General features: G+C 43.1%; 24 protein-coding genes across 28 annotated transcripts; 15 read left to right on the top strand and 9 right to left on the bottom strand.

Moving 5' to 3' along the window:
• Positions 1-19,237: 19,237 nt before the first annotated feature.
• On the bottom strand, positions 19,238-22,373 carry LOC117901683 (thyrotropin-releasing hormone-degrading ectoenzyme). The gene is made up of 4 exons (XM_034812526.1): positions 21,713-22,373; positions 21,503-21,658; positions 20,075-21,437; positions 19,238-20,015 (listed from the first exon to the last, which is right to left on the bottom strand). Exons 1-4 carry the CDS (start codon positions 22,228-22,230, stop codon positions 19,905-19,907), a joined length of 2,148 nt encoding a protein of 715 aa, XP_034668417.1. The 5' UTR covers positions 22,231-22,373; the 3' UTR covers positions 19,238-19,904.
• A 6,755-nt stretch (positions 22,374-29,128) lies between these two features.
• Positions 29,129-30,321, top strand: LOC117901140 (phenoloxidase-activating factor 2-like). The gene is made up of 2 exons (XM_034811783.1): positions 29,129-29,494; positions 29,563-30,321. Exons 1-2 carry the CDS (start codon positions 29,144-29,146, stop codon positions 30,319-30,321), a joined length of 1,110 nt encoding a protein of 369 aa, XP_034667674.1. The 5' UTR covers positions 29,129-29,143.
• Positions 30,322-32,687: 2,366 nt separating this feature from the next.
• LOC117900532 lies at positions 32,688-34,119 on the top strand. The gene is made up of 5 exons (XM_034810932.1): positions 32,688-32,822; positions 32,886-32,945; positions 33,010-33,408; positions 33,469-33,776; positions 33,841-34,119. The coding sequence occupies exons 1-5, from the start codon at positions 32,755-32,757 to the stop codon at positions 34,098-34,100; spliced, it is 1,095 nt and encodes a 364-aa protein (XP_034666823.1). The 5' UTR covers positions 32,688-32,754; the 3' UTR covers positions 34,101-34,119.
• Positions 34,120-35,683: 1,564 nt separating this feature from the next.
• Positions 35,684-37,173, bottom strand: LOC117901645 (retinoid-inducible serine carboxypeptidase). The gene is made up of 3 exons (XM_034812479.1): positions 37,022-37,173; positions 36,053-36,964; positions 35,684-35,995 (listed from the first exon to the last, which is right to left on the bottom strand). The coding sequence occupies exons 1-3, from the start codon at positions 37,092-37,094 to the stop codon at positions 35,700-35,702; spliced, it is 1,281 nt and encodes a 426-aa protein (XP_034668370.1). The 5' UTR covers positions 37,095-37,173; the 3' UTR covers positions 35,684-35,699.
• A 245-nt stretch (positions 37,174-37,418) lies between these two features.
• Positions 37,419-38,845, bottom strand: LOC117901644 (retinoid-inducible serine carboxypeptidase). Its single transcript, XM_034812478.1, has 2 exons — positions 37,826-38,845; positions 37,419-37,768 (listed from the first exon to the last, which is right to left on the bottom strand). Exons 1-2 carry the CDS (start codon positions 38,805-38,807, stop codon positions 37,470-37,472), a joined length of 1,281 nt encoding a protein of 426 aa, XP_034668369.1. The 5' UTR covers positions 38,808-38,845; the 3' UTR covers positions 37,419-37,469.
• A 2,839-nt stretch (positions 38,846-41,684) lies between these two features.
• On the bottom strand, positions 41,685-96,974 carry LOC117901497. The gene is made up of 7 exons (XM_034812266.1): positions 96,384-96,974; positions 73,994-74,728; positions 45,315-45,526; positions 43,661-43,796; positions 43,337-43,593; positions 43,109-43,280; positions 41,685-42,504 (listed from the first exon to the last, which is right to left on the bottom strand). Exons 2-7 carry the CDS (start codon positions 74,061-74,063, stop codon positions 42,272-42,274), a joined length of 1,080 nt encoding a protein of 359 aa, XP_034668157.1. The 5' UTR covers positions 74,064-74,728; positions 96,384-96,974; the 3' UTR covers positions 41,685-42,271.
• Positions 50,888-52,178, bottom strand: LOC117901499 (phenoloxidase-activating factor 2-like). Its single transcript, XM_034812268.1, has 2 exons — positions 51,907-52,178; positions 50,888-51,852 (listed from the first exon to the last, which is right to left on the bottom strand). Exons 1-2 carry the CDS (start codon positions 52,099-52,101, stop codon positions 51,076-51,078), a joined length of 972 nt encoding a protein of 323 aa, XP_034668159.1. The 5' UTR covers positions 52,102-52,178; the 3' UTR covers positions 50,888-51,075.
• Positions 55,447-73,761, top strand: LOC117900994. Its single transcript, XM_034811591.1, has 3 exons — positions 55,447-55,556; positions 55,610-55,760; positions 73,623-73,761. The coding sequence occupies exons 1-3, from the start codon at positions 55,484-55,486 to the stop codon at positions 73,759-73,761; spliced, it is 363 nt and encodes a 120-aa protein (XP_034667482.1). The 5' UTR covers positions 55,447-55,483.
• Positions 76,197-80,059, top strand: LOC117901498. The gene is made up of 5 exons (XM_034812267.1): positions 76,197-76,466; positions 76,519-76,917; positions 76,985-77,298; positions 77,353-77,582; positions 80,049-80,059. The coding sequence occupies exons 1-4, from the start codon at positions 76,318-76,320 to the stop codon at positions 77,565-77,567; spliced, it is 1,077 nt and encodes a 358-aa protein (XP_034668158.1). The 5' UTR covers positions 76,197-76,317; the 3' UTR covers positions 77,568-77,582; positions 80,049-80,059.
• Positions 96,975-113,541: 16,567 nt separating the features above from the next.
• On the bottom strand, positions 113,542-114,919 carry LOC117901139 (retinoid-inducible serine carboxypeptidase-like). Its single transcript, XM_034811782.1, has 3 exons — positions 114,859-114,919; positions 113,923-114,795; positions 113,542-113,859 (listed from the first exon to the last, which is right to left on the bottom strand). The coding sequence occupies exons 1-3, from the start codon at positions 114,917-114,919 to the stop codon at positions 113,561-113,563; spliced, it is 1,233 nt and encodes a 410-aa protein (XP_034667673.1). The 3' UTR covers positions 113,542-113,560.
• Positions 114,920-117,889: 2,970 nt separating this feature from the next.
• LOC117900605 (dynein light chain 1, axonemal) lies at positions 117,890-118,514 on the top strand. The gene has a single exon (XM_034811019.1). It carries the CDS (start codon positions 117,931-117,933, stop codon positions 118,477-118,479), a length of 549 nt encoding a protein of 182 aa, XP_034666910.1. The 5' UTR covers positions 117,890-117,930; the 3' UTR covers positions 118,480-118,514.
• Positions 118,515-149,063: 30,549 nt separating this feature from the next.
• Positions 149,064-193,233, top strand: LOC117901059. Its single transcript, XM_034811670.1, is given in 9 exon segments — positions 149,064-149,209; positions 163,421-163,786; positions 183,589-183,800; positions 185,210-185,306; positions 185,309-185,344; positions 185,628-185,761; positions 188,098-188,220; positions 188,307-188,493; positions 189,842-193,233. Coding segments are annotated over 8 exon segments (1,647 nt in total). The 5' UTR covers positions 149,064-149,209; positions 163,421-163,608; the 3' UTR covers positions 190,522-193,233.
• LOC117901060 lies at positions 150,093-150,764 on the top strand. The gene is made up of 4 exons (XM_034811671.1): positions 150,093-150,124; positions 150,176-150,290; positions 150,351-150,561; positions 150,625-150,764. Exons 1-4 carry the CDS (start codon positions 150,108-150,110, stop codon positions 150,738-150,740), a joined length of 459 nt encoding a protein of 152 aa, XP_034667562.1. The 5' UTR covers positions 150,093-150,107; the 3' UTR covers positions 150,741-150,764.
• LOC117901062 (male-specific sperm protein Mst84Db) lies at positions 151,315-152,010 on the bottom strand. Its single transcript, XM_034811674.1, has one exon. The coding sequence runs from the start codon at positions 151,770-151,772 to the stop codon at positions 151,449-151,451; it is 324 nt and encodes a 107-aa protein (XP_034667565.1). The 5' UTR covers positions 151,773-152,010; the 3' UTR covers positions 151,315-151,448.
• On the top strand, positions 152,740-153,163 carry LOC117901065 (keratin-associated protein 17-1). Its single transcript, XM_034811677.1, has 2 exons — positions 152,740-153,049; positions 153,116-153,163. Exon 1 carries the CDS (start codon positions 152,847-152,849, stop codon positions 153,027-153,029), a length of 183 nt encoding a protein of 60 aa, XP_034667568.1. The 5' UTR covers positions 152,740-152,846; the 3' UTR covers positions 153,030-153,049; positions 153,116-153,163.
• On the top strand, positions 153,128-153,626 carry LOC117901063. The gene is made up of 2 exons (XM_034811675.1): positions 153,128-153,225; positions 153,288-153,626. Exon 2 carries the CDS (start codon positions 153,313-153,315, stop codon positions 153,553-153,555), a length of 243 nt encoding a protein of 80 aa, XP_034667566.1. The 5' UTR covers positions 153,128-153,225; positions 153,288-153,312; the 3' UTR covers positions 153,556-153,626.
• Positions 153,781-154,201, bottom strand: LOC117901064 (male-specific sperm protein Mst84Dc). The gene is made up of 2 exons (XM_034811676.1): positions 154,178-154,201; positions 153,781-154,117 (listed from the first exon to the last, which is right to left on the bottom strand). Exon 2 carries the CDS (start codon positions 154,101-154,103, stop codon positions 153,918-153,920), a length of 186 nt encoding a protein of 61 aa, XP_034667567.1. The 5' UTR covers positions 154,104-154,117; positions 154,178-154,201; the 3' UTR covers positions 153,781-153,917.
• Positions 182,731-183,366, bottom strand: LOC117901061. The gene is made up of 4 exons (XM_034811672.1): positions 183,347-183,366; positions 183,216-183,297; positions 182,951-183,149; positions 182,731-182,894 (listed from the first exon to the last, which is right to left on the bottom strand). Exons 1-4 carry the CDS (start codon positions 183,355-183,357, stop codon positions 182,764-182,766), a joined length of 423 nt encoding a protein of 140 aa, XP_034667563.1. The 5' UTR covers positions 183,358-183,366; the 3' UTR covers positions 182,731-182,763.
• A 1,234-nt stretch (positions 193,234-194,467) lies between the features above and the next one.
• Positions 194,468-196,799, top strand: LOC117900142. The gene is made up of 3 exons (XM_034810374.1): positions 194,468-195,003; positions 195,739-195,909; positions 196,662-196,799. Exon 2 carries the CDS (start codon positions 195,751-195,753, stop codon positions 195,883-195,885), a length of 135 nt encoding a protein of 44 aa, XP_034666265.1. The 5' UTR covers positions 194,468-195,003; positions 195,739-195,750; the 3' UTR covers positions 195,886-195,909; positions 196,662-196,799.
• A 113-nt stretch (positions 196,800-196,912) lies between these two features.
• Positions 196,913-202,450, top strand: LOC117900138 (protein bicaudal C). Of its 2 annotated transcripts, none has more exons than XM_034810365.1 (9): positions 196,913-197,276; positions 197,344-197,393; positions 198,069-198,138; positions 198,205-198,284; positions 198,354-198,680; positions 198,744-198,869; positions 198,926-199,307; positions 200,017-201,246; positions 201,664-202,450. In XM_034810365.1, the coding sequence occupies exons 1-9, from the start codon at positions 196,952-196,954 to the stop codon at positions 201,909-201,911; spliced, it is 2,838 nt and encodes a 945-aa protein (XP_034666256.1). In that variant the 5' UTR covers positions 196,913-196,951; the 3' UTR covers positions 201,912-202,450. The 2 variants fall into 2 exon arrangements, with proteins under 2 accessions (XP_034666256.1, XP_034666257.1); XM_034810366.1 differs by lacking the exon at positions 201,664-202,450 and adding an exon at positions 201,325-201,359.
• A 2,587-nt stretch (positions 202,451-205,037) lies between these two features.
• On the top strand, positions 205,038-248,489 carry LOC117900139. 3 transcript variants are annotated; one of them, XM_034810368.1, is made up of 8 exons: positions 205,038-205,058; positions 213,470-213,556; positions 237,734-237,942; positions 243,973-244,108; positions 245,270-245,403; positions 247,204-247,326; positions 247,387-247,588; positions 247,838-248,489. In XM_034810368.1, the coding sequence occupies exons 2-8, from the start codon at positions 213,493-213,495 to the stop codon at positions 248,209-248,211; spliced, it is 1,242 nt and encodes a 413-aa protein (XP_034666259.1). In that variant the 5' UTR covers positions 205,038-205,058; positions 213,470-213,492; the 3' UTR covers positions 248,212-248,489. The 3 variants fall into 3 exon arrangements, with proteins under 3 accessions (XP_034666259.1, XP_034666258.1, XP_034666260.1); XM_034810367.1 differs by having other exon boundaries at positions 247,817-248,489; XM_034810369.1 differs by lacking the exon at positions 205,038-205,058 and adding an exon at positions 205,536-206,274 and having other exon boundaries at positions 247,817-248,489.
• On the top strand, positions 233,427-234,759 carry LOC117900141. The gene is made up of 3 exons (XM_034810373.1): positions 233,427-233,562; positions 233,631-234,010; positions 234,083-234,759. The coding sequence occupies exons 1-3, from the start codon at positions 233,440-233,442 to the stop codon at positions 234,726-234,728; spliced, it is 1,149 nt and encodes a 382-aa protein (XP_034666264.1). The 5' UTR covers positions 233,427-233,439; the 3' UTR covers positions 234,729-234,759.
• Positions 234,775-241,847, top strand: LOC117900140 (antigen 5 like allergen Cul n 1-like). Of its 2 annotated transcripts, XM_034810370.1 has the most exons (4): positions 234,775-234,945; positions 235,000-235,379; positions 235,438-236,216; positions 241,838-241,847. In XM_034810370.1, the coding sequence occupies exons 1-3, from the start codon at positions 234,790-234,792 to the stop codon at positions 236,192-236,194; spliced, it is 1,293 nt and encodes a 430-aa protein (XP_034666261.1). In that variant the 5' UTR covers positions 234,775-234,789; the 3' UTR covers positions 236,195-236,216; positions 241,838-241,847. The 2 variants fall into 2 exon arrangements, with proteins under 2 accessions (XP_034666261.1, XP_034666262.1); XM_034810371.1 differs by lacking the exon at positions 241,838-241,847 and having other exon boundaries at positions 235,000-235,383; positions 235,446-235,505.
• A 13,891-nt stretch (positions 248,490-262,380) lies between the features above and the next one.
• On the top strand, positions 262,381-263,407 carry LOC117900480. The gene has a single exon (XM_034810865.1). The coding sequence runs from the start codon at positions 262,493-262,495 to the stop codon at positions 263,396-263,398; it is 906 nt and encodes a 301-aa protein (XP_034666756.1). The 5' UTR covers positions 262,381-262,492; the 3' UTR covers positions 263,399-263,407.
• The last annotated feature ends 3,260 nt before the right edge of the window (positions 263,408-266,667 follow it).

Genomic DNA, 266,667 nt, shown 5'->3' with positions numbered 1-266,667 from the left:
TTTTGCGTTGGCAACATGCGGCGACTAAGAAAAAAAATCTGTTGCATACTCTTGTGGTGGAAACGCAAACATGTTTATATTCCCCGCTGCGTGAATGAGGAAAAAAGGGTCTTTATAGAATGTTTGATGTGCGTATGGGTTTGCGTGTGTGCCAGAAAGAGCTTTATTTCGTGACTTGTTTAAAGCACGATCCGTAGGCTACTTGAGGCAAACTTTTGGAAAACTATTCGCAGTTGGAGATGTAAAGTTGAAAGCCGGTCGGAGGGTTTGGGGCTGGGGATGGGATGCCGCCGACGCCACACCTTCGACCCTGGGAGGCAATAATTTAACTTCAACGCAGCAAGACATGCAATTTAATTTTAACAAAACCTGACGTTATCACACCAGCCAACAACAGGCTCCATCTAGCTCCAGCTACAGCTCCAGCTGACACACACACACAAATGGGTTGAATGAGGGAGCGAGAGAGAGTTGGGAGGGGGCAGGAACACTGAGCGGTAGCTGCAACACAAAGTTAGTAACATAATAAGTAGCAATTTTCGGTTTCCGCTTTCCGGGCCAAGCGGCAGCAGCGTCAGTGGCTGCAACCTACCATAAAAATACATAAAATTGCGCCAGCCAAAAGAAAAAGAGTAAAACTCTCGTGCACAGGCAAAGGCAAAGGCAAAGCGAGAAATGGCAGCCCCTGGCATCAGCCTCGGGCCTGGGGATGCACAGAGCACTGGCAGAGGCAGTGGCAGCGGCAGAGTGGGGCCTGGAATTGGGATTGGGATCGGACTGAGGGGCGTGTCTGGTTGCCAAGAAAGTAACTGCATGCAGAGTAAATTGGAATTTTATAGCTGCAACTGCTGGCTGGAGCTGGCAAAGGTGCAACCAGCTGCTGGCTCGACCCAGCCCGTCTCGGTGTCTGCAGCCCATTCTGCTGAAACTGAGAAACTGACTTATTCTTATGATTCCAGAAAACGATTTCTGTTGAACAATTTCTAGCCAAGTTCGGTGGATGCACATCTAAAAAGTCTGATATCGAATCATATCATAGATGTTTTACAAAGTTCAAACTTATTCTTAATTTTGTTTTTTTATTTTAAGGATTACTTGCTAATAAATAATGAGGAGTAATTGCAGAGTTCGCATTGAGAAATCTTGTCACATTTTGCATTGAAATGTTGGCGATATCGCTTCGAGGAACAACCAACGTTGTCTTCTTGCAGCAAATGAAGATGCTGCCTGCTGAAATGGCAGCTAAATTAGTTAGAGGCCACCTTCCGTCGTCATGCCAAAGTCACTCAAAGCGGCGACATCAGCGACAACGAGCACGATGATGATGCGGAGGAGTCCAAGCAAAAGCTGGGGATGTGGCGGGAGTGAGAGTGGGACAACAAAGGTTGCTCGGACGCTCGTTAGCATTTTACAACACTGGCATCGGTTGCAGCACGTAGCACGTAGCGAAGGCCCGGCTCTGGCACCGGCACCGGCACAGGCATTCGCCGCTCCTAAGATGATTTGTGACCAGTTGCAACTTTTTGTTGCCGCCTCCGGCAGCCATTTTTGATATTATTTCTGAGCTGCCTCTGCACTTCCGCTTCCGCTTGGGCTTGCGCCGTCGACTTGCAGCACTGCATGTAAATGGAGTTTTTTTCCTGATCGCTTATCGGGTAGAGAGGGAGAGGGAAAGGGATGATGGTGTACGCGTGTGCGAAGCAGAGAATTGAAGTTAATGTGGGTGACTGTTGATTTTATCTCTGCCGTTGACTTGTTGACTTTTGCGGGTTAACTGTTGCAATGTTTATGACTTCATTATGCTAATAAAAGATATCACTTTTACTGCGGCAAAGGCACGAGGATGTGCGTGGAGAACCCCTGTTTTGTGTGTTTAGTTTTTGCTCACTTCCCGCACTCACGTGCTGCAAATGAATACAAAGTGAGTGGCCGGATGGTAACTTGGTGCATAAAAAGTTGGTTCCTTATCTGTGTGAAAGATTTCTCAACATACTTGGCACACATAAGAACTTAGCTGAGGTGATAATAAGCTTGAAGAGTTAGCCTGTTAGAGGCATTACATTTTGATCGAATAATCGAGAAGCGATTGCCAAAAATGGTAAATATTTGTTTATATTTATTGCTTCCAGTATGTATTTATTATTTATTAGGAGTTGTTTATGTGCTTGAACGAAACACACATTAATGAAAACTAAAAGGAGTTTGTGAAAAGCAAAAACGCGGAGATAATACAACTTTCCAGAGTGTACTTAAAATAACTACCGTCACACGATCCTCCACATATGACATATGGCGCTGAGGCTGTGCCACAAAAACATTTGATGCACATTCACAGCCCTGACCGACAACTCCCCTCGACCCCACCCCTAGCAAACAAGCCGATTAGCATACGTTTAGTCCACGAGCCGGCACAAGCCACCAAACTTCCGAGCCACAACTCCGCGCAAAACCCATTTTGCAGCAGCGCAGGAAGGCGGGGAAATCAGTAGATCGTGTCAAAAGCATCAACCGAGGCCGAGGCGCAGTGCACCGCAAGCTTCAAACCAAACCAAAATTCGCTGCTCTGTGTCCGGCCCGTACGGGAGGCTTGCAGGCCCGGAACGGGCTGGTCCGGCCCTGGCCCAGGTCCTGGTCAGCGCTAATGCGGCGTGAATATGCAAGGTACGATGGACGGAGTGATGTCAGGGGCCAGCCAGCCACGGCCACGTTATCATCATCAATGCACGATTTTTTGGGCCGCTGTCAGGCGCAAATGTTTGTCGAGCTCCCTCCCCCCCTGCCACACTGGGATTCCCTGTTGTGCTAATGTGCGGTTTGGCGGTTGTCGGGAGATTAGCCCAGACCCTGCACGGGACCGCTGCTCGCTGCCTGTGGGACCAGGAACGCCCTTCTTTTTCGTGTTGACGTTACCTGAAAAATCAAAATTCCAACACGCGCAGATTGTCTGGCATTTTATTACCAGGAATGTTGACGCTCAGCCTGCAGAAATGATTGAATGACATGCCCAAAGACGGACGGGTGCAGAACGAGCAGCAGAGATGCTGCCACGTTTAACACTCTTCAAAAACTCAAAGAAATGGAACAAAAAAGTTCCCTTTAAGTGTTCATGGAGTGCAGCAAAATACCTCTAGACATGAGGGTATAGAAAAGTTGGGAGCATATCGGGGAACATGCAATTAAAATGCAAGGAATATTTTCGACAGAAGCAGCACTCGTTGGTCCCACATTTCATGAGACCCTTTGTCATACACAGCCATTTGGCTGGGAATTCACTTTGTTTAGGATTGCAGGTTTATGAAGGAGTCGTTTGGGGCTTGCATGGAATTACAAGAATGGATTAAGAAATTTTGAATGAAAAAAACTCGAGAAGCTATGAAGTAGCACAGATTTAAAAAGTATTTTCTAAGGCAGAGCGGGTGTATGTGGATGGATATGGATATACTTTAGTTGGATGCATAAATGATTCCACCAAATGTCTGAGTAATCACTATAAAGCTATAAAACCCATACTAATATGATCATTTCTATTTTGATATGAATGTAGGTCCCAGTTCTAAGACCCTTCCCAGATCTAATATATTATTTTTTAGCAAGTTTTGCTAGAGCATCCGTAGACCCGTCCAGAACCTTTTCCTGACTTCCATTACTTTCCACCAAACTTCTCATTTACAACCCCTCTTTCTCACTGTCTTCCTCGCTCTTTCTCTATCTCATTGTTTATAAAAAAGAGAAGCCTAAAAAGTTAAAACTCTGACTCAGATGTCGCTCGACTTTTGAGCTGTCAGAAAAAAGTTTTCCTTCTCACGCACCCACAAACATCCCACCCTCGTCGCATCCTGCAAATTCTTTGTTTGCGCATTTGAATCTGTAAGTGTGTGGAGGGCTCGTGTTTGTGTGTGTGTGACAGCGTTTTCCCGCGTGTGTGTGAGCCGCCATTGAGCTGTTTGTCTTTTAATTGTTTGCACTTAAGTCGTTCGTTCGTTTGTTTGTTTGTTTGTTTGTCTGCGTTTGTCTGCCTCGCAGGTTATGACTTTTGTGAGAAAAGTCGTTAGGAGAGCGCTCTGCCAAATTACAGCCACAATGTATGAAACGATTTTTTTGGTGTGGTGACTCTGTGGAATGGCCATAAGATGATACATACTCCTACCATTATGTTGGAATTTTGAGGGTTTTGTGGTGACTGTGACTATTTGGCTGCTGGATGCTGAAGAAGATAAAGAAAACGAATCAAGCTGAGGAGCGGGGATAATTAAACCAATCCAGGAAGACTCCAATACATATGAAATTCATTAATGATTATAACTATTTATATTCCCCAAAAGTTCAAGGTACATTTAATCTTTTAACTGCTGCTGTAATCCATAAAACAATTTCACAAAATTAAGTAACATCGCTTCTAAAGAGTTTTATCCGGATGCGCTTAGCTGCCAAATACCTTTGACCAGAAAAAGTTTCGTAACCAAGTCGGTCAGACAGAGAATCACCCACAGATACAGATACAGGGCTGAAGCTGAAGCTGGAGCTGGAACACCTGCAATCAAATGCAATGCCAATTGACTTATCTGTGCGGTCATTCCATGAGCGTTTGCTCACCCTCTGACTGAATGCTCGGCAAACTTCTCCTTCTCTATCCTACCCATCAGATCTCATGCAATAACAAAATGTTTGCCCTGACAAACAGCGGCAGCAACAGAAGCAGAAGCATCGAGGAGCCTGAGACTGAGAGGACAGGCCGAACGAATGCAATCTGAATCCTTAACCTTAACGCTTGGGTAAATTGATACACACATCAAAGTTGCGTTGCAATAGCCTCAAATCTTTTCGTAAATCAAGCAAAATGCAAATTTCCCTCGAAAGCAGAGCAACCGAGAGAACGTCCGAGTGATCCGACGAAAGAAGAAACCGCAAACTCACTGAAAGCTGGGGGAAAACAGAAAAGGAAATGCGAAATGAAAATGGCTGTCCAGCTACAGCAGAGTACAGTTTGGCAGTTTGAAAGTTTTTGGGTGTTGGGCGTTGGGCTGCCGAAATGGCTGCCAGGTAAACGGAGTACGAGGGGTATGCCGCAAAGTATGCAGCCCCCTCTCCCCACCTGTCCCTCGCAAAAAACCTTATTTATCACACGTACTCGGATGCCCCTCTGTCCGTTCCTCCTCCTCTGTCACTTTTTGGCCTCACTGTCCTGACCCTTCCATTACCGGATTTGGTTTTTGAAATCGCATACGAATGCTGGCCAATTGGATTTGGTTAGCATGAGACTCGCCCTCTCTCTGTGGTTATCCAGACTCGGGGTTATCTTGCACCCCCTACCCGTGTTGGCATCGTGTTTCCGCCGTGGAAAGACATGCTCATGTTGCCAAACATTTTCGCACCTTCCGCCATTGGTTTCTGGCCATTTTCACGCCAGCTCCCGATCGACTTTCTCTTTTGAGCGTGTCAATGGGCTATTTGATTTGCGACCTCAGAACGCCAGCTGCCGAAAGAGCACTTCCACCTGATTGAACCCGACTAAAGGAGAAGCCTGGCCGGAGCCCGATTCCCATTTCGAGTTTGCATAATGCCATTTTCGCATGCAATTAAAACAAAATTTATAAATGCCCGAACAAGCCAGTGAGAGTCGTTGACTGAAACAACTGCGGGCCATTTTTGCCTCATTTAATTAAACAAGGAAGGGAGCATGTTTTATTTCAATTAGTAGCTCCCTCTTCCCGCTCCCAGGCAGAAAGAACAGGAACAGAGGCAGAGGCGGAGGCAGGCATGTTCGTATGGTATGCCTCAAAGGGGAAATCGTCGTGGCCAAAGTGGAAGTTGCAGTGCACACACAAAAACCTGTGCAAAATAATTAAGTGCATGCAACAATTTCCCTGCCACGCCTAACTACTGCCAACACAATGGGGCGCTGTGGGGTGTAGGCGGTGCTCGTGCCGGTGCCCCAATCGAGAGTGACAGGGTCAGAGTTGGGGGGGTCGTAAAATGTGTTGGCTGGGGGTTGGGAAGCGAGGCCATGATATTGAACTGGGGCTTGCTTCTGTGTCTGGCGCGAGTTGACGGGGAGAACACATTGCATGTACGAAAATGGAAATCTGCATTTAATTTATTGATGCAACAGCGGGCGCAGCGGCAATGGCAACTTTTGCTGAGGATTTCATTTCACTTCGCTCCGCAGTACCATTGAACCAGTCGCAGCTCCAGCTGCAGCTCCAGTAACGGGCCCGGGCCAGACCCGGCGCCTAAATGTATGCAGCGTAAAATTGTTAAATGCGCGCTTAATCTGCATATAGGCGTGGACTCCGCTGCGCTTACCTCCTGCATGTCGGGCACCGAAATTGTTTCATTTACCCATTAAAATGTGCAGGCGAAAATGTTAAACACTTTATTGGTACGTCCCGGCATCGCAGCGGAGGCGGTGTGGCAGGTCTACCTCCGATTGCTGCGGCTGTTTGCCACGTTAGCATATCTGTTTTTCATGTTCGCAATGCTAATCGCCCAATGTCCGCCTGCCTGCCTCTGTCTCCGTCCCTCTGTGCTGTAGGTACTGCATGCCTGCGCAAGGGAGGCGACGTTTTTCAGTTCTGTTTGAAATGATACCCCATAGAGCTAGATGGTTGCCATGGGTGCTAAGAAGAGCAAAGGGTTTGCAGTCGTTGCCGTTTTTAGCAATTTAATTTCAATGTGATTGCCTCAAAAGAGAGATTTTGTTATCATTTCCATAGAGACATACATATACGTAAAATCTGTCATGCGAATAGCAATTATATTCTAGAGACGACCACAAATAGGGGCACCTCTACCGGCTCAAAAAAGATTTATAAGCACGCAATAAATACTTAATGATTAATCCAGGACTTTCTTGGGATATCTCTAAGAACAATTAAAACTATCTCCATAAGCTTAAAGTAAAAAACGCATGTTTAAAATGTTTTTAATAAAGATATTTGAATCCATTCAAAGCTTAAAACTGTCAAAAAATCAAACCTATTCCTGGACACGAAACATTCATTTCATAATGTCGTCAAAGAGCCTAATTGAAAAGGGCTTTTGAAGCATTTTTGCTTCACCTTCCCCCCATTTTCAGAGCATTCCCTTTATCTGTCTTTCCCGTTCCCTCTAATGTATGCCCTGACGTCAGCCATTTACTATTTTTAGTTTTCAACATTTGAACTTTTTGGTGACTTTTTGTTTATTTTTATTTCTGCTCAGCCGCATGCCACGTTGAAGTCCTTTCCCCCTGTGCTCTATCCGTTCCCCTTGGCTGTTTTTTTTGGAAAGCAGCCAAAGATCAGGCCGGGTGCCATATAAAGCCATATACATTTGTTCACTCCGCTCGGAACTGGCTAAACCTCCTCTGCTCTACGCTCCGCACCGCTCCGAGTGGAGTGGATTGGAGTGGAGTCGCAACCTTTTTGATTAGATTACGCAACGTAAAACTGGTTTGCAAATTGAATAAATGACTTTTGCGTTGCCAATATAAAACGTGTTTGAAATTTTTGATTAGCCAAACACACTGAACGCGATGTTGGACCTTTCTGATGTACCATCGGAACAACAAAAAATGTGAAATAGAAAACAAGGACAGCGCAAAATGAACCGAAATGGCAAAGGCCCAGACATGGAGACCAAAATGTTGTAGGCCCACTCAGGACTCTGGCCCGTCCTCGTCCACATTTTAGAGTAGGGACTCCCTGAACCGAATGTAATTTGTCAATTTTGTTGGTCGCTAAAGGAGGAGTCACTGGAGCTGGGGACTACGGACAGTTTTGTGGTCTACGTGTCGTTCAGCACAGAGCCCAGAGATGGAGCGGTCAAGGAGGGTCCAATTAAAATTCATTAAACGTAAATTAACATTGAAGTTGGGCATTACAAATTAACTAGAGGCATCAATGAAATGACCTCTGAATTATCTGGCGCAGGAGGAAAAACAATTGAATAGGGATTTGGGAAGGTTTTAAAGTTCTAATCAGATCCAGGATACAATTGAGCAAATCTGAAAGAATTATATAAAATCATTAAAATGCTTTTCTTTTGTCGATTTTAAAGCTTACTTTGAGTTCTAGAGCTGCCAAAAAGTTCCTAGCTTATTTCTCAAGAGGATATAATCTAGTTGAATGCTCAAATCCAATTCAGGCTTAATGAGCTGTGTAATATTTGCATTTTGTTCACACCCTTTAGCACTAATTTCGCTGGCCTGCTCAGAGCGCCAAGAACTGAACGACATTTCATTTTTTCTTGGCAGAATGCCCCTCGAACAAAGTAGTGCTTTAGTTGCTTTAGCTTTAGTTTTTTTCCCTTGGTTTTGGCAATGGAGAAGGGCCCATAGAGAGGTAGCATAAATCCATTACAGATTGTGCATGCAAAAAAGAAATCAGAAGCCATAATTCAATATTAAATCACTCATACGCCAGGTTAAACCAATTCCACAGAGCAAAGCCAAGCCAAATGGTAAATGCATCCCGGGCACAACAAGCAGAACAATTAGTGTGTCACTCACTGAGCAGAGAAAGAAGAGAACTGAGAAATGAGAAATGGGTTTGTTTGCGTGGAGGTGCAGCAGGGCGGAGAAGGACGCAGACGGATGAAGAAGTAGAAGGAGAAGTGGAAGCCCCCTCTGCTCTTAGCCAAATGAAAACCTCAAATGTGAAACTCTGCTGTGGGAAAATTTTCTCGGGTAAAATCAACAAAATATTTCAAAATAACAAATGTGGCCATTGGTGTAAGGGCCATGAGATGGTAGCTGGTAGCTGGGACCTGGGACAGAATCTCGAATGACAAAGTGCTTGCAAACGCACAATATTTGTCTAGGTCATGCATATCACAATCTGTGAGGCTACGGGTAGCACTTGGACCCACTCAACCCATCCCTGGAAAACTCTCTGGGATGTTCTCCCATTTCACTTTACACCTTCCACCGATTCCAATTCAGTTTACCAGTTAAATGCAAACACAACACAAAGGCAAATACACAAAACGCAAGACATATTAATCAGTGTAAGACAGGGACGGATAGAACATTGCCCATATCCGTGCGAGACAGAGACAGAGAGAGATAGAGGGAGACCCAGTGCAGTGTGCGAGCGAGAGGTGGCTAGAAGCAATTTGCAGCATTGGCTTTGGTTGGCAAAACAAATAAATTGCAATTTGTGTAATCTTAGCACCTTGAGGCTAAAATCAATGGAGAACAAAGTCCAGCCAAGGCCCCCAAACCTCTATTCCATTGTACCTAATGCTTGCATGTTAGTGTGTGTGAGTGTGTGTGTGTGTGTGGTGTCAGGTGTGTGGCAAAATATTTACAATTAAACACAAAGGCTCCAAATGCATTGAGAATCACATTGTTGTCGCCTGCTGTAGAAATATCTTCAATTCCATTCATTGAAATTGAATTTTCAAGTCTTTGTTAGTAAATTTCTGTGTCTCCATTTAAGTCTCCGTATATGTGTGTGGTACAGGATTTGAGTGGACTGTAGAAAGCTTCGTTAAAGCCAAAATCATGTCATTATAAATCACAACACACCATATTTTTTTGTCTACGAAGAATGAAAGAAAGAGCTGTTTAAAAATTGTTTAAAAAAATCCAAATACAATTTCATAAAACTCTAAATAAATCAATAGAAACATTAGCTTATAGCTCACATCGGTCACTTAGTAAATCATTTGAAACTTCTTACCCATTCCCATTCAAGTCATGCACTTGCATTCCATTTTCTTGAAAGTTCTACATATTCTTTTACCTTTTACCAGCTGTGGTCGCACATTATATGTACAATGTATGTATGTCATATGTACATACATACATATGTACATATGTATGCTCATGTGCGTATGCATGTTAACCCAATTGACACACAATACATTAAGTTGCATAACGAATGGCCGTCTTTGTTTTCACTGAAAGCAGGTCAATTGAGGCAATTAGAAAACACTTGACTTGATTTCATTAAAACGTCAAAGTTTTCAGTTTACTTAAGCCATAATCAAAGCAACAAAAACAAATATAAAAGTGATATTTTGAGACAGTTGTGATTAGGCTTATTAATGTAATGGACGGGTTTAGTTTATATTTATATTTATTTTATTTATATTTCTCTAACCTCTTGCTTTCGGGGACACGGTGGACATTCGAGTGTTAACAATACATTCCTGCACTCATAAATTCTGTTTTCGCCTACTGACCGAAAACAGAATTTATGAGTGCAGGAATGTATTGTTAACACTCGGATATTAGCCATAAATAATAATTCTGCATTTATGTTACCTAAGAAATGTTCCACGAAAAAGTTTTGAAATAAAATTAAATTCTTTATCAAAACGCAAATATTTGTATTATTTTCTTCCTTTCTCCTTAGTAATATTAGATACAATTTTTCGTTTTTTGGAACTTTTAGAAGCAGTCATATCGATGGACAACGAGCACTCCAAGACGGCCTTGAGCCCATGGGGCTAACCAGAGTGCTTAAGTGCCTAAGCGTCCCATGATAAATGCAAGTGAGACTCTTCTTGGGCTTAACCCTAAAAGCGCATTTTAAGTAATTTCAGAGCCATGCCTGAGGGCTCGTACCCCTGTCCGCAGGCACCCCCCTTTCACCGGCTCCTTCTGTTGTGGCTTAAAAGCTTTAAAAGAATTTATTGCGAACACTTGAAGTATTTTTTCTGCACTCCAGCTCCTGTTTCTATGTGGATGTACGGGATACAGTTATATGTGTGTGCATGTATATAGAGGAAATTATGCGCTTGGGTGTAAAGTGAAAGCAGCTAGGATAACAACAACAACAGCAGCAGCAATACTAAGAACAAGAAGCAACAGTCGTTGCCATTAACACAGTGATGGAGCGTGGGGCGGAGGGGAGCCAGAAGGGGTTCTAAGAGCCTGCAGAGGTGTGTGCGTGTGCAGAACATTATTTTGCAATGGGAATTTCATGGTGAAAACCGGGCCTAGACCAGACTGCATCCTTGGGACCCGGCGTCAGCAATAACTACAGCATGTGGCCTGGGCTATCCTGGCCACATTTGCCGAGCTGTAACCAAAGCTTTCAATATTTCCACACTTTTGTTTTTAGTTGTAATGGTTTCTTTATATTTTTTGCAGCTACATACATATATCTATATATTGTGTATGTAGTTGTATTGTATGTGTATGTATTTCCAGGCAGGGCAAACGACAGATGCGATGAGAGTTTTGTCTCAAAAATGCAATACAATTGCACTTAATGGCCACAGACACACACACACACACACACACGCATGGCAAACTCTGGCCGAGGGGCGAGAGTGTGCGTTGAAAGTAAATTGCCTTCGAAGCTGGCTGCTCCGGCTGCCTGCCACAAGAAAAATGGCCAAACTGAATCGAAGGAGTTGCAAGGACAATACGAAACAGGACCATGACTGCTGCTGTTGTTGCTCTGACTGAAATATATGACCTCTGCTTGGTGTTTTCCCTGGAATTTATGTGGATGGTAAGCATGAAGAAAAGATTTCCACATTGGCTCGCAATATTGTTTTAAATGGAATTGCTGAAAAGTTCCTATATGCTCTGGAAAACTTTTAAATTACATTTACAAATGATATCGAAATTGTTTCGACATGTGGGATGCACCAAAAACTGGAATTTCTTTGAAAATGGTCCACTGCCAACCACTCATTCTGCCTCCAATCCAGTCCGTGTTCATACACATATTTATTTATGTATAATTAACAAATATTCAACCCAAAAACTTTCATAATCTATTTATTATTTATGCTTGCAACCACAAATTACCTTTCTCTTTTTTTAATCTCACTCTAAAAATTAATTATAAATCTTTTCACTTGGTTTCACTATAATTTTTTATCAAATAGTTTTTCACAATTTTGACAATTTGCTGAACTGTGAAAAAGAATGCGAGCAGCCACTAAAATCAATGAAAACCAAAAAATGTAACAATAAATAAATAATTAGGAATTTTCATAATGGCGAAAAAGAATTTCTTTTTTATCTGCGTAGCTTCGCAGATTAATTAATTTTCTTTTTTTTCGCTTTCACCATGATACCTTGCCAGAGGATATTGTGATAGTGATTGTTTAGCGAGGCAGACGAGCAGACTTTCTCGCTCAATAATATAGTTTGTATTGTTTTGACCTCACACAGACTAGAAAGAAATTAATGAAAATGTTGCTAAATTGATTAAGTTAGTATGGGAAAAATATTTATAAAAGTCTCTAAGAATTAACTCTTAATGCTGATAGATCAACATAATTTTAGCTTAATAATTTTAAGTATTAATCTTAAATTTTCAATTGATTTTAAATGTTATTGTAATGTAATTTTATGTACTTAAATTGTTTCTCATCATCCGGCCTTAACCAGCTCCATCTCTCTCTATCATTTGGCCTAATTAATGTCATCTGTGAGCTCATCAAGCCGTTAAGTAAACATTTTACATAACCAGGGTGCATTTAAATTGATTTATGTTAATTACTGTTTAACAAAATGCGCCTGACTGATTGCTAAATTGATTTTAAATGAAATGCAAATACGGAAAAAATAACTTGGTCGGATGAAAAAGAAATCGCTTAATGCTCAATGGCCCCCCTGGATGATAATGACAATCTATTTTATCGCACTGATTGCAGTCAAACGTCAGAAGGAGTGCCCAGAACGATACACAACGTATACCCAGAAGGATGGGATGGAAAAGTGAAAACTGTGTAAAAAAAAAGCGAAAACTAACCTCAATATTGGTTAACATTGATTCTATCAGCTCTATGCTGGGACAGAGGAGTGGTTAACAATTATAGGAAAGGAGGCCAACAAAAATTAATAAATCAATGGGAAATGTTGCGTTGAATTCTTTCAGTTATTTTATGTTAACGATACTTTTCCCCTTTTAAGCACTGCTTTTGCGATTCACTCCGTCCATGGTTTTTCGTTCGAGCTCACCTTTTAATTGATTCTCAGTTTGCATTCGCCTTTAATGTAATTTACACTTAATTATTATGCCCCGCCTCGCTCCACCCCAAGTGATTACCATTTTTTCCGTACACTTTGGTTAGTTTGCTCTGTCAAAGGACCTCCAGCTATTGATTACACTTTCCAGCGCTGAGCGTGAAGGCCGAGCAGGAAGACACACTTCAGACTTCAGCTAAAGTTTTGCACAACTCGGGGCTTCGGCATCCCTCTGCGAATACTCACAAATAATAGACTGAGATACTGAAATGCAGATGTATAGTACCTACCCGTATAAATATTTCTGTATATTTTTATGGACTCAATGAGCATTAAGTTAATGACAGTCCCTGCGGTGGCACAAAGTTGGCCGAAAAAGAAACATTTCGGGAGCATATTTATGGGCCCAAGTCACCGAGGAATTGCAGATGTAATAAAATGTGACTGGGCGATGATTCAGGAAAAGTTTCCCGCATTTGCATACACCCGTACTCGAGCTCCTAGCTCCAACCGACTGGCACTGCTAGATCTCAATGGCCCACTCTGGCATTGGCTGGGATCATGATTCGTGCGGCATTCGAATGGGTGAGAGCAATTAAGGGCTCCTTTGTCTCCGATTAGATAATGACAGAGGCAGGGAGGCATGGGCCAATCGAGATGCCTATTGACTTGTTGTCGGTGTCTCAGCTGTCAAGTGCAGCAAGACGGGAGTCGGGAGTGGGCAGATAATGTCCTGCTGCGTCGGGCAGGGGTACCTTGAGGTATGTGCATATCAATGGCCTCTATAAACGGCGGGGAGTCTCGGCATCCGGGCAGAGAAGGGAGAAAAAGAGAGGGAGAGAGAGAGAGCACTAGCTTGCAACTGACTTGGCCCCGAGATGCGTTCGTGTGTTCGTGTTTAGTGTATGTTTGTCTGTGTCTTGGGCATATGCCAACACACAAAACATGTCATAAATCCACAGGCAGCATATAATTAATAAGGATTAATTGTGCACCAGAACTTGTGCAGCGACAATGCCGGCGACAAAACACAGACACAGCCAGAGACAGAGGCAGAGGCAAAGACAAAGACATGGGAAATAGAGATGGGTAGATGGGTTTGGGGATAGAGATGGAGATAGGGCTCCCAACATAGCCATAGTCAAAATTTAATTAATTAATAGCACAACTTTAGGCGGCTTGCCGCATAGGCGGGTTGGGGTGCCTGCGCCCTTTGTGTTTGTGTGTCCCAGAATGCAAGAGAAATTTTCAAGCAAATCGATAAGCAAAAGCTCTAGCTCGGAAAATTATCTCTCGGCATGCGCTAAGGCATAAGTATTCCGGTAAAATGTGTGCCATAATTAACAGATTCTGATCATGACTCTTTATTATACAGCTAATTGCCAAAATATTCACATTCCCCATAGCAGAAACCTAATCGAATTACGAGTGTATCAGTGCACACAGCACTTTCCCAGGATTCGTTTTACGGCTGAGTAAATTGCGAGATGTGTCTTTTCATTCGCAAACACTGGGAAACCCATGAAGCTCTACCTTATCTCGGATTAAATTTAAAATTTGACCTTACAATTAATAGATTAAAAATTTCAAACTCACTTTTAATTTATAGATTCATAATTCTTTAAAAAGTTAAAGAATTTGTAGATTAATTGAATTTTAGTCCTGCTCTCACTCCCACTTGTAAGCTCTCTCTCTGTTTTCTCTTCTCTAAGTAGTTGACTGCGTTTTGCACTTGTAAAATTAGTACAAACTAAACATACTTAAGAAAACACTCAAGCTCTTTGATGTCAAGTAATGCCAATAAAGTAAGCCGGATGCATGCGTTTTAAAAAATATAAACAGACATTAACGTCTAATTGAGTTTAATTGAAATTTATTGGCGCTTTTGCCTAATGAATCAATAAACTCAATTATTTATTCATTGTTGCCAAAAATTGTGCAATTTGCACGGTGCATTTCCTTGAGGGCAGAGCCGGTAATTAAGCTGCCATTTGGCAGCTACAGAAAATTGTCCCCTTAATTCGAGAGGAAGCGAAAACTTTTTTTATTAGCTCTGCATCGCCTGCGAATTTGCCTTCGTCCTGCAATTCATTTGGCCCAACTTTTTTATCAGACCCTTTACAGTTTTCGTACTTAACTTTACATTCACTTGGCCATCTTTTCAGTCGTCTTTTTTTCACTTCGTCCCTTCTCTGTTTCAGCCGTTTGGCTGCTTTGCAGGTGAGTGCAGTGGCAAGGAGGAACTGAAAGACGGCAATTAATGTTAAGCTCTTGGCACGGCCCAAAGGATTGTTGAGCATTTGGTGGGGTGAAAAAAAAACGGCAGAGCCGAGAAGAAAGTGCACAAGCCGGCCAAAGGTGAAGGAGGAGAAGATTGGTTTTAATTAGGAAAAGTGTTTTATACTCCAATAACATTATGGTAAGCTTCACGGGATTGAGCCCCGGAGACTTTGTCGGGACACGGCCGGGCCGGCAGGGTTTGAACTCCATCGTGGAGTGGGGCAGATTCGAGTGTGGGATTAAAAATCAATATTGTCCATTAAAAATGCACACAAAAAAAAACAGTGAAAAGTCAACAGAGGGGAAAAGCGTCTCAGCGCAAAAGACCGCAAAGTACACACACAAAAGTGCTCCTACTAATATGATTCGATTTATAAAATGCTCTACACTTTGGTTTCTCCCACGCTGCAAGCTGCAAACTGATTCGCCACAAATGATATAAATAACCGAATGGAAAGAATGGAAGGAATATAATGGAATTGAATAATAATTTCCATTCTGATTGCTCTTTAATGCCGGGCTTATTTATATGTGAATACTATGCGCGTACATATGAATATTTATTATGAGTTCATAGCTGATTAATTTTCCAATATATTTGCCGCTTGACCAAATGGCATTTGGGTCCACGCATTGCATTTAAATTTTTCGGCTCCAAATCATTAGTTCATAATATTTATTGATTTCTCCGGACCATCCACATCGATGGCCATCAACTGCTGGGCTATTTATTGCTCCCGGGGCAAATAGTTTACCCAGAATCAGACAGTCGTCTGATGTGTTCACAAACAAAATCAGTTATTATTCATTTTTCGTGGTGCGCAAGGCAATCTCTGGAATTTATCTCTGTTTTTCATACTTTATGCTTGACTGATTCCCCATTACGCACGAGTATTTTCATCTTCTTGGAAATATCTTTTATTATAACAACAGAAAACAAGCAATAAAATGCCGAGAACGATACTCAGGAAGAGACTGTGGACGGGAACTACGGAACAGAGTTTTATTTATATTTTTATTTTGCACGCACTTTTCGGTCGAGTATTTCGGCCAACAACATTTTGAAATGGCCACAAAAACAGTTTTGATGTCGGCCCCACAACAGCACCACACCGAGTCTTTAGAGACTGAAAATGATTTTTGATGCGGCATAATTTTAGCTATGTATTTCCCCCGATAGTACCCCCTCTATCCCACTGGCTAGTTTGCGGGTAATTTGTTTTTGACGCGTTGCCGATAATGTGGAGCTGGATGGGGGATGGGTGGTGGTGGTGCCAATGATGATGATGTCATAATTTTATTTCTGCCAAAAGTCAAAACAAAAAGCGTTTAAATTTTCCAACCATCTATCTCATCTCCTCTTCATCCGCATTCACTGTAATTTGCATAATATTTTAATTTTGCATACTTATTGGCGCATAATTAGGTGGTTCCCCGAACTCTGGGCGCGCCCGCTCGATTAGTTGTTTGTTGTTTGATTGCCTCCTCCCCAAAGTGGGCCAAAAAACAAATCTCGATAGTAATTTGCATAGTTGAGAGCATAATGGCAGAGCTATTGATTCTAGCAGCTTATGCGATTCGTTATAGCAAAAACATCCAACCAAAATTCTAGCATTAAGAAAGATTATTGTTGCCCTGAAATAATTTCTCTGTAAATAAATCTATCGTAGTCTCAACTCCATTTTGTTATTGCTAACTAACTATTGGTATTACCTTTAATCTAAATATGTATCCCCATGCCCCATGGCCAACCAATCCGCACTCGAGAGCACTCTGCCTCTACCTCTGCCTCTGACTCTGCCTCTGCTCTTTCTTCCCGACCACTTAGTTCACTCCCCCTCCACCAGTTCTTTTTGTTTCGCATTGTATTTACCCGTTGGCCGCATCGGCAAAGGGAACGCGAATGTACATACTCGCATTTTTAATAGACTTCGCGGGAATCGCTTTTAACCACCACACCCCCACCGTCACGCTCCTGAGTGGTGCACACCAATCGCAAATCGAACGAACGTTTCGGGTGCCATGTAATGTTTGTCTAAGATTCACGTGTGCAAGGGCCAGCAACCGAGCCATCGCACCACCCACACCACAGTATTTTTCCCTAGTCAACCGGATTTTTGCCTGCCTCTGCCCTTGCTCCTTCCTCCAGGATCGAGCAGCACAAACACACTCGAACTGTGCCGGAGAGCGGTGCCGGATATTGGCTTCATACACCGCCAGCCAATTTTAAATTGCCAATATTGATTTATACGCCGCATGCGTTGCTGCCACATGGGGTATCCGTGCCCCTGCTCGGAATGGCGATGGGAATGGGGGTGGTGGTGGGGGTGGGGGTGGGGGTGGGGGTCGTGCATCGAGAGACTCTCAGAGGCATTGTTAAGTTGCAATTTTGCAGGTGGCGGTCGAGGATGCAGGCCCAAAGACGCGCAGCCGGCATGGACGTGGGGGCCAAAGTAAATGGGCAATGGGATTTCAGGCAGTTAACGCTGCCAGAATTTATTGGCCAACATGTTCTGGCCAACCTTTAATAAGTCGTATGCAATGCAAATATAATACTCACACACATACAATATACGAGTGCGAGTGTGTGTGTGATGTTGGGCAACCTCAATATAATATTACTTAACCGAAATGCAATTTGATATGCCATCAAAGCGAAAAAATTATTTGGCCAGCATTTCCCTTTGCCATCTGCCGTATCCTTTTAATTCGTCCCTCTCCTCTCCATCGCAGTTGCCTTCCTCTGGCGGAGCTTATGTGTTTGTGATTTCCCAAATCCCATTTAAGTATTCCCTTTGTGGGTAGACAGAGATACTCCGAAACACTCTCTCGCACACCCGCACCCACCCACCGCACACAGTTGAACAAACTCTTTTGCATAATTCATGCAAAAAATTCAACGCAACTCGGATTTGACTCCCAGTATTGGTTGCTTGTTTGCTTGTCCTGTGGTGCCCTGCAGAGGCAATCGACATGTGCTTTAAGTGCCGATACTGAACGACAGAAGGGAATGTGTCACATGAGAGTTAACCAAAAAATTCCTATTCATTGGATTAGAGTTTGATCGAAACATGTAGGTCTTTAGTTATAAACAAAAGAAATATTTGTACGAGTACTACTTGTGTGTCTTTTAAGCAGCGCTCGGCTCTGGCGATCTCGCTTGACTTCCTTTTGGTTCTGATTGTGAAACAGAACAATTCAAAGAAATTAATTACCGGCTGCCATATCGTGCATCATTATTGAGTTGTCAGCTGCATTCAGCAACTGCATTATGGGCGTTTCTGTCACAAAATTACCTTTTTATACTGTTGATTTTACAATAATTTTTATTTTTTACGTTTCGTAATTTTTTTTTGTGATTAAATACGGCATAAGACTTTTGTGTGTTTTTTGCGCCCACTGCGGTTGCTTTGGAGCGCTTTTTATTACAATGACAGAAAATAAATGGCAGCCTTAATGAGTTTTTCACTCAAAACAGGAGAGGGCAGGGCAGGCAGACCATCAACAAAGGGGAATTGAAAGAGACAGAGCGACCAGTCAGACCATTTAAATATGACAACAAAAAAAAGGCATTATGAAAGGATAAACCATATAAAAATGCTTTATAATAAATGCACAAATAATTGCACTCCACAGTCTAGGCCAATTATGGCGTGTTGATGGGTTAGTGAAGGACAATGGATTGATATCAGATCTGTGGCGAGCATAACCATATGACAGAGAGACCACGCTGATAAATCGGCTGTGCCCAGGCGCGGCCTACGGCAACCGCCTCGCCCTCCGACTTGTTGCAGCAAACAAAATTAATAATGCACAGGCCCCAATTTGATTTATAAATATTCGTCTTGCCCGCAGGCACCAAACGAAGTGCGGCCAAGAGCGAGGCAGTGGGTGAATGACCCACACAAAAAATGGTAATAAATTTTCCATTAAATTTAATTTGCATGGTTTTAGGCGGAATCAACTTCCGTCCGAGCGCTGGCCAAACCCACTGGCTCTGGGTTAAATTTCATAATGCGTAAAACATGATTTCCTGCCGTTCCTTTTCCTTTTCTTATATTATTCTTATTATTAAACTGGGAAGCGAACTTTTATGGGTTGGATCTTAAAGCGGCCTTAAAGCTGTCCTCGCGTTGCACTTAAGACAGTCGAGTGGCTGGCAGCTGCTGAGAGAAAGGGGCATGAAGTGTTGTGTAGTGGACTCCATTGCATCCGCATCCTGTCTGCAGTGTTAGGGGTCTGGCATTGTCTTTACCGCCTGCCGTTATGCGGAAAAGGAGCATCGATATTGTCCTTTACTTTTGCTCTCCCATCTTCGGTTCCACTCCTGCGAGCTCCACTTTTATTGTTATTTCGCCTGCATCATTATTTCAGTTGGCGCCTTGGCACTGCCAGGGCTGTAAGAGAGCTCCTTGCCTGGCTACTGTGGCGGTGTCCTTTGCCATTGTTCTGAAGCAGGAGGCAGCAAGGGCTGCCGCACTCTCCTGGCTGTTGTTTTTGTCGTTGTAGATAAAGATAAATAGTCTCAGATAACGCTCAGTTATTTGCAAACAAATACAATTGCGGTTCATTGATGGCGGTTTCATTTCGCCCCCGCTCCCCCTCCCCCGCTCCACAAAGACAGATGCGGTGGAGCAGCAGAATGGGAAGCGAATGGCTGCATGGCCCATTATTCTGCGGTTCCTGAATGGTCTCCCGTTGCCTGCGGTTAGTCTTCTTCCGAGGGTGCAGACTCCAGATTGTTCTCGACGAACACCAACTGGTCGAACGTATAATTGATGAACTCTGCATACCATTTGCCAGCATTGCTCAGCCATTTCTATAAAAATTGAGAAAGTAAAAAGAGAGAGTGAGCAAGGTTTTCGTATCAAATCTTACCGCAATGTTCATGGAACTCTCCGGAGACACGCCCCAGAAGCCGTTGGTCACTCCCACGACCAATGCCATTAGCGGTTCAAACTCATCCTCGTCGACGAGGTACTTGAGGACGTTCAGCGCGGTGGACCAACTGATCCGCTTGGTGTTCCAGAGAAACAGAGCATCGCTCACAATCTGAGCACGATTGAGTACGTGAATGCTTTGGTGATCCTTCGACAGAGCTTCAGCAATGAGATCCCAGTTCCTCTCGTCGTAGTTCACCCTGTAGTAGCCCATGGCCTGTACGTTGAAGATGATCCAGTCGTTCTCGGGCACGAAGACGTTTAGGTTGAACATCAAACTGTTGGAGGGAAAGAAGGCCTTCGGTGTGGTGTCACTGAAGTTCCGCTCACTCTGTGTAGTGTATGTCAGGGGAATCCACCAACGCTGCCTCTGTGACTCGTTGAAGGAGAAGTGGTTCTGAGTGAGCACCAAGCTGGTATTCCGTATCACATTCAGCACCGGATAACCGCTCTGCAGGATCCACGTGTCCATGATGGTCTTGACATCAGCGAACTCGGGCAGGGAGTTGGCACGATCGCAGCCCTCTTGAATGCTCGACAGAAACTGATTGGTGGTGCTGCTTGCGAATGCATACTGGTACAGATACCGATGGATGGCATTTTGGAAGGTTGTATGTCCCACCATACCCTCTGCCATGTGCAGCACGGATGTGGCCTTCTGGTAGACGTACGTCTTGGAGGCATTCAATTGTATATCCATGCTGGAAATGACAATGCCCCCGCTCTCTGTCTCGTGCATCAGGGACATCACGCGGTACTTGGCCAGAATTCTGCGACCAAGTCTTGGATACAAATGCTCAATGCCCAGAACTTCAAAGTAGCCGGTGAGGCCCTCCTTCAGCCAGACATCGGACCACCATGCGACGCTGATCAGATTGCCGAACCACATGTGAGCCATTTCATGGCAGATTATTTGCAGGGCTTGCAACCGCGGACGGGATGGCTCCAAGCCATCAGGCTCGTCGGTTTGCAGTATCAAGTCGCTGGAGTAGACCACCAGGCCCCAGTTCTCCATGGCATCGGTGTGGTAATTTTCAACCGCCAGCTGATCGATTTTGCTCAAGGGGAGCTCCATCTGTAGCAGCTCCTCAAAGTATTCAAGGAACAAAGGCGCCATTTGGGCGGCGAATGTGGTGAGTCTGAGATCGCTGGACTTGGCACAGGTGCGGAATAGAACGGGACTTGGGCCGCCAGTCTGGCTGAAAGTGCAGGTTAGATTGTTAATGGAGAAGGCCAGCAAGTAGGTTGGCATCAGTGGCGTCGTCTCGTGCACCGACCACACATAATCCTTCAGTGCCTTGCTATGGGGTTTGATAACAAGTTTGTTAGTCATTTGGGAGCACAATCAAATATTTAATTTACTTACTGCGCCAATACTGCTGTAACTTTCGTGTTGCTGAAGCTCTGGAAACGCTTGTGGTGGCCCAGGGTCACATTAAAGGTGGCCTTCAGGGCGGGCTCATCGAAACAGGGCATGGTATACCTCATGGAGTGTGGCTCAAAGTGGGTGAGGGAGTACCAGCTGGGCACAAAAAAGGAGCATTAGAATAGAGCTTTTGGTGCGTCAGCGACTTACCTCTTCTGCTGGGACTGCCAGTCCGTGGAGTGTGCCAAAAAGTAGCCTCCCCTTTTGTTCTCCGACATTGGGCGGCCGAACTCGATCGTCAGACTGTAGTACTTGCCCTGCTTCAAGTAGCTGTCCGCCTTCATTATCAGATAGTCCAACTTTCTATTGAAGTTAAACTCCAATATGGCCAACTTTTGCAGCGTGTACCATTCCTGAAGCTGAGTTTTAGCCAGCTTAATGCTAAAGTCATTGGCATGGAGCACCACCACATCTGTGGACTTGTGGACAAAGAATGAAATGTTCACAGCGCCCTCGTAGCCGAAGGGTATCGGGTGCGTGTTCTCCAGGCGGGTAAGCAAATGCAGTTCATAGTGAAAAGGCACCAACGCCGTTGGCAGTCGTGGACTGTCGTAGTACGTGGTCTTCACAGCAACAGCCGCTGGAGTGAGCGCCAGCAGGAGCATCAGGTAACAGATTGCGACATTTGGTTTGCCGATTCGGGGTACAACAGATGGCCATATCGACATTGCTGACTTCGGGTACACATCAAAACAATCGAACACAACAGCTCCAACTGTTGACTGCAACTTTGTGCGGGACGTCGCAAGAATTACACTTTTAAACAATTTTAATAACAATATTTTCGAGACATACAGAAATTTTATTAACAATTTGACAAGTTGAGAGTTAAAGAATTAAAAAGAATTTGTTCTCCATGGAATAGCGATGACAATTGGTTACAAAAGGGAATGGAATTCCATAAAACATCTTGTTGTGTGCTGGAAATCCTTCAATTATTATTTTTTAATCGAAAATTATTCCCTTTGGGGTCATGTTTTCAATGTTAGACGCACGGCAAGCCAGATTCTAACCAGATCTGCATCTGCACCCGTCTAATCATTGGAAATGCATCTAAATTGGTACAGCTATGTGAGCCTCGGAGTTTCGGTGTTATTTAATGGTCCAACCCCATTCCCAACGCGTGCCATAATCCGGGGCTTTGCCAGCCATCGGGTTGAGGGAAAGAGAGAGAAAAGTAAAAGTTACATTCCCAGATCGCCTGGCAGCGTCTTGACTTACTTTCCAGCTTTCACTTGTGGCCTGGGCTTGGCGGAAAGTTGTTCAACTTTTGCGCTACGTGCGCTTGCCGATTTGCGTATGTATCTGTGTATCTGTGTGGGGCGCAGGCTGGGTACGATTGTGCGTGGCCTCTGTGAGTGTCCTGGGCCGTGCGCCAAAAAGTATGTTAAGCACTTTGGTCTCAGTTTGCCGGCGCACTTTTGGCACACCCGTATCTGGCTTGCGATTTATACGTGCATGTAATATGTGTAATTTATGACTTGACAGGATGTGTGCGCTTAAATTATGTGCAAAATGCTCGCAAAGCCGCCACGGGCTTTTGGGGCTAAAAAATAAACTTTTTCCGAGCAAACTTTTTTCCACTTCCACTCCCGGGTTCCCGAATACTATTGACAGTCCGTTTGTTGTGGGTCTGTTGTGCTGTGCAACTGCATTTTCCACTATAATTACGCATATTTACATGTCAAATATCGATTGGCGCTTTCATATTCCCATTTGGGCAGGGATCTGGTCCGGGCTGTTGGCGGGGGAATGGAAATATTGCTATAAAATGGACTTCATGAGTAAAATACATATTTATACTTTCAATTGTGAGTACGTTAATGAAAGATGGATTCCCGTGAATATCGCGGATGGCTATTCCTATTTGCTGCTCGCACAATTTATTGTAAGATCACCCATGGAAATCCCTTCTCTTCGTAGCTAGCTCTGAGTCCACAGAGCAATGTCCATTGAGCCCCTTCTCAGAAATAACAAAGCCCAATCAGATTATGCCTTATGCCTCTTTGCATATCGCCTGCATGCTGTCCCTGTCCCTGTCCCTTTCCCTGGACACGCTCTCTCCCCCACGCATTTGTTCATCTCGATTCGGGCCCTAAATGAATTTTCATTTCCAATTACTTTACAATTTTGCTTTTGTGTGTGCCTGATGACTTGGCTCCTACCAGGAACACCCCCTTCACCCACCCCACAGTCAGTCTTTGTCTGCACTCTGCTGGCATTACAATTCGATTTCCTAATTTTCAATTTTACACGTTTGGCAAACACTCGAGTAGAACAACCCAGATCGAAAACAGGACAAGACCCGAGAGCTCAAAGCTGCCAGAGTGCTCATCCTCATCCACATTCACATCCTCATCGGTTCGGTCCGCCATCCGTATGCAGCCAGACACGGCCCAGAGAGAGTGAGAGAGAGAGAGAGAGAGAGAGAGAGAGAGAGAAAGACTTTTGAGAAATTTTAATTAAAATTGAATTTTCTTGCATTTAATTAAAAGCTTAGCTGGCGCGCATGAAAAATGAGAGAAGCCAAAGAAAAACTATTCTTGATGTGGATGCCGATGCCAAAGTGGATGCGGATGAAGGATGCGGATGTGGGCAGGACAGGGCAGGGCACCCGAGCAGAAGAGCGCCATGCACTCGTTGTTGCACCAGAGATATGAGAATCATCATCGTCAGCTGGCTAAGGCTAAGGCCAGGACATGCTGCACTCCTCCGCATCAGCAGCAGCTCCATCCTTGGCGAAAAACGGAAACGGAGCTGCAAATATTTTTGTCTGTTTGCCCAGCACCAGGCCGACCATCCTCTGTAGGTGTCCGTTCGTTCCTCACAGCCAACTGCAACACTGACAGCTCCTGTCAAAATAAGCACCTAATCTTTCTGCAGCAATATTGTTTGACAAGCAGGAGGACCAGACCCCACCCATTGTCCCATTTAAAGCTTAGGCAATTGGTTTCCACAAAAGACAATTGCTCCGAAATTTCAACCATTTTGCGGGTGGCTACGGCTACGGTCATGCCTGCCAATCGTCATGCCAATTGGGTTTTCGTCTGCGGCCGGGTAATTAAGCTCCGTACCAGAGAGCCAAAGAGTGGCCCGAAAATTGTTTATGCCGCAACATTTTCCAACATTTCCGGCCACGCATATGCACCGCAAATGCAGCACGGAAAGCCGCACGAATAGTCTCCTAGGAGGCGGCCACACGGAAAGGCATTCTCCAGGCAATTTTTGTGCAGGCTGCGATAATTTCTAATTGAACGAAATGAGCCAGACAAGAGGGAAAACGTTTCATTTAACCAACAAACAATGGAAAAATGAGATTCAATTTCTTCATGAAATTATGAGTATTATTAATTAGCTTTAGTTCTAGATGATATATTGATAGGAGGAGGGACTCGGGTATGTATTTCATTGTACCAACCATCGATCTTATGAAATCTCCTGATCCGCAACTAGTCTTAGCCCAAGAAACTTACTCCTTCAGGCTTTGCATCTGCCTTTGTGCCAGAACTCTTTGTACTTCAGCTGCCCCAAGGACTTCCCCCAATCAATGCATAGTTGATATTCCTTGGGTATTCTGTGTCTTACCCTCAACCGACACACACACACACAGAATGTTTCACAACCTCCGCTGCTGACCAGCTGGGCAACCGAGCGATCAATGGCCGCCCAACCTCCTCCGCTATGCTGTGGCTGCAGCCACATAATTGTTTTAAATTTTTCATAAATTCCTTCGCAAAATGTAGCACGATAAAAATGCTTACCGACTGGCCGGGCTGTAGGTAAATTTTCGACCCGAGACTCCTTGAGATACTGTGACCAGCTAACAGCAACCAGCTACCAGAGAGCAACTAGCTTCAGCGGTGGCATAAATAGTTTAATATAAAATGCAGACAAAGGCCTGGACCTGGGACTGGGCTGGGTGCCCATGGGATACCCATGAGATGGATAGTTTGTGGAGCCCTCGGACCCACAGCCAGCATTTCTTTTGTCTTGTGGCCAGAGGGAAAATATTTAATGCACCCACAATATTTTGCTTGGCTGGCAAGTGATAATGCAACCGCCTTGAACTGCAAAAATGGAAGCCCCCATCCATGGGACCTCGTCTTGGCCATTGGCAGGACAACAAAGGACGTACAAGGGGCGTGCCGCTAGTCGTCAAAGCAGCACAAAGTCTGCCCTGCTCCGCCCTTCTGCTGGCACTTCTGATTCGCTTTTTATATGCATATTCAACAGTGTGGAAATAATAAAGCCAACTTGTGCCGACAGTTATAGTTGCTTGTACACTTGTCTAGAGACAGTGGAGCGATGCCGGAAACAGGAAGCACTCATTGCCGGCCCAGACTACTGCAGCAGGAGGACAAGAGCCCCAGCAAAGTCGGCGACGATGGAAAAGGAGACCTTCGACATTTGACTCTTTTCCCTCCCGCCCCATTCGCTGGACTGCATCTGGCTTTCAATGCATTCTCGTAAAATGTATAGCCTGGAGTGATAATAGTACTCGATGATGTTTTTTTATCGTGGGCTTCTTTCTCGCTTGCTTTAAGTGCTATCCAGTGTTCAAGGCTTCAAGAGAACTGCTTGTCATGATAGCTAAAGTCCAACTAAACCACTCATTCCCCACCAATGGAAGGAAAAACCCAGCTAGTGGTTTTCATATTCTATTTTTCTCGTTGAATACTTTGCCATTTTTCGCACAATTCATAAATTTGAGACTGACATAATTAAATGTACATTTTCTTACAAGATGCAAACCCAAGCCAACATTTAGCTAATTTGCCATTCAAATCATGCTCCAATCGAAGCCATCAAACCCTGCATGCCTGTCAAATGAAATTGAAAGTGACATTTATGACACAGACATTGTCATCATCAGCATCATCATCATCATCATCATCATCGGCGCCAGAGTCAGAGTCAGGCTTGACGTCATTCTGCAGCAGGTCTGTCTGCCTTCTGGCATTGATTTGAATTCTGTCAACAAATCCGCAACACGAACAACTGACAACTGCTTAGGTGAGGGCGCAACTGATTTGCCAACTCATTTTGCCGGCAGACAGCAAGCAAATTTAATTGTTGTCAATCTCTGACAGACCCAAATTAGAGCTAGCTGCCTCTTGTTTTATTCTGATTTGTCTCTTGGCAAGCCGCACGTTAATTTCTGCATGTCTGGAATAAACACAAGAATTTCGAGAAGAGTAAAAATAAAAGGTTATCTGTCATCTCTGGCTGTCTCTCCTTCCACTCTCTCTCTCTCTCTTCTTGCGTTCTTTCTTTCTCTGAAGTTCTTTGTCAATGTCATGGGGAGGAAATTGCTCTCCACCTTGTCCAACATATCCTGCGGCCTATTTCCATTCTATTGACATTGCTTTGTTCTCCTCTGTGTGCACTTTCAATTTGTAGCTGCTTTCTTTTTCTGCTGCTCCTCCTCGGCATTGCCATAATTATTACTCTAGCTCCTCGTTCTGCAATTGCACTGTGAATGTCCACCCCTTCGTGCGGTGGTTCCCCGCTATGTGGCTTGTCACGCGAATGTTTCGTGTCAGATTTTCGCTGCTGCCCGGCTACTTTTCTGCAGGAAATGTATATAATGTTTAAATGTATTTCAACCCATGCAGTTTGCCATATTCTTCATTTACATTGGTGTGTGCGCGCCGCAGTCGTGTTGTAGTGGAAAGCCGCGTGGCACGTCCAAAGTCCCTTGCAGGAAGACTGCCTCGCCTGTCCACCGCCGACTGACCCATGCTACAACTCATTTTTGCCAGAGAACTCAGACGAGTTGCACAGCACAGTGGTCTGTGGGTCATTGAATGGCGAGACCTGGAAAAGTTAATAAACCCAAGCGATATTTTCATTATTTTGTAATGCTTTCAATTGGGTCCTAGATACTTTCTGTTTTCCAGATTAAATCATTAGCGAATTTATTAAGAACAGCAAAAAAGCATCCAGATAAATCAATGATTCTATCTCCCGTTTGCGAGCTTTTAAAGTAAACTCAAACATTATTTTCAGCACTTGGAAAATTTGAATGTTTCATTGATTTTTCCATGCCAAAATTTCGACAGCGTTCTCCGGAATTCTATATTTTTTTTATAGAATCCAGAGTAAAGCTTTATTTCTTTTGAAAGTTTTAAAGGAAAGTGTATTTCGAACCACAGTGTTGCCTCTGCTGCACGTTCGGTTGGTCGCATGCTATATTTTTCAATTTGTAAACATATCCTGAGGTGCAGGCGCTGAAAGCCAGGCTGAAAGGGCGGCATTAGCCAGCATCTGCCACTGCTGGGCACGCCCACGTCGGGCTCTGTATGAACTGCATTTCGCTCATTTGTTTGGCGTGTATTTCATGTCAACTTAATGTTTATTAGAAAACGTCTCCTGAAATGGTCCAGACCGAGACCTGGGCCGGGACCAAGGAGGCAGCCAGACTCCAGCGGCTGTCAACGGACACAACCCTTACCCCCGGCACAGTGAAACTCATTCATCAGGCACCGGATCCGGGATGCCAGCACCCAAAACAGTTTTTAATACACAGTTTTGTGTCCTTTTTTCTCTCGCTAAATGCAAAGCAGAGCCAAATTGAATATACAGAAGTTGCTTTTCTGTTGGAGGTAGCTGCAGGGTATTTAATCTGTCTCTAGCTCTCCGTTATGACAGTTCCGACAGCAGCTCCGGCAGGAGTTAGCTTTGACGACAGTCGTGGGCAGGCGGCAGGTGGAGTCCTTGACTTTCCTTCTCTCACTTTCAGCACTAACATTCTCCAATGAACTTTAATATACAATAAACTTGTACTATGAAATGAATGGGGAAGTATTTTCACTATGGTTGTTGGAAGACAATGATCGACAGAGAATATATTTCACATAATTGAGCCCCAACCTTTCGAAATTGTCGCTTTATGTCGTGCAATAAAAAGTATACAAATTAAGTAGAAACTTGAAAGAAAAATAAACAAAAATGGTTTAACTGAAAAATTAATAGAGAAAGCAATGAAATGTTTTTCCCATTAGACATACAAATTTTAATAATTTCGGTTTCATTTACTATAACTCTTTCTCCGGCAGATCAAACATTATTGAACCACTGCCTTCCATCTGTGATTCTCATACATTATTTATAAATATATTTATTTTTATATACGCTGAAAATAAAACCGGCTTGATAAGAATGCTTCTCACGGATCCTGAAGAGCTCAAAGCAAGATTATAATTCGAATATATATATAACTATAAACGATTTTATGTGCACTCAACGAAAAGGAGACACAGTCATAATTAGATTCAAAATTCGGTTTAAAATGCAAACATCTCAAAAAGAAAGACAAATAAATGTAATTTGTTCTAAAAAGTAGTTTGTAAAATCAATATTTTCATCCATGTCAAAATATTGAAATTGTAGTGCTGTTTTTTCTGAGTGTAGTGGTGCTTGGAGAGCTTGGAGCAGATGAGTTAAATGGTTGATTGTTATGCGGAGTTAGTACTTGTCGAACTCTGTCAACGAATCGTTGTGTGCCTCCTCGGAATTTCATATTATATTCATATTGCTTATTCTTTACTCAGTGATAACCTCACCGATTGATTAAGAATAATGAGTTCAGCTGGAAAGTTGGGGCCTGTGCTGATGCTCTTCGCGTTGATCCTGCTCAGTTCGGCATCTGCTGAGGAAGAGGATTATGAAGAGTCACTTGACATTGTATTTGGTAAAAAGGAGTCAACCCCTCTAACCACCCGAACACCAGAAACAACAACGACAACAACAACCACGACAAAGCAGCCGTTGACTCAAGTGAAGCGGTGTGGAATGTTCAAGGAAAATGTCTGCGTTAAGCGCACTGAGTGCGCGGAAACGGCCAGCAACGTTCGAAAGATAATCATCAATTTGCGAGAGTCCTCCAGTACGTGCCACTATCTGGAGGCCTGCTGTCGTCCCGAGGATAGGGTGAGGAACACAAATCAAAAGACATATTGGCCAACGTTGACTGACTGCGTTCTCCATTGCAATTGCAGCATAAAGATATCATCAATCGCGAGCCTACGACTGACAACAGTCAGTGTGGTGTGAGCAATGTGGATGGCATATACATGACCGTAAGGGGAGGAAGCCTGCAGACTAGCTTCGGGGAATACCCCTGGGTGGTGGCTCTATTTAATGACAAGCACAATTTTGTCTGCACTGCCACTTTGATCGCCTATGATGTGGTCTTGACAACGGGGACCTGCGTGGATGGCGAAGGGCAGCTGACGGTGAAAGCCGGTGACTGGGATCTGATGACAGAAAAAGAGTTTGTTGGCCATGTCAGCCTTAGGGTCAAAACTCCAATCCTGCACGAGAAATTCAATTGGGACTCAGCTCAAAACAACATTGCCCTGCTGATCCTGGAGAGTTCGTTTCCCACTCTGCGGCACATTACGCCCATTTGTTTGCACGACGGGGACACCGAAATCTTCTATGAGAAGTGCTTCATCACGGGCTGGAAATCGAGGTCCATTGGCCAATGGAGGGACATAGTCGTCAAGGTGGACATGGCCATAGACAGTGGATCCTGCTCTGTCAATTCCATCTCGACGGAAATATGCGCCATTGAAAACAGCACCGAGCCCATCTATGCACGCGGAGCACCACTGGTATGTCCAACCGACACCAGTATTCACCATCTAATTGGCGCCTGGAGTACCCGAACGAATGGCAAGACTCATTTCACTGATGTCAGGCAATATTGTCGGTGGATTCGCAATAAAGTAAAACCTTTTGGCATTTTCATTTAGAAAACTCAATCCAAAATGTATCAGCACTTTTAAGGGTAATGGAATAGAATATTTTTACCTCTAACCAATTAATTTTATTGCACAAAGGAGGACAACTCATAAAACAAACCTTTAAGCATAAAGTCAATCAAAGCGCCAAGTTGGTACACTAAATTTAGACCTAAATCAGGGATCCCTACTATGCTTTAGGTCTTTCGTTTGGCAACTTTAAATCACGGTAATTACATTAAGCGGAATTTTCTGCTCTCTGCACTTATTTTTCCTGTTTCAGGCCACATCAGAACCGCATGTGGCGAAATTAACGCCAGCGAAGCGCATTACGGTGCGGCATCCTGTACTCACCGCCTGCCTGCCCCGCTCGCAGCCTTGCGGCTGCCGGAATGTGCGACTCCTTACACAATAGCCCCCCCGCAGATAGGCACACCCGCCGAGGCATTTCGTTATTTTTTTACTCCCCTTTACTCTGCCGCCGCTGCTCACACACACAAATGTTTATACATTAGGAACATTTGTGCGAATGCCTCCTCGGCGTTGCTCGGCGCTCGACATCGTCACAGGTGCTGATTATATTGAAAATTATTAGTGAAACATTGCAGCAGCATCACAACAGCGGCAGAGGCAGAGGCAGCAGACTCCTGTGGAGCTTTTGGTGAGTCAACGGGAAACGAGTCGGCTCGGGGCTGCTGGGGCTTGGTCGCTGCATGTGGGCTATAAAAATTGATTGCATACTTTGCGGCGCGCCAAATGTACGTTGACTGGGACGACTCTTTGCCATGTGTGTGACGTGCTTGTGTGTGTATGCTAGTTATCTTAATGGGTAAAGCTCTATTCCGAGCAAGTTTATAAAGAATATTCCACAAAGATTTTCTTACTCCAGATACATAGAGGTGTACTTATGGATGTGCTCATGAGACACGAGACGGATATACATATGTAAGTAAAAATAAACATGTACGAAATCTTTTGATCTAAAAGTGATAATTATATTTCAAACTTGAATCTGAAATTTATATTTACATATGTTTAAGATGGAACTGCTTGGAACCCTGCCCAACTTGGAACTGCCTAGAACGGAACGAAGAACATTTTTTGGTGCAAATGCAAATGCTGTAAGCTAATTTTACATTGCAATTTCTAACAGAAGAATTCTTAGCAGCAGCGCCGTTAACAGCCCAGATTAACAGCCCAGATCAACAGCCAGATACCGCGCTCCGCTAACAGCCTGTTGAGCTCCGCCTCCCGTCTACAGCTCTGTTAGTGCTCTCACGATCAACACGGCTCCCCAGCGGCCTTAGCTTGTGCGCTGGAATACTCATCAGCTGGCTGTAAACGATGCATTGACTGCACGTGGATCTTACATGTATGGTAAATATGTGAGGCTGCACTGCTTTGTATACGCGCTGAATTTATTATAAACAAAAGCTCAGGACTAATCAGGACTAAAAAATGGTCCTATATTTTTTGAATAAATTACAAACCTGCAAAATGAAAATCCAATTAATTTGCCAATTTATCGTAGTCAGCATCCGTCAATAAAACTTTTCTAGCCTTTTAAAATAGATAATAAATAAGAAATCCATCTGTAGTTTCTCTATAATAAACAATTACATTTTATACATTTTCCAGTTAACATCAGAAGCGAAGCCAGCAAGCTTGCACTTGACTCCACTGCGCTGTACTTGACAATAATTTGAAAACAGATGATGTGCACACAATAAAGTGTCAAATATCAGCACACATCATCGCATCGGGAGGCCATCAACATGACTCGATGGGAATCGATGGGAACGGGGAATTCTCGTTCATAAATAAACCCAAACGTGAGCAGTGCCAAGAAGCGTACAACCGAAAAATGAAGTAAAAAATTGACAAAAATTGATTGAGCACATGAAACAGGGTTCGGGGAGACATGGGCTGTGGAATCAAGGAGCACAGATGGAATACCATGGGACAGGGACAACATTGAAAAGTTTACGCTTGTCAGCCCCTGGAGCCAACTCCATCTCCGCCTCCGACGCGACGACGACGACATTCTTCGCTTAACTTTATCAGACAATTTTTCACCTTTAAATTATTTTGGACGTTGACTTTTTATTGTCTCCCCCCCGAGACGAGGGGATGGCATTGCCGTTGACATGCCATCTAATCTATTTTAACGCTTCGAAGCAACATATTTGTATACTTTTCACGTTTGCCGCTGCAAAGTTTTGGGGCTGGAGGCAAAGCAAATACACGCATGTCGCGAAACTCTATCAAACAATTTGTAAATTGTGACAAAGAATACGTTATTCTCTCTAACTTTCACTCTCTCACTGGCTTTGTTCAACTTGTTTGAACATTTTCACACAGAAAATAAAACACAAACAAGCTACAAAGCTACACACAAAAATATTCAACAAATATTCAACAGCTAAAAACTATTCCCCACTCAACATGTTCAGCGATAATTTGCTCTACTCCTCTACTTTTGGTAGGATCAGCCAGACAGATTTCTCCGTGGAGTAAGTTCAGGCGAAACAAACATTGAGATCAATGTCTAAATGACAACAAAAACCAACCCACAGAAATGTCGGGCTGGAAGAGGATAGCGAGCTATGGTTCAGCTTGGAAGGGAAGATGTCGAGGTGAGTTTAGGCTAGAGTAATAAATAAACAATCTCATACATGGTGCCGGTTCCTCGCCTTCAAGGACATCCCTGCTCGTGCTGGACTACAAGCAGTTTATCGCTGCCCGACGCATTCAGACCCACTGGCGTGGGTATCTGGTACGAAAGTGGCAGCATCTGCGCTGGGTTGCCACCATCAACATTCAGCGCTGGTGGCGTGGGTATCGGGCGCGCTGCCACATGTCCCTGAACATCGAGAAGCGCCTGCAGGATTGCCTTGTGGAGCACTACAACCGCTCGGCCATCAAGATCCAGGCGCTCTTCCGTGGCTGGTGGATCAGGAACACAGTGCACGACTCGAACACTTTGCGCCGCATGCAGACCTCTGCCGCCGAGGATCTGCTGCACTGCGTGGCCTTCCAGCTGCACCACTTGATGCAGACACACGAGCTACCGGGTGTCTACTCGCTGCGACAGTCTGAGTGAGTAACCAAGGAAGAGTTCACCCACTATGATCTTATTGCACTGTTACCCTCTTCCAGTTGTCTATCGCAAGTCGAGAAAATAACAGCCAGCATGGTGTTCCGCTTCTGCAATGGCAGTATGCTCAGTTTGATGTCACGCCGCGCAGCCCTGGGGGAGGAGCGACGCCGATTGTTCCAGAAATCGGAATACACGACTGCCATACCCTATCGCGGGCCCAATTTCAATGCGGCTTGCCCTCCGCAGGACGACGTCCCGCAGCTGGCCAAAGCGATCGTGGACAATCGCATATTTAAGGTCATAATTGAGTTCGAGAAGTCCCTGGTGAATCCGACTGTGCATGAAATCCAGCAAAATCAAGCCGAACGTAAGGCCAAAAAGATATCTACGCCGCTTTCCATAACTAAATTCCCACTCCTGGCTTCCCTCAGGCAAACGAAGATTGTTCCTGGAGCAGGTACGCGCCAAGAGGCTGGCAACTACGCAGAACTTTTGCGAATATGTCATCAAGAATATGCGAAAATGGAAAGTGTGGAACGGACAGAAAGTCACACTCAAAAACGACTTGTTTCGAGATGCGGAAAACCTCGAGAACTTCTTCAACGAAGCGGGTCATCTGCTGGATGAATTGGTGACTTGTCGCTGCAGGCGAGACAATGCCCACAAGGGTCAGTGCTATCCCATCGAATAAATTGTGAGTGTAAGAGCTACGAGGAGCTCTCTCAGCCAAGGGAGAGACTTTAACTCTCTTGCTGTGTGGCATCTGTGGAGCATGTGCATTTGACTGTTAACTAATTAGCCCCCAATTATTCACCTTTGTTTTCCGGAATTTGCTCTTTGTTTTTCTGCACTCGCATTTTTCTCGCATCTTGGGGGTGGCAGCAAGCATTTTTCTTGTAAGAATTTTCCTTTGTTTTTAGAAGACATTTAATTTATTTTACCCTTGGCCAGAGCCACAAATACCCACATGCGACATACATCAGCAATTTGTGGGCTGCGTGGCAAATCCTGGCATGCTTTACCTTTGGTATAAATATTTGACATGGCTACAATAGCTCGATCTGGCAAACGTGGCAGTCACACAACCCATCGGAGCTGAACCCACGGGGGGGAGCTTGTGGCATACGTGCAGGCGCATTATCCACATACTTGAAGCGGTGCGGATTCGGTGCCCCAATCCTCCTGCTACGTGACTCCAGGCTCTGGCTAGAGGTCGTCTTGCCAAATTAGATTTGCCTATAATTAATATGCACGATATGTGGCGCTAAGTTGTGTGAAAATTACTTGGGCGTTGACGTGCCGGTGCGTGGTTCGTGTGGAACGCGAATAGAAAAACCATCCACAGCCACACACAAGCGGGAGCGAAGCTGCGAGCCTTGCGGCAATTGTTATTTGATTACAATTTTCTCCCCTGTAAGTATTTCGTAATTAGTTGTTGATGACAGAGTAGACGTGAGTGATAGTAGCACGAAGAGTCATGTGAAAGTATCCACAAAAAATTAATTTTATTAAATGCAATACAATAAATAATGTTTGGTTTTTTACCTACTTCGATTTGTGATTCGTTTCGTGTCTTACATAAATCATTGACAAGAAAATATCAGCTATAGATAATTATTTGTGTTCCAATAAAATTTCTAATACAAATTCCGAAGGCGTTCTTTTGCCTTTTGGTTCGTTGTCTTTTCTCCATTCTCCTGCCACTCCGCTGGGATGCTGCCATAGACGAACTTTTAAGTTTTTAATTAATTTGTTTTGCTGCGGTTCCCGGGCCGAACGCTCCTTTCTTGCTCCCTCGGCCTCGCAATTGCCGCCTTCTGCTCATTTTTCTTTCGACGGCAGGGAAAAAAAAGGTTAAGTGGTTTCATTTGGCAAACATTTACCCAGACCCAGACCCAGAGCCAGAGCCAGACCCTGCTCTCCCCCCCACAGCCACTCATCAATGCCCAAGTGTGTAAGAGTTTTAATAGGCTTTTGTGTGGAAAATAAATTGATGCGGTGCACCTGTAAAATGCCCTAACAATGGAGCAGAGAGCAGAAGGGAAAGTTGGGGCACGCCAGACGAATGTCTGTCCGTGGGGTGCGGCGAACCGCACGGCAACCAGAGATGGAATGGAGCGGCAACCGAATTTGAGTTAATTTCGAGTAAATTGTTAGAAAATTGTTTACCCCCAACTGCGGCAGGGTTGTGGCCTTGTCATAAGAATTATGCCATTTAATTAGAGTTATTCTGTGGGAGGTTAACACACGCACAAATCGATTTTACTTTAATGATTGTACAAAGAAACTTTCATCCAAAGCTGGTAAAATAACGCAGGATGTGGGCCATAGCCGCTGGGTTCTCCTGCTGCACCAGATGCCCCGCTCTATAGACCCAGAACATGCTCAGGCCACCGCCGTGCTTCTCGTAGCCCTCGAGCATGCCATCGATGCGGAACGACTTGCGGGTAGATCCGGCATACTCAGCCTTGCGGCGCCACCGCATGCGGTTGATCCAGTTGACGGTGCCCGGGGTGGCGCAGAGCAGATCCAGAATGCCAGAGTAAACGCCCACGCGGATGGATGTCTCGTCCAGCAATCGTGTGACTGCATAGAAAGTGTATTAAAGGTATTGTTATGGCTAAAGATTGAGCTGAGTTTCACCTATGTGTATCGCAGGTCGAAAGATTTCGCTGCCCAGATGCATGAAGACCGTGGCATTCTGCAGCATCCACTCGGGCATGTGGCTGAGGCCCAGCACCTCCGTCACATTGGAGCGCATAAAGTCGCTCAGCTTTGGGTCCTCGCCATACCGATAGACCTCATCCAGGTGGACCCTCCGTTGCGTGTTGTACAGAAAGACGCCGTCTGTGTACGCGCCAATCACGTCCTGAATGGTGGAACCCTTTTCCAAGGCTCCAATCCACTTCTCGGCATACACGAGGCCAGCTATCTGTGCGGCCACGCGAGATATGTTGCGATATCCATCATCGTCCACGATGCCAAGCTGCAGGAGGAAGGGCGCGTAGGCCAGAATGCTGTCCAGCGGGGAGGTCCAGGGATTCCCCACAGCCACCGACTCCAGGCGACACTTCAACTGCCCGCGCTGCCGGGCGAGATGGAGCTCGAGGGCAAACTCCGGTGCCATCTTGCCGCCGTAGCTCTCCGAGAAGATGTGCAGCGGAACGGCCTGAAACTGCGGATACTTGCGGAGAAACACCTGCATCAAGCTGACCAGATCTCGGGCGATCTGTGAGTTGTTCCTGGCGTACCGCCCGTGCGACTCCACGTAGCTGAAGCCCGTTCCCACGGGACTGTCGATGAAGAGCACATTCATGTGCTGCACCCAGTTGGTGTCGCGCGGACGTCCCTCGATGTCGATGGCCCCCAGCTGCTCGAAGACGCCGCAGCCCGAGGAGGCCACGCCGGGTCCACCCTGCAGCCAGATGACCAGTGGCCGCTCCGTAAATGCGCTGACATTGGCCGTGGTGTAGTGCAGCCAGTAGAACAGGTGAGCGCCTTTTCGCACCTCCACATAGTCCCAGTCCTGAGCGCCGGGTCCCAGCCCCACTCGTCCTAGGGCGGGTCACTGGATTACAGTTACTGGAAACACTCTCCACGTGGCAAACTCACCCTCCACCCAGGACAGGCACTGCAGGAGCAGCAGGCCACATGTCCAGACACCGATCTGACTATAGAGCTGCATTCAACGTCTTCTGGGATCTATCTGCGAGCTGTGTGTACGTTCTGCTGTGTCTACAAATGCGCACTGAAACGAGCTGCAGCTTTCGGCCAATTGCTATTTATAAAGTGGGAAATTCCGTGCTTTTTTTGGTAAACAATTGGCCATCGCTGGAGAGAGTTCGTGAACCACATACACACTTAATTCAACCTCATTTATTGGCGGGTTCTTCTGCCATAAGGTAAACATTGACCCCCGGTCGTGCCGCCTTTTTGTTTACACTCACAGACCGGACGGAGGCCGGATGGGCATCTGGCAGTCGTACCCCAAAAGAGATGCCACGCTGGCTGCAGATGGATCTACATTTATTAAGTTTACCCCAGACTATGTACTCGTAATTTATTCGCTGTACTGTGTCACAGCTTTCAGGACATACTGCATGGCTGTGGGATTGTCGGCGGGTGCCTGGTGCCCGGAGCGATTGATCCAGTACATGCCGAACCGACCGCCGATCTTCTCGTAGCCCTGCAGTCTGTCGCCGACGAAGAAGGGAGTGCGCCGAGCCTGGAGGTACTCCTCCTTGTCGCGCCAGGCCCAGTCTTTGATCACGGCCAGGGTGGCTGTGGTGGGTACCAGCGAATCCAGCTGACCCGAGAAGATGTTGATCCTGATCGAAGTTTCATTCAGCAGACGAGGAACTGAGACAAGAGAAAGGTTTACAGATGGAATGCTCCACATTATCCGATGAAACTTACTCGTATTTATCTCCGACTTGAGTCGATCGCCGTGCAGTGTGATGAAAACATCCATGACCTGGGCCTTGTAGATGCTGCCGTTGATCTGCAGGGCATCGCTGATGTTCTCCTGCATGAAGCGGTTGAGGTCATCCCCGTAGCCATAGGTGCGATCCTCCTCCGGATCGACATGGGTTTGCGTGTTGTACAGGTAGACCTCGCCAGTGAGGTTCTGCATGAGATCGAACCACTCCAGATACTCATCCGTTGCGGTTTCAAACAGGTGCAGCTTCAGGGCGAGAAGGATCTTCTCCTCCTGTGCGTCGATCAGCTTGGCCCCGTCCTCATCGATCAGGCCATTCACCAGCATATACTTGGAGTGCTCGCGACTGATGTGCCGCGTGGATATCCACGGATTTCCCATGCTCACGGACTTCAGGGTGTTGGGCTCTGCCAGCTCGCCGTTCCTCATGGCCAGATCCATCTTCAGGGCCAACGCTGGAGCCATTTTGCCGCCATAGCTCTCCGTGAAGATGTGCAGCGGCACGCTCTTGAACTCCTTGTGCGACTTGTAGAAGTACAGCATGAAGGTCATTAGGTCATCGGTGAGCTCCTCGTTGTTAGCCACCAGCAGACTTGTGTTGTCCACATAGCTGTAGCCCGAGCCCACGGGACTGTCGACGAACAGCAGATTCACATGCTGCACCCAGTTGCCCTCGCGTGGCTCTCCGTGCATGTCCACGGGTCCCAGCTCCATGAAGTTGCCCAGCGCCGAAGAAGCGCCACCCGGTCCGCCCTGCAGCCACAGCACTAGCGGACGCTCCGTGTAGTGGCTGACATTGGCCGTGGTGTAGTAGAGCCAGTAGAACATGTGCGCACCCTCCCGCACGTCCACATAGCCCCAGTCCTGATCGCCTGGTCCGAATCCCTTGCGAGCCGTCGCCATTTCTCCCACACTGACCAGCGCCAGGACGCACAGGAACATAGAGGAGCCCCACACCATTCTCGATTATCCAGCGGTCCGATCGCACACAGAATGATTCCAGCACTGAACTCTTTCGCATCACAGATGCTGCTATTTATTGGCCGGGCCCCCACAACAATTACTTCGTATTATTTTTGCCGCTCTTTTATGAAGTGCCAATTGACATGGGTGACCGTGAAAATTAAACACACTCTTTGACTAGACGAATTGCTTTTTATTTAACGTAATTTGCCATCGGTGTAGGGATGCTCAAGGCATTCGTTTAAATTAAATATGGAGTAGGGTGCTCCAAGGCGACCATGTCTATCCCCAGGGTGCGTTCTTCTCCTGCAGTGTTTACTTTAACCCCATGGAAAGCACGAGCAAAGCATCCTAAATTATAAACAAATCTCTGCCTCATTTTGTGCACAGATATTGCTGGCTTTCACTCAACTGATCTGTGATTTGTGTGTTCTTAGTCGTATATTAAGAATGGTTCAAGGACGCCAGTCCTTAAGAGTTATTGACCTGACGACTATGATTCTTATTCCTAGCGGCATCTCTTCTCGACTATTACCATCAAGGTTCCATCAGGTTTTTTCTGGTCACCAGAAATGCTTCAACTGCAGCTGCAATCACTGTCATTTGACAGCGTTAGTTACACACTTTTAATCTCAAATAAGTGCCACAGGCTATGGATATTTATCCACACTTTTGGGGATATTTACCTGATGAATTGTACATTAAAAATATTTAACCAGCGACGCATTTGCATTCCCATCAGTGATTTAATTTCCTTCATAACTTTTCTCAGCACAAAAATATGCCGCTATCTTTTGTACAATTAAATACGAAAAACCCCAAAAGATTGCTCTAAAATGATTCGATTGGGTTTGCCCATCCTACCAACAAAAACAAATTCCACAAAAATCGTATCAAATATGTACTTCTAAATACTTTTTTTACTCCACCAAATTAGGTCAAGTTTATCACAAAGTTAAGGCTCAAGTTCCGAAACATTAATCACTTAGAATTAATATATGTTTGAGGGGAAGCCTTACCTTAGCAGACCAGCATTGCTGCAGCTGAAAAGCAAGGGAAAAGTTCTCTCTAAATTCGTTTCGTGGTCCTCTTTCGCACCCCAAATTGTTGGCTTTTATTTTTTTTCAATTTGTTTCCCGACTGCAGCTTGTCTGTTTTTCATGTTCAACGCCGATGTTTTTCATGTCGTAATTGTCAAAGTTAAATTGCTTAATTTCAATTTCAACGCGTCTATAACAATGGACAGCGCTCGGGGTGCCGGCAAACTCTCGAACTCCAAAAAAAGAAAAGGCAAAATGAATCCGATTTTCGTTTTGCTGTGACCACGTCGGGGGCCGACACACGCCGGGCAGTCGCGAAAAGTAATTAACAAATGTTTGTGTGTGTTCGTTCCATGCAAGTCAGAAACAGGAGTGCAAAAAAGCTTACGATGGCGGCTTCTCATTCTTCCGCCTCAGTTGGTGCTCCTTTGCCTTCGCAGTGGCTGAATGCTTTTGACAACGGCAAGTGGTTGTGCCGTGACACCTCCTGCCGATCTGTTCTTTTTCAGTGCACTTTTAATGAGTGCACCACCTGACGGCGGCAATGCCTGTCGTCGGTGGCCTGTTGACGCTGGCAGGCAGGCAGGCGACCGCAAACGGAAATCAATTTGCCGAACGTGGCATCAGCGGCGATGACCGGCGCCACGGAGGGAGCAAACCGAAATTGCCGGTTGAATGCGTTTTCGATTGTCCATTAAGCAGCTCCTACGCTGACCGATGCTCCTGCTCCTGCTCCTGTTTCGGTGTCTATCTGCTGCTGCTGCAGCTTGCATTTTGCCCTGCCAAAAGTCATTTTCAAGCAATTGGCCTGGCTGCTGGCTGGCAAAGCAAACCCACGCATAGCCCAGCAGGCCATTCACATGCACAATAAATTTTTGCAACAGTCGGCACCCCTCCACCTATCCACATTCAGATGCTTAGCAAAGACGCGCCCTCACAGAGATGCACACAGGAGGCAGGATGCAGATGCAGTCGAGTGCGAAATTGCAAGCAGCAGCAGCAGCAGCGGCAGCAAAGTACCACCGAATGCTGAACAGTATGCAGCCAACGACACACAGACACGCCCAGACCCAGACACAGACACAGAGAATTGTCATGGCTTTGTGCGGTGCGGTGCGGTGCTTGTTGCCAAATGCTTTTTTGAGATACAAAACACACCCACACCAGCAGCAGGAGCAGCAGCAGCAGCAGCAGCAGGGCCTGGTCCAACCCATTTGACGCTGTTTTCCGTGTCATTCCACTGACTCGGACACCACTCCGACCGCCTGTCTCTCTGTCTGTCTGTCTGTCGCTGGCATTCCGTTGTTTTTCCCTCTTGCCACGTAAATTACAAGTTTTTCACTTGTGTTTTTGTTGCTCTGCCTCTCTGTGTCTCCCTTTTTTTGGCTTATTTTAGCAGTTGACGCCGCAATATTTTACACTTAGCCAGAAATGGGAAATTCTGGGGTCAACCGAGGCAAAAAAGCATAAACGAAGAATAAGAAATGGATAATTGCTGAATGGAAGACACAAATCCAAGAATAATGTGCGTCTTAGAGCTAAGAAAATTATTCTACCGAATGAGGTAATTATTATTTGATTGATTGATCTGTGCGAGGTTCGCTAGAGCTTTTTTTTATGCTCAAAACTTGGGTGAAGGTCTAAAAATAGTACATTTTTCTGCATCAGCCACAGCCACAGAGCTGAATTATCTCCCACGATTTGGACCGTACATTCAGCCGCATGAATCTTAGATGAAACTGATGACATTAACCAAATAAAATCTATAATTTCTAGACCCTACAAAGCTTACCTTTCTCGAACTTTCAGGAAATAAACGCATGCTGAATTTTGATCAAATAAAAGAATCTTTATTTGGCTTAGTTTCAATAGTCCTTTTTGCACACTTTAAACTCAGGCTCACAACAAACAAACATAACTCTATGGCTAAATAGTTGTACAAGTTTTTCGATACAGATGCGAACAGAAGAACTTATGGGCGAGTCCCAGAAACCGCAAACCCAGTGAAGGATCGACAAAACGAGGGGAGAAAGCAATCGTTGGAAATCTGGCTTAGAGAGTAAATGCATTTGATGATGGTTTCTATGGTTATTTACACTTGACTGAGGGTACGAGCAGGGCGCTTCCAGAGGGTTATGGGGTATGATTTTTACAGTCACTTAACATAGGTTTAGGTATAGGTTTGTGTGTGAGGACCTCTGCTCTGTATTCGTTAATTTGCTATTCGATTCGCTATATATATGTATATGTATATGTTCTGTGTATTATGAGTTCTATAATTGTTTCGGTGATGATCCACGGGGGGTTCGTCGTCTACCGAATTCGATGAACCTGAAACTAAAGCCTCGTCGGCCAGCGCACCTCATTGTGTCCTGCCTGAAGTCCATCTCTCCATCTCAGCAGCCATATGTGGCCGACTCATCACCGTTCCGTCTCATCGGCGTTGCAGCAACTGTGCCAGAACAGGTTCCTGCCCCACTGCCAGTCGGTGCAACCGAAGTGCCGCCAGTCACACAGCCAGATGGCCGGCCACAGAAGTGCAAGCAGCAGGAAGGTAAGTAGCTGATTGCCCTGCATCAGATTCCATTTCCACTTCCAGTTCCAGTTGACGTTGACCAGGGCCAGTCGCAGGCCGGCGGCAGACGAGCCAGCATCTGAAAGAGGGAGGAGCAGAGCGGAGATTGCAGATTGGTACAGCCAAAAGATTGAAATCAGGAGAGAAGAGGAGCGAGGGCACCCGCTGGTCAAATTAATCCTTGAATTAATTGCTTCTAGCTTAGCGCAGAGCATTAATAAATCGTTGCCATGGCCAAGGCTCACCCCACAACACCCACACACAGAGCGGGGAAACGAGCTAATAAGGTGGCTCGTCCTTTTTCGCCCAACTTTGATTTAATGCCCCACAGTTTATCATTCTAATGGCGTGCGTGTGTAAATGTATCCCCTGTGTTATCCCAGTGTGCATTTGTTTCCGTTGGAAAAACAATCAGGCCAAGATTTGTAAGGCCAACAACCGCAGAGGTCCCAGTCCCAGTCCAGGCCTAGTCCGGCCAGTGGCCGTACATCTGCCTGTCATTAGGGCGTGGCCGTTGCTTATCTGAAGGTTAATTTTGAAGCAACGAGAACAACAGAACTGCCACCCAAAGCTCATTGAGTAATGTGCGAAAGTTAATCAAATGGGATATTGATTACCCTCATTGGCGGACACAAACTATTTTTGGGACTGTTAAAGTTCCAGGAGCTCAGCCTTGTACTTACTTTTATGTGTCAAGAAGAGTTCGTTGTGCTCATCCACATCCCCGGGCTGATCGAAGGGATACATGTTCATGTCCGGGGAGCGCCCTGAGGCCAGTATCCTCGGGCGATCTTCCTCGAGCAGCTTCTCGCTCTCCTGTGCATAGATATCGTGTATACGAGCCGAACATTTAAGCTGTAAAATAATAAATAATTAGCCTAAAAAGTGGAAATGATTATTTCGGAGCCCACCTTCAAGCGTCCTTTGATGAAGTGATGCACGGTCACCACGAAATTGATCTCCAGCACAGCCGACTCCAGATGCTCGGCCAGATGGCGCTGGATTTCGTAGATGCGCAAGTAATTGGGAGGCACCTGTATGTCATTGATCCACCAGGTAAGATTGGCCGCCGGCTTGGAGTAGTCCGAGGAGCAGTTGCCATTGACAATGTCCCCCAGGCGATAGCGGGAGTGTATCCCAGTTATAATCGGTCGTTGGGTGGGTAATTCTTGATCAAAAAGATAACTTGTGTTCATTAAAAGCATTCAGATGGAGGCTCTTTTGTCCGGGCTTACCCACAACCTCCATGTCGGCAGCCACAATGGAGGTGTCGAAGGTGGGAGCATCGGCAGACACTTCGCACGCGAATTTCCCCGATATTGAGGTGGGAACATTTCGCAGCAGCACATGGCTGGCATTCGATTGAGTTGTCTGTGAAGGAGAGATTTATTTCTTAAGCACAGGAAGCAATAACACATGTTGGATCGTATATCCCCAGATGAATAATAACTGAAAAGAACTGTTAAGATATTCTGCTATCCTGGTCCGATTGCCCAAGGGTTTGCCAATCATTTGGCTTATTGTTCTTCATAATTCCGAGCAATTAATTTGCTGCATATCAACAAAAATCGTCCCGTGCCACAAGCTACAACCTACAGCCCACATCCCACGGCTATTTGCGTAATGCATTTACACGACTGCTTATATAAGATACGCCTGTCAGCCCTTCGACATCAACGTTTTTTCATGGCAACAGTTTTTTGTTTTCTTTTTTTTATTATTTATTTCATGCGTGCTTTTTATACCCGGTACTCGAAGAGTAAATAGGGTATATTGTATTTGTGCGGATAACGGTTGTATGTAACGCACAGAAGGAAACGTTTCCGACCCCATAAAGTATATATATTCTTGATCAGCATCAATAGCCGAGTCGATTGAGCCATGTCTGTCTGTCCGTCTGTCCGTCTGTCCGTCCGTCCGTCTTGTTTGTCGGCTAGTTCTCAGAGACTATAAGAGCTAGAGCCACCAAATTTTGGCACCAGACTGCTGTATGCTCACACTGAAACCAGTGTATTTCAAAAATGAGCCCCGCCCCCTTCCGCCCCCGCAAAAGGGCGAAAACCTCCCAAATCTACAATTTTGAAGATAACAGAAAACTAAAAACGCCATTCCGTAGGGAATGACCATATCTATCAGATCACCAAATTGGGATCCGATTGGATCATTATTATAGCCACAATGAAGAAATTAGTTTGCAGTGGCCAAACCCACCCCGCCCCGCAGCATTTACACTCTGCTTCGCGCTGTTTATGGCCTGGCCCCTGACACGTCACTGCCTCTGCCTCTGCCGCTGCCTCTGCCGCTGACTCTGCCGCGACTCTGCAGTTAGTTTCTAGGGGAGGGTGGCGAGCTAAAGGAGCGTGTTGGTGTGAGTAGTGTTGTTGATGTAGATGACAGATGAAGAAAAAATGTAAAACTGGACAAATAACCGCTAAAGTGCAGATGTAGTACTGAGTGCCGGGTATAAAAGTTGTGACGCGTAAGAAGCGTCTCACACGTCCCTTCTCGTTGTCATTCCTTTCCGTCGTTTTTAATATCGAAATGTCAGCAAAAGTCAACAATAAATGCACGGACAACGGTGGAGCAGCCGCCGCAGCAAATGAAAAGTCAAAATTGTTAATTAAAACTTTTTAACATGCATAAAACAAACATCGATGCACGCACACTTTGGGGCCAGGCCCACTCTGTTTACACTTCCTGTGAGTCGGGCTGGCACCATGGATGGGGAGGTGGCTGCCAGCAACGTTAATGCCGTCAGCGCACAGTTATTTAAAGCAATTTACACGAGGCAACTCTTTGGCTTTCGGCTTTCGGCTCTCTGTCTCTGTCTCTCGCTTTCAATCAATATCATCATCAGCAACACCATCAGCCAGAGGAGCAGACACTTACCTCGACATCGATTTCATTCGTTTTCGTGAATATCTTCCAGGCGGGATTCTCCTTTGGCGTGTAGCGATAGAACTCCCGGCGGCCCCTGTACCACTTTACCGTGTACAGCGTATCGTTCTCGATGTCATAATTGCAGATTAAGAGCGCATTATCGCCGCGCTTAACGGCCGATGGGATGCGAACATTGACATCGCGCAGCCCCACAGTCAGCCCTGCAAATGGTAAATGGTAGAGGCAAGATTGGTAAAACAGCATGGGAGAGGTGTAAATGAGTTGTTGTTGGAGTGCGGGCTGCCGCCTGTTACTGCAAGTTAAGTAACAGCCGAGAGCAATGTCAGAGCGGATTAAATATGACAAGTTATTGTGGCTTAATTATGATCCCCAAGGGGATTACAATGGATTTCTGTGCCAGTGGAACCTCTGACATGTAAGCAGCAGCAGCAGCAGCAGAAGCGTTCTCGTAAATTCCGGATTTCCATGGGGCCATGACATTTTAAGTGGCACAAAATACACACCAAAATACACCGAGCTTAAGTCGAAAACATTTCACCAGCTAATAAAGAAACGAAAGCCTCGAAAAAGTGGGTCAGCGACCATGAAAAAGCAGCCAGCCGTCGCCCCGTGCTCTTTACTAACCGAAAATATACCAAAAACTTCCACACAGACACACACCAAGAGGCGGTAGCCAAAACCCATTGGTCGAACAGAGACAACCAGAAGAGCTCCACTTCAAAAGCTGATAATACAACACACACGCTGGGGTGATCTCCACACGACTCGGCAGCGACCCTGTGGCCCTACGCTGTGCCCCTGTTCGAAATTATAAAAAGCTTCCTAGGAAATTAAAATCGAAAGTGAATTTTTTGGCGGACCCCGCTCTCTGAGAGCAACCATAAATCATAAGGGGGCCTGTCGCTTACCAGCAGCAAAGATGCCATCAACTATCTAGGAAATTGAGTTGGGGCAAGCGACCAGGTGCCCAGCGAGCTGTGCTGCCGGCTGCTCCGCAAGCCAAAAGGTTGGTTGGGCAGTGCCCAGTGGAGTTCATTGAACTCCAACTGCTAGGCAGAAACAGAAGCAGAAACAGAAACTGATTTCCGTCAGCATAAAACTATAGCAGAGATGACCACCACATGAACTCTGATGGTTGAGTCATAGGTCGAACGAGTCGTTTGGCAGAAAGTACAGAAACAAACTATGGGATCGAATGTATGTATATGTATAAGTACATATGTACATATGTAATACATATTTTTGTAATGGCCACACTTTTCATACAGATCTGCAGAATACTGAACTTCATTCCTTTCCTTACTTTACCATCACCCCACCTACACTCTTAAATTTAAACTCAGACTTTTTAGATCGAAACTTTTGCATAAAATGAGAGCCAGGATTGTCCTAGCTTGTAGACTTATTCTACGATCACTGACTGCACAATTGTGACAGAAAAAAAGTGAAACAATAACCGGTTTCTAGTTTGAGAGGAGCTTGGGTTCTGTTGAAACAATTGCCCCGGCGACGATCCCCCACTCGGCAACTGGGGCTCATCGCCAACAACGCCGTTGTCGTTGTCGTTGTCGTTGTAGCTGTCGTTGTTGGATTTCAGTTTGTTTCTGGTTAACCTTGAATTGTTGTTTCACGTCGATTTGAATGGCACTCGGCTGGCTGGGTTGGTTGCCGTGCGCTGCGTACGCGTACGCGTTCGTTGTTTTGTATCAGCATAAATATTTCATGCTGCCCAGCCGTAGTCGTCGTCGTCGTCGTCGTCAGCTACTCGCGGGGCTGCGCGCCGGTTCGAAATAGTACGAAAAAACTAATCACATACGCGGGCCGGCTCTCTAGCCGGCTGCCTGGCTGGGGGCAGTACAAATTTGCGTAAGCAAAACACTATTTGTTTTGCCGAAAATGAGAATTGTATGGGTCGGCGGTGGCCTGGCTGGCGAGAGCAGTCGCTGGCTGGCGACGGATTTGACTATTTAGAAACCGTTGCTGTTCTATTTTGGCCAGGCCAACAGAAGAGGGCCAGCAACGCCGCCGCTGCCGCTGCTGCCACTAACTTGGCAGTCAGTTTATATCAAGGAAACCTTGAGCTTGTTGTCTGATCGAACTGGAAAACCTTGGAAAACCAGAAGCGAAGCGCGCTTCACAATGGATACAATAAACACTGAAGGTGGCTAAAGCAACAACAAAACAGTCGTATCTGTGTGGAGCCCATAATCAGCAGAAGGGCTTATAGAATGATTGTGATTTATAAATAAATATAAAAAATACAGGTCTGCAAATACAAACATAAAATGAATGTAAATGTCAATTTTTTCACACACAGAAGTCGAGTACTAGGGAATATAATTACTAATAGGATCAAACATTTAACTTGCATAAATGTTTGTATTATTTGTATTTAAATATAATCCCTATAATTTACAGGCAACATACTAATACCCGTTAATGCACATTCCATTCCACCATTCTATCAGTTCATTTCGATATATTGTATGTAATCGTATTAACCGACATAGCGTCAGATTTGCTCTTGTCGCCCTCTTCCTCTCCCTTTGTGGGACGACTCCATTGTTTAAGTTTTCAGCAGCAAAGCAAAAGAGAAGCAACAACGAAATGAACGAAATGAAACAAAGCAACAACAGAAACAGCAGCAGCAGCAGCAGCAACAGAAAAACGAGGTCACAAGAAATGGAGTGAGTAAAGTGGTGGAGTGCAGCGCAGCAGCTGGGTTATTATGCTGGCCTGGTAGCCGCTGCCTGTATATTATCGATCATGTTTTGAAAGCGAGAGTGAAGTCGGCAGACGAACGGACGGACGGACTGACACACTGTTACTCGGATTGTCGTCGAGAGCGCAACAGCATTGGTCGACTGGAGGTGGAGGTGGAGGGTGCGTCCTACACACTTGTAGACACAGATACAATTTGTTTCATACGCACAACTGTAGTCGGCCCTCGCTCTGGGTTGACGTTTATCTGACTGCGGTGGTCTCTGCGCGCCTGTTCCCCGAGCAAAGCCAGCTATCGATTTCTACATAAAAAACGAAAGTGAACTCGGTTTCGGCCCTGGAGCTCTCGCTCGCCCTGGTGTGATGCCCTCGCAGCTGCTAGCGCTTCACTTGACCCAGTTTTGGGCTTCGATTTTACTTTTCGGCGAGGGCGAGACCGTTCCGAGGGCATCCGCCTCACATTGACCCCGCTCAAGGTTCAACGCTCCGCCGTGGACAGCCCTCGAGCCCCAAGGTAAATGGCCGCCAACAGTGTCACGTTCAGGGAAACGCCCCTGACCCACCTTTGCCGACGATCGCTGCACAAACCACCGCTCCACGATAGAAAGAAAAATCAGACGCCTGTTGCGGGTACCAGGCGAACAGCGGCAGTAGCAAGCTGATTGCTTTGCCAGCGCTCTCTTTTTCGGTGGTTCATTGAACTTTTGCGGCTCCAAATTTTGAAGATCGTTGACCGAGAGAGAGAGCCCACGAATGTGTTGTCGAGAGAGAGGCGGCGGAGAGCAGAGCGGAGCACACACAGCTGACGTCAGCGGTAGTTACGTTTCGAATTCGTATTCGGTTTCGAGACTTGTGCGAGGGAGATGGAAGAAAGCTGTCTGAGTCAATTTTTAATACTCGTCAGACCGACGCCCCTTCTCATGGTTTTGATGACATCAGCCCCGCTGGACGGCGAATAATTGCTTACATACACATGTGTTGATGTGTACACACTTATGTACATACATATGTACATATGTAAACTTAATGAACGAATAATGTTCGGACTACCATATGACTTAACTTTAATAAGTACTCGTAAATAGTACATAAATTAAAATGAAGTAGAAACTATCTCTATTTGTTGCTAAACCGATCCCATATACATATGTACATACATATGTATGTACGAATGAATGTACATATGTATGTTCATTTGAAAATTCATTTTTGTACATACAAAAAAATATGACTATGGAAAATTATAGTATTTTTCTGTATTTATTATTCTTTGGATGCCCATAAAGAGGGGGCTCTGGAAATGTTTATAAACTTTGGTTCGCCTCCCCACTCAAGTTATAAAACATTAATTTTTTTGTTAAATACGAAATTATAAACTTTTTGTAACAAGCGCCCAGAAAGCGTTTGAAAGTCGTTTGTCGAATGCAATTCACACGCTTCGCTCAAGTGGATAAGTGGATAGGTCGGTTCTCGGTGGGGCGGGGACTGGGGCTGTGGCTGGTACTGGTACTGGGGCTGCCAGCGTGTGACGTACAGCGGCACGCGGCAAGACCGACCCACAGTTGATAAGTAATGACACACACGCGCAGCTGGAGCGGAATCAAAGTGGGGGCTGCGAGGCGTTTTAGGTTGTTCTCTGGAAATGTTTTGTCATGCCGCTGGTTAGGGCTGGCGGCCGATCTTCTATGGATCTCTGAAAAGTACTTTCGGTGCCGCTTTTCAACGCTGACCATTTATCCAAAATCCCAGGCGTTCAGTGATCAAGTGGAGGCGTCTGTATCTCACCGGTCTCTTGATTTTTGGATAAACGTGATTTGTAAATGGCTTTGCACTTGAAGAAATTAAGGTAAAAGAAACGAAAAGTCTTAGATAAAACATTTTTTACATTCTGTAGGAGCAGCTAAGAACCTATACTTTTTTCTTTTTAAGTTATTTTATATTTGGAAAGCAAAAGTCAAAAAAAAATTTCTCTCAGTGCATTTATTGTTTAAACAAATGAGTATAAAGCTCTGCGAAGAGTCCCAACGTATCGCATAAATACATTAACTCATTGCCAGAGACAGACACCAGAGCGATGCGATACACAAAGCAAACAACACACTGACGAAACACAATTGTACTAGACGTGTGTGTATATGTATGAGTGTATGTAAATGTGTGCACGGGTATCAGGGCCTCGTCCAAGTGACGTACAGACGCATCTCTCTGTAGAAAGCTGCTCGCCTATTCGAATTAGTACAAAATAATACCGTATTTCCTAGAGTTTTACGGATTTACAGCTACGCCGTAGCAGAGTTGAGAGCGGGACGGATGGACAATCGTAAAGAGGGAGGCAGAGAGCAGCAAAAAGAAGGGCAATTTTAGTATGCCACGCTTTCGGCTCCGCCACCCCCACACGGTAGGGTGCTCGGGGGGGTATGTCACTCCTCTTCTTATAAATGTTTTTATATTGTTCATAAAACTTGCCAACACACAGCCTGAAAAAGTTTAAAACATTTTAAATAGTTTGCTAATTGAACAGGCGAGCAGCAAAGAGCAGCTAACTGTACTACGCCCCACCGCCCAACGAAAACAAAAACCTCAGACCCAAAGCGATCGCGGCCATCTGGCCAAAAATCGAATTTCACATTGTGCTTTTGTATGCCTCTCTCTTTGTTTGTTTTTTTCGGTGAAAAAATACGCGTGCCGTCACCAAGAGAAGAGCGACCGACGCCCAATTTCTTAAGCCAAGCTCTCAAATAGGGTTTCGGAAATGGTCTCGTCACAATAATTTCTCAGCATTAACTCTAAACAGTTAAATTTATATAAAGAGTTAATATGTATAAGTATTCTTTGATCGATTTAATATTTAGATTGTATTTAATGGTTTATTAATTTCGTTCTTTAGAAAACAAGTCCCAGAATGCACAGCACTACCAACCTTAAATCTAAGAAACTGCCAGACGAAATTCGCACGGTTCAATGCGCTGATAGACAGACTATCAAGTGCAAATAAACATGCTTGGCTTCCATTAAATAAAGGTAGACTTTAGTTCGTCTCGTCCTCAGTCAATTCGCTCTGAATCCATTCCACATAGTGCGATATATTGGCAAAGAGAGCTGGCCGATTCTCGAAGTTCCAGCTCCTGCTTGTGAGGGCCATGCCTGCCATAACTGAATTTCTGGTGGATTCATTTATACAGAAAAGACCAGCGCCACTGTTCAGAGGGCTAGTATCGTTGGACACATCCACCGCGCAGAAGAAGCCGGGCTCCAGGGTTGACCTGTTGCCCTGGAAATCGTATTGGCTTTCGCAATCCTCTCGTGGCATGACAACGTTCTTTCTGAACCAGAGTATGTCGGACTGGCTGGTGACGGTGTCGGGCTGACTCCAGCCTATCGTCTTGCAGTCGCTCTCGGTAAAGACAGTCCCTGGCAGCGGCAGGCAGACTGGCTGAATGCTCGGCGGATTGAAGAAGGGCGTGCTCAGAAAAAGCATGGCAAGACTTCCACGAACTGCAACATCAATCACAGAGCGATTGAGCTTGGAATACTTTTCCACCGAGCGTCGCAGGTCCCAGGCGCCGGCGACCACTTGAAGTTCCTGCAGCGGTATGCTCTGTATTGACTCCTTTGACGTTAGGACAACATCCAGTCGAATCAGCGTGCCCGCGGCAATAAAGTGACCGTTGTGGTAGATCGCTGTCATCCAGGGGAATTCGCCGTACTCCGATTGATACGTCGTATTGAGGGTTGGATCTCTGAGTACAATACCACTGGCAGATTTACCGCATTGGTTGGACTGTGAGAGATCGATGAATCGATCCTGTGGATGAACAAACTGCTGATTATCCAGAGAGCCAACTCATTCAGGCCTTACCTCGTTCCTCACAGTTGACGATTCTGCTGCGGGGGTTGACATTGTATTAAAAGAAATCCCATATGGGTCGTTGCTGTCGTCGTATTGGTCAGTGTCATCGAAAGACCTTGGTAAGCCGACTGCACATGGCACAAGTACAGAAAGCAATAGACAATAGGCAATGGTCAAGCCCAGAGATCTCTTCAGAGCGCTCATCTTTAAATTTAATGTTTTGTTAGAAACTTCGCAAGGGGACGCTACTCTTCGGACTGGACGCTGATTTCGTACTGAGCTCGATGAGCGCTTTATCAGCAGAGTGCCGCAGATTAAGCTTTTATGCGCGAGCGACAAGCAGGTTATGCGATTGCATAGCGAGGAGTACCCCACATGTGGAAGAACTTGTTCTGCTGTGACTCAATTGTCCGAAGACGCAGTGGTCCATTCTGCAAGATTGAATGTAATCATTTTTGAAGTGTTTTCGCATGAATTTCGCATGAATCAGTTGCATTCTCATAGGTAAATTAGCCTGCTGTAATGCTATACAAAATCAGCTCGATGATCTCACTTATATTACGCGTACAACATAGGCAACATATGCGTCATGTTGGAACTAGGAGGAAAACCAATTGGACACAGTGTAAAACTTGACTGATGCAATTTGTAGGTCTTCAGTCTTCAGTAAATGCAAGAGCTAAATCAAAGGAGAAAAAGCTGAATCATATCTGAGCACGAGCACAGTTTTATGTCTTTTTAAGGTAGAGTTTTACTTTCTTCAGGTCATCGTGCAGAGATCCTTTGAGTTCTGGAAGTGTCAGACCAGCTGGAAGCGGCTTTGCAGATCCTCTGATACAGAATCCTATTTACTGCCAGCTGGCTACCTCCACAGCCCCACAGCCCTTACTTTATTGTAAATAAATGTGAGAGATGTTTTGATACTGCCTCAACTTACACTCTTTAACAAGCCCTTCTTTGGACAATCATAATTCTTTTTGGAAGATTTTCAGTGCAAACCGTTGCTAGGATCAGCTTAAGCGCTAGTTGGGGCTGCTGCCTTGAGGCTGATAATCAAGCGGTTGGGCTTTACTCCGAGCTGATTACGGTTACGGAATGCTCAAAAGGGTGTTTGTGGGTGACATCTCTGACCCTTTCCATAATTTCCGAGTGCGAGATTGGGTTGAAAAATCACGTGTAAGCTCCACCAGGCTACCGGCCTGTCAACAGAGGTGAGAGATGCCCCAGCTGGCGCTTGTGCCCGTGCCAGTGCCCGTGCCCCACCCTCGCCTCGCTCGAGGGCTACTTTCAGGTCAGGTGTCTCGGATGTGTGGGGGCGGCTTACTCGGTTGGTTGCCTGTTGCACTTTTTGCACATAATCATGTCACATAAACGGACGACAGCCCAGGATATGAACAACGAGCTCCTCTCTCCGTCGCATCCTGGCGACATGTGACGCTTGGCTTTAGATGGCCTCGACAAGGCTGCTGGATGGGGTGCGGGTGGGAGTGTGCTGTGGACCTTCCAACTTATTTTCTTTTTCCCTCTTGCCTCGCCCAACTTTTCACTTTATGTTTATGTTGTGTGTTGTGGGCTGTGACGTTGGCCACTGACATTTTGCTCTGGCTCCTGCTCCTGCTGCTCCTGCTGCTGCTGTTGCTCCTGTCGCTTGTCTCGTACTTTCACAAACGGATGTGACCGTCGACGACGAGAACGAGGATGTCGGACCGGTGGCACCTGAACACGATGGGTGTTAAAATAACAGGCACCGAACATATTGACTTTTAAAATAAGCATTATGGCGGTAAATTTTTATGAAACTCTCCTCCTGTCCGAGCCGTGTTTCCTCCTCCTCCTCCTGCTCCTCCTTTTGCTATCCACTCTGTGCCACTCGGTCCGAACCCGGTTGGAGCAGCCGACACTTTGCCTCGCCTTTGCTCGACTTATTTTCTCAGGCGTTTCTTTTTTGCTTGCTGATTTTTTGCTGCTGCTGTTGCTGCTGCCCAGACAGCTGAGTGATTTATATATATTGTTTAATATTATTATGGCTGGCAGGTGGCCATTCGGCTTTGCTTTGCCCTGCTCCGCCCGACGGATGTGCAAAATGCGAAAAATTGAGCACATTACATGCACTCCCCGTATCTGACTCGGCTCTCTGGCTCCATGTCTGGGCCTGTGTAAATCTCCGTCTCGATGCTGCTCGTGTCCATGCCCATGTCCTTGTCTGGGCACATGTCCATGTGGTTGGCAATAATTGTTAAAGTGTGTGGTTGGCTGGCTGGAACGAAGGGAATGATGAAGTGATGGCTGAAACAAGACAGAGCTTCCGGGTCCGGTGAAGGCTTTGTTGCCGCTGTCAAGCTCAAGAGGATTCGGATCGTAAGCCTCGAGGGCAGTTAATGGTAATGGCAATTATCCAGCGAAGCTTTATGGGTTAATGAACGAGGCACTGCTTAATGTCCAAGAGGTAAGCAGATGATAATCTTGACGGCAAATTGCCAATCGGTCTGCAGAAATTATCTAACTGCACAGGATTCGCGGTGGGTTTAAATCAGAATCATTACTTACTTGTAAACAACTTTTAATGGTAGAAGTAGCGGAAAATAGAGCTGAATATTTGCACCTCAAGTTAAATATAAACTTGTTTGCCGATGAATAATTGATTTACAATTTGAAACTGACTGTTAAAATAGCCTCCTGCTGCAGCAAATTAATATTGAATTTAATTAAATGAAGGGTCAGTGGAGAAAAAGTTTATTAATGCATTTTCCGCATGGGCGAAACTGTTTAAGGGGTAATCAAAGAATAAATAAATAAATGTGCACACAAATTAATTTCGATTTTACGCAACTTCTGCGGGGCGCTTATTTCTTTGCTCTGGCTGATTGATTGCATTTTAAATGTGTTTTTGTTGCAGCTGCCATGGCTACCGGTCCACGCCCCTTGCAACTTCCACCTGTACATATACGGGAATCTGTTCTGTCCCGCCTAAAAGTCTGCAACTTCTTTTTTATTTTATTTTGCGCACCGGGAATGGAAGTTGTTTTTGTCCATGTACAAATGATTATAGAGCCCGTGGTAATTACTGTTTGGAAAAAAGCGCTGAGAGGGTAGGCGGACACAGTGGATAAAAAATGACAGACAGTCGAGGGCTTAGTCCTTGGATCGAGTTGTGCAATCGAATGGGCATATAATGTGCGTAAGCGGATCCACAACGAATTCCAGCTATTAATAGCGTAAATAAATCAGCACAACTGCAGCCACAAAACAATCAATTATTTATTTCACCGGATTCTGGATTACCTTTTATTCTGTGTAATATTTTCGCACAAACAGCCACCGAAAACGCTAATCAAATAATTAGCCACAAATTAAAACATTTGAATAATTCAACCGGGATAAGACAAGGCATTACATCGCCCATTTCCGAGCTGGAGCGGAAGTTCCGCCCGCTCTTTCAGCCAGGCGTCAAAATGATTAAGAAATGTAATTGAGGCGGACGTCTCGCGGCTTTTGTGGTGTCAATTAGAAGCGGAAACGGGTGAGAGGGAGCAGAGGATGCTGTGCCTTTTTAGTCTGGTCTCCGCCTTTGAAACCCAATTCGAAAATGAAATTCAAGTATCAAAAGAAACACAAACCACTCAAATCGATTAAACACGCTCTTCGACACTTGGCACACGGTGAGTAATGAGACGGCGACACGCCCCACACACTTTAATCACTCACTCCGCAGCTCTGGGCAAGGCTGTGCTATATTTGGGCACTCCTCCCTTGTGTCCGGTCCATCAGAATGGCGTTTTAACCCAACTCCACTGCCAGTACCTGGGCTGCTGTCCGTTGTGCAATCTGTGCGGTTTCTCGGGCGTCGCAGCGAGATATTCGAGACACCCATGGGACATCTGCACTTAGATATAGTGAGCTGGCATAACATGCCAACTAAATAAATTGATTAATGGTGGCGGAGCAATAAAGAAATCGCTCGTTTTTCGCGGGTTGCCTGGGCGATGTGCGGCTCAATTCGCACATAATTTTCGCATAAATTGTCAAATAATTTAAAGCTCCTCGTTGTGGGGTTGAGGAGTCAAGGTAACCTAGGCCTAAGCCTCCGCGACACTCGACAGCAAAGCGAGCATCAAATGAAATTTATTGCTCCGGCTTAGGTTGAAGTGGAAAGTGGGGAAAGTGGGAAAGTGGGGGGCAATATGAACACGAGAGCATGATGGAAATGGTAGGGGTACTATCTGGCAATCGAGTGTCGTTGGAATGCTGGTAATTGCGTATTAAAATTATACACCAGAGACCATTTGTTTAATGAAATGTAGCAATGTCTGAAAGCTAATTAGGTTGTCGCTCCGTGTCGCATCACATTTATGCAAAGTAATTGAAGAACTACAAGGAGTGAGAGCCCAAGGGGTCTGACTGGGTACATGCCCGGATAGTGTTTCCATAATCAGAGGCAATGATGAGGCAAACTCTGGGTAAGATTTTAATTTTCTGCCTGAGAAGATAATGTAAATGTGTAGATGTCAAGGCTCAGGCGGGGTTAGTTGTCACCTTACAGATACAGCCATCAAGCATCCTGCTTTACAATTCAAATACACCTCCCTTTGACCTGACCCAGTGCCAGGCCCAGGCCCAGGCATTTCAATAAGCAGCGTCCCACCAGCGACTAAATCAAAAGACCAACAACGTCGTCCAATCCGGCAATCGTCAATCGTCTGCCTCAAAGGCAATTTGTTTTGCTTGTAGCACGACACAGAGCCACACACGGTTGAGTGTGTGTGTGGATGCCCGGATCTCCGGCAGAGCAGCCTTGACATATTTTCTTGTTTCTTTTTTTTGTTTTGCGACGCCCAAGCAGTTGACACAATTTGACTTCTGGCCTTCGAACGTTGAACAACGGCCTGAACTTTTGAACTAATCGATTTGTGTTTGCCTAACTTTGTAGCGATAAAGTTGGAGATGTGTGTCCACAGACAGGTGCCAAAAGAGTGGGAGATAGAGTGGGTTGATGGCTGATGGCTCCTTCCCGGTACTCTGCTCAATTCTTTGGAAATCCACCGTAAGTGCCAGCCTCCCCCCATCTGATAATCCCAATTGCATCGACGACAAGGAATTGCTTGCTGAAGCCTTTGCCAATTATGAGGCTATTTGAGTCCACTCCGCTTAACTGTCATTAATACCACAAATTAGCCAAGAGATGTGTGTGGGGGTGCCATCCCCCATTCGCCATCCCCCATCCGAGCACAACTAATAACTTCTACTTGCGTAAACAGCCCGTAAACCAATTTCTGCCGGCTGTGCTTTCATTAGCGCTGCCTGAATGGGTCAGGCACCCCACACAGACTTGGCCTTGGTTCTGATTAAACGCTTATTGGGCTCTCTCCGGGTGTATTTCTGTGTGTGCCGGGGGTAGGGCTCTAATTCCCGGCGAGTTAAAGACGCTGCTCCACTGATTGCCAGATTTGTTAATTATGCACGTTATAATTAATGTTCGCCGTGCCGAGTCCATTTCTCTATCACCATCATCCTCCCCTCCTCCTAGCTAATTGTCAATAAATTTGCCCGCTCAAAATATCATTTTCATCCTCTCTGCAGTCAGCCCCACCTCGGCCCACTCGGGGCTGTCATGCTGGCTGTCAGTTGTGCTTAATGCTTAAATGAAATCTAATCACGTTCTAATTTCAGTTAAGTATGACAGCAAATTGTGTGACCCTTGGACCCGCCCTTGGACGCTGTTCGCTTCCGTTTGTCCTCTACTTGTATTTCGTTTCCGCCATTTAAGCTGGCCACTCCCCCCCACCGCTCTATATTATTCTTTTTGCCCAACTTGGCCGCATGCCAGTCGGGGGTAAATTTGCATTCATTGAACGCGAAGGACATGCAACTGTGGGCGTGATGAGGGAAAGTGTTGGGACCATCAAAATTAAAAGATTGTTCAATGTTTTAACAGACAGTTTGTATGGATTGAGGCATAGAACTTAAGCTAGAACTAGGAGAGGTTCTGAGGATACTTAATAATGTTTATTATTAGATTTTATAATATTTTTATATTTATTTATTATACGAGTAAAATATTTCCCTGTCTTTGTGCATCTCTCATAGCCCGTCTCATTGCAGGTTTCATAACTTCAGTGGCCCAAAGGGGTCGGGCAACTATTTCGTTTTCAAATTAGCCAACGGTTTTCCCCTCCAAAAATCGAGTTAATTAGCGTCCAACAACAAGCGGCAACAGCAACAACTCCGGGCTGAAACAACTGCAGCAGCAGCAGCAGCAGCAGCAGCAGCAGCAACATGAACATCATCATCATCAACCCCACAATCATCATCTCCATAAGGCGACGTCATCGTCAGTTGCGCGCAGGAGGCGGCGGCAGTTGCACAACTTTCATCTTTTTTTGTTGCTGCAAAATAGTTGGGAAAACTACTCGGGTGCCACGCCCCGCAGCAGCAACACAGCATCAACCCAAATTCTATGCAATGCGAAAATGTTCGTGAATTAAGCAATTAGCAAAGTCGGAGGGGGAAAAAGTCGGGTGGAAAATAAGCAGAGAAAAATAGGAACAAAAATTACGAATTAACAGGAATCTCTGTCCGTCCGGTGACGGACATCGGCGATGTCCCCCGCTACTAATTGACCAATATTCCCGTCTTCGCGCAACATCCTGGAATCCTGGCCGAGTCCTTGGCAGCGACATTGGTTTCTGGCCTGGCATTGGCATGGTAATTGCAATAGCCAGCATTCCAATTCCATTCCATTCTTCGGGCAGCGGAGACGGGTCCTGGGGGGCAACATAAATACAGCCAATAAATTGAATTTATTTCAGCCATCTACCAATTCCAATTTTGAGCATTAGCTTCCCTCAACGATGGGTCCATTTACTTGTTCTTTTCCATGTAAAAATACTTTGCATTTGCTCCAAGTACTGCGCTACCTCTGTGAGATTACCTCCGCAGGACATCAGAGTATTCTTTAGTCGACTTTCGTGGATATTTATACACATTTTTCCTTCCTCTTCTTTCGACTGCTTTTTGGCACATTGCTTATTGATTATTTTTACTAATTTATGTGCTAATAAAATTGTCAATTTGTATGCGTGCAGCGGCATTTCGAATCGAAGGGAATTCTTTCGCTGCGAGTGCCAGGGGGCAATGGCTATGGCTATGGCTATGGCTATGGCTATGGCTATGGATGGACTGGGGAGGAGGAGAGTGTGCAAGGGGCGTGGCTGACAAAACCATTAGACTTAAGTGTCTGCTGTTGGCCAGCGGTTGTTTCGTCCTGGCTGTGACTTCGCCTCGAGCTCCAGTCCCTCCGGCTCCCCGAATCCCCTAACAGAGGGCAGAGTGCCAAAGGCGCTTACAAATGACGCTGCAGGACATTTCTGGTAATGATTTTCCGTTGAAAGCCAGTCGGGTCCAGGATCCAGCTTTGGCTTTAGTTTCAGCTCTTCAAAGAAGAGGACCGTGGAGGGTCCTTGCCCCATCACCGCCTGGGCCAAGTTTGACTGGCTTATTATGCCGCATTTAAGTTTAAATACGGCCGCAAGGATTTCGCCAATTGCCTCTCGGGCTATCGATAATCCGTTTGCAGTAGCCAATTTAGTTTAGAATTTATGCCGATTCTCAAGAGATTTCTAGACGCAGATTTTAGTCTGCTTGGAAATTTAAGGCAATTTAATGATTCGAAAATGTGCGTTATAAGTCAAATAAATCGACATATTTGAGGCAATTATACTAATCAATTTTGGAGTCTCACTTACTGCCCATTTTGCTCCGCACATAGCGCAGCATAAACAATATTTTTATACATTTTCCGCCAAGCACCAATTTCCACTTAGCAACCTTTTTGGCCCTCAACACAAGTCAGAGCCTTTACACCTGGCAGCAAGGGATAAGCAGCCGAACAGCCACTTGATGATGAAGAAATTTTTCCAGCTAAAAAATTGTATTTACAACATAATTTACGCTTAAAGCGAGTGGAAGGGAAGGCCGGCACAAGGTGCGATGGGCAGGCCGAGTGGAGAGCACATAAAACCCCATTCAAAGTGCCGCCACTCAAGTGCCACTTTTCCATAGTTGTCGCAGGCCTCGCTCTCGGCCAGGAAATAGAAGAATTTTATGCCCCTTAATGGCAAACTTTTAGTGGTCAATGCAATGGTGGCCAACTACAACGACACCCCCAGCTTCTGCTCCAGCTCCCGGGCATTAACCAAGCCTTCTTTTGGCTTACTGAAGGACTGACTGACTCATTGACGAGAGCTGCTGGTGTGCTTTCCTCTTTTAGCACTCGGCGTCGGGCTTGTTAAATTATGTAAAAATATAATTTTCCTTAAAAAAGGCATTTGGTGGTCTGGCGCTGTCGCGCGGCGGTGGGTAAATCGGGAGAAGGTTTGCGGGAAAGGAAGGTGAAAATTGTATTACACGCAGTCGAGTCGAGTCGAGTCGAGTTCTGTTCTGTTCTGCACTCGTTGCTGCTGTTTTCTGTTTTCTGTTTGCCGTTTCGCCTTTTGATGTCGTTGCGCGAAAATTGAATAAAAATAAAATTGTAATGCGTTTGCGGTTGCGTTTGAGAACAGAGGGGGGCACGTTAGTGGTTAAGACCTCAATGAAATGGAAATGTAGGGAGATTAAAGGAAATTTTGCAAATTAATGAGATGTAAAGCTCGAGTGACAGGCACGCAAAAACGCAAAATGATTAAATAAGACATTCGCTGAACAGAATTATGGGATTGGGTATTAGCGAAACGAATTAGAGAAACACTTTCTAAAATAAGTGAAACCACACATACTATTTAATATACATATTAAAATCCTTCAGCTAATTCTGATCGAAAGACTAAACAGGGTTTCATTTGTATTAATTACTTTGATTTTCATTGTGTTCGTGGGAGTTTGGATTTCTGCTGCTGCTATAATCCCAGCATAAGCACCGACAAATGAGTAGTCGGCAGAGGTGATTTGTATGTGTATTTGTGTGTACATAAATTGCAGCGGGGACTGCCGAAACTAAATGCCTTGCTGCGGGGGTGGAAACAAGACACAGCTGAGGCCGCTCGATTCGATCGTGAGAGAGAGCGAGAGCGAGTGCGAGCCCACTCTCAGCGCGCTGTCGTATAGCGCTAACGGCTGTTGGCGGGGAGCGGACGGGGGCTGTTAAACCGGGCTGTTAACTTGGGCTGTTAATCATTGCTGTTAACCTGGACGGTTAACAGTGCTGTCGTCCCGACAGCGCTTCTCATCTGAACACATTGAAAAGCTTTATAATAGTATATTTTATTATAAATATATTTAAGAGAAAAACTCTGTTGAGTATTCACTCTGCTGAATATTCGCCACTTGCTTTGGTTACATTACGAATATCGTAATATATTTGCTCAAACAATAATTGATACCAAACCAGAACAGCTGGAGGCACTTTCACCTTATTGATCCTGCTGCCCACACAATTCCCAGCTAATTGTGTCAGCCCATCCCTCGGTCAACACTCCACGTCGGAGCTTAGAAGCATTGTGGGGTCGGGCCCAGAACCCACCCAGACTCTCGCACAACCAATTTGGCAACGCACAAAAATTGCCTATCGTCCTGGGGAGAGCAGGGCACTCGGATCCAATCCAGTCGAATGTGGAACACATTGTGTGGCCTTATTGCTTTTAGCCAGAGCTCGCTTCTTGTTTATTTGTTTGTTTGACTGATTTGCTGCTGTTTATTTTGATTTCCGGCTCAAATACTCGACGAAGGAGGCGGTGGGGTGGTTGGGAGCCAGGGAGCCAGAAAGCCAGGGAAGCGGTAGGCTGGAATGCCGGCAGGCTGGCAGGCTGGCAGGCAGCGGGTGTCCTTGTCGATTTCTACATTGATTGTGTTGTCGCAGCAGGAGTTCGATTTCCTCTTCAGATCATCCAGGCCTCCCTGTCTCCCTCCCTGACACCCTCCCTGCTCCGCAGAATGGGTGTGTTTGTGTAGCAGCAGATTAGTGTTGACAAACAGGCAAATGGCAAAGGTGACGCCGCCAACGTCCACTGCTACTAGTAGGTAATCCCATAAACACCTCCCCAACTCGAGTCAGCGCCATTTCCGGGAAAGAAAACCTTTTGTGGATGCCAGCATCAAAGGGAATCGAAGTCAACGCATTGGAAATAACTTCCCAATTGGCCCAATAAAGAGTTAATAAGACATTTCTGTCTGAACTCTGACCCACTCTACCGCAGATAGTTCACCACCATTAAAAATTTGCATAAAAAGCGCATTACAATGCGATTTATGTCTTTGTTTTGTAATAGATATTTTTTTGTGCTACAACTCTGACTTCAACTTCGACTCTCTTAATGTCATAATGCCGCTTTTAGTAGCTCGATAAAAATGTTAAGATTTCATCTGTACACATTTTTTTATCCTTCTCATCGTAAACATTTTAAATGTGCTGATTAATATTTTTCTAACTGCGTATCTTAGCGTCTCGAACCATCGAAAATCGCTTGAAATGATTCAGCTAATTCGGAATAAGATTGGCAATACAATTATTCTTTCTTGTCCAGAGTTTTCCTCATTTAAATTCATGTTTCGATTTGCTTTTACCATTTTTTGATTTCCTTGGTTGCTTAAGGGAAATTTGTAAAGTTGTGCCTTTCCTTTAAGTTGAACTTTATTCTTGCAAACATTATAAAGTAAATGAAATTAAAATTTAATCGTTCGACTCCGAGGCTCTGTTCTCGTTTGCATTTCCGCCACGGAGAAGGAGCAGTCACGGTCCCTGCGCCGACTATTAAAATGTTAATTCAGCAGAAATAATACTGCAGGCTGTTGCATTTTTAAGATGAATTCGTTATAAATATACGAATAAGTAGGAGCCCGCACATACTAGTAAACGGAACTACCCAAGAGGAGGGTGCAGACATTTCATTAAGGCCACAGATGAAAAAGTAATTACGAACAATTATAAAAATGTCTATTCCACACATGACACAAAAAAAAAACCAAACAAGAAATGAACCGAACTGAAAATTATTGCAAACTTTGGCGCAGTAAACTTTTGCCAGCAATTAAATATATTTGTCACTTCAAAATGGCTGACAAGTCGGAGATTTGTCAGGGAGCGGAACACGGCGTTTGGGCAGGACTGTCGCTTGTTTTGGCTCTGTCAAACATTAAGCTGTGCTGCATGTCTGAAATGTTTAGCTCGAGTTCCTCCCCTCGACAAATGCAAAGAAAAATTCAACCTCAACACAAACTTGGCCAGAAGCTGGCACCCGTGACAAGTTCTTGCTAAAGTTTATACTTTTTTCTCCTTTGGGCAACTGCTGCGAAGCAGTTAACTGCAGCAGCCACAAAGAGCGGGCTGAGGAGGGGTTGTGGTTACTGAAAAGTTATAAAGTTTTAATCATCCAGAGCATTGTATCCTTGTTCGGGTATACCCGTACATATTCCCGCTTATGTATGCACGTCAATCAAGGGGAGAACAGTGATAGCTGGAATGGAAATATTGGACTAAAATATCATCTGACGAATCTCCGATTTAGCAGCATTTAATTTGAAATTTTTGATATTTATTCAAGTTTGTTTGCGAAGCCAACTAATAAATTGTAATAAATTCTAAATGAAACTTTACTTAAACCAGAAACAGTAGAAGAACTTTAAGTAAAGCAAACTTAACGATTTCCTTGCACTCCTACCTCAAGAGGCTAACCCCAACCGACGCTCAGCTCCACCAACGGGAAGGGGTCACCAGCAGCAGGGACACTCTGGATGCAGCCAAGTGGAATCAATTAATCTTTTCTTGCAAACATTTGGCAGTTGCCCTCCCGGACGAAAAACAACAGCAGCAAAGGCATCACCAACATGCTGACATCTAAAGGAGTCCCAAAATGAAACCAAAAATGGTTGCCGAGGCTTGGTGGGGAGCACGAGCACGAGCCGCACCACCACCACCACCACCACCACCACCAATGCTGAGTGAAATGTTTCAAGAAAGTGCAGCTTGCAGCTATGAAAAATGATAAATTTCACTTTGTAGGGCCGAGACGGGGCCCCCCCCTGCTTCCCCCTGCTCGAGACACTACTTGCCTCATGCTCTTTTATTATTTATCAAGCTTATTACGAAAGCAGTGGCAGAGCCAGAGCCAGAGCCAGGAGGCAGCTCCCCCAGGGAGCGCGCGCTGCAACTGTGGACGGGGCCGGTTCCTTGCTTGACGCTTGGTTTGATATTGAAAAATTATTGCTTTTTATGAAATAGTGTCATAAATTATTCGTAATACATTAACAATTATTTAGTAGTTGTTTTTCCCCCCTGGCTCGCTTTCTACTCAAATGTGTGATGTATGGTCCGTACTTACTCAAGCGCGTCTCGGCACAGCCCGACACAGACACCCATAGAAATTAATTTCATTTTGCAATCAATTACCTAAAATGAGAACGGAGAAGGAGCAAAGAATGTAAGAATTAGTAAGAGAAAAATATAAAACAATACGAAGAGCTAGGGAAGATTTTAAGTTTTCCAACTAAATGTGGGATAGAAAAATCCTTCCAACTGCTTCATTCACTTTTAGAAAATCTTCTTATGTAATTTCTGCATTTACCAAAAGCCGTCTCAACCTTGCTCAATAAACTAGAGATTAATCTTTAGCCAGACTCTATGTCACATTATGTTTCCCCTTTTTGGCATATTTACATCGACGAGGGAAGCTATCAGGCGAGTAAACACCTCAAGAGTCTCCTGCCGGGGACACTTTTATTGATTTATCACGTCTGGCGTGAGTTATAATTGGATGGAGCGGAAGGTGCAGAGGAGACAGCCGGGGGGTTGCGGTGTATCTGTCGCCCATCAAGTGCAAAGTCAGGCCGGAGTAAGTGACGGCTCCTGGGCAGATTTATGGCACATTTTACGAGTGCCGCCTGTGTCTTTACGATGGCTTCTTAAAGCCTTTCGGCTGGCGCAAATTGTGTGATTAGCTGATGAAAGTGTAATTAAATTCTGAGGCGGCACTCTCGGGTTGCTCTCGGGTTGCTCTCGCACCAAGTGATTTATTTGTGAGGCGTGGCCGGAGCTTGCTTATATTTATTAATTATGCGTAATTAATTAGCACGCGTGTTGGGTGTGAGACCCCATTGTTCGAGGGAACGCACAGTGGTTTCAGGGTTTTCTGTTGTGGTAAAACCTGTTGGAATTTCTAGCAATTTAAATGCCAAACTCCAATCTCCATGGCTCATCTCTGACGAACACAAAATGTATAAAATATTTACATTGTAACGCGAAACTTGTCAGCGCACAGCGACGGCTGTCGAAACAGCCACTGGCCACTCCGGGCGTCATAATGGAATATTTTAGCAAATGATTTTTAATCGTCCCGTTGGCGCCTAAACCAACAAGCAAAAATAAACGCTGGAGCGCCAAAAACCAATTGTTTGCCATGTGTCTGCCCTGTTTTAGGGGGCAACAACTTTTCAAAAATATAAGAAAAATAAAGGCAAGACCCCAAAGGCAGCGGTTGAAGCGCCAGCCACGACTCATCATCATTCTTTTAATCCAATCAGTGGGAATAAAGATTTACAAGCACTCCGCACTTATCAGCCAACATTCAATGGGATCAGGAGCACAGATAGAGACAGAACCAACCCATTACCAGTTATATTGCTCACATTTGCTTAGCTTCGAACAGAACTCGCTCCGTAATGACCCAGGCTCCATTCACTCACGACATGCGGAAGCACTTCAGCAGCTGGGGGCCAAAGGAAGAGCAGCGCACTGCATCCACACAGATCTTCCTAAAGCGGCACATATGCTTATAATGGCTTTTTGCAACTGCCACTCAGCGAGCCAACTATGAACGCCAGGAGAGAGCCGCCGCCACCCCACGAGCACCTCGTTGTCGTCGTCCTGCTCGTCGCCGTTGTCTAGTCGTCATTGTCGTCGCTGATGTTTTCTATGCCTTAACGTGGGGTTCATCGATGATGACATGCAGCTTGGCCCAAAGAGCTCCTTATCGATCAAACTCTCAAATTAAAACTTATCAGTCAGGTGATGTAAACAAAGCGCCAATGAAAATAAATTCCAAAAAATAAATACAAATAATTTAATAATAATAATTTGTTGTAAAGTTTTAGCTTTAATTGCCAGTTTTTACTTAAGCTTTCAGTTAGGCAACTTTTGTTCTTAAGAGTGTTGCCAATTCCGCATGGAATTCCACTAGAAAATGTCACTTTCCCGGCACCCTTCCACTAGCTTTCTCTCTCCCTTTTATTGTTGTCATTTATGTTGGTGCTAGTTGTTGTTTTCGTGTCCGTGGCTCGTGTACTTTAATTGCACCTTTTGCCGCAAATGCTGTTAACACACATTCCCACACACACACACACACACACAAAGGCGTGGCATCGGGGCTTCAAGGGGAAGTCAGTGACTTTTTCCGTACGAGAATTCGCATAAATAGAGACGTTACGAGTAGCTTAAGCAGGACCCTGCCTACACTCCGTCGCTGTAGTTATAGCCAGTTGTTGTTTCCGTTAATGTGGCCTTTGACACTTGGGCAGCAGCAGCACGCCAGCGGCAATGGGATCGGACCGGGACATTAAGTCATTTAGTTTTATTAGTAACATCGCGCCAGAGCCTTGGCCCCGGTGTGGCAGAGGGGCATCCGCCTGCACGGGTTAAGCATATGGGTTAATTGCATAAATTAAAGCAACACGAAGTTGTTGACTGTTTAAATTATTGCCAAGCCCGTGGCCGGATGGAGCAGGATGGTGGACGGTGGACGGTGAACGGTGGCATGGGGCGGCGAACATAAATCATTGTTGGCATTTTTAAATTGGCTTTCTGGGCCGACACATTCCACTGCTGCTGCCGTTGCCGTTGCTGCTGCTGCTGCTGGCCAGGATTAAGGGCAGCCCGAAGGAGCTCCTGGAGCAGTCCTGCAAGCCACGTAAACCTTTCGGCAAACAGTCCAGCCAGGAGGAGATGGCCGAACGAGGAGAGGCGAACGGAAATTTAACAAAAATTGACTCAATTTGAATAAGCCATGGAAGGGCCGAACAGCACAAAAATGTATAAAATGCAAAATGGAAAAAGTCGAAAGATACGAACGATGTCAGACGAATGCAACACACATAATAGCAATGCCTGCAAAATACAATACAACAACCGAAACAAAAGCCAAACAGAAGAAAAATGCACAAGAAACGAGGAGCGGAGCGGAGCGGAGGCGGCAGGTAAAATGGAAAAAGTTGAGCCAAAGTGAAAAGGAAATTCCCTGCAACAACACCTGGGAATCTGGCTTCGGTTTCTGTGGTTTCAATGTGGTTCCAATAGTGGAAGGAGTGAGCCAGGAGTAAGGTAGGGAGTAATGCCCACAAAGACGTTCTCGAATTTCCAAAGGGAAGATGTAAAATAAAATAAAACAACACGAAACCGTGTGGAGTATTAATAGTAGATGTAAAAAACTCTCAACTTTTAATCTAAATTTTTGCTAGAATTATTCCCCAGCACTTTGGTTTAAGGGTTGCAATAACTCCCCAATCCCAAATCGAATTATTATCCAATTCAATCAGCTGTCAGTTGGGAGAACGTCCAAGGAGAACGAAGCTCAACCCACAGACACGGACAACAAAATGGAAACTTTTCCATGTTGAATTGAAATAAGTTTCCAGCAACATTTCGACAAGTTTCTCAAACACTCCTCCAAGGCATCAGCCCCGCAGACAGACATGGAAGGAAACGGGACAGCAAGGCAACGCAATTGCTGTCAATAAAAGCGTGGCAATTTCTGTATGCAACATGAAATTATGAGCAATGCCACGGGAAAGTTCTGCCAGCTCTCGGTCTTTCGATACAGAACCAGGACCCATCCACCCACACTGCTGCTGAGCTGTCTAATGCATTGATTGATGAGCATGTCATGAACTTATGACATTGATAGTTATAAATTATTATTATTTCGACATTGTACTGTTGTCCGTAACATTTTCTTCTTGCCGTTTTGCCCATTTCCTGGCTATCTTTGCGTCCAATGGCAGCAGCATAAAAACATTTGACAACTAATTGACTTTTAAAGTGCGTCCAGGGAGCAGAGAACCGAATACAAATGATAACAGAACAACAGTTCAATCCCGTGATAAATCACCATACAACTTCACCCGAACTGCTTTCACAATTGCTTTTTCTTGCACAATTTTTAGAGAAGAAATTCATTTTTAACCTTTGATTTTCAGTATATATTTAATTATATAAATTAAACAGAAGACTAGTTTCCTGTAACTTCATTTGCTATTCTTTTTGTCCGCACTTTAAAATGTTTCCTTGGCATTGTTTAAAAATAAAATGCCTAATGACCAAACACATTTCCCATTCTCTGTTTGTCTGCGATTTTTCATGGTTGTGGTCGCCTTTCGCTCGTTTTTTGTTTGCTGTTTATCATTTTGGCATCTTCATAGCTGTCATTAAGCCCACATTGTGCTGCCCACCTGACACTAGCAGGACTGCCTGTTGCCCGACTGGCAGTCGGCCGACTGCCCACCTGCCGCTTTATAAATGTCTCAAAAATTCACTACGCCAGGGAAATGAAAGGCAGTCCGAAGGGAAAGCAACATTTATAAGAAGAAATTTGATAAATGCTTCTTGCGGGCTTATTTAATGCGCAGTGCCCATTGCTCCTTCATTGTGTGAAATCGTACAAAAAACCAAATAAAATATAAAAACTCTCCTAGGGTCCGTTTCTTTCCTTGTGAGGTTCCTGGGAGTCACGAAAAAGTTTCCCGCGTAATGTAGCGTCGATTTTTAAAGTGATTTTAATGCGGCAAAGCTTTTTGCTCTTTCTCTGCGCTGAATTATTGAAAAAGTTCGAATGTATACTGTTTAAATTCAGTGTGAAAAGGAAACTAATAAATCTTTACTAGAAACGAATTGCAGAAAACTTTTAAATACCCAAAGAGATGACGAACTTTAATTTGAAAGGCTTAAAAGGCTATCAAGCCCGTCACCGTACATGTGGAGACATATCAAACAAATTAGCAAATTATTCAAAGCATTTCAATGGCAATGAATATGCAATACGGGACACAGGGAACAGCCTGGACACCGAGTCCCAGGCATCAATCCACACACGCAAAAATGTGTATTAATTTCCATGCTTCATATGGCGCTCACATGACGACACGAAAATGATGATGATGATGCTGGTGCTCCGATTCCAGTGGGAGCATTTATTGAGGTCTGTGAAAAGTTTGTTTTGCTACGTGTGTGGGGCGCGCGGAAGCAAATACAACAGAAATCATCATATTTGGAATATAAAGTGGAGGCCCCCCACTTGGGGCTTGTTGTCTTATTTATTTAATTTTTATTGCTTTATTTTGTTTCATTTCGGGGAAACGGCACCGTGACCCCCCTGATGTGTGTCACTATTTGAGCTGATTTCACGGAAAACTTTTTATAATTCGAATTATGGCTGTGAGTGGATTTTTATGGTTTCTGTTGAGAATCCTTGATACAAATAAAATACATTTTTCATTGCTGTGAGAGGAATCCTGTTGGGTAATAAAAACTGTTGTGAAAAATACTTTCTTGAGAGCACAAAACTAAGCCATAATAATATTTATATTCCTCTGAAACAATTTTGTTTATTTCAGATGCGAATTCCGCTCTTGAAAGAAACTGTCGGGCACATGCACCCACAGTAAACACCAGCTAGAAAGAACAACAAAAGCGAGCAAATAATGGGCACTGGCAGGGAGAACCATAATTATTTTAAATTGTAAGCAACAATATTTACGCATTCGTAATTGGCAGTCCGGCCAAAAACAATTACAATGGCGACAGCCCACTGCAACTGCTGTTTGGGTGCAGGAAATGGGCAGGGTCTATGGTTTTTGGTGTGCTGTGTAATTTGCACATTTTCATTAAATTCACCTGCATTTATTTTGCCTTTTTGTGTGTGGGGGGTTTGTTTTGCTGGCAACAGCCAGCAGCCAGCAGCCAACAGCCGCGCCTCCATTGTCTGGCCGCATTAGCACTTGGCCCAGTGAACCAGCAACTGAGACTGGCCCGAACACCACCCCACAGCGGCGGCAACAAAGCTTTTCACTTCCTGTACGGGAACTTAATGAAAATAAATCTAGAAAAAATATCAACAAAGGAAAGGCGACGAGAATTTTGTATAGAAATGGGCAGGCAAACAGCGAGGGAGCGAGGAGGTACCCTGTGCCACCTGTTCACAGGTGTACAGCTTAAATGTGTAAATGTGCTCGGGGGATTTCTTGATGACGCATTCAACAGCTCGGAAGTAATAGACCCTAACAAACAAACCAAACACACCAGGATCTACCAGCTTCCCACCAGTCGAAAAGAAAGAGCGTCTAGAAATGCTAACCGAGAAGAGGGAACTTCAATAGAGCTCGGGCATAACTATGAACCACTTGGAGCGTGAGACAGACCGAAAAGAAACCCATTTGAATAGGAAGTGCATAAAAGGATTGAAGTGCAGGTGTGGAGGGCAAAGCACTTGCAAATTTAATTCTACTAATGATGAATTAGTCTGCGCTCAGTCTTCAGATAAATATAAATAAGGACACGGATGTCTTGGCAGCTAAGATCTAAGTCAGTAGCTCTGATGCAGCATTCAGAGTGGAGTCTGGAAGTTCCAACCCATTATTATTCATTGATATATTTTCACATATTTAATCTGTAGCTATAGCTCAAATATAACATCGAAATGATCTCCAAATGATCACCACACAATATTCCATTTATAATGCGACTTTAATTCAAAATAAATCGAGTTCAAAAGATCATGCCAGGCACTTCAATTATTTAATATTCCCAACGGATGTGCACACATTTTAAATCAATTACGGAAATGTTTCGCTCAATCTTTCAATCAATCAATTGGATTTGTTTGCTCTTTTTTCGCTCACTCAATACCAAATGCCATCAATAACAATAATTTTCATAAATATGATAAGGCATAAATCACAAGTAGCAGGCGCCGCAAAGTGCCCTGGCAAGGGTCCTCTATTCCTAGTCCTGGTTGCTCAATGTCCCCAACAGAGTGTCCCTCGTCAGTCTCTTCTCTGTCCTCTGTCCCTCTGCGAGAGCGAGGGAGACAGACCCTCATTCCGTTTCCTGGCGTGCCATGTCACTTGGTCATGCGAGGCACGCTCTTCACTGAGAATGGCAAAAAAAGAACACGAGGGGGTGGCAGCCTGGCTAAGCAGGACCCTCGCCCACATGGACACAGGAGCCTGGAGCTGGGAAGCAGGCCGCAGGCCAGGGGACACAACAACGTCACGCGGCGTTGTCATGGCGCAATAAAAATAAAAATCTAATTAGTATGCCGTTGACAGTTTAATCGTGATTACGCTGGCAAAAATGTCAGCCAAGCGGGTGGTGCTGCCCGGGTAGAGGGTATACGAGAGACGAGACGGCTGCATGACTGAACCGAAGTAAGCGTCAACATTCACATGCCACAGCCACAGTTGATTCTTGCTCTTGTACTCGTAGCTGTTGCCGTTGCTCTTCCTGTTACTCTCTGCTCCTCGTGGACGTTGAGCTTGGCATTTCCGGCAGCCGCCGCATGCATCGCGTGCGTGTCGAAACACAAGCGTGGCTGTGTGAGTTAGTTCTGCCACAGTGTCTGTGTGTGCGTGCCTTGTGTATGTGTGTCTGTGGGTGTCAAAATTTCCCGAGCAAATCAGGAGCAGCAGCTAGTGCCAACAAAACGCTAAGCAACAAAATATTTAAACAAAAAAGGCAAAAGCATGCACCCCACAGCGAAAAAGGGGTGCGATATGGAAGTTAAGAAATTATTCAATTAGCTTAATAATCGAGAGAATAACATGAGAGTACAATGAGAATGGTATTTAATGTGGTTCACTGCACTCACTGCAGGTTCACAACATTTATATTAAATACTATTCGAAAGATCAGCGGCTAACGAATGATCATCAAAACGACCTCAGCCGCAGAACAGCAGAGAAACAGTAAAGCAGAGCGACGTTAACAGCTGTTAAGCAGAGCATCAGAGATTAACAGCTGTTAAGCAGAACACCAGAACGAGATTAACAGCTATTAAGCAGAACAGCAGAACGAGATTAACAGCTGTTAAGAAGAACAGCAGAGAAACAGAACCAGCAGAGAAAGAGAGGCAAATATATAACAGTCGTTATCTAAGCAGAAATCATTCGAGATTGAGTTGCACCGTAACTTAAAGCTCTAATACTTTGACAATCTGCATTTTCATTTAATAAATAATCCTTAGTTCTGCATTTAAATCATTTTTCATTTAAAATAAATTTATAATCAGTTGGTTCTAATAAACTGTCCAAAAAGGTTTTCTGGCAAACCTCGCTGGCATATATTTGGACTCTGCATTTGTCGGATAATGTGCGTCGGCTACAGAACACACACACACACACAGGCATCGAGAGCCCGCCTTGGTGTTGCCCATTGGAATTCGTGTGTAGTGAAGGATACGCGAAACGTGATTGCAATTTTAAACAGGCCCCGGCGCCAGTTCCCCTTTGATTTTGAGTGTCTCTACGTGTGTGCGTGTGTGTGTCCTGAAATATGACTAACTTGGTCTAGACTGGCGGTGGGGGAGGCAAGTGGGAGAGGCACGTCAGTTGGCCACATGCCAGTCAGCAGTCAAGAGTGGGAATCAAAATCAAAATCAAGCTGTTGTGTAGCTTTGGCCTAGACCGGAACCGGAACTCGCTCTGATGAATTGCCCCTGCGCCTGTGCTCTTAAAGGTTCCGGCAATTTACGGCAACTTTCAAGTTCAACTTTACAAATGCTCCTCCCCCCGCGCCATTTCTCACATTTTCCAGTTTTTAATATAAAATGCCAAAAGGCGGACATAAAGCGGGGGATTTATGAGCGCTTCTTTTACAACTTTATTATGCCCCAATCTCACAATGAAAGAGAGAGCCGGGCGGGAGTGGGGCAGGGAATACGAAATGAAATTAAAGCTGCCGGAAATGCAGACAAAGCGACAAGTCATTGCAGCAGCCATTTTGCCTAGAGTGTCAAACGGAGAAGGAGTGGTGGAGGGGGCCAGGAAAATCCCGGAAAAATAATAGAACGAAAAGCCGGAGAACTGAAATGGAATCCGAATCATATTGCGCTGCCGCTGCCACTGCTGGTTGGGAGACTCCAGCAAAGTGACAAACAAACAGTCGTACGGAGCGTCAAATTGCAGCGAACGAGGAGAAATATTACAAAAAATTTGCACAAAATATTAATGAAAAATGTTCCTGCAAGAGGAAAAATGGGTGACAAGACGGGCATGGTAGAGGAACTTCGAATGGCAGAAAAAGCTGAATGAATGAATGAACGAATGCCTTGAATGAACGAATGCCTTTTGCAATATCGCAAATATGAATTGACAGACAATGCATCTGGAATCAAATAAGCGCAAACACAGAGCACAATTGAAGTCAATGGAGTGCGAGGAAATTACCTTGGCGGAACACTCGTCAGATAGGAAAGGCTTAAGCTGGTCTTAGTCTTTTGACAAATGTCCTTTTCAGGTGAATTCCCATTGTTGTTGAATGAAAAACCAAAGCTTGTAATTCAAAATGCATTTCAAGGATTTCTTTTACATTATGAGCTTATTCCAACATAACATCGAACTTAATGAAAGTTGCGTTTCTGTTGTTATGTTTTGATGTACAAATCTTACATCTAATATCCGCACCAACATTCGCTGATTACCTTTTGGTGGCTTTTGCCTTTCAACTCGCGAACGGAGATTAACTTTTAGCCACTGCTACAGTTTTGTTTGTGCTACTGTTTTTGTGGTTTATGCGAATGTGTCAGTGTAACACAAATATACAAAAAAAAAAAACAGAATCGAAGCATGTCCGGCGCACAAAACGGTTGCACAAAATGCCAACCGCAACATAATTGAACCGCAAATGATGTGGCAGAGAATATTGGAAGGGAAAGCGGCGCCTGGGGTCAACTCAGAATTTGATTCATTCAGGAATGGTGAGCATAATGCACGATAAATATTTAATATCATCGGAATGCTGGCGCATTTAAATGATGGGCTTCTAGTTCAAATTATGACAGGCGTGGGCGGCTGCATAATGGATAAGGAGTGGAAAATATATGATTAATTTGCCATGTGGCACACTCACCTGGCAGGGTTGCGATGTAGACAGCGGCAAGGATGAAAATGCTACGCAGATTAATCGCCGGCAGTGGCATTCTGTTGACTTGTTTTTTGTCCACAAATATGATTATTTATTGATTAATTAGTGAATTGTTTTTGTGGCGCACAGCAGTCCGCAGAACTGAGATTTGAAGTCAAACGAGTGCGAGTCCGATATCCGCTGGCTGAAACCGCAGAAATCAATTTTTAACATTCGCTAACTCGCCCCGCCATCCCCTCTGTGCTGCCGTCCAGCTTGTGCAATTTCCTTTTTTGCCCTCTGATTGGTTTTGCTTTCTGCTCTATTTTGCGGTTGCATTTAATGCATTTTTCATTTTTCGCATGTGCTTTTGCTTTTGCTTTTGCCTTCTTCGGTTTACCAGTCAGCCACAATTAGCAATCTGCACAGTGAGTCCCATTTGTGTACGGATTCGAACACCTTCATGCCACTGGCATGCCCGTGAATCTGTTCGCAGAACACGAGTACTCGTATGTTCGGTTTAGCAGCATTTTCCATTGAGCTCGATTTTGGCTATTTGCATTTTTCATATCCCTTTTGCATTTCTTTTGCATATTCATTTCCGGTTTTACACAATTTTTTGCACTTTGTTGCTGTGTGTATTTTATATGATTTAACTCTGCCGTCGCTTTGTTCGGTCTGGGGCATCCACAGGCACTGCTGCTCGAAGATGATGGAGCTAGAGTTGGTTTCCTGTCCCAGCTGCAAAATGGATAAGTGCAAGGGATTAGTACGGGTTCCAGTGGAAGATTTTTTGGTATTAAATAAGTTATATATTATGAATTATTCTACCCATATAACTGGCATCAATTTTAAGTTTAATAAATATTTAAATTATATTTTAAAACAAACATTTGCATTTGAAATTGTTCAGTTATTATTTTTCATTCTTTAAAAAAAAAAAAAAAAAATAAAAAAAAAAACGCTGAATAATAATATTTCCATTTTGTCGCACCGTGTAATTTATCTGTTTTTGATTTAATGCAATTTACCATGCCGTTTGTCTTCTTAGACTTCTTAGACCTTGCATAACACATCGTCATCGCATTGCCTTAATCAAATCGCATTTGCGATTGCCTTTTCGCGTCTGCCTTTCCCCCGCCCGTGACACATTCCCCTGTCTTGACATCTCCAATCATCATGAAATTCAATATCCCAGCCAAGATTTACTGCCACCAACTGCTGCGACCCTTCTGGGGGACTAAATCATGGACGGACGCTTTAAGCTGCATTGGCTTTGGAGTTTGGCAGAGGGTTGAACAAAACATAAGCTCAGTGCATTTTCCGAACTGACTTGAAAATCCAAATGTTGCCCATTAGCAAACCAAATACGCACAGCTCAGACCACGCTGCCACGCGGCTGGTGACGGTGACGGTGGCACAGACTTTGGCGCCACAGAAAAGCCTCGCCCAGAGCCGCATGCGTTCGCCGGCTGACTTTACATTCGAAATTGGCAAAAGCCAAGCCATGAAATTGTACAACACGATTTTCACATTTCGTACATGACACCATTTCGTGCGCCTCCGCTTCCTTCGAGTCCCTGCCCCACCGCTGATATGGTGATATGGGAGGACTCGTACATATGTACATGGCGCCTGGGTTTGTGTATTCCGCGGCTGCCTACTTGACTCGCCTGCGACTCCAGGCAGTTGTGTGCACAGCGAAAATTCACTTATGGAAATCGAAGATTTTTCACAGTGGGTTTGTCCCTATTCTCTTACTTTTTCCTTTCCTTCTCCCTGTGACGTGGGGCATACTAAACTGATATGAAGTATCAACATTCTGTATTCAATGTAAATCCTTTAAGCTGCAGATGCGCTTGAAGGGAACTCTAGCACATCCCACATTGTTGACTGAGTGACAGCTTGACTGCGGCTCTGATTGGAGGCTCTGTCGCAGATGCACAAGTGAAGTGCTCTGCCATGAGGCTCTCGGGAAAGTGAAAGGCGACCTGGCTGTGGCACATTCGTGGAGAGGGGCACACATATGGGTGGAGTAAGGTTCCTGTAGATCCGATTCCCTTAAACGACAGGCACTACTGACAATCGAAACAAAGTCTATCAATAGCAAAGTTTTACGAAAATCTAGTTTCTGTACGTCTAATAGTCTGAGAGTACACAGTACTCCGGGATCATTCCTTCCGACTTTCTATATACCTTTTTCTGTACCCCTCTCAGTCGGGGTGTTCTCTACTCCGTACTCAGGCTTCTCCTTCCTAATTAATATACAATTTTCTTTACATTGTAAACAAAGCAAGTGAACAATCCCGATTGCTTCTCGGAAAATCAACATGAGCTCATATAGAGTACAGCAAACACTTTCCAAGAGCGAAATGGACTCCGATGATGCCGTGACGATCAAATCGCAATTTTCCGAGCAATCCATACATTCGTCATTCTTTGGAATCAGAACTGAAGTGTGGATTACGCCTCAGAAACGGTAAGTGGATCGGTAAGTTATCAGGGGGAGCTTCAAAGGATTCTTCTTTTAGCGTTTTCCAGCTGTTGCTCGATTACAAACAGTTCAAGTCAGCACGGACCATTCAGCGGCATGTGCGGGGATGGCTCTGCCGTCTGCAGGTGGCCAAGAGAGCGGCGGCAGTCACCACCATCAGCAGGTGGTGGCGTGGCTTCAGTGTACGTAAGAGCTACTACTCCCTGATTGAGCAGAGATTGCAGTCGAAGATGTTGGCCCACTATCACGAGCAGGCAACCAGGATCCAGACGCTGTACCGAGGCTGGCGCACACGTCAGTTCGTGCAGGACTTCAATGGCCTGCAGCTACTTCAGCTGCAGTTCGCCGAAGATCTGATCAGCTGCCTAGCACGACATTTGCGGCATCTGAAGCATACCAATCAGCTGCCAGGGGTTTATTCAATGCGCGAGCACGGGTACGATTGATGTGTGTGCCATTTCCCACCTTCCCATACTAACAGTGCCCGCTGCCCACACTCGTAGATGCCTCAGCATGATTGAGGATCTGGCTCGCACTTTCAGCTACCGTTTCCACAACGGCCAGGTGCGGGCTTCAATCGCCAAACGACGCTCATACCTCGAGGACATGCGGCGGGACTTCATTAGGTCTGAGCAGTATACAATAACGCCCTATCCAGGTCATGGTGCTGTGCTGGGAGAGTGCACTGTACACGTGGAAATCAATGAGCCGGGCTTCTCCAAAGAAACCGATATTCGCGTGCAACGCCTCATTCTGATGTTTGAGAAGTCCAAGCGGGATCCAGAAGTTTCCCGAATTCAGGCATCGCTGGCCTCCAGTAAGTAGCGATTGGAACCCCATTGGAAATGTTCTTATCCTTCTCTGTTCCAAGAACTCCGTCGAGATATCGAGTCCTCTCTGAAGGCGCAGAAGGAGGAGAAGATGAAGAAGTTCTGCAATCATGTCTTCCATCGCATAGCACCCGAACTGAAGACCAAAGATAATCGCCATGGCATCAAAGTGTATCTCGAGGAATTGTTGTACAACGCTGAGGAACCGAATTGCCATTGCAAGCCAAAGTTGGTAGATAATTCGTTGTGCCATTAGCTGGCACTTACACATGTCTTTTATATCGTTTTCGAAAAGGTTAATGCACATTTTAGTAGATTTCATTATTACCCAAGGGAAAATGTAATACAAATGTTAAATTGTTCGAGTTTTACGAAGTTGTACAGGAAGTTTTATTCGTGTCGCCTTTCGACCTGTTACCGATATGACAGCAACATCTGTCTCACCTTCCTGAGTACTATTCAGAGCTACCCTAGTGACTGACGGACCATTGCCATTCCTGCCCCAGCGCCAGCACCATCCATTTCCCCATCAGTCACAGAGTTTCACAAATTCCGGAACATAAAACAGATTTGGTCATACTCTCAAGTGAAGAGGAGGAAGTCAAAGCAAAGCGCTTAAACTTTTTTAATGCCAAGGCAACAAAAATTGTAGAAGAGGACGAGAATTCGGTTCGTTTTTCCGTGCGTTTTTAGCAGCTCCACAATTTATTTGCAAACATTTATTATAGTTACTTTTGTTTTATTCGCTTTGAGTACTTTTGCTTGTTAGGGGGAGCGGTAGGTGGTGCTCGGGAGTGCTGATGGTGGGTCACTTTTTATACTGCATTGTTTTATGGTCGCATTGTGGTTGGCAATGAAATGCCCCGCAAACACACACAAAAAGCGAACCAAAGTTGATAAAAACCACAGCAGTAGCGGAGAAATGTAAAAGACTTCAGGCTGGGGAGCGGGAGCGGGGAATCGAGAAAACAAATTAGTTTAAAGATAAGTAGGTTACGCAATCTTGTGGAGCATACTTTCTGGCATAAAGTGGCTGTCTTGATTAGTCTTCAGAGAGCGAAGGAGAAGGGCAGCGAGCTGCGGGAGCAGATGGCAAACACAATCAGGCATCCGTCGGCATCAGACTTCACGTGAAAATGTTCAGCAGCTGTCGATGGCAGGGCGATGTCGATGGCGGGGCTTAAGGCAAATACGAGTAGCATAAAGCAAACTCTCCAGGGAATTGCCAACGCAAGGAGTAGGTGCCGGAGTGCCGGAGTGCCGGAGAGGGTTTCCAATGGATAAGCGTGGGGGGCATTGAGGCGTGCCCGTAATGCGCCTTTGGCCAAGTGCACTGTAAATACCAAAGCAATTTTCACTGCAAAATTAACAAGCGCCAAACCGCAACACAGGCCCGAGGTGCTGAAGTGGATTGGCTTGGACTGGGCAAGATGATGCAGATGCGGATGCGGATACTGAAGGTACACGGACGCTGCGAGGATGTGTGAGTGCGAGTGCTTCGGGTTTTATTGAACGTGGCTCTAAGTCTGGCCGAGGCGTAAAATACATAATGAATTTTCGTTGCCCTGCTCCGGTTTCCCCACTTCCCGTCTTTCGCTTGTTGTATTTGCCTCTTTTGGTCTTTTACACACACACTGCCTGCCAGGGATCCCTTCCCAACACACGAATGCAATTAAGCTGCCTGAACTAAAGCGATTGCCCCGCTCTCAACTGGATCATCAATCCAGCAAGGAGAAAGCTATTAGTGCTTCTCCACGTACATATGTATCTATGCTCCTTTTTTGTCTGACTTCGATGCAATAACAATTCCCACAAATGCTTGGCCTGCCAGTTCGGAAACGTGAAACATGAGACCAAAGCCGCCTAAAAATATATACATATGTATGTATGTACATACATATATCTTTAAAATTATTATTATTGGTTTTTGAGCTGATTTTTGAAAGAATTTGAATTTACACATTAAATATTATGCATGCATACAAATGTACATTAAAATTGTTTGCAGTGTACACTTGGTTATTCACTACGAAAATGCTTGCAGTGATCCCTTTCATTGTCTTCTTTACACTTTACCGTTTCTTTTTGGTCACTGCTCAAAGCATCGCTATGCACGCACCGTCTTGTCCACTGTCTGACTCATAGCTGCGTTGTTGTTAGTGTTAGAGAGAGCGAGCGTAGGGAGCGATGATGTTCAAAGACAGATCAAAAGAGAAACGGTAACTCGCACGTGTTGCTCTGCAGCAAGCTTCTTGGGTAGAGAGAGATAGATGCATCGAGAGAGAGCGCCAAGCTAAAAAGCTGCAGACAATGAGAGTCTCAGTACAGTTGAATGTTGTATGGAATATGGAAGCTCAAACAGTTGCTCCCAGGGGAATTCTGCTTACTGTGCGATCTCAAAAATTGTGAACAACGAAAGCGTGAACCCTGACAATAATTCCGTTCCGACATGTACCTATGTATGTACATATGTATGTACATACATACATATGTACTTATGTACATATGTATATTTATTGTTGTTATTTATACCACCTATTAATTGTTCAATCGCCTTTATCGACTCTAGTGTAATTATCCCTTCTCATCTGCCTTTTTGCAAACCAATTTGCTTTAATTTTGCATCAGCTGCCTCCGGATGACATAAACTAATTATATGTATCAGCAATTTAAAGGCTCTCCCATTTCATTCACTCAAGTATTTGGTCATCTAACCAAAAGCCCCAAATACACACAGACACACACACCTACACGTACAATCATGAAAGCATTCCAATTAGAGGTCAGAGCATGGTCCGAGGCCCGAAGCATTTCCTTAACCCTAATCTTAATTATGCAAAAAATGATGCCATGTGCGAAAATGACCGACAATTAACCCCCACCAGAAGAAAGAGAGAGAGAGAGATGAACCGCCATTCGACCCAGTTTGACAATAAACTAACACCAAACTGCTGGCCATTTTCCAAATGCTTGGGTCATCAGAATGTGTCAGTCAGCAGGGCAGTTCATGCAAATTTCAAACTTAATCATGGCAAATTATATTACCCGAAGCTCACCCCTTTGACCCTGCCAAATTGTCCGTTTATCAAATGGAAGGCACACAACAGCTGTTCGAAGGAGAATAGTTTCAATTTTCTTCGGTCGTGCTCCTCTGCTCTGCTCTCCCATGGCTGTCAAATGAGATTAAAATAAGCTTTTTCGTCAATCGACATCGACTTGGACTGCTGCCGAGGGACTGCTATATATCCCTCACATGACAATGGCAGCTCGAGACCCTATCCCTTTGCATCCCCCAGCCATCCATGGACTCAACTCGCAATATAATGGGCCAGGCGAATTTATAGCAATTGTGCACTAAAAGGGTTTTATCCACGCACAACAGCTTGACCAATAAAGCAACTAAGCGCATTTGTGCACCACTTCACAATCGGCTGCCGGCGGGCTAGGGGCTGGAGCGTATTGGGATCGTGCCTCATATACGAGTACAGCATGGAGAGGTTATTGGGCAGAGGGAGCTGTGCCATGAGCTTTGAGTGCCAGTTTATTGCCAAATTGAGTTCGCCCCCGAAAAGGGAACGCGACGCCACGAAGATGGGGCTGGCTGGATGGCTGGATGGCTGGCAACAAAGCTTTGAGTTCGGAAAATGTTGTCAACAACAGCTGCACAATTGAGATAAACTTCAATTTTCGTAAATTGTTTAGTTTATTGAAAAATGTGCGACATGTGAAGACTCTGAGGGGACACGGACAGGGAACAGGCAGCACTCTGTCAGTGAATGGGTGGGCCAACCACCCACCAACCCACTCTTTGGCACATTAAGCGCTCTGAATTTTAATTCAATTTAACTTTAGTTTTGCGATGCTTCGCAGCTTGCGGATAGTAGAGGAGACAGCAATTTATTGACGCATTTTATTCTACGAATTTATTGGATTTGATTGGACCCAACTGGCGACTGGCATATCTGACTGAAAGCGAGTTAAAAAATCGTTTTTTCCCCCAACTAGAAGTTGAAGTAAGCCTGAAATATTTTACAGTACAGAGTCGCGGATTGAGCTTACCTTCGTGGAGGGTTTTATTTCAGTTTTTACTCTTATTTGAGCAAAGAAAATCCATCATTTATTTGACAGTTTTCAATGGTTTAAAAGAAAAAGTCCCCTTGGGTTTTTGCTATAAGAATTAAGTGTGGAAATTATATAACTACATATCTACAATTGCTGTAAAAAGTTTTCCATTTTCATTTTAGTGCAGAGTCCTTTCACAATCAACCGCATAACCTGACCCAGCTTCCCTTACCCTCATTCTCCACTCCATGACAACAAAGCGTAGATCGAACTTTTCTCTTCTCCTTAAGCTACCAAATGTACATTTCTCTTATCGAAAGCCCCAAAGGTCTACCTAAGCACACCCCGACAATATCCAACTGCCTTATCCATTCCAATATTCCCACATTCCACCCATATTCCTCCCATATTCTCGCTCCTACTGCTATTTCCCCATGGAGTCCTGCCTGTCTGCTCGTGTGTTTGTGTGCTCAAATTATGCGCATGTCGTTGATGTTTTTTTTTTCAACGGGAGTACTCGCAGCCGCACACCACTCCACACACTCCTTCTGCCCGGCACGATTTTCAATTCAAATGTTTTTCTTTTTCTCGGGTTCGATTTTGGTGGCGGCTGTGGAAGGTGAGAGATGCCGCTGCATGGGAGAAAACTTTTCGCATAAAATAAGGCAAGATAAATTGTTAATGCGTCTTTGGGGAAGCGATTAGCGGTGAATGTGCCGAGTTTATTTCGGAGCTCGTTTCCCTCCCCGTCTCCCTCGCACTGCAATTTAAATAATATTTTTCCGGTGAGAAATTCCCCAAGAGCCCAGCCCAGCGCCAAATGCAATTGTTTGAGGAAACGGGAAAACTTCCGGGTGGCTGTTTGGACTTTTGACCAGCAATATTTATTTTTCTGCAGCGGAAATATTTTCCAAATCAACTTCTCCATATACAACTGATGTCTGACTGCAGGATAACCAAACAGAGGAAAGAAAAAAAACAATAAAAGAAGTCGGAAAGGAGAGCTACGAGTCCGTTAAAGTCTACCTCCTGTTGCCATTGGCAATTTATTTCATCCCAGTCGGGTTCAGCTCGTTGCAGGCTTCGAGCCGGGGATTTCGTCCTCTGGTAAGGCAATTGGCTCTGTCCTGACGGGGGACAGGGGACAGGAGCGAATGTGAGGGCACTCGAGGAAGCATTCAGGTGTGCGATTGGCAAATGCAACATCAACTGCAGCTCATGATAAATCGTTATTTATAATTTGTATTGTAAACGAGCAAGTTTTATATGCAGTTTTCTTCTTTTCCTCGAAACGTCTGCGAATGCAGAATTGTTGCTAAAGTGGCAGTCAGAGAAAAATGTTCCGAAGGAAAAAGGATTTAGGCGCAGGCACATGAGCAGATTTCTCCAACTCGTACGAATTGCAATGGACTGATTGGGTTCGCTTCTTAAAGGCAAATAAAATTGCAATTTATGTGGATAACCGACCCACTCGATATGCAGAGCAATTTTTATTCCATTTGCTATATGAATGGGCAGAGATATGCTAAGTAGGGGGTAAATATTTCCATCTAATTGATCGTTTCTAAACATATTTTAGTTACATATTTTTACAACAGCTGGAACTGAAAAAAAACGCTAATTACCCACAAACAGAAAAAGGAATAATCGGATTAGCAACAACTGCTGAACTCTGGAAAAACTATGCCATAAACCAGAACCTACATTTGGCATACCAAAAACATCTCCAGCAGCTCCGCAGCTCATACGTATTTTAGACAGAAAAATTACTACCAGCAACGTACATTTTCGGAGGCCAAAAATATACAAATTTGTGAACTTGCTCGACGACGGACGGGGCGGATGCGGAGGCGGAATGTACATGTAACATGTACCCGTACGAGTACGAGTACGAGTTCGAGTATGTAACCTAATTTGAAAGGCAAACATAATTTATGGATAATTACATATTTGGGAAAACACATACGAGTGCCCCGCCCCGCCCGGTCTGGCTGTGCAGAGATTTTCATTTGGCTTTCGAAAGTTTTGCAGCTCTGGCCAAATATTTTCATATTGAAATTTTCATTTGCGCTTCAGCTAATGGAAAATGCCAGCCGGGTGCTTAGCTTAAAGCATCCACCGGCTTCATCTGCGATCCGCACTCCTGCCCTATCCTGTCCCGGCCAAAGGGACTCTCTGCGCATAAATAAATGCAACTGTCAGTGGCAGTGGCTGGCAAAAAAGATAGAAGGAAACCGGCAGAAAGCTGCACGCCAACTGTCAGCGGGTGAATGCAAGTGACAGGTTTGTGCGGTGTCTGCCAGGAGCAGAGCCAGGAGCACAGGCTGCTCTAAGGACCAACTTGAAGTCAGCTGAATGGAGGTCAAAGTTGGCTCTTTAGTGGCTGCCCGGACATATGGCGCATGCCGCTGCCACGCGGCCCGACTGTTGCACACTGCCCTGCGCTCCACTGAGCGCTTGAGTGATGGCATCCTCCCCACTCCCCACTGGCCCCTAAATGCATTCGCAACTCCTGGCTGAGAAATTACCTGACCAAAGTTGCGTAACGAATCAGCCGTAAAGGCAGACGGGCAGACGGGCAGACGCGAAGAAGTAGCCTTCGCTTCCCCACTGACAGATATTATTATTTATGTGGGTCGGGGAAGGAGTCTCTTCAGTCTCTCCACTGCATCCACTTAGTGTAGGATACACTGAGGAAAAATAGGTGGTGGCTTGAAGAAAGTTTTCCAATCTATGCTGAGGATTTTGTAGCTGTATTTTGAAAGCTTTGGAGGCTACAGAATCGTTATGTTTCTTACAGATTTCGTGGGATAAGATTTCCTTCCACTTAAACCTAAATTTCTAATATCAAATAATATTTTGATTTTCTCCCTTTAGTGTAGAAATATTCATTAGTCATGGAATGCTCAGCGAAAGTTCTTCGAAAGTTCCCTCAACCATCATAAAAAGTTATTTTTCACGCAATTTATTGAAGCTTACTTTTCGCATATAACACAGCCCTGCCCTAAGCTCTGCTCAATTTATACTTTAAATTTATTGATTGAAACTTTCGAAACTATTTGGGGAGGCAGTTTGGAGGCAGTGCAGGAATAGGCTGGCTGACCCAGAACCATTTTGGAAACTATTGCCGCGGCGACAATCGAATAAATCACAAGTCCTGCGTCTAATTAAACTTAAGCTGCGCGACCCTTAACACTTGAGCTTTACCCGTTGTTTGTGCCACACATTCCTACGGCCGGGCCCGTGCCCCAGCACACATCAAGTCATTTGCATAAGGAGAGCGCCTTTGTCGGCTACCCGGCAAAAGATCAACTGGGGAGCCATTTCCAGCCTGCCAGCACCAGCACCAGCACCACTGGCCTACCCAGACCCACGACAGTTGAAATGTGTCTATGCATATGAGAGAAACTTTGTCCTCCGGGCAAGTGGCCCTACCCCATGCCAGCATCTCTGCCACCCGAGTGGTGTGTGGCAAGTGTGTCACGCCCGCGTTCTGTGTCATGTGTGCCAATTAAATTCGCAGCCACGCCCCTCGCACTGCGCCACCAAAAGAAATCGGTTCAAGAAGCACACAGCTGCAATTAGAGAACCTCGAAGTTTGAATGCTCTGAAGATGAACCGACCATCTAAGCCGCGAATTGGAGCTGCTGCTCTCTGTAATCAATATTTATGGTACCACAAATGCTTGACTATTTACCTCATAAATAAGAATTAGGTTCCTCGAGAAGCTGTACTTAATGTTGATGCATCAATGAGCAAACCATAAACTATATTTTAGTTATGCCAAAGGTATTTAATTGGCAGGAATTTGTGTTGGTAGCTAAAGCAAAGCACAACAAGCAACAAGAAACAAGGACAACAATCCGCCTAGCTGGCAGCTTCATGCTAATGCACCTTTCAGCAAACAAAGAGTAGAACAAACGTAAGTGGCTTTCTTGCCTTCCTTGGGTTGTGCTCTGCTACTGCTCCTCCTTCATGGTTTTAGTCCTCCTTCTGGCTTCTGGCTGCTTACTCCTTGCTGCTTGTTGTGCGCATTATTAGCTGTCGTTTATTTTACACAAGCAGCCGCCAAAAGGAGGCAAACTGCAAGGAGCCCGACACTGATCCAGAGCTGGAGATGGAAGATGGAAGCTCTGAGCCCCAGCTGCTTTGGATAACGTTGCCCGGGTCTGGGGGATGAGGACAAAACAAATTTCAGATGTCGTCGTCATCGTCGCTCACTTGCTCGTTGCCTCGTCTGCCACACTACCCTTTATCAGAGTGTGTTGCATATGGCCGGGACCACCAAGTGGCAGCTTCTGTTGAGTTCCTTCTTCCCCCACTGCTTATCTTTATACATTTATAGTCATTAGCCACAGTCACTGCTTGACTTTGCTGTTGTTCTTCGAACTTTTCTTCGGCTTTGAGCAGCTCCAACTCCGCACGAAAATCAATGTCAGCCCTCGCACAGACGGACTTCAGGGGCAGTCTGGGCTGCAGAGCTGAGAGCCTGCCAGCCATTGCAAAGAAATTATAAAATAAAAATAAAGTGCAAATATTTTTCTAATGTCCGACAGCAGCTGTTAAATGCTGAGGAAAGTCCTTGCCAAGAAGAGGAGCAGCAGCAAAACCCGGAAAAGTGCTGGCCGAGGAGACACTAAAGGGAGAGCGGCAAGGGCGACAGGGGGCCTGCAACACTAATGAACTATGAAAATAGCAAGAGACAAACAAAAAAGAAGTGGACAAAAAGAGGAAGTGGCTGTCTCATTGGATACAGTGGCGCAGCTCGATACGCATTCGGAAGTTCTCGGAATGGCCCGCTTTGTCCATCATTTTGCACCACTGTGCTGCATAATTAATTAGAAAACAAAGGCAACCCACCCCCACCAGCGACCGGCGACCAGCGACCAAGAGAAGAGAACAAAAGAGAGCAGCAAGCAATCACTTTTAGAATGGGCGAAAGAATAGAGCAGTATCCAAGTGCCGGACTGGTGGAATCCACTCAGCGATGTGGAGGAGGAGGTGCAACAGTAGCGGAGTGCCGGAGCGGCAGTTGCCACAAGATGTTGGGGCTGCGCATTTACTTTTCTGCAGCTTGACAGCGCTCGAAATGAGACAAGTGGCAACAGCTCCCTCCCGCAGCAGCAGCAGCAGCAACAGCAAAAAAAAACATAGAAGGCAGAAGGAGGGTAAGGAGTGGCAGACAACAACAAAATGCTAATGCAAAAACGATGGATGGGGCACCAGGAGTGGGACGGGGGGGGTCCAAGGAGAAATGCCAAGCGGGAGGGGGACAAAAAGGTGAAATGCAATCGGTTTGTTGCTGCTTCGCAACTCGATTCGTTGGGTTTTGGTTTTGCTCTATTTGGTAATTTATGTGGCGACATGGACCCCAACCCAGACCCCAACAGCCAGCAGGCAGCAGCATGGACCCTGCCCCAGCCTCTGGCATCTATTCCTTGTTGTTGTGGCAGGGGCAGCCACAAGGAACGAAACGAATCGAAACGAAAACTGACAGGAAGCATTTTTGTGACAAGCGCACAAGTTTCACGCTTCAATGTGCAGCCGAGTGGCAGCTGAGAGGGGGTGGCAGATAGGAGAAAGAATAACAAGAGGAGGGGGGGTTCATATATATATCTGAAACAGATGACTGACCTGTTGGTTAGGTTAGTGGCAAGTGAGTTAGAAAATTAAAAGCACAATATGTTCGGGATTTGTTTCTCACTCTGTGCACATTGCCAGCTCTACAGCTTCGACAGATGGAAACTGATGAACGAAACGGAGAACTGATACTCTGACTCTTCAATGGTGGATGGCCTTAAATATATGCCAGACAAATTGCAGGTTCCCTCAGCATGATACGCCATTCATCGCTGGTTCCATCCACACAGATTTATCTACCCACCGCCCATCCACGTGCCAGCGCCATTCCGCCCGCAACTGAAACCATCATAAAAACATTAAGCTTTGCTCAGCCACATTTAAAGCGTTTAAAGAGGCAGCCACAACATGGAATTTACTTTTCCTTACTCCCACTCTCAGTCCTCTGGTGCTGCTGCTTGTTGTACCTGATGCTGAAAAAAATGTCCTCCATTTCAACTGGCGACATTTTCCTCAAGTTTCCGTGGCGATGCTGCTGCCGCTGTTGTTATTATTATTCAGTTACACTGTTTATACAGGCAGGAGATATTCATACATTCATGAATATATATAAAGCACGTATCTCCCTTTTGGCGCTGGCCCAACACACAGGGCGAGAATTTGCATAAACACCAACATACAACAATAACCAGATGCCTCGCAGGATGGGACTGGGACTGGCACTGGGGAGCAGCAGAGGCATCCGCAGATAGCGCGATGCGGCTTGGTTTACTTTTAAATTTGTACTACTCGCACGAGTCTTCGTGTATCCCTCAGCCAACTCCCTCAACATACGAGCACATGGATACATGTATGTACAGATGCATAAGTACATGCACGGGGATTTCTTTTGGCCCCCCTTCGACTCGTGTGTCGGGCATGTTTATAAAATTGTCTAAATTCCCACAAGTTGATTTAAACTTTCTTCGCTTGCTTTTGTTAGTTGGTTCTGCAGTTTTCTTCTATTTCTTTTTTGGGTGCCACGTCGCGTCGACGTTATGCTTTTTACACAATCTCTCCGTTGTGGTTGTTGGCATGGCGGGGCGTGGTACAGACACAGCCACAGCCACAGACGTGCGCGCACAAGGAAGTATCATATATCGCATTGTGGCCATGCAAGATATCCCTTTCAGGGCCCGGCATTGTAGGAAATGCTAAAAATACACTCAGGTATTGAAATACGAAGCGTGGCTGCTCGTATTTATGCAACTGTGGCGGGGACTGTGCACTCTTCCTTCGCCTTTATTTTTTAGCGTAGAGAGTGTAGTGCAATTCTGTAACTGTTCGCTTGGATATGGGATAAGGCAGCAAGGACATGCGGGCATCATATCGGGGCAGTGCCCAAAACACCAACCACTGAAAGGGAAAGTATCTACTGTGTGGATGCAATGAGAAGAAAAAAGTGTTAAAAGTCGAGGAGGGAATTCTATAAATGTTGCAAGAATAAAGGTAACAATTACAGTGCGCTTATTGAAGCATTTTAATAAATATTTTATATGAAAAATCGACCAGAAATAAGTGATTATAAAGATTACTCAATTATAAATAATGCAAGGAAGATCCTTGCTGTCATTTGTGACTTTAAAATATAATTAATCTTAGGCAATAGATACGTGAATCAAGAATGGAATAACTATTTTCTCATAATATTTAAAAGGATTTCCTAAGTACAAATAAATTGTATTCATTTCAATTAATTTGATGTAGCCTTCAGCTCTTCGGCCATGAACTAATTGAATGAATAATTGTACAAAGTTTATTCTCCACTGAAGTACCAGAGAGCAAACTTGTTCGTAATTTGAAATGGAAGTAGTTAAGACAAAATTGTATACATTTCTGTACAACTCTCAGTGGCTTATCTCGGCCATAAGCCACTTGGCCCAGATGGCCCACCCACTGGCATCCGTCTAATCCACTTTCTTACATCTGCTTATAATTTCGCCGGAGAGCCTCTACGATGCTAGGCCTCTTTGGCATTGCACTTGAGTGAACTTTCACTTGCTGGCATGAATCGCTCACCCATTCGCACCGTCATCCGCTCACCCACACCGACATGACCCACTCACACTCACATATCCATGTACAGCCAGTGGGGTTGACAGCCACCCCGTCAACCCAGTCTTTAACCAGGCAACCACTTGGCTCAAGTGTTTGTTCACTTTGCGGGCTTCTCTCTGCCTTTTCTCTCTGCCACCAGTCGCTCCTAGTTACCGCTCGGGGTTTTGCGGTTGCTCGGGCTTTTTTTCGCATATGTTTTGGCACGCCTTTTTTTGCCCAGATGTTTTTGTTTTCCACGATGTTTTTTCTCCCTTTCCTTCTTTTCTCTGCTTTGTTTCGGTGTCTCCCCCTTGGGTGTCTCCATTGTCTGTCGGCCTTCACTCACTTTATTTGTACTCATGCATCATAAGGGTTTAATGGATTTGCCGTTGGCCTAGGCCGCCTGAGAGGATCATCGAGCAGAGAGAGACAGAGGGAGAGTCCCTTCTGTTTTGCATCATTTACCCACTTTTCACACGCCCCCTCACCCCCCTTTGGCGGGCGTGTCGCTGGGGTGCGCCCACGCAATGATTATCATATTACGGCCATTGTGTCTGCCTTTGCCTCTGCCACTTCCCTTTATGACTCTATTCTCGCCTTCTCTCTGCCAGTCGACAGTTAATACATTTTTATAGACTTGCCAAACTACCCCCCGCCGATATCTCCAGCCTTATCCTGGCCAACACCAACCTCAAGGCTGGTCTGTTTCTGTCTCTCTATTAGCTTTTCGCGTGCTTTGTCATTGCCGTTAATAGACTTACTTTTCCCGTTGTTACACCGAGCGGAAGGGGACTAGCCATTAAAGACCACTTGCCCACCTGTCCCACCTGTCCACCTGAGGTTGGGTCATGGAGTTTGGCCAGCAGGCTGGTTGGTCATAAAAACAAATGCTGCCAACGCTGTCGCTGCGTATGCGTAATGCCCGAGCACAGCTTTATTTTTGTGCGAATAGTTGAAAGCCCATATAATATTTAATGACTTCAATCGGCGACGGCTCGTTGAGGCATTGCTGACGCTTGAAGTGTTTAACTTAAGAACTTAAAATCGATATTTAAGTGGGATATCCTTGAGGGACTCTCCTGATACTTCCATCTTTTTGTTTGTGGTAATAGATGCATTTTTTCAGGCAGCAGCAGCAGCAGCCAAGCCAGGGCAGCAGCAGACGTGGAAGCAACAGCAATGGACATGAAACTAGCTTCAGTCGGCCATGTATTTGGCTTGTCGCAGTCTGGAACTGTCTTTAGCACACATCAAGAGCATTATTAACACCGCATACACAAGCAGGGGACGCAGACTCTAAATGATGCCTCGAGGCAGGCTGAGGCTGATGCTGAGGCTGAGGCTCAGGGGCCAAAAACCCAGAACATGTGTCGTTGGCCTTGTTCGCCATTGTCTCTGTGTGTGCGTGTGTGTGTGTGTCTGTGTCGGTACTTGAGTGTGTGCACATGTGTGAGTGTATTTATGAGCCGTTCTATACAGCCAGCCCGCACATATATAAACTGCTTTTGGCGTGCATTAAGTGGTCTTAACGTGCAACCCAAGGACATGCTTTTTGTGGTCTTTAAAATAATTTTTTTCCGGCTACTCAACCTCGAAAAGTGGAGTGTGAGTGAGTCTGTGGACCCCATAAGATGTACATATATTAGTCTGACCAAGGAGCAATATCTTGAAGCTTGAAGCTTTATTTTTGTGAATGGAATTTACAATATACAGAAAAATACTTATATCTGAAATTATATTCTATGAATTCATTTATCTATGGGTATCCATGCGTTGGTCCTTAAATTTGCACGTTTTTTCTCTCTCCTTTATTCACCTTTAACTCTTATTGAATTTCTTTCAATCGTTTTCCATTCCCCCAATTGAATTCCGAAGTAATTTCGTGCTGCGAGGCCATCTTGCAATTTACAGCTGCCAATTGGGGAGTCAGTCCGCATCGGACCTTTTTCCCTTTGACTCATCAATGATGCCATAACGTATGCTACATACTCGTACTGAAACGACTTCGAGTACTCTCATGTAAACAGAAAAAAGGGAAAAGGGACGAGCAATGGGATGCTTTATATTGGTAGCTTATGTCCGTGTGCGCGGGTGGGATAAATATTCTGTATGCCGCCCATCCTCTGCAATTCTCGTTTATTTTCGACCCAGTTGTTTGTGCTGCGAAATCGGGTTAACGAAGAGCCTTCGTCTTAGGTGGAGCAATTGAAATGCGTGTGGAATGGCAAAGCCCACGCCCCAGACAGATGGAACAAAGGCCAACGTTGAAAAGTATGCCACAGGTTTGCCTGCCGCAATTAGCATGCAGCTGAAGGAGACAGCCAGGGAGCTCAGAATCAGCATGAGAATGAGAATGAGAATCAGACTCAGAGCCACGCCACACCCAGAAACTGCTAACAAACACGAAACAGTCAAACAATTTTTGGAATGCATCATCCCAGACTCGGATGAAAACTTTTGCAGCTTGATAAATTGAAATTCGAGCCACTTGGAACTGTCGCACGTTCGTTAGTTTCCGTGGCACTCCTGGCCTCGATCCTCTTCCTTCAATGTCTGCTGCCACACTTCAAAGTTCGCGTTGTCGCCGCGCTCTCTGAGTAATGAAAGTTGCGTGCCTCCTCGTCCATGGGGTGTGGGGGCAGGACCGAGACGTGACAGTGTTGAGGCGCGAGGCGCGAGGCGTTTGCATTCAAATTAAATAGCATTTTGATGAATATTGATTGATTGCTTTTGCCCTGAGGCAAATTAGAAGCGCAAACCGCATCGGCAAAATTTTTATTGGTGCGCCCCAGGCCCAAGTTTAGCCTTGCCTTGCGGTTGGGTTTTCTTTTTGGGGGTGTGATGTACACAATGATTGAAATAATCTTGACTCCAAGGTTCTATTCTTAAAGCTTTCCGTCCACTGATTGTGAACCTGAGTCACAAAGTTAATAAATCTTCCCGAATCTTGCATTCTTCCTGGTTACAGAACCGCGCAGCTGCGAAATTAAAGTTAAAGCATTTTGGTAATGGGAGCTACAAAGTAGTCCAGCGCTCAGTGACAGACTGGAGAGGGCCCCGGCTGCCGAGTGCCGACTGCCGAGTGTCCCACGGGCTGGGACGACATTACGCAGTGCAGAGTAAGGTCCTCGGGCAGGACACAATGCAAGCTGAAGCCGGAAATGAGTAAACAAGCGTCAAATACTCGTTGTAAAACAGCGGAGCGGAGCACAATGCAGAGTCCCTGCAACGGCTCCTTGGTTGTCTTTTCTCTCGTTCCTCTACCGCTCCCTCTCCCACTCTGACTATGGTCCGTAACGTGCCTCTGCGCGAAACTGCAAATAAATGAAACATTAAACACAACAAGGAACGGCGCCAGAGGAGACCATGGCATGGTGGGTGCAGAAGGTGGCGCTGGAGAAGTGCATTGCATAAGGACGAAAAATGAATGCCGAAGACAACAACCGGATTTCCGGCAACTTTATAAGGAGCTGCACCAGCAGGCCCCCCTCCAAAAAAAAGGACAACAAACGGCACCGGCGGCGCGGACTACAACGGGCGGCAAGGACAACGAAGTTTATTTTAACTTTTGATTTCCTTTCCGCCTTCTACCTCCAGCCCGCACTCAAGTGCATTGAGTGGCAAAGTTGCGCCTTCGAGAGCGTTTCGAGTGAGTCAGTCCAGCATTAAAAATGGATTAAGTTCTCGCAACTCTCGTCGTTTCGGCAGGTGCCACACAGCGTTCGAGTTGCACTTTAATTTACGCCAGACTAAATTCTAAAAATATTCAATCCAAAACTGAGAATTTTTTAAAGGGAAAATCTATTTTATTAGCCCAATAAATGAACAACGAAAATTATGAGACTTTTTTTTCATTCCGAAGACCTCGCACTACCCGGGGAAGAGCGGGAACGAAGAAAGGCTGAATAGCCTAGCTTAAAACAACAGATTTCTGTTTTTCTTTGAAGGAATGCATTTTATATTAAATATATATTTTTATTGAAAGACTTTCAGTACAAAAATTCTCATATTTCCTTCAAATTAATGCAGATAATGCATTTAAAATAATTCTTTCGGTTAGACGGAATTTGATATAGTTCTTGCGCAAATTATTCCGTCCACAAGCATAAGCTATGCATAGTCAAAAAGGTGCAGATGGAAAACAGAACATTCGATTTGTCAAAGCATAAAATATATTTGGAAATAGCAACAAAAGAAAAAGTCGTTGAATTGATGAGAAGGCGCCTGAAATCTGCAGAACAATGTCAAGGAAATGCAGAAATAGATTCACGAAAAATGGAGTATTCATTATTATCACCGATACACGTGTAAGCATATCTATATCTTTATATAATTTATTTTATTCACTCTCCTAGAGACGCCCCAGAAGCCAGACGTTCTTTGACCCTTTCTGTCGTAGCCCATCCCGCCCCTGAGTGATACACGCACACACAGGCATAAGTTAGTTCAATATTGGCAACAAATTAAATTTAATGATGTTTGTTGCTTGAAGCCAAATAACTCACAGAGCAGCCAAGTAGCAGCAGCGGGAAATCAGCAGCAAAAAGGCGAAACAGAGAAATTGCCAACTCTGGCAAATATTTGCAGACTGACGCTAATGAACTTGAGCATACAAATAGGCCACGAGCAGTGGCCAAGGCTGGAGATTGGTGCAGAATAATTTTCCCAGAAGATTCGCTCACGGTTCGCTTTTGTCGCTGGCTTTGATTAAAGAGCTTTCCCACTTACAGCATCCAAGCACTTTTCACGTATGTAACCACAACAAAAAAAAGCAAAAATAAAAGAAAATTGGCTGAGTAAACCGGGAGTGGGGCACGGTGGGGCATGGGCGGCACGAACGTGTTTACACAAAACATTTCTTTCCATTGATTGTGAGAGTGGGCGAGAGAGCTATTTACACATTTCTTCTCTCTCGCATGTGGATCGCGTGGTGGGTGTCCCATTGTACGAGCTTTGCCACAAGAGTCAACAGTTCCTTTGATAAGCGTGCATCACTCTTTTGGGTTCCGGGAAGGTCTTTGTTTGCCCCTGGCACCGTTGGGAATCGGAAAAAACACTCAGCATGCTTTTGTTTTTCTAATTTCGGGAAACGAAATACAAATTTTCAACATCAAGTAGGCTCTGACATGTGTTTTGTTCCCTTTCCCAACTATGAAGCCTGAAATTCCATTTTAATATTTAGTTTGTGTCGAGAGCTCCACCAGAGAGCATCTCAAAAAAAAAAACAAAAAATAAATTAAATTTTTCGGCAAATAAAAATCAACAAAATTTTACATTTCGGCTAGAGTTAAGAAAAAAGTGAAAAAAGTTGTAATAATATTAAGAAAAAAGTGAAAAAAGTTTTGATAATATTAAGAAAAAAGTGAAAAACAGAAAACACAATTCTTTGCTTTCCAAATAAGTAAAAGTATTCGCTCTTGCCATTTATTTGTTGCTTAGTCCATCAAGTCTCAACAATCGCTGGCATCTCTTGCTCTGTATTAAACTTCCCAACCCACGACTCTTTTCCGCCTGTCACGAAGCAACACGAGTGAGTATTCACATGACTAATTTATATATTTGGAACACAAACTTAAGAATCAATACCAACAGATATGTATTTCTGACCCCGTCTTGCTCTGTCACACTAATAACAGGAACAACACCTTGAAGTGAGTATACGATTATTTAATAATATTTTAATAATTTACAACTTTTTCGTCTCTGGCATGTGTCTGTTTGTGAATCAAGAACATACTCGTACCCCCTGCGGTAACATTTCCAACATGCAACTTCTTTTTGTACGATTTCCACCAACACGAGTGAGTTTTGGCATAAATATTTTGTTTTTAATGAGAAACGAAATCCTTAAAACCAACAGATCTGCCATTTCCCACACCTACGTACACCTGCCACTGGATACAACAGATATTATGCTCTAGAACTCCTACTCGTACCCGGAATCAACACTCCCAACACCAACTAACAGTGAGTATTCCTGAAATGGTACTAGTGGTGAGCGATTATCTAAAATATATAAATTCTCTAGTTTTACTTGCAGGTGAGGTGGCTCTTCCCTCTACACCTCCCACACCATCATCTTCTGTGTCATTTAAACCACACTCTAATTAGATACTCTCATCTCGGCAGTGTATTATTTAAACGAAAACATCCACCCTTTTGTACTACATAAAAAAACATACAAAAATATAAACATAATTACACGAAAAAAATTGCGTTTTATTCAATCTGAGGAGATTGCTTTGGGGGTAGACAAATGATGGATCATGTTAATTTAACCGAAAGTAGGTCAGAAAAACAGCAAGAAAAACAAAGAAAATGGGGTCTAAAAATAATGCTGGTCATGGAAGAAAAAAAACGGAAAGGCCACACAGAGTAGCAAAATTAACCCAAATATGCAAATAAATTTGCCGGCAAAAATGGAAGCAAGTCAGAGCCAAGTTGCACATTAACTTCCGCAGCTCATTAAGTCGCTGTCAGCCCAGAGTAGACACGGGGCGGGGCAGATCGAGCTGGAGTAAACTGGACTGTCGGCGAGAGGGGGCTGCTGGAAAATGTATGAAAATTTATGTGACGCCAACTGGACGACAGGCGAACGGCTCGGCCCGGCCCGGCTAACGTCCCTCACAAATCGCTTTGTGCGAAAACAGAAATAAAATATTTGCTGGAGACTGGCAGTGCGGCCCCCTACAGCGATACGTATATATCCATATAGATAAATCAGCAGAGCGAGCAAAAAATTGCTGAAAAGGTTGAAATGAAAATGTCGTCGCTTTAAACGAGAGGCCCGGAAAACGTACAAAACAAAAGTCGGAATCTGCGCTCCCCCATTTGTCCTCAAAGTTTAATTAGGCCGTCTGCCTGCTTTACTCCCGCTGGCCTATATAGAAAATGCCTTGAATTTTTGTGCTGTTCTTGTTGTTTTTTTTGTTATGGGCCGAAGGTCATGGGTTGTCTTGCGGGCCATGGGGCAGGGCAGGTCCAAACTAATTAGTGGCCATTTTGTGGGCGTTTTCAGTTTAATGAAATTTTAATATGAATTTAATTGAAATAATGTCGGGGGAGGTCCAGGTTCAGTCCGTTCGAGATGACATTGAAATATTAATAAATATTAGGAGTGTGCTGCATTTAATATTTAAGTGTAGCGAGGGATGAGTTGAGGTAAATTAACTACTAAAATAGTAGACTAAAGTAGGATCTTCTGTGCACCAAAAGTCCCGCCCAATCTTTAAACATTTCCATGAGATCGGATCCACGAAAGAGTTTGCAGTATGGGAACCATTAAAATACGTTTAATACTTCTCGAAGTATTGTGAGTTTTTTGTTAAATTAAATGATAAAGTTTGTAACTTACTTGTATCACCTCATCTTCAGGTATTTTTCTGCAGAAAATTGCAACCAATTTGTGTGTTTTTCTCTCAGTGTCTAGCACTCTTTGTGTCTCTCCACTCTCTGCACTGCACTGTCTAATTAGAGGCGAGAATGAATTGTTTGCAACAAATACCCAATGGCAAAAAGAATCAGCAGATTGCGCAAATCTAATTTAATTTGCAGTTTCGCTTTCGACAGTTGTTGTTTGTGTGTTTGCAGATGCTTATGGGAGTACACCCTGGATGCGGCGATATAATTAAACACACGCGCTGCGGAAAACGCCCGACGAATCGACGGTGTCAGACGAAGCTGAGCAGCGGCGAAACCGAAATTTATAAAAAATGCATGAACATGAGCATCGCTTACACAGTCAGTCCCTAGCTAACAAACACAAACAGACACACACTGACCGATTATGCCGGAAAGCTTGTTAATACTTTTTTCGTTATTGTTTTTCGCGACTTTAGGAGCAGGGGGGCTGCTGCTGCTGCTGCGGAGGGGCACTGCTGCTGGGGCTCGGAGTGTGCCTGAGATCCAATTCGTTGCGCGTTATCAATGGAACTGCTGATTTTTCTCGCCATCGTCGCAAGCATCGCCCCAGAAAGGGATTTTCGGTTGCCCGGCTTACAGTTCGTTACACTTCGGCTCTCGCTCTTCCAAATGGTTGTCGGTTTTCTAGCCTGTTCCGCTCTCTCTCTCTCTCGCTTTCTTTCGCTCCCAATGCCGATGACTCCTGCGCTCAACTTGACGAAACTGCCGAGGAGCAGAGAATATTCTGAAAGAGAGTGAGCGGGAGAGTTGCCTGGGAAATGTAACGGTTACAATTTGTTTGAATTTCTTTAGCAGAGGCGTGTAAGTACATATGTTAGCATAAAAGTAGCTGAAAGGAGCACAATGCTTTTAATGTATTTTTCAACATTGATAATATATTTTTTAATTAAGACCATTATTTGTGACACTTTCATAATAGGTAAGCATTTTGCAGCCACTCACAAAATGGACTACATGAAATGTTACATCATCGATTCGACTGCTATTAAATTTGTCCCAAAACTGTTAAAATATTGGGAAATATTAGCCACTCAGGCTTGAGCTTTAAGGAATTTGTAGAATTTATATTCAGATTAGCGAAAGACTTTCTAATTTTGTTGGCAGCCACTAGAGTGTCCTATTTAAGGACGTCCTATACTATGTTGTGAAAAAATGCAGTATGGGATTTGGGTATTTTTAAGAATTTGCGTGCAGATCTACAGAACTTCTGACAGAAATTATGCCATGTACTCTGCGGTGGCGCAAGATTGGTCCATCTCATATGTCAAATGTCGACCAGGAATAGATTTTAGTTTATGGGGCTATGTATTTCTTATCGGTCGGAAATGATGCGCTAAATATAGCACTGCTTTCATTTTAATAATTATAATTGATAAGCTTTGCCCCTCCAAGCAAGGAATACGCTTTTGCGTCTCTGTCTACCGCTCTTCATGAGGGAGGAGTGGGATGCAGTTCAATTAATTGCTATTAATTACGAATTAAGCATTTAGCGCTTAAAACCGAGTCAAGGAATTAGTATATGTGAGCCAACAACAATGGCCCCCACACACGCACATTATGGGTGGAGCTCTGTAACGCAGGGTGGTGTAATAGACACCAACATACACCGGAAAAAAAATACTTATACACATAAATTAATGTGATTAAAATTGTTAATTTAAATATAATAAAAAAGCATCAATTTAGCAATCCATTGGATATACAAAAATAATTTTAATAATATCTGATTACCCAATCGAACAAAATACAATTTTGTATGAGTGTAAAATTATGAAAGATGCTTCAGAATTTCTCTCCTCACATACAGCGCACACCCACACACAACCCCCACACGCACACGTACTTAAAGCGCTGAAAATCTTTTATGACACGTTATTAGTTCCCTCCAAGGACGAGAGATGGGTCCTCCCCGCGTATGCCGATTGGGGTGCACAGTGTGGGAAGGATGGGGTGGAGTACCAAGACGGCAGGCGAGACGTTTAATATGCTCAATGTAATTATGAGAATCGCCTAGAAGTCACCCCCCCTGCCTGCATACAAATGAAAGCGTAATTCAAAAGAGGGAAGGAGAGGTGTCGAAAGGATCTTGTCTGTCATAAAAATAATAACGTGATTTTTATTGTCGCTCTGAAATAAAACATTTTGAATGGCTTAAAAGAAAATCAGACACTATAAGAATTGCAGGTGGTTCGACATACAAAAACAACGCTCTACAAACAATGAAATTCTTATGGGAATAAATAAAGAAAGAAATTATACTGGGCCCCACCCTTGCAGAGTCTCGGCAGCTCCAATGAATAGAGTGAAAAACTGCGAAGTAACTTCACATAAAAAACAGACAGAAAGGTTGGAAAGGTCTTTAATTCGAATTCTATTATATTTTATGGAAACCAAAGAGATTATTTCATTGAAATTAGCAAAATGGAAAATACATTTAAGCGCCATATTTCTTGCCTACTTTTAGACTTATGGGCACGTGTAGGCGCTAAAATTTTGCAGGCAAAAATTCTTCTCCATATTCATAAGTCAATTGAAATTTATGACACAACACATGCCACAACCACACCAGGAGCCAGCCCCCTTACCCATAAGCTTCGCCGCTCCGCAAATACTTTGTTTATCTGAGGAGAAAAATATTTATATACGGAGCGTAAGCACCCAGCCCCCTGCAGACGGGCTTGCCATAATAATTTACAAAGCATTTTACGCTTCGCTTCGCCTGCCATCTGCATTAGCCGCAAAGTCAGTTCCGTGGAGAATTTCGGAGTGAACAAATAAATATGTTTGCATAATGTGAATGTAAGTAAGCATCCTTGATCTACGGTCTGTTTTTTGTCTCCCACGCGGCACAGGTTGGGCTCCATAAGGTGAAAGTCTGAGCGGAGGTACGTACAAATGGGCAATTATGATGGACAATTATGATGGCGAAATGTCAACTTATTTTGATGTACAACGGAGTTTCTTGAGCAGCTTCTGTATCGCTATAAATCTTACTTTCAGAAACAATTTTCATCAAGAGCCGAAATAATTCATTCAACTTTCGCTAGTAGATATATATTTATGTATTTGTCAAATCTCTCTCCATGGCCGAGGACAATCGACAAAGTTCTAACCAAGGGCAATGCATCATTTTTATGTCGAAAACTTTAGAACTGCCTAAGCGCTAAATGTGTGCCCAGAGCACAGAAGGGAGTACAGACAACAGAGAACTTCTTAGCCAGAGACAGACACACACACTCCCACTCCCACTCCCACAGTTACAATGAATACTCCGTTTGTGCGCAGAGAACACCCCAAAGGATATTAACAATAATCTAACCAAATTAACCCAAAGCACTAAAGTGTAAGTGACATTAAGTTAATTTTCGTGTGCGCCACAGCGAACCAGAAACAAGATGGTGGAAAAGTGAAACAAAAGAAGTGGAAATAGCAAAAAAAGGGAGCGGGGCGGGAGTAGCTGAACAAACAAAAAATATAAGTTTCTTTTGCTGTTGTTGTTGTTGTTGTTGTTGTTGGTGTCCTTGTTGCTGTTGGTTGCATCAACTGTGCAAAATTTCCCACGAGATCAATCAGCCACAGGCTGGAATAGGACAAGCAGCATCGGAGCAGTGTCTTTGTGGGTACTGAGGGGAGTGAGGAGAGTGCCACGAGCGCCAGTTCCTGTCGCTCCTTGTTGTGGTTTTTGTTGTTCCTACTACTACCACTGCCTTTTGCAACTTTTTTCCCTTTGTGTAACTTTGACCTGCTCCTCGTTCAGTCTTCCTTCATTCATTTTTCTTTTCTTTTTCTTTCTTTTTGTTATATTGTCTATAAGTAGCAGCAGCAGCAGCTGCAGCAGCAGCAGCTTCCTCTTCCTTAATATGCGAGCAGCATCAAGTCTCTCTGTATACGTACTGATATTTTTTGTTTTTCACCTTTTGGCATTGGCCTTTGGAGTGTGCACCTAATGAAGCGCGAGTTGATGAGGCAACTTTGGCTAGAGCAAGTCAGGGGCGTGCAACTGTGTGTGCAGCAGGGGTTGGGGAGATTTTTCACTACTACTTAAAAAGTGGAAGCAAAGTCTAATCGGCTTAAGAGCAGAAAGTGAGCCAAAGTCTGTTGAACTCTGCTTTAAGGATTCAAGCTATGAGCTCTTGGATGTATTAAAATCGCTTTTATGGTAAATATAAACACCAAGAGAGGAATGAATTTCCTCCCCTTATAGCACCCGCCACTGTGTCTGACTTTTGCCTAAAAAACAGCCACCAAGTTGACCCCAGGAAAAGCTAGTTCATCTCATTAACAGGAAACACTTCAAAGCAACGCATATGACCAGCGAAACTTGACGCTAATTGTCTCTCTCCGGGTGCGTATGGAAAAGAAATGAGAGCGGAAAAGTTACCCCTGGACACAGAGCACAACACAAAGACAAACACACACACACACACTTGATTGATTAATGGATGTCAAGCGCCAGCGGAGGTGACAAGTGGCCAAGTCAAGTTGAACAGGGATTTGCCTCCACTAAATGATGTGCCAAATTAGACACGGCCTGGAGGGGTAGACTCCAGGGCCTGGCAAAAAGAAATAAAAACGAAAAAAAAGAAGAAATTGTTTGCAATAAACTGTCAGAATGGCGTCCGGCAAATGACAAGAAAATGGCTGGCAGTTCCATTTGGGTTGCTCGCTTTTATTTTGCTCGCATGCGGAAACATTTAATTTTGTGCCCCCAATTCGAAGAACAGAAGGAGGTGGCTGACTGTCATTGCAAATGTAGAGTTTCTTTTGCACAACTTGCACTTCCGTCTACTTTTGCATTTCCGGGCAGTGTCCACCTGCCGCCCTACCACAGTCCCTCCACTCGAGTCCACCCACACCCTATGGGGTTCAGAGTCCATTGCGGATGTCCGCGTGGCAATTTTAATGCAATTTTTATGCGCCCGTTTTTGGCTTCCGATTTTTTATTTCATTTTTCTTTCCCTTTTCTCTCTCTGACTCTCTCACTGTATCCTTTGCAACCATTTACTTTTTATCGTGTGCCATAATAGCAGTTTGTTTCTCTGCACGCTGTGTTTTGTGGCCAGACCGTTGGAAGCCTTCGGGTGCAAGCCCGGAAACGTGTGCAGGGTCTATGTTCGGGTATCCTCTTTAGCGGATGTCAGGTGTGTTCGCAAATGGGAATATTTTTCCCGAGTTCGGACCCCGAGAGCTGAGAGTCTTGGGTGTGTGCGGCTGTACTTTTTGCTACGAAAATCCCAAAGAACAAATGGAATTTCATATGAAAATTAAAGCTCTGATGCTCCTATCTGACTGCTCCCTTAAAGTTTAATTTTTAACCATAATCCATTACTGAGCAATTGGCGAAATTTTCCATTGAAAAGTTTCAACCTTTGCCGAAAAAACCAAAAAAAAAAGAAGAACCCAAAAACTATTGAAGAACATTTTTGCATAAAATCATTTTTGCATGCAGCAAACCGCAAGACAATGTTGTAAACTGAGACGAGTCTCCCCCCACTGCCCTCCCACTGCCTTTCTCAGTTTCCCTTGGAAAGTTTTTGTTGTTTCCATGGAAGCGAAGGAAATTCTCTGTAAAAAGGCATAATCGACGTCAGCAAATGTCTGGAGCAGCAGCATAACAACAGCACTACAACAACAGAAGCATCAATAAACAGTGCAAAGGACAGTTAACAGAGGGAGACGCCCAGAGTTGGGGCAAGATGGGACTTCGGACTTGAGGTTGAGGACAGGGCATGCAGCTTCCGGCCTTCTGTCGGCCCTGCTCGTTGTAGAAGGAGTTAGTTAAGGGTTACTGGCTGGGACACACTCGTAAACCATACCCGTACGCGTCAAAGATTCCTTATTGGGTCGGACAAACAAAGCTTTGGCAGGCCATGCCGCTCGAAGGCTGCCAAACAATTTTAAAGTTTTGCGGTTACTTAAGCCCCGCAAACTCACTCCATTTATATGTATATTGGGTACTGCCGCACCCGGAACAGTCCACCAACAGCTGCCAATGGTGCAAACAAACCAAATGCTCCAGGCGGGATTTTAAAAGCACTTTACATGGGCCACTGTGGTGCCTGGAGCAAGTGCGAGGGCCTGATGGCAGCACAAATTTGCAAAATATTGACGAGCGCAATGTCGCCGACGGTGTCGGGGTATAATTTAATAAATCAATATTTTATTAGCTGCAAAATATGTGGAGCGGAGAAACAATGGCATGGGCCTGACAATGTGATAAGTAACCGGGAAGTGGAAGGCAGTAACCGTGATGAAAACTGCAGTTGTTTTCTCTTATTTGTATTTAAATCGAAGACAAATAGGGGATGCTTTTGCCACTGAGATGCTGTTTCAATTCTTCCTTCCTTGATCCCACTCAGTGGGATCCCACTTGGCAGTAACTCAGCTCTCCTGCAGCTGCATGTACTCACATCCTTTTACTTTCAAAAGGAAAGCCTCTCTGAAAAGCCTGCAACAGAATCGCTGGAGGTCCTGTGTCCCTGTTGCTGTTGTTGTTGGCGCCTTACGCACTCAACAGAAATGCTCAACTTGCTGCTTCTTTCATTACTTATTTCTTTATGACGCTAATGTCCTTAATTCGTCAGTGTTAACCTAATTTTGGAGAGAAGTAATATACGCAGAGGCGACGGCGAGGACAGGCAAACGGAAAATAGAAAGAATTATGCCAAGAAAGTTTTCTATTTTGTCGCAGCGGGCAAAAGTTTTGCGGCCAATGCGACGACGACGACGATGATGACGACGACGACTCGAAACGGCTCGCCTCGACTTGACTCGAGTCTATTCTACGTATCCTGGCCAAAGTCCTTTGTGCGCCACTCGCTGTGTGTCTCTGTGTGTCGCTGTGTGTCTCTGGCTCTATTGTGGGTTTTGTGTATGTGTTTTAGTGCGCATTCCCAAAGGCCATATAAATCATAATAATTTTGCAATGTAGCAATGGCCAAAGAGCATCACAAGAAGCTGTGTCTGATGCTGTGGCAGCACATCCTTGTGGCATGTCTTTTATTTGCTACGTGTTGATGTCCTTTTGATGGCACTTCTCTTGGCCCAACTGGGCTCGCTCTCTCTTTCCGTCTCCCTCCCCATATCTACGAATGCCCTGGGGGGCAAATGACTGCCACACAAACCGCCAAGCGACCGACCGTCGCGTCGTCGCTGTCCCTTCGCTCATGTCCTGTGCCTGCTCCTAGTCCTAGTTCTGTCTCTGTCTCTGGTTCTGGGCCTCTTCCTGTGCGTGCGTGCGTGCCGCCCTGTATTTGTAATTCCTGGCAGCATGTCCAGCATAAAAATATACTTAAGTGATTTCTCTTGATTCACTTACATAGATTTGGGTTACATTTCTGTTCTCGTCTTCTCGCATTTTTGGTCTTTCTCAGCGTTCTTCTTCAAAGCAAATAAATAATTTTTATGATAGGATATGTCCTTCCCCAGCACCTTCCCGTTCCATCTCTGACTGATCCTTCTGGCTGGCATTCATTTAATTTCGCTTAAAAGCGTCAAAAGTTAAGCTGTAATCATTTAAATGATTTATTTAGCTTGATTTACCATATCCCTCAGATCTTTTGCTTGGCTTGACATTTCCTTTTTCGGGCCAAGCCCCGACCGACCGAGTGGAATAAGCATTCCATTTTCCCTTCCATTTTCCTTTCACTCCATCTTTTGTCCTCTCAGGAGATTTATTTCATGTTGAGTCCGGGGTTGGAGGACATTCTCAATCATAATTTGTTGTGGCGTCGAAGTGATTATAATAGATTTATATGCATATCGGATGCAAAAGGTGGAATTTTATGTTTATTTTGTGGGTCGCCTCCGTCCGAAAGACGCAGTCCGATGAGGGTCAAGGGAGTGGGTTGGGCTGGGACTGGATTCGGCATGGGATTGGTTAATTTATGATTGCCCAGGGGGATGCAGAATCACAACTCATGATTCATGCCACAGTAAATAATAGAATATTTCATATAAAATACAATTTAATTTATGACCTGAGCATTGGCTTTAACATTTTTAAAGGCTTTAAAGCTCAAGTATATTTTCTGTTGAATTACTTGGATTGAATTCCTTTCGAAATATCGAATAGCCATAGCTGACTCCTGTGGAATTCTCAATCCCTCAATTCAGTAGTAATTTAAGATATAAAATCCTCATAAATATAGTTAGCAATTCAATTGAGTTCCCTTCCTTTACAGAAGTTCATTATGCAACATTGTTCCAATTCCCATATTGAGTTTCCAGAATATTCCCTTCCTTCCTGTATTCATTAATCCTGGTTTGGCGGAAATCACTTTTCAATAAATGTGCAAAAATATGCAACAAATGCGGAAAACACGAGAGCCAGCTGAATGCTTATCCTTGACCTCAGATGCGGGCTCGAAGTCATTAAGGACTGCTTCTGTGCAGCTCGCACGAAAATTGTTTTAATTGTTATTTACTTTTCTGTTTTTCTGCTCCCCGACAGCAACAGAGAGAGAGAGAGAGGCGGCAGTGCTGGAAAACGACGCTAATGACCAACTTTTGGCAAACGACAAGCAAAACAAAAAAATGCAGTGCATGCATTGCAGGCTCGATCCTGTCCCCGTCCCCCGTCCCTGTCCTCGCTCCAGATCCCTCCGATGGCGCTGTTGTCGCTGTAGTTGTAGTCGTCGAAAACACTCAAAACCCATTAGGCAACACTTTATGCTTAGTTTGAAGTTTGAGGGCACAGAACACACAAAAATACCAGCAGCAGCAGCAGCAGCAGCAGAAACGAAAAGAAATAAACGCAAAAGAAGTAAGCCCGAGGCGGCTGTGGGGGCCAAGTGAGTTTTGCATATTAGCAGAGCAGAGGGGGGATGCATGGGGCAGAAATATGTTTGCTGGTGCTGAAAAAAAAACGTTGCTCAGTCTCAGAAGAAGAACCTACTTAGCCCCTGCTGCTGATGGGAGTGGCTGGGATGCATTTAAAGTGCAATTGCCGTACGCGACTACGACAACGAAGACAGCGACGGCGGCGTGTGGCCTTCGCAACACTAACGCATACATTCAGACAATGCAAATGAATGGGCCACGCCCCACAGGCCTACGCCCAAAACTAAAGTTTGCCAGCCCGCACACCCACCCCCAACGCCACATCCCATGAAAAGCAGCAGCTGTAGGCGTTACGTTTACATTGAAAATTACCCCACTTACAGTGTTGACAAACGAGCTGACTGCGAGCGCGCCCAAAGAAGAAGAAGGAGTCTAAGTGATAGTGGAATAACCGGGAGCTGCCTGAAGTTGGGCATCATCTCAGCTGAGTGTCGAACATTGCCCTTAATCGCGAAGACAAAAATGTATGAAATGAATACAACTTTTTGTCAAGAAACACAAAGAATATTATTAGAGAGTGGGAACGACTTTAGGCTTGCTTTTGAAAGCTTTAAATAAACGCTCCGTTGGTGTAGTCTAGAAAGTTCCTCATTGAAAAATCAGCCACCCGCCTACGATATTTGTCGTCGAAAATGTAAATGTAAAATAAGTAAAAACTAACTCTGATCAAGTAACATTTGTTCAATCTGTTCAATCATATTTTAATCGTATTAAATTGATAATGAAGAATCCCATTTATTTTCTTTTCTGGCTAATTGTCCTGCTCTGGCTGTCGTTCATTGTGGCCTTTATCGGTGCCTTCTTCTACATCTGGACCTACATGTTCGCGCAATGCAGCAACTGCTGCCAAGTGAGTTACTCCAGACATGAGCCACAGTCTCAAAAATAAGTAACAATCCTTTCCAGGGTATGGCTACGTTTTTCCTGAAGTGTGTGCAGTTTCCCGGATACTGTGCTGCGGGCATGATACACTGCAAGAAACCGTGCTAGAAGCAGTCAAAGAAGGCCAACAATGGTTGCCTCAAACACATCTAAATTCTATAAACAGTCAAATATATTTTAAATGCACCGATTGATATTAAATTAAATTTATGGAATTTATTTCGTTGACAATTTCTATTTAGCAGCTTTACAACTTGGATATCCTTTAGAGCAAATCTTCTATTGGGCTGTGCCGGCTTTAGTGTGTTAAGTACTTCAACCGCATCGCTTTGTGGTGTCCGTCTGCCCCGAAACATTAACATAAATCGAAAGGGAGGCCGCGATGACTGAAACCCCGCCCAACCCGACCTGACCCCAGCCGACACAACTCCTTTGACACTCGCAAATCACTCAACGCCGTGATAGATGTGTTCAGCAAACGGCCTTGCTTCCCATTCTCCCACCTTGAGTCAGCGCCGCCCCTTGTGTCACGCCGCGTCGGTAGCCGCAGCGTCGTTTAACGCAATAGCGCCAACTATAAATTTTAAATTAATTTTGAAGTGCAGCCGGAGCCAGAGCCGAACATCCCGGAAAGGGCAACACATCAACGGAATGGACGGGGCTGGGCTGAGCCCGGCTGGGGGTGGTGTGCACTGGGTGAACAGAACCCTCGAAGTGACGACACACACATGACACTCATTTTATTGCACGTCAGTCGCCTCAACTGACAGGCACCGGAGCTTTCAGCTAAGGGAATCGGCCACTCGGCACTCCTTCTCTGTCCGTTGTATACCCTTCCCCAAGGCAGTGCCACAATTTCCCAAATGCTTGCACGCACTCACTGATTGTTGTTTGGACAATAAAATACTTCGAATTATTTGCTATTCTAAATTTTTGGGGATAAAACTTCAGAGCCACCACTGAAAGTACCGCGAGGATTTCCTCTATGCGGAAGTGTGTTTAATGATTCGTTCTTCCCGGATGACTGGGCTGAATGTCTCGCTTTACTTTTTTGGTCTTGCTTCGATGACGACTCCTGGCTTCTGGAACACTTTGTTGTCTGTCATTACAAGTGCATAAATTATTGTAACCACATTTGGCGGCGACAGAGACAGAGGCAGGGAGACAGACGGAGACGGAGACTGTGGCGGTTGGCTGGCCGTTGCAACAGTTTCCAGTTTTCAGTTGCTGATGCCGCTGATGACATGACAAAATATTTTCCCAACTGGCTTTTGTTCGGCGCTTCCTCTCTCCCTCTATCTGCGAGGCGTCTGCGTCTCGCTTCGCCGCAAATGTTGCTTTTGACTTTGATGCCAAAGCCACGCCAAATGTGTCACTCACCCACTGGCCCAGCCGCAGCACCTCCCCTGTGACCTTTGTGCAGTGGATGTCAGAAGGAGTTACGGCCACGAGCGAGTGCGTACCAGTACGAATACGAGTATGTGCGTGAGATGCAGTCCTCCAGCTCTCGCCTTTTTTGTGCATTTCATTGTAGATTCTATCATTTTCTACTCGCATGCATCAGCGATTTTGGGAATTTTCAATTTGTTCAGACATTTTTGCAACAGCGCTCAACCTCCCAACATGCTGCTCACCACTCCCACATCAAGCCAACAAGAATTTATCGAGTTTTTGTAAGAAAGAGAAAGGACAAAATCTGGCGAAAGGAGTCCATGGGTTACGCAAATATTTTTTCATTGATGCTTAAACAAAAAAAATTGATCATAAACAGAACAATTTTAAAATTAAATAAGTCTTGAACGGATCAGAATAATAATCCCAATATTTTCCACGGGATCTACTTCTCTAGTTTCAAACATTTAGCAGCTAAAATCCATAAAATACTTTCGTATATTTGTTCTACATTTCTGCACATAAATCTTTTATTAAGTTATAGGAGCATCTCTCATCTTTTTCGGAATAAATTGACCTGCCATTGACCCGATCAATTAATTTACCCACTCGAAACGTTGCCCACTCTGATCCAAACACACACAAAATCAAAACTCAATTTGGCAAATGCCAAAAATAATTTTCATACTTATTCAGCCAAGTTGCCTGAGTTTCCAAATTTATTGCTGACCAAGTAGAACATAAATTTAATCTAGATAAATAAATGTGTATATACTTTTCGAAAACTTAGAGAAGACGAGTGTGAGGCGTCTACATTTATATTCAAATACGAACAGAACTCGAGCCCCAACCATCCAAACACTGTCAATATTAAGACGTCTGATAAATGCTTGGAAAATGTACGCAAAAATACTTCACATGCGAATTAACGCAATAAATTCTGTTGTCCAACGAAACAAAGAGCCAGACATTTGTTGGTCCTAGCTCACACACAGCCCACGGGTACTTATGTTTGTGTGGCCCAAGGCAAAAGTTTGATTGGAAAACACATTTGTGATTTATTTCAGCAAACATTTAATAAATTGAGCTCGAAATATATTTATTTTATGCGACGGCAAGGTCTTGCATGGTCCAAGGATTTCTGCTGCCCCCTTTGTCCCTGGGAAAATAACTTGATTAAAAAACCGCAAAAACCTATTTGAGGGCTCGCAATGACCGCAGCAACTGTTTGGGGTCCAAGAAGCCAGCATCTTCTCTTTCGGCCACAATGTTATGGCCGCCGCAATCCGATTCAATGTGTAATTTAACACGAAATGGAAAGCGATTGGCGGGAATGTCTGTGTGCGTGAGTATTGGTTGACCAGGTGCTGGTCGGAACCACACACCTGTGCGCAATCTCTGCCCTTCTTGATGTCCGTTTCCGTGTTTGGGTTTCCGCCTCAGAGGGGTCGGCGATGGGCAACACTTCCAGTTGAGTTTATTGATGTAGATGGGGTTTATGGGCCAAAATCATATAATCCCCAGGGATTTGTCTTAGCTTGGAATTGTGTGTCCAATTTTGGCAGCGAAGTTATATCGAAGAACATTTCTATGGGCAGTCAATACATTCCTTAAAGTTGTTGATGGCATTTTCAACACTGATATTTATGGAAACATCTTTCAAGTGTGCTCTTCTGTGTTTCTTTTTGTATTCCTCAATTATCATTAGCTTTCTATACAATGCGAACTTGTCGGGTTGTGCTTCCCCCTCTTCTGCTTTAGCCTCCAGCGAAATCTCAATCTGGCATCACCGAATGGGTGCCGTGCCACATTTTCTGCAGACATTTTCGATTAAAATGCGTTGCATACTTTTATGCGCATATTCACACAACCCACACACATACTTCCATCAAGGCAAGGACTTCCGCTTGGCCCGATGCTATCCACCAGCAGAGCCCCCTTAGAGAATACAAATAATTACGTTTTTTGTCTAACTTTTTTTTGGTTTATAGTTGGTCTTGGTCCCTGTCGCCGTCTGTGACTGTGTCTGTGTCGCCGGTTCCTGCTCCTCCACACGTAACTTTTCAATGGGTAAAACTTTTTGCAGCCTTCCTCAGCCCGGACAATTCACACACACAGAGAGAGAGAGAGAGAGAGCAGAGCGGTGCATAAAATGTTTGTAAGTGACGTTGAAATTGAGACACTTGTCGCTTAATTGTTTTTCGAGCTTCCACATAAAAAACGTAGCCGAAGAAGTGACTCCACTCACCCTGCCCTTGCTCTGTATATTTCTACCTATTCCCATTGCTCTCTTCCCATGCAATAAATAAATGTTGTTCTTGTTGCCTGCTGAGACGTGCTGGGGAAATTGAAAAGGGATTTGCCTTTTGCTTTTTTTAAGGGCATCATTTACACTTCTTATTCTTGGGGTCTGCCTCCAAGTTGTGCTCTGGTTCCATTTGCTGCAGCATATTTCTGTTTGCATGACTTCTTAGTGTCGTATCTGTGGGGGTGTGGCCCCGGGTTGGATTGCATTTTGTGTGGTTACTTGTCTGTAGATTATTTTAAGTAATTATCAAGCGATTTGCGTAAAGGTCTTAAGTGTTCTCAACTTCTGAAGAGGTCTCTGATGATGGCAGCGGCGACGACGATGCTGGCCATGAGAGCGGAACTGGGCGTGAATTAAAAATGTAAATTTAAGCAGTTAAGTGGAAGACAGTTGCATGTAATTGCTGTGCCATGGTGCAGCAAGCGGACAACTCTTCTATTTTTCACAATGATGAAAAGACGCAATCAAATGGCAAATGAAAAATGTCATCTCACCAGCTTGCTTGAGTGTAAAAGGTGACCTAGAATCGGTTTATATAAAATATGTAAAATATTATGTCGAAACGAAGAAAAGAACTCGTTGGGGTCATATAATTGTTGAATGGTTGCCATTATAATTTAGTGTTTAATCGAAAGTTTCATGGATATATTGAATATATTTTATTCAAACAAATGCTAGCATACGTTCTTATATAAATTTAATAGTCCCTCAGATCAGGATTGTAATTTTGTGTTAGTCCGCTTTCTTGTTGTACCTTTTACCTGCTTTTTGTTTAAGATTCTGGTTTCGATGTTGTCCTTTTCACCTAACCCGCTTTGGTTACCTTTTTAATATTATCCACTATTGGTTGTAATGAATAGACAGGTAGAACCAATTGAAAATAATTATTTTTGCTCGAGAGCTTTGTAGTTTCCTGCAAGAAATTCTGTGATCTTGTTAGAGTGCTACAGTTTCGAGACACTTAAATCCTTTTCCATTGTTCTTGAAGACCTTTCGTTAAGATGTCTGTAAACTGTATCATTCGAATAGGTACGCAACGCTGGGAATAAGTCGATTTATGATTAAATTTAAGGTCTTTGAAACCCTAAATTCTGCCCCTATACCTGTGTCCCTTCTGGCCTAGCTAGCGCCTCTGAGCTCCTGTTCGTTTGAGCCAGTTTTTAACGCTTCACTGATCCCTGGTGATGCTGCAGAAGATCTGTAGGAAATCTTGTAAAAATAAACTGTTTGTCGTTTCACTTAAATCCTTTTCCATTGTTCTTGAAGACCTTTCGTTAAAACGTCTGTAAACTGTATCATTCGAATAGGTACGCAGCGCTGGGAATAAGTCGATTTATGATTAAATTTAAGGTCTTTGAAACCCTAAATTCTGCCCTTATACCTGTGTCCCTTCTGGCCTAGCTAGCGCCTCTGAGCTCCTGTTCGTTTGAGCCAGTTTTTAACGCTTCACTGATCTCAGGTGATGCTGCAGAAGATCTGTAGGAAATCTTGAAAAAAATAAACTGTTTGTCGTTTCTGTTGGCCTGTTCGTTTTGTTTTTGTTATCGTCACGTTTCATTGAACTTCATTACAAAAATGGTGGATGGAACCAGAATGGGTTCTGATCTTTTGAGTAGCAAAGCCTGATCTACCGCCTGCAATATTTGTTGGCCTGTTCCTTCTATACGCAAGAATGCGTTTCAAGGCTGTTCGGCTACCTGCTTTAGCATCAATTCTATTATAATATATTCTCTATGTGGGTGCCATCTGCATCGATGCTCATTAGTGGCAGTCATGATTAGATATGTATCTGTACCACTGATAACTGAAACATCCGCAGGAGAGTTAATCTAAGTTAATATAATTTAGGTGCACTGTCATTATGGGTGGGATTCTAGTCAATCAGGTAACTAATTTACTATAAGGTTTCTCTTTAATTACCTGAACTGGTATTGATTTGATTGGATTACAAGGACCAGCTAAGAGGCTCTTGGAAAGCCAGGGACTGGTCGTCAAGGTTGAGGGTTGTAGAAGTTTTTGTATGGAACTCTGAGTGTTGTCTGCAATTGTTTGTTGTGAATAATGAACGTTTTTTCTGTGGCTAAATATTTTTTAATATTTTTTGGATGCTGCAGTTCTCCGTTCCGCTTTAAAGGGACACAGGAGCTCAGTATTAAAAGGACGTGCACATTGGCAAAAGTTACGGAGCGTTGAGTGTTGACGGGTAAACGATCTATGGTCGGTTAACTCACCTAAGGCCGGAAAATTGAATGCAATTTCGTTTTGTTTCATTGTGACAGAGTGACAGAGGCAGAGACAGAGACAGAGAAAGAGTATGAGAATGAGTGATGGTCAAGTTGAGGGCTCTCTGGGGTAGACCAGGGCTTGGATCAGGCTGTGTGGTGGTGCTTCATGTTGTATAACTTATTACGACCATAATTAACACTAAATTCCCCAAATGGCAACGGACAACTGTCAACTGCAAAATCATTTGCGGTGAGGAGCTGAAGCCGAAGCAGAGGCCGAATGGCACAAAATTCATGTGAATGCAGGCAGACTGGCAGATGCTGATGCTTCTGGTGATGCTGCCCCTGCCACTGTTGATGTCATGTTGCAGGATTCGGTTACATGGCAGCTCAAAGAGAGTGCCGTCATCTCATGTGGGCTTCTCTCCTTCGCTCTTCCTTCATCTCTGTTCCCCTTGGCCGTCGCTGCTGCTGCTGACTTATGCGATGCGTCCTGCTGCAGCAAATTATAAAATGTTTGCCCTACTGCACTCTCCACATATCACAAGTCATGCCCTGCAGGGCTCTCAGTATCCCAGTAAGATGATGTGTCCTTATGCCGCATCCATGTCCACATCCTGATTTCATTTCCTTTTATTTCTCCTTGTAATCAAATTAGAATAGCCAAGAACAATTGGGGTCACATCATGCGGATGTTTCCGAGCTCATTCACCCGTTTCAAAATATATTTAAAATACTTCAGACTGTGTAGAACCACTCCAGAGCTCTATTAATAGTAATATTAATATAGTTTTTCTCTTGTAATGCAAATGCCCAAATGATTTCAAGGAAAGTTCGATACCGCATGGAAACAAACATTCGAATTAATGGGCAGTTCTCCTTCTGACTCTGCGCCTTTGGCACAGCAGTCGGTTTGAAGCTGCTCTGTTCTGAGGTATCTGGGAGGTTCCCCTAAATCAATATAACATTGCTGCTGAGGAGAAGGACATACCGAAATTTCATGTCCTCACGGCAGTCCCATTCCCTGCAACTCTCTCGCCAGCGTCTGCATGCTTGCAATTGAGTTTTGAGTTACACAACCGCAAATAGACAGGGAGCGATTCCAGACGAGTCATCAGAATTCCTGGAGGGCTCTGGGTTGCTCGCAATTTGATCGACCAGGCGGAGGAGTGGGCCAAGACATCCCCGTCCCGTGTGTGAATTGTCTGACGTTTATGATTGCTGCAAACAAAAGCTACGATGACTGCACTTGAAATGGATAATTACGATGTGCAATATTTGTCCACTGTCCCGGCACACAAACAACCCACAAAGGATCCTCCTCAGGGGCAAGTAAGCCACAGTTTTAGTATAGAAATCGAACAGAACTATTGATTGCTCATTAAAACGTTGACAACGTTCCACAAATTAATAGTATCTGCAACAGAGAGCTAGCTTCGTGAGGGTCTTTAAATATGGGAATTAATTGTATTGCAGCGTCACAGTCTTTAGGATCTCACTCATTGCTCTGGGGTTATCCAAGGGCACACTGTGGCCTGCATTTTTAACCCAGAACATGGTAAGATTTCCACCTGTCTTTTGGAATCCCTCGATCTTGTCCCTTACAATGATGGCTTCGCGGGGTGCACTCAAGTAGGTATTCCTACCGCTCCATTTCAGTTTCTTTATCCAGTGCACGGTGCTCAAGGTAGAGCAAATCAGATCCAGCTGACCCGAAATTATATTAACTTTGAGGGAAGTGCCGTCCAAAAGCTGCTCAACTGAATTGGACAAGGGAATCGACATTTGATTCTAAAAAAATTATGATAATCAGCTGATCTTACCAGTGTTCAGAGCGGATTTCATGAAGTCATTACTGACGCTCTCGAAGACAACGTTGCTGAAGCTTTCGAAATGGAGACTTTCACTTAGATTAAGGGCAACTCTGACTGGACCATTCATTAGCTGGTTCTCGCGGAGTTCCGTGTTCTCCGTAGGTTCCATCAAGTTGTACAAATCTATTCCCTGAGCAGCTATGAGCCGTTGCACTGTGAACATCTGGTTAGTAGCATCGCTCCAGAGATTCCTTTTTATCAAGTGGCCAACTTCGAGGGCTGCTACATAGATTTCGCTGTACAAACGGTCATCAATCGCACCGATTGTGAAAAGGATGCGGCCCCAGGACATAACGGAGTGCAGGGGTGATATCCAAGGACTGACCAGGTTAACGGACATCAGTCGGGAACTATTTTCACTCTGCAGTTGGAGAGCAAACTCTGACGCCACCTTGGCCCCGTAACTTTGACCGAAGATGTGCAGTGGAACCTTCTGGAATTCTCTGTGTCTTCTGTAGAAACCATTCATGAAGCTGGCCAGATCCTTACCCAGTTCTCTGTTGTTCTCCGAGAATTTCGTGTGATTATCCAGATAGCTGAAGCCAGTGCCCAGCGGTTGGTCAATGAAGAGTACGTTGAAGTCTTTTACCCAAGTTGAGTCACGTATTTGACTGTCCATATCAATGGGACCCACTTCCCCTAGGTTACCATAAGATGTGGAGGCTGAACCGGGCCCGCCTTGTAGCCAGATGATCAGCGGTCGGTCAGCATAGCTCGGAACATTCCCATCTGTTGTGTAGAAGAGCCAGTAGAACATGTAACCTCCGGGCCGGACCTCGATGTGGCCCCAGTCCTGTTCTCCAGGTCCATATCCGCGACGCCCTGTTGGAGGTTTCTACCTTTTGCTGGGTATCACATTTGAATGATGTACATCGGAGCTCATACCATGGGATATCCATACGAAATTGACTAACAAAAAGACGATGCAACTCAGAGCTCTGCTCATTTTAAACTGAAATCTTTCTTAGCGACTTGGGACCATTATACGTGAAGTGTAATACAAAAAGTCGCAGTTCGATAATTGCAATGACACGGTAATAGATTGTGTAATCGGTTTCTCCGAGAGCTGAACGTTGGTATTTAAGGTGTTGGCTTGAATATTTTGTTTAAGTTTAAACTTATGTTTTAACAACAAACTATTTATCACTTTGGAAGCATTTAACAAATATTTAAATAAAGCAAAGAAAAAGAGGTATTAAATATCAGTGCTGGGAACACAAAGAGAAACCGACTTCCATTCATATTTCGCAGCAAAAACCTTCAGTTTAAAGCCTGTGTAATATATGACTCGACTTTGTAAGCGCTTTCCATGTGCCAGAGAACTTTTGCCAGACTGCCTTGAAAAGTGTAACCAGTAAACAAGCGAAAACTCTTCTACAATCTATCTTCCATCTTTTGTTATCAGACAATACCCTACCCTACCATGTTGTTTGTCCAATGAAAAAAGTTTTCAATATGCAAAAGCTTCACCAACACTTTCTCTCTTTCCCACTGTATCTCTCTTTCTGCGTGTGTCTCTCTCTCTCTCTTTGTGTCTATGACCAGGTGTTTTATGGAGAAAAAATATTTTCATACATTAAAGTTTTACGGAAAAGACAACAAGAACTACAGTGTGTCCTTGGTTGAGTTCTGTGACTTATTGGAGAGTTACTTGGGGAAAAGAGTACGCCATTTTCTTGAGCTTGTGTGCATTCTTTGTGACAGAGCAACCAACATGCATTGATGCAGAGTGAAACAGAGAGCAAGTCAGTGGTGTCGGTGATATATCTGGCAACACTGACAGCCATCCACGGAGCGTAGATGCCGCCTCTACTTTAATATCGCAAGTGGTGGGTCAGAAAATGTGGAGAAATGAATGCGTGTACAATTATGTATGACATGTGCCTGGCTATTTATGTACTAGGATCCTCCGTGCCCCCCGGTCTGCGGAGGACACCCCTCCGCTCATGTTAACTGAAACTAAACAGTACAAACACGGCTGTCAACAACTGTAACATTTACCGCATGTCGTCCAGCTCGGCGCTGCATGACAGGACATGTTGTGGCTACTCGGGGCACCACACCCAACTGGCAGCCCACGTCTCTCCTCTCTGGGTTCTCGTTTCATGGCAGTGATAATGCGTATGTACAGAGGTTCGCCCCTGGCCCTATGCAGACCAACTCCCTCCGGAAAGGCCACCAGGAGAGGTTCCATCACCCACCACTTGGCTAGCTTAATTGTTTAAATGCATTTAAAATTTTCTCTGGCTTAAAGGTACATACTTCAACAAATTCTTGAAGTACCGAAATACTCACAATACACCTGAAGTAATTTTATCTTTTTTGATGAAGCAGTAATTTGGGAGCGTGGAGAGAAGAGAAGATACATATATGTATGTATACATAAGTACATACATACATATGTACATCGATTTTATCAAAGGGCTCCGAGGGAGATTGGGCAAGCTTCCATACAACATACAACAACTGTACTGAGAGCATCGAGAATTATCCCTTTCAGACTCTCAGCAGTATGCAGCTTATAGCTTTTTAGCTTGTAGCTCTCTCTCGATGCATCTCTCTGACTGTCTCTCCCTACCCAAGCAGCTTGCTGCAGAGCAACACGCACGATGATCTATATTTACCGTTTCCCTTTTGATCTCTCCTTGAACATCATTGCTCTGCCTACGCTCGCTCTCTTTTACACTAACAACAACGCAGCTATGAGTCAGACACTAGACAAGACGGTGCGTGCACAGCGATGGTATAAGCAGTGACCAAAAACAAACGGTAAAGTGAAAAGAAGACAACGAAAGGGTACACTGCAAGCAATTTCAGTGATGTCAGTTTGGTGGCGACAAGAGTGAAGTTTTATGCCCATTAGTCCACTGACAGGTTCCACTATCTCAGTCCAAGCTCCTAGTCGTGAGGCGTCGTTTCGCCTTTGGCTCGATTCATAAATTAGCATTTGCATGCGATTGCGATTGCGATATGTGTACGAGTGGCTGCTGCTTTCTCTCTCAGTGTCGGTATATCTCCCGGGTTGCTCTCCTCTTGCTTTGACTGCGTTGGTTCTGCCGCATTGGGCACGCAATTTATGGGATCACAAAAATAACCGAAAATAGAAGAATCAAATATGTTTTTACCATTTTCTGGACGACTATCAAGAAAAATGAAAAAGGATGTTGGCCCAATTTTCGAAGTTTCTCTTTGTCGTTTTTGACCAATAAATTCAATAATTTATGGCCAACAAATATCTCTATTTGCGATAGCAGCTGCAGCAAATATTTAATCAAAACGCTTCAATTTAAAGGGAGCAAACAGAAAATTATTTGACAAACGACAGCCGACAGTGCGCGGCTCCAAAAAATGTGTGCTCCCTTTGGGGAGTACTGTGAAGTGTATTATCACCTCAAATATATGTAATAAAGTGCCGGGGAGGCCTCTGACACAAAGCAGAAACTCTTCGCCCTTTCCACTCATACACACAGACAATGGCAAACATGGCACAAAACGGTTGGCAAAAAAAGAATAGGTAGCATATGACAATGGGGGACAGGGGGAGCAGCTTGAACTCGAGTGCGAACCCAGCCTAAAGCCAGAGCAGAACAAAGGCCAAAGCCAATGAAGTTATCATCGTGCGCCAGACAAGCGAACAGACGGCGCTTGGGGAGACAGTGCGGCGGCACATCCAAATAAATAAATTACACTTGGGCAGGAAATTCATCTACTTAGTCCCCGCAGGTGGATGATGCCACAGACGAGGTCTTTAACATAGTAAAAGTAACAGGAGTTCGAAGGGACCCTAGAAAGAAAACTGATATGAGATGAATGAACTTGCGAAAACAATATAAAAACTAATGCGATAAACACAAAGTTTCATAGTCCAAGTACACTTTGACTACAATTTCAACAAATTCTCAGACGTAGCTTAGTCCATATTTGAGTATAGATTAAATAAAAAGTTAAATCTCTACTATGGCTAAGCCAACAACCATCAAGGACGCTCTGACCCGTTGGGAGGAGAAGAATAGCCAGGAGGCCATCAGCGCCACTGAAATTGGACTGCAATTCCAGTATCCACCGATAGAGAAAATGGACCCAACCCTGAGCACCCTGGTGGCGTGCAACCGTCTGAGTTTGTCCTCGAACATGATCGAAAAGATCAGTGGGATATCGGGCATGAAGAATCTGAGGGTGTTGAGCTTGGCCCGCAACAACCTGAAGAGTATAAGCGGTATCGAGTCACTGGGCGAAACGCTGGAGGAGCTCTGGGTCAGCTACAACATAATCGAGAAGATCAAGCCGCTGGAGTCGATGAAGGCACTTCAGGTGTTCTACATTTCGCACAATTTAATCAAGGACTGGGTCGAGTTCATGCGCATTGCCGTACCTCCGAATCTCGCCGAAATTACATTCAATGGCAATATTCTCAGTGAGAATATGGAACCGGCAGCCTTCACCGCCGAGGCTGTTCGCCGCTTGCCCAATCTGAAGAAACTAGACGGTGAACCAGTCATACGCTAAATACCAGTCACAAAAACAAACACAAAACAGATACACAAAGTAGCATACAGACTTCAGAACACGGAGAGCACGGTATACCACAACATAAGCAATGCAATCGAAAATAAAAGAGAGTCCAATGTCTAACCAAAACCCTTTGACCTGAATGTTTAAGCCAAACCTCCTGCTCCTTGCCTTGTCACGCCCACAAAACAAGGCCAGCATCAGGGACCATCATTGACCGCCTCTCTGTGTGTGTTGGGCATTTGTGCAAAACCATTTTTCCATTCAATTTCTTATGCTTTACAATTGAGAAGCAATGCGAGAATTTTCCAATTTTCAATGCACTTCTGCTGCTGCTGATGAGTTCCATTGTTTTGCCAGCCTCCAGTGATACGTTCTCTTCGGAGTAAGGCAAGGAGTATTTTCTATACCCTAATATCTATAACTGTTGAGTAGAGTAGAGTACACTTTTGGTAGAGTATCATGGAGTATCCATAGGGCTTAAGAATTGTTCTCTCAATGCTGTTCATGTTGCCGAGCTGTAAGACGAGAGCAAGGTGCATTTATCCAAGCTCCTGTGTACGCATTGTCTGAATATTTTCAAGTCGAAAAAGTAATGAGTCCTTCTGCCTTCTGCCTGCAACACAGGGGCGTGGCCTGTGGCTGGACTGACTTTTCAGATTAAAGAGGGGCAGAGAAGGGAGCTGAGTTGCTGTAACGAATTCAGTTTGAAGTTGTTGAATTTTTATTTAATAAATAATTCAGAGTATTGGTTTTATTCAAATGCAGCATAGGCCACATAATCCATCAGCAAATAACAATAAATTGTTGATACCCACACATAAAAACCACAGTTAAAAGTTCCCAACAAGTGAAAACAATCGAAGATTCAGAAGTTGACTTGGAATCTCCTTCCGTCTGCCGTACTCTTATTTGTTTTCTGTGCATAAATAATCAACAAACTGTGTGGAGGGAGAAGGTGGACAGACCGCCAGACAGATAGAGATTTTTGGCAAACAAGCGACTAAACAAAATATATTTATGTGAGAATGTGAATTTTTGTCTGCCAACCCAAAACGACACGAGATAAAAACGTTGAACAAAATCATAAAAACAGCAGCCAGGCCTGGCCAAACCCAGCCAAAACACACATACCCAAACCGAATCAGACCGATTGCCAGACACCAAAGTTTAATGATACTTTTATGTCTTTTCGATTTAACAACTTTTCTGCTCATATTATTGTCGGTGGTACTGCTGCTGCTACTGCTGCTGCTGCTGGTGCTGCTGTTGTTATTTGATAAACAACAATATTAATGTAAACATGAAGGCCTGGCAATAGTTCGACGTTTTGGCAGACAAACAGCAAACGAGACAATTGTACAATTGAATGCACACAAAAATACATATTTTCGGCCAGGCCCCAACTAAACGGTTGGTTGATTAGGCCAGCAGCTGCCAGACGGAGATGAATTCGAATTCCGAACTTAAAGTGCATTTGAATTAAAGAGGAACCATAATGTAAACTAATGCACTAGAAAAGAGTTTCCAAATCAAACGTAGAGTACAATTATCGAAGATTTCCTTCATTGATTTCCCTGAATTAAAAAAAGAGTTTGTATCCCCCAGCTACTCTGCGTATCTCCCATTGATTCGTCAGTACAAAGTATGAGCCAAGGATATTTTAAGCCAGACAAATATGACGACAGAAAGGAAAGAAAATGCTTCAATTTTAGAAATCTAAGAGCATTATGACGCAACTGAATGCCTTGCCTTTCTCCAGTAATTAAAGTTTTTGTTTTATGAAACATTTTGCAAAGAATGTCTGAAAATATAAATATTTATATGTGGAGTCGTTTCACCATTTCTTCTTTTGTATTTAAAAAAATATATTATTGCACAAATCTAAATGCCAAATGCCGAAGGGGTTGGATGGTTGGAGTGGCTGTGTTTGCGAAAGCTTATACAAAATTTACGTTACAAGTTTGTGTGGCCAGAGCCCGGGTTCTGGCTGTTCTTGTCCTTGTCGTTGGCAACTCTGGCCATGACAACACCGAACCGAACTACAGCAGCACTCGACTGCCCCAACTATGCTGCACTGTACTGGACTGTACCATACCGTACCCATGTGAGTGTGTGTGTGTGTTTGTGGGTGTGGGCGAGAAACTTGGAGTGGTTTTTGCGCTGTGGTTGCGAAATCGTCTGTGTTTGTGCTTCGGTTCTTGTGTCCTATCCTGGCCTGTGCTCTTGGGTTTGTTTTTTACATTTTGTTCACTTGCTGTGGTCAAGGGTTGTGTCGGCGTTGCCAAAGTGTTGCCATATATTCTAAATATGTTGGTAAGCCCCTGCTAGCCAGTTGGCCGTGGGCTGGGTAGGAAAATTGGAAAATGTAAAAGTGGCCAAAACGACAGTTAAACGCAAAACGCTAGAGAAAGCCACTTGGCAAACTAAACGCGTGATTTATGCCTCACCAATGATAAGAGACAGAAACTGTTAGAAAAGCAGGTGCAAAAAAAAGGAAAAGGAATGGAAAATGGATAAAGATAAAAGTGTGGTCTGCCTGTCTGGGTGTTTTAAGACCAATAACAAAATGGTCATCGACAAAAAAACAGTTGCCAAATGGCAAATTAAAATTTCAATGTCTTTAAGTAAAAATTCATAAGAAAAACTCTTTCAACGCTGATATATTCCAATCTATTCAACTCCTATCATAGTTTTCAGCAAGTAAATGCCTCTTCGTTTGCTTTTCACAGTCTATTAGACCATTGTAAATCTACTCCAAGGTTACTCTTGCTGGCAGTGGCATATCTTTAAGTTACTTTAAGCCCCAGCCATAGACACATGTGAGAGAGAGTAGCAGTAGCTCTCTCGTGATCTCTGGCATACGATTCCACACATTCGCATCTTGCGCCTGTCAAAGGAGCATAAATCTATTCAAAGTCTTTACCAAAAATCCAGACAAATGCCAGAGATTACAAAAAGATTTTGGGCAACATGATGCATGGGGCCTCTATTCTTGGAAAAGTAGATGTGTGTGTCATGTGTGTGTCTGTGTGTGTGTCTATCTAGCACCACAAAAGTAACCGACCAACACATACAAAAACAATTAAAGCCTGATTAATAGTTGCAGCCAAGCGGCGCGTCGCTGGGAGGTCCTACCTTTCGCCAAGTGCTCTTGGCCATTTCTCCCAACAGGCTACAAGCCCATACCCGTTCAGCCGCTGAGGCTGACTGAGGCTGAGTTATGACTTTTGCTGGCACTCGGCAGAGCCTGTTTAGCATACTTTTAGGCCTCAGACATTGTGGTCCTACTCTCTCTCTCTCATTTCTCTTGGTTGTACGAGTGTGTGCGAGCTGGGGGCACTCCTTCGCGCATAAGTCAAATTGTTGTTAATTTTACAATGTTAACCCTTAAACCAAAATAGCGGCAGAGTCATAACATAAATTCATCTTCCCCTACTTACTCTCTCTCTCTCTCTCTCTCTCTCTCTCTCTTTCTCTTATGCTCACTCTCTACCTCCACGCACTCTGCCCATTCCCATCCCCAACCCGCCACTACGGCAACATAGTATAAATCATTAAATTTTAATGCTTCCCAGGAGATCAATGAACATGACCGCAAATTATACTGAAGCGTGCTTTCAGGCGCATAAAAAGATTTCCCTGCATAAAATGCATTTCATTCAAATAATAAAAAAAAAGAAAGCGGAGGAATAATAAAAAACTGTTTCGTTTGGAGTTGCATTTCATGCTGGTGTGTCTGTGTCTCTGACTCTGACTCTGTCCATCCAAAAGGGCAACAGCTCTTTAAACAGATGTAAAAATATATAATTCGAAATGATAATATACTGAATGACTGCCTGTCTAGACTTTAAAACGTTTACAGACGTGGAAAAAATATCATTTATCAAAAGTTGAAGCGGAAAATATTATTCCTAATTTGTGAAGAAAATATTTCAACATGTTTTCAGAGTTAAGCTGGATTCGAATTTGATGCTGATATAACATTTTTTTTAATGGGATAATAGCGATTAATATTTTTATTTTTGTTATTAGCTGCTTGCTACTTTTTAATTTTTCTTCTATACGCATTCAAATTTAAGTTTGTCGAATCCAGTTTGGACTTCCTTCAGCAAATGGTTGGATAAACTGCACTTCCGGAGCCTTAAAGCATGCACTACAAGATGCTACATGGCAAACAAACTCACAAACACACACACACGGAGAGAGCACTCACACTTGGATAGTAAATCAAAAAGTTCTGGAGTGCCAAATAGAGGCGGGCGCACCCTACCAGCCGGCCTCCACTTGTAGATACTTATTCCGACTGCATCTGCCAGACACGCCCTCATCCAGGCAGGCACTACCACTTTCAGCAGCGCATTTGACATGAGAAATCATAAACAAGTTGTGCAAACTTCTGCTCGCTCGCTCGCATACATAAAACTCCATTTTGCAACAGGAAGTCGCTGACACACACACACACAAACACACACACACACATACGTACACCCATGCAGAAGCTGCTAAAAATGTATAAATTAAAATTTTCGCATCGCGCAGCGGCCACCAAAATGATGCGGCATGGTTAGAAGAGGGGCAGGGGCAGCAGAATGCAGATTTCTGTATTTGCCTGCGGGGCAGGAAGATAAAGAGAGTACGAGAGGGAACGCTGACTGACTTAGGGTAAGGGTATGAAGGGTAATTCTCTTCGTGGACGTAGAAATGGCATTCGTAATACATAAAATAAGTGGGAAAATAAATTTCATATTTTAACATTGAGATAGAAATTTGTTAAGCCATAAAATGTATTGAAAATAAGACCTTTGAATGTTCTGACTTCATGTAATGGAAGCCCAAAATATTTGTTGTCTTGCTTTACTTATTTTTTCCAAAACAGAAGGAAGTTTACTTTATCGTTATTTATTACTTTATACAAAAGCAAAACAAAAAGTATCGAGAAATATTTTATTTCATATGTTCCAAGACTGCAAAGCTGCAAATTACTGTGAGTTATATTTTCACAGCGTTTTGTTTGTGACGTTGAGAGTATCTCTAGGCCATCAATCTCCCATTGGAACATTTCCTTAATTTTCATTTTGTGTTTGCTTTTCCTGTGTTTGACCAGAATTGTGCATGTGTGTGTGTGTGTTTCTTGCTTTTCCTTCCAACATAAATAGTTTTTCATATTTAAATATTAAAGTTTTTGCTGGGTCCTCTTCTGCATCATCTTGCGCAGGACTTTGGCTCCTCCGCCACGACCCCAAAGACCCCTGTCCCTGCCCCTGCCCCTGCCACCACCATCCGCCATTTGTGCTATGTTTTCTGAATAACAATTAGCTTCCGCTTTAAGATGGGGGCTGACAAGCCTTCTGCTGCCGTATGGCGTATGTTTAATTTCCGGCATTTCGTATACGCCTTGTATATGCCATAGCATTCATGAGCGGCATTTAATTTCACACAATTTCGCATTAATTTCGAGAGAGATTTTCTAAGCCTTCACAAAGCACTCTCTTGTTCGTCATCTAGAACTATTATTAATGCTGTGATTAATTGTCGTGTCTCAGGAGCGCAGGCAAAAAGGACAATTTATTTTCACTGACAAGAAAGTGTCACCGAGCTGATAAAGAGTCTGAAATTCGTCTTAGCCTGTGTCAATTTGATATTCTGGGCAAAGGCTTGGCCAATATTTGGATTTGGTTCTCATGGCATCAAAGCAAACACAGATTAAGAACAACCCAAGCGAAGGGCAGGAGGGCGACAGGAAAGTGGTTTGTCTGACAATTTGAGAATTGTGAAACTGCAAAATGCAGGCGAAGACGAAGCCGATGGCAGCTGCTTACCACACAAATCTCTAGCAATAACAATCTTTTGGGTTATAAAATTCAATTATGCATATTCCCAGACACACGTGATACCAATGTAAACACAAATGAAGTCCCTCGGACACCACATATCTGTAGCTGTACAGAAAGACTATCTGTGTCAGCCTTTGCTGGGAATCTTGTTTGCATATTCTTCGCCTTGCGGCTCGCCTGTGTGATTAGTGGGCGGGCAGTTTGATTTGCTTTTGGCCATCGAGCGAGTCCTTTCTTGGTCCTGTCCTGCACTTGATTTGCTTGGACATTCACTTAAGTAGTTTTCATAGCTTAGTCAAAGGGACAGCAGTTTTTGAAGTAGCGAATATTATTCCACTCAAGGCTGACAGAAAGGGTTTGCGATGAAATCTAGATGATTGAGGAAACGATAGCTGACACTTTGGCAAACGCAAAGGGCTTGCAATAGCTGGAAAACACCTTCAAAAAATACTCTATTTTGCTCTATTTTATTTGTCCCTGCAAAAGGAGTTGAAAAAGTATAAAGAAATTCTGAGTGTGAGCTAAATATAATTACATACAGGTACGAATGTTTTTTCATTTCAAAGTTCCTTACAAATATATTTAAAGGTTTGATGCATTGAAAGTTACTCAAGTTTGGCAATAATTTATTTAGAAATATACTTCATAGTGCTTAGAATAGTTCGCCATGAATTGGATTCATTAAATGTATACTCTTAATCATATTTGGCATTTTAGTTCTCATCACTCATACACAACTCATCTGAAATCATATTTCTGTCATTAAATCCTCACATTTTCCGTGCTTCAAACACTTAACAAATTGTTTTTCTTTCGGACTTTTCCGCTGCCTCGTTCCGATTGCTTTTTATTACCCGCTTTGTCATCTGGTGTTGTGGGCGCCCAACCCCAACCGCTTACTTTCTTGTCGCGGGGCTGTTGTGCAACTTCCTGTTTCCGCCTTCGGCCCCATCCCCATTCCTCGTCCCTTACGCGCTTCGCTGATGTGTAAATTAATGTCATTTTGGGCGCGAGATTTTTTTCGTGGTGTTTTGCTTTGGTTTTTATAATTCCTTTTCTTTTTCTGTTGTTTTTTTCTTCTGGTTTTTTGGGTTTTTGGGTTCAGGGCTTCCTGCCATTTGCTTCTGTGGCCTGATTGAATTTTTATGATGCCTCCCTTTGGTTTGGCGCTTTGCATATTGTTTAGCATTTTTCTTCTCTTCTCCGCTCGTTTGAAGAGAACATAATTAAGGTGATTCTATGCAAACCTCTCTCTCTCTCTCTGTCTATCTGGCCCTCGATATTATTATCTGTGCTCTCCACTCTTCTGCAGCTTTAATTGTTTTTAATTAATTTTTTATGATTGAGAGCTGGCCCTCGCTTGGGACCCCGAGGCCTGGGCACGTGGTAATTGGTATAGGCGAAACCCCAGAAGCAAAACAGCTGATATATTTTTTTTCTGCCTTCTTCTGAACCTCTCGGGCTGTTCCGGTGATTATTTTTTTGGAGGTATGTGGTACTCTTTTTCGTTTAGGCCGCTTACGGCTCATGTTAATTGCAAAACTTTCCTCCAACTCTCCCCAAAAAAAAAACTATTCGGATGGGCGGGGCTACGCCCACGGCAGCCCTTAACACTTATTTTGATTGTTGTTGGGCACTCGAAAAACAATGAAATGAAATTTGTATACTAAAGTTCTACTGCAGACGCAGACACAGACACAGAACACAAAACGTATATCTGCAGCAGCAGAAAACTCATTTAGTTAGCATAACAAAAGACCAAGGCGGAGCTGTGGCTGGCTGTCGAGGTGTAGGTGGAGGTGGGAGCGGGGCAAGAACTTAATAACCCACTACCAAACACACTAATTTGCACTTGAGCCTAATAATGAGTGTGCTGACGAGTGGCCGAGTCGAGAGATGAGTGGCTCCGTGGAGATCTGGGGAGGCTGGGAGTAGGATTGGACTGAGGCGGCTGGAGGGGGCTTTGCCAAGTGCTTTGGTCTGTCTAGAAGTGGATTGCTCCAGCAATCCTCTCTCATCCAGTGTGTGTGTGTGTGTGTGTGGACTAATTTCTAATTTGAATGCTGATTTATGCAGTTTCAACGGGCTTTGCTAATGTGGTTCTCTCAATGGGAGTACAAGGTTTTTGTTTTCCTGAGCTTAGCCGCACCAGATACGAGCATGAAACAACAACTTGTTGCTGCTGCTGTGCTGCCGTGCTGCTGCTGGAACTAATTAAATCCGCACACAAAAATGAACCATAACAACCCGAAAGCAGAAAGCAAAGCTTGGCGGGCGTTCCACCTTTGGGCGAATGGTTCCGCAACCCTTTAGAGCCATCAGATTTTGGGCTTAGCGGTGGAAATTAAATGATATACACGCGAGTGACGTTGAAGGTTAATCTCTACTGCGGTCGTTTCTATTAAATGTCTGTTTGGGAATAAAAATAAAAATTATTACAGAAACCAGGGCAGCCCGAAAGGGAGCAGAAAGCACGGGAGGAGGGCGGAGGGTGGACGGAGTACGGATGACGGCCGAGGTCCCATAATAACCATAAGCCGTCAGGAATTAGTTGCATTTTCATCATTTTCATTTCGTTTCGGTTCGCATTCTACTCTTAGGATTTCTAAAATGAAATGAAAGCGAAATGTGTTTTGTGGTTGGTTGAAAATGAAAAGGATACGGCTCAGGTTCCCTTCTTGGTTATTCTCTTCTTTTTTTTCCACTACTTACCTCCCTCTTCGCTTTTGTTGGTGCTCTGCTGATGCTGCCAGCAAAGATTTTCATGGCTAAATGAGATGGTTTTTGTGGTCGGATGAACTAAGAAATATGCTGATAAGGGGCAGAGGGGAAGACTAAGGCATGAACCTGACAGCTGTTGGCCTGGAAAAGTGGAATGTCAAAGGGCCAACCAGATATGCAGACGGGTCCGAGAGAGCAAGCTGATGAAAAGTGAAATTTTTGTAAAAAGCGAGAATAGTTGGGTCATACCATTCAAGTTGTGGCTTTAATATTACCAAGAAATACTCGGCTCAGTGTTTTTTCGGTTGAATCGTAAAATCCACAATATAAATTTGTTTCCTAAGTGAAACTCCAAACTGCAACGCCAATAGTTTACCTTCATTAGCATCCAAAACTGATGGCTGTCAAAGCAGTTTTTCGCTCTTTTCGTTGCTCCAACCTAACCCAACTGCCGGATTCATTCTTGGTGCTGGGACGCAACAATTTATCCAGAAAATTTTCGCGAAGCGGCAGAAAGTATGCTGCTTTTTCTTGGGAAACTAAACAAGCTCAACAACTATTTTAATGATAAGTTTTCCATGCAATGCCCAAACAAAGTGCAATTAAAAGTTTTTCGCAAGTCCAAAAATTTCACCAACTGAAGCCCGGCGGATCCCAGGAGTCTCTCAAAAGCAGTCCGCTGTCCGCTGTCCAACTACCCGACGGCTCTCGATCTATTTGGTTAGTTAATGCACATTTAAATATTTATAAACATTTTTGGAAGGCGAGCAGCCAAACGAGCGAGTAGCTGGCCCGATTGCTGGTGCGTGGAACCGCCGAGTGCAACCGCTGGAACCAGCGAACCGAACCGCAGAACGGTGCCGCAGCAGCAGGGAATTATTCGTAGAGAAATGACAGGACATGTTGTTGTCCCCCGTGTGTGAATGCTTTTGTACTTTGCACTGCAATTTAGCAAATCGATTTGTTTTTCCTTGCCTGTGACCCGCCACCGCCAGAGCCAGCGCCAGTGCCACTGCCATTCGATTTTTATGGCTTTCAAAAAGCCAGCAGACCCCAACAAATGACCCCGTCCAATGCGAACGACTCTTTCCACTTCCCAATGAGCCGCCGGCCCGTCCGCGATATGCAATCCAATAAAAAGCGCATGCGGCTGCCTACACAGCCAAAGTCCCGGCCATAAAAAATCGCTAAACGGCTATAATAAAGCTGGCGATGGCAATAAAAACTCAGATAGAGAGAACATTTTGTGTGCCAAGAGCGAATGAGGTGTACTCTCTCCAACGGAAAGCTGATAGCTGATATGTAACAGTTCTTGGACCCTTGATGATAGTTTAAAAACGTTGCTATGTGTGCTGTATATTTTTTGGAGCACAAAATATCCAAAAGCAATAATTAATTTCAAAGTTTAAGTCCCACAGTAGCTAAGCAACTTTCTGGTCAAAGAAAGCGCCTTCGATTGATTTTGTATCCTCTCGTTTTGTGCTGTTTGTTTCTCTTTTGGCTGGGAGATCCTTTCACGACTTTGCCGGCTCAAATTCACTTGTTGTATGCGATGCCGCAAATTGAAACCCACAAACCCTTGCAGCAGGATATGGAAGAGCCAAAAACCCGGTGTACATGGCCCCGGTATGGCCATGTAGAAAGTTAAAGCCTTGCATACTCGTACTCCCACTACTAAGCACCTTCAGACACGTACGCGCTGAAAAGTTTCGTCCTGGTCTACGCCATTGGGTGGAGATCAAAAGGCATTAATGCGTTGGCTGGCAATTTCTGCTCGCCGGGTGGGACTCGGGTCTCGCCTCTAAGGCTGGGACTGTTTTGCACATTAGCGGTAACAATTTTAAGCTAATTTCGCATGTGAAACAGGTAGAGAGCGCACAACCGATGGCTTTTCACTGGTTTTTGGGGTAGCAAACGACACGCGCAATTATTTCTCGACCATTTTATTTGATTGTGTGTGTGTGTGTGTGTGCGTGTGTGTGTGCTAGTGTGTGTGTGTCTGTGAGCATACGTGGCTGGCATTTGGTTCGTTTGATCAAAGCCCCGACACAGCACACCAATCAAACAAATTGAATTGAGATCGATTTTTGTGTGTGAATATTTTCAGTTGACTTAAACGTTTTGCAGTCTTCGCTGATGTGAGGAGCTTGTGCGTAAAATTTAAAAATGAGACAATTTTGTTTACTTAATGTGTGCCTTTAGGTTGACAAATTCTTCCAGTAATGATTGACAAACCCCAAAGAGCAGCCAGTGCGCTGCTCGATGTGTCCGTTGTAACCTTCTTTGCGAAATATATAAAAAAGGACATGCCCCACATTGCTGATGACATGCACCACATTGACTAACCTCATTCAGCGGACATTACTCATGTTCATATTTGCCATTTCTTGTGCCACATTTCGCGGCAGTAGTCGTTTTGATCATTGTCGTGGCTTGCCCCAAATGCACAGTGCGCATTAATCAGAGAACCAGAGAAGGAATCTGTGCTCCATCTTCTGGCAGCAAATTAGTTAAAAGCCAAATGCAAATGCCGGAGCAGGCAGGGTAGAGATAGTTGACAAACTGACAGCTGACTTGCCTAATTAGAAGCCAAGTGAAATAAAAATATTACACATACGCCATGCATGCCATGTTTCACTTTTTAATTTACGCCCGGGCTGTGGCTATGGATGCCATTGCTGGCTTGCTGGGGGGAGGCCCCAACTCGACTCGACTCTTGGCTGCATTTCAATTGACATGGCGAACGGCAGCGGGGCAAAAAAATACTGTCGCTTGTTGCTGCCGCAGATGTTCTTGCTGCTGTTGTAATGCGCATTCGAAATGAGCACACGCATAAGAATTGGGGCCACATTAATACACACACACACACTCACACACATACGCGTGATGGAGGGTGGAGGGTGGAGGTGAGGGAATGTTAATTTAGAGCCCCATCCAAAAACAGCAAAATGCAGATTCAAATGTGCATGCAAGAGTCCTGAGCCGAGCGCAGGCGACCATGCCAAACCGAGCCTGGGGACCCTGCCCGTCCAGAGCCCGGGCCAGGCCCCAAAACTCGAAACTAAAACTGCAAACCAAACCAACCACGAAAACCTGCCATGCAGGATGCTAGATGCTGGATACTGGATGCTGGATGTGGGATGCTGGCACTGACAAAGCCCCACGCCATCGCATCCAGCTGGAGGCCTCATCAGCATCATCGTCAGCCTCGTCAGCGTCATCATTATGGGCTGCGCTGCTGTAACTCTTTTCAAATAATAATTAACAATTTATTCCCCAAACAGAGCGCGCACTAGCCCAACCACCCACGAACATAGGGACACGCACATTGGAGTGTGTGAATGAGGCTGTCAACGTTAGTCATATCATTAGAGGCAACGTGTTGCTGGCTTTTTGAGGCTTTTCAGGGAGAGCTTGAGGGAAATCATGCCAATGATGCACTGCAAGAAATCTGTGACAAACTTCTGCACACTTCACTGTGGAATTACACAGCAAAACATTCAAGGAAAGTTCCATTCGCTGCGGCCTAAACTATCCTCCTTTTTGAGCTAACTGTTTGGTGTTTTTGTTAGGTGTAAAAAATATATTTACACTGGCTAGCCTGCCACACTCGTCGTTCGCTGCTGTCTCTGGGAGTATTATACGAGTATTTCCAGCAGTCATTTCTTTCGTGTTTGTTCTTTTTTTTGATGCAGTCATCGTGGCTGACATTTTGTTTGTAGGCGCTCAAAAAGTATGAAACTATATTTATGTTTTTGCGGTCTCCTTTGTATTTGTGCACTGCACACACACACACACACACACAGACACACACACACTGACAGACTGCCATTGAGTAGAGTCAAATGCATGTGCAGAACATTCCACATCATGTCAAGCGGAAGTGAGTGTCTTTCATTTTTGTTTCCCCTCAGCCAGCGCACTCGGGCTCGCGCCCGGGCCCAGGCCCATCCTCAACACTGAGGCCTCCATGGATCCCATTCCTGGCCCTTTCTCTAGCCCTCCATGTTTGTTCTTTATTCCGCCGCTCTTATGGCTGGGACGCTTACTGTTAATTAAAAATGGGCGCCAAGGAGCAGGCAAGGCAGAGGCAGAGTGCGAGTGGGAGTGGCAGTGCGATGTGTGAGGGCGCACAGGGCATCGCTGGGCTGGCAGCAACAGAAGCGCCAGATGAACGCATCGTATGAGTATTTTAATTAGTTTGCATAATTATGTTCGCTCCCTGGTCCGTGCCCTCACACGCCACCGCCCACCTATAGACCCTTGGTGGCCACAACACAAAGTTACAAATTCCTTTTCATTCTTTTCATTTCCTGCCGCCAGAGTAGCAGCCCTAGCAACCCTCTCCAGATTCGTTTTATGAAGGTTTAACAACTTTTTGATACAAATTTTGGTTGCCTTCATCCTTCTCGCCTGCAGCGCTGCCTGCACGCCTGCGATTTTGCGTTGATTTTTGAGTCCAAGGACACTGCATTGTGCGCCGCAGCTTTTTGGTGGCTGCGAGAGTTTTGCGGTGCTGATAAATTTCTCCTTTTATTGGTAACTTTATTGGCGTTTGTTACATAAATTCTTTCGCTGTTAATATTTTTTGCAGTGTATTCTTGGTTATTCACTACGAAATTGCTTGCAGTGTTCCCTTTCGTTGTCTTCTTTTCACTTTACCGTTTGTTTTTCGTCACTGCTCAAACCATCGCTATGCACGCACCGTCTTGTCCACTGTCTGTAGAGAGAGCGAGCGTAGGGTGAGCGGAGCGTTGATGATCGAAAGGGAAACGGTAAAAAGAGATAATCGTACGAGCGTGTTGCTTTGCAAGCTGCTTGAGTAGGGAGAGAGAGAGAGATGCTTCGAGAGAGAGAGTATCAAGCTACAAAAATGCAAGGTGCAGACAATGAGTGTCTGAAAGTGATGGTTCTGGATGCTCTCAGTAACGTCATTGTATCAAAGACAATATAATAGCTACAAATTTTAACGATTGCAGAATTGTTTTATTGTTTTCAGTTTGTTTCAGGAATCAGGGACAAAGGCTAATATTTTGACTTTATAATATTGAGGGAAAAAGCATGCGGGGTCAGAAATAGCCCCAATCATTTGGTTGTTGTTTGTAATTAAACAAATAAAAAACTGTACAATGCCAATTAAAGTTCGGATAAGCTTTCGACAACTCCTGCAAGTGATTAATTAAGTCTCTTATCAACAACCATCTTCGGTGCGCTTTATTAAAGCTCCGCAGAGTTTTTCAGCAGTGAAAGGAGAATTTAATTTGTCATTAATTCCCATTCCCATACTGCCGGATTTCCTCTCTTAGATAAACAAATAAATGAAGCACTCAGCTTTCAGTAATTTTATACACATACAATTATGTTTATTTATCACATTTTTTTTCTGCACAGGCAATTTTTAGGGGAGTTTCTGTAATCGGTCTGGTGGCATATTTACTAATTTCAATGGCCCGTGCATTCCACGCACATTTTGATATGGGAAATCTATTCATAAAAGCATATGCCCGCCCTCGGTTCACACATGAACTGTCAAAGTAGAGTCAAAAAAAACCGAAAATTAAAATGGCAAAATATAAAACAATTGACAGAAAACGCATACAATTATTATACGGCCGGGAACAAAGCTACAAAAGTAAGAAATTATATTAAATACCATACAAAGAGTTGTAGTATCAAAATACATAACGAAAAAAAAAGTAGTCTGAACATTTTAGCAATTAACATTCGCCAGCAGATTACCCGATAAAGCGAGCATAAATAATGCAGAATCTGTCTGCAGGCGGAACAGCCCGATTTGAGAGGCATTTGCTGTGTGTGTGCCACATAATTAATAGAGCATAAAGAATGACAACAAAATGCCTTTGACAAATTATTCAAATTGCGCCTAAAACATTCGAAAAAAAATGCAAAACGAAATCCGAAATTCCAAAGAATGTTATAAAGTGGGTGGAATAATGATAATATTTACTCAAATTATCATCCGAATCTCCACCCATCTCAATCAGTCTATAATTGATTAAATTTTTAGAATTAATTGGCATTTCAGTTAGAAGTTTACCTCTGATTGTTGTTCGTTCCAGGTTGTAGATCAAAAATTACATTAATGAATCCTTTCAGAGGCTAGTAATTGCCAATTGAAATGAAATTACCGAATAAGAACGAGAAGGGACGTGTGAGACGCTTCTTACGCGTCACAACTTTTATACCCGGCACTCAGTACTACATCTGCGCTTTAGCGGTTATTTGTCAAATTTTACATTTTTCTTCATCTGTCATCTACATCAACAACACTGCTCACGCCAACACGCTCCTTTAGCTCGCCACCCTCCCCTATAGACACACACTGCTGAGTTTAGGCAGAGGCAGCGGCAGAGGCAGAGGCAGCGGCAGAGGCAGCGGCAGAGATGTGTCAGGGGCAGAGGCCATAAACAGCGCGAAACAGAGTGTGAATGCTGCGGGACGGGGTGGGTTTGGCCACTGAAAATTAATTTCTCCATTGTGGCTATAATAATGATCCAATCGGATCCCATTTTGGTGATCTGATAGATTTGGTCATTCCCTACGGAATGGCGTTTTTTGTTAAGGAGGCGGGGCTCATTTTTGAAATACACTTATAACAGTGTGAGCATACAGAAGGCTGGATGCAACATTTAGTGGCTCTAGCTTTTATGGTCTCTGAGATCAAGGCGCTCAACAATACGGACGGACGGACAGACAGACATGGTTCAATCGACGCGGCTATTGATGCTGATCAAGAATATACATACTTTATGGGATCGGAAACGTGTCCTTCGTTACATATGTATATCCACTTTGTGCACAAATACAAAATACCCTATTCACTCTTCGAGTACCGGGTATAAAAATTATGCAAGGAGAGAAAAACTGCCTTTGCGTGCACCCACACTCACTTATCGAGAGGTGCAAGTGTAAGGAGAATTGTTTTTGGTTCATTTCGAGAGCGTAAAGCCATAGGGTACGGCAATAAACAAAACAAAAATAAGTAAAGGAAAAAAATGATCGTCACTGAGAAAAATATACGAGCATTTGCGAAAACAAAGTATAAACTGTAAAGCAAACATAAAACATCAATTTTCACTTGCCTTTTACATTCTTCTTTTCCTCATTGCGCTTCTTCTTTTCGCATGTGCCGTGAAGCACTTATTGTCCTCTTTACACACATGCATACGTAACCCGCGCGACGATACGACGAAACGAACGAAACGAAATAAATGTAGCGGGATCGAGCGAGAGATTCTAATAAGAGCACAGATTTTGGGCACATTAATTTAGGGTGAGGCATTGGGACGGATGTTCGTACGCACACACTCAACGAGAGAGAGTCAGACTTGCACGAATTGGGTTGCCTCACCCTATTAGGGGACACTTGAAATGAGAGCGCTGACACTCGCTCTTCTCTTTGCTTTTTGCGCCTCTTCTTTTTTCTTGCGCTTTTATATGACTGCACGGTAAAGGGAGGGGACAACTTCACGCCTTTTTTGGCACATTTTCACACACACACATTGCAAGCCCTTGGTGCAAATTTAGAACATTTTAGCTCTATGTACGTACATATGTACATACATTTGTTCGAAAAAAAAAAACACATTTAACACTTCACTTTCACATATTGCCGCATATTTCCAACGCCGATCTGCTTTTAGCCTTGTTGGGCTCCTCCGCAATTGATCTCGCATTTTTTGCCCATTAAATGCTCAACCATTTCACCATATTTCACTAACACACACTGCACTTTCACATATTTCACAATTGATCTCGCATTTTTTGTCCACAAAATGTTCAAACATTTCACCATATTTCACTGCACTTCACTAACACACACTTCACTTTCACATATTGTCGTAGATTTCGCATATGATCTCGCATTTTTGTCCACAAAATGTTCAACCATTGCACCACATTTTATTTCACTTCACTAACACACACTTCACTTTCACATATTGCCGCATATTTCCATCGACGATCTGCTTCTAGCCTCGCTGCTGTGCTCCTCCGCAAATGATCTTGATTTTTTATTGATTTCACTAACACACACTTGTTGTTGTACACTGCACAAACTGCACGATACTTTTTCCCGTTTAGTTTCCCGAATTTTCCCTTAATTTCCCGATTTTACCCGATTTTTTCGATTTTTCGCGGACCGAATCCGTACCGGACCGAACGCGCTGACAAATTTTTAACTACTGAGTGGGGATGAGGAAGCTGCAAAAAAAGTAAACTGCGTAGGTGTTGGTGGCTTAGCCCGCGCTCCCCTACTCTCAAATCGAATGCACATACATTGTGACGTGCACTTGGGCCTACTGCTCTCTGGGTTTTTGAGCTAGCCGACCAGACCAGATCAGTGTAGGGTGAATCTACGTTTTTGCATGGGATTTGCGCTCTCTTTACATTTAGCTAATGAGGAAGTGAAGAGGAGAAAGAATAAGAAAACATTGAGAGCGAGAGAGCATAGTAACGGCGAAAGATTGCGAGACTGAGCTGTCGTTCTTTTTGCCTTGTATGAGTGAATAGGAGATACACTTGGATTCTTGGTGTTGGTGGATTATGAGTCGCTCTCCTACTTTTGACTCGGAAATTGTAAAGGGAGTTACATTTAAGATTTGTTATACAGAAACCATCATAATGCGCCGTTTCTTCTTTTTGCAAATCGAATGCACAGAGCAGTCGAATGTATAGACCTTCCGTCCTGGCCTTCCGTCTCTGGAATTTGGTGCAAGCCGAAACTCTCTTTGCTTTTGACTAATTGTCAGTAAAAAGGGGAGAGAAGAAGACGATGCGCTGCTGGAGTGCAGGCTTGAATCAAAATGAAATAAATCGTCCCGGAAAAGATTTCTTTCACGTGATCTCGTTCGGAAAATGCTTAGAAAAATGTGGAAATTTTGAATAGAGTTACATTTAAGATTTGTTATACAGAAGCCATCATAATGCGCCGTTTCTTCTTTTTGGTTGTTTCTGGTTTTCGTGTGAGAGCGAGAGAGCATAGTAACGGCGAAACAATGCGAGACTGAACTCTGGCGTTCTTCTTGCCTTGTATGAGTGAATAGGAAAGACAATTGGATTCTTGGTGTTGGTGGCTGTTGGCTCGCTCTCCTACTTTTGACTCGGAAATTGTAAAGGGAGTTACATTTAAGATTTGTTATACAGAAACCATCATAATGCGCCGTTTCTTCTTTTTGCTTTTCTCTGGTTTTCGTGTGAGAGTGAGATAGCAAAGTAACTGTAAAAACAACACAAGACTGAGCTCTCTCGTTCTTCTTTCCTTATATGAGTGAATAGGAAAGACAATTGGATTCTTGGTGTTGGTGGATTATGACTCGCTCTCCTACTTGCAAATCGGATGTACATTTATTGTGTCTAGCACTTTGATTATCGGTCTCTGGAATTGTCAGTAAAAAGGGGGGTGATGAAGAAGATGCGCTGCTGGGTTTAGCTACTGAAAATTAATCATTCTGGCTATAATAATGGTCCAATCGGATCCCAATTGGTGATCTGATAGATATGGTCATTCCCTACGGAATGGCGTTTTTAGTTTTCTGCTATCTTCAAAATTGTCGATTTGGGAGGTTTCCGCCCTTTTGCGGAGGCGGAAGGGGGCGTGGCTCATTTTTGAAATACACTGGTTTCAGTGTGAGCATACAGCAGTCTGGAGCCAAAATTTGGTGGCTCTAGCTCTTATAGTCTCTGAGAACTAGCCGACAAACAAGACGGACAGACGGACGGACGGACAGACAGACAAGGCTCAATCGACTCGGCTATTGATGCTGATCAAGAATATATGTATATACTTTATGGGGTCGGAAACGTTTCCTTCTGTGCGTTACATACATTCACTTTGTGCACAAATACAATATACCCTATTTACTCTTCGAGTACCGGGTATAAAAATATGAAACGAAAATAACAAAGTGTGCCGGCCTTAGCGAAGAGTATTTTCGATCTTTCCAATTGATTGAAAATTGACAAATTTATGGCCGAAGCTCAAGCACCTTTTCAACATAAGAAAACTCGTATCGCAATAGTCATATAGTCAAAATTGAACGACTCACAAGATAAATGAAGTGTCGAAAATAGAGAATAGAAAAAAATATAACAAGTTTACCACAAAACAATTTAATTTTTTCTTATTTTTTGAGTGCTGACAATATCAAAATCTATTGTCATTGCTTAGGGTAGACGTGTGGGTGGACGGAGACGATGGTGAATATGCGTGCTTGACACTGAACTAGTCAGCCTCTTTGATCTTGATGACATCGACATGTACAGGGATGTGGATGTGGATGAGGATGTTGCTTTCGATGATGATGACATTTCGCAATTTCTCACCAGCAATTTTAACATCATCAATTTTTTGTTGTGCGTCTCCTTTTGTTGCGAATTTGTTTGTTGCCTTAGAGCCTGAGTTGCTATTTGTCAACCTTGTAGCGAAAATAAAAACATGCAAAAAGTGGATGCGAGGGAGCATCAAATATATGTGACCCTGCGGAAAATTAGGAGTGGAAACAAATTGATGAAAATGTGTCGCAAATTGTGTCGCTTTTTATTCATTCAAATTTCATCACAATTTATGAGTGGCTGAGTTGATTAAACCACTTGTTTTGTTGTGTGTTGAAGCTTAATAGTAAGATCAAGTGTGCTCCATCTTCTCATCATAATTTATCCATAAATAAGTTTACTTATTTTTAAATTAAAAATGAAAAGAAGCGTGGCACATGTTCTCCTATCACAAATACTAAACAGTTTCCTTTGATAGGTATCAGCTGGTGTATTACGAGTATGTGAGCCACTACCAAAGCAACTTCCCGCACGCATAAAAGTGTGCAACATATTTGCAGTTTGTTGCAAAAGGCAGGCAGGCAGCCCATCATGACGATGAAGACGTCGACGTTTGTGTTGAGTTGCGCTGCGCTGCGCTCTTCTGCGCTGAGTGCATCAAGCAAAATGCTGATGAAGAAGAAGCGGACCAAGTACTCGTACTTGTAGCAGAGGGGCAGGGGAGAAGGTGGAAAAGTTTCCAGTTTCCAGTTTCGAGTTTCACTTTCGTGCCCAAGTGATTTGTGTGAAGGTGTGTGTTCGCTTGAGGTGCACATAACAGTTAAGTAATGTCTTAAAACTTTAACCATGAACAAGGTAAGAGCATCCGCGTACCAAACTGCCCCAATCCCCATTCACACACACACACACACAAGCACACACCACACACACACACAACAAATGTGCAAATTATGCAGCCTCTGGGAAAGTGCTTCGATGGGTGGGCCTGGTCTAAGCTACTTTTACCGCAAACTTTATTAGTTGGCCTCACCTTTTTGGCTTTGCTTTATACCTTTGGCACAGCCATACCCCACCCCTCCTACCCATTTCAAAAAAGTTCCCCGACTCTACCCCGCTTAGAGGGGCAAAGTTTAATCAATTTTCTAGCGTGGCCGCAGTGCAATTTAAATATTTTATGCTTTGCATAGAGTCGATGAAAATTAACGAAAGAACAGCCTTTTTTGTGCCTTCTACTTGTAATTAGCCAACCAAGTACTTCATTTTTGTCGTCTTCGTCTTTTCTTTCCGCTTTGAATGGAAAATTTTCTTTAAAAAAAATATTTCAATTCCGAAATCCTTAACTTTTATTTAAGCATTGGCTGCACGAAAGTTCACAGACAATAGACGAGAAGTTGTTCATTTTGTTCGGGTTCATTAAAGTAAAGGAATAGATTGGCAGTGAACGTTTTTTTGGATGGGTAAGAGGTATATTTAACAGAAGTTATAAAGAAGGGATAAACACTGTTTCGCGATTTAAAGTTTCCTAATAGTGAGGAGCTTTATTAAGACTAAGCTTGCCAAACAAAAATGTTGATGAGCTGATAATATTTATACCCGGTACTCGAAGAGTAAATAGGGTATATTGTATTTGTGCACAAAGTGAATGTATGTAACGCACAGAAGGAAACGTTTCCGACCCCATAAAGTATATATATTCTTGATCAGCATCAATAGCCGAGTCGATTGAGCCTTGTCTGTCTGTCCGTCCGTCCGTCTGTCCGTCTGTCCGTCTTGTTTGTCGGCTAGTTCTCAGAGACTATAAGAGCTAGAGCCACCAAATTTTGGCTCCAGACTGCTGTATGCTCACACTGAAACCAGTGTATTTCAAAAATGAGCCACGCCCCCTTCCGCCTCCGCAAAAGGGCGGAAACCTCCCAAATCGACAATTTTGAAGATAGCAGAAAACTAAAAACGCCATTCCGTAGGGAATGACCATATCTATCAGATCACCAATTGGGATCCGATTGGACCATTATTATAGCCAGAATGATTAATTTGCAGTAGCTAAACCCAGCAGCGCATCTTCTTCATCACCCCCCTTTTTACTGACAATTCCAGAGACCGATAATCAAAGTGCTAGACACAATAAATGTACATCCGATTTGCAAGTAGGAGAGCGAGTCATAATCCACCAACACCAAGAATCCAATTGTCTTTCCTATTCACTCATATAAGGAAAGAAGAACGAGAGAGCTCAGTCTTGTGTTGTTTTTTACAGTTACTTTGCTATCTCACTCTCACACGAAAACCAGAGAAAAGCAAAAAGAAGAAACGGCGCATTATGATGGTTTCTGTATAACAAATCTTAAATGTAACTCCCTTTACAATTTCCGAGTCAAAAGTAGGAGAGCGAGCCAACAGCCACCAACACCAAGAATCCAATTGTCTTTCCTATTCACTCATACAAGGCAAGAAGAACGCCAGAGTTCAGTCTCGCATTGTTTCGCCGTTACTATGCTCTCTCGCTCTCACACGAAAACCAGAAACAACCAAAAGAAGAAACGGCGCATTATGATGGCTTCTGTATAACAAATCTTAAATGTAACTCTATTCAAAATTTCCACATTTTTCTAAGCATTTTCCGAACGAGATCACGTGAAAGAAATCTTTTCCGGGACGATTTATTTCATTTTGATTCAAGCCTGCACTCCAGCAGCGCATCTTCTTCTTCTCTCCCCTTTTACTGACAATTAGTCAAAAGCAAAGAGAGTTTCGGCTTGCACCAAATTCCAGAGACGGAAGGTCAAACTGCTCTATACATTCGACTGCTCTGTGCATTCGATTTGCAAAAAAGAAGAAACGGCGCATTATGATGGTTTCTGTATAACAAATCTTAAATGTAACTCCCTTTACAATTTCCGAGTCAAAAGTAGGAGAGCGACTCATAATCCACCAACACCAAGAATCCAAGTGTATCTCCTATTCACTCATACAAGGCAAAAGAACGACAGCTCAGTCTCGCAATCTTTCGCCGTTACTATGCTCTCTCGCTCTCAATGTTTTCTTATTCTTTCTCCTCTTCACTTCCTCATTAGCTAAATGTAAAGAGAGCGCAAATCCCATGCAAAACGTAGATTCACCCTACACTGATCTGGTCTGGTCGGCTAGCTCAAAACCCAGAGAGCAGTAGGCCCAAGTGCACGTCACAATGTATGTGCATTCGATTTGAGAGTAGGGGAGCGCGGCCCAAGCCACCAACACCTACGCAGTTTACTTTTTTTGCAGCTTCCTCATCCCTACTCAGTAGTTAAAATTTGTCAGCGCGTTCGGTCCGGTACGGATTCGGTCCGCGAAAAATCGAAAAATCGGGTAAAATCGGGAAATTAAGGGAAAATTCGGGAAACTAAACGGGAAAAAGTATCGTGCAGTTTGTGCAGTGTACAACAACAAGTGTGTGTTAGTGAAATCAATAAAAAATCAAGATCATTTGCGGAGGAGCACAGCAGCGAGGCTAGAAGCAGATCGTCGATGGAAATATGCGGCAATATGTGAAAATGAAGTGTGTGTTAGTGAATTGAAATAAAATGTGGTGCAATGGTTGAACATTTTGTGGACAAAAAATGCGAGATCATATGCGAAATCTACGACAATATGTGAAAGTGAAGTGTGTGTTAGTGAAGTGCAGTGAAATATGGTGAAATGTTTGAACATTTTGTGGACAAAAAATGCGAGATCAATTGTGAAATATGTGAAAGTGAAGTGTGTGTTAGTGAAATATGGTGAAATGGTTGAGCATTTAATGGGCAAAAAATGCGAGATCAATTGCGGAGGAGCACAACAAGGCTAAAAGCAGATCGGCGTTGGAAATATGCGGCAATATGTGAAAGTGAAGTGTTAAATGTGTTTTTTTTTCGAACGAACAAATGTATGTACATACATGCGTACAAAGAGCTAAAATGTTCTAAATTTGCACCAAGGGCTTGCAATGTGTGTGTGTGAAAATGTGCCAAAAAAGGCGTGAAGTTGTCCCCTCCCTTTACCGTGCAGTCATATAAAAGCGCAAGAAAAAAAAGAAGAGGCGCAAAAGCAAAGAGAAGAGCGAGTGTCAGCGCTCTCATTTCAAGTGTACCCTAATAGGGTGAGGCAACCCAATTCGTGCAAGTCTGACTCTCTCGTTGAGTGTGTGCGTACGAACATCCGTCCCAATGCCTCACCCTAAATTAATGTGCCCAAAATCTGTGCTCTTATTAGAATCTCTCGCTCGATCCCGTTACATTTATTTCGTTTCGTTCGTTTCGTCGTATCGTCGCGCGGGTTACGTATGCATGTGTGTAAAGAGGACAATAAGTGCTTCACGGCACATGCGAAAAGAAGAAGCGCAATGAGGAAAAGAAGAATGTAAAAGGCAAGTGAAAATTGATGTTTTATGTTTGCTTTACAGTTTATACTTTGTTTTCGCAAATGCTCGTATATTTTTTTCTCAGTGACGATCATTTTTTCCTTTACTTATTTTTGTTTTGTTTATTGCCGTACCCTATGGCTTTACGCTCTCGAAATGAACCAAAACAATTCTCCTTACACTTGCACCTCTCGATAAGTGAGTGTGGGTGCACGCAAAGGCAGTTTTTCTCTCCTTGCATAATTTTTATACCCGGTACTCGAAGAGTGAATAGGGTATTTTGTATTTGTGCACAAAGTGGATATACATATGTAACGAAGGACACGTTTCCGATCCCATAAAGTATATACATATAGTCTTGATCAGCAGCAATAGCCGCGTCGATTGAACCATGTCTGTCTGTCCGTCCGTCCGTATTGTTGAGCGCCTTGATCTCAGAGACCATAAAAGCTAGAGCCACTAAATGTTGCATCCAGCCTTCTGTATGCTCACACTGTTATAAGTGTATTTCAAAAATGAGCCCCGCCTCCTTAACAAAAAACGCCATTCCGTAGGGAATGACCATATCTATCAGATCACCAAAATGGGATCCGATTGGATCATTATTATAGCCACAATGGAGAAATTAATTTTCAGTGGCCAAACCCACCCCGTCCCGCAGCATTCACACTCTGTTTCGCGCTGTTTATGGCCTCTGCCCCTGACACATCTCTGCCGCTGCCTCTGCCTCTGCCGCTGCCTCTGCCTCTGCCTCTGCCTAAACTCTGCAGTGTGTGTCTATAGGGGAGGGTGGCGAGCTAAAGGAGCGTGTTGGCGTGAGCAGTGTTGTTGATGTAGATGACAGATGAAGAAAAAATGTAAAATTTGACAAATAACCGCTAAAGTGCAGATGTAGTACTGAGTGCCGGGTATAAAAGTTGTGACGCGTAAGAAGCGTCTCACACGTCCCTTCTCGTTTTATTATAAAATATATAATAAAAGTCACAAAAAAATTTACAGAAACTGTGAAACTTTACTTACGCTTGGATGATGACGCGACCACAGATCATTTTCATACACATTACTTTGTCATTTGTCACTTGCCGCGAAATGTAAGCCGTGTAAAAATACGGAAAATTGTTCAAGAAGCTGGTAGTCTCGCTTTCTCAAGGAGTTATTCCCGCCTGGTAGTCCCTTTTTGTGGCGCGCACACAAGACGAAAGAAAGGAGCAAAATGGAAAAAGGAAACAACTTTTGTTATAAAGCGTGTCCTGTGGCAAATTCCTTTTCGCCTTCCACTCCCAGAGATACTCACACACAAACACACACACACACACACAAAAGTAATTGCAGTCTTCTTTTGCTTCTGTGGCATGGCTTCAGCTGCCAATTTTTTTGGTTCTTTTTCCGTGTTCCGCTTTCAACGAATTAAATGGCATGAAATTAAAAGTTACTGCGAGAATTTTTGTGCTGCATTTGCAGGAAAACGTGAGAAATTATAAGTACAAAAGCGTGGGAATAAAAAGGGAAGCGCGAAAACATGCCAACCAGAAAAAGGAATCAAAAGGGAGAAAGGAATGATAAAATATGAAAGAAAGCCCGAGCCCTCGCCCGAGACCACTGCCGAGCCCTGGCCCATGCTCGCGACCGGGTGGGTGGACGGTGAAACAGTTGAAAGACAACAGGCAAATCTACTTAAATATCCAGGCGAATAGTAAGCCTTTCTCTTCTTTTCCATTCTTTATGAATTACTTTCGCTCTCTGTCCTTCTTTTGGCCTTACCCATTCCCAGTTCTGTTGGGATTTCCTTTGTCCTTTGCTTAAGTCCGTTTTGTGTTTTGCTGGCCCCCACGTTTGTACATTATGCAAGTTATTTTCGCAACCTTGTGGAAAAATATGAAATCAGCGAAATATATTTATGACTTATTTTGTTAAAAGGACAAAGGACCACCCAACCCGCAGAGACAAGCAGAGAAACCAAGAAAATGAAAGTTGATGGAGTTGGGCTTAGCAAATGAAAGCGAATTCTGTGGCCAAGAGTGAAGTGGATTGCTAGAGATTAGGATACTTAAAATATGGCCTCTAACCCTTGGTTCATGATGAGTAAAAAATGACAGAATATAAGTTACAGCGGAAATAGCTCCATAAAGAAAAGGAATGATATTTTCCACATTAAATTTTATCTGAATTCGAAAGTTGTTTTCTTCAAAATTAAAAATTGTGTGGTTAAATTTTTATAGCCGGTACTCGAATAGTAAATAGGGTATATTGTATTTTTGGGGAATAACGAAACGTTTCCGACCCCGTAAAGTATATATAAACGCCATTCCGTGGAGAATGACCATATCTATCAGATCACCGAATTGGGATCATTATTATAGGCAGAGTGAAGAAGTTAATTTCCAGTGGCTAAACCCACCCCGTCCCGCAGCTTTTATTTGTTTTTTGCCCATTCTCTCATTCACACTCTGCTTCGCGCAGTGTGCCGCCTCCGCCTCTGCCGTGCCTCTGCAGTGTGCGGCTCTAGGGGAGGGGGGCGAGCTTAAAGGAGCGTGTTGGCGTGAAAAGTGATGTAGATGTTGATGAAAGATGTATAAAAAAATGTAAAATATAAAGTTTAAAATTTGAAAAAAGCGTTGAAAAAAGTTGTTTTACTGAGTACCGGTTATAAAAGTTGTGACGCGTAAAAAGCGTCGCACACGTCCCTTCTCGTTTATGTTCGGTTTTTCGACTGCTTTGACTGTAAGTGGAGGAGCAGCCCAATAACAATTTATGCATGTCAACGCTTGTCAGGGCTGTGGGATTTGGCCTCACTATACTTTCTAAACTCCTATAACCTTTGGCCATTAAATGGTTTCTTGGTTATTTAGGTTTCAACGTCGTGTTGATCTTAATACTCTCTTCCCATAAAAGCATTCTTGTATTCTTAAATTCATTTAAAATATTCAATCTATCAGCAGGTCTACAAAATATTAATAGAATTTTTATTAACATCAAATAATTAAAATGTTTAATGGAAAACTTATTCCAATATTCATACATGTAATATAAAAATATCCAATATTTAGCTGGCTGGATGAATGCTTCTAAAAAGAGTAGAAAGAATTTCGACTGGGGATTTTCTAATCTCTTATCACACTTTCGATTTGCTTGTTTTGTCTTTCCGTGTGTGTGGGATAGAGGCTGAATACAAAGTTTTTTCAATCATTCACTGATAGATTTTTTTTGTTGCTGGTGTTTTGCTCCATGGCCGTTGGTGTTCGGATTTTATGGCTGCCATATACGTATGTGTGTGCGTGTGTATTTAAAGTGTTGTAAATATTTGCTTTAGAACAATGTTTGCACTCGGTTGGAAATTTGCAGCCATTTTTTATGAACCCAAAACCCCCCGGAGTTTTTGTGCATCCTTTGCTTGGATCCGAAGCGGGTGGCATGATTTGGATTTGTTGGCATGGGTTTATTTATTATGTTATAGCGGGATTGTGACGTGGATTTAGTGGAGCGATATTTGGTTTAGTCCGCTAAACAAATATTGTATGAGACCCGCGAATGTTTTCTGCAAAAGTAATTGCACTCAATAGCACATGGAACATTTACGAATCGAAATGTCAGAGTTCAAGTTTTAGATCGACCCTGCCACGGTGCACAGTGCACACAGTTTAATTGAGTTGGTGCTGGGGCTGGGAGTCGGGCGGATGAGCCTTGGACAGGACTTAATTGAATTTTCGCTAATCCAATAGATTAAGAAGCAGCAGCAGCAGCAGCAAGGCTGCTCCCTCTGCTCTAGTCCTGCTCTGCTCCTCGGTTGCCTGTAATGCAATGCAAAAACAATAACAAAATTATGCTGGCCAACAGCAGTGGCAACTGACAAGGCTAAGCCTCGTCCCAGTGGGTCTGGCAAGATGACCTCAAGAGTGCAGCCAAAGTATCGCCAAGAAAGGGACAACTCCCAGAGTCACAGCCGCACTCTGCACGAGCCAGGGACCTGTCTCCAAGGACGGCAGCAGAGTCTTTGCAGGGCCATAGTTTTCTTTCATCTTTCACTCCTCGTTGTTTGCGGACTTTTTTCTTGAATATTTCAGCATTTCTCCTAGTTTAATTAGCCCTGCCCGACCCCACTAAATATGCCTGCCAAACTGAATTTAAATCATGCATAAATTAGTAAATTTTCGGCACACTCGTACACAATTTCCGAGCGAGTCACATTTGCTTAGCGCATTTTCTGGGGCCATAACTAATTATATGTTGACATGACATTTATTTGACTTGCATAAATTAGGCAATTAGTTGATGAACGTTAATTAAGTTTCTGGAAAAGCGCTATGCCAGGTGCTAAGCTGTGAGCGGAAGGAGCAGCCGGATAAGTACGGTTACCGGAGTGATGTACACAAAGAATATTCCACGAAAATAATTATGCACGAGTAACTCGAAGCGTTTGATAAACTGTGCCATAGGTAGACAATAGTCATTCGGAAGAGGATATCAAAATTATTAATATTGTGAGAGTTGCATCGACAATGCATCGACAGCTGTACGAATGCTTCAAGTGTGCAAATTATAATTATAGAGTGAATGGAAATTTATATTTACTTATAGATGAAACTGCGAAAAAAGAAACAACTTTTTCGCGTACATTTTATCGGCAGCACACGACCAAAAGGTGAACAACGATGGACACATAACATTTTCGACACATTGTGGCTTCGTCTGTGGCAGGGTCCCACACTGAACTCTCTCTCTCCGGACAGCGTGGCGTACACGCAATAAAGGAATGGTAGCCAAAAGCCAGGCAAAAGTATGGGTTGAGTGCAACCGACGGGGTTGCAGTGGGGGGGGGCAGTTGGGTGACGCTTGTCATCATTAGATTAGAGTGCCACCAACAGAGCAAAAGAGAGAGAGAGAGAGAGAGAGAGGAACCGATATGTAGAAAGAGAGGCAAGTATCCCATACATACAAAATCGCACACAAAGAGACAGAGACAGAGGCAGAGAGACGAAAATTAAACTATGGGGCGTTGCCTTGTTAGGATGTGCGTTAAATTGTAAAACAACAGAGTTGGGGGAACGAGGATGAGGATGAGGATGAGGATGGAGTTCGCGTGGGTGTGTCAGTGGTGGCAATGTACTACAGGACTACAGGACTGCACCCATCTGGCCAGTGTTATCCTGGCTGTCATGCTGTGGCCAGTTCTCGTTTATTTTGCGTATTAGACGCTGCTATTTTGTGCTTATTGTTCCCAGTCAGTCCCCTCTCTCTCTCTCTCTCTGTCTCTCTCTCTACCCCTATCTGTGTATCCCCACCACTCACTCACTCTGCTTCGATCCCTCTCTGGCTGTCTGCCTGTGTAGGGATGGGTTGTCTGGATGTCGCTACTTTAGCACCCATTCCGTGTCCTGTTATTTTTCGCTTGTTTGGTTTCTTTGGTGTCCCATTGTCAGCTCATTTGTAATTTTTGGCACAACGATTTCAAATTAAGCAACCGGAAATGAGCTGACATTTTGTATTGCTGCTGCTGCTGCTTCTGTCGCTTGTGTAGCTTCTGCCGCTGCTGTTCGTTTCCATTTCGTACCACGCTTCTATCGTTTGCCAGCTTAAGGGCACTTTTGTGGCATATCATCATCATTGAGTTGTCCTTTAAGGACACACACACACACACACACGCACACACACACACACGCACACACACACTGAGGTCTGCATGCAAGTTGTTCTGTCTATTATTATGACAATATTAATATTTACATTTTAGAGTTATTGTCTAGCCAGAGCTATCCTTTTCCACATACCACAAACTATCCATCTCTTTCGCTCTCTGCTCCCTGTCACTCCTTCTCCTTCTCAACCCTGGTGCACATGTATCCTTTCTCCATTCTCTGTTTTGTTCTATTTTGTTTTGTTTTGCCGCTTGTCATGTTTGCTGGCTCGTATGCATTTGTTGTGTTTTCTTGCATATTGCTCCATGCCTCACCCGCTGCCTTTGTCCACACTCTCATCCTGTTTATTCTTGTCAATATGGTTTCCATTTTGTATGTTGTGCATTACTTCCGTTACATGTTAACCACTTTATCCCATGTCCATTAAATTATGTTTCTTTGTGGCTTGTTTTACCCACAATTCAACTTTTCTACATCTCCAGTGGCACGTTCTGAAAAGTAAAAGTACTTCCTTATTTTTAACAGCGCTGTTAAACCTTTCTCAAGCTTGTTTACATTTCTATATTCTGCCCTCTGTTAACTCTTAATTTCCCTTTTGCTATTTAACAGTTCGAAACGGAGAGCTTTTACCGTTGACTCTCAGTCAGCTGCTTTGCCGTGCTGGCTGACTCTTGCTCTCCCTCAATGGCAAACAGCAACACTTCGGCTCGAGTTTCGTCAAGTGGCGAGTGGCCTCTCGCTGGCTGCTCACCCGATGACAGCCGAATGCTTTCGAGTCTGTGGCCCCCTGCTGCCGGCTACATCTTCGTTGTACGCCTGCTGCTGCTGCTGCTGGGACTCCGGTTAGGGCCGACAGCTTCCTGCCGCTGATGCTTCAGTTACGTTGATAATGTCAAATCGTTTGGTTCGCTGTGCTGCTGCCGCTCACGAGGACTACGAACACGACCAGTATCAGGAGCAGGACCAGGACGACTACGACAACAACGGCTCCCTGGCGGAGACAAGGCCCACGAGGACGGTAGTGACGGTGACGACGGCCAACGAGTAAATAAATTAAGCGACGAGCAACAGCAAAGTAAATAATACGAGCAGCAGAAAACAAAGTAAACCAAATGAATTAGCAATCCAGAAAAAAGTTCGCAATCTAAATACGAACAGCAAACAAAACACACAACTGCGACAACGACTGCGACTGCAACGGCCGGCTGAAAACGTAAAAAGTGTCAGAATTTGTGAAAATTAATATTTCACCAGAGATTTGAGTGCTTGAGTGCAAACAAACAAAACAAACCCGAAAAATACCGAACAAAAACACAGAACAAACCAAACAGCAGAACACAAAACACTGAACAGAGAACAGAGAACACAGAAGCTGAAGCTGAAGCCGAAACAGGACAAACTTTTCGTTTTACAAAAGTTTTATTTTACACACTTTTCCCACCCAGTTCCCGTACTCGCGTAAAATTATGAAAAATATGTGAAAAAATGTGCAGAATCCACAAAATACTCATACAAGGAGAGCAGCAACAAAGGCAACACAAACAGCAACAACATTAGCCGGGAGGCGCCTGACATAGGTCAAGCCACTCGGAGCGGTGCGGGAAATTTTTCTGGTCTGTACCGACAATCCCCTGACGTTTCCTTTCCACTCTGTGTGTGTGCCAGTGCCAGTGTGCCAGTGCCAGTGTTCGTGACTGTGTGCGGGCCAAGTAGTGCGGGAATCCCTGTAACGTGCTAAAATTAGCTAATTTATTGCTCAGACTACAACAATCACAACCAACAAGAAAACCAACAGAAACCGTAACAGAAACAACAAACCCTTGGCAGTCATAACATTTGCCGTGCTGCTGGTCCATGCCCCAAAGGTAAGTTGTGATCCTGCAAATTCGGCTTGTCTGAGTTTTGGTTTCCTTTACAAGAAAATAGTTGAAAGTTTGCGGCTAAAAGAGGTAACGTGATGCTGAGTGAAGTGTTATGAAAGTATCTGATTCGTTTGAGAAAAACTATGAATTAATAACAGTTAAATAATTATTAATTATAACCTAAGCATTTAGTTAATGAAAGTCGAATTTCTGAACTCAAAAAACAGTGTATTTGTAAGGAAATATTCAGATTAATGGATGTATAATTCTTTCTGGATATGTTCAGTGTCTGCAAGTAAAAAGAGTTTTTTTATATCCACCATGGATTGAAATTTGGGCAAACGAAACTTTCTTTCATTTTTACTCTTCAAGTATTCGCTTACATTTATTACTTAATCCAGTATTGGCAACTGTGCCCATTCCTTAGTCAATTTAAAGAATCTGGCACAAAACTTTTCACACTCTCCGTGACTTGAGTACACCTTCGGATAGCATTTGTCTCCCGGTTGTAGAGTCAAACATTTGCCATTGCCAAAATAAAACTTTGGCTTTTTCGCATCATAATTGTGACAGTTTGTGCTATTGGAAGCCGAAGGAGTCAATGGCATAAAGCAAAAACATTCATTGCATTCGTAGAGGCCAGAAGCTGGAATTAAAATTAATATCCGAAAATTGTGAGCAACGTATTTATATTTTTAACATAAAATTACCCAACTGAAGTAGAATTAGCAGAGCTAAAATTAGTAATGCAGTCATTGCCGTTGAGGAAATGGCAGCTACTAACGAAGAAAGAGTTTAATTGGTAATCTTATTAGACAAGCTGAAGTTAAAATCATTAGTCACACTCTGACACGCTTTACTCCATCGGACTCATTCAATTCGAGTCTCTCGAGACAGCAAAATGTGCCAAGCTTTTCTGTAAGTTTTCTATAAATATTTTGAACAAAGTTATTCTAAAATACAATTCAGTATATTAGCTCTCGTATTTGTGTGTGGAAGCAGTTTGTCAAATCAACTGAAACATGAATTTCCCTTTATGGAAAGGGGCAAGGGATGTGCACGAATCAATAAGACAGTTCCAGCCGTAAGTTTCATATGTACATACAACACCCCAAGCCGAATACATTCTCTAGATTTTGAATAGCCCCAGCTAGGCAGCGAGATGTGGATCATTACCAGATGGATGGCACATCAAAAAATGAAACCATTTAGATGCTTTCAGGATGATTTTCCACCAGATATACCCATAGTCACCCATCAAAGTGTTTTTCTGGGCACTGACAATAACACATTTGCAGTTCATTTGATTTGCTTAGATGGAACTTCTTCGGAACAAAAAGATGACAATCATTATTGTAAGTAGGCAGTGACAGATGTCCTGTTAAGAGTTATATAATTGCTTAACAAATTTCGCTCAGATTTGGTTCAGACATACTCAACAAAGAAACATCCTGCAAAGTCCACCATTGAAAAAATAAGAAAGATTCACGTGGAACATGGTCTGAAAAGGAAGTGGTTGAAAGGATGTCATTAAAAATAAATGGTAATAAAACTTAACAGCTTTTGTGGTCTTCGTGATTTGTTGAGTTATAATATAAATATATAAAAGAAAGCAATTGCATTACAATTTGAATGGAATAATGTGACCAAAAGCAAGTGGCAAAAATTGTGAGTATTTCGTTACGCGTTTCTAGAGCGTTTCAAAAAATGTGCAATTGACTTGTCGCCTTCAACTCTCTATCTAAAAATATATACACCCTAAAACCTATGACCTACATGTATAGGGACTCCTCGTAACCAGATAGATTGGAATATTCTCACACGTATTTTGTTTTGTTTTTTAAACTGTTTTTTCTAGTCTTTTCCTACGCAAAACCAAAACAAGCCATTTTCAGATTTTTTGTATTGCTTTTTTATCCAAAGAACCAACGAAAAGTTTTTTATGTACTTCCATGTGTACTTTTTCTGTTGGTTCGCTGGCTAACTGAAGTTCGAATGTTAAATGATTTTCAGGGCGGAAACTTTGACATCCCTGAAAATGGAAGCAAGCCATTTGTTAGGCTGTCAGGCGACAAAAGAACGGCGCGCAGAAAAAAAGAGCATCTCCGCATCTCTGTGTGACACGTGAATTTATTGCAGTCAAAAATATGAAAAGTTTCATCAAAAGTGCAACAACAGCCAGGACAACCGTGACGAGTGGGCGGGCGGGGCAGCCGGCATTGAGTTGTCACCTCTGCCATGGCTAGTAGAAGGGCCCAAAACAGCCCCACTCGTAGCAGCAGCCGCACCTGTTGGGCACATAATAGAAGGGCGGGGCACAGCTGCAGGTGCAGCCGCCGTTGCAGCAGAGGCACTGCATGCAGGGGAGAACGGGTCCGACCGGACCGCTGGTCAGCTCGTACGAGATCACGGCACACGGCTGCTGGCAACAGCAACAGCCGCCACAGGGTCCACATGGTCCGCAGCCTCCGCAGGGTCCACATCCTTCACAGGGCTTGCATCCTCCGCAGGGTCCGCTGCTGCAGGGCTTGCTCGGTGCACGGCATTGAGGCGGCCGACAGCTCATCTCAAATGTTGACCTTTTCCGTGACTAATAGAAGGACCTCTGGCAACCTGTTGCTCGCTCGTTTGCAAAAGACTTGGCGCAAAAAATGTGCTAAATATGCCGGGCTATTTGGAAGGATTTCGATCCAATCTCAATGCCGCAAATGTGGCAGATAAAGCACGTTTTCTTCGCTTCGCTTTTGCAAAATCCGCTCCAAAATTTGTCAATACGTTTTCCAATAGGTTGTTGTTGTCAATGGAAATGAGAACAAAAGCAAAGCATTCTCGAGAGCAGTCCGAATCACAATTTCCAGCCAGCGCTTAACAATTACATTTCATTTAAAATTCCATTTACCCTGTGGTCCCATTCTTGGTTTATGCAGGATATGAATATCTTAACCAAAACCACACGAGGCCACTGCACCTCAGTTGTAGGAATATTTGCAGCAGACGATGCGTGGCATGGTCTGGTCGAGTACTCTGGTTTTAGTGCCCCTGTCGCCTGGTCCTCCCATGCAGCTCCCATGACTGGCATTCGGTCACTGTGGCTAATGTAATTGATTGTCTGAGGTTGGCCGGACAGGGACTAGAGCTGAGTGTGTGGCAGATAAGAGTACGAGAAAAAAAAGCGTTGTTAACGGTTCGTTATTTGAGTGGGAGAGAGGGACATTTGCATGCCAAACAGTGGGTAACACACGAGAGTTTCGGAGAGGAAGATGCATGGGTTAAATGAACAAATGAAAATTGATTAATAGAGTAAACGTGTGGCACAGTAGTGCACTTCAAATGGGAGATACACAGCTTGATTTGCTCCCATGTATATCGCACTTGCTCTGAGTTTTTTTCTTGACTGCCACATTAATCCTCTGTCCGCCAACTTCGTTCCACTTTTGGACAGACTAACGAAACGTTCTTCGACCCCAAAAGGTCGGCGTCGACCAGACTGTCAACAGCTGTCCAACTGAGAGCTTGGACTGCTCTCTGTCCCCACTTCAGTTCGTTTCCCAACTCAGACCTAGTTAGACCGAAGTTCTCGATTTTGTGCTAGCTCCCCGGCGGTAACCGAAAAAAATACAGGAGAAAAAAAAGCTCCAAGATGTGCGGTGGCTGGGCTTGTTGTTCCTACGGCATGGCCTGCTGCAATGGTCCGTTGTCGACAATGCGCTACACGGGACGATGCCTCACCCCAACGCCTTGCGGTGCCTGTGACAATTGTTCGTCCTGTTGTGGCGGTGGGTGCTGTGGCGGTGGGTACTGTGGAGGCGGTTGCTGCTGGTAGAGCTTGCCTAGAATCGAGTGATAAGTAATTAACATCAGAGAGGTTGTGGGGGTCAGCCTTATTCGGTTTCTCCCATCATCCTGTAGGCTTTGAATATGTATTCTGCCACCCGACACACTATGACGTTGGGACCTAGGCTGAAACAGGCAGTCTGAGTCCAGTCGTTGTCATCGCAACATCAAACGTTCTTTACCTGGTGAGTTTTTTTTTAAGTTTTCCGTCAAAAATATATTCTCAACCGGAAGTTTCCTTGCCTAGTTCTGTGCGCAACCTCATAGCCAAGATGTGTGGCGGGTGGGCCTGTGCCTCGTACAATCTGGCATGCAACAATCCTCCTCTGTCCACTCTGCGCTTCACCGGCAGAGACTTTGTGCCCACACCTTGCGGACCCTGCGACAAGTGTTGGGTGCGGGACACCACTCGCCAGAACTCCAACAACTGCTATGTGCCACACAACATAGCGCCACCCTGCCCACCGGAGCACGGAGGACCGGCCGGGATTTCTAAAGTATCCGAATGCAACTGAGGGACTCAAGACAAAATAGATTTACATATTCATAGCTTAATTATGAGCAAATAAAATTCAGAGTACAATTTGAACGGTTCTTTATTTGGGAAGAGTTATCTGGGCTCATGGGCATGAGAGTCACAGAATTTCTGCAATTCTTTGTGGTAAATTTTTGCATCTATTTGCAGATCCATTATCTATTTGCAGATATCTTCTAAGAAAGAAGACAATCAAAATCGAGATATTTTCAATACATTATAATTTATTGTATAGACAGCTGTATAAAAGCAAGAAAACAAATCTTTGCTCCTCTAATTCCGCGAGGTATTTCCACTTCGTTTTGCTCCGAGAATCCTTCTGCAACGCTTCGAGTCTTCTCCTTAGTAGTAGGGTCCAAAGCATCCATACTCGCCGCAGCCACAGCAGCGGTTGGGCGGACAGGTCCAGGGCCCGCAGGGTGGGCAGGGGCCACAACAGCAGTTGCTGTAGTTCATTGCGGGCAGGGCGGGACCCACTGGACCGTAGGCCAGGGCATACGACACCGAACCACAGGCAGTATTACACATCTTTCAAGAGGAAACTTAAAAAAAGAAAACGATTAGCTGGTGCCAGAATAATTTTGATAATTACAAAAATTTACAATTTGCCGTTTGCTGGAAGTTTTTCGAAATAATTCTTAAGTTTTTGGGAGCAAAGAATTTTTTTTTTGCTTTTATATTATAGACGAAAATTTCAGGAGATGTGTACAACACGAGAGACTAAACTGTAATGAGAATGCTCGAAACACAGCTTATGTTTATGGGCTTCCAACTCGAGGCACTCTTGATGTGGAAAATTTAAAAAACAAAAAGAGTATCGGAAAAAGTTGGGGAATCTGCCTTGAAAATCGATCAAAGTCAAGATGTTGTTGTTGTTGCTGGTTCTCAGTTCCTGGCGGAGTAGAAATTTCACACATCAATGATTTAACATCGGAGCGACCGACAAATAAAAAAAATTGAATTTCTCTAGCGACAAAACAGCAGCGCAACAGTTTCAGCCCTCTGGCAAAAATAAGAAATCATTGAAACATGTCTAAAAAAAAAGGGAGAAAAATAAGTACTGAGAGTGTGGGGGGGACACCAGTAAAATGGGCGAGGAAGGGTGAAGTGGATGCCAAAGGATTTTCGTAGGACCTGCTCTAAACTGGGGGAAAAGTCGATGTCGATGTCGAGTTCGAGGCAGACATGAAAGTCTATTAGACTCAACGAAGCAACCTTAACGTCATTTTCCAGCTTCCTTCGGTTTGAGGGAGGTCCATGAGGTGGATGCGGGACAGGATATGTGTACGTACGTATGTGAGACCGCTGCGTGTCTGTGTGGGTGCTGTGATTCACAAAAGCTGACAAGCTCATCGATCCCTGAACATTAGCTAAACATAAATTACACAGATGGCTGCACAACAATTGAGGCGTTTATTATAATGTGTGTTCACACTTGAGGCTTTCAAAAGATGCATTCAAGGCGATAGCAAGACAAGGAGGGGTTGTGTGGGGTGTTTTTAAAAGAGACAGAGATGAATGTACACAAGTGAAAAAGATGGCAGACTTGTCTTTAGCAGACGAAAAATGTTAATGTAAATTAAGGCCATGGAACGATAGCAAAAGACGAGCATTTTTGGTAAATTCTCATTTATCTAGATAATTACATATTGTCAGAAATGAAAGAGATTTACGTTCAAGAAATACATGGCACTGATAGATTTCTGTGTGCGGTAATTAATTGTAAATTTGCATCAAAAACAGAAATAAATTTGCTAAATTAATGGCAATTAAAGCGGACAAATTTTAGAAATTCAAAGCTCAATTAATGATTATCTCTTCGGTTCGAAGTAACAATTTTCTGTGTAGTCAATATAATTTAGTATCTTTTTGTTATTATTATGCTTTTGTATCTAATAAAAATGCCGAAGTAGAATTATTAACGGGGTTCCCGCCCTCGTTGCTCTCCATTTTCTATGACGTACAATAAACAGAATTCCCCAGAGAACTACTGCTTGGGCAAGATTCCATATAACATATGTATGTACATATGTATAACGACAGTACTGAAAGCATCGAGAATCATTTCTTTCAGACTCTCTTTGTCTGCAACTTGTAACTTTCTAGCTTGCAGCTCGCTCTCGACGCATCTCTCTTTCTGTCTCTCTCTAACCAAGAAGCTTGATGCAATCTTCAGAGCAACACGCTCGCTTTATTATCTCTAGTTACCATCTCCCTTTTGATCTGGCCTTGAATATCGCTCTCCCTACGCTCGCTCTCTCTTACACTGACAACAACGCAGCTATGAGTCAGACAGTGGACAAGACGGTGCGTGCAAAGCGATGGCATAAGCAGTGACCAAAAACAAACGGTAAAGTGCAAAGAAGACAACGAAAGCGAACTCTGCAGTCAATTTCGTAGTGAATAACCAAGAATACACTGCAAACAATATTAATTATTCTTAATGCGCTCTTCCAAATAATGTTATTCCTCGTTTGTTGACAATGAATCTTAAACTGTTTGCCCCTCTGTATGCCGCATTATTTATTCATTCGACTTCTTTAAAAAGCACTACATACACATCGATTTAGCCAAACAACTGGACTAAACAGCCCTTTCCAAAGAGACAAGAGCCCCAAGACCTCCGGCATGCTAAAAACTATTGAAAAAGTCATTTATGGACAGCAAAAAAAGGAGCAAAACTTGAAGACTGCAATTGAGTGCGCCCTTCTCTGTCTCTATAAGAAACGGCACCCCACTTAAGATAATCTCATTGGTGGCATGCCAAAAAGTTTTCCCTCACACCCCTCACTCGCACACAGCACATAAAAATGTCACCACAGAAAAGCAAAAAAAAGAAAGCGGAAGGAAAAAAGAAAAACAGCAAAGCAAACAAGCAAGTGGAGAGGCTTCAACTAAAAAAGGTATTTCCTTTTAAATCAAATACAAAAATTGCTGCTGGGATTCCATTCCACTGCTCGAAGTCCACTTCTGCTTGCACCTCTCCATCTTCTCTCCCTCTGTCCTTCCCAACCTGGCTCACTCGCCCTGGCCTTTTTACAAGTGGACACGATGGGCACTTCATTTCACTCCAAAAACATATTGAGCCGGGGCCTCTTGAGTGTGCGCCAAGAGATAAGCGCAATTATATGGCTTCAAGTGGCAGACCAGGACACGGCTGGCGCACCGCAGAGACCACGGACAGCCACGGATGTCGCACAGTAAACTGTATAAATTAGGAAGAAAAAAGGAACGGAACGTAACGTAACTTATGTATGTGACACGGCCTTCATTGAGACAAATGTTGGGTCTTTAAGTGCATTTTTTTTGTTGTGTTTCTTCAAGCATTTTAAACTTATATTTATATTACAGATACAAGTTACACATATGCACGTGTATTGAAAATGGATACGGTGTAGAAAAGCTGAAGTAAATTTCTCTGAACTTTGGCTTCTCGCATTCGTTCTCTGGTCAAGTGCTCGTTATGGGCAATTTTTGTGTCCCAACTGCTTTTTGTGGCCTTTTGTTTCTGCCGTTTCTTCTTTTTGTTGACCGCATGCTGAGTGTGGTCTTGGCCCGTGGGCGAGCCACCCATTGTGTGGTCCTCATTTTGGAGTGGCTTTGTGGCCGATCTCTAAAGAGGGAACTTGTCAAGCATCAGTTTTTGGGGAAATGCTCACAAGTGACCATTGAAAACTTTACACGATGAAGATGTCAATATGTAAGAAATATCCTCGAGTGATGCTTATTATAACTTTTTGGGAAAGCAATTCTGCTTAGGGTATCTGCGTTTGTTTTTTATAGTGGGTATTCTAGAAAACTTATAAGCAAAGAAAAATGTTGTGAGAATAATGAAAAGAATTCAACAATTTTTACTTGAACATTTCTTTCTTTGCTCATATTTGTATTTATTTTTTTCCATGAAAAACATGCAAAGGTATCCATTTTCTATCCTTCCCAGAAAATGCTCAACAACAACCCATATATAACCGTAGTAGACATGGCTCAACCGAATTATTACAGTGGGTAAAGTAATGCCTGATTTAGCAGCTCCTCAAATCGCACACAAACACTCCTTAGTTTCCCTCTCTCTCAGCTACTCAATTTCCCAGATACTCTCAGATAGTCCCACGCACAGACACCCACTGCACATTCCGTAGGGAAACCCGAGTTTTGACTCGGGTATAAAATTATGCGTGTTGCAAAATTTCCACCCCACTCCGTACGCCAAACCTCCGTTCCCTCCATAGATTACTCCTTTTGATGCGGCTCCTTCTTTGCCAATTTGACTACCGTGTAGTCATAGATCAGAGTGTGGATTTCTGCATCCATTTTTATAGCATTTAAGACCGTTCTTTATCTTCTCTTTGGCGTTGTGAAATCTATAAGGACACTTGAAGTTTTAATAATAAATAATATACATAAAAGTTTATAATTCTTTTCGAATCATCGAATCCCAACAGCTTCAAAATGTCTGCAAGTGTGAGTAGAGGGTGCCCCACAGTCCAGACATCGTCTGTGCCATTCAAGTTATTTTTTTGCAGTCTTCGTTTTCTATTTGAAGTACAAAATATTTTTCGTTTATTTGCACAACGTTCCCCATACCTTCCAGCACACACACAACTTTTCTTCGTCCTGGCCCATTCTTCTTGTTCGTTTTTCCCTCCTTGTCGACTACTTGGCACTGGCGTCGTCTGCTGGAGCTTCTACGACTGCTCCTTCGAGCCACTGCTTTTTGGTAAGTTCTTCTCTCGGTTGGGTTTTTGCTGGATTTCTGCTCGTGCTATTTTTTTTTTTCCTTCTGTGCGTTCTGCCAGGCGGCGTCAAACGTCGGGCGGCGCCAGTCCCCCCATGTGCGTGGGTGCGTATGAGTGATTCTTTTTCTCCTTGTTGCCTCCTTGGCTCATTCATTCCTTCATTCATTTTGTTCGTCTTGGGTTTGGTAAATGCTGCGAAACATAAAACATCAAATGTAAATTGAAAGTCGTTCGTGTGTGAAACTGAATGTGTCATCAGTTGAAGCGTTTATCATTTTTTTACTGCTTTTCGTATTCGTTTTTAGCTTCATCTGCCGCAGACCCAGACCCAGACCCTGGCCCAACCCCTGCCCCAGAACCACTTTCTTTGGTGGGGGGGGGAGTTTGCTTTAAGAAGTTTAGATTTTATTTGCAGGGGTGTCAAGTTGCCTTTAAACGATTCTGGGGCGTTCTCGGCGGGGCTAAGTTGTTTGCCAGTCGCAGGAGAGACGGTCTGGTTGGGGCATTGACTGCGCAATGTTTTGTAAAATCTTTTATTTCCGTCTCAAAGACACGGCACATGTGCTGGCTGGGGCATCAAATGTCTCGTATTTATTGTTCGCGTTTCCTGCTTGCATGTATGTAAATATGAATCCAAATTACGTTGGGCATGAATAACTCAACAGAACCAATAATATGAGACCGAAGTCATGAGGAAAGAGGCTCTAAGTTAAGTATCCCCAAGTGGCATATTCTTATATTATTGATCCGATTGATTGGTTCAAGGGGTGAACAATAGCGGAGTTTATAAATTGTAAATAAAAACCGTCGGGTCAAAATAATTTTCATTGGCTAACTGAGCACCGTTTTTACCGATCTTGGTACCTTAATTAATTCCTTACTTTAATGCTGTAAGCATTCAACAGCCATGCTGTTATATACAATTCTTTAACTTTCCCCCTTTCATATACAAACGCAAACGCAGAGAAGATATTCCCTCAGAGAAAAGACAATAAAAGATAATAAAAATTAAATTTAGTTTGTTTTTGAGTGTACGACAAAGTTGCTAATTATTTACAAATTAATTGAAAATTACAAAATTAATGGGAGGTTTTTTCCTTTGTTTATCCTCTGTTTGTTGCTCCAAGTTCGGTTTTTCTCTGGGGTATTTTCTATGCAAATGTCAAGCTCAAAGAGAACAATGGAGGGGAAAGTGCAGCTGCAACAACATTTGGGACAACAACGACATCTGCCAGATGCCAACGAGAACAGAGCAGAGCAGAGCTGTGGTTGCCTTCAGTCAAGTGGTTTCTGTTGTTGTTGTTTCTGCTGTTTTTCCTGGCCGGGTTGCACTAACTTCATGTCAATCCTTTTGTGGCTTTGCCAGTCGTTTAATTTGAATTTAAAATGTTATCCCGCCAAATGCAATAGAACCGCCCGCCCCCGCCTCTCCCTGGCTAAACCCCACGCCGCTCAATCAAACTGTGCGGCACTCATTTTCCACTTATTTACAATTACCACATTTTATTATCCCCTTTGCTCTACCCTCCCGTGCCAACGAAATTGCATTTAGCATTTCACCGTTTTATTTATACTCTCGTTTGTATTTGTCACACTTTTGCTTTTGTCTTTGTTTTCTGGCACCGTTTCCCCCGTTCTTCGTACAATTTTAACTGCATTTTTGTGTGTCTGTCAAATCCCACACAGTTCACCCACACAGTTCTCCAACCAGTTTTCCAAAGCCCTAACCCCCGAAACCTAGCTGCCCTTCAACGGTGGGCCAGACCTTGCAGATTTTGATTGTATTTTTGTTTCTTTTGTTGCAATTTTAATTACTTTAATGAAAGTTTTAATTGCGAAATAGCAAAAACGCACCGAACAAGTGAGACAGCACACGAAAAGAAAGACTCAGAGGTGGAGAGAGAGAGGGAGATAGGGAGAGTGGGATAGAGAGCAAAGAAAGAGAGAGGAGACGAGTGGAACCTGTAATGAGTTTTTGCGGTCTAAGAAAGGTTGGCAGCTGCACGACAACGATGACATGAGAACACTGAAAACTGTTTTCAATGTTACTGCTCCTGGAAAATTTCTATGCCAGGTAAATGCCAGGAACTCGGTGGAGTCGCAACAGGGGCGGTGGAGCTTGCAGGCAAAAGTGTACATTGAATGGCAAGGCTGATTGATCAATGGTAATGAGAGCTCGCATAGAGAGTCAATTTGTACAGAATCAGGAAAGAATGTCACTCGGATTACAAGGGACACACTCGGTAATAAGTGAACTGCAAGCACTGAAAAGGAAATATTCAAAGTTCTCCCAGTAACGAGAAAGTATCCAGCAGAGTTTTAAACACTCCGAACAAAAACAGAAAACTGTTCACTCTTTATTTCAATGAAAGTCAGCGGTGGACAGACCGGTTCAATCGTTAATTGAGGTACTTAAATATCTCAATCGATGAGGATTTCCCTTTCAAACTTATGAGAGATCGCTGTAAGCTTAATGTGTATCAAAGTTACCGCAAAATAAATCTCAGCAAATCACTTGGGTGGCCGAAAGTCAACATCCGTAGCTTCCTGCTCATTACTGCCAGTCGTAGTCCGAGGGGAACTCTTTGATCCGGTCGTAATTGCAGTTGGTGGTTGCATTCAGACACACATTTGCATATATATTTATATATACTCGTACGTACTACTAGAGTATATGGCACACACAAGATTTCACTCTTGACCCACAAAACGAGGCAAGCAAATCGGCACAAAAATGCATGTCATACGAGCTCTCGTTTACAACTCGATTGCCAGTCACAGGCAGAGACACAGGCACCGCACTGAGGTTTAAATAAAATATGCAAACAATTGAGAAGCCACAAGGTATGAGCCGCATCCAGTAGAGCAGAGTAATAGAAAAGAAAAATAAACCAAAATAGAAAATAGAATGGAAATCAGAGACGAAATGGTAAACTGGCCATGCCAATGATGCAGGGCATAAACGATACAAATGTATCTTCTGAAGGGCAGTGGGAATCCTTTTCTCCTCTTTACAATACATTACAAATGGCATAATAGAATCGTTGATTCAGTTGACAAATGTTTCACATTTTACATACATATCCTATGGTATTCCTGTTCGGGTTCAATGGAAAACTTTCACTGAAGGCGGTGAAGTCTAAGAAAGATTACCGCAGACTGAAGACAACGTTTGCCTTCAGCTATTCAGTATGTGTGCTGACTTATTCATACATTTATTTAAAGAAAGAAGAAAGTAACTTAGGAGTGATTTTAATAAGAAAAGGAATTGATACTTATTTATGGTACTAAACCGACCACTTTCCCTTTGAAACGCTTGCCCCTGGCTTACATTGTAAGTTACTTTTGGTATTTGATATTTCCAGGTTTCTTTTTTGCTTCTTTTATTTTATAGTTGTGCCAGAGCATCGTTAAAAGCATTCGCTGTCGGCAGTGGCCCATAAAATGCATTAATGCTTTGCATGCTGTGCCCCAAAAGTCCAAGTCAAAATATGTGTATGTATATTTAAATGTAGAAACATATGTACATTTGTACGTGCACATATAGAGTAAGCGAAATAAAAAGGGATACGCAAAATTGCATTTTTGGCAACAAGATTTTAATTGCATTTTGTATGTGCTCATTACCTTAAATGTAGAGTAAGAGAGAGAGAGAGAGAGGCCAATGCTCCTTGCAGCTTCTGTCTCCGTCTCTGGCATACGTCCCTCCTCCAACTCTCCTTCTGGCACGATGTTTCCATCTCTTTCAGTGCTTGGCATTGGTAGCCGTTTTAATGCCAAACTTGGCAAACTTATTTGGAAAGCGACAACTTGCCACAGAAAAAGAATCAAATTCACAAGCTGCGAACAGCAGATACCCTCTACTAATAATACATTGTATTTTAATATTTAATAAAAAAATATTATTTAAAAGTCTAAAATTATTTCTTTAATATATTTTATGTTCGGTAGAGTCTCAGAAAATCTAGGAGGACATGCATGACATAAGGACTCTAATTTCAAATCGAATAACTATACTAAGAAGAACGAAATGAGAACCAAAAGCAAAGAGAATACGAGCCAGCCTGGCCAAAAGTAAAGACCGACCCCACCAAAAAGGGAACAAAATAAAACAAATCAAAAGGAGAAAGAAGATTTAACGACAAAAACAAACAAGAAGAAAGCGGGTGGGGGGTGCGGACCGATGTTTATACCACATGTGTGAGTGTGAGTGTAAATGTGCATTTTATTTAAATGGAAAATAATTAAACTGTGGATTGAAGTCTTTTTTGTTGTTCTCTATCTTTTTTTGGGCGTAACGGAAAGACAATTAGGAAATGGTCGTTTAAGCAGAAGAGAAGGACGGGGAGTGGAAGGAGTGAAGGGAATGGGAATGGGGAATGAGTGAAATGCGTAGTTCTATCGGAGTGGAACTAAGAACCCAATGGGCTTTGCTCCACTTGGCTCTTTGCGATTATTCCTCTATCCATTCCATTCCATTCCATTATTTTCACTGTTCATTTCGCGTTTTTCCTTGGCTGTTAATACTATTATTTTTTCATTTGTGCAGTGCAACACACACGCGGATTAGTGTTGAAATTAAATCGATTTAATGCTCGTGTGTGGGTGGATTTGTACATATGTACATACATATGTGTGTGTGTGTGTATTTGAAACCATTTTTTAATTAAAGTGCAGCCGTTAATTGCATTAATCACTGCTTTGGCTAGGGGCGTTAGTGAATGGAAACTGAATGAAAAAGCGAAATGAATAGGGGAGGCAAGGTGACACTTAATAAAATATTCAATTGATTTTTGCTTTATTCTTTAATGAGCTCTCAAAAATCAAAGAAAGTTATTTCAGGTATTTTGTTAGTGAATATAAAATGCAGTAATTGAAAATATCAACGCAAGCAGGCATTAAAAATGTAATAACTAGTTAGTAAAATAAAACTAAAATGGAAATTGGAATGGAATAGGATTAGAAATAAATAACTAAATACACACGTTTATAATCCAAGAGATTATATGGTTTCCCATTAAATATACCATTAAAAACTCAAACAAAATTCGAATTTCCTTTCATACCATAGATTCTGATGCCACAAATCAAATGCTCTTGTAATTACAGCTCCACTGCAGTAGTCTGAGTAGCCAGACTGGACGTCACAGACAGCGGCAGATAGAAACCAAATACAATTGACATTTATTGGCCAATATATATTTATAAGGCCCGAACGGAAGTGGCCGAAATCCCGAAAGGAGACTGGAGACTGGCCATAAAAGAGAAGCAAAGATACGAGAAAAATATCTATTTCAATGCTGTCGAAGCTGCATAAAAACTGTCCAACGACAGGCCAAGGGGCAGCTCCTCCTCCACGCCACATGCAAATGTCCGCAAGGAGAGCAGCGAGTGGGAAGCCAACCCACAGACAACAAACTGGGCGTGGCTGCATCTGCTGGCTGGCCGTGATCGGACTTCTCCTACTGGTGCCTGGTAAGTGAATTATATGAAAATCATAGGGGAAGGGGAAGGCGACAAATAATGGGGCATGGTGAATGCTAAATCTCGGCTAATTCGGATGGCACAAAGTCCATGGGTGTAATGGGCGGACAAAAACGTTGATGAAATACTTCCAAAAGTTGCCCAAAGCCTCAAAATATAAATGACACTGACGGCCGACGGCCGACGGCCGACGGCGCCTGACAGCCTCGTCCTCGTGCCCACTCTTAGATGAGTTCCCGACTTGGCGATAATTAATTTTTAAGCCGCGCAAAATGAAGCGCGGACAAGTGGCAGGCACGGAACGGGTGGGTGGGTGTATGGCAGGGAAGGGACAACGGAAGGGAAAATCAATCGTTCGTAAAATAAACAAATCTTATTTTTCCGCAAACATTATTTCTCATCAGCGGAGTGAAGCGAGGCGGGTGGAGACATCATGGCAGCAGAGCATTGATGACAACAACATTTTTCATAAATGCGCTCATTCATCTGCATGAAACGATGACCAGGGCGGGGGGCTTTTCCCAGGGGCTGCAGTGGGTGTTGATTCCAAGGAAGTCGTTGAATAATGCGAGGGTTGCTCAGGGAATACACAAAGTCCTCCAACTAAACCTAGCCTTTACTTGCTCAGAAACTGATTGACAAACCCTCGCCCTACCACTCAACAGACTCGAATCATTGCGCTTTCCTGCCACTCCACTCCAAGCCCACTATTCCACCCAAAAGGAAACCAAAATGATGATGTTGCAAAAGAAACTACGATACTAAATATCCATCCAATGCTTCAGACTGCCATTTTTGCTTTCCCATTCCTTCAAGTGATTCTGTCTGCTTTTTGCCTTTGTTTTGGCCCTGGCCAAGAGGCGCGAGCGGGACAATGTGCAAACAAGCAAAGCGAAAAGGCAACTTGACTGAGGGTAGTGGATATTTATGTATATGTATAGATATATATATGTATATGTATATACTCGATGTATAAACAACGAAAGCAATTGCTGCCTAGAGACAGAGAATATTTCATAATTTTTTGCGTGATAAAGTCGCATTTGTTGGGATTAAATGAGATTTTCTTGCAATTACCGAATGCGTGGGCTGGCGCAGAACTTTTATATTTATTTATTTTGCTCTTCTCTTCTTTGCTATCGGGATAGCTCGCTGTCTGTGCCATATAGTAATTTGTTCTGCAATCCCCGAGTACTCATCGAAATTACAATTTCTGTCGGTTAGCAGCTTAGCCGAAAAGCATTCTTGTTCATATTGATTTGGTTTGGAAACTTTGCTACTGGGCTTTGGTATCGTAATGGGAATGGGAATATCATGAGAATTGGAATTGGAAGAGTTTCGGGGGGTGAAATGAAAAAGTTGCCTTTTCAATTTGGCCACACAATGCGATCGATACTTTCTAATTTATGCTAAACACAAACAATGCAGATGTACAGGGGCAGAGAAAGTGCTCTCCCTGACCAACCGAACAATAAGCAATGCAATGCCTCACATGTGGCATTGGGTCTAATACTCATACAAAGCGCAGCTCATCCTCTCATCCCCCCGCAAAGAGGAAACTTTTCCATCTAACTTCAGCCTAGAGCCGAAAAACATGCAACATGTTGTGTTGGCGCCCTCTCCTCTCTTCGCTCACTCTCTCGATTCTGGCAAAACAAAAGCAAAAATTGGCTATATCCTTCAATGCAGGCTGCTGCCTGGAAAAAGTTTGTTCTTTGCGGGAACTTCAATCACAATGGCTGGCAGCAGCAGCAGCAGCAGCCCTGCCCGAGATGCGTTTTCAATTTTCCCGAATGCGCAAAAGTCAGTTAGCCTTCTCGACTGCATCTTCTCTATCATCACAATCATCATCATCATCATCATCATGTTCTTAACCCACATCACACATACGCCCTGGTGGTGTGCAAAGAGCTTTACATGCCTGATGCTGCTACCCAGGGCTTCTGTTAAGCATCCTCCCTACTCACACACACACACTCTTTCTCTCTCAGACACACACGTAACTCCCTTCCCTTTGCACACACTTCACTTTGCATATCACATGAACTTGCACTTTGCAATTTTTCCCTTTTTTTGGGCCAAGACAGGTGGGATGTGGGCGCTGTGGGGTGGGCTGGGGCGAGTGTTGAACCGTCTTTGTCTAGCAGACATTTACCGTTTACTGTTTTGACATTCCAACTCGGCTGCAATGCAGGCAGGCGAGTGACGTGCCTTTTGTCAGCATCCAACCATTGTGTGAGGAGTGCGGTTGATGTCAGTCAGTTTGTCGAAATTCCCATGTAATGGGCCACTCTAAGCACGGTGAGAAAGTTGGATAGACGCATAGACAGAGAGAGAAAGATATAGAGGGAGTAGCAGAGAGCGAGATATTGGTATACCAGCAGAAAATATTCTTTTATAAGCTAGTAGCTAATATGGCTGAACTGGGTAAAGGTTTTGGTTTCCCTTGCAGCCAGAGCTTAATTGCAAGGAGTGTGCCAAGAATGAAACCAAATGTGAAATTAACTTTGAAAAGGCATGATTTTAGTTTCATTTCAAGCTACCTGACAGTACAGATAATCAAGATCGAGACGAGTCTAACAGCTATGCAATTAAAGTTATCTCTAAGTTGATTGGATAGAAATATATTTAAAAAATTTGAGTAAATTTAAATTATTCCTATGCATTCCTAGATGAGTCTCTATAAAAGATTCAATAAAATAACTCTCTGCGTTAAAATAGTCACCTTAAAAATATATTAAATACTTTTAGAATATTAAACATTACTGACTTTTAAACATGCTCCCTCGGGAGCTTTGATTGGGTAACTGACTTAATGTCCTTAAAATAACTTACTCTTGATTAATTTTTATATAAAGCGAACACAATATATTTTACCAATCCACATAAAACGTAATATTCATTTCCCTTTAATACCCATTACATTCATACGAATTCAATCATGATGCCTGCAGGTCTGCTATCAAAAATGAAATCCACCGCAATTGGATAGCAGATCTCTCGGACACAATTGAAAATTAATATGCCAGCTCTCGTTTTGTAATCCCATAATATGAATCAACTATTAAGTGGCCTAGGCACGTCACACCACGCTGAGCTGCACTTAAGAGCGTTTTATTAAAAAGGCAAAATCAGAAAAACATTTCACAAAATTTGCATTTCATTTGCAGCATATTCGTGCAGCCAGTGAGGAAACATTACCTTCAAATTAAGTTTTTGTATATGTGTATGGGCATGTGTAGGCGGTGAAAGGATAAAGGCTTATGAAATATCCTCAAAAATATGTGAAAAACTGGCTTAAAATCTCATATAAACTGCCAGACAGACCAACAACAGTAAAAACATAAAAAAATAGTTGACAACAACGCCAGCAGAAAGTACAATGAAACAGCAACAAGATGGTCAATGTACCCGAATAAATGTATGGCAAATTGTATGCTACCCTTTTATACCTTTTCAGAGGATATTTGGGACTTGATGCAGGGGTTTGTAAAGCAGAAAATATAAAGTTTTCGATACGGATTAGGTTATATTAATTACAGAATATTTTAACTGTCTCTTCAGTCCTCTGTTCCAAAATATGGAGAGACTTACTTCAATATGGAAGCTAAATATTATACGAAATCCATCTGTCTTATGGATGGACTGAAAGTACTTTAAGAAATATTTATATAAAATTATAAAGGGTATCTGACAGTTGGACCACCGAAACTCCGCTTAATTTCTTCTTTTTTTTGGCTATGAAATATGAGTCAAGTTTTCAATGCATGCCGGATGCATTCATTATACCGCTGACGAGACTTCCCGAGAGTAAGAGAGAGAGAGAGAGAGAGAGAGTGCGACAGGGAGTAGCACACATGCATGCCATTATGCATTCTCATGTGTGTTTGTGTGAGGGAGATTTTCTTTGAGTTCTTTTTTTTTGTGCACATATATGACAAATGCATTGCACTCTCAAAACGCACATACACCCACGGATACAGTCACAATCTTTATGATCTCATGCATATGTATGCGTTTATAAATGCCACTATACCGAGACAGATACAGATAGTCAAAGAGGAAGAGAGAGAGAGAGAGAGAGAGAGACAGAAACGGAGTTACCATTACTTTAAACCAAAATGGCGGTCGCTTTTGTGTTGGGCGATAAAAATCCGGTGGACCAAACATCCTGGCGAAATGTATATTTTATGTAGTGAAAACTTTGCTCTCGGCCAGTGGCACCAAACAAATTTAACAATATTAAAAATAAATACCAAAAAAGATTAAATAAAAATGAAAGTTGACCGCCACGACTAGAAAATGCCCAATACTAAATGGAATTGATCAAAGTTTAAAAAGAAAATTAATCCGCTTTATTGGCTATCTTCGATATAGAGAAATAAGAAGGGAATCTGTCTCATCAAATTACATATTTTCTTCAGTTCTTGTGACCCTTTAGAATTGTTACCAAATTAACTTCGAAACGGAACATCGCATACCATCAGGTGCACAGCCGAAACAAATTGATTCTGATCCCTTTTTGATTTCTGGAAATTAAATGAGATTTTCCCATGAAACAAATAGTAACCCATTCATTCAGGGATTGCAATAAAATAATGCATTGCATACTCTCAGCGTTGGCAGGGGCGGAAAAGGAAGTGAAAAAGGAGGAGAGGAGACAAAAGCCGTGTCAGAAAGAGCAGAGAAAAAGTCGCCGAGAATGCCAAGTCACGAAAGGAGAGAGGGCACTTTTCAAAAAGGCGTTTGCTAATTTTCTAAGACATCAATTCGAGGGGAGCGATGGAAGTACGTGTGACAATGTCTGTCTCTGGCTCTGGCTCGGGCTCCGGCTCTGTCGCTGGCCTTCCGACACCCCCAATCGAGGCGCTTTTTTTGCGCTGATTTTAGCACGCACACATTTTGCATACTGATGAGCAATCAGTGGCAACAATTCAGGGAGTTTTTCGGGGGCATTGGGGCAACCTATGTAGGAAGTGTCGAGTTCAAATTAAAATTCCACTTTGGCATTTGGGGAATTCAATTATTTTTGTGTGCCACTCCCCCCTTGACTTTATCTTCCTCTTCTGGTCATGCAAGCTGACAGTTTGTCCTCTTCCTTTGACCACGAATAACTAGAAAGTACTCGGGACACCATCCATCCTCGATTTTAACAAATAAATACCAAAGCATCTCCTACACATGCCCAGATTTATTGCCTCCCATGGCGATGCCAATTGTCGTGCAATGCAATCAGCGTGTTTATTGATTTGGAAAATTAAATATTTTTTTCCTTGATTACTCAGAGCACAGATGCAAAAAAGAAGTGGAAAAGCGTTTGGCAAAAAGTCGCGGCCTATTCCCATAAATTACCCAATCCGATATGCCATTGTTGCTTTATGAAACTTTCGGATGCCCTTAGAAAACATTTTAATTAGTTCAAAGCGGCGGGGGACTTATTTCTGTCAAACTAAAAGAGGTTTGCGGTGGGCCTACGCGTGTGGAGAAGTCTGCAGGGGGCTTACAGCATGGCCACATTGTTATCGTTTCCGTATAGCGTTCCGCTAAAAGCAAAAACATGTCGAGGCTGAGCACAGAGGAGAGAGGAGAACCGAAGACGAAAAAATATTGTAGGAATTTCGCTTGCTTAACGGAAATGTATAAATTGCATTTTGCACCATGGCAAAGGGGCCTTAATGCGTGGCAGACGGGAGGAACGGAAGGCAGGAAGCAGATGGAGAGGGAAGACAGAGTTGGGTTTTGGTTGAAACTATAGCAGGTGCATCTGGAAGAATGTTGTGCTAAATTTTAACCACTACACAGCTGCAGACACACACACGCAGACCTGGAGCACCAGGATGCACGGAATGGGCGACAAAAGTGTCGCTGACAAATTGAGTGGAAAATGCAGAACGAAAGGGTTATCGCCTTAAAAGTGCTCACTTAAATTCTGTAAACGTTGTGAATGTATAAATAAATATGTATTCGATTTTAAATGTATTTTTGTTTACTATTTACATTTATTTTATTTTTAAGATCATTCAACTACAGACACCTCTCGAAATTACTACGAAAATTCAGCAAAAGAGCTGCAAGCTCACTTTTTTTTCTGTCGGGTGTCAGGTGGTAAACGCCATACATTCACACACATGCAGCCAGCCACCGCATAAAGGCGAAAATAAAAAAAGAAGAAGAAATGAAAGAAGATGAAAAAAAAGATGGAAAGTGTTAAGAGCATTTTAGCTCTTCGTCTCGCTCAGCACACAATTCGCAGACATTTTTCACCGCCATTCTCTCACATCTTTTTCGGCGGGGGAAAAGCACTTTGCACTAATGCACCTGAAAATTTAAAACATGTCATAACATAAACATTTATCCCTGCGGCAGCCATCATCTGCGCCAGGAAATGGATGTTAAACCTTGCACTCAACTTAAATTTTCTCAATTACATTGCAAATGGATTGGAAATGCAATGAGAACTTATTAGCACTTGCAGCAGTCCAATATAATTTAAACCTTGGAGACACGAAGGGATAGTCTTCATGTTGTTGTTCAGAGTTGCAAGATTCAGAAAACAAATGAAATATCTAATCAATAAATCAGTTAATCTCACAAATAAATTGTTATCCAAACGAAAGCTCGGTCACACTCGACCTTGAATAAGTAATTCCAAAAATTAGGCAGAGATATTCCTAAAAAGCTTTTAAATTTTTGCTAATTGATTTTTCCAGCATATAATAAACACTTCTCTCACACCACATCATACTTAATTTTGTCTCCCTAGGCCAAAAATAAATAGAGAACACGAAGAAATTCCCCCCCCGAAATGCTCATAAATTCCATCAAGAAAATTCCCCAACGCCTGTAAAAAAAAACAAACAACAATTGTTTCTAAGTGGCTCACAGAAAGAACTCGATTCTCGGGTTCTTGTGTGGGTGTGGCTGGGAAAATATTTAATTTATTTCAATTTCACTTTTAATTTAGGCCCTAATCTAGGCAATTTGTACACTTACACGCCATTAAGCGAGACATGGAAAGAGAAATTAGCAGAGATCGCGGAGCAAAAACAATAATTAAAATACGCTTTACACGGACATGAACGACAGGGGAATTAGTTGAGTAAAAAGATATAGAAATTATATTTCAAATATTCTGTACCAGAATCAATTATTCTTAAACCTCTATTTCAAGAGCTTAACGAAAGCTTCAGTCTTACATATTTGATTATGCAGCTAAGGTACCCTCCGCATATAAGACATTTATCCCCTGGAGTGGATAAATAAGAAGCTCAGGGGGAGAGACAGAGTCGACGCCTTGGTCCATCGCCTTCCAAGAAGCGGACATCATCCCTAGAACCATAAAATGCTCACGGAATATTTATTTGTTTTCATTTATTTTCAATAATTTCGAATTTCCATTACATTAGTTTCGGTTGCTTTTTTTCCGCTGCTGCTTTCCCTTATGATGTCCTTTATGCCTTTGCACGAAAACAAACAAATTTCGGGAGATTTTGGGGAGGCGTCGCAACGACCCAACGCACCCCACCACCAATGCCGTGCCGTCGACAAATTCTTGCTTTGATTACTAAACTAAATTTCACCCCGAAAAAGTTGCTACAAATATAAAATAAATGCCATCGGTCTGTGGCCCCCACAACAGGCCAGGAGGCAAAAACTTTTCTCATTTCTACATCCATCGAGGCATCGATACTCGTACAGCAGCAACGGCTGCTGGATTCTCTTTGGAGAATATTTCTTTGAGATTATGTACCACGAATACTTGGTTACTGTTACGCTGTTCGCTGCTGGCCACCAAAAAAATACTTCGTACACAAATCCAAGTGACATTTGGCACTTGCTCTGAACAAAAATTTACACATCTTTTGAGTTGTTTTCGGGTCTGGGGTTTCGTTTCATTCTTGCGCCAGCTTCTTCTTGTTTCTTTCTTCTTTTGAGTTGGTTTTGTCGCATGGCTTCCGTTTCCTGTTCATTTGCTCACATTTGGCATGTCAGATGTGAAAATTTTTTTAATAAAACTGTCAACAGTTGATGTAGATTAAGAAATTATGGCAGTTCGCAGAAAGTTTGCTCTCGCTCTTGCGAGATGTTCGGTTTGGATTTCGGGGGAGGAGAATCAATCAGCGACAAAGTTCTTGGCTCAATGAACTAATAATGTGAGTGTGTCGCAATATTCGAATCGCTTCTGCTCCGCTCTAAGATTGTCCTGCTATGAATTCAAATGAAGTTCGATTCTCCCCGGTCTGACCGCCTGTTTTTGTCGAGATTTGCCACCGGGCACAGAAAACGCAAATCTATGGGGCCACTTATTGCATTTTGATGAGAATCCGATTTGGATTTCTTTGAATTTGCCTACCAGAGCATCCACCCAGCTCCCATCTCCCAGCTCAAAAGGAGCCCCAGCTTATTGCCTCACCATTCAGCTGCCAGGCTTCAGGATGTGCCTTGTCCAGCTGCAGTTCCAGGGCCCACCCGAGCCTTCCTTTCCTGTCATCGCTACCCGTGCTCCACCTCATACCCTGGCTCGATTTTGCAGGCGATTGCGTCAAAATCATGCATAACTGCATTTTAAAATTACTATGAATGGGGGACATGGTCCTTCAGTGTGTGGTTAGCCTATCGTTTATCACCCTTCTCGCCAGATACTGGCACTGAGACTGGGAAGGTAGCACTAGTCAGTGCATTATGTGGTCAACGCAAACATTGGATGAATTACGAGCCCAAAAATGTTTGTCGGACATTCATTGAAATTCAAAATTCAAGTCGGTTTGCCTCTCTCTGTCTCTCCGACTGCGACCCCAACTTAAGGTTATTCCTAGTAATTAGTTGGAACGAAATATCGATGCTTAATCTGGACAAATTGTAGGAGACAGCTTCGATTGGGTTGCTCAATAAAGGCGCCTTTGGAAATCACTGTTCCTATTTCATTTCCGAATCCTTACAGCTACTTCCTGCTAGTTGAACTCCTTCCCACTACTCATCGTAATCAGATTTCGAGCAGAATATGCCTAATGCCGAAATAAAGACTCGTCTGACGCGTAGCCACTCGTGGATAACAGATAACCGCCAGACGATACAGTTGAGACTTTTGCTGCTTATCAAAACCGAATTACAAATCCCCCCACGAGCCGAACGAAATGGTGGGCGGACAGAGCCCAAGGGGATAAGCCCGAGGCGAACAATGGGATGATTGAAGGGGCCACAGCAAAGTCTTTTATCAAATGAATGTTCCATATTAAATGCGAACAAGACAAATGTGAGGCTGCCGAATCGCCAAAGCCTTCTTGTTCTTGTTGACTTTAAGTTAGACAAGCGTACGGTCGGATGGCCGAAAGGATCCCAAAGACATTGCAAATCTCAGTCACTTGAACTTAATCACGGCCCGTGCTAAGGATACAAGACAAATAACACAGGAACAGGAATGGAAACAGAAAAAAGAAGAACACAAAGCTAACAAACTAATAGACAGAAGGACACACTTCTGGTTGTAGTTGCTGTTGTTGTGGGCTGACTATTGATAAGCATCGAATTCATTAATTTATATGTTCGATGAGTATCAGGCGCAGAATCACACAAGCAGAAGGAGGACTCCGAAAGGAGTCGTCTGCCTCCTGCGTCAGAATAGCTTTGTAATGCGAAACTAAGTGATTTGAGTCAGACATGTGTGTTTGTGTATGTCCTGTTGGTCTGTGCGTGTCTGTATATCTTCATTACAAATCCTAGCTGGCTTTTGCCTTGCGGATTTCAAATGAAATGTTCTGCCTGGTCTCTAAAGCTTCAATCCCCCCACACCAAACCCCCTTTGATGGCACAGTGGGGCAAGGAATCCATGCTTCATATCGCAATATTCCTAATGACTTAAGGAAACCTCTCCGTTGCGGTCTTGACCTTCCTCAGTCCACTGTGCACCAGAGGTTTCCCTCTCCATCTCGACAGTCTTTATGGCCAGCGCAGAGCTGCCCTAGACAGCTGCCTTTGCTGGGGGTTCGGAGTGTAGTCCCTCTGTAGCCTGACTTAAGTAGTAAATTCAATCAATTTGGACGAGGCACACACAGATCGCACATGGCACAAGACAAAGAAAGAAATCTGCTTCCGAGGAACACGGAGAACAATAAAATCTCAACTTAAATATGTCACAGCAATTAATACAAAAGCAGGCAGAGCCCAATCCAAGCCAAAACAGAGCCCCACATGCCAAAGGGGGATCGTAGAGCAAGGACAATGATTTGTGGGTGTGGAACTGGTGTCAAAAGGTCTTGGAAATGAAAGTGAACTCGCACAGGAAGCTGCTGTAGGCCACATGCTCGATGTGGTTGTCATGTGGGTGGAATGTCCTTCCACTCAGAGAAAGGTACTCAAAGACTATTTTGCATTTGACAGCTCATTTGTGGATTTCTTTCTGTGAAATTTAGGATTTTGGCTTTTGATCAATGCGTAAATGGTTGACTCAGCCCCCGAGGTCAGATGATATATGGCCAATCGATGATCCGAGTCAAACAAAAACCAAAACATTTACACAATTAGAAAACAGCCTCGGCCCAGCCAATAAATCAAATATATTTACATATATCAAAGTGAGGCGTGGCCATGTTGTAAATCAAGTCGCTACAATCAATTAAAATGGCAAAACAAGGCCATGCCAGGGCTTGTCTTGTGGTTTTCTGGTTGCTTTTTGGCCTGTCAAAATGAGTATGACCATGAGACAGGGACATGTAATGTTTGTGCTGAGTTTTGTTATGAAATGTAAATGGAATTGAAATCAATATGCAGGCTACCATGAGATAAGGATTGTCTGGAAGCTGCTGGTCTAGCTGTCGAAGAGAGTTTAGTGTGTGGATCCAAAGGAACTCGATATGTTCAGCTGATTATTCACTTCCCAAATCATCTGTAAACTTTAGAATTTTAATATCAAACAATCAACTTCACGAACAATCAATAATCCCCTCAAGATGCTCCATTTGAGTGGCGTTAGCAAAATATACAGAAAATGACTGTGAACAAAGTCAAAGTATTCAAAGATATTGTATCTATCCGTCTGTCTGTCTGTCCATGCCCCCCAGCATACATTTTCCTAGATTATAGTGCCCACAGATCCGAGAGATGCCAGCATGTCAAGCAGCAGCAGCAGCAGCATAAACAATGATGGCAAAGGTGCTATAAAATGGCAGACAGCATCTCAAACTGCAGCCAGAACTTGGCATTGAGAGAGGCGTAGACAAACCCTCAACCCTCCCCCGACAGCAACATTGTTTTGTAATTTATTTTGTTTCAGACAGTTTTTCCATACCTGAGCTGAGCTCTGCCTCTGAACCGAAAGCAAACCGAAATCAACTTGCTACTTATGCGTCGTCATTGCATAAGCAAGGCACTCCCCTCTCAGGAGCAGCAGCAGCAGCAGCAGCAGCCAGTTTCCTGCTTTCGTTTCCTTCTTCTTCGTTGATTTTGTTGAAAAATTGCAGCATTACGTGCCACAGGAGTTCCAGCCGCAGTTGAGCTCTGAGGTCCGCTTCAGACTTCGCATGCACAGCATGCACCATTCTCCTCTGGGCTCTGGGCTCTGTTCCGCTGCCGGACCAAAGATAAATTGATATTTTGGGACTCTGGCAACCTGATATTTACCTCTGTGCACATTTTTGTGTGTGTTTTTTTTTGGTTAGGCAATACGCAAATGGGTAAACTGTCCATTAAAAAAAGGAGCTGTAACAATATCAAGGGGGACAAAAAGGTGGACAGCCGGAGAGTTGGACAGCCGAAAAAGTTGCAGTCGTTTATTGTCCATTGTCGGGCATGGAGTTCTCTATCAGAATGCCTTAATTAAGAACGCTCAGACTGGCCAAAGAGTCAGACTTCGTTTCGATTTTTAACAGCGCAGCTGTTACCAAAGCCCCAACCCATACCCACTTCATGCTGTCATCCTTTCGGGCAGCAGAACAAAAAACAGCAGAAACCAACAATTTGCAGTTCACAGTTAAAAGCACAACAGAATACGACGCGGCGGCAGAAGGCAGCTGGCAGCAGGCAGCAGGCCGCTGGGAGTGAGTGCCTGGGACACGTTATTGGAAAAACACCGAAAATTGGTTTGTTTGACGTCGGAATGTCTGGGCAAGTAACAGAGCGGACATGTACCTATATGAATATATATATCGCATTCATCGCATATAGTTACCGTCACTGTAAAAAACTCTCGGATGGCCACAGAAATTGTTCAGAAATGGAGAGAGAGAAAGAATCATTGACGGGCACCCAGAGGAGCGGCCCAGCCAACGATAGACAGCCAATCATGGCCTTTATTTGCGCTCTTTTGTTAATAACTTTGTGGCAGTCCGGTACCAGTCACAGTTCACGATTTCCACTGTGCACAATCCAGTAACGAACTCTGACAAATATTTAAAATTTAATCACAGAAGCGAAAACTTTTGTAGAGACGGTAATGGAAGTAACTAAAAATATATTTGCAAGGCAACCAAAAGGTTAAAGAGGTAATCAATTTAATTTTAAATTTAATTTATTTATGATTGCAAAAGAAAATGCATAAACAGAAATATAAAATCACAAAATATGTGGCGGAGTTGGAAGTTTTATTTTGCAGAATTATTTCTTAATTTTAAACTAATCCAAAATATATTTTGGAGATTTTAGGCATGGCTGAGAAGTGCCTCTAAGTGGATGGTCTTAAGATCTAATACTCAACCAGACATACCATCTACTCTGAGCTATGTGCAAACTTCATGCAAAAAATCGTATTTTGTAGCACTGTTTTATTTTTTTTGCCAAAATCAAAATGAAATTATTTCTGAGGATGGTTTTATAACAGCCCGACATCATTCTTTTTTCACCATTTAGACACACATTGCAAGCTGAAATCTCTGAAAAATGTCCAGGCCCATGCACAATCACTACAAACATTTGGAAAAGCGGTTGGCAGTTGTTGAAGCATTCATGGGATCCCTCATGCAATGTGAATTCTAACAGCGCATATGCAAGAAATCGTTTTTCGCAACAAATATTTACAAGAAATACAAGATTTTAATTTATGCACAAAATCGACGTTGAAAAATCGATCCATCACCTGCAACTGCAGCTGGCCATGCAAGATTTCTGGTAACGGAAACCGAGCGCTGGAAAAAGCAAAAAGTGTATTTGTATCTATGCATTTTGCATGCGGGCTTTCAGCAACTGTTGTCTGTCAGGTGGCGGACACACTCTCGCACACACACACATGGGAGCACCGGGCACCGGCACAGACCGTTTATGTCTATATTTGCCACGTTGCACACTCCAAGCCCTGTCCACTTGTCATCCACTGGCCACTGCCCACTGACAGGCGGAATAAAATGGGCGAACAAACAGAAACATTTTCAACTGAGAACCAATTGTGTTGGGTCGCCTGGGAGTGAATGGCGATACGAAAATGTCACACCAAGTCAAACTACATAAAATACTCTCGTACATGTGTCAAGAGCGAAAGAAATATCATAAAAAAATGGGGAGAACTTGCATCAAACACAGTTTTGCATAGCGTAATGAACGCACAAAAATATTTATATGAGAGAATTATTTATTACATTTGTTTATTTGCCATCCTTTCACTTTAGGTGAACCTCACATATTCCTTGAGACTTCACAGAGTTCTACAAAATATTCCCAAATATGACAGAAGAGCGTTAAAGCCATTAGAAGCCATCGGCTCATCCGTAGTTCCCAACGTCCAGCGCCAGTGGATGGCTCCTTGCTCGCTCATTGCATATCAATGGAAATGAGTTTTTACCGAAAGTTCTTTTGCGACCGATGAAGTGCTCGTTGAGGGGGTGGTTTCCAACTGGAGAGCAGTCGAACTTTGGGTCTTGTTGTTGCCATGTGCGATGGTGCTTCTGGCGACGCTTTGGCGGTCGCCTACCAATACGAGCACACTCGCAGGGCGACAGGCACACAGACACTCATGCAAAACCCAAATGAATGCCATGCACAGAGTCCTTTCGTCTATACCCTGGCCTGCTTTTGTAGTCGCTCCAACCACCAACCATCCATCCGCCCTCTTGCCCTGGTCCTGGAGATGACATGTCAAATGCATGACCAAATAGTCTTTGAATTTTTCTTTTGCTCCTCCTACTCCTCCTCCTTTGTTTGACGGATTTTTCTCTGAATTTCCTTTTATCATATTTTTCAACACATCATATCGCAGATATAGATTTCTTTTTGATTTGTCATTAAAGGTTTTTTTTTGTATTTTGCTGTTTCTCTTTCAGTTTTCTCTCTTTATATTCGCATTATGATAGGTTGGTGGCCTGGTTTTCGCTCTTTGTGGTTTGACAAATGGAAAAATAATGAGATATCTACATGCGGAATAAATCATGGGGAGAATCGCGACGGAAATAATCCTAAATAAATTACTAAAACTAAGTTCAAGAGTCCAGATAGAGGGGAAACAGTTAAGGAATAAAACAAAATATTTAATTGGAAAAACTTTGAGCTGTCATGAGTCAGGAATTGAAGTACAAAGTATTTATCTGCGATTGATTATATCCTCATTTGTTACGTTCAAACATTTACAATTTCAGGAAGTATCTTTGACATAGCTGATCCAATATCTCCCAACATATCCGCTCGGTTCCCACGCTCGTATACAATTCTGTTTGTACGATTATTTCCCAGTACCGAAACACTCCACCCCCACAATGCATAAAGGAAAAACATGACAACGAACAAGTGTCAAGCGAAAATTGCACAGATTTTCATTTAACATAATTCCGACAAAAAAAAAATATAGGCAAACCTGAATAGCGAAAACCAAACAAAGTACAACAAAAAACGCTTCTTTGGTTCAAAAAAACCAAACCAAATACAACACAAAAAACGCGTTTTCGAGGGCTGGAAAAGAGCGGGTATTGTCAGGGCTCGAATTCAATACAATAATAATAAAATTTGTATGCAAAATAGGCGTTGAATGCATGCAAAGATTGCAGGGCAGGACGAGAGCGATCCCGATACAATGGGTTTGGTCTGGTCTGGTCTGGTTGGTGGCTGCGACTGATGCCGATTTACATATACAAATATGCAGGAGAGAGAGCTGCGATGCTGCTGTTGGGGGTGATGGCTCCTCCCCTTGTTGAAAAATCGTAATCAAAAATTGCGCAATAATTTGCATGTTTATTTAATAGCCCCAGCGCAGAACGGTTCGCCATCGCCGCCCCCAAAAACACACAGGCAGCATGCCCCAAACCATATCCCCCATTTTGGAAAACACCACAAAGTGCCATTTTCCTTTGTGTGAGTGAGTGCATAGTGTGTGTGTGTCTGTGTGAGTGCTTTGCAGTGCAGTGACAAACATTTTTGGGTACGCAGCAAACTGCGAAACTCTGTTTTTGGTTATCCCTGCATGGCAGTGTGTGGGTGTGTAGCCCATTTTGGGTTAGGTTACCCTCATCTCTAAGCTTCGCCCTCTCTGGATACTCATTATGTGAGTGTTGTTTTTTTTTTCCTACTTTATTCCATAATGAAATCGTCTGCGGGCTGAGCTTTTGCATCTGTATTTGTTTTTGCATTGCGGCGCGAAGAGCGAAAAGTTTGCGGCACACTTTTATGACACGCCAACAAACAAAATACAACCAAAAACATTAAAACAAAAGATAAAACTAAACATACAAGAAATACCCAAAATTAGCGGACAATTTTCAAGTCGGCGGTTTCTGCGTTTTTGGGGGTATTTGATTTTGAATATTATATTATCAAATGCTCGTTGGAAGACAGGACACAATTTGGGTTAATTTGCTTTTATTTGAATAGAGAATTATTAGTTGTGCAAGAACATAATTCTACTCAGATATAAATGTCAATGGTTTATGACACAATTTCTCTTCATAATTTAGAAATTAGAAATTGCAATTATTTAGAATTTAAAACGTAACTTATACACATCTCCGAACGTATTTGTTATAGTAAACCCAAAGTGTTCTATAAATCGAATAACCATCATGGAGAAGTATCCCCAAAAATGAAGGCAAATATTGGCCCATAGTCATAGACGAGTTCGCACACACGAGCTGGGCACAATATTTTGACTGTTTCGTAATTTATTTGACATATTTATGAGGTTCGTAAATACAAATAAATATAAAACTGCGTTTATTTCTATTTGGCGAATTTGTAGTTTTTATGGCAAACAAAAAGCAGCAAAAAATCGGCATCAAAAATGTATTTATACGTGAAAGTTTTGGACTACTTCCAAGCCCAGGGAGCGTGTTACACAACAGCAACAACAACTCCTTTCTATGGCTGCTGCTGCCTGGTCAAAGTTCCAATGGAGAAACATAAAACATTTTTATGTAATGATTTTCCTCTCTGCATCTGTGCTTTCTGGCTGCTCCTTTTTGGCGGGTCCGCCGCCTAAACTATTGACAGCTGATGATAAAAAATTGTTTCAAAATAAACCAAAAATGTGAAAGGCTGGGAGAACAGGCGCCCCCGCTAGGGCAGGGTAAGGATAGAACAATTTTTAGTTACGACTTTGATGATGGCGAATACATTTACGAAGATTTAAAGAAATTCTCAACCCTATCTTTCTGTCGAAACAAATTAATTTCAAATGAAGCGACGACCGCCTTGCATTCAATATATTGAATTTATTCCCAATTGGTTCATTACAAGTATCGCACCTCCTCTGTGTGGCCCCTGCAGCCGATCCATTCCATTTGAGTCCATCTCGACACATCCACTCTCGCATTAAACATTTTTCGCCTTTACACTTTTAATTTATGTATTTACTTTTTGGATTGTTTGCTTTTGCTGCCGTTCTCCGCCCTGTGGACCGTGGACTGTGTACTCGTATGCCTACCACCTGCGGCATTTCGCTTTCGCCGAGACAGAGGCTCTTATTGAAATTCCAAAGTTGAAATGACTGCAAAACGAGAAAGGAGAAAGACGCGAGAGGTGGTGATGGTGATGGTCGAGGTCTGGCTACATGCTGACAGCCATGTCAGCTACAACTCCCATCGTCGCCATCATCGTCATCAGTTGGTTGCTGCTTTTCCCGTTCTGCCTCCCTTTCTCTGGTCGAGTTCTGTGGTCGCGTCTTGGTCTGGAGTCTGCTTTGAGTCTGCCCTCTGCACATACATATATTTATGTACATTTTGGGGGGGGCCTCGCTTAAGCGTGGAAATGTACCACTTACGAGCCAACTTAGTGGAGACCTTCTTTTGACACCCATCCCCATCCCAATTGCAGCTTCAATCCTCCCTGATTGTTTGTTTGCGATGTCTGGCCTGGCACTTTGTTTGGCTGCTTAACTTTGGATCAGCTTTTAATATAACTTAATGCGCCCAAATTAAATGCATTTTGTCTGTAAAGTTTTATTGCAAATATTTACTCTGTGGGTAGGTCAGTGGCCGCGCCGAAAACGAAATCGAATCAACAAAGTAACGCCAGTAAATCAGAAAATTACATTTTTAAGCATGCGCCAAAAAAATACTTCAACAGAGACTCGAACAATGACTTCGACTTTAACTCCAAGACTCCATGCCGTACCTACAATATAACTTAACTGCAACGGGGGTACGAGTATGATAAGACTCGACTCTGTGGTGACCCTCTGTGTCACTTTATTTCAGCTCTGCTCGGGTTAGGCGTCCCTCCAGCTAAATGGTGTACCATTAAAAGTGGACATTTGTAAACATAAACTGACAGATAAACACCGAAAGGAGACAGCAACCCACTCTGCGGGCAGGTGAATGATACAAAGAGTTGCCCCTGCAATTTTCATTGGTTTACATTACACTGGCAGAGGGGACCCACACACACATCGACGTAGAGAAAACCGTTAAAATACTTAACAAACGTAGATTGTAAAACTTTTTTATAACAAAATAAAATGTCATAGACTGTAGTTGTTGTTGTTGTGGTTGCTGGATGTAATGGAATGGAGTGAATGGGTGTGGGGCTTCGGGTTGGGAGGTCACTGCTAAACAACAATGTGCAGCTGAAGGACAATTTTCCCCCACCTTCCCACTGGTTACAGGTCCACCAACGTTGCGATAAATGCAGCCACATCGAGTGGGGCAGAAAAAGGTGCAACAAAATGCTCGCTCGTTATATGGGTCAATATGGGAAACAAAAGCATTGTGCAAAAGGTAGAATCAGAAAAACAAAATGCAACAAAATCTGAAAAAAGCATTGGCATTGAAGAAAGTTTGAACAAAAAATGGTAACGAAGAATCTTGGGGGTTCGATGGAGGAATTACCTGTAAATGAAATTCGAAATTACCAATGAGATTTTCCAGTTGCAAATAGTTTTGGAAACTAAAGGTATAAATGGGAATTAAATGTCACATGTTACTTTTTTTTCTAGCTCAACATTTTCACATTCTCTCGGTTCGAATTACTTTAAATAATTATTTAATTATCAATTATAATTGATCTTTATGTGGGGAAGTTTTTCCTAATTATTCTTGTTCTAATTCTTATTATTCTTAACGATCTTCGCAAGCAAATAAAAGTGTTTCCAGTCAGAGACATTTGCTTCGTCATGCCTCAACTCAAATCGCCTGAACAGAGCTCTCAAATGAAAGGGGAACACCCAGAGAAAAACAAAAGGAAAAAAAGAACGAGAATGAGTAGGGAAATAGATGACCAGTTCGGCTGGAACTTTGTTGCAACATTTTGTGTTGTCATATGAAGCGAAGGCCAGCGGAAGGGGGGGGACACAACAACGGAAGCTGGCGGTCAGGTCAGATGCTCGTTCGCTTTTCAAAGGGATGGCTGGAATAGTAGTTAGCATCCAATTGGATTCTTGTGGGGGTGGTCAGATAGGGTAGGGAGAATGTGGGGTCTATTTTCTACTCGGTACAGTGGCTGGGCTCTCGCTCTCCCCCTTTAGTTAAGGTCAATGTTGTTATTGTGGCATCACGAAATTGGTTCGGCAGAAAATAATAAAAATACGCCACTAATTGAAATGTGTAAAGTTCTCTACGAAGGTGATTTTATTTTTCTCTCTGCGATTTGCAATACCAGATTTTGGACTTATCCAAGCCGACTTTCGTGTGAGCGGACTCAATTTGCTTGATGACGAGGGCTGTAGGCTGTTCCCTTTTCGTATAGACCACAGTCTCAACTGCAAAAGAATTTCTTCGATTATTGTTTGCTGCACTGGGGACATCTCTCTCTTACTCTTGGGCTGCTTTCCGGTATCGAGGCATATATATTCCACCACAAAGTTCTTGTCGTCAGTTCCAATAATTACCCCAAACCTGTGCTTGTTCGGCCTTCGCTTGAACGTGTCGGGATATTTTGACCATTGACATGCTCCTATGTGGACGGGCACCGGATACCAGGCAGCAAACGTCACCAAGTGCCCGGTCAGATTCGTCTGCACAGATGGAAACAAATAATGGCTGTTACGAATCTACTCCGAGAGACTTGGCTGTACACCTACTCTGGCAATGGCTTTACTTGGCTTGCTGCAGGCGGCTTCTAGGCCGGGAAGGGCGAGGAGGAGGCCAGCAGCAGCTGCAAAACTTTGCCTTTTTGGTTAAATATTTTGAGATATTTATACGAGCAACCTACTTGAGCGTCATTACTGCCGGAAAATCCAACCCAATATGGGGCAAATATTTTCGAATTTTTTATGCCAATTACGGGGGAGCCAGTGGAAAATTCAGCTTGTCATTTAAATCTCATGCTGGTTATTTTTAACCTTAATTATGTGTTACAAACGATACATTTAACTGCCTATATTTAACAATTAAAGACAACAGAGTTTAAGCCTCAACTCTCCTACAAGTAACTTTAACTCATTTTATTTGCAGATTTTATTGCGGCACTCAAGGATGTCTCGGTAATGATACCACAGGCGGTGAAACGTGGCAGTAATGCCTTGTTCACGTGTAATTACGATATGGAAAATGATACTCTATATTCGGTGAAATGGTATAAGGGCAAGCGTGAGTTTTATCGCTACACACCCAAGGAGAATCCTGCCATGAAGGTCTTCGCCATGACAAGTGGTCTCAATGTTGAGGTGAGTATCACACATGGAATATCATGCCATACCATCCTCAATCCCCCTCTCCATTGCCATAAAGGGCACATGTTACTGCAGATGCGTGTAAATTATATCCATAATGGCTGATTGCCAGTCGCTGCCTCTCCACCCACTGCATTTTCCCTTACATTTGGGCCCCAACTGCGCGCTGTAATTATGCCAGTCCATCCGTAGACGAATCCGTTAAAAGTTGTTGGGCGTGGCCAATTAGTCGCGCTTGCGATTGACTTGCGGCTCATTAAAAAACAATATATACAGATTGCATAAAGGACCAGCGACAAAAATGGCCAATCAGTGAGGGGCTAAAAGATGCAACTGCAAAATACCCTCGAAGATTAATTTGCTGATTTTAGGAGAAGATTTAAATTGGCGCTTATGAAAAATTCCATTGCAAAATATTCCTCACATGCAGATAAGCTTCATTTGTTATGGTGAAGTTTTTTTCGTTATCCTCTGCTTTACCCTATAATGAGAGAGTTTTTAAGTTTAATTATTACGTGGAAATGAACACGAGCCAATTAGGTATCGACGCCAGCAAATTGGGTTAAACAGCCGAACGAACTTCAGCGAAATGATCCCGCTCCGCCCACATCCAAGTGTGACATACACATAAGTGTGTACGAGGGCATATTAAACCCCATGGTAAATGCAATTTATTAAATTTGATTTTTATTAAGTGAATTGCCGCGTGAGGTTTCATCATTTTGCCCCACAAAGATTAAATTCCACGTTCGAAATATGCCAAATAAATATGTAAGCAAATATATAAGTATTCCACAGCTCAACTGGATACGCAAATTGTGGTTCAAAATGAATACCATAATGGTTTGGGAATATTTAAAACAATTCTGCGAATATTCCATCAATTAATCAATGCGTTTGGATACATCTTTTCCATACACGAAGCATTCGAAATCTTAAATACCATTCCCTGCAGAGGCTTAAGCCCTTCGACCGTGAGTTAGCCCCACACTTATGACCACGAGTCAAATCACTTTCGAGTCAAAGCAAATCTTAATCAAAGGCAGATGACCCCTTCAGCCTTAGATTCAACTCTTCACCTTTATACCCTCAATTTGCAGTCACTTTTCATCAACCAGGCAGGTCCCCGGCCCCGCCCTCACCCTTTTTCAAGCTGCTCACTTTGCCATTCATAACCAAGACGAAATTCTTTTTTCTTTCGTTCCTTTTCACTCGTGCCCTGGCAGGTGGGTTATATTCAATTTCTATGCACCGCGTCCAGCCAATTTTTGCCCAACTAATTTTTATTACGTTCTTCATTTCCTTTCACGTACCTTTCCTTTGCCATACCCCCTCCACTTTCTTTGACCCTTCTTTTGCTCACTTTCTCTCTATCTCTTTCCGTTTCCCCTCTCCCCATATAGCGCAACCTTTCGAATCAAAGTCATGTCGTGCTGCAGTCGGTGCCGTTGAATATTTCGGGCAAATTTACATGCGAAATATCCGTGGAGGCGCCCACATTCAGACCGCCATGGTGTCCGGCGAAATGGAGGTGGTTGGTAAGTAAAACAAAAAAGCCCGCATACACCCATAAAGGGATATGCAATCAAAATATGTATAGGGTTAAAAAGTGCACAAGGAGCCGGAAAGGGACAGAGAAGGGAACCAGAAAGTGCGGCCGTGGCAAGCAAATTAATTAGAGCAAACGTGTTGCAGCCTGCCACTGCCTCTGGTTCTGGTTCTCTCCTCTTTTTTTGGCGCCAAAAGCAAATTTTACATTTCCGTTCCTTGTCTCACTCCTCTCTCTCTCTCTGCATCTCCAACTCCATCCACTCTTTGCAGAGCTGCCGGAAGAGCACACCGTGGTCACCGGGATACAGGCGCGCTATCGCATTGGCGATTTGGTCGATGGCAATTGCTCAATTAAATACTCGAAACCGGCTGCTAATTTGACATGGACTATTAATGGTATTGTGGTAAGTTTTGGTTTCGTTTACCACTGCTATCCGCTGCTGGACACGCCTACTTCGCCCATTCCCTTCAATTAGAAGCGCAAAGGAAAGTGAGCGGCTGCAACGGGTTGATCGCTTTCAATTGATGGCAGGCAGTTTTTCAATTAGTCATTGGCCAAAGTGGGGGACAAATTACTGTGTGCCGATACTTTCGTTGGGGCTGCTTTTTGAGTGGGGGGTTGGGGTGGGTAAAGCTCGTTAAATACTACTGGCCTAGATGAAGGTTTGATGAACGGAATGGGAGATAGTTGGGAGGAACGAAACAACGAATATAAACTGAAATATTTGTAGTGGATTAATGTGATAAAAGTTTACAGTTCAAGCATAATATAAAATATTAAAAATCTTTAACATTGGGATTCATTTTACCCACTATTTTCCACTGAGAAATATATATCTATAGGAAAGTCATCTTTTGGTGATTTTGCATTTCTCTTTTTTTACACACTTTTTGGCACCTGTGCGAGTGTGTGCTTGTTCCTACTCGTCTTTTGCAACGTTTTTATTTGCCTAGATTCATGCCCCTTCGGTCTGCCGCCCCTTCGGCTGTCTCTCTCCATTCAGATATATATATTTTTTGATAGGCCGTCAGTTTTTATGCCTTTCGCCTTTGCTGCGTTGGATGTTTTATGGCCGCAACCACAGCCGTCGACTCCAACAGGAGGTCACACTGCCTCCTGCCAGTCCTCGCCCAGCTGCTGTCAGGCCGCCCCGCATGATTGCGCACAGGTGTCCGGAGAGAGAGAGAGAGAGTGGCAGTGTCCGTGGAGTGGCTGCGGCTGTGGACTGTGGCTCCGGGGTGCGTGGTGCAGAAAAGGCTGACATGTCCCGGCATTTTGCGTTTGGTTTTTCAAGAAACGTTTAGGTTGTCAGCTAGTTTTTCCTTTGCGTTTCGTTTCATTTCGTTTTTATGGGCCAGAGCTGTGAAGTTCCTCCACCTAGGGCATTACGAGCTCCCCAGACTTTCGCCTGAGGGAAGTGTTTTTGTTGCCCTTGCAAAGAGGGGGCGACAAGGGGTTAGCTGGCAGCTGGAGTATAGTAAATGCGATGTCAATGTCAAAGCCCCGCCTCCGCTCATAACTCATATTTGTGGCTGCTCTCTCTGTGTGTGTGTTTTGGTAAAAGTTGATAGAGTTTTGGGTGCTGTAAGTTGGTTTTGTTTACCGATTGAGTGCATACAAATTGAAGTTGAGAGTGGAACATTTTAAGCAATTTATTGACAAGCTCTTGAAGATCGGAGGGAAACGAAAAACGTAGATTTATATTTGATTTAATGGAATTAGTGGTTAATAGTAATGATAATGTCAACAGCATCAAATGATTAGCTTACAATTAGATACCATTTTCTGTGTACGAATGAGTCCTAGACGGATGCACTGATTCCGTTTATTCACATGAAAAAAAATGTTAATTCTAAATTGTTTCCAATAAATTTATATTAAATAATTTCTCAGTCATAAAAAATTGAACACCGAAACCAGGAAAAAGCAAAGAAAAGTCCGAAAAAACTCTTAAAACAACAAAATTGTCGGAATTTCAATTTAAGATTTAATCATTTTGAAAACAAGCAAACAGCTAAAAATATATATTTATATAGATATAAGTATGTGTGTGTGTGTGTGTGTATGATGAAAATGCAGAGAGAAAACTAACACAAACAACACTTAAGTGTTGCCTACACCATGCGGTGGGTGCGGCCACTTGATCTTTTAGCTAACGAGCGCATTTCAACAGGAGCACCACTCTCCGTTCCGTTCCCTCGGCACCACCACCAGCCACCGTCATGTGTGCTGTCAGTTGTGGGCTGGTTGGGTGGAGAGATGGCTAGGTGGCTGGTTGGGTCAGGCAACGGTATCTGCAGAGGCACTTCAAACTAAACTCACCGCAAACAAAGTGGCCTCGTCTTCAGCCCAGCCTTCTGCCATGTCCTTTGGCGCCTCCCTATCATGGTGATACACCATCATCGTCGTCGTCGTCCTTCCATCTGCATCTCCACCCCATAGTTCTGGGCTCTTTATGCTCTAGTTAATCACTCAAGCGTAAATCTATTCATCATTCATAAGTTATAAATTTGCCTGTGCTGTGGCACGGTTCCCTTTCTTTTTTCGGGCGGTAGGAGAAGTGTCGGCTTTTGGGATAGTTCTCCCTTTCATATATCATATTGAGGGGGCACACTTCATTGGGAGAAGCGGCTGCAGCTGTCCCATTGATAGATATTTATAAATTGATTTTGCTGTAAATTGGAGCAGATGCACGTTTGAATCGCACTTGACATTCTTCCTCCTTGTGCTTTCACATAGGTGCCACCGCATCACATCAAGACGTATCAGATTGAGAAGCAGGAGAATACCACACTGGAATCGGTTACAAGTGCCATACATTTCATGGTCACCACTCAGCATTTTCTCAAGGGTCAGATGAGGGTAAGCGCAAGACCCAAGCAAAGACACACTCTCAAAATTGGTTCTGTTCAGACTCTAATAAAGTTTCTTCCTTTCTGGTTTGTTAGCTCAAGTGCACGGCCAATATCTTTGACATCTTCAAGGAGGAAATGGAGAGTGTCATTGAGGAGGACAGACCCAGGATAATGGCCTCCGGCAGATCTTACGATATCAACAATTATCCCCTCGATGAGCATACGAATGGCGAGAGGGGCTTCGAGGATCACAATGAATCATATTTGACATACTATTCGGGTAAGCAATCGAATAACCAATGAAAAATGGTTGGTTACATTGATTAAAATAAATCAGTTGTTGTTGACTGAAGGAAGAGTAAGAAATACAAAAATTTTGTTCAAGCTTTGAGTCTGAATACTTTCTTTCCCGTCGCTTCAGATCATATATCAGCCAACTTAAATGGCAAACATTGAGAATATATATCGGAAATTCAGTTCCACCACAAAAGTTCCATGCAAGACAGCTCCAAGTACTCACCCAGACGGTGGCTCAAGTGAGTGTGTTTGTGTGTGTGTGTGTCAAAAATGCATTTGCATAAAGTTCGGAGCGGAGTGCAAACTGGTATCGGAACATCCAATCTACCCACTCCATCGGCTGCAGTTCCGCTTTGTAGTACTCTACGGGCCCTGCAGCCAAAAGAATTTTGCACACTCGCATGAACACCCGAGTCCATGGCGCTAGCAGCAGTCGCAAACTGAACTCAATTTTAAATACAATTTTCAGCTCAATGCGTTTACATTCATGTTATTCTTGGTGTTGATGCTTGGTGTTAAGTAAATGTTGCCTCAAGTAAGTGGCAACACTTCTCCCAGCCAAGGGAAACCGCAAAGGAAAATAGCGGAAAAACAGGAAGAGCGGAAAAATCCTTTGGCGCACACTCCACACTCCACGCGCCACACTGTGCCGCGGGCCCCAATCATCGCTTCCGTCCTGCACAGTCTGCCACAATCCAGCGACAATCTTTCATGTCTAAACTTAGTTTATATCAATTTGATTTGCCCACCATTTGATTCGATAAGCCTGCTCCGCCTCAGTGGCTTCCTCCGGTGCGGTGGCAGCCCGCAAAATGTTTATACTGCACAATTTTATTTACATAATTTATGTTGTGTGCCCCACAAGGACAAGATGCAGGCACTCCACCAACTTGGAGATCGTCCAGCTAAGTGGCCACCCCATGAATTTACGGGCGCAAGAGGGAAACGCTTGAGTGAATCTCAACCAATGAAAACAATTTTAAAATCTAATCAATCGATTTTTGAGGCAAAGCTAAATCCGATTAGGGGAATCTAAGGAACTTTCACTTGCAATAACTAAAACTGTTCAACTAAAATTATTTGCCCGAAAGATCATGCAACAAACAATTACCAATTCCAGCTGGAAAACCTTCATGTCCAATGACATAAACTTCCTGTCATTAGGACCTCTATCGAGCTGCAGTTAGGCTGGAAAATTGTAAATCCCTCTTGTTACTTAACTTTTCACAAAGGAATCGAAACATTCTAAGCCATCGCCATCTCTCTCGCTCTCTCTCGCTCTCTGTCTATCCATCTCTCTCATAGCTGTCTGTCTGTCTGTCTCTTTTCAGCGGATAATAGTGCATCGGGCGCATCGACAGCTGCACATGAAATCTTTTGGCACGTCTGGCCATCGAAGCTCGGGGCAGCACTTCGGATCAGACTTCACATCAACAGGCAGTTGGTGGGGGCGTGGCCATGGGAAGCACTCGGTGCCTGGATTACGCAAGCAGCGAGACCGGGAACAGCTCTTTTGTGTCTGCTAGGGCTGCTGGCCCATCAAATTATCAACTGTCAATACACAAAGAAATCGACAGCACCAGCAACAGCGACAGCGACAGGAACAGCGATGGGGCAGCTGCAGCAACAGTCGCCCGGAGTCGAAACGGAGGCTGTGACAATGTCAAAGGCGGCAGCATTTGCAGCTGGAACGAGCGTCAAATGCTTTTATAATTGTCAAATGGCAATGGCAACACACAAGCCCCATCCCCGTATGAAAATCCAGGAGGAAAAGCATGATGGTGGGGATAGGACTGTGACTGTGGATCCAGACGATGATGACGCGAATGTTGCAAGTGTGGCAAATGTTGGCGATGATTTAACTGCAACTGCAGCGGGAATGGCAAAGGGAATGGCAAAAGGAACGGTAACGGGAACGGAGCTGCAACAGTGGCATCTGGAGTTGCCGTTAAGCGACTGTCAGCGACACTTGTGGGCGTGGCAGGGCCCTGGTTGGATCAACGATTATTGATGACTCGCCGACGAAAGATGTGGAGGACGCCCGTTCCGGGTTACTCCGACTGCCTCTCGTGCTGATGCCGAATTGATGATGAAATCCATTTCCAAAAGTAGCTTAAGGTGTTTGCCCACTTGTGCTACAGTGAAGCCGCTCTCCCCCAGTCCCCCCGTCGCCCAGTCCCTACCCTACCAACATTTTCCTGCCCGGCAAAGTGAAAAGTTGGAGGAAATAATTAATATATATGAATATTAATTGAAATCGCCAGCTGGATGGCCGGGACGCTGCTGTAGTTCATAAGTGTTGTGCATAAGGTGAGGGCCGAAGAAGGAGCGAGAATAATTAAGTATAGCCAGAAAGGGGAGACCTTTAAGGAATCATTGAATAATAACAGGAAATATAGTCTTATTTGTATTATTGTAATCAGGCAAGGTGTATGAAATATGCAAACATGTAACTAGAGGATAAAATCGGTAAAATACTCGTAAATATAGTACACAAATTCCATGGCACATCCCAATAGTTTGAGAAAAAAAATCGTATGAATTAGTGTTTAATTAGTTCTGAAATGTAATTCAATCATTGCTAGTGCACTTTGAGAACTTCTGCCTGCTGGAACATATGTATGTTGCGTTAAATGCTTTCGAGAAAGATAATTTGAGATTCTATGAATGGGCCACGGCCGAACTTTAGCAGAATTTAACTGCATTCTTATCAGCAAATAAAACTTGCAGCACAACTTCAAAAGCTTGAATTTCAAAGAGAGAGAGAGAGAGAAAGAGAGAGAGCAAGAATCGTCAAAACAACAGCAAACGAAGATCGAAGAAGAACCAACAACATTTACCGTTCTTTATGAGTTTGAGGGTTGATTGCAAGTCGAACATTATGCACTACAAAACAACAGAACTACAGTCGAAACTCGCTAACATGAACTGGCCTACTTAATGTAAATGTTGAGAATGCTTTATTTCGTCTCATGGGTTACCCCTTTAGACTTACTCGATCTGAAAACCATACCAAGCCTTGACAATAGACATTATTTTGATTCAATTGCACATCCATCTATACGCTAACTCCTGTTAGCGAAGTTGGACTGTAAAACGAAGAAAATCAATGCAAAGAAGAACGAAAACCACGCGTTGAATAGCAAGCTGATGTTTGGACTCTGCACTTGTTCTTAGCTTGCAGAACTCCAATGCGTTTTAAAGAGACATTTCGTAAGCCAATTAGACGATGCTGTTTAAGGCTGTGTGACACTTCAGAAGGAGAACGAGATCAAACAATTGTTGAGATGGATCTTATTAATCAATCGATAAATAAATGATTGATTGTAAATTAGTTAAATGTTTATGGATCACTGCTGATACAGCTCTTTTCCATAGAAGAAATAAAATTATCGCTGAGACGCTCAATCTATTGTAGGTGTCACACAGGCTCATAAAATAAAAGCTTTCTCAGCAGCAAGCAAGGCAACCACAATGAGTTGATTTGTTTTGTTTGAATTATTCTTTATGTAAATAGATGTTTTAGAAACTTCAGGCATTAAAATTGTTAACCTAAATATAAATACCTATGATATAATAGCAGCACTGTATAGAAAGGAACTTTTTACGGGTTTGGAAAAAATGCGAAATTAATTATGAAAACAAATTGATTTGTAGACGACAAAAAATAGAACACAAGAAAACTAAAATAAAATTGAGTTTCAACTTATCATTTGGCAATATATAAAATCAAAGAAATATGAAGATTATTTGAAATTTTTGGCCAACAAAAATCCAGCGGTAAATAGTTCCTTTGCCTTGAAAATAAATCAATGTTTATGTAATTGGTAAACAACAACGTACCGAAAATGTTGTAAATTAAATGGAAACCCCTTAGAGAAGCATCTACATATAAATTAACTTACATAGACATATAACAGATAGGAAGATAATAATTGATTAAAGAATACATCTACATTTGTATATAGTAACTACGAGTACGGAGAGGAATTTAACTTCAGGATAGGGTATGTAAATGTTAAAATACAATAAAAAATACATATTGATGTGGAATGCATGCGCTCAGATTTCTCTAACCAAAACGTGTTGTGAAAGTTGTCTTCCCTAATTTACATTCTCTGCTCAGTAAATTGTTGGAAAATTCCATTTTTAACCTAAGTTCTCATATGGTTTCGGTTATGCAATGCGACATGATCATAATAGAGAAGACATACCAGATTGTAAAATATTAAATGAATTTAGTGTACATAGAAATACGAGTATTGTGCTGTAATAAATGTATATTCATTTTGATGTTTTTCAAATAATTAAGGAAGAAGATTAAATGCAGCCAAAAAAATAAATGTTGTTATCTGATAAGCCCGGAAGACTAGCTCTAGATTTGTAATAGTAATCAAATGTAAGTAAATGGTAAAGCAAATGCGTTTGCATTGAATATACAATATTCATATCCCAATCAATAACCGAACATGTGTAAAGCCAGCATAAGTCTAGAGACGACCTAAAGCCCTAAGTAAACATACGAGTAACAGTGATGCAAGAACGCAGCAAGGAAATAAAATATACCCTAAAGAATAGAGCAGACACATGAAGTAATGATTTCAAAAAGTATTATTGTAAAAAGTAATTTGAAAGCAGGAATGGAATATATTAATAGTACATACATATGTATGTATGTATGGCATTTGTTTGAACAATAAGCAGGCAGAAAATATATATTAATAAACAACAATAAATATTTAATAACGTGGTGTGTGATTACTTTACATTGTCACTGTTATTCGAAAGGAGTGCAGCGCCATCAGGCGAACAAGCGGCGTACTCCCAGCTGGAAAGCTCTACTTTAACATGTAAAGCTGGATAAAGCTTTCTCTTTCAGTTTTCTTTTTAGTCTCAAGCTAAAATAATGTATAATTCTATATCCTTACTCCTGTTCGACGCCCAATAGGATATAAATTTAGGATATTCATCAAAATCCAGATCTTTTAAATTGTACGAATTTAATTAAAATTATGAGGTATCAAAGGTCGATGGAGAAAAGCAGTCAAGCTTGTGAAAGTTTTTACTGAAGCGCCAAAGTCCATATCAAAACTTTCCAACGATGACCAAAAAGGATTTCACACAAAAGCTCTCGGTCCACCTACTTGACAGGTGCCTCCGTTGCTACTGACTCTCTGTACCATGTATCAGAATTAAATTATTTTGTATATTGCAGTAATTTTGTGTTAAAACCTTTTCTTTTAATATATAAATACAAAATATATTTAGATTCTTATGTACAATATCGAGTGCGAAAGATTTTTTTTTAATTTTGTAGACCAACCTTATTTTATTTTATGAAACAACAACAAGTTTTATTTACTTGATATGTAGACATATGTATGTATATGTACATATGTATGTAATTCAAATTAAATTAATTAAATATAAATACTAAGTCAATTTAATTTGCTGACTTCCGAAATTTCAGAATATTATGGAATATTTAATTTAAAATCAACAATATAACACCAAAGAATAGAAAGCTTTAGCACTCGATTGATGAATTGCAGCTCCTGTAAGTGCTTCATAATCAGAGCCTAATTTTTTGTGGTGTGGCTAGATTTAAAGGTCACAGATGAATTTTAGCAGCTCATACGATTTTAGTTTTGCTGCGCAAGGGAATGCTAACTAACAATATCTGCACCTTGTACATGCATATGTACAAACATACATACATACATTCACACACAGTCACGAAGTCTGCAATGCAGTTATGTACATGATCGCATGAAAGCAAAAGCTTTCGCCAGAGCTGTTTTATTATCCGGCAAAGCTCCTGTTGTGTGCATTTTTTTCAGATTCACACACTGCCGATGGATCGAGAGCCACTCTAGCCAGCGGCCGGCTCTCTCTCTCTTCTGCGGCGCGCAGGGGAGCTTTCATGTGAAGGTCAGTTGGGACGTGGACCAAGGCTGAGATTCAGTCAACGCGCTTCAATGACGACAACAGCACGCCCCGCACTTACTACGAGACTCTGTCGCATTGCTTAAATAACAATAGTTGAAAATCGATGGAATATAATAATAAAACCAATAACAAGAGCGCGTTGTACAATTCCCTGACTTGACTTTCGGACCGACCACCACCTTAACTTGGACAACAATTCATTTTCGCTTTTCATTCAATTTCCATTCCTATTTTCTTTTGTGTTTTCTGCACACGTGTTTCTGTTCCTCCCCACACACATACACACATTACTTCGGCAGTGACTTTTTTTTTGGGTTACATTGAAAAAAAAGTACTTCGACTGCCAACCAAATCCCATTACGAACTCTAATTTGACCAATTGACAGAATATTAATTGCGCTTAAAATTAATTAACAAAACTATGCATATTTTTTTAACGTGAAACGAGCGTGTTATTCGTCCATCTGATTTTATAGTTGATTGTGTTTAAGTTAATTAATTGAGCTATTTATGTTTTTGTGCTTCGATCCAAATTCAATTTGCGGTAAGTCGTGTGTTTTTGGCGGGAAGCAATCTCGAAATTTCATTCTCTCCCATTCCTTCTTTTGGCGCCAAAATGAATGAAAATGTTGGGCAACATTTTGGGCTGACTGTTAAAGGAGCTAGCAGCTCCTGTTAAACTACAACTGTTGAGTAGTGAGTAGAGAGCTTACATATGTACACTTCTATGTCTGTTAACAGACGTGCGTGCGCCTAGAGCAAAGGAAGAGAAGAGAAGTTACATTCCCATTCGCAAGTAACAGATGCTTACATATTCTATGCTGGCAACAATTCAACCAAAAATACGATATGTTGGCTCTCACGCTTTCTAACTCTCTCTCACTCTCTTGTGATCTTGTGGGTTTTGTTTTGTTTTTGGTGCTCTCCTCTCGGTTCATTGACCCAGCAACAACACCGCTCGCTCGCTGTGGAGATTTTCTCCAGCTCGCATTCATCGGGACTACAGTTAGGAATTCCAGTGGCTATTCCAGAGATATCGATGTATCAACATCCCTAAGGGGGGACCAGGTCAGGTTGCCCGCCCGAAAGCCGCGTTCAGTTGCCTTCGAGAAGTCATACTTAAAAGTGGTAGCCGCCCCGAGGAAAGCTTAAGTTTCGCACGATCTATTCTGACGCATCCCCGTCCCCTACCCCACACACACACACAGAAGCACACACGAACTAATTATATACTGATATATAAACTGATATACATATACGCCTTCGATCCACTGTGTAGATCACAATTTAAATGCCTTTCGTCGAGAGATTTCAACAAATACGTAATTTTGTTATGAACGTCTGTCTCGTGGAGGCCATCCAATTTGTCCAGGACTTAACGCATGCCATTTGCTTGGACTTTCAGGGATTGTTCAACCTCAAGTAGAGATCCCCGAGCGATCCCTCAACGGTAAGTCTCGCCAAAAAAGTGATAGAAGAAATACAAAAAGGCAGTGAAATTACTGTTTCTGTTCGTTCTTTGCCTCTTATCCGCCTCTGTCTGTCTGTCTGCTGCTTTCACATCATTTCCGTTTTATGTGAACTCGCTGAAGGGAATGGTGGTACGACGGACGAGGCAAACCTCATGGCTGATCATAGCCTGCCACAATCGCCCTTGAGAGGTTAGGTTCTTCACAATTAGAAACAAGCGAATCTGAAACATTGAAGTAAATTGAATATAGATAGTTAGACTTTAATATAGATTAATTAATATGTTTTTTCAAACAATTTACACTCTAGAATTTGATCGAAAAGCTTGCTAAAATTTCAGCAGATATTTATGAAAAGTAGAAGTGGTAAATAAGGAGGGGAAACATAAAATAAGATAAGTTTAATTCTACATACAATCTGCCATCGAAATAAATAAATTGTATTATGATTACTATTTATGGAGTCCGTTTTAGGGAGTTTTTAGTTGATTGTTTTATAAAAATGACTCAACAAAAACACAAAATAAAATTGAACATCTTTTAAAACATTTAAGACGAAATAAATGTAAATGGGACAGCGGAAACTTTTGTCTACTTATTCCTCTACATTTTCTTGCATCTTCACATGCCTTCAAAAAATATTTGAATAAATACTAAACTTATTTAAAATGTCCATAAGATCACTTCCCCAGCACATCTATATTCTTCATTTCACTTCACATTTCATTCGCAGCTCTCCTCATCAGTACATCTGTACACTAAATTAACACAAAAATTCCCTTTTCAATACGCAACCCCCACGCACGCATCGCTTATCGCTGACCAGGAACGCGACGACCATCTGGAGAAAGCCCATTAGAAACACCCTCTGAGACGGACATTTTGATTGGTTTTAAAAACTAAACGACTTTTTGGAAGACGCACAACCACCCGCTCACGCATACCCACGACTATTGACCTCTGACTCTCGAACCTCTGGTAGACCACCTCTCGACCACCGACAAGTAAACGCCGACAAGCACGATGCTCTCTTGTGCTTCATTCAACAAACTGATGTACCCAACGGCCGCGGAGGTGTCTGCCGTGGCCAGTGGCAAGTCGTCCGCCGTGGCCGTGGATGGCAGTGGTGCCATCGGAATTGGGTCCCTGGCCAGTCTGCAGGCCCTGCCATCGGGTGCCTCTGCTGGAAGCGGTGCGCCCAGCGAGACTCAGAGCGAGATCTCGTCGGTGGACAGCGATTGGAGTGACATACGTGCCATTGCACTGAAGCTGGGCGTGCAAAATCCAGACGATCTTCACACCGAACGTTTCAAGGTTGATCGACAGAAACTGGAGCAGTTGATAAAGGGTAAGAGCCTGCTCGGAGTACTCCCAAATACAGATTCATATTAATTTTAATTGTAATTTATTTGCAGCTGATAGCGTAATCGAGGGCATGAATGGGGCTGAATATTTCTTTCATGATGTAAGTTATATTTCGTATATATATACATATGTATTTATATATTTATATAATATAATATAAAAGTACCTGAAAATAGGTATTTGAGAGTAGAAAATGTTGATTTATTTGAGGTAGGTCTTCCAACCAATTCAATTCCAATTCCCATCAGTACGCGTTGTTTCTGAGATCAGTTTCAATAAGACTTGTATTTCTTTTTCTATATTCCCTTTGACATTTAGCTGTTGATTTCTGTTTTATCTTCGAGAATATAAATATTACTTTAGGTTTTCTTGAATCTCTTTACTCGATGCACATTCTTTGTTGCGATTCGATCGACATTTTGATACAGTTTAAAGTCTTCAAATATTAATTAATCATTTTGGATTGATGTCAAAATTAGTGTGATATTTCTGCCTACATTTTAGGCTTAATTGATTTAGCATTTTTCTTTGGTAATGCTTAGTAAAAGTACAGAAAGTATAGAGTTCTTTGAAAGGTATTTGCTTTTGATGTCATAATATGACACAGATTCACTTAACATCAAAAAACCTTTAGCGTGCGAGCAAAATTTTTAAGTTTCAATGGTTTCTTTAGATAAAACCATAAATTTCAGTACATAACGCAAAATTTATTAGTAGCTTATGATTAAGGGCAAACTGTTAAACTGATTCTTGAATTGTAACTACTTTTTATTAGATCATGAACACCACAGATACGTATGTAAGCTGGCCTTGCAGACTCAAGATTGGCGCCAAGAGCAAGAAGGGTAAGGAATATTCCTCAATTAACCCACTATGGAGTGTCTTTATATTAATTATTTATCCCTTGCCAGATCCACATGTACGGATTGTGGGCAAAGTGGAGCAAGTGCAGCGGGCCAAGGAGCGCATTCTGGGCAGCCTTGACTCGAGGGTAAGGATAAAGCTCAAACGATGAGGCATCACGTGGAACCTTCTAAATGTTTTATTGATTGATTTGCAGGGCACTCGTGTGATCATGAAGATGGACGTCAGCTACACGGACCACTCCTACATCATTGGACGGGGCGGCAACAACATCAAACGCATCATGGACGACACTCACACGCATATTCACTTCCCAGACTCAAACCGCTCGAATCCCACTGAGAAGTCCAATCAGGTGTCGCTGTGCGGCAGTCTAGAGGGTGTCGAGCGGGCCCGAGCCTTGGTGCGTCTCTCCACACCGTTGCTCATCTCGTTCGAGATGCCTGTGATGGGTCCGAGCAAGCAGCAGCCGGATCATGATACGCCCTACATCAAGATGATTGAGAGCAAGTTCAATGTGCAGGTGAGTCCATTCCTAGATGGTCCACAATAAGAGGATCTCACTTGACGCTGATCCTCCTTCTAGGTCATATTCTCAACACGTCCCAAGCTGCACACCTCGCTGGTGCTGGTCAAAGGCTCCGAGAAGGAGTCGGCCCATGTCCGTGATGCCACTCAGCTGCTGATCAACTTTGCCTGTGAGAGCATTGCAGTAAGTTTTTAACAACTAAATGTGGGAAAGAAGAGACTGATTTGATTCGATTTCAGAGCCAAATCCTCGTCAATGTCCAAATGGAGATCTCACCGCAACATCATGAGATTGTCAAGGGCAAGAACAACGTGAATCTGTTGAGCATCATGGAACGCACCCAGACCAAGATCATCTTTCCCGATCTGAGCGACATGAATGTGAAGCCGCTGAAGAAGTCGCAGGTGACGATCAGCGGACGCATCGACGATGTCTACAAGGCGCGACAACAATTGCTTGGCAATTTGCCCGTAGCATTGATATTTGACTTTCCCGACAACCAGAACGATGCCTCCGAAATAATGAGCTTCAATACCAAGTACGGTGTCTACATCACACTGCGACAGAAGCAGCGACAAAGCACTTTGGCCATCGTGGTCAAGGGCGTGGAGAAGTTTATAGGTAAGAGGGAATAGCAATTGATTTTGAAATGGTAATTAAATTAGTCATATTAGCAATGGGCTCTCTAGAGGAGTATCTTTTGGAGAGAACAGTTTGATCAATCAATGATTAAGAGAATCTTTCTTAGAAGCTTTAATACATATTTTTGTGATAATTTAGTCTTTCTGAACCTTCTCATAATTTTCAGCTGCTATCTCTAAGGTTGGGACTGAAGAGAGGTTGACGATATTAATATTCATTAATAAGATTGGGCATCGATATTTGTATATTAAGTGATCAGAAATTTATCTATCACCTTTTAGCTTTACATACAGAAATTGTAATATTCCAATTCTCAGTAGAGGCAGGCTCTGCTCTGATAATTATGAGTATCTTCTTTCCGCTGTTATTGACTGGACTACATTTTTAGAGTTCTTTTGTGCCACAAACTAGTCCGAGTTGAAATTAATCCTGTTGAATATTTCTTATTAAACATTGAAAGCAGATCTCTTATCGATTTCTTCCATCAATTTCTTGTATTGATTTGTATACAGAAAAACATTTAGCTGTGCAGGTTATGATACCACAATTAAATATTGTACTTTGTCCATAGAAATAAATCCGTAAATTGTGATTCATTTAGTTTTAGTGTTTAATAATTACGAATTCACAAGAGCAAATAACATTATCCACGAGATCCTGCTAATTCCCTTTCCTTTACTCTTCGCAGACAAAATATACGAGGCGCGCCAAGAGATCCTTCGCCTGGCCACGCCCGTTGTTAAGCCGGAAGTGCCCGAGCACTACTTCATGCCCAAGGACAAGGACCTCAATCTGGCCTACCGCACCCAGTTGACTGCGCTTCTGGCCGGCTACGTGGATAGCCCCAAGACTCCGTCGCTGCTGCCGCCGGCACTCTCGGGACAGCTGACGCCGTACGCCAACAACAATCATTTGCTGCTCAACGCTAATGCAGCTGTGGGTGGCCTGGCCACGCCCACTGGTATTTGTGCGCCCACCCAGAAGTACATGCAGCTGCACAACAGTGCCTTCCAGCACCAGCAGCTGCAGGGACAGGGACAGGTGCAGGTGCAGGGACCGGGCCAAGGACGTCCCGTGCCCAACCACAACAACAACTATCTGCAGGTGCCGGTTCCTGGCACGGTCAATGCGGGTGCTGGAGGGGGTGCTGGCGCTGCTACTGGTGGGGGCATGCTCAAGCCACCTCCTCCGCCCGCGAATGTCTCGCCGAGGAACAGCTGCAGCCAGAACACGAGCGGCTACCAGAGCTTCAGCAGCAGCACGACCTCGTTGGAGCAGTCGTATCCGCCGTATGCCCAGCTGCAGGGTGCGGTGTCCTCCACCTCGTCGACGGGCTGTGGCAATCGGGCGCACTACTCGCCGGACTCCACCTACAGCAGCGAGGCGGGCAGCATTGGCGGCGCCGCTCGTCTCGGGCGTCGCCTCAGCGATGGAGTGCTCCTGGGTCTGGGCAACTCCGGAGGCGGCGGTGCCCACCTGCTGCCTGGCAGCGCCGAGAGCTATCGCAGCTTGCACTACGACTTGGCAGGTGGCGGCGGCGGCGGCGGCGGCGGCAAACACCAGCACCAACATGCCACACATCGCGCCTTCGATTTTGACATGAAGCGCGCCCTGGGCTTCAAGGCCATGGAGCGGACTCCGGTGGCGGGAGAGATGCGTACCCCCACCCCGGCCTGGATGGGCATGGGCCTCAGCTGCACCTCGCCGGCTCCCATCGAGACTGTGGACGATAACGGTGCTGCCGGCGGGGGTCAGGGCTGGCGCATGCCCCCACCACCGCCGGGCCTCAGCTCTCCGTACGGCCTGAGCGCCACCACAGGACTGCTGGACGCGACGCCCGTGAACCGTCGAATGCAGCTCTCGCAGCACAAGGACATCCAGACACTGCTCACAAGTCTCGGCCTGGAGCATTACATCAGTGAGTATAAGGGAAGAAGGGACTAGGAATGTAGGAAAGAGTAAAAGTAATTAAACTCAATAGAAACTTGATAAACAGGTGTCGAAAATGGTTGCTAAAAGTGCAGGATTGATGTGATTATCATAGCCTTCAGTGTCAAAAATGCAAAGAAATGAAACACAGAACTGAAACTCAAGGAATTTGAAGCTACTTTCCGTCAAATCAGATGAACGTTTGCCAAGAGAAATAACCAAAAGATAATGAGAATTTAGAAATATTGTCTAGTAAAAATATTTATAAAATTAGCAAGAGCATAAATTCAGAACTATTAATGATTCGGTAAGCTATTTTATAGGCCACTTACATTCGGATTATAGTAACCATTTATCCGTCTTTCTATAATAAAAATCTCTTTCTGTGCTTATTTCCTTTTTGCAGAGATTTTTGTGCTCAATGAAATCGATCTGGAAATGTTCACCACGCTGACCGAGGAGAATCTAATGGAGCTGGGTATCACGGCATTCGGAGCCCGCAAGAAGCTGCTGGCGGCCATACACACGCTGCTGGCCAATGAAGCGGCCTGCAGCAGCATGCCCAGCAGCAGCTCCTCGCAGAATGTCACCTCGCCGCGGTTCTCCGGCAGTGCGGCGCCAGGCGCTGAGCGCCGTCCCTCCAACCAGTGGTGATCGGTGATCGGTGGTCCTCCCACGTCTATATTTATTATTCAGTCCCTCTATCCAACATTAGTCATATTATTCTTTAATTACTTTTTTTTTCTGCATGCAAAAACTTTTCGTTTATTGGGTAATTCTAGACTAAGGAAAACAGATGGGAAAACCATTCCCGAAAATGTTTAAACAAAACAGTTGAATACCTTTCAGAGCTCTGCCTTGCATGCACACACAAACACACACAGAGAAACACTCACACACACACACACACACACAGATTGGCCCTGACCTTGACTTATACTCGTTTTTGTACTCAAATTCCAAGTGGCAAAAGTGCGCAGGTGGCAAAGAGCGGAAGGAGTATTCGGCAGTTTGCCGCAGAACCCACAAAATTACCTATTTTTAAGCGATTTATTTATTCCGAAACTATTTATAGCAACCAACATATCAAACATATTGTGAATTATTTATGAAATCCAACTCAACGAAGTCCCCCCTATTGTAAGAAATGAATTTATGTAAATTAACTGAAAACGAAAGAAAAAATCCAACACGGAAACACTTGTCCCTGTATCGAGTGATCCGAAAAGCAGAGCCACGTGCACACATTTGATATGAATAAATTGATGTCTTGGAAAAGCAAAGATGATTCTGTTATTTGTGTATAAAATTATGTCAGGAGTTTACAAATATTTCTACCATTTTTGTACATTTTCCTGTAATATTCTGAGCTATTATGCTTGCATTTCTTTTATCTCTTTGTCCATTTTTATCTCTGAGATACAAATTTTGTGATGTATTTTTTTTGTGATATATTAAAACTTTGTCCAGTCCATTATCGACCGACTTGCGGGCCAACTCTTCGTTTGTGCTCGTTACTCGCTTGGTGAATGGTGCTGAGCCCATTGCCACTTGGCCTCTGGGATGGGGCTAATGACTTTATTGTCTCCAGTTGTCTGCATAATTTGTATTGCATTATTGCCAACGTTCGAGGAAGCCATGCCAAGAAAAATACTCGCATCCTGAGGCAACAAAATCTAATGTGTGTGCTGTCCTTACACGGAGTCTGGTTCTGGTGTCTGCATCTAGAGGAAGGAACAGACTGGAGACAGGAGGCCTGAGGCCAGAGGCGTGTCTGAGCTAATGAACTGGAAATGTTTTGCTCCAATTGTGGGTATGGCTGCTGGATGTTGCTGGATGTTGCTGGATGCTGCTGCTGCTGTAGTACTGCGGTCATCAGCATAATTGCAAATTTTTATGATTATGACATTTTGGGGCCGTAAGTGTTTCTGCCAATGCCAAAGGGGGAGCTTACGAGTAGTCCAGCGCCCAACTCGTTCGTTGTCTGGGGGTCATTTACATGGACGATGCTCCACTTGAGGCTCGCATCGAGTGGGCTTTTTGCAATTTTTTGGCAAGCACTTTGATTTACAATTATGCTGTAGCCCAATCGGCAGGGGTTTGTCCAGCCAGCAAGACGCCTGCTGTGGTCATTCCTGGCATGCATCGAAGTTGGTCCAGAATTGTATGGATAATTGCATGTAATTGTGTTGAAATTCATGATTTACGATGATTTTACGGTCGATTTTATGCAGTAAAGATATGGTGCATGTTTTGTTGTGGGGAGGGAGAAGAGCTATCAAGTTCCTTCATTGAAATGGTGCACGCACAGACACATTTCTAAAATCAAAATATAAATTCACCTTGCACTGCATGTATCAAGCAGTGCATGCGAAGGGGAAGTGTGGTGAGTGCGTTGACGCACTGCTTGTTGGAGGGAAAATGATGAGATGGTAAAGCAGCTCGTAACTCAGTTTCGCTTGAAAAGTACATTAGAGATAAATATACAGAAGGCAAGTTAAAAGAAAGGTAAACATATATTAAATTAGAATATTTAGATTACTTTCGGTATATTAAAATCGCATACTGGAATTATGTATAGAAAATCAAATTAACCCATGGAAAGTGGTGTCTCTGGCGAACATTTCTCCTCTTTTGTAAATTCAAGCAGTTTCTAAATGGTAGAATTGCGGTAAATTAAGCAGTTCTAAGGGGTAAATGAAGAGGGGAAACGACAATCAAAGAAGTGTTTACAAAAGGGGTACGGGAATGAATGCCGTGGGAGTACAAACTGCTATTGCGATCTGCTTGGAATTACATGTAACTTCCATAGAACAAGCAAGAAATGTCTCTTAATAAGTTTTGAGTTTGTATTGCAATTGTAACTGTTCGTAGCAGAACCGCTCTGAATGCATGCTTGCCGAAGTGCAGCCGATTAATGCTGTTCAGTCTTACATGTGTTTACTTTTGTTATAAATTCGTATGTGCAAGCCTTCTCTCAAAGCTCTCTCTTCGTTATCTGTGTACTTACTTTATCAATTTTTAGCTTGTCGATCGTAAAGGCAGTGTAAAGAGACTTGCTTGCAGTTTGCTTATCTTTATCATCTCCGCAGTAACATGTTATGGCTGTTATTTGTTGCTGATCGACACTCAACGAACTAAACATAAACATTTCCCGAATTGGTTTAACTCCCACATGTTCACACGGAAGTGTTTTAGTCTATTTTAATAACTGCAATAATTGCCAAACCTTAAACATATTGTGGAATAAATAAGCCGATAATTATTTTAACAAATTAAGTCAAATAAAGTAAATTTTTGTTAAATTCTGACCTAAAATAAGGTTCCAGTAAATATTTGGTTATTTTTAACAGAGAACCCAAACCGCAGAACTTGTGTCTCGCACCATTGCAATGGAAGATGAATCACGAAACCCTTTCATTAGCACATTACACTCAACTGTATACATACATATGTACATATGTATGAGCATGTACACAGATTCGCTACTTAATTAGCAATATAATTCTCGGCGTGCAAAAGGGAAAACAGAGTCCGAGAATGGTGTCAGTGGTTGGCCAGCCAAGTGGTGTAATAAGCAATTGGATTGACTATGACCTGCGGCAGTACTGCGGTGACCCCGCTACCTGTTCCACCCCGGCCAACCTGTCTGGCGATTGATTTTGTAGTTCCGGCAGCTTAAGAGCGAAATAGAATGCGACGCACTGCAGTTGAGCGGTTGCTGAGCGACGATGGCAGCGCCATACTCAAGCATAATGAACGAACAACGCAGCAGAAAGCTCAGTAAGACTCTCATTGAAGGTAAGTAAGCGGCTGATCGCCTTAAACAGCTGTATGAAAACGCTTACGGCAAATTTATGTCCACATTTTCTTAAGATATCCGGAGCAAGTTCGCACAGTAACTGACTCAACTTCACATACCCCAACCATCGAAAGGGGAAACAGAGCTATCAGTTGCTATAAACATTTCGATGCTTGTGGCGTTTCCACCACATTTGGCACTCCACTCTCCCTTCATGCAACTGACACACTTTGCTCTCTCATTGCTCCTTGCTGTCTCCGTGTTTCTCTATTTACTTACTCCCCCAGTGGTGGTCGCTCTCTCGTCGCGCTTCGTCTTGGCTTCGTTCTGCTTCGGCTCTCATGTGCTCTGCTTCCCCATTCGCAGGATATCGCAGGACATGGGGGGCTCGGACTCGTGGGAAATCTGTGCCCAGCACTCGACGGTACGCGAGGCGACTCGGGCTCGCCGTCTGCTGCTGCAGTTTACATTGCGTTGTCTTCGCGTGAGGACGTGCGTAGATCTTCTGTTCCTCACCCATTACGAGCGTGCTTTTCCCATCGTGCGTCGGAGTGGCACGGAGTAAAAATAATAAAAACCAGAAACAGAAACAGAATCCGATTTCGATTCCGAGTCCGAGTCCACACTGCGGACAACAGATAGACCGCAGACAGCATAAATTTGCGACAATTCGACGGCTTCAGTGGCGGTGCAGCTTTTGTGCCTCTGAAATTGCATTCACAAAGACCCGAAAATCAGGATCCGGCCGGGGATCGACCATAGCTGGACCCTGTATCTGTGTGCGACGCTGTTGCTTCCTGTGTCCATGCCAGTGTGTGTGTGTGCGAGTGTGTGTGCAGTCACGTGTTCTAAGGTGATTTTAACGAGTTCCGTGATACGCGAAATGAGATAAGAAACAAGCGAAGCCAAGGAGGAGAACAGAGAGAGAGAGAGTGAAAAGAGCAAAAGAAATCCCCGAGGCCCCAGGCCACACAAAACAGGATACCCGCTCGTTGGCTGCCGTCACGCTGCCTCTTAAAGGATTTGAGGATAAATCAAAAATTGCATAAAGCAAAATTGTTTTTTAAATTGTGCTGAGAAAGGAAAATTCGAAATAACTAAAAATAAACAAAAAGAAACATATGAAAAATCAGTGACGTTTTATCAACGGCAATTTATTGATCAACAATTAATAACACAATCGAAAGCTGATATTAAGAAATATATGACCTGAAGGTAGGAATAAGTAACATTAATATTTGTATACATAAGATGGAGCTCTGAGAATTTCGTTAGTTGAAATTATCATTTACTATTTGTAATTTAACGGCTTAAACAAATCGTCCAAAATGACTGACAGGATACTTGCGAATATACAAAATCTTTTGATGGGAGTTTTGCTTTTTAAAACTGGTCATACATATATCGTTGGAATATATAATTTTAGTTACCTCCAGATACGACTTTGCATACTTTGCATCTTATTCGCTAAAGCTCCTTGCATTTTTACACTATAAGAAAGAATCATTAAATTTTGTATGAGACAGCGTCGGTCCATTTAGAAATTGTTAAAAAAGTCACAAACTCATTAAAAATAACTTATTTATTTTATATTTAATCTGAATATTCTGCAACCAAAAAAACATAGGATGTACCATAATGCATTTAACATAACCCCAAGACTGTAAAATATATATAATATATATTTATTTTCCACTTGATATGCTTTTGAGTTCCCCATAATAAAATATATAATAATATGTGTATATGTATATCCATGCGGAATGTATAATTTCCATCAAATTCCCCAGCCAATTTCAGGGTAACCTTTCACATCCAAATCAGACAGAGCAAAAGATAGACAGACAGAGGGGCGTGCCCGAAGTTATCCGAAAAGCAAACAAAACTTGTCAATTGCATCACAACGTGCCCCTCACTCACTCTCTGCCTTTACCATATCTCCGCCTCCACTCATTGGGCACATTTGGCATAGTTGTTGGGAAACTACGAGCACGAGTATGCAACAATGTCTTGGGCTGGTTCTGCTTCTTCGACTGCTTCTTCGACTTTCCTCCTTTTTTTTGTTGATGGAATATGTCAAATGCCTAGCAGAGTTTTCCTCGCTTCCTCTTGCCTGCTTCCCCATATTTTCCTGACTAGGCAAAATTGTATTTAGTGGGACAATCAATACTGGCTGGAGGAGGGCATCGGCATTGGGGGTAGTAAAAACATTTATTTGATTGACTGATTGATATGTGAAATGATTTATTACTGCCGAGTGGGAAATGGCGTAGCCTTAAAGCAAACTGTCCACACAGAAAGCTGCCCCAGAAAGACTTTCCAAATAAAAAAAGAAAGAATTTCTTAACCAGTGGAGAAGGAACATTTATTTCTCTCTTTCTCCTTATCTTTAGGGGTTTTCTGTTTTCTTCTGTTTTTCTTCTGTTTGCCTCTGTTTCTGTTCAGTTGCACTTTCTGGGAGCCGTAAAAATGGTTTCGAAAAAAGTTTTCCGTGCGCTTTATGTGAGAATAAAGTAAAATAATGAAAGCTATTTAGCACAGCCAAGGGGCGCATTAAGTCGTCGGCAGCGTTTGCGGATTATCCTTAAAACAACAACGGCAACAGGCTTAAAAACCAAGCAGCCAAAAGGAGGTAGCCTGTGACAGCGTTTAATGAGCTGTGCCCCGATCTCGGTTGCGGATGACCCCGCGGCCCCAGGACCAGCGCCAGAACCAGCCATCCAGGTCTCTTTACCCCAAGACCGAGAGACCTGAGGAAATTTTAACAATTTTTTACTGCCACCTGCAACGGCGTCGCATTCTTCTCCAGGCAAGGCATTTCTCTTGTAGCTCCTGGTCTTTTATTTCTCCCCCTTTTTTCGGGTTAGGTCTGATGTGGTTTATGAAAAAGAGTGATTTTATTTTTTGTGTATAGGGTTTAAGGAAAATTCCCGTGAAAATGCTAACAAGAAGCTGAGCCAGGTGTTGTGGAGTGGGCGTTAATTAGTTTTCGTCGCGTCGTTGTGGTATACGTATATACATACAGATGTTTTGGAAATTATTCGAAACTCCTTCTTTTGTTTGGTTTTCCTGAACCATTTGGTATCATAATTAATTTGAGTTTAGTTCAAAGGGGATTAACATATTTCAAACAGAATGGGAGAAGAAAGGATGTGTGGGATGAATTTAATGCATTGTTTTATTCATTCAAATTCAAGGCATGCTTTATTCCAGTACCTGACTTATGCCATTTATTAACTTAATTATGGAAATACCTTGTGTGTTTGTTTAAATATTCAAGAATGTGTGTGTGTATATTGCAGTGGGATTCGGTTTCAATTTGAAGTGCTATTTATGGGAGACTTTATTAAAACCATAAATCACATGAAAATTAGATACGTATTAAAATAAATGATTCGTCGTTTTGTCTATTCGTCATTCCATTGGCATTCGCAGGCAATTTACTTTGACCTCATGTGGTATCTAATTGGTACTCAATGATGATTTATAAATAATTATTGAGCGGAATGTGATCAATTTAATACGTTGTGGATTTTGACTTTAGGACAGGTTATAATTAATTTAGTTAGCATAAAGACCATTAGGGATGAGCTTCTGGAATTCAGATAATATGCATTCTTATTCCAAAAGTACATTCGTTTAAAGTTCCAAGAAATAGCTACATATGTATTTTTCCTTTCATTTTAAAGCTTACTTCAACAAAACTCTACCAAATATTTGAACCCATCCTAATCCGCATGCCTGTTAATTGTGTTCAATAAATTGATCTGTGCATCGGTTAGTCATGTGTTTGCGTTGTTGCTTTTACATATGTACATAGTAAATACATACATATGTACGTCCTCACATTTATCCGCTCTCTTGTCGTAGCGTTTGCTGCGTTTGTTTACTCTCTCGCTATCGCCTAACATGAATAACTGTTCTTCCTCTCTCACTCACACACTTTCGGTGCAGCAGCGATCTCTCTCCGATTAGCTGTAGCTACAAGTGCTCTTCTTTCCTCTCTCCACCCACATGAATAACTGTTCTTCCTCTCTCACTCGCAAACTATCGGTGCAGCAGTGATCTCTCTCCGATTAGCTGAAGCTGCAACTGTTCTTCTCTCCTCTCTCCGCTTCGCTTTTGCGATCACGCCTTAAGCATTGCTTCAAGCCCTTGTCAGGCACATTGGTCTGATAGCTATTTGTTTTGAATTTATTTTTGATCTACATGGCCTGTGCCTTGTCCATTTGAGAAAACATTTTAAAAATCCAGCTATGGATGAATATGAAAAGAACCCTTATTTAAAAAATACACAATTTACTTCTAAGTTCTAAATTTATTAATTAATTTGTGTAAGTAGGGATTAGCACTTGTAGTACGTATGTATAATATTTATCCTTATTCCAACCGTACTGGTTTAGTAATATAATAATCAACTAATATATTAACTGAGCTTCAGGAAAGTCTTCTAAAATTTCAATTAAATCGAAATCTGAATCATAATATACATAATTTGGCATTATTCGATTAACAAGCAATCTAGAAAATCACATGAAAATAAATTTTTCAAATTTTTCTTCATTTTTTGCGGCAACTTGTCATCTCAGGAAGAAATCTTAGCCCACGCAAATTCGAGTACATATTTCCACATCCGCAGCTAACACTCCACTTCTAGTTCGAACTCTTATCTCTGATAATATATGTATTGAAAGCGGAAAAAACTTTACAAATTTTCTCCAGTCTGAAGGTACAACTTTTCTCTTTCGCATCCCTTCAGTTGCTGGCACAACAAAAACTCATATCGAGGGAAACTTCGCCTTAACAAATACACATAACCACATGCGCAGGAAAAACCTGTGGGGCGATTGAAAAATATTTTCATATGCAAATCTTCTGTTGTTGTTACTGCAATGGCCATCGGCTCTCTCCCATGGATATGTGTGTGGCAGGACGAGCGTTTGTGTGTAATTTTAGGTCCCGTTGCCTACTTTCAGTCGCCGGAGCACATCTCAAGTGCAACATTCAGCGAAAAGTGCAGGCGGAGAGGTCCTACATAGATATATGTACAAACGAGCTCGTATATGTGTACATAGAATATTTGTTGCTCGGTCTGTGGATGCAGAAATTTTGTGGCATGTGGAAATTTATTTCATAATCTCTACAACAACAATCCCATGCGAGGGAAAAAATGGGAAAACTTTTGAGTTCGAGTGGGGGCATCGAGGGGCTGGGGCCTGAGAACTATGAGTAGCTAAGCATGTAATTTATATCCTTCTCCTCCTGAGTGTGTGGTATCTGCATCTATTCAACTATTGTATGTGGCAAAGGGCGTAGGAATTAAACTTATGGAGGGGATATCTGGGATAGAAAAAACTTGCCTGCATTTCAAGTATCTACCATTTGAAATGGTGCATTTTAATCCTCTTTATATATTTTTAATGCCGCTGTTTACCTAGAGATAAATTTCCCAAACTTCTCAACACACTTCCCAATTAAACAACAAATAGCCCTGCCTCACTTTTAAAGTTTTTGATTTCCATTCGGTATCTGAGTGTGGATCCCCTCTCTGACTACGACGCTGCTCGGATTGCATAAACGGAGCTTTTATTTTTTTATTTTTTCAGCTGGCTGAAGTTTTTGCCAGTATTCTGGTATTGGTTTGAGCAGCCATAAATTTGTTTCCGTTCCTGTTGTGGCGTCTGGCTCTTCGGCTGCCGCTGCTGCTGCTACTCCTGCGCTAGCCAGCTTCACTTCTGTGCTATTTTATTTGACCACATAAATTGTTTACCAATTTTCGCAAGTTTGGCCCAACCCTCCCATTTCCCTGCCTACGAGTATTTGTGCCTGTGCATGTGGAGTGCACGTTGTTTGCTCTCAGTGCTAAAAGCGGTTTAATAGTTCTCCTCCTCTTGCAGACCCTATTTTGATTTAGCTCTCAATGCCGAGCAATCTATCTTGGTAGGCAACAATCTGGTCGGTCATCCCTTTGTTCTGTTGCTGCTTTGTAGATATTTTGTAATTGAACAATCTGTGAAATGCCAAAATATCAACAGCAGCAGATGTCAAGCCAGTTGAGACAAATGACCGGACATATTTATTGGAACGGAATGTTTGCTAATCGTCTTCGGCGATGGGAGTCCGACTAATTTGATTGGAAGATTGTTGATGGATCACAAACTTTTTACTAAATGCTTTCGATTAAGCTCTGTGACGTTTGACAGACTTTTGTGTTCGAGTTAAGTGCCACTTGAATGAACCCAAGAAACCCTGTTTGATTTGCATAATTTTTGCTGAGGGACGAGGCTTATAGTTTTTCACAATTTAATCGCATTGCAGTTAATGCGCTTAAAGATGAAATTGATACATTTTTAATTGCTGTTATTGATGTTCTCAAATGCGTTTCCATATCCTAAAAAAATAAACTCCTACTTGGCAGCAATTTAAGAATAATACTTGAGTCAAGTCCATCATTTTAACAGCCCTTCACTTTGCTCAAAGCGAGCATAAGCCTGTTTACAAGTCAGTCCAATCCTTAAGCTCTAACCCAAACGAGCTCTGAGCCAGTTGAAGATTTCTGCAGGCTTCCCTTTTTTGTGGCGGGCAAGTCGGGTCAAAGGAACGATTTGAGAATCAGTTCCTTTCTCTCAGTAGCTTGCTGAAGATGCAATTAAAAAAGTACTAGTAGGGATGGCGAGTCAACGTTTTCTATTTTGTTTGTTTATTTTTATTTTGCCGGCTACCCTCCTTTTACAAGAGAGAGGAGTCTGCCCCACTGAACTTTCTCTGCTGCCGCAGAAGTGTCTGAGAGTGCAGTTTTTGTGGCTTATCGCATTGGGAACAGACTCCTTGGCTCCTTTGTTTGTCCCGCCGCCCTGCTATCCTTCTCTTTCTACCAGTACCAGTCTCCTTACCTGTACCAGTTCCAGTCCTAGTCCCATTTGGTCGCTTAAGTTTGTCAATGCATAAATTAAAAAGTTAAAAGTTTTTACCCAATTCTCCCCTTTTTGGTTTTTCCTGTTTTCGGCTAGTTTTGTTCTGACCTTAATGAAGCCCAAGCAATTAAGCCAAGGTTCTGAAAAGTTAATGGAGTAAACACCAAATATCCATTCGTCCGGGAGGCCATTCCATGCGCGCCATGTGAGGAACCACAATGAGATTCCGCATATTCGTACGAGATAGTCCTGATGCTGGTGCTAGAGCGGTCTTGGCTCTTGGCTCTTAGCTCGCCTTGATGCAGAAATACAATTTGCTGCCATAAAAGATTACAACTTGTTAAAGTTCTTCATCTCACCATCCTTCTCCCATATCCTGTTGACCGTTATGGCTGACCAGGGGATTATTATAATCCGATTTTCAACTTTAAATGTGCCCCAAAAAAAGGAGAAGAATTTATGGAAAAATGTTATACTCGTGCTCGAGGAGCAACCGAACATTTGATGTGCAGTTTGGCAACAATGTGTTTGCCGGGCATGCCAGCCCCTGCCCCCCACACCTCTTGCCCACCCCAGGGTAATGGAAAACTTTTCACTCAAAGTGTTGGTGTCTGGTATGTGTGTGTGTGTGGGGGCGAGGAAAATCGCTGCAGTTTTCTTTATAGTTATTACTTTATAGAGTTTCTCCTTGTTCTTTTCTTTCTGATCACAAAATTGCTTTCAATATTTTGCCCCAAAGGCTGGGATGGGAATGTTTGGTGGGGGCAACAAACCCACTTTCGAGCACCTGCCCCAAAGGAAACGTTGCCCCGTTAAATGCAGTGGGCCTGGCGCCGTCCAACTTGAGGTACGTGTTGCAGCAAAAGTTTGACGCATTAAGAACTGATGTTGTTGCCTGTCCCAACCCGCTTGTAGGACGGTTGTATTGTTGCTGCTTCTGGTTTTATTGTTGGTCGGAAAAGTGTGTTCCTGAAGGGAACAGCCTGGAAGTGACTTTGGCGTGAGTCACAATGATTCCCGACTCTGCGAAACATTTTAGAATACAAGAACCTTTCCGCTTCTTAACTACATATTTCTGGTAATGTTTAGGGCTGGATAAAAGAACGTGGAGCGCTTCTTTTAGAGTCTCTCTCAGTACTTACATTGATTGTATATCCAAAATGACAAAATATGTGTTAATTCAATTCATTGTTCTCTACCTGGCAAAATGCATTCCGTTCTGCGCTCAGGAATTTTCAATTAATTTAAAGGAATTTCAATAAATAAACAACAAATATTTCATGTTTCTTAGTTCTTTTCATATTCAATTCACAGAAATCAATCAATTCAAAATATTTAGTTAAATATTTGTAAAATCTTTATATTATTCGGCCACATTTTTGCTTTGTTATGTGGAAGATTGTAAAGTACAAATTATTCACGACTGTTTGGCTAAACAAAGAAAACCTCTTTCCAATTTATTCCTTAATTGAACATATTTTTCCTCTTATTTTCAGAAAAGAAAAGTGAATTTTTCACCATGCGGTTTCACCAAGCTGTCTATCAAATGGCCTTGACCACAATCCTTCTAGCAATCACAATAGGTAAGTGAAATGTACAATTTCCTGGTGGTCAAAATGTAGATGAAACAAATAAATTACAGCAAAACCTTACAGGTTTTAAAATAAATCAATAAATACCTTTATTCGAAATTACAAATTCAATGGAAGTCAAATATGTTATTAAAAAATCAGTGCGCTGCATTAATTAATAACATAAGCAAACCCATACAACAATTTTGTGAAATTTGTGGGTAAACATTAAAATTCCATTATGATTGAGCGTGGCACAAAAAACAATATTTATGTGTATTAACGATAATTGTATTTCCTTTCACGGAAGGTGGTGTAAAATTGTTCACTCACTGAATGCTAATTAGCGGCAATTAAATCGGATGTCATAGAAAAGCGGTGCTATTAAAATTTATGTGATTTGGTCAGTGCGTCAAAAGCGATGAGCTCTAAAAATCAATTTTAATATAGTTTTTTTTTTCCAGTAAATTACCTGATAATTTCCAGTAATTAATTACGAACAAAATGCTGCAATGTGAATGTTTCATTGATACTTTTGCAGTGAAAGGCAGGTAAAGCCATAAAGTTGGAGGTGTATCTTTTATAATCTATGAAAAAGTCAAAAGATTTAAGCTGAAAGTTCAACAATAAAATATCTATCTGTACTTTGACACATATTTTCGCTTCAAAAAAATGTTATATTTAACGGTTTAATCTTAAATATTGCAACGAAAAAACCAAACGAGGGGTGAGCCTTCGTCTTTGGCTCTGCATATGTTCCATTGTGTTTGAGTTTTGCCACATCATAATTCTCTAATCTCATTTGGAGTGTGACCACATTCAAATCATAAAACTTGGAGCCAACAACTCATTCTGTCAGCGTCTTATACTTCTACTTCTGCTACTATATATGTAGATGCGAAGATGTATGTTGCTCTCGCCTTGCTTTACACACTCTTCAGATTTTTATTGCCTCGTCTTTGCGGCTTTCGCCGCCATTGGAGGTCTCAGTATATTTACCGAGAACATAAATTTCAAAAACCGCACGCACACACACGTATACACACAGACACACACACACACACTGGCAGATGTAGATATAAATATTTGAGCATCTGTTAGGTGGGTAAAAGTGGGGAAGAGCAGTAGGGGTAAGGCAGACTCGCTCCCAAACTGATTTATTCAATAAATCACACAAGTTGCTGCGGCTTCTCCCACCTCCTATACCTCCATTCAGCCTCACCTGCCTTTAACCCCAGAGCGTGCGGCGCAGATTTAAATTTTATCTGCATCTCCTCCCACCCGTCGAATGAGTCCCGAGCCTGCGAGACGGGCAGACGGGCAGGACACATGTCAATAAAAGGGGAAAATATGTCACTTAATGCATTTACCCTACAGACGCAGGCGTTGACTGTACCTCCATCCGATTTGAGGATTGGGATGGAAGTGAGAGCAGACGGCAGGGTTTCTAGTTGGGAGAGTGGAGGATAGAGAGTTGATTTTTTCCTCCCACATAGATATCCATCTATCGCTCACTCTATCAACTGTAACTTAAATGACAGAGAATACATCAAACGACATTCAATCCTTTCGCGTGACTGAAGTTTTCGACTCTTTGTCACTCCGAAAGAGCCATTCCCAGCCGTGTCTCACGGGCCCTTCTTGGTCCTTCTTTTGCTCAGAGTCCCTCTCTTCACCTTCTTGTTAACAGCACGGCATCTGTGTGTCTGTGTGTGTGTGAGGGCGTGTGTTCGCTTGATAAATGTTGCTAACGTGCCAGGCATTTGTTTTGTGCTGCCTACCTTTTTGGGCTTTATTTATTTTCTCCACTAGCAGCACACATCTACTAGTACGAGTATTTGTGGGGCCAAGACTATACCCGAATGCTGTGACAAGTGACTGCCGGGCTTAGTTTTTATTACATATATTCCACACAAAATAAAAGCAGCTTTAAGTTGTGTTAAAAAATGGATTACACTAGACTTTACTCTGAATACCGATGATAACATTTGCAACAACAGTTTTGTAAGCTTCAGCTGCTCTTTAAATATCGATTGAAACCGTGATACGTTCTGTTATTCCTGAACTTTTTGCATTGCAAAGTTCAGTAGTCCCAGGAGCCCCTTGGGTCAGCTCCAGCATGGGGCGCATTAGCCATGCAAAAAAATGCTGCCCCTTCCATTTCGTCTGCCACTCGCATGTCTCGCCATGCGTTCAATGTCGCACAAAAACGTTTATTAACCTGCCATTATCGAGGCGAACCCCTCAGTGCACTAAGCGCAGACGACATTGTACGAGTGCGAGGATCCGGGGACCTTCAACCTCCCACTCACACCTTGCTCCGGTGACTTACGGGAGCACCGATAAAAATCTCCAGCACGCACAACAATCACACAACAGCAAAATGTTTTCATTCGAAGGGTCTGCGAGGGTCGGGGCTGTCGAACATTGCGACAAATCCCACACACAAGTGCCTAATTAGTCTGGATCCCGGGGTCCTGGGTCTGGACTTCGTAAATCGGTCGTGCACTTGATTTACTTTTAATAACCACATGGTGGAGTCGTGGCTGCCCTGATGTGCTGCTTGCAAATTTGTAACAATATTACTTCCATTTTCATTTTCATTTGGCTTGCAACTTTTGTTAATGTCTTAATGCCCGGAATGGAATGGATTGCTCGAATTGTTTGGGGAAATTGACATTTATTTGGGGCCTTTGTTCGAGTCCTGAGGTTTTGTCGGGGGAAATTAGGGGCTATCATGTATAATAAATAGGCTATAATTTGTGTGAGTCGTAAATGTGAATTAAATTGAATGGGCAGCCAGGTCAGGCCAAGGGGAAATTATTGATTTCTCGCATTCCATGCCACTGCTCAAGTATAGGCAGAGTGAAGTGTAAGGGCTAATTGACATGGCACTCACAGGAATACAAAATCCGGCAAAGAAAGTGTCTATCTCCATCGCCAGATAATCGTCCATCACTTTAAACTGCCCGTCACCATCAACCATTTCTTGCTGCTCAAAGCCCAAAAGCCAACGAACCCAACATAAAAGGAGAGAAACCACCACCAACCAGGTCACAAATTGTCACCTGAAGTGACGTTTACCTTTGCCGGCTGCTCCTCTACTCCACCTGCACTCCGCCCCTGCCTTTAATTAAATCCCCTCGAGGGTACCTCGAGGTGGGTAAAAATCAATCGCTGTATATATTATCGAACCAATTACAGTGCATCCAGCAGCATAGAATTTTTGATCTCACAAACCACTCTGGCACTCGAGACACGCCAGGGCGCAGTCCCCTTTTCAACGATGCTTGACTTGGCTTCGCCTTTCGCTTGGCATACTTAAAACTAACAGGCAAATCAATGGGGAACTTCGGTTGGCACTGGATTGGGGTGGCGTGGAGATAGAAGTGTAGAGAAATATGAATAAAAAAGTGCTGTACGAGTGTTGGGGATCAGGAATTTGACTCGTTTACTCGCTTACTAAAAATCATAACCGAACGCCAAACACCAAACAACAAACACCAAACGTAAAACCAAACCAAATCGAACCAAACCGAACGGATGGGAACGAACCCCCAAACAGCCATAATGGATGCAGAGACCTGTGCGGTAGGGCATGGGGGCATTTGGATCGTTACATAAAATGCATGAAAATCTCGATTCAGCTAAAAGCAAACAAACAAAAAAAAGGAAAGAGGGAGAGAAATGGGTGGAAAAAAACGGAAAGGGAAACAAATTGAAGCTTTAGCCACGACTGACAAACTGCAGCTGTAACAGGCCAAAGTTTTTGGCCATTTTATTTTTCATTTTCGCTTCGTTTTCGTTGTCAAGCGGATGGGATGAAGCTTAACAATTTTTATGGGGGATGCACCCCAGAGGCGGAGCAGGGCACCAAAAATATGGCTCCAGCGAGGAGAGGGTCAAGCCCTGGGTTAAGCGGCTTAATTGCTCTGGTAAGGTCAATTCGGGGATGCGAAGCTCTCCAAAAGGAAAACTATTTCCATGCCATGCCTGCAGCCGGAGAGTGCGGAAAGCGGAGGGTCGCAGCCATGAAAGAATTTACATAATAACAGGAAACAATTTCGTTGTGTGCGTGCCCGATGCGACCATATTGGCTCCCATCTGGCAATGGCTCTGGCAATGGCTATAGCTATAGCTACAGCTATGGCTGTGGTCCGCTCGAAGTATGCACCGGAAAATGATGTGTTAGTTTGACAAAATGCAGCATGCAGCAGCGCACAAATTACGGAAAGGGGCAGGAGACAAGAGTATAGGGCTGTGGGTATCCCAAAAGATCTTTAAATAAAACTACTAGACATGTTACTTCTTTATGGTATCAAAATATCAAAACAAGATGAAAGTAGTCCCAAAAGCGAAGAGGGAAAGTGAGGAATATACATTTGTACACTGCCCGAAACAATGCATAGAATTTCTCACTTTCTCCGCATGCTTTTATCACATGGAAGTGCAAGGGGCAACTTTATATAATTTATAACATTTTATAGCCCCCATGGCGCGTTATTGTTTGCAAAACACACTAATTATCTCGCAGCCCTCTAGGGCTAGACAGATTTACATTTCCCACTCTCTCTTTCTCTGTGTACATACATTCATGTACGAGTATAAGCTCGTGTGCCATTATCTATTGTTGTTCCTCGACGCTGCTCGTTTGCCATGCTGGCAAATAGTTAATAATGATTATTAATATTTACGTGGGTAAATGGCAGGCGCATAATGGCAAAACGTTGCACACACGCCAGCCGAGACACCGAACCGACAATTTTCACCTTCGTTATGCAGCCACAACCACCTGATTTGCTTCAGCTGTAGTTTTTATTTGTGTGTCAATCCGATGGCCATGAAGCACACTTTTCCAATGTGACATTAATTTTTAAATTAAAAGAGACGATAAATTATGTTGACAAAATTAATTTGAATTTGTTATCATATTTATGGTTATCGAATCATCTATGAGTAATGATCGTGAATGCATCAAAGGAGCTTTTAATAAAATTTCTCTAACTCTGTTCAACTGAAAAATAAAATAGCTGAAAATATTTCCCAGATAATTTATCTAGTGAACCATTTTTATATGTTAGCGTGGGACATAAATAGAAACAAAATTTCAAATTGATAATTACGATAATTAAAAGCACTTAAAAACGTAACTAAAAGTTATTGTCACGAGTTAAATTAAATTGTGATTAGTTTTCAGCTGATAAAATACTCAGAAAATTCGAGAAAATATTCGTATCGTGGATAATTTATGGGGCGGAATAAAAACAATTTAAAATTCATTGCTTTCGGTGGCTCAAATGAAGTGTCGAAATTTAAATCGTTTCCTCATTGTGCTTTGGATATTAAATAATTGATGCGCTTTTGCTCGCCTGACTTAATTAACACTTTTGTGTGATGTGAGTTCAAATTGTTGCCTCAAACAATGGAGCTATTTCGTGGTATTTAAAATAGAACTGCACAGCTCCAAATAATAGAAAACTTCTCAAGAGAGCTCACAAAATATTCACATGCTTACCCGGGTAGCCGCAGCAGTGTTTGCCAAAATTTATTTCCACTTTTTATTTCACATAATTACTCCTTTTTCCTTTATGACTGCCATAACAATGAGCGAGCATTTTCACCGGAGCTCGTTTCGAGCATTTTCCTTTGCTCCAGTTGATGTGGATTTTATTCCGGGTGCTCTACTACTCGTATCGCCACCGAATTTCTCTTTTTAACTACCACTAACAAATGCATTGCAATTCATAACTGCCAAAGAACCGTGGGAAGAATGGCCCGAAGACAAGGGCAAAAAATTCTTGCGAGGCAACAGTTCAATCAAGGGTCAGTGGAAGGAAGTGCAGGACCAGTACGAGTATCACTTCTGCCTCACATATGGAATCGCTGACAATTGCAAGTCTGGCCAATCAACAAACTGCAAAAGCGTGACCGACTCACCTGTCGCCCAGCGCCTTTCGCCTTCGCAGCACCTCGCCGCAGCAATAAAAACTTAATGAAAGCATTTAACATGCATATTTTGCTGTTAAAAAATTTACGAGACACTGCAACGGGAAGCAGCCCAACAGCTGAACAGACCCTGCCAACAGGGACAATAAAACAATGTGAAAGGAAGAGGGTGCAGCACATGGAGATTGCTGGGGCTTTGTTGCACAGAAGAGGGAAATTAATAAACTTGACTGGTTTCTCTTTCTCGGAACCCCAACCCCTGCCACCACTCCGCTCCACTACCCTTCTTGTAATGGCAATAACATTCAAAGTTATTGATTAAAAATTCCTTGCACACAATGGCGAGCTACCATCGACGCGTCGAATCGTCGAGTTCTCTCTCGGTTTCGCTGTCGGTTTTCATTCCTTCCAAAGTTTGCAGCTAAAATTATTGCACATTTCGTTCTGGTTCCTGTTCGTGGATGGTGACCTCAAATAATGAACGTGTAACCAAGTTGCCAATAAACACGTACGTATCGAATGCCACACTAATGGCTCGCAAGGAGAACTTTTACGTGAACTGGCATTTGGCATTTGGCGATTGCGATTGACACTTACAGAGGGACGGGCAGGGCAGAACCAAAGCAGGGGCTGTGTAAAATGGGAGAAAGTAACGTAAGAAATAATGCTAGTAATTAAATAAATATTGTGTAAAGTTGAAGATAAAATATCACATTAGCTTGTAGAGTTGTTCAGGAACACCTTTAGCTCATTGGATGCCGAAATATATATTTTTGTACCCAACCAACTGTTCCCTCTGATTGCACGCCACTGACTGACACCCGGGCCCTTAATCCAGACCCAACCAAGAAACCACAAGACGCACAGACACTGACCCATATGTTTCTGTAGCATAAGAACAGCAACAAATCAATGAATAAAACTTCACACAAAACTCAATTTTCAACTTTTCCGCATTCTAAACACATTTTTCTTGCCCCCATCCAGCCAGATTCCTGCCACGTGGCACGGAAGCAACAAACAGCTCCAAGCGCCGTGGATAAGGCGACACAGTGTGGCCGACACCAGAAACCCCGAAAGCTGAGACTGAGAGTGCGACTGTGACTGTGACTCTGACTGAGACTCAAAATTAAGGCCAAGGCGTCATGATAAAACTTTTGTCCCTTCCTTCCTCGCCTTCAATTCTTTTGGTGTTTTTTTCGGCTGTTTTCACTGGTTTCTTGGCTTACTCGTAACACGCCAACTTGAACTTGACGCATGTTTGTTGGCAAACAATCCGACGTAACGCCCCCAGTCAACCCGGCTGTTGGGCTCATTAAAATGCGCGGCGTTGGGTCGGTGCCATCAACAAAAGTTAAAACCAGAAGGACCAAGCCGAAAGTCGGCAGAAAGAGCACAAGAGACATTCTGGGCGGGCTGCCCGACCTGACCTGACTCGACCCGACCTGGAGCGACGCCCACGCCTGGCTTCTTTGAATGTTAGCCAAACAAATCTTATTTAATTTGGCTTTGGCGCTTTTAGTTCTCAACCAACAGCCAGCCCGCGTTGTTCCGTTCGATTGGTTGGAGATGGCAGCGTGATAGAAGACTGAAATTGGAATTGGAACGAAAGGCGAATGCACGCCGGATGTTATACCAAAAGCATTCATCATTGACAGCATCATTAATCATCTTGTTCTCATATTTCGGTGAACAAAACAGCTTCCAACTAACCAACAACTTTGCCAAAAATCATTGACAATGCCCAGCACGTCACGCTGCCATCACTAGCAGGCATTGTCAGAGGCTAGGCCCTCGCCCCATCTCATTAGAAGGTCGCAGCTGTTGCTTCGAGAATTTCAAGTGCATTTGAATGGCTGTGGGTAAGGCGACACTCGGAGACACGGAGCCCTCTACTGGTTCACTGGAGCACTAACACCTAACCCGTCCGACTGCTGCCTCTGTTTGCCAAAGTGTTAAATGTCATGAAGGGAAGCGCAGCTGGGCCTTTGAATTTATGGAAATTTCACAGCGCATTTACATTTACTACATGCCATATTTATTATTTATGCCCATAGTCGTAGCTGGTTCTGGGGCTAGGACTGGGGCTGGGGCCTCGATTCCGACTGCCAATAGTCGAGCTGACAAGACGCATTTCCGACTAATGTCTGACTACGAAAGTCGAAAGGCCCCTCCCTCCCGTTGTGCACTTCCTTCCGGGATTCGTTTTCGCTTTTTATTAGCTTGAAAAGTTTTTCATTTGCCTGCTCAATCTTTTATGACTGTTGCACATATTTTTCGCCTGCATTTTTCATACAAGTACATGCAAATATTTCATGATAAAACAGAGTCGGGTGGGGCCAGTGGAAAATTAACATGCGCACCTCCGGTTCGTTGTTGAAAGTCTAAATTGAATTTACGCCAAAAATTATACAGCAGCGTTTGGCTTTTTCCCTTTTTGCCACCAACCAAGCAATCGCTGTGATGTGAGTGCTGGCACATTAATTTGAGTTAAATTGATTTCCTGTAGACGAAAGGGTATTTTCGAAGCAGGGCTTAAGGATTGACAGACTCAATTAAAAGTCAGATTGGACACTAAGTGCGGGACTCTGATCGAAGGCTCTGATAAGGTTTAAGCTTTAAACTCGCTTTAAATCATTTTCGCATTAAAAAATTCAAAACATAATTCACAGACCTGACCCTCCGCTCAAACTCTTTGTCACAGGAATGTCAACTATTTCTTGAATATAATGAAAAGGAAGCACATTTGAGCGATTTCATAGAGAATGCCCTACCCTCATCGGCTCCTCTCACCCCTCCCTGCACAAATTCCTTTCAAAGTATGCCAAGGCGAATACGGATACGGAGACAGATACTAGTCCCCAAATAACATTTCAACAACATTAATAAATTAGCTGAAGTAATTGAAACTTTGCGGTCCTTGGAGGACCCTTCTCGAGGCTTTGACTTGAGCACTAGGAAAATGGCAAAGTTTTTGTTGTTGTTTTTTTATCAAACGAACAAATAGAATTGTTGTGAAAATAAGCTGAAATCGCTTTGTGACAAATCGTTGAGAGGCCTTACTCCATAGAGCTCCTGCCAGCTCGAACGGCGATACTTTGGGGAATGGAATCGACAAAAGATTATTTCATTTTGCAGTCTAGGAGTAGTCTTTGGCTGCCTTATGGGAGTCGGCAGACAGTAATTGATTATGTGCAATGGAAATCTCTCAAGAAGCCACTGAGTTGAAGATGAAAATAAAGCGATAATCTTGGGGATTCGTTCAGGTGTCGTCAGCTGGGCAAGCGTCAAGTGACCAATTAGCTTAATTCCCACAGTCAATGAAGGGAAGTTAATTAAGCGACAGCTTGCTTTGGGTTTGCAGTCAGCTTGCTACCTTTATCAATTTCCCAAAACCAAATTAATCATTTATACGCTCATTATACTTTAAATGTAGCTAATTTCAACTTAATTTGACCCGACTTGCTGTCACCTCCAGCTCCGGTGACTGTCTCTCTGCCTGTCCACTCTCGTCGGACTCCACCGGCGAGTTTTCGGGCGTGAAAAATGTCAAGGAATGGCATGGTGGCCGTGCCCGTGTCCGGTCTCTTCTCTTTCGCTCCGTGCCAGCCCATGGATGTACGTATCTGGTCCTAGTTCTGGTTCTGGAGGTGGAGGCCGTGTTATTTGAACCAGCTTCAATTGTGCTTGAAATTTGCACGATTAGCGGAACGCTCTGACTGGCTAACAGCATGAAGTTGGGGCCTAGACTGGGACTGGGTCTAATCGGCATCTTCATCGGCCATAGAAAGAGGCTGGCTGGGTGTTGAGTTGAAATCCTTCGGAATGTTGAGAGAATGTCTGCCTAGGCAGACACTTGGGTATAAACTTTTTCGATGACCTAATGGAATGAGTGATTACTTTTGATCGAATAAGTTTCAATTGGTTTAGGGCGAAACTAAAAGATTTTGTGGGTGCAGAAGTCATTGTCTCAGAGAGGAGTAAGATGGGAGTCAGTGGCAGATGAACTTCAATTTAAATATACAAAGATTAATTGTGCGAGCTACTGCTAGAAAACGATTTACAGAAATATCTATAGCAGTATACAAGGATGGCAAACAGAACTCAAGTCCCCAAAAATGCATCTCTAATGCATTCTGATTGCCTGAAAGTTGTCTTTCCATTACTTACCATTCCAGACGCTTTCCTTTATCTGTGGCATGCCGATAAGCCGCCGATTTCACAAACTCCATGGACAAAGACAATGCCGCAAAATTCCGCTTTTGTTCCCACTTACAATTACCGCCATTAACATTTATGGGGTTGACCTCAAATAATAAAAAATGTTCCACAAAGCCACACCCACCAGAACCCGTTAGGAAATTAAGTAGAAAATTGCGAAAATTAACAGAAGAAAAAGGCGAAATGAACGAAGACTTCTTTCCTGTTGTGGTTCTGCCAGATTTTCGGCTGTGCCATGGCCCCAAGCGTCTTAGACTGCTTAAGGAAAATTAATTAAAAATAAACATGGCACACGCTTGTACTTGGGAAATGCCAACCAAAATAGACCGCAGGCAAGAAGAAAAACCCAAAAAAAAGCAAGAAAGCAAGGGGCAAGAGAGCCGTGTGGAATGATTGGGATGTGAAGAAAAAAACCCACAGCCAGACAAAATAAGAGAAAAAAGAAAGAAATCCATGCTAGCCAAATTCCAAACAAAAGCTCACGAAACATTTTGCGGCCAAATCCGAGACGATAAGAAAATAAGTAACATGGAACAGCAGAGGGAGAGAGAGCGGGATACTGGACACAGTGGGAAGAGGAAGTGGAGAGCAGATTTTGTGGTGCCGAAGCTGGTGATACCCTTTAAATTATGACTGGGTTTCCTTTACATCTTACATGTGAAAAAAATATATTACTTAAATACAATCAAGGTACAGACATTTTTTGAGCCTAATTATATCCGCTTTCAGATCTGCAACGTATACTACCTTCTGCAAGGCTATAATAAGTAATACGGAAATGAAAGAGAGCGACGGGAAAGTGGGGAGAAAAGGGACCTTGGCAGGATAGAGCAAGCGATGAAAGTATTTAGTAATTACGTCTCGCTGGCCACGTGAAAATTGCATTAGAAATGCTCCAGTATGAGACGAGACCTGTCCCCCCCGCCATGAACTTCTCCTAATAACTTGAGCATGCGAGCGTCCATAATACGTGAACGCCTCGATTTGCCGCATCAGCTATGCATGTTAGGGGTGGGATCAGCAACTGGAGGGGATACGGCTGGGTAGGTGTGCGCCGTGTGCCAGGTGCCATGGCTGTTGGCCAGCCATTCAGACACATGAAAACTTTAGCACTCAGGAAACAGGAAACTATTGTTCTGCGGCGACTGCCATGGCCTCAACGGTAATTGTCCAGAGGGTGGAATCTGCCCACTTTTATTGTTGTTGCGGTAGGCCAAGCAACGTCAAATTGTCTGATATTTGAGGCATATATAGAGACATATGTATTCGTATGTATATATGTATGTATAAGGATATGTTTTATGTTCCCCTGCAGGTAATTTGACTTTAATTTGCCGGCAACTTTGACCCCTTTTAAAGGGTTCATTCTGGGGCAACTGCATTTGGTGCGCGGTGAGAGGGGGACATGTGCATGTGACATCGATTGTCCGGGTCAAGGCGGACACTAAAGTTAACTAGAGTCCTAGTTATCTAAGTAGCTTAGTCCATATATTTAATTGGAATTTAGAATGATTTATTATTGAGAGTTTTTACTTGCGGGAAAGTAGATTATAGAATACAAGATTTCGATGGACAAAAGCGGCTTTAACCTTTGAGTTCACTCTTTAATAAATACCTTCCCTTTGCCCAAATAAAATGCAAAGAAAAAGCTGTACAATATTTTAATTTAACCTAAGTGTTTTGGATTCGCTATTTACAGTTTGTTGACCAACAAAATTACTTTTAAAAAATGCAGAAAACAATACTGAATATTTGTTCGTTTGGCATATGTTTGACAATCCATATCAAAATGCAAATAAACCTAAATAAATAGCCATTTGCAAATAATCACAGTAAAAACTACCAATTACACAAATATTGGCAGAAATGGGAAACAATTTCCCTCAACCGAAAAAGAATCATGAAAAATTGATTTCAATCAAAGAAATATTTATCTGTGGGCCAATAAAATGAAAGCGAAAGAGATCCCAGCCCGAAGGCAACATTTTGTTGTTAGACACATCAACGATTATGGGAAACCATAGAGTAAGTCGGTGAAAGGAATCCCAATGCATTTTACATCAAACGAGATACCCACATACTCGACTCGTATAAAATAAAATATTGAAATAATTCAAGAGGAAAAAGAGAGATACGCATCAGAAAGAGCAAAAATATATGTAAGCGGATATGCGAGTAATACATATATACAATGTATGTATGTACATATGTAGCAGAGGGATAAGCATATTTCTTAAGGAATATTACACACATGCAGGAGGACCTAGTTGGGGGTCTAAGTACTAAAGGCAACAATATGAGCCGGTTATCAGTTTAGTGGGCTTTTTTATTATTTTGATAGAAATACTTTTTTGATGTAAAGCCTGATAAAAAAGTCTAGAAAAAAATTGGGAAGAATGGGAACAACTTTTACAAAAAAAAAAAGAGGATCATATTCCAGGATGTCGCTAAATAAGCAACTAGAAAAAATGGGATCAAATGAACGCTCTACTAGGTAAACATTAGCCTAAAATTACCATGAAATTAATTACAAATTTATTGTGAAAGGATAAATGAATATTCCAGCTGAAGGCGCCTCCCATTCAAATGAAAAGTTCCCTTCCGTTTACCCATTTTCACAATGAAGTTTCGCCGTTAAGCAGTCGGAACAAATCAAAGCGAATTAAGTGCTGTCAGCTCAGAGCCAGAAGTTCGTCTGAAGCCCCGACTGAAAGCAAGGACAACCCAATTTTGGCTGATTTCCCCCATATTGGTTATTTGTGCCATTGAACTGCAGCAGCAGCCGCAGTAGTGTAGTGTGGGGTAGAGTGGAAATTAACGCAAACTGCTTTAATTTGCGATTTCGAAGCCTGTCGGCTGTCGACAGGGCACTCCCGGCCTGCTGGCTGCTTTCTGGCTGATTTCTAGACAATAAAGCACATTGGTGGTGCATGTCGAGCATTAATATATTAAATGGAGAAGCATTCATTCCCATTCGGATTTCCGTCCTCCCCCGCAAGGCAGTAAAACCGATTCACCCTCGGCCACAAATCTTCTCCGGCCTCAGACCTCACCCTCTCCCCCGCCCCTCACCCCATCGCGTGTCTATGCCAAATTTTGGCTGGCAATCAAAACGCATTGCCAATCAATTGATTTACACAAGGAAACGCTCCAACCACCAACCCAGTGCGCCTTAGAACCACCCGCCTGCTGCTCTTGTCCGAATTGGCAAATATCTGTCACTGGGTTATCATAACGTCAGTGACAGACATCTTCATCTCTGTTTCTTTCTTGTCCGCATACCCTTTCAGATCTAAACTCCTCTACATATTGTTGTAGTGAATAATTACAATGGAATTCCGGTTAAAAGTAATAGTTTTAAGTATTTCGATAGAAACTTTTCTGTGAGTTCTAATCAATAAATTAATTTTTACAAAATTTGTGAATAATTAAAAAGATTTAAGTCTTACATTGTAAGCGGAGTTTTAAATATTTTAAGTAATTGATGGAAGGAAATTTACATTCTGTTTTAATTCCATTTATTTTTACAGAATATTTAAACACATTTTTTTTATGATTTTACACCTGCAGTCAAATCAATTGAGAATACAATTGTCGAAATTAAATTTAATTATTTTGTATTTATTTTATTCAACAATGTAGTTTTGCTTTGTTTAATAAGTTTATTAAAATTTGTTTTTTAGTTTTGATTTGCATTGCACAAATAAACTCTAACGATTGGCTTATGAAGTTGTTGTTCCTCTATTTACCTGACCGTCTTGTAATTTCTTATTCATGCTAGAAAATTATTTTGCAATGGAGTCGGAAAACTTCATTAAACATTTAAATGGCCAACTTTGTGGGCTCAAAGTCTGACCCGTCAAAGCGACCACATCTATCTTAGTTCCTGTCACTTCTGTTCACCTAATTAAACTAATGCAATCCTCTGCCGAAAATCAACAGTCGAAGTGTTAAGACGAGGAGTATATGTAATGGGCTTCTGGTCAAGACAAAGCCCGCTCTACCAGGACAAATGGGATAACACAACAGGCCAGGCGACACAGCGGACACTGGAGAAGGAGAAGAAGTTTCACAAAAGACTAAGTTAAATTTATAGGCATTGAGAGCAGGAATTGCAACTTCCGGCACTGACAAGACCCACACATCCAGAGAGAATACATTCAATGGAATTCCCATTTCCCCCAGCCCAAACAGACGGGGAAACTTCCATGTGGCCTGGCGACTTCATTTTGTAGGAGAAGGAACTTTAGAGAAGTTCGCTTCAGTAGAACCAACGTCGACGACGACGACAACGACAAGATAAAATATAAATGGCTTCGGTTTACTTCGAGTGGGTGGAGTGGGTAGTGGGTGGTGAGCAGTGGGTGGGCGGAAGTTTTGGGGCAATGGGAAAGCGGAAGTGCCACTGATAGCCGTCACATGTTGAAGATTTACTTATTAATGCCAGTCTAAGCCTTAGCCGGCATCCTGCCAGAGGGATGCGGATGTTTGGCGTAGCTCTGGCAACGTTCTCTCTACTGTGTTTTGTTTCGAAGCATTTCTTGTTGCTCTCTCTTGTGTTTTTTCCCTAAATTTTTTTTGGTTGCTCCTCTGTTGGCTTTCGACACCCTTCTGTGTATTTGAGACATAATTTGTGCCCAGAAGGAGGTCGAGAAGGACAAAGAACGTCGCCGACACAGGGAGCAGGCTGTTGCTTCTTGCTTTTAGTGACTTTGACAGTTTTATACGATTTATGTCATGGTAAATTAAAAATTACGTGTGCTCCGAGTCATCCCCCGTCTCTTTATCTCTCACTCTCCGTCTCACGCTGTGCGGGGGAGGGTTAATCCTAGGGGTGAATTGCGGGGGTGGAGTCGCTAAATTGCATTGAGTGGGGGAGATTAGAAAATAAAGATAAATAAAATAGCATAGGGGTTGCTTGGTAATGCTTTGCAATTTTCCCTGATCTGATCTCCGCAATAGTTTTTATGGTACAATATTTATGATAATTTTGATGTATGTATGCTGGAGGAAATTTTCATACGGCTATAAATTATGCACTAAAATGAAAGTAATTCAAAGCATAGAAAAGAAGGATCTAACTCAGAACATAGTGGATATTACTTTGGACAAAAAGAGCCTCTAAATGTCTAAATTATACACTAAATTCTTACCCCTATTTCCCTTTTGGCTACACAATTCCATAGCTGCATCTTTTCCATTCTACCACCCACTGTCCGCTGTTCTGTTCTTTTTTATTCTCCCATATTCCCATCGTATCTCAGCCAAAAAAAATGTGTATATAAAAGTGTTCACCAACGAAAGTGGAACGTTAATCTCTTCGTTAAACTCAAGTTATTTACAGGTCAACAAGTCAGCAGCTCTTTTCGCCAACGAAAAAAAGGGCGCCTTGGAGCCGCTTCGTCAAGGCAAACCGAGTCCCCCTCGGCCTAAACGACCATTTAACAGACACTTGTGTGCCCCATTTTGTCCGCTTTGCCACGACAAATTGTATAAAAAAATAAAATAGAATGGCAAAGAAGCAAAAAATAAATTTAACAAATCCTCAAATAATTTGAACGTCTGGCCGGGGCCATGGGCTTGTACCTAAGAGTGGGCCCATGGTTGTGGCTCTGGCACTGTATGCTGTTTGGTTGGAGGCGGAGGAGGAGGCGTGGCAACACGGTCACAATGCGAATGCGAGGAGTATAAATTTTCACCTGTGCACCTCCATACGAGGAAACACGCTGGCACTGCAATTTTCGCCTCTTGGATCGGAAAGGAATGCAAAAGCGTGCAAAAATCCTCCAAAAAAAGAGAAGTCCAAGTATAACATCCACAAAGGCACACATGCCTGTGTGTGTGAGAGGGATTGTGAGTGTGTGAAAGGGTGAGATAGAGTGAGGAGCGAAAATGGATAATAAAAAGCTCATTGCAACAAATTCCTGCACAATTTTCAGTGTTAGATTAGAAACGATGCACAAAAGAGAGAGGGAGAGAGAGTCGTGGGTGCAAGGTGGGGTTGGATCGCCGAAAGGATTGTAAGGGTGCAGAGGGTGCGGAAATACGAAGAAACGACACATGAAACGCTGTTCACTACTTTTTTTTTGCTCTCACACTCTGCAATTTTTCGGGGTTTGCTTTTTATTTCATTTATGGCTCTACTTCAGCCCCCAGTCTGTGTGCAAGTGTCTCTCTTTCATTTGTTTGATTCTTTGCACTTTTTCATGGCATTTCACCTCGTGACCCACACCCAACTATTCTTCCACTGGTGTCCTTCCACTTTCAATCTTTTTCCCCTTCCCCATACTTGAACATTTCCCACGTTGCTTTACACTTGTGCACTTGTTCGGTGGATTTTATGAGCTTAGTCGGCGATTTAGCGATGCTTGTCTTATTTAGTTTTTAAATAAATGGCCAAGGATGTTGGCTTGGCTTTGGGTATGCCATTAAAGACGAGTGGCTAGAACTTGTTGGATCTCGGACGGTTTCTTATGACTTCTTTCACTTTCTCTGAGAAGAAACGAAAGTAGACTAGAGGACAGGGGAATTTCGAAATGATAAAACTGTTGATGCCATATCTTTTTATTAGATAATGACTTAGACAACGACTGAGATATCCATATATTAATTTTATTTAATGATTGAACCTATTTCCAAATTATTCATACCTGGAAAAATTAATTTCTTTGCTAAGAAAACATTTGGGAACAAAACTAACACTGCCGTAAAATAATCTACTAACGGACATTTTCAATGTTGAACTGAGTGTTTTTGCTCTTGACATTTCTATTCAAAGAAATCTGGTCACAATTATAGAACTGAATGCATTAAATTTAATGAAAAACCCCCAACCGAAACGACTACAATTTGTCTGTGAGGAAAAGCGGGAAATGTGCCATTAAATGGCAAACACCAAAACCGAGACAAATTCACGACTCTTAAAGCGGGCAGTGGAGAGGGTTGATGGGTGATGGCTGGGCGATGGCTGATGGGTGAAGGAGCGTCCTCGACTATGAGAATAAACAGAAAGGGAGGACATGGCAGGCAGCCAGTCTGGCAGGAGGTTTTTGTGCTTAAATTTCATAATCAACACAAAAGGGGGATAGACACAGAGACAGAGCGACACAAAGGGCGCTGGGAGACATGAATATTGTCGTTGAATGGCTCCAACGAGGCGGCAAAGACAACAGGGATAACCGACTTGGTCAGAACTCCGAGCTGCTAGTACTGGAAATGCATGAAACGAGTGCTGCACATGTGGCAGGCGCACATGTGGGCGGAGTGGACTGCCTGACTGACTGACTGACTGAGTGAGTGCCTGTGTTTGAGGAGGACAAACAAACGGAGCCGGGGCTCATGGAGCAACAGCAGGAACAGCAGCAGCATTCATTTTCGCCAACCAAAAGAAGTGACGTAAAAATGCATTAAGCAGAAATTGTCAACAATTTTTCAAGCCACCCCCATGAAAAACCCCCTCCACGACATTCGTCGAGACGAGCATCCCCGACACGATGGCGTCAAGTTCGCCTGAGTAAACAGAACTTCCCCCCCACTATGGGGCTTTCGGAATCGTGGGTCTGTGGGGTAGTCTGATAACCCCAGATGGAAGTCAAATCTGACTGAATAATGACTGTACACAAATAGTGCTCGATACGCTCGAGCGGGAGTGAAGACATACGCGGGCCGGCCCCCATTCAGCTATCGGATCTGTTTTCTTGGGGTGGAATTTGCTGTCAGCTCGAGTTACGATTTTCGTATGATTTTCAATTTTTAATGTCCTCGCAGTGGCATTGCAAATGATGATGAATTTGGCGCCAGATTTTGCAGATTTCCCGACACCGACAGTGTCAAAGATGCAGATATAATCGTACAGGCTTGCTGGGTTGAAGGGTAATTGTTCGGCAAGTCTGAAATACTCCCACCACCGCGACTGCAACCCAGGAAGAAGTGCCCAAAAGTTTTGTGAACTTCACTGCACTGCACGGCTAATAGAAAATTAAAATTCCATGTTCTGGCCAAGAGTCTGAGGCGCTTTGCCCATCTGTTGCATAAGTGTATCACGACGTTGTGCACATTTCAAAAGCCAAGCTCCATAAACTTGGACGTTGCAAAGTTTTCACTTGGCCAGGCCTCCCTCTCGAACGGGCAAACTTATAGCTATTCGCCAGTTTCTTAGTGAAAACTGTGTGGTCACTCAGGCAAATGCTGCTCTCTCGGCCAGGGAGTTCATGTGGAATGGAAATTATGTGCAAGTTCAGGTCACTCGGTTGCGGGGCATGATGTGGGGTCTGCTACTTTGCACAAAGTTTAATTTTCTCTTCTCTTTTTTTTTGGTATTTAAAGTTTCAATTAAGTGGCAGTGGGGCAAGAAAAATATGTTTGACAGAATGTGTCATAATTTTTGCAACTAAAATGGATAGAAAAAGTGCAACTTGGTCTGTAGTTAGGTAGACTTATGAATACCGTGTGGATCAGTGCATAAATAAGGAAAGAAGATCCAGTTGAGCCAGGGTTCGCAAGGTATGAATATTCTCTGAGCAATCTGTTAACTAAAGTCACTTTCGGTGAGTGGATTTCTCCATTGCAATCCCACTCTGGCGGTGGTTTGATGGTGCAAATCACGCAGGACTGTGGCAACAGAACTCGGCCGGACATTTGTTTGACACTCAAGCTGGACCCACACTCGGGCTTGCCACAGCTTGTCAGCTTCTTAAAATATGCCATGCATGTTGCATAAACAAGACTTAAACAAAAACGAACGCCAGAAGACCAGGGACCTTCGCCCCTCTTTTGGGCCAATGCAAATATTTGCTGCCGCGTGTCGCCCCAACAATGAGGTGGGATGCTCCCCAAAGGGACTCCAGTCCGTTTGCCGAGTGCTCTGTTTTGTGGGCTGGAGCTGCCTTTTCACTGCCAGCGTGGAGTGCGGTCTCGTTTCTACTTTGTGTGCCACTCACGTTGTGCTCGTTATTCATATTTATTGCACACGTTGTGAGGCGCCTCCCGAAGTCGACTTCACCTCCACTTGGGCTCCCAGCTCCAGCTCCTCTCGTACTCTTCCGCTGCGCAGACAAATGGCCGGGTTGCATGTGCATTGTTCTTGGCACAGACGCTTGTGCCACGACCCGTTGTGGCTCTGGCTATGGCTATGGCTGTTGCTGTTGGTAGGCGTGCGGCTCGTGTCTAGCAGTAAAAACTTTGCAATTACAGTTATTTGATGGGATTTACAATGCACCACCGCCACCACACAGGGGGATGCGGTGAGTGGGTGGGGTGTTTGATTGTTTGGACATTCATTTGCAGCCGGATTGTTACAACCTTGTCTATTTAGTGTGGCATGAAACGAGACCCCAGACAAGCCGTACACCAGCAAAAGGCGTTAAAGGACACTGGAGTCGGGGTGTCTCTCAATTAACGGGAACCATGAAGGAAAGTTGGAATATAATAGCAAGGAGAGGGCAAGGCGACTGTGGAACTACGAATCTGATGGTTAAACATGTTTGGATGGAGTGAAAAGTGTGTCTGGATGGAAGGAGATTATTTAAAGTGCATCAAAAGAGTTTATTCGAATATGGATCCTTGTTTCATATGCAAATAAATCCTGTAAAGAATTTTAAAGAATTAAAGTATGTCGATGAAGCGTTCAAATCAGCAATTGGCCATGGCAAACATTAGATACGGCCATAAGAAAAGTTATTGGAAGAGCCAGAGTCTGCGGCCACATCGACAGCCACCTGACAGCCAAAATGAGGTTGTGGTTGCTGCTCTCTTTTCCGTGGATTATTACTTCAAAGAGTGAAGAAAATGAGTGGTGCGATTCAAGGTTGTGCGATCAGGACCGCTTGCATGTACTTTGCAGAGATAAGGGGGTGAGTACAAATCACATGCACATATGCTGATCATCGACATGGAGATGCCCACTCGAATGGGATGATAGCAATTTTACAGCACGTGTCCTAAGGAAGCAAAGGTCATACCCTTCACCTTGGAAGAAATTGATTTGATTACGAACGAACATAACGAGTTAAGAAACAAAGTGGCAGGTGGCTATTTAAAGTTGCCCAAGGCAGCCAGAATGTTGACGATGAAGTGGGACCTAGATCTGGCGAAGGTGGCCGAGGCGGCAGTAAGGATGTGTCAAATTAAGAAGCTTTATTGTGCCACAACGCCAGAGCATTCGTATACCGGCCAGAATGAAGCTATGGAAGCCAAAAGCTGCCAGTGGCCCGGCAAGGTTATACTCAAGAAACAAATCGACGACTGGAAGAGACAGGGAAACTATGCACGGGATTACCATTTGCAGGATCCCTTGTCCGGGTAAGCACATCTGGAACATGCATGGGCGTGGCTATACATATTATATTTAATGAAATTCAATGCATTATGTAGGCAAGCATCGGCGTACTTTCTTCAAATGGTGCGCGATAAATGTAACCGTTTTGGATGCGCCATCACTTGCTTTACCGAATCAGATAAAGTCGCGTATCAGCTAATGAAATGCGTTTATAGCTGCACCATGGAAATATCCACCCCTTATAATCCCGTGTATGTGACGTCGGCAGACTCAGGTGTAAACTGTAAGTTGGGCACCAACCCAGCTTACCCCAACCTGTGTCACAAGAGAGAACGCGCCTCGTCATGCAACGCAACTAAGGAAGACAAGCCACGTCCACATCCTACACAACCTCCACCTGCGGACTGTCCCACTCCATGCACGATTCCTTCCTACCCGCCGGATAAAAATTACAAGCCACCACCAATACCGAAAAACCCGGCTGTGCCTGCACCTGGTCCTGCTTTTCCAGCCCCATCACCGCCACCTTACTATATTCACCCTCCTCCCTTTTTGGTGCCAAGGACTCTCAGGACAGCTCGAACAGCTGGAGCATCTCGAAAGAGAGCCCGGCCGAGGCCCCGAATCAATTCACAAGAGCTAACCAGCGCGGAGTATGACTTTTCCGATTACATTCATGATGTGGATCCCTGTGACACCTGCACAACGACAACATGCAACTTAAAATATCATTGCTTCTAATTTGTAGTAAATCCGTTTGCAATTGTCCATGGTCAATGTAACATGAATATAAGATACGGCCATGGAAACACGTTTTAGCAGTCAGAGTCTACAACCACCTGCCATAATGTGGTTGTGGCTGCTGCTCTCTTTGCCGTGGACTATTAATGCAAATAAATGGTGCGACACAAGGTTGTGCGAGCAGGGGCGCCTCCACATACTTTGCAAAGATCAAGGGGTGAGTGCAAATCCCATAGACATCGTGCCCAACAATTAGGAGAGATGATTGCAGAGATTTTACAGCACGTGCTCCGCGGCTTCAGAACTTGTGCAAATGACAAAAAATGACATGGAAATGATCACGCATATCCATAATGATTTGAGAAACAAAGTAGCAGGTGGATTTACGGCATTGCCCAGGGCAGCGCGAATGTTGACAATGCAGTGGGACGTAGATCTGGCGAAAGTGGCCGAGGCGGCCGTAAGGATGTGTCAATTGGAGAAGCTTTTGTGTGCCACAACGCCACTTTTTTTGTGGACCGGCCAGAACGAAGCTTTGGAAAGCTCTGACTGCATTCAGCCCAGCAATATTCTACTAAGAAAACAGCTGGAGAGCTGGACCAGCCAGTTAAACAATGCACTGCCTCAGCATTTGCAAGATCCTTCAGCTGGGTAAGCAGGATATAGAGGATAAACATACATTTAAATGAAACATTTATTGTGCACACAGAGCAACAGCAGCATACTTTCTACAAATGGTACGCGATCGGTGTGATCGTTTTGGATGCGCCATCAGTCGCTTCACCATTGGTCCAATGACGCATCAGCTGCTGAAGTGCATTTATAGCTGCACCATTCGGGTGGCCTCCCACTTGAATCCCGTGTATGAGGCGGCATACTCACATGCAGGGGAAAAGTGTTACTCAGGCCGCAGCCAGGTCTACCCCCAACTATGCCATGCAATGGAACGCGCTACAAAATGTTACGGAACTGATTCTGAAGGACATACGCCAACACCTGGATATCCTGGATATCCTCAGTATCCTCCATCTCCTGGAAATCCCTCCTATCCTACATATCCTGGATATCCTTCACAGCCTCCTCCATATCCATCATATCCAACAGATCCTACACTTCCTCCATTTACTTTTCCACCTCCTCAGGAACCACTTCCTCCCTACCCCATCGGTAAAAAATACAAACCACCAAAAATACCGAGAAACCCGCGTATGCCACCACCTGGTCCTTCTCTCCCATACCCATCCCCGCCACCATATTTTCATCCACCCCCACCCTTTTTGAGTTTATTCGGTTTCAAAATTCTTAGGACAGCAGGATCTATAAAAAGAAGAGCACGTCCGAGGCCTCGAATCAATTCACAAGAGTTAACCAGCGCGGAGTATGACTTCTCCGATTACGTCCATGATGTGGATCCCTGTGACACTTGCACCACGACACCGTGCAAATTAAAGTTTTATTGTTTCTAATTTATTTGCAATTTGTATGAACGTATTTGTTTTAAGGAGAATCCAAATTATAACAAGAATCATCCAAAATAGAGCGAAATGGCAGTCTGAAATATTACGTTAAATTAGTTTCAGTTTCAGATATCCTGTATGAGAGTGAACATTTATGCTGTTGTAGAAATACCTCCATCAATCAATACCTGAAAGACCCAGTTTTGGAGCCGAGTCTCGGCTATCCCACGTAACCTTTTATAATTTAATGAATGACCTTTAAAATTAATGTTAATTGTTTTATTTTGATCTGGTAAAGTCCCCTTCTTTGATGTTCCTTTCAGTTTAATTTTAAATCCCATTTAATATAAATTTTTGCAACTGTTTAATACCCATCATCGGCTCATACATTTAAGCAATTTAAAGTACATGCAAAAGGGAAAGGCTTAGGATATTCCGACAAATGTTTGATCGGCTTTGGACGTTGTTCAACTTTTATGACATTCCCCATTGAGTGGGTAAAAGGGATTTTTAATTTCATCACACTTAATCAGGCAACGATTTATTCATATTTTATTGGGGCAGGGCAATAAATTCAAAAAGGTGAAGGGCGTGAAATTGGGAAGAAGATACTTTTTTTCTCTCTGCTGGTTATAAGCTGATTTATAATGTTATGGCCTGGGCCTAAAAAAGAGAGCTCACTGACAATAAAACAAGGCATCGCACATGCTCACGAATGTCAGTAGCGGGGAACGTATATATTGTATGTACATATGTATGTACATATGTATGTATGTACATATGTACATACATATAAGCCCGAGTATATGTTGTTGAAATGTGTAGACCAGATGTCTGTAGGGCTTCAGTCAGTTAGAGATTTGTGGCATAAACCATGCCGAAAGTCATGTCAATACGTGATCCGAATAGATATTAAAATAGTCATTGCTCTCATCAGTATTAAGTCGATATTGGGATACACTAACTTCATGTCAAATAAATGTGCATAATTAGTTAAACAAAATTTCGATATTAAACATTTACGAAACTTCTTAATATTTTCTACCACATCTGTATATCGTTATTTGCCTTTACCTTTACCTGAACTTTTGTTATTAGCTGTAGATACTCAATATTCTCCATATTTAATATACTCTTCATGCCGAAAGAGTATTCACGCCAACGCACAGCCTTCTAAAACGTCATGGGCATTGTCGAGTCAATAAAATCCGTTTGGGATTTATTTAATAAAAATAATAAAACAAAAAATGCATGTCATAAATTATGCGCAAAGCCGTAAACCAAAATGTAGATACAAAAACAGAACAACAGCGGAAAAAATTGAAATTGATAATAAAATAAATTCAAATTGTAAATTAAAAATGGGAAATGCGATGATTTTTGTACGTCGCTTCCAGTTGATTTTTGTTTGATATTACCCGAGGGTGCTGTTTACTTAGTCTGTTTTCCGTTTTCCGCCACATCGCGCTGAGAGCATTATGGATTTAAATAATTAAATATAATTGTCGAAGGCTTATATTCATTGCTGCTATTATTGTTTAATTTCAGAGCTAGCAAGCGCCCTGAGAGATGTACGGGTGCGAGTGCCACACGCGGTGCGGCGTGGAGAGAAGGGCATACTGAAATGCTTTTACGACATCGAGGACGACAGCCTGTACTCGGTGAAGTGGTACAAGGGCAGGCGGGAGTTCTATCGATACACCCCAAAGGAGACTCCGCCCATGAAGGTCTTTCATTTTCCGGGTGTTAAAGTGCGGGTAAGTCGAAGATTCGAGAAGACTTTAGTGCCTGAATATTCGTTTCTTAAATGCTAGAAACTTAAACACATTAGCATTACCTTCAACATTGCAGTCGAATTTTTTCCGACTAGATCCGATTTTAGCGACACATTTCAGCAACTCTGAATCCATGCCATGAATCCACATCACCTGTGACAACGAAATTGCATACAACAGCTGAACGCTGTCCTTGAAAAAGAGTAACGAACAAGTGCGATTTCTGTTCGTTCTCCATTTGGTTGTGGGACACAATGGCAATCTGAGTGCGAGTAACAAACAGCACATGTGGCAAGTGTTCATTCCGCATACAAACAACCGGAACAAAGAAAAGCGACAAAAGCAAATCTAACACTTTCTGTATTTGTAGGAGGTGTTGATAAATAATGTAAGAGAATCTAGCAAAGACCAAATAACAACACATTTATAAAGGGCTAGAATTTTCGTTCTTTACTTGTGTTCATTTTTACTTTACACTTCTTGTACTTTTTTTATAGAATTCGGAAATCGTAATTAGAATTGGTTTAAATCTGTTAGATTAAAAATCAACATTATTTATTCTTTGACAGCTGATTTCAATCCAAGATTATAATACTCTGTTTTGTATTCATTTCACATTGCAGAGAAATTTCGGAGAAATCTCCATCTGTTATTACAGTATATAGGTGACAATTAAACCACTCAACACAGTTCTCAGTACCCTTTTTTATACCCGGTACTCGAAGAGTAAATAGGGTATATTGTACTTGTGCGGAATAACGGATTTAGGGAATGTCCATATCTATCAGGTCACCGAATTGGGATCAGATTGGATCATTGGATCGCCCACACCGTCCATTTTTTTTTTTTTTTTTAGTTTTTTGCACATTTTCTCATCTACACTCTGCTTCGTGTAGTGTGATGTAGATAAAATATGTAGAAAAAAATGTAATATAAGTATGTAAAATTTTAAATTAAAAAAAAAACACTAAGGTACAGATTTCTTACTTGGTACCGGGTTTTAAAGTTGTGACGCGTAAGAAGCGTCTCACACGTCCCTTCTCAATATTCTTAAAATATTTAACTATAAAATTTAAATAAATTAAAATTTTTTTCAAATGTAACATATAAAATACTATTAGGATAGTATTTCTTACAAGTTTTTCTATGTTCTTAAGTTAATTTTAATTTCGTCACATTTAAAAATGTGCGCTACCACAAATGCATTTAATCAGACAACATTGCTTTTGTAAGAGGCCCTAGATTTCTTATATATTTTATTAACCACTTTCATGTACATACATATTTACGTAACAAGCTTCAGGAGAGGATGATGTAGAATGCTTATGTAGAAGACACTATGTAGCTTTTGTTAAATACCTTCAGAAAATTGTCATACAAATTCTGATATTTGTATGAATGTGAGTATTCTGGGTGGTGTTACTGTGCATTTTGTGCATGCTTATCAAATTCGAGTTAATGGCAAGGCGTGGAGCGTGGTCCACTCTCTGGCGATTCGGTCGTGCTGCTCTCGGTCCGACTTGTACATGTTGGCAGCTACGATATTCACGGGGTCGTCAGGATTGGGATCTGCTATCAGCGACATGATCGATAGGAGAACTTTATCTACAGTCAAGATAGACGACCAGTTGTGCGATAGTATGTCCAGGCATACAATGTGGCCGCCTCTGCTGATGTTGCAGTGATAAATCGGAGTCATAAATTGTACATGAGGCGCGGCATACGGGTAGTTATCTGGAAATAAGATATCTAATTCAAAGTGCCCTCCCTCGTAGGGAGAATTGGAAGGGCCGAGAATGATGCAGTTCCAGTGGGTTATATCGTCTCCAATGATCTCCACTTGGCAACCGTCCGTTGGATTGAGCATTATTTCGTTCAGCTCACGACCAAGACGTCCATTGGCGCCACCGCCCCGAGACTGAGGCGGAGGAAAACGCTCCAGATTCTGTGGCCTGTAGACGGGTACAGGGTACTGTGGAACTATGGCGAAATTTTGAAGTTCAGTGTCATTTGCATTCATCCGAAAATACATTTCTTGAGCTTGAAGATGAAAACGCTGTACAGCAGTACTGACAGCAGCATGGGTTGCAGGACGTTGTGCAGCGCTACTAGTAGCATTTCGGGTGGCGGTGGCAGCCCTGGCTGCACGATGGGTTGCAGGACGTTGTACGGCGTTACTAGGAGCATTTCGGGTGGCGGTGGCAGCCCTGGCAGCACGGTGGGTTGCAGGAATTACGGCGTTACTAGTAGCATTTCGGGTGGCGGTGGCGGCACGCCGATTCCTTATGCGATCGGTTGCAGGACGTTGCACGGCGCTGCTAGTAGCATTTCGGGTGGCGGTGGTAGCCCTGGCAGCACGGTGGGTTGCAGGACGTTGTGCGGCGCTACTAGTAGCATTTCGGGTGGCGGTGGCAGCCCTGGCAGCACGGTGGTATGCAAGACGTTCTGCAGGACGTTGTACGGCGCTACTAGTAGCATTCCGGGTGGCGGTGGCAGCACGCCGATTCCTTATGCGATTTAGAATCGTCCGCCGAACTACTTGTCGAGCTTCAAGGCCATCACGCTGTGCAGCAGCACTGGCAGCACGGTGGGTAGTAGGACGTAGTACGGCACTACTGGTATCATCTTGGGTGGCAGCAAGCTCATTCCTAATGCTTCGTCGCAAAGGCATGATCTAGAAGACTGTCAAAACTTCAGAGAAACCTGCATAGTTACGAGCATCTCGCTTACCTTTAGGTTTTGTCCGCACAGATTTTGGTTTATTCGATTAGATTTTATTCAGTTTTGTCTTTACTGTTTAGCACTTTGAAAGTCAGTGAAAATTGATTGCATTAGCACAGCCAGCTTGAGCTCCGTTTTGTAGGAGGCCCATGGAAAACCGAGAAAGGGACACAAATTTGGATTCTCAGTCAGCTATTATACTTTTTTATACTTTTTATTACTTCCTTTTTTATACGACCGGTCCGCACGCTGATTACAGTCGAAGTGTCTTGATTTCCCGCCTATCGATAGTTTTTAGTGATCGACTTAACCTATTGTTATCTCCACTCGATGTATCGGTGTCCGCACGCTGAGTACAATCGAAGTGTCTATTTATTCCCCGCAAATCGCTGATTTCCCGCCTATCGATAGTTCTTAGTGATCTACTTAACCTATTGGGATCTCCACTAGATGTATCGGTGTCGTGGACGATACCACTAACCAAATAGTATAGTTTGGTACTATACTTATTCAAAAGATATAATGCTTGAAACAAATAACTTGCTACAGTTTTATAATATTAAGTGTAACAGAACAATTCTACCAAAAATAAATTCTTATTAATATTTTCTATCCAATCCAGATAAGCTTTCCAAACATTATACGCACTTATAACTCCATAATTAAAAACATTGCTTAAGCCAGAAACATGGAAACACAGAAAATGGTTTCAAAAAAACTTATATAAGTTCCATTTGCAAGTTTTTGCTGCTTTATTAATTCATTTACGATATTAAAAACGGAATTAATAATAAAAGAAATCACAAAACAAACTTCGTCAAATCTCAGACCAATTAAAAAACAATCGAAACCGGTGACCAAGAAAGGCGTTGAACTGGTAGCTACATATCTAAACATTTTCTAAAATATTTTTCTAAAGTCTAAACGTGCATATTTTTATACACGGTACTCGAAGAGTTCATAGAGTATTTTGTATTGGGGCACAAAAGTGAATGCATGTAACGCACATAAGGAAACGTTTCCGACCCCATAAAGTATATATATTCTTGATCAGCATCAATAGCCGAGTCGATATAACCATATCTGCCTGTCCGTCCGTCAGCCCATCTGTCCGTCCGTCCGTCTGTCTGTCTTTTTTGTCGGCTAGTTCTCAGAGACCATAAAAGCTAGAGCCACCAAGTTTTGCTTCTAGACTGCTGTATGCTTACACAGATATAAGAGTATTTAAAAGAGGAGCCACCCCCTTCCGCCCCCCAAAAGGGCGAAAAAGCTGTGGTATTTACAATTTTGAAGATAAAAGAATACTGAAAACGCCCGAATTGGGATCCGAATGGATCATTATTATAGCCAGAATGAAGAAATTAATTTGCAGTGGCTAAGTCCACCCCGTCCAGCAGCTTTTGTTGTTTGTTGTTTTTTTCACATTCTCTCATTCACACTCTGCAGTGTGCGGCCTCTGCCTCTGCCGCGCCTTTGCCTCTGCCATGACTCTGCAGTGTGTGGCTCTAGGGAAGGGGGCGAGCTAAAGGAGCGTGTTGGCGGGATAAGTGTTGTTGATGTAGATGACAAATGAAGAAAAAATGTAAAATTTAAAAAAAAAATCGCTAAAGCACAGATGTAGTACTGAGTACCGGGTATAAAAGTTGTGACGCGTAAGAAGCGTCTCACACGTCCCTTCCCGTTTAATATTGTTAAATATTGTCAGTGACCCATCTGATCGTACTGGTCATACCGCTCATCCCATTTGATGCCTGAAATTCCAATAAATCTACCAAACAAAACACAACCCCCCACTGAGATTCTGGCTACACTGTACCTTATGCCATGTGCGCAGCCAATAAAACGAACAAAGGAACAAAACTAAATAAATTAAACTAAACTAAACGCGCTGCGGCCTCAACGATGTAAAACATTTGCATTTTGGGGGCATTCAAACTGAACCAAACCAAATGCTTCAGTTAACAGCAGAGGATGCGGAAGCTGGGAGGATGGGCAGACACATGTGAAATTTCGATGCGCAATCAAATCAAAACACGGTTTTTAACTTCCGCTTGATGGCAGTTACGTAGTCGGAAAAATACATAAATAAATACATACTCACGAATGTTCGACTATTGAACATTTTAGATTCCCTTTTGGGTCTTGAGCTTTGTTTTTTAGTCACGATTCGGGATCCGGTTGGTGCTGCGACTGTGGCTGGGCTTGGGTTTGGGGGAGCGGTCCAGCTACCAATATTTTTCAATAAATATTGGCATTTTTAACTTGTTTCACAATTTTCGAAAATTATTCAGGCGTATAAAGAAATACGTTGACGTTTTATTTATTTGAATTTCGCTTTTGTTTGTATGTATGTATTCCCGTTTTCCATTTTCCATTCCCATTTCTTTTTCCATTTCATGTGACAGAAAAATAAGGGGAAAACATAGAATAGTATTATTTTGCATTCGAAGAATATTTCATCACTGCAACCGGGCAAAAATAGCCAGAGAATAGAAATATTTGCCTACAACTTGGAATAGGAAAAACAAGCATGGCGAAAAATACAATATACTGGCAACAAAATGTTATAAAAATACTCCAAAATGTTTTTTATGGCTAAAACCCCATATTCGTTTTTTAAGCATGGAAACCCCGAAATAGAATACGAATATTTGACAATCTAAAAGTTGTATGGAATTAACGAGCTCTGTAAGCTCAATATTTGATGTGGTTATAGACTTTAGACACACTTTTTTCCCATAGAGAATTTTCATATTTCCAGGTTTTGTAGTAAAACCGCACATCGAGGTAGCAAAAAGATTGAAATAAAAACATTAAGGCTGCGCAATTTTGTATTATTTAAACCTTTTATTATTTCATTAATATATGTAGGTTTATGTGCCATATGCTTAAAAAAATCACGTATTCAAAGAAAAGTTGACCAGAGAATAACGAGAGAATATATATGTACATATTTTGAACTCAATTATTGAAAGCCCCCCATGAAAGTTGACTCCAAAAAACATCCGTATGCATGTACATACATATGTACATATGTACATACGTACATACATACATATATAGATACTCGTACATATATGAATGCTCGTATATTTTTAAACCGGAAGGAATCCTTCCGAGATACGTTTGTGGGGGGGCATTTTATGGACGATTCGAACACATACTCGCATACTCGAATACAAATAAATATACTTATTTGTTTGTTTGTTCAGTACAATTTTTTTAAACAAAAATTTATTTCGGTCACTTCCTCGTCGTTCTGATTTTTTTCTCCACCCTTTTCTTTTGCAGCGCGTGTCCTCGAATGAGAGCCAAGTGGTGCTGGATGCGGTAACAATGGCAACATCCGGTAAATACAGTTGCGAAGTATCTGCGGATGCGCCCTCATTTCATACATTAATAGCGGCAGCCGAATTGGAGGTTATTGGTAAGTAATAAAGGCAAACATATAAAGGCCATTATTATATGCTGGTGATATCATTGAAGTAACTCTTTGGGGACAGGAAGACACAAAGTGAGCAATATATGGCGGGAAAATACTAAGAATAAGGGGTAAACATTAAAGTAATTTTGATCTTTTGAGCCTTTACATAGGACACAAAATTAGTTTCCAGTTCAAGTTGTATATCCTGACGTTAAAGTTTTCAATACGAAACTAGAAATCAAACTAAACCGAGCCAGAGGCCATGGCCGGAACAAACTTGCCAGTTGACCAAATGCCAAATGTGAAGTTGGAAGGAAGGGCCGAGTTCAATTGGCCAGGCGAGGAGGTAGTTAGATGTGGCTGGGAGGCTTGTGTGTGAACATGAAACTTAAAAATAAACCCTTGAAGTTCGAATGTTTTGGCAGTTAAGCAGACAAAATACCAACAGATTTGCGGGCAAACGAGATGAAGATGAAGATATTTAGGCGAGCAAACAAAATGAAAGCCGAGTGCAAATGTTTAGCCAAAGTCAGAGACGGTCAATAAACTGTCGAAGTGGCTGTGACTGTGACTGCGACTGCTTTTCAGGGGGGGTGGGGTGTTTTCAAGGAGCTTTCGATATGTTGACGGAGGTAAACTCAAATTGGCTTGACAAACTTTTGAAAGTGTCTATTTCATGTTTACAAACACACATATATGTGTGTCCCATGTGCTGCCAGTGGGTGAAAGTTTGTTTGTAGATTCTCATTTTGACTCTTAAGGAAAGCAGACAGACAGCAAGAGAAGTGAGTTTGACAGGCGAACGTGGATAAGAATATGTTTTTCTGCTGTTGAGATTATTTCTTCAGGCTTTACTTTCAACTGATTTTGCCAGTGCTCGCGAATATTTAAATTATGAACTGGGTATATCAGATACACCCCCAAGAATGAGTACACGCATATACAATGATTTCAATTGACAGCCGGACAGCCGGACAGAAGTTTCGGGTCAGATTCTGGGGGTTTCTCAATGCCGCAGTGTATCAGAAATATAGTGACAATCAATGGTCATGCCGGGTTGCTGTCCGCTGCCCGCACACCCATTCTTTTGCACGAGGATGCCCCATGCATGTACATATGTACCTCTGATGACTGATGCCATCTCTTTTGCTCTATCGTTTACAGAGACACCGCACAATGCGCCATTCATAACGGGAATTCGTTCCAGATACCGGGTCGGCGACATATTGCGAGGTAATTGCACATCGCGACACTCCCGGCCCGCGGCCAATCTCACATGGACAGTGAATAATGAAGAGGTGAGTACCATCGAAAAGCCCCAAACTCGCAGCCCCCTAGACCCTAGCCCGTAGCCCCCGCGTCATGCGCTCGTTCCCACTAGATGCGCCCGAAATTATGCAAACACAATTTTCTTGTTTTTAAGCGTTGGCATCTGGCTGGAATTTATGCGTCTGTTTTTGGCCGAATAGCTGTGGGGAGGAATAGCTGTGGATTGGGGGAACGCGCAGGTTAAGCCCGCTCTGTAATTACCAGAAAAACACACGCGTTCGTGGAGATCAACGCACTGGCGACACACCCATCCATATCCATACATTATGCCGCCCCCGAATGGCACGAACGTCAAATTGAGTCCGCTCTTTTTTTGGTTTCTACAGTTTCGGGAAACGTTTTATACACACGTTATGGCAATTGGGGAATTTTCAGAATGGGTTTGGCTTGGGCAAATGACCCAAATTGAGAGCGGACAGCGCACTCGAGTCGGGGACAATTTTCCCAGCTCACAGTTTCACGTTTTGCATTTTACACATCTCCATTTCTGCGCCGTGTACGCCAACTAATTGTTGGTGTCAATCGCAAGCAGCTCTTGAAGTTGGGCCGGAGATGGGAGTGGCATTGGAAGATAGCTCGAGGACTGTCTGAATAAGTGAAGATAAATATATAATGAATATAATTTGGTAAATTTTTAATAATTATTAAGGAGTGGAATATTCAGCTTTAAGTAATACCAAAAAAGGAATAAACTAAAATTCGAAATATTCAATTTACCGATGCAGGCAATTCTAGTGTTTAAGAATTATTATTTAATATTGTTTTTGCATTGAGAATTTCCTATGTTAAATATGTTAGCGATCCATAAAACTCTTGCCTCTAGGGGATATGTGATTTTCCGGGGAAAACTAAATAGTGCCGGAAGACCTAGTTTGCATATGGAAAATTAAATAATAAAAGGCTGCTGCCTAAATAATTAGCTTACAAATGTACATATACAATACAACTTATTCACATGGTGCGAGAGAGAGAGGGAGAGAGTGAGAGAGAGAGTGAGAGACAGCAGGGGGAAGAGCAGGCAGCGCCAATTTCAACGTCACTCAATGGCAAACAATGCTTATTGATGCTGCATAATAGGAGCATAGTGGTGGCAGGAAAACAAAGCCCACACATATCGACACACCCACACACACACACACACACACACACACACACACACACTTCCACAAACACACATACCTAAAGAGACCGCAATTCCGCGTTGGATGCACGAATTGGTTGTCGAGCTATCGAGACGAGCTGGCCATGGTCGCTGGTCGTTGGTCGGTTGATTGGATATGCGGAGCTGTCGCTATTTCCACCCAGTCCCAGCACCAGCCCATTCTGCTGCCCACAAAATCCGCTTAAACAATAAGCCAGAGAAACATACCACGAAAGCCAGCCAACAATCAACTATTCCAGGGAGAGAGCACAACTGCCAAAATAGAGGAACAAAAGAAAAACAAGCTGGCATTCCCTTCCGAAAGAAAAACCTCAAGTGGTACTGCAAGAGCCAGGTGGCGAGGGGGTGATTCCCGGTAGTTGCGGGGCAACAGACAAATTAATTTGCAGCCATGAAGTCAATCAAAGCCAATGCCCCAGCATGGCATCCCTAGTCAGTCCCCCAAAAAAGGATAATGGCCCAGGAATTTCTTTTAAAATACCTTCCCGTACGAGCGGCAGACACCTGGCTGTGTGACGTGCCAAACGGCATAGTGACCCACTGAGGATCCTATTTTTCATTTTTGTTTTAAATACAATTAACTCAATGAAACTTTCAATTGTTGCAGGTGAATCCATCCCACGTGCGGCATCATAAAATCGTTGTGGATACGCGAAACGATATGCAAACGTCCATTGTGGGCATTCACTTCGTGGTCACCGATCAGCACTTTGACAATGGCAAGCTTAAGGTGAGTGGATAATGTCCAATGTCCAATGGCTTTTAACCCGCTAATTGGTTGACCCTGCAGCTCCGATGCAGTGCCCAGCTGCACGACGTGTACTGGAAGACCACTGAGAAGACCATCCTCGAGGCGGATCCATTCACCAAGTACGGCAGCGGAGGGGCCAGCGGGAATCGCGTCAGCCCCGACGAGTTCTACGACCAGTACACGCTGCACGAGGACGAGCAGTTTCACAGCAAGAAGAACAGCTATCTGACACAGCTGCAGGGTAAGTAGAGCGCCAATTAGAGGACGAGTAGCTAAGAGACACACACAAACACACACACCGCACACACACACATCCACAATATACATACACCCGATACACGTACACTAGCACCAAAAAGATGCCTGCACCCATCGTGCTGGTAAGAGATGATAGATAGAACAAAGAACTACCAGAATACATCGAATACATGGCCTGCATTTGTCTGTGTCTTTCTCTATTTTTCGCTAGACTTTCTCTTTCATTCCTCAGGCGAAGAAGACGACGGGGCCGAAGGAGCGGAGGACGGCGGCGCTGCCTGGCGGGGCGCAGGCTCGGGCTCGTCCAGTTGCTGTCCGAGTCAATCTTTGGCAGTCAGTGGATCGCTGCTGGCGGTGCTCGGCTGGACGCTAGGCAGGCAATTAGTGTCGCAGTTGCAGGCGCTAACAAGCGGCGCCAGCAAGTACAGCAGAAGGTGCACCATCCTCCGTACACATTCCGGACACATGCGGGTCAGCGCCACAAAGCAAAGGCAGCGGCGGGCCCAGGGCCTGCAGGCGTCCAACTGCAGCTGGAGAGGATGTACACTCGAGAAGGCCAGAGGCACCGGCAGCAGCAGCAGCAGTTGCATCAGGCAATTAACATGATTCAATTGTCATGCAACTCTTGTGCCACATGCCGGGGAGGTGAACGGGATGCGAGAGTAGGGGAAGAGCCGTCGAGAAGAAGCCAGAATGCGCAGAGCAAATGCTTAGGATGAGGTGCGAGAGTTCAGCCCTAGGCCAAGACCCATAAGCAAAAGCAACCACTGCAAAATGTATCTAAAATATTTACACACTTATACACCAAGACACAAGACACTCGTTTCAGCTAGCTCAAAGTAACTTCGAATGCATTTAAGAGAAACAAAAAACAAAAAGCAAAAAAAACATAAAGATACACAAAAGTTGCCCATCACGAATGGGAGCCATTTCATCAAAAATGCAGCGATATTTGTTAATTTCTTTAAGAGATGAAGGGGCAAAAGCTGTTTCGCAATGGGACTTATGAAATCTGAATGAGTCCTTTTAGAACCGCATGAAAGCCGCTCCCTTTCTTCAAGTGAAGATAACAAAACGGAAAATGTTGTGCTAAGCTTTTCACTTTCAGTTCTCTATACAAATATATTTACATATATATTAAAGTCAAGATTATTTGTAATTGATATAAATGATATTTATATGTATGTATATGTACCATATAAAATTATATATATATGTATATGTATGTCCTACTATGCCTAAATGTAATACCAAGGGAGAGGAGAAAGCGAAAATAGGAGGATTGGCAAAGGGCAGAAGAGCAATTAGATTGTAAGTCTTAATATTGCCTATAGGTATATGAAAAAGGGAATATATGTATTGTACTTGTATATAATATATAAATGAAACGAAAACCAAAAATCGAGATATGTATGAGCTAAGTATTTACGGTAGATAATCAAAATAAAAACCAAAAGCGAAGACAAACCAGAAATTTTATTAGTGTTGGTGTGGGTAAAGTTGCGCTGTAACCAAAGTAAAGTAAGTATCTATATTGCTGCTGTAAATAATTATTACTAAATCTTCTAAAGTCTGGGTACAGTTTCTCTTCCTCAAATTAGTTATTTCTCAAGTCTTCTGTTATCATAATAAGAACTTCAGCTCCAGCTTCCTAAACAATAACATAATTAATTAGGATACATTCGTCAACGTCTCACGCCCACCTGGCCAGCAGCCCTAATGATCCCAGGCATTTCACTTATAACAAATGACACAAAATAAATGCGAACTGGAGCCAGCGACCCCAACTGAAGAAAGGACATCTCTCGGTTGGCCATTTTCCTGGTTTACTCGTAGTTGTTGCCGCCCAAACAATTAGCATAACTAAAACGCTCAATTAAGCGCCTAAAATGCTGCTGTGGAAGGCAACCAAGGACCCTCAATTTTCTTGGGAAAACTCCACTTTTCCCTGCTCTTCAGACTGATGCAATTTTCACCTGGCTGCTGCTCTCATTTTATTACACGTTTCTTTGCCTTTTCTGGCAGCTTTTTTCCCTTGTCTTTTGGTTTGTTTTTTCCTTTATTTTCTTTTCGTTTCTTGGATTTGTGTAACATTTTTTCTTTCCATTCTCTGTCGCCGCGTAATGTTTATTTTTAATTATATTTTTTCTCCCATTGTTTCTGTATATTGTTCTCTCTTCGTTGTATTTTTTTTTGGTTTTTCTTGTTCTTGTGCTCTTTGGTTTTTGCTGGCACTTGGTGGGTGTAATAAACGTTAATGGCGGTTGACCACAAAGAGAAATGGTCGCACTTCGTTCTCGGCCTCCTCCTGATTAGCCCGTGCACACACACAGGGCCATTGGATTTAATTGGGCAACATTTAATTGGATATTTGTTATCACATGCTTAGTGGCTTAATTATTTTGCATGGCTCAGACCAGGCCCAAAACCAAAATTAAATCATATTTCGGGAGAAACGAGAATTGTACGTCATTCCAAGCGTATCTTTGCTTGCAAAAGTTTGCAACAAAAAGCGGCTAAAAGCATTTAACAGAAAACGTCAAGCAAAAAAAAAAAAAAAAAACAAGTGCAGGAAAGCCAAAGAACTTTCTATTCTATTTTTGGTAGTTTATTTTTTGTGTTGGCTGCAGCTGGTGGAAAGTTTTCGTTCGTAAAAAGAAAATATTACAAAAAAATCAAGAAAGTTGGCTTCTTCAAGAAGACGTAAAGCGGCTTTTAAAAATGTTTCAGGCGCAACTTGGCTTTGGCTTTTCACTTAGCGAACAGCACCAACAACAGGCAGATACATTCAGGAGGATGTAGCTACATATTCATAATGCTGATTGTCCCCGTTGTTGCCCCAACCCAGCTAGTCGTTGTCCTGGAGATTGAAAATTTATTCAAAAGTCTGCCGAGTTTTGTCAAGTCTGGCGAGGAGCTGGCTGGTGCGAGTGGTGCCTCGGGATAATAACTTTAACTTGAAAAGTAGCTAGGCAAGCCGCTTTCCCTTGTTAGTTTCTCGCATTACCAACCCTCCCCGGAACTGAAATTTACATTTGAGGATACGTTTAAGTAGAAGAAAGTAAAAGCTGTCGCTTGTCATAATTGTGCGACAATTCTCGTCAAGAGTCAAGATGCTTACCATGAATATGTATGTCACTTGTACCTCTCAAGGGTTTACGTTTACGGATTAAAATTTAAAACACTGAAATGTATCAGTACTTCTGCTATAAGAAACGTGCAAAGCGGGTCCTTGAACTGGGGTCCGGATCTGTCGGCACCTGTTTATCACACGAATATAAAATGAAGCTCTCAGCAGATGCAAGTGCAAATAAAGTCACGCATGTATTCGCCGCACAGCCAGCCAGCACCACCACCCCCCACTCGAGCCACTAACCACTGCTGTGGCATGACTTCCAACCACAGGACGCACTGCCAAACAAACAAACTCACGCACAAACACATTTAAAGTCATAAATTTTTATTTATATGATGATGACTTAAGTTCTACGTGCGTTACCTGTATCACCTTAGCACCACCCGGCCACCCGCAGGCCGCTGCTCCACCAGACAGTTACAACTTCCTTTGGCTGGGCTTTAGTTAAGTGCATGATTATGCTTTTAGTGGCATGTTGAGGTTTTGTCAGTCAGTCTGGTATGCTGTCTTTTCACTTCGGCCATCACACACATCACCCCAACCCAAATGCCAGTGCCACCCAGACCCCTACTATGATTTGGATGGCAAAACTGAACTTCAAACTCTTTTCGTTGCACAGCGAGACGCAGGAGAGGTGTTGGCCTTCGACTCCGACATACGTGAGCTAATGGAAAATTCTTTTTGGAAGTTCCCTTCTCCCTTAACATCCTTATGGATATGGGTTTTCATTTATTTTTCGGCTCTAATTTCAAGTTCTGCGCTTCCATCTCTATTTCCAAAGTGCTGGTGCACACCCTGCCACAGGTAAGCCCTAAGCCGCAGCTGAGCTTGATTCTATGTGAAACTCTTGTTGGTTATTTGATAAGCTAGTTAGTTACTGAAGCCAGCACTGGACAGCATATTTTAAGCTCCTTTTCAGCTATTGGTTTGATGTAATTTTTAAAGTGTTGAAACACGAAAATCAGCCAGAAAATGTTCTACTTTTAAAGCATTGATTTTGTAACTTCCATATCTCCAAAAAATATTTGTCTATCTTGTTTCTGTTAATACTAATAAGAAGTTCTACCAGTTACATGCAAGTTAAAGCTAATTCTAAACTCGCAAACCGCATAAAAATCACTAAAATATAAAAAAGAAAAAAAGTTATGGCCAAGAAATAATTTTCACATAATTTTTTTGTGAGCCCGTTGATAGAATCATAAAAAGTCTCTACTATATATGGTACATCTTTTTAGTGCGTACTTTGCGGTGGCTAAGCATCAAGCAGAAAGTATGCAATCAACTTTGATGGGCATGGCCATATGTTAAAGGAGAAAAAAACATTCATCCTTGTATTTATGTAGATGCATAAATACCAAAAAAACTACAACTGAATGGGCAAAAGAGACATTCAACCCAATCTGGCAGTAAAAAGAAGAAAGAAAAATAATATAATGAATCATCCAGACAGAGCAACAAACTAACAAATTGTCATATAAATTTTAATAAGCGACTCCATAAAATATACGAGAGCATAATTATCGGCGGGAAGGCAAGTCAAACAAGGATTTTATGGACGGGCAAACAGCTGGAAGTGTGTAAATTATTGTGTCGAGCCAGAGGAATTAAAACATTTGCTGGAGACACTGCCACACAGACCAGACAATCCAGACACTGTCTGGCAGGCCCAGGCCCAGGCAATTCCTCATGAGTCATGCCAGCGCAGAGCTTGCCAAATATGCAGCTGCTGAAGTAAAAATAAGCATCAACATAAATATAAGTCAAACAAAGCGTAACGGGTTTACTTCTCTTCTCTTTTTTTACTTGCTAGTACATATAAAAGTAGATTTTTCTTCGTGTCTCGAGCTGGCTGGGGTAAAAGCAAGTTTGTCGCGTTGCCAAAAGCCAAACTAGATTCTAATGTGGTCGACGCAGTTCGTCTCTCACTCTGCAAAATGTTGCCTTTTATAAGGCGTAAACACTCACAATGCAAACGGCAGACTCACACTCCACTCGTGTGTACTTTCTCTGTATTCACGAATGCTTTTTCCCCCCTCTGTTTGTTTGGCTTTCACCCACCGCAGCCCCACACCACAATTATGTGAGAAGATTCGAGGGAAGGCCAGCATTTTCTCTTGTCGCCTGAACAAGCACAAAAAGAGACAAAAAACTTGAAAGGAGCACTAGAATCTCTCGGGCCGAACGTCGAAATACACTTGCAGTTCGAATGGATAAATAAAGTTCCAAGGGAATGTTGTAAAGTAAAACTTAAGGTACCAAATGACTATATATGTCTGATTTTAGATTTAAAATAATTCTGCAAACATCTGACTGTAATTATGATAATATCCTTTGATAGGGCATTCGTAAATCAGAACCTTTATGCGTTGGCATGCATTATCTGGCTGGGGTTTGGTGTTTGGGGGTCTAGCCGGTATGGTGCGACGGTGGCTTTGCGTCGTCTGTGGTGAAATGATGCGACAAAGTAAGTAGCAAAGGGGGTTGCCGGCGCTGCTCCGTGGCGGCTGCTGTTTCTTCTACTTCAGCTGCCTGTGTTTACTGCAACATAAATCAAAATCAAAGCCAAAACAGAAAAACAACACGCCTGAGGCGAGCTCTGAATTCGTATATTTCCCCATTTCGGGTTTTGCCTTCGTTTTGAGAGCAGGAAATGCAGCCATGTACGCCAACATAGTTAGATATGTGAAGATAAACAAATTTTCTCCTTTGGGGCGGAGCGGACAGATGCAGCGCGACAAGTAGACAAGTTGATGTTGCGTGTAAAGTGGAAGATAAGTGAAATGCGCTCCCGTTACAGAGCGTTTCCATAGCGAATTGCAGCGTGACATCATCCTAAAATGGCAAATGAAAGAGATTGAGCAAAGAAGTGATCTACTTTCTACTAATCAAATAACCTTCTGTTGAGAATATCCCTGGATACCTTTAGCAGATTCCAGCGGCAACTTTATTTAACAAGTGTCAAATATTCAATTTTAAGTTAATTACATTTCGATAAAGTTCTCCAACTAATTTGAACTGTCAAAACAGTGGGACCACGATCCCATTAGTTTCAAACTTATTGCTACACAACAGAGAAAAAAACTGAAAACTAAACCGCCAACAAATAGCATGTTGGAATATTTTCAATTCATTTTCGATGCACGCGCAGTCTGGCCCCGGGCAAGACAAGCATCAATTTCGATACAGAAATATAATAAATGGAAAAATACCCAAAGGAAGGGAGTACGTATTGGATATCCACGTATTAGCGGTAAGCACGCACATGTCAGGCCCACATCCAACTTCCCTTCCAGCTGTTTATTAATGATTGGAGCACCTGAAATCATTGCCCACCTATTGGTATTCCCAGTATGTATACAAATACTCGCGTATGCATATGAACGCATATTGAACGAAGTGAATGGAAAGCGAAACAAACTCTGTTACAGGACAATTTTCACTTATTCCTACGCCAGAGCTGAACCAAAAAAAAATAAATACAATTACATTACATTACGAAAACAGAAAAGTGTAAAAAGCAAATGCTTGCATTTAAAATTTCGCACCTGTTTTGGGCGTTGAATAAATATTTTATTAGGCCTACCATTCTGTTGAAATGAGTTTTGGGGCAGCAACACGTTCCAGCAGGCATTCTGACGCACATGGAGACGAGTGTATGAAACCGAATATGGCGATGATTTCGAATCTAACTGCTGCCTTCTGTTTGCTCGCCAAAATATGCAATGACATTGACGGCACTACACGAAATGCGATGCCTCACTGAATGCCGTCTAATGAATGGACACGGAGGCGCACACAATCACAATACCACCGGAAGCAAGGGAAATACTCTCTCACTCTCTCGCTGTGTGCATGTGAGTTGGCTCACAGGGTACTTGCAGATATCCATGGGATGCTTGACTCTTGAAAACAATGCAAGAGGCAGAAAAATAATGCATAGATGTATTTTAAAACGTTAAAACATTTTCCTAGATTTTGTTTAACCTACTAAAGCATTGTTTTGTATCCAATACAGCAAGTACCGGGGTATACCCTAGTCGAGGCACTTTCGTATTCCTACACTGTTTTTGTGTATTCATCTTGTTTTCAATTCCATTTCACATGCGGCCCGGCACGGCCGCCATCGGCAGACGGCAACACTCTTTTCCGCGTTGCCTTTGGTGCATTTCTCAGTTTGTCGCTCTGCCATTTTGCCTATTATTAGGGCGTGTGCAAGACGCAGATTGCGCTTTTTCCCTTCCCATTTTACTCCTCGCTCCTTTTGGTCTTGTATATGTTGAGCCAGCGATTCAATTTCAATGGTTGTTTGCTCGGGCTCTTTGTGGTCTCGGGATTGGATCAGATTATGGCTGATTGTTGCTGGAATTGGAGTTGGAAGCTGCAAGCATGATGAACACACAAACTCTTTGTTCAAGCAAATTTATGCCACGAATATAGTTAGTTTAATTCTTTATCTATGGAAAAAGAGAGAGCAAATAATTTATTTGTAACAACACATCAAATTCTCGACTGATAATTATATTTTAGTAATTTAAAATTTACTTTCAAGGCATATTGTTTGTTTACTTTGAATGGACCCCTAGTTGTCTCATTCAAAGGACGCTGAGATTCAATAATTTTTTATTGAACGCATAACTCCCTTTGGTCGAATTCTGGCAAAATGTTTATTATGCAAATCGAATGACAAAGGCCAAAGGGGCAATATCAGGGAGAGAAAAAAAGAAGCAAACTGTAGCTGCAACGCACCCGATATGGCCCAGAGCTAGGGGCACGGAGGGAAATAACCAAAAGCATTAATTAATATTCAAGTGGTCTCCTCCCTGTCGTGTTGCCCCCTTTGTTCTTATTTAATTTCATGCAGACATGAGGGGAATGCGGGGAGCAGCTTCTTGTGGATTGCCCGGGGGGAACTTATCAGTGTCAACGTTGTGCCAATAAAAACTATACTAGTATGCAAATATTTCCACAATCAAACAAATAGCTGCTAACAGGAGCAGTAGCTGGAGTAGGAGCAGGAGCCTGAGCAGGAGCTGGAGCTGGAGCAGCAGCAGCACACAATACCAACAAGGATGTGCAAACAAAAGCTGAAAGAATCCCACAGGACGAGGCGCCATGTGAAGCATGCAGAAATAATGGCAGAAGCCGGCAATAGGAAAGGGAAGGAGCAGAAAAGGCAGAGCGTGGCAAGTGCTCGGCGCTAGAGAGCAGATGCCTCACGTTTCCTTCTCTCCCAACGCAACAGGACATCACGGGATTGGCTGTGGCCCGCTTCTTTAGCCGCTTTCCGCTTACGCTTAGACATTCGGCTTTGATTTGCCAAAGAAGAAAGTACGTACACCAGAACCAGGCACCAGGCACCAACACCAGCAACAACGAATTTGCATAGCTCAGTGCAATATTTCCATTCTCCTGTTTTGTCTCGAACCTCCAGTTCCAGTAACAACATCAATTCCCCTGGTTCCTGTCTTTGCATTTCCTTTTATTTCACTTCTTACTTTAGTGGTGGAAAAAACGCGCGAACAAGTTGCCAACTTTCATACGCCATGTGGGACGCACTTTTTTCTGTGTTTCACTTCCTTCCAAACAAAAAGCAGAAAAAAGTACGTAGACAAGAAAGTTATTCTTAAACTGATAGAATTTTAGAATCCCTTAGCTGACCTTTCCATTGTTACTGTCCTCCCAGAAGTAAGATATTTGTTATTTCCCTCCGTGTAACTTTAAGTTTTGTTTAACAGCTTTTGAGGTAATTATGAATTGATAGTTAAGAGAGTTTCTTTTTGTTTTAAACATAGGCTTAACTTTGAAAAAATCTATATTGCCGTTCGAAGGAATTTGAGTAATAAATCTGTACTAAAAAATTGGATGAAACTATTTAAACAAACGATTTGGGGAATTGGCAAGGGAGTTAGTGTCGGATAAACTTACTTTTGGTGGCCTTGTGAGAAGTTATTTTACATTTATATTTCCCATTTAAATATTTTATATTATTTGTATTGTTTTACACAATAATTGGCTCCACTGAGCTATTTTATGTTCATTTTATTGCAGTTCGCATCATGTTTTGAGTTCCCTATTCTACTCCACGCCACTCCACTGTTTGTCTTGAGCAACTAATAATCCTAATCGAAGAACAGACTGCGCACGAGGTAACTTTTTAATTGACCTCTCTTTCTGACATTCTTCCTGTCTCCTTTCGCAGTGGGCGCTTTACGCATTTGTGCCAACTTAAAAGCCATAAAGCCGCAACAATAGAAGCTGCCTTCATAAAATATTTTCCTTTTTTTGCAACACTATACAACACTCCATTCCATGCCCTACCCAAGGGTATACAAACCAAGCATTTACGCATTTTATGTAAACTTACGCATTCGGAAATACCTGACGGATTGTGGTATGGGTAGTGGTGGAGGTGGAGGTGCTCCTACGGTAGGTGCCCTTACAGTAACGCGAAGCATGCCAGAGATGGAGAAGCTTGGCTTGATAAACTATAAGCCACAAATTTGCATGGAGCTGCTGCTGCTGCTTCTTTTTCTTCGACTACAAATTGCCATTAAATGCAGCAACAAGAGGCGGCTCCTCTTACCGGGTGTGTCTATGGGTATGAGTATGGGTATGGGCGTGGCCGTTAACGAATCTATGTAGTAGCGTGACTGCCATCCGCTCTACCTCCAAACTTTGTACTTCAGTTGAGTGGCGCTACCTGGGCGGGGGAGTGGAGTTGCCAGCCCAACAATAACTGACACCAGTTGCTGCTGCTTTTGCTTTCCACTTTCCACTTTGTTGCAACAATTTGCGCGCCCCGAGGCGCCGCAAGGATACGCTGTGAGAAAGGACGAAAGATGATGCTGGGATGCTGCTTCATTGCATTTAATTCATTTTTATTGCAGAAGCTTACAGACAGATAGAGGAAAGGTATACACATAGGTGGGGCAGAGCAGGGCAGTGCAGTGCAGTGCAGTGTGTCGGGCCAAAGGCCACTTGGGTGTGCTCTTTAAAAATATATTGGGCAAAATTTTATGCAGTTGGAGATGCTAAGCTGGTCGCAGGAGCCAAGGATGTAGCTAACCAGCTGCCATTCTCCTTGGCTCCGTTTCCCTCTTCCCTTCCTGTGCACTCCTTCCTCTGACGCTGCATGCAATACAAAAGTTTTTACAAAGTAGCTGCGGCAGCTGCTGCAAGTTTGAGCAGCATCGCAACCATGGGCGCCAAGGATGGGGCATGCCACGGACAGGACGGGACGGGCGCGACAGACAGACAGGCATTTTGATGAAGCTGCTTTATATATTGGGTGCGGGTTTTCGTTGGGTGGCCCTAGGTTGGTGCCTGGGTCCTGTCTGTGTCCGTAGCTGCCAGCAGAAGCAGCAGCAGCATAATTTAAATAGCATGTAAATTAGACGGAAGTCTAAAACGAGTGCATAATGTCTGCTAAAAGTGTTCTAAGTGATTGTAATTTAGGTAAAAGTTCCACTCAAGGCGCGCGGAAGTAGACTTGTGGCTAGAAATTGTCTTGGATGATCAAGTGGTACGCCTAAGCCAATAGCCGTGCAAATTGATGGCCCTTTAAACGCTTTTGACAAAAAGATTATGCTGATGGAAGTAATGGGTTCAGGTTAATAGATTAATTAATTATAACGTTAGCACGTACTCAAAAAATCTCTCTATTTACCCCCAAATATTTATAGAGGAAAGACATAATTATGAGTACTTTAAATGGTGGAGAGAAAAACGAACAAACATCTTAAACACTTTCAAATACAAGTACTCTTCATTGCGCACTTCATTGTCTTTTGTGTCTCTGCTTTATCAACTATCCTTGAATTTTTTCCTTCGTTTTCCGTTCCCGATTAAAGCAGGAGAAGACAACCCTTAGATTTGAGTGTGGAATTGGGGTAGCAGGGGGCCGAAATGAGTGCGGGATAGTGGAAGCAAAACCAAAAAACTGCGTGGTCCATGCTAAGACCGGGCTCAAAGAATTCCGGGATTTTCTTGGGTCTTAGCACCTTTCACTTCCGTATTTGCCTTTTTCGCTGTGCCATGTGGCCATCTGCGGACAAGGTTGGGAGAACGGAATCCGCATTCGATTCAGAGTGGGATTTCATTCGGTGCTGCCATTTTTGTGCGTGTGAGCTTTAAGTTGGTCCTGGGACATATGTATGTACATATGTGAAATATTAGTTGTTTTTACGCGGTTCAAGATTACTGGAACATGAAAGGAAAACCACAATAACTCATTTTGAATTGTCATTATTGCCGAGACTTACAGCCTGCTCTCATCTACATTTGCTGTTTTTAAAATTCCATACTGCAGCAAGTTGTTTGTTCTCTCTTTTCCCTCTTTAATTAGCTCCCACAGTCTAGCACTAACCACTTCAGGCAACTCTTCAGAAATTCTCCACACAGTACTCCAACAACAGCAACGAGTATCTAAAATAATTTTACCTTTGGATTAACGGCCACTCTGGCAACTGCAGTGCAAACATACTTCCAGATCAACTTTGTGAGCTTCGGCACTAAAAATACTTAACCCCATTTCGGGAGAGTTTCATCAAAAACAAACCCACTAGAGGCGCACTCTAATCTATCAATAATATTATTACTTGTTCACTTTGCTCATCTTGCAACATTTCTCGTTGCACTCGCTCTGTCTCCCAGAACTTTTAACTATATAACCCGAAGCCAGTCCCAGTCCAAGTCCCAGTCTTGGTCCCAATCGAGTCCCTCCAGGTAGGCAGCTACTCAACGAGCTTGGGTAATTCCTTAGGTAAATTTATAATTACTGGCAGCAACTTGAACTAGTTACGCCTGCAGTTGAAGTCCTTTTCCCCCTGGACAGGTGTGCGTGTGGCCAATGGGTGGCCAAAAGGAGTTGGGGAGCTGGCCTGCAAAAGTTGTATCAAGTTGTTGTCTGGGCCAGCGACCAAGTCGGACAAGGCGGACAAGGCGCCAAGGCAATCTAATTTCCATTTTGCCGGGCAGACGGAGCAGCTACTCTTGCCACTCATCCCACTCCGCTACTTCTCCGCTTTCATTAGTTTTTCATGCTGAGGCAGCCGCACCTGGGAGTGGCTAAAAAGTTCATTCTAAGCGAAATTAAGTGCCATTTTTATTCGATTTTGTTTTCACTCGTTTTTGGCTATGCAAAAGTGCACTCGGTAGTTACACAGAGTTTACGGAGAGCGAGAGAGAGAGAGAGAGTTTTCCCTGGAGTTGTTCCATCTAAAGTTGTTTCTGCTGTGCAGCTCGACGTTTTTCATTGATTTTAATGAAAATGCAATTAAAAATTTAGCATACTCCAGGGTATAAGTGCATTAACATTAACTGAAAAATGATTTATAGCGTGTTTGACATTTTAATTATGCTCGCCGACGAAAACAAACAATCATATAAGGATATCTATGTGTGTGCCAGAGAGAGAGAGGCCGTTTTTCCGGCCATTTGTTTTAATTTTTGTTGTTTGGTGTTCAATTTTTAATGTTCAATTAATTGCATTAAATTATGTGCAAAATTATGCACTTAAAATGCAATAAGTTTCAACCTACAGCCAGAACTAAACCATCGGAGCGAATCAAAAGCGAGACACAGTGCACTTAAATGAAGGAGACAAGAATGTGATAAATTGTTCAAATAAATTCAGGTGTGTTCTTTTTAGATGTCCACGAACCTTATTGGGGGCAATGTTTTGCATTGGTTTTATTTATTCAAAAATGGATTTAATTAAGGGTAGATTAGTTCGCTTATCGACGATTACTACACTGAAACTTGGTAAATAAATTCAATTTTCAGTCATAAATCTAAAAGAATTATTTCCGCCGTACCTTCCATAGCCTGCCGTGAGTCTGTCTGACACATAATCTCTGCCTGTTGTGCTTCCCAGAAATTCACTTTCATTACGTCTAATATTCTTACGTTTTCCCATCGGCAGCTCTCTCTCTGCCCTGGGCAGCGCATCAAAAACCAATTAATTTTTATGTTACAGCTTTGTGCTGTTTGTTGTTCTATATTTTTTGCAACAGCAGCAGCAAACAGCAACAACAATGTGGCAAGAGAATCCTGGACAGGACATACGCATACAGAAGCAATTAGTCAGAAAATTTAACACAGCTCATTGGGCAAATTCGAACATGGCCGAACCTAATGACATAATTTCGCCATTGACTGGATTAGATAATGCCCACAACACAAACGAGGACACGAGCACACAGACACGCAGCCTCTGTGGAGAGGCCTCCGCCCTAATCCGCCAGCCAGGACTAATTGTTATAGGTCCTGGCCGGGACACAAGACAATCTGTTATAAGCCTTCGGCTAAAGATTAATGATCAGAAATCCCTAATGAAGTTATTCGGGAATAAACAGGACTGCGATTGGATTGCGTCTGCACGTTGAAGTGATGATGAGCGTAATGACAGCAGAAAGAGAGGACCACAACTAAAAAAAGGAGACGACAGCACGGGAGACGGCTCTGGGGGGAATCTCTTTTTATTTATGATGCATTTAAATTGTTGCTCTTTTGCATATTTACCTTGTTATTTTATTACGTGCCGGAAATGAACTGAAATATAAAATAAAATGAAATAAAATAAAAAAAACTGAAAAAGACCCCAGCGAAACCGACCCCAACCTAAACAGCGCGAAAACATTGTCACAGCATGAAGTCGAATGTTTTTTATATGCAAAAATATTTCATTTCCTACAGCAGCGAAATGTTAAATAATAAAAAGAAAACAACAACGGGAGGAGCCGGGAAAATCAGCAGGAAAATGAGCGACAAAGTAAAATTCATAGTGGCGAGGAGGGCCAGAGACAGAACGGCAGGGAGGGGAGTCCGGAAAAGACTGAGCAAATAAAAAAGTGCAATAAAAATCTGTTTAACATGAAGTGCTGCAAACGCACAAAAGTATGCTCGAGCTACAACTGCAGAGAGAAAGGATCTGAAGAAAAAGGAGCTGCGAAATCATCCTGTTATATTCCGACTCCTCCCATACACTTTACAACTTATGAGTGCTAATAAAATTCACTCGGCATATCCCTGACAATTCACAAAAAAAGAAAGTAACACAAGGGAACTGTGGGCGTCCCTCAAGGTGTGCGCTTTGATAAAGAAATCGCCCCTCAACCAGTCCGTTTGATGGTGACAAAGGTGGGGTGGACTACACCCCTATATGTACATATCCATGGACATAATAAAATGCAAGGATTTCGTTTTAAATTTCACAATTTATTCTGGCAGTCATGGCCACAACAGTTGCTTTGTGCAATTTCTGTGATAATTTCGCAAAGAAAGTAAGGAGACGTTGCTGCTTATGATGATGAAATCCCGGGGCTTTGGCTAATGCCAAGATTATTGAGAATTTATGCACTCAAGATTTAAATTGTGGAGGAAACGAATGCACTTTGGTTAAACGTACTTTTTTCAGTTACCCCTTTAACGTTCAAACTTACCAATTGCCATCGAAAACCAACACAATTGATATTTCTTCTGTTACTATTTATTTTCGAACTGAAGCTGCGCATCGACTGTGCTCTCTTCCTGTCAACATTTTTAAGTCTATAATAAAAAATAAATTAAAAATAATATTGGGAAATTGTAATTTTCATGCAGACTAAAATCCATTTATATCTAAAGAGAGTTTAATATTTGATTCACTAAAAAAGTGGGATCAAGAACCCCAGGAGAGTTCACTTATGGAAGTGTCATTTCAGTCAAACGTCAGTCGAACATCATTGACAGACTGGAAGCATATCGAAAGCCATGAAATCGAAAGGAACACTTCTGGCAGCAGTGCTACTGTTGGTGCTGATCCATCTTCAGATCAGTGAGGCCATTTGGTTTCCCTGGTACTTCCATCGCTACGGACTGGAACCACACTCGGCTCGTCACAAGGGCGCTGGCGGTGGCGGGGTAACAGCTTCGGCGGCTCCCAGTGGCAAACAGACAATGCCTCCGAGCAGAGCTAACAAGGACAAGAACAAGGGCGGTCCGACCTGTCCGCCTGGCTACGAGCTTAAGGATCCCAAGTCTGTACGTGAAGCGGGATCGGCTACACGTATCTGCGATGATAATCCTGTGCTGATGCAGCTTGCCCGCCTCTATGTGGTCAGTCCGGAGAGGATTGTGCTGCTGCTGGCCCAGCCCTCCTTGGTCGACTCGTGCGCCGAGATCCGCGATGTCCTCGCGAACATTCATGCTGCAACTAGCAAGTGTGTCCTGGCCCCAGACAATATCTATGGCAAGCTCAGCGATGGTCTGGACTACTTCAAGGAGGTTGTCTGCGAAAGTGATTGTGAGGGCAGCTCACGCAAACGCTTTGCTGGGCTCCTGGAGGCTCAGAACTGCATCCGGGAGATGCGCACCGACATGATCGAGTGCGAGGCCCCGCCCGATTGGTACGAGACGCGGAATAAATCAAAGCTCTGTCAGATCTACAACGATGTCCTGGACTGCTACTACACCAGGGCGGCCATGCTCTGTGGCATTGAGTCGGCCAAGCAGCTGAGATCCTTTGCTGCGGACAGCATGGGCCGAGCCATGAACCAAAAGTGTGAAGTCAGCAAGAAACTGCCCAGGGTGGATAATGCCATGCCGTCGATGGCAACAAGCTCTTCGCCCATGGGTATGGCCATAGTTACCCTCGTCTTGATTGTTATATTTTGTTAAGGTTTTTGCTTCGGATACTTTCCATTTTTATTATATTTTATTAGCAGCAAAACCATGTGGAAATTGTTAAATATATATGTGAATATTTTAATGTTGAGGTACAGAGTTTGGCCTAAACATGTAAAACTATTTATCTTCGAACTGGCCTCATTGGCAACTTAAGTTTTTTGGCTATTTTCAACTAAATTTCAATAAATACCCATGGGACTTAAGCTGTCGACAAAATAAGCCAATTTACTAGGGTGTGTCGGCCCGTCTGTGTGTGAGAGAGGGAGAACCACAAAACACACACAACAGCAGAGAACACACTTGGAGCAGCGGACACAACGGGAAAGCCAGATGTCAGCGTTGCCTCTTGCTTCGAGCAGAACTCATCAATTATGTTGACGCGAATGGCAAATGTATGGGTGGTCAGGTGGTTTCCCTGTGTGGCCTTTATTAATGACACCTCAACCAATCGTTTGCACAGGAGAGAGTGTGTCCCTTACCAATGAAGGGAAACTTTTGTCGCCTCGAGCATTATCATCGCAATAGACGAAAGCCACCACTAGGAGGAAATCAGTACCCCAAAGGCGTTACAAATAATGGAAACTATTAAAAGTTAACTTCTGATAGAGCAGACTTACATACATAAGGATCATCCTACTGCAAATATCAATACGAAACGCATCATGATGATCCACTGGAATTGCAACTGAGAGTAAACTCAGTTTATTTTCCAATGGGATTTTAAAAGCCAAATAAATGTGATTATCTGTTAGTACTTAGAACTCAATGATCAGTGGCTTTGTTTGCCAGTCCGAAAGGGGATTGACTAAATCTGCGCGTATTTGCGTTGTTTGAGCTACGCCACTGATCCGAAAATAATTACGAAATATTAAATCGCTTGCCATAGCTAATAATCGAATAATCTTGCTCCAATATACATCCGTATTAATTTCAATTATTTCCACAAATTGCCATCAATAAAACGAAGGTGGCAAAAAGTTATGAGAGCCAATACTAAAAATTTAATGCCATAATTAAACAAAGCGAAATGAGTGGCAAAAAGGGGAATGGAAAGCCACCAACACCAGCCCATTAAAAGCCAGCATATACATAGAGTCAAATCCTAGCTGACAAAAATGGGCGTGGATGTGGGCGAGGGCACAGGAGCAGGATGAATCGAGTGGAATATATGCCAAAAGCATGAGCATGAGCAGGAAGCAGACGGGATCGACTGGATGTGGCGCCCATTTGGTGTCGCCATGGCTGACGTTGTCTACTCCATTAAAATGAAGTTGTGCTTTTTCTCTGTTGCTCTGTTTCTGCCTGTCCTGTTGGCTCTGCTGTTGTTGCTTGGCGCCAACGAGACGTTGAAAACAAAAAGCAGATTGTTCACAAACAAAACACGGGGCACATTTCAATGGGGGTTTTACCTGTAAATACTCGTAGTGGCATCAGGCCAGAGAGACGACTGGCAAAACAGTGAGCCGGACCATCAGCACGCAGCTGTCCTCCAGCAGATAAAGTATCTTTTTTCCTCCTGTTTTGTTTCCCCTTTTTTGGTCTGTTTTTCCTTGGCTAAATAAAAATAAGTGCTCTGGAACAGAGACCATCCCCTCCTGTTGCTTTCAATTGACAATAAACATGGGAGCTGAACAGAACTGCTAGACGGACAGGACCAGAGACTAAAACGTTGGTCATTCCCTCAGATGAATGTCCCTTTTGCAGTGTGTGCGTGTGACTCACTCTATGGTTACCGCCTCCACCGCCTTCATTAACAATTTTAAACCCAACTAAGGTCTGGGGTCGGACCGCTGGAGTCTGAAAAGTACTCCCTTACTTGAAAACTTGAATTACTTGAATATATTTTACGTACAGTTAACTGCTTAGGCAAGCTTTCATGCATCGACAGTACTGAGAGCATCGAGAACCATTCCTTTCATACTTTTATTCTGGCTAGCTTTTAGCTCTCTCTCGATGCATATCTCTCTCTCTCTCTCTCTGCCCAAGCAGCTTTCTGCAGTCTGCAGAGCAACACGCTCGTACGATGATCTCTATTTACCGTTTCCCTTTTGATCTGTCTTTGCACATCATCGCTCTCCTACTCTCGCTCTCTCTTACACTAACAACAACGCAGCTATGAGTCAGACAGTGGACAAGAGTGTGCATGCTTAGCGATGGTTTGAGCAATGACGAATAACAAACGGTAAAGTGCAAAGAAGACAACGAAAAGGAACACTGAGAGCAATTTATAACCAAGAATACACTGAAAAAAATATTACCACATGTTATGACCAGCGCTGTTAGCATCCCAGCCTGCGGACGTTCCGCGACTGCAGCAGATCCACTTAAACATTAAATTAAATTCAGTAAACATTAAATGTATAATTAAAAACCATTAGTTTATTGTTTATCTTAGGATGTCAACCCCTATAAAATAGTTTTTATTATATAAGATTTCACAAACATCAACCTGCTAGATATTGTGTTCCCGCAGAAAATCCATTGGGATCCTCCACCACCCAAAAGCAACACCTCCGCATCTCTCGGCTAACTCAATCAATCCCTCAACCTCACTCACCTCACCTCTAATACCATCAACATCAATTCAACCACACAAAACGCACCAGCCGACCCGGACGAGCCCACACATTTGTTTATGCTATTCTTTCCATTGAATTGCCACAGCACGTATTCCATGCCGAAAAAGGGACAGAGCTGGAAGAGCGTTCCCGAAAAGGGAGCAAGAGAATTGAGCATATTTAATAAGTTGACAAAACATATTTCACACGCACAAATGCGTCAGCTTTCGGTTGGCTTCCATTTTGTTTGCCCCACGACTTACTGCCAGCTGCCTACATACATATGTCAGGCATCATTATTAACAGATTTTTGGGTGCGACACGCACGAAGCCCCAAAATACTCGTATCTGAACTCTCAATTTGGCCCGGGAAGGGCTGTGTTCTGGCTGGTGGCAAGGTGGGAGCTGAAGGACACACAGCGTGTGAAAATGGTATTGACATCTATTTCAATATTTATAAACGCGCAAAGAAAGTATTACCCCACAGGGGGGTGTATGGGGATTTTGGTTTCATTACATATTCCACTGAGCTTCGAGTGGCTGGACCTTAAATAAAGAATTGTCCAGGCAGAGAGAGAGAGAGAGGGAAAGGGTCTGACCCGCAGAATCAGCTCCAAGCTGACAAACTCATGCACAGTCCATCAAAATCAATTTATCATTTCAGCGTCATTCTCTTAAAGGATATTTTCAATTGTGTGTGCT

This window comes from Drosophila subobscura, chromosome U (genome assembly GCF_008121235.1).
Source record: "Drosophila subobscura isolate 14011-0131.10 chromosome U, UCBerk_Dsub_1.0, whole genome shotgun sequence".
In the NCBI taxonomy this organism is placed as follows: Eukaryota; Metazoa; Arthropoda; class Insecta; order Diptera; family Drosophilidae; genus Drosophila; species Drosophila subobscura.
The sequence above is the reverse complement of the archived record's forward strand: the minus strand, read 5'-3'. Positions and strand labels throughout refer to the sequence as shown.

Excerpts from the sequence above, each read along its gene's own strand:
- LOC117900994 (XM_034811591.1), top strand. The coding sequence starts at position 55,484 with ATGAAATTCAAGTATCAAAAGAAACACAAACCACTCAAATCGATTAAA. Across the intron at positions 55,557-55,609 it reads TCTTCGACACTTGGCACACG|CTCTGGGCAAGGCTGTGCTA; the intron begins GTGAGTAATGAG and ends CTCACTCCGCAG. Across the intron at positions 55,761-73,622 it reads GTCGCAGCGAGATATTCGAG|ACAGTTTTGTTTGTGCTACT; the intron begins ACACCCATGGGA and ends TTAGCCACTGCT.
- LOC117900605 (XM_034811019.1), top strand. The coding sequence starts at position 117,931 with ATGGCTAAGCCAACAACCATCAAGGACGCTCTGACCCGTTGGGAGGAG.
- LOC117901064 (XM_034811676.1), bottom strand. The coding sequence starts at position 154,103 with ATGTGTAATACTGCCTGTGGTTCGGTGTCGTATGCCCTGGCCTACGGT.
- LOC117900141 (XM_034810373.1), top strand. The coding sequence starts at position 233,440 with ATGAGGTTGTGGTTGCTGCTCTCTTTTCCGTGGATTATTACTTCAAAG. Across the intron at positions 233,563-233,630 it reads TACTTTGCAGAGATAAGGGG|CAATTTTACAGCACGTGTCC; the intron begins GTGAGTACAAAT and ends ATGGGATGATAG. Across the intron at positions 234,011-234,082 it reads TTGCAGGATCCCTTGTCCGG|GCAAGCATCGGCGTACTTTC; the intron begins GTAAGCACATCT and ends TGCATTATGTAG.
- LOC117901065 (XM_034811677.1), top strand. The coding sequence starts at position 152,847 with ATGTGCGGTGGCTGGGCTTGTTGTTCCTACGGCATGGCCTGCTGCAAT.
- LOC117900139 (XM_034810367.1), top strand. The coding sequence starts at position 213,493 with ATGCGGTTTCACCAAGCTGTCTATCAAATGGCCTTGACCACAATCCTT. Across the intron at positions 244,109-245,269 it reads AGCCGAATTGGAGGTTATTG|AGACACCGCACAATGCGCCA; the intron begins GTAAGTAATAAA and ends TATCGTTTACAG. Across the intron at positions 247,589-247,816 it reads CTATCTGACACAGCTGCAGG|ACTTTCTCTTTCATTCCTCA; the intron begins GTAAGTAGAGCG and ends ATTTTTCGCTAG.
- LOC117900532 (XM_034810932.1), top strand. The coding sequence starts at position 32,755 with ATGTTCAGCGATAATTTGCTCTACTCCTCTACTTTTGGTAGGATCAGC. Across the intron at positions 32,823-32,885 it reads CAGACAGATTTCTCCGTGGA|AAATGTCGGGCTGGAAGAGG; the intron begins GTAAGTTCAGGC and ends ACCAACCCACAG. Across the intron at positions 33,409-33,468 it reads TACTCGCTGCGACAGTCTGA|TTGTCTATCGCAAGTCGAGA; the intron begins GTGAGTAACCAA and ends ACCCTCTTCCAG.
- LOC117901498 (XM_034812267.1), top strand. The coding sequence starts at position 76,318 with ATGAGCTCATATAGAGTACAGCAAACACTTTCCAAGAGCGAAATGGAC. Across the intron at positions 76,918-76,984 it reads TATTCAATGCGCGAGCACGG|ATGCCTCAGCATGATTGAGG; the intron begins GTACGATTGATG and ends CCACACTCGTAG. Across the intron at positions 77,299-77,352 it reads TCAGGCATCGCTGGCCTCCA|AACTCCGTCGAGATATCGAG; the intron begins GTAAGTAGCGAT and ends CTCTGTTCCAAG.
- LOC117901139 (XM_034811782.1), bottom strand. The coding sequence starts at position 114,919 with ATGAGCAGAGCTCTGAGTTGCATCGTCTTTTTGTTAGTCAATTTCGTA. Across the intron at positions 114,796-114,858 it reads TTTCGTATGGATATCCCATG|GGCGTCGCGGATATGGACCT; the intron begins GTATGAGCTCCG and ends AACCTCCAACAG. Across the intron at positions 113,860-113,922 it reads GAAATCCGCTCTGAACACTG|TTGAGCAGCTTTTGGACGGC; the intron begins GTAAGATCAGCT and ends TGTCCAATTCAG.
- LOC117901644 (XM_034812478.1), bottom strand. The coding sequence starts at position 38,807 with ATGGTGTGGGGCTCCTCTATGTTCCTGTGCGTCCTGGCGCTGGTCAGT. Across the intron at positions 37,769-37,825 it reads CAAGTCGGAGATAAATACGA|TTCCTCGTCTGCTGAATGAA; the intron begins GTAAGTTTCATC and ends CTCTTGTCTCAG.
- LOC117901140 (XM_034811783.1), top strand. The coding sequence starts at position 29,144 with ATGAGTTCAGCTGGAAAGTTGGGGCCTGTGCTGATGCTCTTCGCGTTG. Across the intron at positions 29,495-29,562 it reads GCTGTCGTCCCGAGGATAGG|CATAAAGATATCATCAATCG; the intron begins GTGAGGAACACA and ends TTGCAATTGCAG.
- LOC117900142 (XM_034810374.1), top strand. The coding sequence starts at position 195,751 with ATGCCTTTCGTCGAGAGATTTCAACAAATACGTAATTTTGTTATGAAC.
- LOC117901063 (XM_034811675.1), top strand. The coding sequence starts at position 153,313 with ATGTGTGGCGGGTGGGCCTGTGCCTCGTACAATCTGGCATGCAACAAT.
- LOC117901062 (XM_034811674.1), bottom strand. The coding sequence starts at position 151,772 with ATGAGCTGTCGGCCGCCTCAATGCCGTGCACCGAGCAAGCCCTGCAGC.
- LOC117900138 (XM_034810365.1), top strand. The coding sequence starts at position 196,952 with ATGCTCTCTTGTGCTTCATTCAACAAACTGATGTACCCAACGGCCGCG. Across the intron at positions 198,139-198,204 it reads TGGCGCCAAGAGCAAGAAGG|ATCCACATGTACGGATTGTG; the intron begins GTAAGGAATATT and ends ATCCCTTGCCAG. Across the intron at positions 201,247-201,663 it reads CGGCCTGGAGCATTACATCA|AGATTTTTGTGCTCAATGAA; the intron begins GTGAGTATAAGG and ends TCCTTTTTGCAG.
- LOC117901683 (XM_034812526.1), bottom strand. The coding sequence starts at position 22,230 with ATGTCGATATGGCCATCTGTTGTACCCCGAATCGGCAAACCAAATGTC. Across the intron at positions 21,659-21,712 it reads TGGCAGTCCCAGCAGAAGAG|CTGGTACTCCCTCACCCACT; the intron begins GTAAGTCGCTGA and ends TTTTGTGCCCAG. Across the intron at positions 21,438-21,502 it reads GTTACAGCAGTATTGGCGCA|CAAGGCACTGAAGGATTATG; the intron begins GTAAGTAAATTA and ends CAAACCCCATAG.
- LOC117901497 (XM_034812266.1), bottom strand. The coding sequence starts at position 74,063 with ATGCCACTGCCGGCGATTAATCTGCGTAGCATTTTCATCCTTGCCGCT. Across the intron at positions 45,527-73,993 it reads CTACATCGCAACCCTGCCAG|GGCTGACTGTGGGGCTGCGC; the intron begins GTGAGTGTGCCA and ends TACCATTTGCAG. Across the intron at positions 42,505-43,108 it reads ACTCTTCTTGACACATAAAA|ATGCTGGCTCGTCTGCCGCC; the intron begins GTAAGTACAAGG and ends TCCCTCTTTCAG.
- LOC117901645 (XM_034812479.1), bottom strand. The coding sequence starts at position 37,094 with ATGCAGCTCTATAGTCAGATCGGTGTCTGGACATGTGGCCTGCTGCTC. Across the intron at positions 36,965-37,021 it reads GTGCCTGTCCTGGGTGGAGG|GACGAGTGGGGCTGGGACCC; the intron begins GTGAGTTTGCCA and ends GACCCGCCCTAG. Across the intron at positions 35,996-36,052 it reads TCGACCTGCGATACACATAG|TCACACGATTGCTGGACGAG; the intron begins GTGAAACTCAGC and ends CTTTCTATGCAG.
- LOC117901060 (XM_034811671.1), top strand. Across the intron at positions 150,291-150,350 it reads TCAATAAGACAGTTCCAGCC|CCCCAGCTAGGCAGCGAGAT; the intron begins GTAAGTTTCATA and ends GATTTTGAATAG. Across the intron at positions 150,562-150,624 it reads AAAAGATGACAATCATTATT|ATTTGGTTCAGACATACTCA; the intron begins GTAAGTAGGCAG and ends AATTTCGCTCAG.
- LOC117901061 (XM_034811672.1), bottom strand. Across the intron at positions 183,150-183,215 it reads CAAGTAAAGCCATTGCCAGA|ACGAATCTGACCGGGCACTT; the intron begins GTAGGTGTACAG and ends CCATCTGTGCAG. Across the intron at positions 182,895-182,950 it reads TACCGGAAAGCAGCCCAAGA|TTGAGACTGTGGTCTATACG; the intron begins GTAAGAGAGAGA and ends ATTCTTTTGCAG.
- LOC117901499 (XM_034812268.1), bottom strand. The coding sequence starts at position 52,101 with ATGAGCGCTCTGAAGAGATCTCTGGGCTTGACCATTGCCTATTGTCTA. Across the intron at positions 51,853-51,906 it reads CGTCAACTGTGAGGAACGAG|GATCGATTCATCGATCTCTC; the intron begins GTAAGGCCTGAA and ends GTTCATCCACAG.
- LOC117900480 (XM_034810865.1), top strand. The coding sequence starts at position 262,493 with ATGAAATCGAAAGGAACACTTCTGGCAGCAGTGCTACTGTTGGTGCTG.
- LOC117900140 (XM_034810370.1), top strand. The coding sequence starts at position 234,790 with ATGGAAACACGTTTTAGCAGTCAGAGTCTACAACCACCTGCCATAATG. Across the intron at positions 234,946-234,999 it reads TACTTTGCAAAGATCAAGGG|AGATTTTACAGCACGTGCTC; the intron begins GTGAGTGCAAAT and ends AGATGATTGCAG. Across the intron at positions 235,380-235,437 it reads TTGCAAGATCCTTCAGCTGG|AGCAACAGCAGCATACTTTC; the intron begins GTAAGCAGGATA and ends TTGTGCACACAG.